We start from the raw sequence: 288358 nt of genomic DNA, 5'->3' as shown, positions 1-288358 counted from the left end.
GACAGCGGGCACCGAGTCACCTGGCAAGACAGCGGGCGCCGAGTCATCTGGCAAAACAGCGGGCATCGGGTCGTCAAGCTCGACAGCAGGCACCGAGTCATCTGGCAAGACAGCGGGCGCCGAGTCATCTGGCAAGACAGCGGGCGCCGAGTCATCTGGCAAGACAGCAGGCGCCGAGTCATCTGGCCAGACTGCGGGCGCCAAGTCATCTGGCCAGACTGCGGGCGCCGAGTCATCTGGCAAGACTGCGGGCACCGGTTTGGATACTGGCAGGATGGTACTGGTTGGAAAGAATTTTCGCTTTTTCCTGGTTTTAGTTACTGGAGCACAGGAAGTAAGCGCAGGTTTGTAAGTGGATAGAGCAGCTGTAGGCAGAGAAGAGCTGGGGGATGGAACAAAGGAGGGAGCAGTTGCTACAGAGGACGACTTTACAGGGTTAAAGAAAGGATAGGTGCAACGAGTGGGAGCAGGGGACTGACATGTGGTAGTTAGCAGAGTATACTGGGCAGTCACTGGGGGTGCTGTTGGGGATGCAGGAAGAGTGCCTTGAGCAGAGGAATGACGTTGCAAGCTGACTGAGGCTGGGTGCAACAAGTCTGACCATGTCTGCAGTATGGGTTGAACAAAGCTCAGCTTACACAAAGCCTGTCTGGTCAAAGACTGCACTGCGTTTATACAGTCTCTTAGTACCTGTTGTGAACATGCAGAATAACGCTCCAGAAAGTAATCTACATCATCCTCCAATAACCATACCAGGGACTCTACCTGGTCGGCGCTAAATGGCGGCAAAAATTCATCCCTGCTTTTGGGGGTACCAGATGAAACCAACTCTGCACAAACCTGAATCAATGGTTGCACCTCAGAGAACTCTGTGCCCTGATCTACTAGGCAATGAGCGATCCTTATGCACTCTAGTAGTTGATCCCGGGTATACTCCTTCAGAGTCTGGTACGCATAATCTCTGTCATCAAACACTAGCAGAGACAAATATATCACCTCATCAAGATGCATCCTTCCCAACAACAATAAGCCAAGATGGCTTCCCTGTGCAGCCACTTCTGGTCAGGATTGGCCTTGGTGTAATGTCAGGGCCGGTTATGACCAGAGGTGTGTGGACTGACACAGCGAAACGCAGGCTTCAGATATAGTATAAACAATATAATTTATTTAAGACTAAACAATACATAAATGCAGTGCAAGACTAAACATAAACACAGCGAAACCAAACCAAAACCCCAACAGATAACAAAAGAACAATACTAAGCGTAGTCGGACGGGCCGGGTCAGGAACAATCAGGCAGACAAGGTACCAAAGGAGCAGACTGGAGAGTGGTCAGGAATAGTAGAGGTCAGGACAGACTGAGTACAATCAGAGTCAGGGATCAAGCAGGATCAGACAGGAAGCCAACAGGATGCAGGTACAGGGGCTCTTGGGAAAACATACACCAAGGCCCTACTTGCAAGTCTGGCCATTCCTTATATGCACCTCCTGCAATCAGCCTCAGGTGTTTTGGCTGACTGCAGAAGTGAGCCTCTGGTTACTGAGAGCACCCGCTGGCCAGTCCTGGTACTGCAAACCACAAGGCAGGTGAGTCCCAACACTATTGGCGAGTCAATTCCTGACACAGTTCCTGATTAAATGGAAAGGTTATGGTCCTGAGGAGAACTCATGGGAACCAGCCCAAAATGTTCACGCCCCCAGACTTGTCCTGAAGTTTTATCGCAACCACCCACGGAGGAAAGATCAGTTGGGCAGCCGGAGGTTGCCCGTGGGGGGGCAATGTCAGCAACCATCGCGGCGCGCAGCTCTGTGCCGATTCGCACTAGCGTGTGGGCATTAGGTCCCGGGCGGCCGCAACGGCGGTGGCACTCGCGCATGCGCACTCGGGATCGTGGGCGCGCGCCTGGCACCAATGACAGTGCAGGGCGCGCTATTTAAATCCGCTCTGCACTGACACTGGTTGCCGTATGGTCTAATCTCCCTGTTCCTGCTTCTGTGTACAAATGGAGAAACAGAAAAAGGGCGCACCGACCTAGTGCATTATCGTTTAAAATAATTTATTAAAGAAACAAAAATAGGTATCATACTCACAATGGACATAATAACACAGGCATGTCAAACTGAACAAGATGTATGATCCAAACAACATCTGAGTCCATACGATGGAACCCTGGATGACCAACTGGCTAACGCGTTTCGAGGACACAACCTCTTCCTCAGAGTCAACCAGGGCTCTGAGGAAGCTGGTTCAGGTGCAGGAGGCAGAGTAAGGCAAGGTCAGACAGTTCGGGTTGGCAACTAGCAGGCAGAGCAAACATATACAGTAGGCAGAAGAATAGTCAAAAGGGCAGGCCAGGGGTTGGTACAGGCAGTGTTCAGGCAGGGTCAATAACAAATCAGATCAGCAACAGAATCAGAGGTAACAGGATGCACGGGTGTTTAAATGTAATTGACCAAACGGCACTAATGCAAGGCACTAGCCCAGCTTAAATAGCCCACCTGGGGCCAATGCACACTTGCTAATCGGCCACAAGCAGGACATGTGAGGTTTCTGCGCCTGCACATAGGTGTCTATTCTTATCAGTAAGTCCTTTTCTTGTGTAGTGGAGACGATACATACGGATCCCCAGGGTAAATGTGTTGGTGGGTTTTACTTTATGGAATCAGTATTATGTAATTACTGCAGTGTATGTGCATATATCCCCCCCTTTTTTTTCCTACATTGTTTATACCATCCTGGAGAGGATTACCCTGTATTTTCCTGCTAAATTGCGGATCATGGGGAACTTTAATGCCATCTTATTCCCTGATCTTGATAGGCCTGTTCCCGCAAAACAATTTCCCAAGCTATCTACCTGGGCTCAGGCAGCAGGGGTCACAGAGGTTTAGAGGTGGAAGCAACCTACTACTCGATCATATTCCTGTTTTTCTACTTCCTATAACACATTGATCGCGCCTTTGCATTCCCCTCCTTATTGGCTGATGTTCTGAATGACTCCTACTTACCCAGTGGATTATCCAATCACTGCTCCCTGGCCTTGGTGTTCTGTTCCCCTTACTCTCATAATGCATCTTCATGGTGGTTACCCACCCAGGCCTAGCTCACAAGATTTCATCTCTTTGTACTGAGTACTGGCAAAACAATGCAGGATCCTCCTTTCCTGCCATCACCTGGGATGCCTGTGAGGCATTGCTGCTGTGTGGAAAGAGCAGGTGGCTACAACTCAATCTCTCCATGAGAAGCTTGAAAGCACAATACAATATTTAAATAATGTCATCAATATACCTTCCAAAGAAGACCATATGTTGGGCAAAGGGGTTGTTTGACCATATAAATCTTCTCCCAGAGGCCCATAGTTAGATTAGCGTAACAAGGAGCAAAATTTTCCCCCATGGAAGGTATATTGATGACATTATTTTAATCTGGGATGGTGCTCTTGACACATTTTTACCTTTCATAGTGCATTGTAATTCTAACATGTTTGGTTTATCATTCACGCACGTGTTCGATCCTATTAGTATAATTTTTTTAGACTTAGTTTATCATTTGAGAGTAACACTATTCATACCACAAATCACACCAAACCCACCAGTGGTAACTCATATTTTCACTATTAAAGCTGTCACCACCCGGTGTGGAAATATAACATTCTGAATGGCCAATTCCAACGACTGAAAAGAAATTGTTCTAATCCCAATGATCATAAGGAATTGGGCACTGAATTGTCAGCCTCTTTAATGAGTGTAAGGGGGTAGCCTTTTTCACAGAATTTGGCATTCACCAAACATGGCAAAAACACCGCCACTACAAAAATACGTGCCCATGACCAGTCAAACTCTATTAGGTTTGTAACTGGTGATAATACAGCATATCGCAACATTACCAAGATTATACGAAAACATTGGCACATTTTGCGACTTGATCCCCGTTTGGCACCCAGTCTTCCATCTGTTCCCCAGGTCACATTCAGAAAAGCCCGTACTCTCAAAAACATTCTAGCTCCCAGCACACTCTTCACATCCTCTCAGAATAAACAGGACTGTAAGGGAGGGTATGCAGGACAGAACACACAGAGTAGATGGCAAACGCACAAAGCTTTATTGAGACAAGAGATGACAGTCAATGACAGACAATAGGGGGGTTTGCCAGAAGGGTGACCTCGGCAGCAAGAGAACAGCAAGGAGGGGCTGAAACACTTATTGTCCAGTACAGGGGTAAGGAAGAGTCTCTGTAGCAGATTGTAATCCAACAGGGGGAGTAGGGGGGTCAACACGGGAGCAGTTCAAGTAAAACGGGGAAAAGCATATGTCCACGGGTCCGACAGGGTGCCTGGTCTCCCAGGGATAGAAAGTAAGACACAGGTACCTGTTGAGGTCTGAAGTAGGCGTCTGGTCTCTCCTGTTGGACCGGGGTCTCGGGGCAGCTGGCAGGCAATTCCCCCTGGACTGAGGTCTCAGGCAACTGGTAGGCAATCCCCCTGGACTGGGGGTCTCGGACACTGGCAGGCAATCCCCTTGGACTGGGGTCTCAGACACTGGTAGGCAATCCCCCTGGACTGGGGGTCTCAGGCACTGGCAGGCAATCCCCTTGGACTGGGGTCTCAGGCACTGGTAGGCAATCCCCTGGATTGGGGTCTCAGGCAGGCTTGGGTGCGGTTCCCCCCCCTGGCTGGGGGTCTTGGCAGAGTCTAGCCACGAGGGTCCCGCCGCAGCTGGGCTCCCTCCTTTGGCTGCGCATTCTTAAGCTGATGCAGGACGCTCCCTGGTCATCTTGGTAACTGGGGCGGGCCGGAGCTGGCGTGCCTCGTTGCCCGGCAACGAGGCACGCCCCCTGGACATGGGCCGTGCTTCTCGTGAGCATGACCTTTGTCCAGGGACATCCGCAAGCGCGGGAACTGCAGATGACAGGGCTGGGGTGGTGTCAGTGAGACACCTGGCACCTCCGGAAACATCCCTGCAAAAGGTTCGCACTTCTCTGTGGAGAGGTGTGAACCTCGCCACCTTCTCCTCTCCGGCCGCGCTGGAGGGGGAGAAGATAGTGGCAGGGGTGGTGAAAGCCGCACCTCTCGTTCATCTGCGACAGGATGAGAGGTGGAGGGGGATCAATGGACAACAGGAAGAAATCATTATCAGGGCACCATAGGTGATCCTGAAGGCTGGCTGGAGATATATTGAAGGAGGAGAGCTATTGGCTGGTGATGTGAAGGATCCAGGGTGATCCTGAATGCTTTTTGGCCCTTTGTGGTCACATAAAGGAGGTGAGGAGGCACTGCAGCTGGAATGGAAAAAGTGTGTGCTGGCACTTTCACGAATTCATCACGTACTGCACGTTGCATATTTTTAGAAACACCTTTTGTTGCTATTCATGGACTATTAGAGTGTTTATTTATGAGATTTGAAGTGACACTATCACGTTTATTTTATTCATTTTTTGTGTGTCACTTGTATAGGTCACTAAGGTGACCTCAGCACTATTGTTTGTCACTGTGTTATATGTATATATTGCCATCACTTTCACTAGTCACAATAATGATTGTGTAACTTTATTATTATTTTTCCTATTTTCGCACATTATCATTTATTTATTCTGAAATTCTGAGGAAAATGACAGACATTGTTCAAAAGAACAGCGTACCTTGATTAAAAAGTTGATTGGAGAGGGGAAAACCATATAAAGAAGTGCAGAAAATGATAGGCTGCTCAGCTAAAATGATCGCAAATGCTTTAAAATGGCAACCAAAACCTGAAAGACGTGGAAGAAAGCGAAAAACTACCACTCGAATTGATAGAAGAATAGCCAAATCGCAAGGACTCGGCCAACAATCAGTTGCAGGAAGATCAAAGAAGGGCTAAAGTTACCTGTGAGTACTGTTACAATTAGAAGACACCTATGTGAAGCCAAGCTATCTGGAAAGAAGCCCCCGCAAAGTCCCACTGTTGAAAAAAAGACATGCTGAAGAGGTTACAATTTGCCAAAGAGCACATTGACTGGCCTAAAGAGAAATGGCACAACATTTTGTGGACTGATGAAAGTAAGATTGTTCTTTTTGGGTCTAGTGGCCGGAGACAGTTTGTCATATGACCCCCAAACACTGAATTCAAGCCACAGTACACTGTGAAGACAGTGAAGCATGGCTGCGTAAGCATCATGATATGGGGATGTTTCTCATACTACGGTGTTGGGCCTATTTATCGCATACCAGGTGTCATGGATCAGCACTTTCTGAGGCAAAACCAAGAAATGGAGAAGAATTGTCGAATGTAGTCCAATCATCCTGGGTTGGAATACCTGTTCACAGGTGCCAGAAGTTGGTTGACTCCATGCAACACAGATGTACAGCAAAAAAATACTAATTAACTTGTGAGCCACTGAGGTATACTAACAAATGTGTATTAGATCGCTGATTAATTTTCCCACTCTCATAAGATGTGCGTTTAACAACAATCAAATAATTAAATAATTACCGCGCTCTAATACTAACAAAAAGTGCAAGGTGCTTATAAGAATAAATATATATATAATATATAGTGTCTGATGTGAATAAATAATAAAATAAGTAAAATAAATTAATATAGTGATAACATAATATCAAATCACTGAATTTGCAATACTCATATAAATGTGCAAATGTTCCATATATAAACCACAGAGAAATTCATGATGAGTTTAATAAAAAATATAAATATATATAATTAATATAAATAATATATAATGTGGAAATACAACGATACTGTCCCCAATGTAACTGTACAAATGGATTTCCAGCCAAGGTAGATGTACTCTCCTTCAGTATAAAGATAAGATCTTTGCAATAGTGCTGTGAGCCTGGGTAGCTGCAGGGCTGTGAGGGATACTCCCTCCTTTGATCCACTCCTTAATCCTCTGCCTTTGTATTCCTCGTATATCTCATGCAAAAGAGAAATAAAGAATATGGTGCCTTATCCCAAAGATAAAAACAGCTTTAATGTGCTTCCATACTGCACTCACATGATGATCATCCCCCGGACGAAGCTACGAAATCCCTGTAGCGCAACGCATTGGGGAGGGGCAGTGACGTCACCGCGCTTTCCACTGACTATACGGCAAGTACTGAAGGTGTGTGGCCACACACCCTCCGCTTTGTTTTAAACTGCAAGCTACGGATATTGACACATTCAAAGCGCAAATGTATTGTATTACATGTGAGTGCATTATGGAAGCACATTAAAGCTGTTTTTATCTTTGGGATAAGGCACCATATTGTACATTTGTATTGGGGACAGTACCATTGTATTTCCACATTATATATTATTTATATTATATATATTATTTATATTTTTTATTAATCTCATCATGAATTTCTCTGTGGTTTATATATGGAACATTTGCACATTTATATGAGGATTGCACATTCAGTGATTTGATATGTTATCACTATATTAATTTATTTTACTTAATTTTATTATTTATTCACATCAGACACTATATATTATATATTTATATTTATTCTTATAAGCACCTTGCACTTTTTGTTAATATTGGAGCGCGGTAATTATTTATTTGACAGATGTACAGCATTTCTCAGAAACAGTGGTTATACAACTAAATATTAATTAAGTGATTCAAAGGAAAGCAAAATCTTCAAACATTTTTCAGTTTAAATAGTGAATGTTTGAGTTTGTAAAGAAGAATACAAACACTGCTATTTTTTTGAACAGTCTAATATTCACTCTTCTTCAATTTTTTTTAGAGGACCAACACAAATTTGATATGTTTTTCTTCATGTTTTGATTTGGAATAGAATGTAGTGTTCTCAATGCATTTGTGTGTCTGAAAATAAAAGCTATTAGAAGGATTTTGAGCTTTATTCACTTTTTTCAACACACTGCTATTATTTTGAACACAACTGTATATGTATATTTTATTTTTTTTATTATTCATGTTTTTTTTTTTTATAAAAGATGTATGTAGTTTTATTATATTTATCAATTTTATTAGCACTAATATAATGATATTTCTCCTATTCGCCATTACAGATATGAATAAGATTATTGACGATGTTTCCCACCAGTCCAAAGTTTCATTGCCATTATCAATGTTTTTGAGATGTGAACTCATCCTCCTGGCTAATGAAGATTCATTAAACATCCTTCCCCCCCCCCTTTTTTTTTTCTCCCCTCGATTGTTATATGTCAAATGATAAAATGTTTTATCTTGCACATGCCACTTTGATGCAATTAAGCCCACAAGGTTTTTATTATCGTTGTATTTAGATTTTAATCACACTTTGTTCCTGTCCTTAAAATGTTTTTTAGATTTCAGTTGCAATCCGATCCTGTTGTGAGACGAGCCGTCCGCTCCTGATTATCCCCCTGGTTGTCAAGCCGGCCTCTTCTGCCGTGCAGGTCTCCTATAAAATGACTGGTTGCCGGACTTTTCACAGACTTGATAAAGCGCATGTGCGTGAAACATGTTGTCCCGGCAACCGGCTTCTTCCTTCTAAAGGCTGCGGCTCCAGTGAAAGTTCCCCCCTCCGTCTCTCAATATCGTAGTGACGTCATCCGGTACGCTGGGACGTCGGATACACGTGGTCCCTGCACTGACAGGCATTCTACTCTCCACTGCTTCCCACTGAGCAGATGGGCCATCCATCTTGGAACCTGGCTTCTTAAAGCCACAGGCTGGTTATCTATGTTTTACCATATGAATTATTAAAGGCACACCTCCATACAAGACAAATAAATTCTTTAAAAATCATACAATGTGATTTCCTGAATTTTTTTTTTAATTCTGTCTCTCAGAGTGGGAATGCACCTACAATGTGACTTTCAGACCCCTCCATTATTTCTAAGTGGGAGAACTTGCAAAATCGCAGGGTGTTCAAATACTTCTGTTCCTCACTGTGCATTTTATCCAGACCGTTACTCCAATGTTGGCCTCTTTATATACCCAATGTATAGCTACCGGAGCTTTGCCCACCTCCATGAGCCGTTCCCATATAGTGCTACAGGATCCCACTTCCTGTGCCTCATACCGACCTATTACTTTACTTAACAATTATTTTAAAATGTTAAGTTGTTCACCCTGCAATTACACCGTATAACCCCCCAATCATAAATTAGGTTACTCAGTTCTGACCCCTATAAATGTGGTCGTGAACCGAATTTGGTCGCCAACCGAATCAAATTTTCCCATAAGGTTAAATGTAAATAATAATAAGCTTAGTCCATTCTGTTTTTTGTCTTTGACCCACACAAATATGAAACAAAGTACAGTACAGTATGAAAAGAGAGAGCACTAACCTTGCTTGAGACTGCTTCTGGAGTTGAGGATAGGAAGGCAGGTGGGAGGCGAACGAGGGAGAGTCCCTGTCAGGGATCCGGGCTCGCGGTGGTGCGCGCATGCGCAGAACGCCGATCCGTCCAAGCCGGCAAGCACTGAGTCCTCGGCGATCGCGGCGGCCGCGCATGCGCACTAGCGATCGCGGCCGCACCAATGGAAGAACAGGGCGCTCTATTTAAACTGCCCTGTGCATATCCAAGTTGCCACAAGGTCTTGTTCCTGTCCTGTAAGTACGTTTCCTTGTTGCCAAACTCTGCCTGTTCAGATTTACGCTGACCCTCTCCTGCTCTGACCCCGGCTCGTTCCTGACTATCCTTCTGCCTGACCCTCGGTACCACGCTGCCCGCTACCTGCTGAACCTGGCTTGTGACCCCGACCATTCTCCGCTTGCTCCCCCTGTACCACGCTGCCCGCACGATACCGACCCGGCTAGTCTGACCTCGCTCACTCCTAGCATTCGCCCATCCATCCCGCTCGGATCGGGAACTGTCATCCCCTTCACAGCAGGCTCATCCCGGGCACATACCCTCAGCGGGACCCCTCTGCCACCGCCGGGGGTGCCCAGGGACGCGACCTGGTTCCAGTCTTGCACCAAGTCCATCCCCACCATCAGGGGCCCTGGTGAAAAGGCAGACTGGGACTTAGACTCCGCGTCCTGAGAAACCCCGTGCTGTGGACCACTAGAGATCCCGTTGGGCGGAGCCTGACAGTACCTTGCGGCCATGACTGAGCCTGGAAGGGGAACTTCCCCTCTGGATGACATCTGCCAACAGATGGAGACCCTTACACTGGGAATTAGGGGCCTACAGGAGGGCTTTCGAAGCCTTAAAATAATTGTTTACGGCAGCTCCTATTTTGAGCCACCCTGATTCGTCCTTGCCATATATCTTGGAGGTGGACGCATCCGAGAATGCCTTTCCTCTGGGATCCTGTCCCAGAGGAAAGGCATCAAAGAGCTTATGCACCCGGTGGCTTTCTTCTCCAGGAAACTAACTCTTGCTGAAAGGAATTATGATATCGGGGATCGGGAACTCTTGGCGATCAAGGTGGCACTAGAGGAATGGAGATACTTGTTAGAGGGGGTGGTACACCCAATATTGATTTTCACGGATCACAAGAACCTAGAATACCTGAGAACAGCTAAACGTCTGAGGCCATGTCAAGCCAGATGGGCACTGTTCTTTTCACGGTTCTTTTTCCATATAACCTATAGGCCAGGGTCTAAGAACACAAAACCAGACGTGCTCTCCCGCATGTTTGGGGATCCCGAAGAGAGTCCCAAGCCAGACACTATCCTGTCCCCAGGAAATTTCCTAGTCCTCCAATCGGAGCTCCATTCTAAATTGCAGACCGCGTCCGTAGGAATGCAAGGTCCACCCGGTGTCCCCTTACTAAATAGGGAGGGACTTCTCTGGAAGGAGGACCAGATTGTGGTCCCTGAGGAAGCCCGTACATTGGTATTAGGATACTGCCACGATCACCCGCTGGCCGGGCACTTTGGGGTACGTAAGACCTTGGAGCTGCTGCAGCGTACTTTCTGGTGGCCTAATATGGCCAGAGAGTGCGAAACCTACGTAAAGACCTGTCCCGTTTGTCAGAGAAACAAACCCACTAGGAATAAAGCTTGGGGTCTCTTGCGTCCATTACCAATACCCGACAGACCATGGACAATGATTTCCATTGACTTTATTGTGGAACTTCCACCCTCTCAGGACCACACAGCAATCTTCGTGATTGTAGACCGTCTGTCCAAGATGGCCCATTTTGTACCTCTAAAGGACACACCTACGGCCCTTGAGACAGCACGTGTGTTTATTAAGGAAGTGGTAAGACTCCACGGAATTCCCAGGGATATTGTATCTGACAGAGGGGTTCAGTTTACATCTAGGTTCTGGAAAGCTCTATGTGAAACCCTGGGAATTAAGCTATCATTCTCCTCAGCTTATCACCCACAGACCAATGGCCAGACGGAGCGTACAAACCAGACCCTAGAGCAGTACCTCAGGTGCTATACCACCTTCCTCCAAGATGACTGGTTTACTCTCCTGCCGCTTGCGGAATTCGCATATAACAATGCGAGTCACTCTGCTACTAGACAGTCCCCGTTTTTCGCGAACTATGGGTTCCACCCTGTATTCCTGCCAGATCTGATCCCAGAGGTCGCAGTCCCGGCCACGCAAGATATGTTGACCTTTTTGTCAACCAATAGCAAGGTATTGCAGGAAGCAATGGCAAAGGCCCAGGGTGACAATAAGAGGGCATTTGATAGGAAAAGAAGAGGGGAATTAAGTTTGCGGCCAGAGGACCAGGTTTGGTTGTCCACCGCAAATTTAAAAATGTCCTGCCCTTCGAAGAAATTGGCTCCCAAATTCTTGGGTCCTTTTCAGGTCAAACGTAAGATCAACGAGGTAGCATACGAGCTTGCACTGCCCGAGTCTATGAAGGTTCATCCGGTCTTCCACATGTCCCTGTTGAAAACAGCAACTCCAGACCCCTTCCCGGATCGAAGGTCTAAACCACCGGAGGCAGTAGACGTGGATGGGGAGGAGGAATTTGAAGTTGAAGCTATCTTAGATTGTAGGAAAAGGGGAGGCCAAACTCAGTTTCTGGTTAAATGGAAGGGATATGGGGCGGAGGAAAATTCATGGGAGCCGGCCCAAAATGTGCACGCCCCAAGACTTGTGCAGGAATTGTTTCGGAACCAGCCGTTGAGAGGGGGTCGGTTGGGCATCCAGAGGTTGCCCGTAGGGGGGGGGGGCAATGTCAGGGATCCCGGGCTCGCTGCGGTGCGCGCATGCGCAGAACGCCGATCCGTCCAAGCCGGCGAGCACTGAGTCCTCGGCGATCGCGGCGGCGGCCGCGCATGCGCAATAGCGATCGCGGCCGCACCAATGGAAGAACAGGGCACTCTATTTAAACTGCCCTGTGCATATCCAAGTTGCCGCAAGGTCTTGTTCCTGTCCTGTAAGTACGTTTCCTTGTTGCCAAACTCTGCCTGTTCTGATTTACGCTGACCCTCTCCTGCTCTGACCCCTGCTCGTTCCTGACCATCCTTCTGCCTGACCCTCGGTACCACGCTGCCCGCTACCTGCTGAACCTGGCTTGTGACCCCGACCATTCTCCGCTTGCTCCCCCTGTACCACGCTGCCCGCACGATACCGACCCGGCTAGTCTGACCTCGCTCAGTCCTAGCAGTCGCCTATCCATCCCGCTCGGATCGGGATCTGTCATCCCATCCATCCCGCTCGGATCAGGATCTGTCATCCCATCCATCCTGCTCGGATTGGGATCTGTCATCCCCTCCACAGCAGGCTCATCCCGGGCACATACCCTCAGCGGGACCCCTCTGCCACCGCCAGGGGTACCCAGGGACGCGACCTGGTTCCAGTCTTGCACCAAGTCCGTCCCCACCATCAAGGGCCCTGGTGAAAAGGCCGACTGGGACTTAGACTCCGCGTCCTGGGAAACCCCGTGCTGTGGACCACTAGAGATCCCGTTGGGCGGAACCTGACAGTCCCCCTCCCAAATGACATTGAGGAGATCTCTTTCAGGGGTTTCCTCTCTTCTTTGTCTCTTAGCTGCAATTTTGGCTAAAAATCTGTCCAATGTCACTTGTCTTTTTCTGCACTGCATAACCCTCTGGAAATTAGAGATCATGCTATCGTTCATCAGATTTAACACTCTGTTTGTTATAGTTATGTTGGGGTGGTGCTTCATGACACTCATTTAATTTTTGCATAATGGATTTTATGGCATCACTGCTAACCTCCTCCATGTCTTCCTCTTACTCAGTGGAATGCTCCTCAATAAGCACCTTCTGCTGCTCACTGTAGAGTTCAGGAAGTTCTTCTGTGGTCAGCTCCTCCTTATGTTCCTCAACAAGCTCCTCCTATGTCTGCACCATCAATGTCCAGACCCGTACTCTTGCCCTTGGACACAATCTCCTCCACTACTTCTACATCGCACCCTTTAAAGTCACATTCAGTGACACATTCTGGTCACGGTTTCCTCCAAGTTGAGTTTAAGGTTTGGTGAGTGACATTTGATGCACTAGAGAACATTGAAATGTTTCTTCCAGAATTCTTTTAGACTCGAGGATGTCTCTTCAGTGACATTAACACACCTAGTGAAGAGTGCTTTTGTGTGCAGATTCTTGACGTTGCAGAACACGTGCTGGTCCATGGGCTGCAGAAGAGGTGTCATGTTGGGGGATGAACTTGACCTTTATGAAGTCATACTCAGCATCCATATCATCCATCAAGGCTGGTGGGTGTGCTGGGGCATTGTCTATCAGAAGAAGGCAGCTTTCAGGCAGTTGGTTGTCAGAAAGATATTTTCTTACGGTGGGTGCGAACACCTCGTGCAGCCATTCCATGAACAATTGCCTTGTGACCCGAGTTTTCACATTGACCCTCCACGTGACAGGCAGTCTGGCCTTGTTTGTATTCTGTTCCCTGAATGCATGGGAATGGTACACCAGTAGTGGCTTAATCTTCAGATTTGCGCTTGCGTTCGCACACTGGAAAAGGGTCAATCTGTCCTTCATGGGCTTGTGCTCCGGCAGTGCCTTTTCCTCCTGCGTGATATAGGTTTTGTTTGACATTTTTTTCTAGAAGAGCTCTGTTTCATCACAGTTGAACACTTGTTGGACGACATATCCTTGTGCCTTCATGAATTCCACAAATGTAGCGGCCTTATCAGAACTGGAAGCCTCACCATGTCTTGTCTCACTGTGGATGCCATTTCTCTTGTGGAATTTTTCAAACCACCCTCTACTGGCTTTAAATTCTTCACTTGCTGCACTTGTAGAGGGGTTTTTTTTGCAGTAAATCACTGTGAAATGTTCTGGCTTTCACAGATCACAGCTTCTCTAATGCTATCACCTGTCAGCTGTTTCTCATTCAACCACACTAACAAAAGTTTTTCCACCTCTTCCAGCATGTCCCCTGCTTGGTTAACATTGTTAACTCCTTTTGCCACATCAGCTCCTTTTATGGCCGTTTTCTTCTTCAAAATGGTCGAGATTGTCGACTTCGCCATCTTGAACTCTGAGGCCAGAATACCATGGTCATGCTTTTCTACAATTTCCTTCTACTTAATGGTTATTTTCTTCACAACCTTATACTTACTATTCTTGCTCTGCACTCCTTTTTACCACCATGCTTGCTCTGCACATTCTTGTCACCTTCATTACTGCTCTGCACGTTCTGGTCACCTTCATTACCACTCTGCACTTTAGCAACATGCTTGCTCTGCACTTTGTCTCCTTAATTACCGCTCTGCATGTTTTGGTCATCTTCATTACCTAGCTGCACTCTTTTCAACAGCATGCTTGCTCTGCACATTCTTGTCACCTTTATTACCACTCTGCACTTTCTTCTTACCACCATGCTTGCTCTGAATTTTCTTTGGAGCCATACTGGATGTCCGGTACAGTATATGCTAAAAAGCACACAAAAAAGCTTTACAGCAAGTGTGCACAGGGATGTACAGTACTGTATAGCATGTGCTAAAAAGTACACCAAAAAGCTTCTCAGTACTGTAAGTGTCTTCACAGTACACTTTCAGTGTCTGTCTGTGACCTTGATCTCGCCTACAGGAAGTCACGACCACGTGTTAAAGAAAGGAAGATAGCCGCGACTCGCGTTTGTCAACTGAAGTGAGTTCACGAACCAAAGCAAAATTTTGCAAACTCTTCTGTTTGCGAACCGAGTTGTTTGTGAACCGAAACGTTCGTGAACCGAGGTATCACTGTATATGCAGTTCTCCCATGCCTTCCACAGTCAGTTCCCACACTCTTCTTCTTATAGTTTCCCAGTCTGTTTTGGATCATGTCTTCCAATCAGATTGTACTGAGAAACCCATGTCTCATTTGTATTATCTCATCCCAGTCTGTGCCTGCTTAGGACCTGATGGCGGCAGGACATACCCGGCTTAGAAGACGAAGATTAGGATGGATGTGGGACCTTCCCTTCTGGACACTGGTCTCTTTAAGGGACAAGCTCATACAATTCAAATTGTCCACAGGGCCTACTTGTCATCCAGTCCTTGTCGTCTCTTCTCTACTTTTAATTCTCTACTTTCTCCACCCAGCACCTCATTCACTGCTTACGAGATTGCAAATCAAAAGCAAGATTGATGCAATTCGTAGGGGCATCTCTACTGTACAGACATCCACCCCACTTAGCATACCTTTATACTAAACCTCTCTCAACCCTTTCCTCTTTTGACCTTGCTACTACTGAAGAGGTCACTAAGGTTTTCTCAAAAGCCCGTCTCACTACCTGCCCCCTGGATCCTGTCCCCTCACAACTACTATGGTCACCCTCTTCTTCTAGCCTATGCTCCCTCACTTACATCTTCAATCTCTCCCTCACTAACGGTGCCTTCCCCACCCCTCTAAAGCATGCACACATCACTCCCATACTTAAAAAGCCCTCCCTGGACCCCTCCAACCTGAACAACTTAAGACCCACCTCCCTGCTGCCATTTACCTCTAAACTCTTAGAATGATTAGTCTACAATCGCCTGAGCTCCTACCTTACTGACAAGAACCTTCTTGACCCTTTACAGTCTGGCTTTCGCTCACTACACTCCACTGAAACTGCCCTACTAAAACTCACTAATGCTCTACTAACTGCTAAAATCAATGGCCACTACGCCATACTCTTACTACTTGACCTCTCTGTGGCTTTTGATACTGTTGACCATCCCCTCCTCCTCAAAAAAACTCCACTCTCTTGGCCTGCGACACTTTGCTCTCTTCTGGTTTTCCTCCTACCTATCGTAGTGCTCCTTCAGCGTTACCTATAACTCTGGCTCCTCCTCTCCACTCCCTCTTTCTGTAGCGGTCCCTCAAGGTTCTGTCCTTGGACCCCTTCTCTTCTCCATCTACACCTCCTCCCTTGGTCACTTGATAAACTCCCATGGCTTTAAGTACCATCTCTATGCTGATGACACACAAATCTATCTTTCTACTCCTCACCTCACCCCTTCAGTCTCCTCTCGCATTACTAACCTACTGACATATCAGCATGGATGTCACTCCCCTTCCTCAAACTCAATCTTTCCAAAACTGAGCTCTTAGTATTCCCTCCAGCCTGTGCCCCCTCCTCTGACTTCTCCATCAAGACCAATAATACAACGATCAGTTCCTCCCCTCATGACAGGTTACTAGGTATAATCCTAGACTCCCGTCTGTCCTTTCAGTCCCAAATCAAATCGCTGTCCAAATCATGTAGACTTCACCTCCGCAACATCTGCAAGACACGGCCGTTTTTAACCTTGGAAACTACTAAGCAACTTATTCACTCCCTTGTTATCTCTCGCTTTGACTATTTTAACTCCCTCCTCATTGGCCTACCTCATTGCAGGCTATCCCCTCTTCAGTCTATCATGAATGCTGCTGCCAGACTCATCCACCTTACTAACCATTCCATATCTGCCACCCCTCTCTGCCAATCCCTCCACTGGCTTCCCATTACCCAACGGATGAAATTCAAAACATTAACATATAAAGCCATTTATAACTGAGCCCCAAATTACATCACCAATCTTGTCTCCAAATATCACCCAAACCGTACTCCTTTACTACTTGCACGACCTCCTGCTCTCTAGCTCCATTGTCTCTGTCACAATATAGGTGCTCTGCCAGCCCCAATTATTAATTTCTTCCTTAATCCCATACTTAATTCCTTGTGCCCAAATGAAGTACATCCTTAATTAATTCCTTACGTTCTTGTGCCAAATGTTCCCAACTTCAGTCAATGTATTTCCTCCACTGTTATCCTGCTTTATGTTCCCAAATTCAATCAATGCCTTTCCTCCCCTGCAATAATGCATTCCAACCCAAATTTCGTTAGACAATTTCCTCTCCGTCGTTTGTGTATTCTAGCCCAAGCTTCGTTAACAATTTCCTCTCTGTCATTTGTGTATTCTACCCCAAATTCCTTGTGCCCAAATGAAGTACATCCTTAATTAATTCCTTACGTTCTTGTGCCAAATGTTCCCAACTTCAGTCAATGTATTTCCTCCACTGTTATCCTGCTTTATGTTCCCAAATTCAATCAATGCCTTTCCTCCCCTGCAATAATGCATTCCAACCCAAATTTCGTTAGACAATTTCCTCTCCGTCGTTTGTGTATTCTAGCCCAAGCTTCGTTAACAATTTCCTCTCTGTCATTTGTGTATTCTACACCAAACTTCGTTAGCCACTTTCCCCCCCTACAGGATGACTGGCCCCCTGTTGTCTCTCGTCCTGCCTCTGCTCTTTGAAGCCAAGCCTCATTGCTGAGCAATGAGGCACGCCACCCACGGCCCGCCCCTGGTTGCCAGGGCGACCGGGAAGCGTCCTACACCGATTTAAATAGACCGGTGCTGGGCTCTCCCCGATGATTCTCTTCTGCTGTGCAGCCATCGAGGGAGCCCAGCTGCGGCAGGACCCTCGTGGCTAAACTCTGCCTGAGACTCCAGCCAATCGGGAGCCCTCTCGCCAGCCCTGCCTGAGACTCCAGCCAAGGGGGAGACCGCACGCCAGCCCTGCCTGGGACCCCAGCCAGAGGGGAGTCCGCACGCCAGCCCTCCCTGAGACCCCAGCCAAGGGGGAGACCGCACGCTAGCCCTCCCTGAGACCCCAGCAAAGGGGGAGACCGCACGCCAGCCCTGCCTGAGACCCCAGCCAGAGGGGAGACTGCACGCCAGCCCTGCCTGAGACCCCAGCCAGAGGGGAGACCGCACGCCAGCCCTGCCTGAGACCCCAGCCAGAGGGGAGACCGCACGCCAGCCCTGCCTGAGATCCCAGCCAAGGGAGAGACCACACACATACTCCAGACTCTGGCAGGTACCTGTGTCATACTATATTGTCCCCTGGGAGACTGGGCACCCTGTTGGATTCGTGAGTACATGCTTCCCCTGTTTTGCCTGAACTGTTCTTGAACTGTTCCTCTGCCTCACTGTTGGATTACACTGTCTGCAGAGACCTTAACTTGCCCTTGGGGCTGTACTACAAGTGTTTTGGCTCTCTCCTTACTATTCCCCCACTGGCGAGGTCACCTTCCCTGCAATCCCTCCATTGAGTGACTGTCAATTTGTCTCAATAAAGTTTTGTGTGTTTGCCATCTGCTTTGTGTGTTCTGTCCTGCCTACCCTCTGTCACAGTCTCCTCCTCCCATGCTCGTCTCCAGGACTTCTCCAGAGCTTCCCCATCCTCTGGAACTCTCTACCCCAATTTATCAGACTATAGCCTATTCTGCTCACTTTTAGGCAATCTCTGAAAAATTATCTCTTCAGGGAAGCCTATCCTGCCCTCAGCTAATAATGAAATCTTCTACTCCACCTTCCAGTCCATCCCCCACAGTTACTAACTTTTGTACGTACCACTAGCCCCTGCCTCTTAGATTGTAAGCTCCAAGGAGCAGGGCCCTCTTAACCCTCTTGTATTGAACTGTATTGTTGCTGTAATATTGTAAAGCACTGAGCAAACTGTTGGCGCTATATAAATTCTGTATAATAATAATAATAAATTGTGTGACATCTGTACCTCTGCATTCCACAGTGTCTGTATGTCTATTGGGTCTCGGGAGGGATATTGTACCTACAGTGGCAGAGCGCACTCTGGTCAGCCTGCTCCTTTTCTATACTAGAACAGCCATAGTGTTACAGTGGAAACAATCCACCACCCCCAGCTCTCTCGTTTTGGAAACTATTACTGAATAATAGTTTACCACTATATACATACTGTACATAAATAGAGGCTGCCATAAGAAAAATGACAGGGCATAGCTGAACACTCATCTGATCTTACTTCATGGTCATCTCTGAAGCAGTTATCATGTTTGTGGCCATTAAGCACTTTGCCTGGGGGACATCCCCCTGCCACAGAGTATTGTTTATTCATTCACTTTTTTTTGATACATGTTTACATGTATGATGGATATTGCAAGCCACACCAGTGTTTTCTGGGTATAACCCTTGCTAACTGCTAGGTCTCTTGAAAAGTCATTCCAGATCCCCCTGAATAGGTTTACACCACTGGATGTTGTGGTTCCGTTTTGTTGTTATGCTTTGTGAACTGTGAAATCTTTACTACATAGATTTCTAGACAAAAAAAAAATAAGATCTTAGCAATGTCATGGAAATGTTGTATTTTTGGTTGAACTTTAAATGTGTCATACAGTCATGGCCGAAATTGTTGGCACCCTTGATATTTCTCCAGGAAATCATGTATTTCTCACGAAACGTATTGCATTAACACATGTTTTGCTATACACATGTTTATTCCCTTTGTGTGTATTGGGACAAAACAAAAAAAGGGAGGAAAGAAAGCAAATTCGACATAATGTCACACAAACCTCCAAAAATGGGCTGGACAAAAGTATTGGCACCCTTTCACAACTGCGGATAAATAAGAATGTTACAAGCATGTGATGCTCCTGTAAACTCACCTGGGGCAAGTAACAGGTGTGGGCAATATAGAAATCACACCTGAAAGCAGATAAAAAGGAGAGACGTTCACTTAACCTTTGCATTGTGTGTCTGTCTGTGCCACACTAAGCATGGACAACAGAAAGAGGAGACGAGAACTGTCTGAGGACCTGAGAACCAAAATTGTGGCAAAATATCAACAATCTCAAGGTTACAAGTCCATCTCCAGAGAACTAGATTTGCCTTTGTCCACAGTGCGCAACATTATCAAGAAGTTTGCAACCCATGGCACTGTAGCTAATCTCCCTGGTCGTGGACGGATGAGGAAAATTGATGAAAGATTGCAACGCAGAATAGTCCGGATGGTGGATAAGCAGCCCCAAACATGTTCCAAAGACATTCAAGCTGTCCTGCAGGCTCAGGGAGCATCAGTGTCAGCGCGAACTATCCGTCGACATTTAAATGAAATGAAACGCTATGGCAGGAGACCCAGGAGGACCCCACTGCTGACACAGAGACATAAAAAAGCAAGACTACAGTTTGCCAAAATGTACTTGAGTAAGCCAAAAGCCTTCTGGGAAAACGTCTTGTGGACAGATGAGACCAAGATAGAGCTTTTCGGTAAAGCACATCATTCTACTGTTTACCGAAAACGGAATGAGGCCTACAAAGAACAAAACACAGTACCTACGGTAAAATATGGTGGAGGTTCAATGATGTTTTGGGGTTGTTTTGCTGCCTCTGGCACTGGGTGCCTTGACTGTGTGCAAGGCATCATGAAATCTGAGGATTACCAAAGGATTTTGGGTCGCACTGTAGGGCCCAGTGTCAGAAAGCTGGGTTTGCGTCCAAGATCCTGGGTCTTCCAGCAGGACAATGACCCCAAACATACGTCAAAAAGCACTCAGAAATGGATGGCAAAGAAGCGCTGGAGAGTTCTGAAGTGGCCAGCAATGAGCCCAGATCTAAATCCCATTGAACACCTGTGGAGAGATCTTAAAATTGCTGTTGGGAAAAGGTGTCCTTCCAATAAGAGAGACCTGGAGCTGTTTGCAAAGGAAGAGTGGTCCAAAATTCCGGGTGAGAGGTGTCAGAAGCTTATTGATGGTTATAGGAAGCGACTGATTTCAGTTATGTTTTCCAAAGGGTGTGCAACCAAATATTAAGTTAAGGGTGCCAATACTTTTGTCCAGCCCATTTTTGGGGTTTTGTGTGACATTATGTCATATTTGCTTTTCTGCCTCTGTTTTATATTTGTTCCAATACATACAAAGGGAATAAACATGTGTATAGCAAAACATGTGTTAATGCAATACCTTTTTTGTGTGAAATACTTGATTTTCAGGAAAAATATCAAGGGTGCCAACAATTTCGGCCATGACTGTATATTAGTGTTATTCATATGTCTCTTGTGTGGCTTAATTAAAGCTCTGAAGGCTGCAATTGGGCCATGCGCATGTACAATGTATGTATTATAGTACTCAGCTCGGTAATGGATGAGATGGCAGATCTGCGCTTATAGACCAGCGTGTATACCACCACGGCATTCGATGCGAATGCCGCCGGCGGTAGGCCGCGGGCCTGTATCCACATATCAGCAGCATAGTACCACACGGACTCCGTACCGCAAGGCGCCAAGCAGTGAGAACTCCGTGTGTAGGCTCATGTATATCTTACAAGCTATTACCAACCTGAAACTGTATCTGGATGGATGTGTTTTAATAAAGATCGTATCGGGCCCATCCAGATACAGACTGATGTTTCTAGGGGATGCATGTACAGAGAATTTACATACCACTAGGAGCTAGGACAGGAAGTCTGCTGACCTCAGAGGGCTCATGGGGGGAGGACCGGTGCTAGATAAGAGGAAAGGCTACGCTCCAATCGGAATGTACATCCTGTGTATAGGCATTCCCAATGCATTGTTCTGTGGGAGGGCATTGACCTTATTCATGAGGGGGGCATGTGTCTGCTTGTAAATAAAAATCGGAGGCTGAGGTTGGATCCGCCTCTTTGTGAAATCCAACAGCAACCTGAGAGTGTCGCCTGATCATTCTGGGTAACCGAAACTCTATTTCCCCACATCTCAAGATAGCTAACCCAGTTGGAGGGGCAGGTATCGTGGCGTTTAGCTGAAGTCGTGGTAACCGAGATTTGCAGAGCTTTATGGGGGATTACTACGCATCCAACTGCGAGTACTCACGGTAAGGAGAAATTCGTTCAAAGCGAATTTCCAAGACAGCAAGCCATAGGCTGATGGGTGGGGCAGAAGGTTGTTTCCAATACAGGGGATACATGTTTTATTTGCAGTGAGTAAATGGATTAATAGGGAGCATTTATATTTTTTCAAAGACAGGGTTAAATGGAGGAAGGTTGCCGGGTCATCCAGCATCTGGATACACATACATTTATATATGACCTGGTTACAGAAAGAGAATTTGAGCATGACCACAATACTTGGAGTAGCATGCCCTTCTCCCTCCCAAGGGGGGGGGTGGGGGGCATTACAGAAAAAGTTTATGGAGTTTCAATAGAACTGTGTAGCACTTAGCTATAATTTTGTAACCCTTTTCCTGAATGGAACTTGAAATAGTGGCCCTGTGAGTCATCTGAAGAATCCTATCTTTTTGGGGAACAGAGAAGGTTGTGCTCAAGTCTTTTTCCCATTTACAAAGAAATGTATTCAATCTGTGTAAGCGGGGGTATTGATGGATGTTTACTCCGCAGTTGGCAGAGAAGATGGCGCAGCTCAATGGCCTGGCAGAGGGGGATCAAATCAATTTTTTTAGATAAAAAAAAAAAAAATACTCAAGTGCAATCATTCTTCTAAAGAATATTATTCAAAACATGAACCAAATAAAAATATGTATCGCTGCTCACACTCATATGTTCCCAAAAGATAAGGTGATATAAACATAAACCAGTGTCATGCAGTATTCAACCCCAGTGTATAAGCTAAAACCACATCACAAACTTCTTACATAACTAAAATAAAGTGAGAGGAAAAAAAACACACACAACAAAAAAACAAGATTATCCATGTAGATACTCCTTTAAATCCGCACTCTATCTTTAAAATAGGTACAAAAACAAAAAATGTCCATGTGTACCTGTCACCGACTGCCAGTGCCTCTCCCATCCCCTGCCATATCCCTCCACCCCTCCCTTCCCCCTTTGCACATTCCAATGTCCGGGGAGCTTCCATGGACAATGCTGGGGCGGCTGTTGCCGAGGCAACCTAGCCACGTCCCACTTGGTTTTCAAAAGTCTTGCACAGGAAGCAGCCCTCTCTCTCTGTTCCTGTCCATGCTGCTGGAATCATCTTGCTCCCAGAAAGATGCTGGGAGGCTCGGGTGAGGGGGACCGAGCCTCCCCAGCCATCCCCCCTGCGCACTGTGCAGGCCCCCAAAAGGTCAGGACTGTAGCCCTCTGCAATACCCCAGGGTTGGGAGTCTCCACAGCTCTGCATGAGCCTTCTCCTCAAAGGTCAGACCCCACAGCTGAGACCCTGTAAGCCTGTCTACTGAGCACCCTTGCACCCTGTCTGCTGCTGAGTGCCCTGGGAGCTACTGCTGAGGGACCATGCACACTATCCGTGGCTGCGTGTCCCTGGAGGCTGTCTGCTGCCGAGTGCCCTGGGAGCTGCTGCGGTCTGCTGATTGCTGGTTGTCCCTGGAATGCCGACCGCTAGTCGTCCCTGTCTGGAGCCGCCTGCCGCTGAGGGTCTGCAAGCTGCTTACCGTGAGTGTCCTGAACTGTCTCTGTTGTGCGCACTGACCACCTGTGTCCTGAACTGTGTCTGCTGTGTGCACTGACCACTCGTGTCCTGAACTGTGCCTGCTGTGTGCACTGACCACTCATGTCCTGAACTGTCCCCGCTGTGTGCACCGACCACCCGTGTTCCGAACTGCCCCACTGTGTGCACTGACCACCCGTGTCCTGAACTGTCCCTGTTGTGCGCACAGACTGCCTGGGTTATGCACTGCCCTACTACACTCCTAGACTACCCTTACTTGAACCACCCCATAGCTTGCCCGTAGTATAGCTACCTGTGGTGCCCCTGAGTGCTTGAGCCATCGCTACCCGTTGAGTCCCCGTGAACCCAATGTCCCTAGAAAGCTGGGTGGGAGCTGTGCTGAGGCCAGACTTCACAGCTAAAGTCCCGTTGAGTCCTCGAGGCCCCTGCCCAGTGGTAGGTTGCCGCCTGTTGCCCAAGTCTGGACTGGCTGAGTGACTTCAGTCCGCTGTCAACTGAAAATGGGTCACAGCAGTGCAGAACGAACTGCACCTCTATGATCCACATGAGAAGTACAGCCAAAAGAGCTTTGGCTTTATTTTTCCTTTTAATAAAAAGGGACCAGAAGTTGCTCCAATTCCTTGTAGAATGGAAGAGAAGGAAAATAAGAAATTGGATGAACAGATCAAACAATAGAAAGAAAAGTTGGAAACATTAAAAGAATCCACAGGATATGAAACCTATTATCCAAACAGTTGTAGAACAGTTATCCACAGCAATGGCAGTCATTCCTCTGAGGACCCGCCGAGGGATACTCCATGCCATCTTAGCAGTTTCCATGGCTTATTGGTCCCATTCAGAGGCTGGTACAAAGGTTGAGACAATTGTCCACACCAAGGACAGTAGTCCTGAAAGGTCTGGGGGTGGGGAGGAAATCGGGACAGAAAGGGAAGGGCCAAGTCTAGGTGTGGAGATTATGGTTATATAACTTAGGCAAATTTCAACAAAAAATGGCTTTTATATCTACCTCTTGCCAGGGCTTTCAACCTGGCTCATTGGTGGTAGACTATCGAGTAACTTTTGCCAAGATGCTGTTCTGATTTTAGGCTTTGACCCCTGGGCCTTCCCACTGGTTCACGGTTTTACTTTGTTACCACTCTACTGAAAGTTCCTATTATATGTTGTGGCTTCCCCTTCCCCAGGCCACCTGTCAACACATTCAGTCCTCAATCCAAACTTACTTTGCGAATAATGTTATCCCTGTCTCATCGGCAGTGGGGCACAGGGAGGTCCACAAGGCTACTGTTCAAGGCCAAATCATCCAGCTGGCCACCGCCAGGAAGCGTGACAGGGAACGTCGCTTATCCGCACTCCACTTTCTTGTGCCTGATGTAGACGCACGTTGGAAGGCACACCCTACCGCAGTTCACAGAAAGGATAGGGACGCCCTGGCTGCAGAAGTAGCTGAAAAGGCCCTTTGTTGGATTAAACAAATATTATACCTGTACAAACCTGGACCAATGCTTGATAAGAAACTATCCACAGGAGGTTGTACTTCCAGCCCCCAACGGATTGTGTCCGGCTTTGTGGACTACCTCTTGCAGCTTTACGCTAAACCTGACCCATTCCCTCTGGATCAGGCGGAATCCTTTCATGACCTGAAGTTCCCCGCACTGTCTGAAGCAGCGAGTGATGCTCTTAAGAGCTAGCATTACTGAAACTGAGGTCCTGTCGGTTTCTCTGGCCCTTATTAGAAGAAATTTTCTACTCTGTCACCGCACCCAACTAATTACTATAATGCCTTGAAACAGGTGCCTGATGCACTCAGGGCCCACATCTCCATGATCCCCAAAAAGATGGAAGAGCCATTGGAACCACAAACCTTCCGGCCTATTTCCCTCTTGAACATAGATTTGAAGATCCTGTGAAAGGTTCTCAGTCTTCGCATTAACTATTTGTGTCGCCTAATCCATTGCGACCAGGTGGACTTTGATCCTTGGTGGCAAATTAGTGACAATGTCCATAATATGATCCACCTTACACACCTTCTACGCCAAAGGAAAATCCCTAGGTTCCTGCTTCCTTTAGATATTTACAAAGCCTTCGACTCTCTGTCTTGGGAGTGCTTACACTTTATGTTATCACGCTTTGGGGAGGCTATCTTAACTTGATATCCAGGCCCTATATACTGCTGGGTTTATCTCCACTTCTTTTTCCATATTTAGGAGGTACAAGAAAAGGATGCCCCCTATCCCCAGGCCTCTTTATTCTAGCATTAGAACCCTGCAGGCTCACCGAAATGTGACAGACATTTCCTACACAGCCCACGAGTATAAACTCAAGTTTTTTGCAGATGACACTCTACTGACTCTAACCAACCCTCTTGTCACTCTTCCTAACTTGCAGCGAGTCCTTTCACTCTTCTCATCGATATCAGGCCAACGTATTAAACTTAGACAAAACTGTGGCCTTCAATGTCACCTTAGCACCCAATCTGGTCTCCCATCTATAGTCTCACCTTCTGTTTAAGTGGACGTCATCTTCTAATTACTACCTTGGTATGCAGCTGGTTCTTCCTAACGCTTCTTTATTTGCAGTTAATACCCATTGCTCCATTCCTTATCTGCCCTCATGCAATCCTGGCAGTTTCCGCACTTATCCTGGAGAGGCTGTATCATTTCTGTGAAAATGACCATTCTACCCAAACATTTATATTACTTTTATACCCTACCAGTGCAGGTTCCATCAAACTTTCTCCAATTGCTCCAGTATAGAATCATGCGCTTTATCTAGACTAATAAATGCCCTAGGGTCTCTAGAACAACTTTTTTTGTGCATAGGCTACAGGGGGGACTAGGGGTTCCTAAAATAGCCAAATACTATCAGGCTACTTATATTTCTCAATTAACTTTACTTCATGCTTCAGTTGATGTACTTCTATGGGTTCTTCTGCAACCTCCCAATGGTTTCCCAATGGTTCATGGCAACGCTTCTCTGGCTTCCTTCTAACCTCTGCCCAGCGGCACAGAATCCACTTATGCATCATAGTCTACAAGTCTGGGACTTTGTGCGGTACTTTAGAGGTCTCATGGCATCCTTCCTGCTCTTGCTCCCCATTATAAATAACCCTCTCTTCCCACTTGGCCTGGACCAGCCACAGGCATTCTCTTGATGGGTCACCAATGGGTTTTCTCTCATTCTACACTTCTCAAAAAAATTAAAGGAACACTTTGAAAACACTTTGAATAGGAGATTATGATCAACAAGTATAAATACATCAGTGGTTCATATAGTGAACTCAGTGTAGTTATTCACCCTGAGGTCATCACAGAGGACAAGGGGGCACTCTATGTCTGGAGGAAAATAAATTTAATCTCCAAACATGGAAAGGTTTCTTCACAGTAAGAGCTGTGAAAATGTGGAATAGATTCCCTCAAGAGTTGGTTCTGGCCATCTTTCTGGATTGCTTTTAAAAAGGCCCGGATTCTTTCTTGGATACACAGAATATAATAGGTTACTATTTATAGGTAAAGTTGATCCAGGGAATATCGGATTGCCTCTCGGGGGATCAGGAAGAAAATTTTTCCCCTTCTCTGGATCAACTGTGGGTGTAGGATTATAAAAAAAATTTTTCCCTTTTATGGTTGAACTGGATGGACTTTTGTCTTTTTTCAGCCAGACTAACTATATGTAACTATGGATATCTATACTGATAAGGACTGGGTAATGTGTTAGGAACATAAGGGTGCCCCAACGTTTGATGGAAATGAATATTATCAACCTACAGGAGGACTGAATTCAAAAGACACCCTGATAATAAAAGTGAAAAAAAAATGATGCAGCAGGCTATTCCATTTTGCTGAAATTTCATTGCAGCAACTCAAAATGGTACTCAGTAGTTTCTATGGCCCCATATGCATGCCTGACAACATCGGGGCATGCTCCTAATGACACAGCGGATGGTGTCCTGGGGTATTTCCTCCCAGATCTAGACCAGGTCATCACTGAGCTCCTAAACAGTCTGAGGTGCAACCTGGCAGCATCGGATGGACTGAAACATGATATCCCAGAGGTATTCTATTGGATTTAGGTCAGGAGAGCGTGGGGGCCATTCAATGGTATCAATTCCTTCATCCTCCAGGAACTGCCTGCATACTCTCGACATTGTGCACCACGAGGCACCCAGGACCCACTGCACCAGCGTAAGGTCCAACAATGGGTCCAAGGATTTAATCCCGATACCTAATGGCAGTCAGGGTGCCATTGTCTAGCATGTATAGGTCTGATGCGTCCTTCCATGGATATGCCTCCCCAGATCATCACTGACCACCACCAAAAAGGTCATGCTGAATGATGTTACAGGTAGCATAATGTTCTCCACGGCTTCTTCATACCCTTTCAAGTCTGTCATATGTGCTCAGAGGGAACCTGCTGTCATCTGTGAAAAGCACAGGGTGCCAGTGCTGGACCTTCCAATTCTGGTGTTCAATGGCAAAAGCCAATCGAGCTCTATGGTGCCAGGCAGTGAGAACAGGACCCACTAGAGGACATTTGACCCTCAGGTCACCCTTATGAAGTTTGTTTCTGATTGTTTGGTCAGAGACATTCACACCAGTGGCCTGCTGGAGATCATTTTGTAGGGCTCTGGCAGTGCTCATCCTGTTCCTCCGGTCCTGCTGATGGGTTAAGGACCTTCTGCCTCCCTGTCCAGCTCTCCTAGAGTAATTGCCCTGTCTCCTGGAATCTCCTCCATGCTCTTGAGACTGTGCTGGGAGACACAGAAAACCTTCTGGCAAGGGCACATATTGACGTGCCATCCTGGAGGAGTTGGATTGCCTGTGCAACCTCTGTAGGGTACCAGTATCGCCTCATGCTACCAGTAGTGACACTGACCCTAGCCAAATGCAAAACTAGTGAAAAACAGTCAGAAGAGAGGAGTAAGGAAAAAAAAAATGTCAGTGGCCTCCACCATTCCTGTTTTGGGGGTCGTCTCATTGTTGCCCATCTAATGCATCTGTTAATTTCATTAACACCAAAGCATCTGCAACTGATTAACAACCACCTCTGCTACTTAACTGACAACATCAATATCCCAGGAGTTTAACTGACTTGATGCTATACTCTGATTAAAAAGTGTTACATTCCAAAACGTTTTCTCCTGTTGAGGAGGAACGATGCTGGAAACAGAGAACTACTGGCAAATAAGCTTGCACTGTCTGAGTGGAGACATCTTTTTTAAAGGGACGTTGTAGCCCTTCACGATACTGAATGACCACAAAAACTTTCTGTACCTCCAGACAGCCAAACATCTGAATTATCATTAGGCACAGTGGGCTCATTTCTTTTCCTGCTTCAACTTTATTCTTTCTTTCTTATGTTCCAGGACACAAGAAGAAAAAAAGCTGATGTTCTGTTCCGAAAATTTGAAACTTCCGAAACTTACCCGCCCACCAAACAGTACATAATGCCACTTCGCAAGATTGGGGCACAGCTAGCTACAGCCCTTTCACAGCAATTACCGGAGGCCCAGAGTCATATTTCCTGAGGTCAGAAAGCACCACCTGATCATCTGTTTGTACCCCCTAGTCTCAGGAAGGTGGTACTTCTTTGGGCTCATGATGTCACAGTCACTTTACAAACTCTAGAGCGCCATGTTTTGTGGTCAGGAAAGAAAAAGGACATTTCAGATTATGTAGCCGCCTGTCCAATTTGTGCTGCAAATAAGACTCCTTGCACTCTACCCATCGGCCTGCTGCAACCACTCCCCAAACCGACAACCTTGGACCCATTTGACCATGGATTTTATTACGGACCTACCCAAGTCTGCCGGAATGACTACTATTTGGGCCATTGTGGATCGATTTTCCAAGATTAGTCATGGTCTTCTCTCTTCCTATCCTATTGTTAAACATTACAGGATACCTGCCAACATCATGTCTGATCAGTTCATCTCCCGATTTTGGAGAGCTGTATGCAAAAAGATAGGGGTAACCATGTCCCTCTGTACTGCACACCACCCACAAACTGATGGCCAAACCAAATGTTTGAACAAGATTCTAGATCTATCTTTGGTATTATGTCAATGCATTAGAATCTAACTGGTCTGAATATCTGCCCTAAGGCGAAGTTGCCATCAACTCTCGTTGGCATAGTGCCCTTCATAACACACCTTTTAAATGCAGCTCTAGGTTATCATCCATGCTCTTTTCCTGTGCTGTGGCCTTCTGGTGTACCAGCAGCAGACCTACAAGTAAAATACATCCTACTACACTGGAGGAAGATTCACCTACTTATACAAAAGGCTGCAGGCAAATATATTCACTACTCTGATAAATGAAGACACCATATATCTTCATATGCAGTGGAAGACAAAGTATGGCTGTCTGCCAAGTATGTGAGAGTAAGTAACCTCCTTCCAAGTTGGGCCCACAATTTATCAGTTCCTACAGGATAATTTCTTGTCTTGGACCAGCCTCTTACCTCCTGAAATTGCCACCTTCTCTCCAAATATACCCAGTTTTTCACATTTCTCTACTCATAAAAAGTCTTTAACCAGTACTCAGGACCGCAACAACTACATCCTCCTGTTCTCATGGATGGGCAGCAAGAATATGAGGTATCCAAGATCTTGGATTCAAGAAGGTGAGGTCAAGGGGTACAGTACCCTAGTGCTTTGGAAGGGATACCCTGTGACTGATAGATATTGGCTTCCTGCTAAAGATCGACATGCCCCTGCCCTCATTTAGGAATTTCATGCCACCTTTCGCACGCAGCCTTGCTAGGCCTCCAGAGGTTGTCATGTGCCCAGGGTTGAACTTGGTTCCTTCTGCCTTTGGGGCTGCAGCTCTGTTTGCTCTGCTACTTGGGAAACTGAGTCTTGCAGTGTACTTTACATAGCACCTCTGCTCCTAGTACTCTCTAGTCCCCGTCTCACAGCTGCAATCAATCCTCAATCAGATCAGCCTAAATTGCAGGACTTCCTTTGGACTGCATGTTTGTTGGATCTGTTTCCCTGGGTGTGCTATACTTCTGAGCTACTGAACTTTGACCTTTGCCCGATTACTGGATTACTCTCTTTGCCTGACAATTCTACCTTACTCTGCCAGTCTGTGTGTGACCCTGCCTTTCCCCGACCACGCTTCTGGTTTCTGACCTTGCGGTCAAGATTTGTTGCTGACCTGGCCTGCCTGACTTCTCTACACCTCAACCCCCCGCCAAAACTTTATTTGGGACAATACCTTATATACACAGGTATCTTACAGGGATGAAGCCCACCCAATCTTGATGCACCAATTGCAGTATATATGGGAGAAGTCTGTATGCCAGTATTTTAGTAAAAAGTTTTACATCCATATTCAAAAGTGAAATGGGGCATTGTGTTATAACATGGTCAACACAGAGTTTCTGAGGTTCAGGATTCACCTGAAATTCTGTAGGGAATGCATGGCAATCTCCACACTGCCCGGCCAGGACAAACGGGTCTCTGTACACAGAGCAAGTCATCTAGGTAGCTGATCACAGCAATCCCTTGTTGTCTCAGCAAGACCAGAACCGGCCAAGACATTGGTAAACACCTAGGAAACAGAGGCCAGATCGAATAGCAATGCCTGAAAATGATCACGTATGTCCCCGACGGCCGAACATTGGAAACCCTAAGAAACCATGCAGATGTAAATGAGCAAGTATGCATCCATGATGACCATGGAAGCCAGAAAATCCCCCTGGTGAAGGGAGGCACCACTGAGCAAATGGGTTCCAACCTGTGGACTCGCATGAAGATAGTGTGGGCTTTAAGGTCTAGGATCAGGAGAACTTGGGCACAAGAACAACCACTCCATGAAGGAGCAATCCTGCACTGCCCCATACAGAGCCCACAAAAAGGATCATTAGAGCTGTAGATTGGAGAGTTACCTAAAAATTCATCCCTTTTAAGGAGGCATGTAAGAGCCTGAGAGAATGATTTTATGGACCCACAGGCCCAGAAACTAGTGAAGCCAACCTCCCCTCTCACAAGGACATTCCCGCCGTCCTACTCGGTTCCTTTCCCATCTCAGTCCAAGGGAGGATGGAGCACTTGCCACCCGTAAGGCTCCTGATAATATCCTCAATCGTAGCCCAAAGCAGATGGACGTCCAGGATGGGCAGGTCAGCCAGGGCCTATTTGGAAGACTGATCAACTGGCCAACATTTGAGAGAAGAAGACAGTTTCTAGAATCACTGCCAAAACAAAGCCGTGGAACCGCTAGCCATAGCCCTCCGAACGCACCCCGAAATTCAAGGTTCTGGTCAACTGGTAAAAACAGTGAGCTTATACGTGGATAATATGCTTTTGTACCTGAAAGATGTGGGCCCTCCTCTTAGGGCTGCCCTTGATCTTATAGACCACTTTAGACAATTTTCCAGCCTCAAAACAGATTGGGGAAAATTACAGATTTTCCCACTGGATATTGGTGCTCCTACTGAGGAACAGGCTGCTTTTCCTTTACTTAGAGTATGTACTATTAAATATCTTGGGGTTGTGGTTTCTCACTCAGCAGAGGACTACCTTCGGCTCAACCTGAAACCTCTATACCCAATATGGAAATCCAAACTGCAGGCACGGGCTCTACTTTCCTTAGGGGTTATTGGTCGTATTAATTTGATTAAGATGGTGCTTCTGCCCAAAATTCTTTATATTGTGTGGCATGTGCCAATGTATTTACCATTGCGCATTTTCAAGTCTCTGCATTCTCTATTAAATACCTTCTTATGGGGCAATACGTGACACAAACTATCGTGGCGCGCTCTTAAAAAATCCCACGCACTGGGGGGGGGGGGGGCAGCGCTCCCAGATTTTAACCTCTACTATTTTGCTGCCCAACTATCTAATTTTTTCCACTTGGATAAAGACCGTTATCTCGCCTAGGTGTGCGCTCCAGCCTTTTCTTGGGCTACTCAACCCTTTAAACTCCTGTTAAAGGGCATGTGAGACCCTTCAATTATGGGTGGCCGCAAGGGGTTACTATACCACCACTGGAAGATCTGGTCATTAGCCTCCTGAAAGCTGCAAACCTCTTCTATACACGCCCACACCCCTCTAAGGGACAACCTGAGCCTCCCTCAGTTGCTCACTGTCCCTGACTTTCATCTATGGATCAACAGAGGGATTCTGTATGTCTTCCAGTTGTTCACCAGTGCTGGCATTAAATCCTTTCAAGACCTTAATCTTCCAGGTGTTCACCAGTGCTGGCATTAAATCCTTTCAAGACCTTAAATCAGAATTTGACCTCCCTAACTTTATGCTTTTCCATTACCTCCAGCTCCAACACGCACTACATGCTCAATTCGTTGACTCTATCCCACATCTGGACTCTTTATACCTTATGGATGTGATGCTGGGCACGGAATAAAAAAAACCAAAACAAAAAACTTATGTCCACATTCTATAATGCCCTTCTATTACCTCCTGCATCATCCTAGGCATATCAACTTAAATCCCGATGGGAGGCGGATGTGGGGGAGTTGGATGATCAGGTGTGGGAGGGGGTATTAACCTCGAGTAAATTGGTCTCCCCAAAACTGTCAAATAGGTTCTATCAAGTATATACAAGTGGGTAAAACAATCTAACGCCTGTTCGGCTATCTAGATACCGACCACAATATAGTCCACTCTGTCCTAGATGTGGGGTTTCCAATGGTAACCTTTTTTCATCTCAGTAGGGTCTTGCTCAATTATTCAGGGATACTGGGATCAGGTGGTTCAGTTCCTCCACGACAACATGGGTTCACCCCTTACTCTATGTTCTAAGCAATGTTTACTGGGCTTACTCCCCGACTTGGAAACCAATACATTTCAGGAAACTCTCTTTAGGCCAGATTACCAATTGCTCGAACTTGTCTTTGAGCATTGCCCCCTACTATTCCACATTGGGTTGCTGCAAATAAATAGTATATTACCATATAAAAAGGTTATCTACATGCATAGGGGATACATGCTAAATATCATAAAATATGGGATAAATGGCTTGACTCTGTATCTACCTGTGTTGCGGAAGAGGACATGTAATTATGGTTTGTTTACCTTTGTTTCTCTTCTGTTATTTGCATCTATTCATGTGGTATTTATACCTTGTTGGATGGACTTTGTTAGTTTTATTCTGCTTGCATATGGGAAGTATACTTTTGATTGTGTAATTGTACTTTTTGCCATTATACTTGTCTCGTCTTTGTTTGCTGTATAATGTGGTTGCATATCTTCTTCTCTTAATAAAAAAGTTTGCTTGTTAACAAACAAAAATAAAAGTCAGCAGCCAAAAAAACTGTAGCTGCTATTAAAAAACTGCCACTCACCTGTCCCTTGATCCCATGGTGTCCTTCCCACAGCCCGTTTCACCGGCCATCCAGTGTTGCCAGGGCCAGCATCTTCAGTGTGGACATCCGCCTGTGACAGCTTGCGGCTTCACAGCCAGGTGCTCACTGCACATGTGCGAGTAGCACTGCGCTTTCTGAATGGTCCCGTAGTTCTCTGGGACCTGTCACATGTCCAAGAAGACTACGGTGAGGGTCAACTTCCACTTTATATCGCCTAGGCAATCACAGCTGAAGTGGGAGAGGGTACCTGTCAATTTCAGGTACCCACTCCCCCAATGTGCCAGTCCTTAATGGGGAGCGGGGGACAAGTCTTTAAAATGAAACTTGCCCCTTTTGGGTGGAGCTCCGCTTTAAGTTAGGACAATGGTGAATGATCACTAGATATGTACTTGTACAGTTGTGTTAAAAATATTAGCAGTGTCCTTAAAAAAGTGAGTAAAGATCAAAATCATTATTATAATCGCTTTTATTTTCATACAAGCAAATGCATTGGGAACACTGCACAGTCTATTCCAAATCAAAACATGAAGAAAAATATTTCAAATTTGTTATTACTTTACATTGAGGTGATTGTAGCCGTATTAGTGCATTTGCGACAGAAACAATTGAGTACTGTCCGTGATACTTTTTTTATTTGCACTAACGTACAATTTTTGAGGACAAGCTTTCGGGGTATGTCCCCTTCTTCAAAGTCCAAACAGTACTATTACAAATCACAACGTTTAAGCAGAATGTTAGAAGGGATTGAAAAAAAAAAAAAAAAGAAACGCTGCAACCTGTGCAACCAAATCAATCCATCAAAAAGTGTCAGACACTCAAAAGGGATCTTCAATATTTCCAGATCATACAGCTGCACCTCCAGTAATGTTGTGTACCTTATCCAGTGCAGAAAATGCAGCAAAGGATCTTATGTTGGCGAAACAGGACAGAAGTTGCAAACAAGGATGAATTTGCACAGACATACCATCAAGGAACATAAAGAAGATGACCTCTGTACACCTGTAGGACACCATTTCACACAACCAGGCCACACAATGGAAGACCTCAATGTTTTAATTCTGAAAGGAAAATTCAAATCCATCCAGGAAAGAAAAACATTTGAACTAAGAATGATAATTCTATTTGACACAAAAGATAATGGCCTTAACTTGGACATGGGATTCCTCAACCATTATCCGACAGTTTTATGACTATTAGCTGAAGCTTGACCCCCTCTGTGTGAGTGTAGTACCCCCCCCCCCTCCCCTTTGATGTATCTTATCTGTAGCCTTTTTTTTTTTTCAATCCCTTCTAACATTCTGCTTAAACTTTGTGATTTGTAATAGTACTGTTTGGACATACCACAAAAGCTTGTCCTCAAAATTGTATGTTAGCGCAAATAAAAAAAAGTATCATGGACAGTACTCAATTGTTTTTATTACTTTACAGAAAGTGAAGAAAATGGATTAGGCTATTCCAAAAAATAGCAGTGTCAGCATTGTTCTTTACAAACTCAAAAAAAGCTTCAAGATTGAGCTTTCCTGTGAATCACTGAATATTTAGTTGTATACCACTGTTTCTGAGAACTGCTTCCCATCTGTGTTGCATGGAGTTGACCAACTTCTGGCACCTGTGAACAAGACACTTGCACTACATTCCACAATTCCTCTGCATTTCTTGATTTTACCTCAGAACCAGCAATTTTGATGTCACCCCACAAGTTTTAGGATTAAAGTCTGGGGATTCGGCTGGCCACTCCATAATGTTAAACGTGTTGGTGTGGAACCAAGATGCTGCTTGCTCACTGGTGTGTTTGGGGTTGTTGTCTTGTTGAAACACCCATTTCAAGGGCATTTCCTCTTCAGCATAAGGCAACATGACCTCTTCAGGTATTTTGATGTATTCAATCTGATCCACGATCCCTGGTATGCGATAAATAGGCCCCATAATATGAGAAACAGCCCCCATATCATGATGCTTGTGCCACCATGCTTCACTATACCCACAGTGCGTAGGCTTGAATTCAGTGTTTGGGGGTCATCTGACAAACTGTTGTCCCTAGATCTAAGAAGAACAATCTTGCTTACCAAATATTGCACCATTTCTCTATAGGCCAGTCAATGTGTTCTTTGGCAAATTGTAACCTCTTCAGCACATGTCGTTTTTTTCAATAATGGGACTTTACAGGGGCTTCTTTTGCAGGTAGCTTGGCTTCACAGAGACGCCTTCTAATTATTACTAATTGTTTCTAATTACTCACAGGTAACTTTAGACCTTCTTTGATCACCCTGGAAGGAGATCATTGGCTGAGTCTGTCATTTTGGCTATTCTTTGACCCATTCGAATGGTAGTGTTCAGTTTTCTTCCACGTCTTTCTGGTTTTGGTAGCTATTTTTAAGCATTTGAGATCATTTTAGCTGAGCAGCCTATCAGTTTCTACACTTTATGTTTTCCCCTCTCCAACCAACTTTTTAATCAAAAGTACGCTGTTCTTTTGCACAATGTCTGGAACAACCCATTTTACTCTTCACAGAGAAATGCACTATACCCAACATGTACAACATTTGCTTCCTTAGTCACCTGCTTTTTCAGTTTGAATGACCTTACTTATTGATTCCCACACTGCTATTATTTTGAACACACCCCTTTCAATTAATGATTCAATTACACAGAATCAGCAGCATGCATGTCATGACTGTTGGGTATGTTGGTTTTCTATCACTCTACTACACCTATTAAATTATTTGCCATGTAGTAATAGAATTTATACCAAAAACAGTGATTGATCCGGTTAGTGATGTTGGACTGCTATTATTTTGAACATAACTGTATACCTTTGTATGGTCCTTATTGGGGATTGTAATGAAGTGTTATAGTTTAGAATATAACACTAATTGTTTTTAATTTTTTTCATTAATACAAAAGGAACCAGATCTGTTCCTAGAAGTTTCCAAGATTTGTGTGGGATTGAACAAGAGGTTGAAATAGAAAAATCAATAATGGATGGTGATGTATAATGTTTGTGCAGAAATGTAATGAATCTGTGAATGACATCTCAACCATGGAGAATTATTGATAACTTTTGATGGACATCCTTTAATCAAAATACACTTTCACCCCCTTCCTGCCCAGGCCAATTTTTAGCTTTCAGCGCTCTCACAGTTTGAATGACAATTATGCAGTCATGCAACACTGTACCCAAACTAAATTTTTATCATTTTGTTCACACTAGTACTTTCTTTTGGCAGTATTTAATCACTACTGAGTTTTTAGTTAAATGAAAAAAGTTTTGAAGAAAAAAAAGATTTTCTTCATTTCTTTTACAAAATATAGCAAATAATTATTCTTTACAAATTTAGGCTAAAATGTATGCTACATTTCTTTGGTGAAAATAACCCAAATTAGTGTTTATTTAGTCTGTAGAAAAGTTATAGAGTCCACAAACTGTGGTATATATCTGAAAATTGATCAATCCTGATATACTGACAGCTTATCTCATTGCTTGATGTCCAAAAATGTCAGGACAGTACAGATATCCCCCAACTTACCCCTTTTTGGAAAGTAGTCTGCGGTATTTAGTAAGACATGGTGAGTTTTCTGAAGTTGCAATTTTTTGGAACATAAATGAAAAAAAAATGTTTTCACCATTTCTTTTCTTTTCTTTACATAAAGTCACCAGTGCAGTACAGCGTCATCATATAACTGGTGTGGTGGTGATCAGGGACACTGGCTGGAGAGTAAGAAAAAAAAAATATTTTTTTTCAATTTTTAAAAGTATTTAGAGTAAAAGTGATTAGAGTAACACTCTAGTGAAGTGATTTTTTTTTTTTTTTACACATTATGATTGCTTATAGCAGTGAATTTCACTGCTATAGATAAGTATCTAAATTGATTAAATCGATTCATTCAGTGTTTTTTTGTCACAATTAGCTGTGATTGGCCACAGCTAATCACATGATGGGCTGTGATTGGCCTAGTCTGTACCGTCTGTACCATGTGATCACTATGACCAATCACAGTTAAAATTGTATACAATGGATGGCATGAAAGGAAGCCATCCATTATTTACAATGGTCATGCGACCTGCTGATTGGTCACATGATACTGGCAACAGGCCGCTACACAGATTGGTCATCGGCTGTGTCCAGTGACAGATCTTGCCGCAACGCGGCCCCATACGCACATGCGGTATTGATCCGGGGGGGACATCATATGATGCCCAACCTGGATTGACGAAGTCCTGCTAGGCCATCATTTTACTATTGGCTGGGCGAGAACTGGTTAACTGATATGAGCTCATTAAATATGGTTAATAGCGAGGGCACTCATAAATCAACAATAAAGGCCAAATGTTTTGCATTTTGTGCAATAAGTGTTTTGTTGCTATTTGTTTATTTCTAGGAAGGAAATTTATTGATACCTCACTAAGACCTTTTATTTTGTTTAGTTCCTAGAGGCATCAATATATGGTTGATTGAACACAATTAAAAAAGATCACAGCTTTAATGGACAATTTGCACCGCTTTATTGTTTTTGTTTCTGTCAAATAAGTGAATGTATTGAAAGTTTGTTAGAGCCGACTGTAAACAGAACAGCTAATGATTTTGATGCTGCATGATAGCCATTTTAGAGTTTTTCTCTGCTTCGGTTGAATTTGAAACAATGGAGAAAATTGGTGTTTGGTTAATAGTAATATTGTATTACATTTTGGAGGGTTTACTTTGTTTGTGCTTTGAAAGGTGTAAACTCAAACATTTATACATTAAAAATGTGGCTGTACATCTTTCTGTATTGTCCCTTCCTGTGTGTATTTAGGATAGATTATGGTAGCATGTACTTTGTTGTATTCTGCCATAAGCATTGTAGTGAAAATGTAAGGCAGAACCACTGGCAGAGTGCAAAACACACGATGTGCATAGTACAGGGAGAGAAAGGGTGACATAAAAGGTTTAACCTGAGTGTCACATACAACTGATGTTTAATTTTGTAGATTTCTGTATGTGATTAAGAGTTTAAATCACTGCAGCTAATCATTTTGTTCATTAAAAAAATTACTCATAATTGTTGGATTAAATTAGACATAACCATGTTATGACAATGAATGCAAATTTTCTACCAGCGATCCTTTGGCCACCGCGTTTGATAGACTTGATTGAGTTTTCATATATTTTCTTGGTAAATCATTATGAAATGAAATAGGTTTGCATGTTTTGGTTTTCCTCAATCCTCCCCAATTGCTGTGTGGGACTGACATGTAGAATATGGCGATACACTATACATTGGCAATATGTACACACATACTGGGGTTCGTGTAGACAAAGGTTAGTTAGCCTGCCAGAATGTCTTTAGAGTATGGGAGGAGACCGGAGTACACAGAGGAACACACACACTTGAAATTTGGGCCTATAGTTTGACAGTTTAGTTATGATACAGTGTAGTGTAGAGTTCAGGTGGAACAGTTGTGTTCAAAACAATAGCAGCCCAGCATCACTAACCAGATCAATCACTAATTTTGGTATAAATTAGATTTCTACATTGGAAATAATTTACTAGCAGGAGTAAGAGTAATATAAAACCAACAGACCCAACAGTCATAATATGCATGCTGCTGATTCTGTGTAAGTGAATCATTAACCACTTGCCTACCAGGCACTTATACCCCCTTATTTACCAGGCCAATTTTCAGCTTTCAGCGTTGCCGCACTTTGATTGACAATTGCGCGGTCATGCAACATTGTACCCATATGAAATTTTGATCATTTTTTTCTCACAAATAGAGCTTTCTTTTGGTGGTATTTAATCGCCACTGGGCACTTTACTTTTTGCGCTATAAATAAAAAAAGTGCAAAAAATTTGAAAAAAAAAAAAAGTTTCTTTGTTTCTATTATAAAATTTTTCAAACAGGTAATTTTTCTCCTTCACTGATGTGCGTTGATGAGGCAGCACTGATGGGCACTGATAGGCGGCATTGATGGGCACTGATAGGCAGCACTAAAGGGCACTGATAGGCAGTACTAATGAGGTGGCACGGATAGGCGGCACTGATAGGCAGCACTAATGAGGTGTCACTGATAGGCGGCACTGATAGGTGACACTGATGATGGGTACTGATAGATGGCACTGACTGGCATCACTGCTGGGCACTGACTGGCGGCACTGACTGGCACAACCGCTGGACACTGACTGGTGGCACTGACTGGCAGCACTGCTGGGCTGCACTGGTGGGTGGCACTGGTGGGTGGGCACAGGTGGGTGGCACTGGTGGGCACAGGTGGGTGGCACTGGTGGGCACAGGTGGGTGGCACTGCTGGGCACAGGTAGGTGGCACTTCTGGGCACAGGTGTGTGACACTGCAGAGTGGCACAGGTGGGTGCACTGCTGGGCACAGGTGGGTGCACTGCTGGGCACAGGCGGGTGATCTGCTGGGCACAGGTGGGCGGAGCTAGTGGGCGCACTGCTGGGCACAGGGGGGCGGAACTTGCGGGTGGCACTGCTGGGCACCGATCATCAGGGCACTGATCATCAGTGCCCTGATGATCGGTGCCGATCCTCGCTCTGACAACTGCCGGTTCTCGGCAGTACTTTCCTCACAATCTGACAGCGTGAGGAAAGTGCAGCCGAGAACCGGCACTTGCATTTCCCTCTGATCAGCGTGTCATTGGACACCGCTGATCACGTGGTAAAAGGCCGCTGTGATTGGCCTTTTACCACATCACGTGATCAGCTGTGTCCGTAGGACACAGCGATCACGGAGATCGCCGGGTGCGCGCCCGCTGGGGCGCGCAGGAGAGCGCGTTCTGGGAGGACGTCATATGACGTCCACTCAGAACTGGCCAGCCACAGTGCAGCCGTCATTCGGCTATCTGCGGTCGGCAACTAGTTAATTGAAAGAGGCGTGTTCAAAATAACAGCAGTGTGGAGTTCAATTAGTGGAGTCATTCAGTATGTGAAAAAAAAAGGGGGCCCTTATCTAAGAGACAAAGGCAGCAAATGTTGTACATTTTCTCTCTGAAAATCTGATTAAAATGGGTTGTTCCAGACATTGTGCAGAAGAATAGCATACTTTGACTAAAGTTAATTGGAAAGGGGAAATTGTATAAGGAAGTGCAGAAACTGATAGTACACTGATAGTAAAATGATTTCAAACACTTAAAAATGGCTACCAAAACCAGGAAGACGTGGAAGCAAACTGAAAACTACAATTCGAATGGATCGAAGAATAGCCAAAATGACAAAGATTCAGCAATGATCCACCTCCAGGGTGATCAAGGAATGTGTATTGTTACCTGTGAGTACTGTAACAATTAGAAGATGCCTATGTGAAGCCAAGCAAGAAGCCCATGCAAAGTCCCATTGTTGAAATAATAACATGTGCTGAAGAGGTTACAATTTGCCAAAGGACACATTGACTGGCCTAAAGAGAAATAGAGCAGATTGGCAAGGGGAGGACGTTAGAGCTGAGCGCTCCCGATGCCCATGAACTTTTAGGAATGGATGTATGCTGAAGCTCCTCTCCTTACCTAGCCTTCAGGCTTCTGTCAGTGTTGTGGAGCAGTGAGAGGTACAGGTGGTGCAGGGGCGGCTATTTTATCCTGATCCCCTGATCCCAAGGCTGAACGGGGAAGGCGGCTGGTCAGCAAATAACTGGAAGGATGTGACGTCACAGCGGAGGGGTGTCTTCAGAACTGCCACCTCGTTCTGGAGGAGAATCCGGTGTGGACGCCGGAGTGTGGCAGAAGGATCATCCGCATGGAGCTCCGGGGATAACCGTAGGTGACTGAAATGGAGGTGGCATGCTGACGGGGACAGTGTCAGGGTGCTTAGAAAGACACCAGGCCAATAGAGGAAGAGTCAATTAAGGGATTTAGAGCACCAGGATCTTGATACCGCTCCAGGCAAACAGTGACCCCCACTTCGACCAAGGTAACTACAACACGAGTGGGTCTTGAGCAGGACTCAAGACCCATGATGAAGCCCTCCAAACAGGACCAGGAAGTGAGAGGGTGAGTGGCTGCAAGTTGTGGCATACCATATGATATTATAGATCTACTAAAAAAGGAGTGGATGTAAAGAACTTTCCCTTGGGAGGTTATGAGGGGTCACCAGAAGTAACTGAAATGATGAAAAAATAAAAAGGAGGAGGAGATCACCCTGTGGGAGTGAAAAAGAAAAATGAAACAGAAGCCAATTACCTTTAGATACATTATAAATATACTGGGCCCGAAGAACAGGAAAATATCTATAAGAAGATTAAGAGTTGGGTCTAATTATTTACTTGTGACCTGGAATCAGAAGGGAAAGTTTCAATAAAATGAAGAGTAGATCTACAAAGGGTGGATGAATAAAAACTCCTCAATCAAGCACAATAAAGAAACACATGCCCCAGCAGGGGAAAAGCCCAGAGGGTCATACCCCTGAGTGACAGCAAGGAGCAAGAAGGAGCTAGGAGCTCAGAATTTGTATCAGATCGAAGAACCAGATACAGAAAGTGGAAAAGACCCTAGAAAAATGGAAAAACAAGGATTAAGTTTCTAAATGCCCACAAAAACAGAAATTGCAGAGATATTTATGAAATTGGAGTAATCCATGATGAATGAAATGGTGGTATTACATAAAGATGTGGGAGAAGTTCTATCTCGCGTTGCAGAAACAGAAGAAAAACTATAGAAACATGCGCAAGTAATTATGAAGTTAGAAACGCAGGTGGAGGAAATGCGAGAGAGCAAAGAAAGTTGTTTTCTTGGTCTTCTAGGTAATATGCCAAAGATATAAGGTATAACTTGAGGATTCGGGGCTTGCTTGAAGCACAATCAGGAGAAGATCTATGGGATGAAATGAGGAAAATATTTAACCCAATAATGGGTAAAACAGCGACAGAACAAGTGAAGATAAACAGAGTACACAGGATAAAATGTCCCCAAGGTATGACACTAAAGGCCCCAAGAGATGTGAGTGAGATTTCAGCATGATGAAGATAATGCAAACATATAGAAGAAGATACATGGAAGCATGGAGACATTGGCAAGAAGAACTTTGAATCCACTGCTAGAGTTGAGGTGTAGAAAGAATATTTGGTATATTATTATTATACAGGATTTATATAGCGCCAACAGTTTGCGCAGCGCTTTACAATATAAGGGAGACAGTACAATTACAATACATTTCAGTACAGAAGGAATAGGAGGGCCCTGCTCATGGAGCTTACATTCTAAAGGAAGAGGAAGGTGATACAAAAGGTGATAGCTGCTGGGGATGATCTGGCGGAGGTGATTCAAGTACAGTTCTTAGGTGGAGGTGGGGTAGGCTTCCCTGAAGAAGTGAGTTTTCAAAGATCGCCTAAAGGCAGACAGGGTGGGGGCTGACCGGACATGTTGTGGTAGGGAGTTCCAGAGGATGGGAGAGGCTCTGGATAAGTCCTGGAGGTGAGCGTGGGAGAAGGTGATGAGGGAGCTAGAGAGGATGATATCATGGGAGGAGTGGAGTGGGCGATTTGGGCGGTATCTGTAGATGAGGTTGGTGATGTAGCTAGGGGCAGTGTTGTGGATGGCTTTGTAAGCTGTGGTTAGTATTTTGAATTTTATACGCTGGGTTAGTGGAAGCCAGTGGAGGGATTGGCAGAGAGGGGCAGCAGTCGCTGATCGGTTGGTAAGGTGTATGAGTCTAACAGCAACATTCATAATAGACTGAAGGGGGGATAGCCTGTGTAACGGTAGACCAGTGAGGAGGGAGTTGCAGTAATCGAGGCGGGATACAACCAAGTCTTGGATGAGTTGTTTTGTGGTGTCAGTCAGGAAGGGGCGGATTTTGAAAATGTTCCGGAGGTTGAGGCGGCAGGATTTAGCCAGTGAGTGTGTCAGGGCTCCGGGTATGATCAGAGGTGTGTGGACTGACACAGGGAAACGCAGGCTTCAGATATAGTATAAACAATATAATTTAAGACTAAACAATACATAAACGCAGTGCAAGACTAAACATAAACACAGTGCAAACAAACCAAACCAAAACCCCCAACAGATAACAAAAGAACAATACTAAGCGTAGTCGGGCAGGTCGGGTCGGTAGCAAATGGGCAGGCAAGGTACAAAGGAGCAGGCAGAACGTAGTCAGACGGGTCGGGTCAGGAACAATCAGGCAGACAAGGTACCAAAGGAGCAGACTGGAGAGTGGTCAGGAATAGCAGAGGTCAGGACAGGCGGAGTTCAATCAGAGTCAGGGATCAAGCAGGATCAGACAGGAAGCACACAGGATGCAGGTACAGGGGCTCTTGGGAAACATACACCAAGGCCCTGATTGCAAGTCTGGCCATTCCTTATATGCACCTCCTGCAATCAGCCTCAGGTGTTTTGGCTGACTGCAGGAGTGAGCCTCTGGTTGCTGAGAGCACCCGCTGGCCAGTCCTGGTACTGCAACCCACAAGGCAGGTGAGTCCCACCACTATTGGTGAGTCCATTCCTGACAGTACCCCCCCCCCCCCCAAGGAGCGGCCTCAGGACGCTCCAAACCGTCCTAAATGGACAAAATGTTCCACTGCCCGGATCTGGTAATTGGCGGGATATCAAGGACTGGTACATCAGGCTGGGCACCGGGCGGAGGCACATCAGGCTGGGCACCGGACGGAGGCACATCAGGCTGGGCACCGGACGGAGGCACATCAGGCTGGGCACCGGACGGAGGCACATCAGGCTGGGCACCGGACGGAGGCACATCAGGCTGGGCACCGGATGGAGGCACATCAAGCTGGGCACCAGACAGAGGCACATCAGGCTGGGCACCGGACAGAGGCACATCAGGCTGGGCACCGGGCCACCAGGCGGAGCAGCGGGCACCGGGCCACCAGGCGGAGCAGCGGGCACCGGGCAACCAGGCGGAGCAGCGGGCACCAGGCCACCAGGTGGAGCAGCAGGCACCGAGTCACCTGGCAAGACAGCGGGCACCGAGTCATCTGGCAAGACAGCGGGCACCGAGTCATCTGGCAAGACAGCGGGCTCCGAGTCATCTGGCAAGACAGCGGGCGCCGAGTCATCTGGCAAGACAGCGGGCTCCGAGTCATCTGGCAAGACAGCGGGCGCCGAGTCATCTGGCAAGACAGCGGGCGCCGAGTCATCTGGCAAGACAGCGGGCACCGAGTCATCTGGTAAAACAGCAGGCGCCGAGTCACCTGGCATGACAGCGGGCGCCGAGTCATCTGGCAAGACAGCGGGCACCGAGTCATCTGGCAAAACAGCAGGCATCGGGTCTTTAAGCTCGACAGCGGGCACCAAGTCATCTGGCAAGACTGCGGGCACCGAGTCATCTGGCAAGACTGCGGGCACCGAGTCATCTGGCAAGACTGCGGGCACCGAGTCATCTGGCAAGACAGCGGGCGCCGAGTCATCTGGCAAGACAGTGGGCGCCGAGTCATCTGGCAAGACAGCGGGCGCCGAGTCATCTGGCAAAACAGCGGGCATTGGGTCGTCAAGCTTGACAGCGGGCACCGGGTCATCAGGCATCAGATCGTCTGGCTCGACAGCGGGTACCGGGTCATTTGGCTCGACAGCGGGCACCGGGTCATCAGGCATCGGATCGTCTGGTTCGACAGTGGGCACAGGGTCATCTGGCATCAGGTCATCTGGCTTGACAGCGGGTACCGGGTCATCTGGTTCGACAGCAGGCACTGGGTCATCAGGCATTGGATCGTCTGGCTCGACCAGTTTAACAGGCTGGGTAGGAACATCAGGCTGGGTATAACCATCAGGCTGGGTAGCGTACCCTGGGTCATCAGGCATCAGGGTATCAGGCTGAATTGCGGGTGCCGGGGCACCAGGCTGAACCACGGAAGGCGGGTTCTCAGACGGCAGGCTGACCAGTTTGGATACTAGCAGGATGGTGCTGGTTGGAAAGAATTTTCGCTTTTTCCTGGTTTTAGTTACTGGAGCACAGGAAGTAAGCGCAGGTTTGTAAGTGGATAGAGCAGCTGTAGGCAGAGAAGAGCTGGGGGATGGAACAAAGAAGGGAGCAGTTGCTACAGAGGACTTCTTTACAGGGTTAAAGAAAAGATAGGTGCAGCGAGCGGGAGCAGGGGACTGATATGTGGTAGTTAGCAGAGTATACTGGGCAGTCACTGGGGGTGCTGTTGGGGATGCAGGAAAAGTGCCTTGAGCAGAGGAATGACATTGCAAGCTGACTGAGGCTGGGTGCAACAAGTCTGACCATGTCTGCAGTATGGGTTGAACAAAGCTCAGCTTACACAAAGCCTGTCTGGTCAAAGACTGCACTGCGTTTATACAGTCTCTTAGTACCTGTTGTGAACATGCAGAATAACGCTCCAGAAAGTAATCCACATCATCCTCCAATAACCATACCAGCGACTCTACCTGGTCGGCCCTAAATGGCGGCAAAAATTCATCCCTGCTTTCGGGGGTACCAGATGAAACCAACTCTGCACAAACCTGAATCAATGGTTGCACCTGAGAACTCTGTGCCCTGATCTACTAGGCAATGAGCAATCCTTATGCACTCTAGTAGTTGATCCCTGGTATACTCCTTCAGAGTCTGATAAGCATAATCTCTGTCATCAAACACTAGCAGAGACAAATACACCACCTCATCAAGATTCATCCTTCCCAGCAACAATAAGCCAAGATGGCTTCCCTGTGAAGCCACTTCTGGTCAGGATTGGCCTTGGTTCAGGGCTCTGGGTATGACCAGAGGTGTGTGGACTGACACAGGGAAACGCAGGCTTCAGATATAGTATAAACAATATAATTTATTTAAGACTAAACAATACATAAACGCAGTGCAAGACTAAACATAAACACAGTGCAAACAAACTAAACCAAAACCCCCAACAGATAACAAAAGAACAATACTAAGCGTAGTCGGACAGGCCGGGTCGGTAGCAAATGGGCAGGCAAGGTACAAAGGAGCAGGCAGAGCATAGTCAGACGGGTCGGGTCAGGAACAATCAGGCAGACAAGGTACCAAAGGAGCAGACTGGAGAGTGGTCAGGAATAGCAGAGGTCAGGACAGGCGGAGTTCAATCAGAGTCAGGGATCAAGCAGGATCAGACAGGAAGCACACAGGATGCAGGTACAGGGGCTCTTGGGAAACATACACCAAGGCCCTGATTGCAAGTCTGGCCATTCATTATATGCACCTCCTGCAATCAGCCTCAGGTGTTTTGGCTGACTGCAGGAGTGAGCCTCTGGTTGCTGAGAGCACCCGCTGGCCAGTCCTGGTACTGCAACCCACAAGGCAAGTGAGTCCCACCACTATTGGCGAGTCCATTCTTGACAGAGTGGATGTGGGGCCCAAAGGAGAGGCCAGAGTCTAGGATTACGCCTAGCACCTTGGCATGAGGGGAAGGACCAATGGTTGTGCTGGTGATCTTAATAATAAAGTCGTGAGTGGGGGATCGGGGAGGAGGAAATATTACAAGCTCAGTTTTTGAAAGACTGAGTTTAAGGTAGTGATGTGACATCCATGCTGATATGTCGCTTAGTAGATTTGTGATACGTGAGGAGATTGAGGGGGTGAGCTAGGGAGTGGAGAGATAGATCTGAGTGTCATCAGCATAGAGGTGGTATTGGAAGCCATGGGAGTTGGCCCAGGGAGGAGGTATAGAGAGAAAAGGAGGGGCCCAAGAACAGAACCTTGGGGTACCCCAACAGAAAAAGGAAGCGGAGCGGAGGAGGAGGAGTTGTATGTGACACTGAAAGTGCGCTGAGAAAGGTAAGAGGAGAACCAGGAGAGAGCAGAGTCACGGAGGCCAATGGAGTGGAGTTTACTGAGGAGGAGAGGGTGGTCGATTGTGTCAAAGGCAGTGGAAAGGTCAAGGAGTACGAGTATGGAGTAATGGCCGTTGGTTTTAGCAGTTAGTAGGTCATTAGTGAGTTTTAGTAGGGCAGTTTCTGTGGAATGTTGTGGATGAAAGCCAGACTGTCGGGGATCAAGAAGGTTGTTGTCAGTGAGGTAGCAGTTCATACGGTTGTGAACAAGGCGCTCGAGAAGCTTGGAGGCAAACGGGAGCAGGGAGATGGGTTTTAAGTTATTCAAACAGGTGGGGTCCAATGAGGGTTTTTGAGGATGGGGGGGTAACCAGTGCATGTTTAAGTGGGGAGGGAAAGGTGCCCATGGAGAGTGAGAGGTTGGAGAGTTTAGGATAGAGCAGGAAGGAGGCTGCAACAGTCGTGAGGGGACAGGATCCAGGGGACAGGTGGTGAAGTGGGCCTTGGAAAGGAGTTCGGTAACTTCCTTGGTGGTAACAGGGTCAAAGGAGGAGAGTGTAGAGTTTGGTGTTGGGCCTGGTATGTTGGTTAGAGGAGGAAGCTTGACACTGGGTCCTCCCAATATAGATCAAACCACATGGGCATTTAAGCCCATATACCACATGAGTTGAGTCACAGGTCAAAAAGGCAGAGATATCGAATTCTCTCCCATTTGACTTGGAGGTAAATGTTAATAGCCCCCTAAATTTGTGATTAACTATATTACAGGCTGAACATTTTTTTACAGGAATAGATACCTTTCCTTTCTGCAAACATTTTCATAGGTTTGGGGGGGATCCAAGATCTTTTGAACAATTTTATCTCCAATGGTTGGAGCTTTCCTATATATGAAAACTGTTTCGTATTCATATTAATTGATCCCCCCTTAAGTTGCGTCATCTATGCATAAGTGTGGCTGTTGTGATGTTTGTCCCTCTGTGATTGAGGGTGATAGTTTGACCTTGCCGACTGTCAGGACCCTCAGGTGCAGACAAAGAGCCAATTGTAGCACGTCTGGAGTTGTATACATTATTCTCTGTGCCTGTGGGTCCTTCTATGTCGGCAAGACCATCCCTACTATCTGTAAGACATTCCAGGATCATCCCTATGAGATCTCTACCTGTCATCTCAAATTTCCATTGGCAAGATGTGTGTCTTAAACATAATATTGATTCCAGAAATCTTCAGTGTTGGGTATTGGAAGTTGTCCACCACAACACTAGGGGGGGAGACTTTGATAAACTGGTACTTCAACATGAAACAAGGTAGATACGGGAGCTTGAAACCACCAAACCCCCTGGTTTGAATGAAAGCCTTAACTTTGCCCCCTTTTTAACAACTTGATGCTCTCCTCATGGCTCATTTATTATTGTTCACCACCCACAGATATATACATAATGCAGAGTGTGTTCCCTTAAAAGAGGATTGTAAATGACCAAGCTTTGGAACCTTATGCACTGAGCAATATACTTTATTTGTTTACATCCTTGGACAGCTCTTTGGTCTTTGCCATGGTGGAGAGTTTGGAATCTGATTGTTTGTCTGCTCCTGTGGACAGGTGTCTTTTATGCAGGTAACACAATGAGATTAGCAGCACTCCCTTTAAGAGACTGCTTCTAATCTCAGCTTGTTACCTTTATGAAAGACACCTGGTAGCCAGAAATACTGCTGAATGATAGGGGATCAAATACTAATTTCCCTCATGAACATGCAAATCAGTGCATAATTTGTTAGACGTGCATTTCTTTCGAATTCTTTGTTGCTCTTCTGTCTCTCAGTGTTACAATACACCTACCATTCGATTTGTAGATCAATTCTTTGTGAGTGGGCAAGCATTCAAAATCAGCAGGGGATCAAATACTTATTTCCTTCACTGTATATCCCTGGAACTGGTTTTGGCGACTGTACGAAGGAATATAGATATAAAGGGAAAAATGGTAGGCGATGAGAAGCATAAAGTAGCGGCATATGACGATGACATGTTATTCTATATCACAAATCCTTGAGTAACCTTACCCAATCTAATGAAAAATGTAAAACATTATAGAGAGCTAACGAATTTGAAAATTAACCCCACAAAATCTGAGATGTTAAATATTAATGTTTCGAAGAAAGAAACAGACCTTACAGAAATTTCTCTCCTTTGTATGGAGAGAAAAGGAACCGAATTACAAAGGTGTAAAGTTAACTCCTTCCTTAACTACTTCCCGTCTGGCCCCTAAGTGGCTGGACGGGGGCAGTGCAGGAACGGGTTGCCATTCATAAACGGCGCCCACCTATTTGGACTGTGCGTGCTCCCTGGGAGTGCGTGGCACCGTGATCCAGTGCCCACCGAGTCCCAAGGACACAGCGGAACAGCGATCGCTGTGGTCCCGATTCATGTGATCGCTGATTGGCCAATCAGTGATCACATGAATAGTAGTAAGCAAGATGTCACTTCTGATATTACTTATTACGTGTGAAATCTGTGAATGATCACAGAGATCACATGATACAAGGCTATTCATAACAGCCTTGTACCGTGTGACAAGCTGTGACCAATCACAGCTCACACAGTATTTCTCAATGGCTGCAAGAATGGAGCCAGAGTGGAGAAATGATTGCTTTTACACCCATAAAGGCTGTAAAAGCAAACCGTGTAAAGAAAAAAAAAATTCATCACCCCCCAGCAGTTACTATTTGTGGGGGGTGATGAAATGTTTTTTTTTTTTTCACTATGGTGACACTGTACTGCTAAGGTGACAGTATGTTAAAAAAACAAAAATTTTTTTTTAAAAATTATAATTTTTTGGTTATAAACTAATTTGGGTTATTTTTTTTTACTGAAAGGATAACTGAAGAAATTTTGGCCAAGATTTATGAAGAAAGATTATTTATTTGCAAACTGTTATAAGAAAAATACTTTTTTTCAAAATTTTTGGATTTTTTCATTTATATAGCAAAAAAAACAAATCACAGTGGTAAATAAATACTACCAAAATAAAGTTTTATCTGTCTCAAAAAAATTCATATGGGTACAGTGTTGCATGATCGCGCAATTGTCATTCAAAGCGTGACAGCGCTGAAAGCTGAAAATTGGCCTGGACAGGAAGGGGGTAAAAGTGTCCAGACATGAAGTGGTTAAAGAATATATACCAGATAAATTACATTCCATTGATAAATGAGTTGAAGGGAGAGTTGAGGAGACTATCAATATTATGAATCTCGTGCATAGGTCGTATAAACATGGTCAAGATGGTGATAGTCCCAAAGATTTTGCATAAATTTCACATGCTCCCAAAATTCTACCGGGGTCACTTTTTCAGACCATAAAAAAGATGATACTTAAATATATATGGGTGAATTAAAAAAAACCAATATTAAATATGAACTACTATGTAGGGACAGAATTAATGTAGGATTACTGGATTTTAGGAGATATTATTGTTCTGTGTTGATTTCACGAATAGCAGATAGGATATACAACTAAGGGAGGAAAGTTTGGATAAAAATAGAAAATTTTCTCAAAACATAAGTGTTTTTTTTTTTTTATTTAAATATTTATTGATTTTTCACAGTAATAACAAAAATATTTTCATCTCATTCATAATAAATATACAATTATTTCTTATTACTTTATTTTTCCCCTTCTTAAAACAATACCCCCTACCCCCCCCCCCCCCGAAAACCCTCCCCACTCTGCATTTTTCACTATCTTTTATCCAAAGCAAGCATATCTTACCCATCTATCCATTCTATGATTTTCTACATTTCACTTCCTCACATTTGCTACAAAGTTTTCCCATTTTTCCCATTTCACGGAATATACCTCTAACTTGTCTTCCTGTATATAATATAACTTCTCCATCTTACTAAATGTGATTGATTATACTCGTGAGCCAAAATGTGATACTCCCCTTAACGTGATGAGTAAATAACTAGAATCATATATAACTAATGGTGCATCAGCACTTTACACACTACTCATTATCTGTGCCAAAACATAAACATAAAACATGATATGTATCTACTTATACATATACGTGCCGCGCTCCATAATGAACTGAACAACTCATATACTAGTGATAATTCAAACAATAACGTGAACAAAATAAATGTGCTTCAAGCAAGTGCAACATATAGTGCATATCAAAAATAATGTTCATCCAATCTTTAAACCGGTTATATAAACAGTCCTCTTTATACTTCTATAATATTTCAGTGACAAGTGAGGTGTATTGTGCCACACTCCCCGTGCTCTGTGGATAGGTGTGCGCTCACCTCCTTGTTAGCCAGACAAGCTGGCTAAACACACTTTTTTGTCCTCACAGGACAAGGTGGGGGTCTTTACTTTATATGCGTGTCTCCATCCATATTATGGGTTGCCTTATTTCTGCCACCAGAGGTCTCCCTCCTTCCACACTTTAGCCTCAATAGGTTTCTTTAGGGGTGGTTAAGATGATCTTTCCTCCTCTCAATTTAACCATGTAAAACAAGAACCACAAATGGTGCCTTATCTTTTGTGAGGCTTGAGCCTATTTATTGATAAAAAACGCCACTCACATAATTTCCAGCAATGCTGTTTTCAGCTGACATGTGTTCAGATCCTGTTTGCAAGCGCCGCTCGTCCACCGCGGCGTCGTGACGTCAGAGCCCCTCCCCTACGCGTTACGCCACAAGGTCACGTGGCTTCATCAGGGGGATTGTAATTCCCCCTGATGAAGCCACGTGACCCTGTGGCGTAACGCGTAGGGGAGGGGCTCTGACGTCACGACGCCGCGGTGGACGAGCGGCGCTTGCAAACAGGATCTGAACACATGTCAGCTGAAAACAGCATTGCTGGAAATTATGTGAGTGGCGTTTTTTATCAATAAATAGGCTCAAGCCTCACAAAAGATAAGGCACCATTTGTGGTTCTTGTTTTACATGGTTAAATTGAGAGGAGGAAAGATCATCTTAACCACCCCTAAAGAAACCTATTGAGGCTAAAGTGTGGAAGGAGGGAGACCTCTGGTGGCAGAAATAAGGCAACCCATAATATGGATGGAGACACGCATATAAAGTAAAGACCCCCACCTTGTCCTGTGAGGACAAAAAAGTGTGTTTAGCCAGCTTGTCTGGCTAACAAGGAGGTGAGCGCACACCTATCCACAGAGCACGGGGAGTGTGGCACAATACACCTCACTTGTCACTGAAATATTATAGAAGTATAACGAGGACTGTTTATATAACCGGTTTAAAGATTGGATGAACATTATTTTTGATATGCACTATATATTGCACTTGCTTGAAGCACATTTATTTTGTTCACGTTATTGTTTGAATTATCACTAGCATATGAGTTGTTCAGTTCATTATGGAGCACGGCACGTATATGTATAAGTAGATACATATCATGTTTTATGTTCTCCATCTTACTAATCCAGTTTACTCTTTCTATCCAATCCTCCTCTTTTGGTATTTCTATTTTTTTCCAATACTTTGGGATCAGGCTTTTTGCCGCGTTCATATAATACCCTAAACCTAATTTCTTATATTTGCTAACTGATAGCTCTGAACTATGTAACAAACACATCCCTGGATCTAACTCGATGTTCACTTCAGTAATGGTCTCTATTAAATGTACTATTGTTTTCCAGAATATTTGAATTTTTGGACATTCCCACCAAATATGATACACTGTCCCCACTTCCCCGCATTCTCGCCAACACCACTGTGATTTCTCCCCACTTCCCCGCATTCTCGCCAACACCACTGTGATTTCTCCCCACTTATCTTACATTCTACACTCGGAACAATGTGCCATCTTGTCAAACATTTGTAATTTATTTCTACATCCCTCAAACTTACATTTTCGTGAACTAATCTGTTTATTTTTTTTTGTTTTTCTTCATCTAATACCACCCCCATATCACTTTCCCATTTTACTATGTGCATTGGTTTAGTATTTGTGTCTAATTCCGTAAGAATTCTATATATTTTAGCTGTTCCGTGTTTCCCATCCCCCCGTGTATCCAACAACCTTTCAAACAAATTCCAATCCTTTTTCATTCTCAAAGATTTTGGGAGATTTCCCCAAAAACAATTTAATTGATAATAACGCCACTCATCTAACCTGGTGAAGATCTTTCCCTTTTCCTTTTCCATATCTTTAAAGGGCTTCAGTTTCCCCTCCCCCATTATATCTCTTAATTGTACATCTTCCTTTTTAAACCATTTACCTGTTATCTCCTCTCTACCTGGGGGAAAAAAATCTGTGTTTCTTAGTGGCATTAGTATGGAGTTAAATTCCCATTTCATATATTTGTGTATTTTGTCCCATTCCCTTAAAACATTTACAGTGTAAAAACTTATATCCTCCTTCAAACCTCTAAATTGTGCCGGTAACCATATAACTCTATTCAAATTACTTCCACTAAGTGCATTTTCTATTTTTACCCAACTTTTCCCCTCTAAATTGAACGTCCAGTCAAAAATTCTCCCTAGTATTACTGCTTTGTAATATCTCTTAATATCTGGAACTCCCAGGCCTCCCTTCCCTTTATCTCTACTTAGTATTTCATAGGATACCCTCGGTTTTTTATTCCTCCAAATACTGTATATCTTATCATTCTTTTTATTACTTTAAAGAAGGCTTCTGGGAGTTTAATTGGTATCATTTGAAATCTGTATAAAATTTTCGGTACTATTATCATTTTTACCAAGTTTATACGTCCTATCCATGATGGGATTCCTTTTTCTAAAGTTTTTATTTCCCCCTTCACTTCATTTACTAATGAAATATAGTTTAGTTTGTATAGATTCTTATACGCCGCAGTAAGTCTTACTCCCAAATATTTTATATCTCTTTCTTTCCAAATGAAGGGAAATTCTTTTTGTATTTTCTCTTTTTCTCTTTTTGGGATATTTATATTTAAGATCTCAGTTTTTGTTGGGTTAATTTTTAAATTTGATAGTTCCCCATATTCCTTCAACGATTTCATTAGGTTTGGTAGTGTTATCCTGGGATTCCCCACATAAAACAATAAATCATCTGCAAAGGCCGCCACTTTGTACTCTATATCTCCTATCTGAATTCCCCTTATATCCCCATTCCTCCTTATTGTTGACAGTAAAGGTTCCAATGACATAACATACAATAAGGGGGACAAAGGACAGCCCTGTCTTGTTCCATTTGACATTCCAATGGGCTCTGTTTTTTCCCCATTTACTATTACTACTGCAGAAGGCTCCCTATACAACTTTTTTTCCATTCCCTCATTCTAACTCCAATTCCCAGAGCCTCCAAGGTATCCATCATGAAGCCCCAATCTACTCTATCAAAGGCTTTTTCGGCATCGATTGACATAACCACCGCCGGCACCTCCTCTTTTCTATTTTTCTGAATAAGCATCAGGGATCTCAACCCATTGTCCCTACCCTCCCTTCCTGGGACAAAGCCCACCTGATCTCCATGTATCCATTTAGGCATAAACGCCTTCAACCTGTTTGCCAAGACCTTTGCATATAACTTGGTGTCTAAATTCAACAGTGAGATTGGCCTATAGTTAGAACACTGTGAAGCGTCTTTTCCTTCCTTCTGTAATAATACCACATGAGCCTGTAACGATTCTCTCCTCATATCGATCTCTCCTCCCAGGGCATTCATATATTTCTCCAATTTGGGGATCAGTTGTTCACTAAACGTTTTATAATACCTCGCCGTGAAACCATCCGGTCCTGGGCTTTTCCCCGTCTCTGTGCTTTTTAGGGCTATTTTTATTTCTTCTTGTGTAATTTCTGCTTCAAGGGAGTTTAATTGATCTTCTATTAATTTTGGTAGACCCGCATTTTTTAAATATATCCCTTTTTTTCCTATTTTCCATTTCCCTATTATTTAATGCGTCATAGGGATTGATATTATACAACTTTCTATAATAATCCATGAAGACCTTTGCAATCTCCTTATTTGAATGAACCAGTTCTCCCTTAGGGTTTTTTATTTTATCGATATAATTCCTATTTTTCTTTAGGCTCTCATTAGAAATTTTCCCGGCCTATCTCCCCATCTATATCTCTCACCTAGCACTTTGTTATAGACTCTCCTTCTCTCCTCTTCCATCAAGGTCTTTAACTCCCCTTTTTTTTTATTATCTTCTGCTTTATTTCTTTTGCTATACTATTTTTATGTGTCTCTTCCAAATCAGATATATCCTTTAGGAGCCTACTGATTTTCTCTCTCCTTTCTCTTTTCTTTCTTGCCCCAACTGCAATTAGGATACCTCTTATGTATGCCTTATGAGACTCCCATACTGTAGCTATCGATACATCCTCTGTCTCATTCTCTCTAAAAAATCTCTCAATTTCTTTCCCAATCCTTTGGGTGGTATCTTCATCAAGGAGAAGTGCTTCATTCAACCTCCATCCCACCCCCTCCGTTTTCCTCCTTCCCCATCCCATTCTCAACACAACAGGGGCGTGGTCTGAAAAAGTCATTGCTCCTATATCTACTTTGACCATTGATTCTAAAAATCGATGTTCTATATAATCCAACCTTGAGTACGTCTCATGTGCATTTGAGAAGAATGTATAGTCTCTGTCCTTCATATGCATAATTCTCCATGCGTCCACCAATTGAAACTCATGGATCATCTTCTTTAATAATCTCAGAGATCTATTTCCTTCACGCTGCACAGAAGAGGTTGTATCATTTTGTGGGTCCATACAGAAATTAAAATCCCCGGCTAATATCAAACAGCCCTTTTTAAAATCCATCAGTCTTTTTAACACACCTTTCAAGTACATCTCCGGTTTCTTATTTGGACAGTATACATTCGCTACTGTACACTCCACCTCTTGTATTTTACCTTTCAAAAACAGATATCTCCCCTCTGGGTCCTCTTGTCTATCCTCCAACTCAAATCTTATATTTTTTCTGAACCCTATTGCCACCCCTTTAGCTCTCCTGATTAGGGAATCTGCATAATACCATATTGGATAATCTCTAGATTTTAATTTAACCTTGGGGGGATTCCACAGGGCCACTTCTCTTTCCTTCTCAGTTTCCTTGGAAATCCTCCACAGAGTGGCTCTTGCCAGGTCCACACCTCAATGCTCAGCCAGCCAGGGATCCGACTAAGGAGCCGTATGCATGGGGAACAGCACGCATGAGGAGCAGTACACCTGGGGCAGAAAGCCACCTTCTCCCTTTCTCCTCACGCCGGCCGGCTTCCTCCGCTCCCAGTGCTCCTTTGCGGTTGGGCACGTGACCCAACCCACTCTTCCGATTCCCGGCAACCCGGCTCTTCGATCCGCCGGACCTCTTCCCCCTCGTGCCAGCCCAGCGCCTCCACTCTCCTGCCGAGCACCCCCGGCACTCAGGTACAGACTCTCTGCGGTGGGGTTTACTTTCTCTCCATTTAGAGGGCCCCTGGGGAGGTCAGTGGAGGAGCTTTGCTGATAGCTCCTACACCAAGCCCTCAGCCGCCGCCATGTTCAGGCTCCAAAACATAAGTGTTTTAACACGGAATGTTGTTAGGATATGGGATAGAATTCACAAACAAAAGGGGTGGGAGTAGAATTCATTGTTAATACCACTCGGGGGAGCAGAATTTTTTCCCCCCGGGGAAAGAGAATATTGCAGGTAAATGGATAAAAGATAGAAATGCAGATTTAAAAGATATCACTGATAATGGGGAGTTGTGTTCTTGTTTAGATTTAAAGGATAAGACAGAAATATTTTCTATGTTGGATGAGTGGCATTACTGTTAAGACATTTTGTTTCAGCGCTCCCACAGCCACTAAAAACAGAGAAGGACATGTATCCATTTGAAAAATTATTTCGTTTGGATACTATGCGAAAACTTTGCATATATATATATATATATATATATATATATAAAAACCTTACGGAGTTATCTGGAGCTGTCCTGCCACCATTCATGGATAAGTGGGAAAAGGAACTTGGAACAAAATTAAATGAACAGGGAAAAAAAGAAAATATTCAAATAAGCGCACGGTACAGTGGATATGAACACAGTAGAAATGAATTATGTTTAGCAAGGTGGTATATTACCCCCAGTGTGGCACATAATTTACAATCAGAGAATTCACTTTTATGTTGGAGAGGATGTGGGATGAAAGGTACAATGGCACATATTTGGTGGGAGTGTCCTAAAATACAAGACTTTTGGCAAGGAGTAACACAACAAATACAGGAGATATCGGGGATCAATGTATTGAAAGATCCTTGGGTTTGTTTATTCCACAATTGTGATTTAACGGTGAAACAATAAAAGAACACGATGACATTTTATTTATTAAATGCGGCTAAAGGTTTGATCCCTAGATTCTGGCAGAATCAGGAAACCCCCGAAAATAAAAGACTGGATAAATAGAGTAGAGTTTATATATAAGATGGAGGAATTATATAATTCAGGAAAGGATAAGACTGAAAAAATCAATAAAATTTGGGATAGATGGAAGGACTTTAAGATATCCAAGAGATAGAACTGATTGGAATGTAAGGGAGAGGAAGAGCCAAGGATAGTAATAAGTATCTAGTTATTGGATGGAAGAATAAGATGGTAGGACCAAACAGTGGAACAAGAGAGGAAGAGAAAGAAAAGATATAAAAGAAAGGAATAAAGTAGGAGGTGAAGGAAAGGGGGGTGGGGAAGGGTAATATGGAAACTTTGTTATGGAAATGGTTGATAGTAAATGCATGGAAAATTTTATGTATTTGTAATGTAAAACTAATAAATATATAATAAAAAAAAATAAAAGAAAGAAATGGCTCAATATTTTGTGGACTGTTCTTTTTGGGTCTAGGGGCCGCAGACAGTTAGTCAGACGACCCCCAAACACTGAATTCAAGCCATAGTACACTGTGAAGACAGTGAAGCATGGCAGCGCAAGCATCATGATATGGGGATATTTCTCATACTATGGGGCCTCTTTATCGCATACCAGGGATCATGGATCAGTTTGAATACTTGAAGAGGTCATTTGCTGCCTTATGCCCTTGAAATGGGTGTTTCAACAAGACAATGACCCCAAACACAACAGTAAGCGAGCAGCATCTTGGTTCCAAACCAACACGATTAACGTTATGGAGTGGCCAGCTAAATCCCCGGATCTTAATCCAATAGAAATCTTGTAGGGTGGCATAAAAAAAAAATGCAGTTTCTGAGGTAAAACCAAGAAATGTAGAGGAATTGTGGAATGTAGTGAAATCATCCTGGGCTGGAATTCCTGTTCACAGGTGTCAGAAGTTGGTTGACTCCATTCAAAACATGTGCAGCAGTTCTTAGAAACAGTGGTTTTACAACAAAATAATAGTTCAACTATTCAAAGGAAAGCTAAATCTTCGAGCATTTTTCAGTTTATACAGTAAATGTTTGAGTTTGTAAAGAAAAATGCAGACACTTTTTTCTTTGAGCAGCCTAATATTCCTTTTTCTTCACTTTCTGTAAAGTAATAACAAATTTGAAACATTTTTCTTCTTTTTTTTGGTAATTCCTTTATTTGTACAAGTAACACATACAAAGAAGAAACACACAATTTTGTACAGGATATTTAGAAATAGATTGTCATAACCAGTAAAACAAGGCATAAGTGGCATACAGTCACAACTGGAAAGACATGTCATGAAGAGCATCATGAATCAAGGATATGGTAATGGTATGTGGAGGTAGTCTTGAAGTGTAGAGGGAGGGGGCAAACTGTGAAGTGGGAAGGGATTCCCCAGTCACAGCTGACATCTCTAAAACAGCATGGGCAACATTGTCGACCCTCTACACAAGTCAATCTGGCGTGCAACAAAGAGGCTGGGTGTAGAACCCAAAGAAGTGAACTGCGGAAGTGGGACAGGGAGGGGGGAAGAAGGGGGAAGGAGAGTAGAGGGAAGGGTCATGGGGAAGAAGAGCCAGTTGGAGAAAAAAAAAAAGAGAGGAGAGAGAGTAGAGCAAAAAATGTAAGGTGTACCTCCTCTCCTGGAGAGCGTGGAGGGCTAAAAAGAGTGAGCTTCAATGGGGAGGAGAGAGCTCATTCAGGTAAGTGTTTGTAAAGACAAAGTAGTCCCAGGGGCGCCAGGTGTCACAAAAGGATTCTTCTTTATTATGCAGGGAGGCTGTAAGGTTTTCCATGTCAGACACCGTTTTTTGTAACTGTGTTTTTGTCATTATTAACCACTTGCCTACCAGGCACTTATACCCCTTTATTTACCAGGCCAATTTTCAGCTTTCAGCGCTGCCGCACTTTGATTGACAATTGCGCGGTCATGCAACATTGTACCCATATGAAATTTTGATCATTTTTTTCTCACAAATAGAGCTTTCTTTTGGTGGTATTTAATCGCCACTGGGCACTTTACTTTTTGCGCTATAAATAAAAAGGTGCAAAAAATTTTAAAAAAAAAAAAAAAAGTTTCATTGTTTCTATTATAAAATTTTTCAAACAGGTAATTTTTCTCCTTCACTGATATGCGTTGATGAGGCAGCACTGATGGGCACTGATAGGCAGCACTAAAGGGCACTGATAGGCAGTACTAATGAGGTTGCACGGATAGGCGGCACTAATATGCAGCACTGATAGGCGGCACTGATAGGTGACACTGATGATGGGTACTGATAGGCGGCACTGACTGGCATCACTGCTGGGCACTGACTGGCGGCACTGACTGGCACAACCGCTGGGCACTGACTGGTGGCACTGACTGGCAGCACTGCTGGGCTGCACTGGTGGGTGGCACTGGTGGACAGCACTGTTGGGTGGGCACAGGTGGGTGGCACTGGTGGGCACAGGTGAGTGGCATTGGTGGGCACAGGTGGGTGGCACTGCTGGGCACAGGTAGGTGGCACTTCTGGGCACAGGTGTGTGACACTGCAGAGTGGCACAGGTGGATGCACTGCTGGGCACAGGTGGGCGGAGTTAGTGGGCGCACTGCTGGGCACAGGTGGGCGGAACTTGCGGGTGGCACTGCTGGGCACCGATCATCAGGGCACTGATCATCAGTGCCCTGATGATCGGTGCCGATCCTCGCTCTGACAACTGCCGGTTCTCGGCAGTACTTTCCTCACGATCTGACAGCGTGAGGAAAGTGCAGCCGAGAACCGGCACTTGCATTTCCCTCTGATCAGCGTGTCATTGGACACCGCTGATCACGTGGTAAAAGGCCGCTGTGATTGGTCTTTTACCACATCACGTGATCAGCTGTGTCCGTAGGACACAGCGATCACGGAGATCGCCGGGTGCGTGCCCCCTGGGGTGCGCAGGAGAGCGCGTTCTGGGGAGGACGTCATATGACGTCCACTCAGAACTGACCGGCCGCAGTGCAGCCGTCATTCGGCTATCTGCGGTCGGCTACTAGTTAAAGCAGTGTTTTTAAGAAGTACTGCACCATGAGCTTATTTTTTTATTCCGAGTGGCCATTCCAATACCTCTTAAATAAGATGGGATGTGAATATAGTGGATCTTCAGAGTCTTCTGCAGAGTATTGCTCCAGGAAATAGTTTTCTTCCAAGCCAAAGCTGTGCTTCAATTGTCTGCAGATCGTTGCTCACAGAGCAAAAAAGCGCTTATGCTGGTTTATAATTTAATCAGCATATTGCTCTGGTGAGTTTATTCAGTTCATTTGGTGGTGGATTCACTTGGTGGATTTTATTTCAAAAAGGAACTTTCATTTTCATGTTTTTCATTATCACATATTTTTTGGGACTTTTAGAAGTGATTTATATTTTGGGACTTTAAGAATATTTCCTTAGGATTGATATGTTTTAGATTTTATATATATATTTTTTCTATCAATGTCACAGTATATATTTTGTGTTTTAGATTTGGTACTAGCGCTTTTTTTTTTTTTTTACATTTGTGTGCACCTTCACAAAGATTAGACTTTGCAGCTGGTTTAGTGGTTAATTAGGGTCTACATTATTATTTCTTTATTTTTGTCTGGAGCCATCTATACTTATTCAGTCAACCCAGTGTTTAGTGTCACCGTGGCAGTGCCAGTAAACCAGGTGTGAAAGATGGACGGCTCTGTAAAAGAGGGTACATCGGGCAAGGCTCACCCCCCCCCCCCGTAGTTCTCGGGTAGGGTCAAAAGATACATGGCCAGGTGAGGCTTCTTTTGGAAAAGCTCAGAACATTGCACTGACTTTTTAAAAAAATTGCAAAGGCAGCTGAATGGGTAGGGCCTGCAATAGACACAGTATACGGGGGAAGTACTGTCATTTTCAGTGCATTACAGCGACCGAACCACGTCAGGGTAAGAAGTGCCAATGGAGTAGGTCATCTTTACTTTTTCCAAGCAAAATTGGCTTGGAAAAGGTGAGAAAGGTCAGATGTGATATTATTACCTAAATACAGAATAGATTTGGAGGCCCAACAGAAAGAAAAGAAAGGACGGAGATGTTTAATTACACTGGGATCAGCGGAAATATTTAATGCTGAAGATTTTGCTAGATTGACTTTGAAGTATGAAAGAGTACTATAATCCTGAAGAGCCTGCAGAAGATTAGGTAAGGAATTAAGGGGATTGGTAAGAAAGAAGATCAGGTCATAGGCAAACGCTGCTACCTTACGTACAACTGAGGGCTTGCTGTACCCAGTGATATTGGAATCAGCGTGGATCATGCACAGCAAGGGCTCCAGCATCAGGATAAAAATCAACGCAGAGAGTGGGCACCCCTGGCATAGCTTTACCCTTAGCCAGGGAGTTATATGCCGCTACCATACTGGGGAGAGAGCACGTCGAGCAAGGTCCTGTAGGCAGCTTTTTTGGGTTTGGATTCTGAGAGTGCCACACAGAGTTCCTCCACTGCAATCAGAGCGTTCAATTCCTTACAGACTGAGGGTGCAAGGGAGGGTATGCCCGACGAGGCAGAGTAGGAATGGGATTCCTGAATGTTTGAGGGATAGCCCTGGAGGGGTTCTGGGGTTATATTGTACAGGGTATGGCAAAAGGAGTAAAATTAGGAGGCCATAAAATCAGAAGTAGAGCATTTCTACCCAGAGGCATACATGATATGTGGGATGTATGATGGGTTTCGGACGCCACGGAGTGCCCAGGCAAGGAGAGTGCTGGGTTTGAGAATTTGTATATGGTTTGTGGAGACCAAGCCATCTTTTGTTTCACCTTGTGAAAGAGAAGAAAATTAAATTCCTCTTGAGTCTTGAGACTCAACATGAGAGCAGAGTTCCTGGTAGGTGGTCCTTGCTAGGCTTGCTTTGTGAGCACCCGCCAAATGTCGATGGCAGTACAGTAAAGTATCGACCAGAAGGGAGCGCTCCCGCTTAAGTTTGGCACCAAGTGCTATAAACAGTATTCCTAAGGACTGGCTTTTAGGCCTCCCAAAACATGAGGAGTCCACTGAATCGGTGTTTAGGGAGAAGTGTTCTGAAATGGAGCACTCTATTGCTGCCCTTACTTCGGGGGATTGGACAAGTGACTTATTTAGGCGCCATGAAGGGGGGCTATGGATGACTGGCCCCAATTGCAAGTCCATAAAAATGGGAGCATGGTCTGAAAAAGTGATGTTGCATATATGGGTCAACAGAACCCACGACAGTTCTTTCTGTTGGACTAAAAAAAATAGTCTAGGCGTCAATATGTTTGATGTACCACCTGTTGCAGGAGATGGAATTCCGCCTTACGGCATTGAAGGCAGGAGAAGATGTCAAGGTCCTACCTTTTCCCAGAGGTTATGTTTCTCCATGTGCTGGCATCCATGTTGGATTTCTGCAGAGCATGATGGGAATCTTTTATGCCTTCTGGTTTCTGAGGTCCATCCCCCAGAGGGGGATATATAAGCCTGTGGTCCGCACATGCCCTTTGCACTTGTGTCTTGTGTCTTTGTGTTGCTATAACTCTCTTCTGACTCTCGTGACTCTCCTGGAATCTGACTCGGCTTGTGACCTGACGATTCTTTGAGTTCTCCTTTGATCTGACCCTCCGTTGCTGAACTCGGCCCGTGACCCGTGATTCTCGTCTGCTGTCCTGTACCGTTTTGTCCCGTTGTTGTCAACCCGGCCTGCCCGACTACTCTATTGTCTTTTCCACCAGCTACACGCCATTGGCGGCGGCCATTACCGCAACTGAGGTGTCTTGGGGGCCGTGACCTGGCTGCGTCAAGTCCATCCCCACCATCAGGGGCCCTGGTGAAGGGCAGCCTGGGACTTAGACTCTGCGCCCTGGGGGACTTCGGTCTGTGGGTGGTGGTTGTTGCCAGCCAGTGCGTTACATTGTTATTAGGCCTGCCTGTCCGTTCCTCAGCTCCTGCCCTGACAGAAGGAAAGATGAGAGGTGTCCTTGGAAACATCAAGAAGGGGATCCAATGCTAAATTTATATAGCCGCCAAACATCAGAGTCCTGTCCATGAAGTCCAGCAGTGCTGGGAGCAAGCTCCACAAGAAAGAAAAATTATTTGCATGTGGGAAGTATACATTAACGAGGGTGACTGTAAGCTCACCAATCCTGCCTTTGACAAGGAAAAAAAAATAGATCATGCGGGTCCTGTTGTACAGTGGTGAGGTATGAAAGCCACCTTTTTTTAGGTCCGAGAGGAGCCTAGAACTCTTTTATGGGACATTGAGGCCTCAACCATTGAATGAAGTATCCATATTGGGTAGTGCCCCAAGAGTGCAATCTAGAAAAAGACAAAGGAGACGCCCCGGGAGAGGGTGGTATGGAAAAGAATATGAATGCAAAGGCTAGGAGAAGAACATGAGAGCAGAGGAACAAAGAGAAAAGGGCAGAAAGAGGGGAGGAGAGGGAATACGGGGAGGGAGGGAAGAGGGGCAGAGAATGAAAAAGAGAGCAAAGAGGGGGGATAAGCAAGAGGGGAAGAGGGCAGGAGATGAATGTAAAGCCTCAGCAGAGGGACCACTGAAGTCTAGACATTGAAATGTATGAGAACACTAAGGAACTTAGAGACAGAGGGGACCACGTTGTTGGGGAAAGATCAGGAACAAGTCTAAATATAGTAAATACTATTTCACTGTAGGAGTGCTCAAAACACTCCCACCAGGGAAAAACCCTAATGGGGGTAAGCAGGACGACTAAGGTTCATATGAGGTGAGAGATGCTCGGAACAGTCTATCCAGACTAACAGAAATAAAGATGAATTAGAGACTGTTAACTCGTAGCCAATGGCTACGAGGCTATACAGGATCCAGACTGGTTCTAAGAAGTGTGTTTGGCGTTGGCATGATACTGGACTACAGCAGAGGGCTGGACATCTATAGAGAGCCTGCCTGATCCAGCCATCCCAAAAGATTCCAGAGAAGGGAGATCCTGTATTCAGGCACCTGCACCCATCCATCCCACATAGGGATCTCTGGCCAACAGGATCTCCTTACCACCCCGTGTGTTCCTGATACATCCACTTAGAGGGAGGATTATCTCTGTGTGTTCCTGACCAGATCAACCATCCTGAGGGAGAATTTTTCCCCATGCCAGACCAGACCCTTAAAAGGAGGCTTCTGTGGATTTTTCTTAATGCACATTTATATTGTGCATCTGGTGAGTGCACACTCTCTCTATATTACTTGGAAACGCCACTACAGATTTAAAGGGGAACACATATCACTATATAGAGTATAACCTTAATTCAATATTTTGGTTATATATTATATGCTGCTCATTTAATATGGGACGTATAATCACAAATCCCAGCATTGCAATTTATTTATTTATATTTTGATTTGTATATTACAATCTATTTAGAGTCTATTATTTTATGTTTATGTCGTTTGGGACATTTTATTTACTATAATTCATTTATTAGCGCTGCACATATTTTTATACGTTTTTACAAGGCTTTATCTGATTTCCTTGAGTGTCCAGCTGCTTATCCACAAGAGCGCTCACTTTTATTGCTATTCTATTCTATGTATACACATATATACTCACAAACCTGGTCGCTTTGAGATTATGATGCTTTTGATACATAATTTTTTGTGAGTATATATATTTTGGTGTTTCTATTAAAGTTTTTTTCTCAGGTAATACTAATGGCTGGTGCGCCCTTTCTTCCATGGTTTTTGCAGTTTACATCTGGGTTCCCCCCGAACCTTAGAGGGCAGCAAGGCCAGTGCAGGAAATGGACACTTAAAGACCTGCACTGTTCACATCATCCCACAACTCTTGAGCGCAGGGGCCGAAACAGTAGTTCAAGTAGGTGTAGGTATAAAGCAACATATGCAGCAGTGTTAAGAGCGAAAAGTGTACAACTTTCAAATCATGCTGAGGGAAACATCCAGAGAGTAAGTAGATTAGTCCTCTGCAGATGCCGGGAGGCGCTTAGTGATTCAAGGCTGGGTCTCCTGGATCACGTCCGGCGCGCCTGTTGAAACTGGAGAGGGGAGATGGTAGGCTTGTCGGTATCTCACTTCTGTGAGATACTGTAGATGTTTACTGGCAAACTTCAGACGGGCCTGAACATGTGCATTCTTGAGGAGGGGGACCTTACGGGGGCTACAGGATTTCAGTCCATGGCGGCAAATAGTGTTACCAATGGTTTGTTTGGTGACTGTGGACCAAACAACCCTGAGGTCATTCACAAGCTCCTCCCGTGAGTTCTGAGCTTATCCCCCACTTTTCTTATGATCATCCTTACCCCATGAGGCTAAAACCTGCATGGAGTTCCAGACCAAGGGTGATTGATGGTTATTTTGTATTTCTTCAATTTGCGAATAATCATTCCAACAATTGTCTCCTTCTCACCAAGCTTCTTGCTGATGGTCTTATAGCCCATTCTATCTTGTCCCTGATATCCTTTGACAGCTCTTTGGTTTTACCCATGGTGATGGTGAAGTTTGAATGGAAGAAAGATTCTGTGGACAGGTGTCTTTTATACACATAACGAGTTGTCATTAGGAGCACCTTCTTAAATTGACAGGACTAAACTGTGTACCACATACGCACATAGCCAGTCTGTGGGAACCAGAATTATTGTTGGTTGGTAGAGGATCAAATACTTATTTTACTAAATTTCTAACAATTGTACTGTGTTTTTTTCTGGATTTGTGGTTGATATTCTGTCTCCATCATTTAAAATACACATATGTTAAAGTGTTACTAAACCCCGGACCCTGAAATCACTCTGATCTCCCACAGTACATAGAACATGGAAAAGCGATTATATTAGTAAATATAAACTGCTAAATACCTTTACTCATCAGCAGTTAGAGCAGTCTTGTGACTTCAGCTGAGTACTGGTTAAAGCTTGTAGGAGGAGTTTTCTCTAGGAGGATGGAAATCCCCTGACCTATCTGGACAGTGCCGATTGGCCCTGTGCTGGTCACATGCACTCTCCCAAAAGAAGAAAAAAAAAAACCTCTCTAGCAATACACACTAAACTGAGCATGTGCAGAAGGGCACAGTTCAGTTTGTCTTATCAGCCTGGGCATTTGAACAAGAGGAGGGGCAGAGAAGAAAAGATCAAACAGCCTTTTTACACAAGGCAGAGGATTAACCCCTTAGGTTCCACAGTGAGTATAGCATGCTTTACTGCATATACAGACTGATTTTACTGTTGTGGGTTTAGTAACACTTTAAAAATGATAGACCCTTCATTTCTTTGTAAGTGGGCAAACTTCCAAATCTGCAGGGGATCAAATAATTATTTTCTCCATTGTATGTGCCTGCACACTTATGACTTGTGAACAGTCATAGTCCAGAGGATAAAACGGACTTTGTAGTCTACAGTTTTTTTTTACAGCGTTGCAATTGCTGTGCTGCAATCTGATCACTGGATGTCTAATGCTGACCATCACCAGGTATGGAGGACAAGCTTCTAAACGCTTGAAAATGAAAGTTTGATGTTCATATCTGCTTCTGTGATTTTGAATTATTTAAAAGTCTGTTCTTTTGTTAGTCCAACATGTAGTTTTCTTTATTTTTTTTTAATTTTTGGATATTTTTCATAAGCAACATAGCCGAATGAGATTTTTTGTGTAGGTAAATGGAAGGAAAGTAGGCATCTACACCTTTGTGTGCACCTGTGAAATGGTGACAAACTTCAGTACTCCATATTTTCTGTAGGCGAAGCTTTAAAAGCCCCATATAGGTCAGTGTTATGGAGGTGGTCTCCTACTAGAGTTATTGTGGTCATTCTGGCTTGCAAAGCGAACTATTGGCGCTTTAATATAATAATAATATGTAAAATGTGTATCACAATCAATGTTTTCATGTGCAGGCGCCTCAATGCCTGCATTTATGTTTGTACTTGTGTATATGTGGGGGTGCCTCGAAATTTTGCGAGGGGGGGTTGTTGTTTTCGTAACATTAATTTTTTACAATTTTTTTTTTACATAACTTTTTTTTTTTGTGAGACTTTTTTGAAGCCTAACAACATACAGGAGCCCGAAATCCAATGACCACTTTGAAAGCCTGAAGGTCCTCATTTCACTTCCTCACTATCTGTCACAGTTTCAGAGACGCTGAAATGCCAGGACAGTACCAACCCCCCAAATGACCCCTTTTTGGAAAGTAGGCACCCCAAGGAATTTAAAAAGGCATGGTGAGTATTTTGCAGATCTAATTTTTTCTCACAAAGTTTTGAAAAATAAAAAAAAGAAAAAACGTTTTTGTTTTCTATCATCTTCCAACAACATGTAACAAACGAGATCTGCAAAATACTCACCATGCTTCTTATCAAACTCCTTGGGGTGTCTACTTTCCAAAAAGGGGTCATTTGGGTAGGGGTTCATACTATTCTGGAATTTCAGGGCCTCCAAAACTGTGATAGGTAGTCAGGAAGTGTAATGAAATAAAGCCCTTTAAAAGCCTGAAGGTGCTTTGTGGATTTTGAGGTCCTGTACGCAGTGCGACTGCCAAAAAGTCTCTCACATGTGGTATCCCCATACTCGGGAAAAGTAGCAGAATGTATTTTGGGGAGTAATTCCACATATACCCATGGCATGTGTGAGCAAAAAAAATGTAAGTGACAATTTTGTGTAAACAAATATTTTTTTTTTGTCATTTTTCAAAAACTTGTAAAAAAAATAAATTCTATTGACTCAAAATGCCTCTCAGCAAATTGTTTGGGGTGTCTACTTTCCAAAAAGGAGTAATTTGGGGGATGACGACATTTTATGCCCAGCATTATAGGTTTATGCACATCACTCATTCTTCTAACCACCTGAAGACCAAGCCTTTTCTGTCACTTTTTGTTCACAAGAAACCAAATACCACCAAGTATTTTTTGCTAGGACATTACTTCGAACCCCCAAACATTATATATTTTTAAAGCAGACATCCTAGTAAATAAAATGGTGGGTGCTGCACTTTTTGCCACATAGTACTCACGCAGTGATTTTTCAAATGCAAATTTTATGGAAAAAAAATAAACTTTGCACAAAATCACAATATACTGGCCAATTTGGTAAAATATAAAAGATGATGGTATGCTGAGTAAATAGATACCAAACATGACATGCTTTAAAACTGCACAGGCCCCATGCAATGGTGACAAAATGGTGGCACATTTTTAATATCCATAGGCGACACTTTAAAAGACTTTACAGGTTACCATTTCAGATTTACACAGGTGTAGTGCTAGAATTACTGCCCTTGATCTGACTTTTGTGGCGATACCTCACATGCATGGTGCAACTATTTACATACTGGCACGGGGTCAAAGCTTGCGCACGTAGGTGTGTGCATGCTTTTTTTTTTTTAGTTATTTTGATTTTTAAATTATTTTTACACTGCCCTTCATTTTTTTTTTTTTTATTACTTTTATTGCCATCACAAAGAATGCAAATATCCCCTGTGACTGCAATAGGCATTGACAAGTATTCTTTTTTTGAGAAATCTGGGGTCTATTAGACTCTAGATATCTCCTCTGCCCTTACATCATCTGATCTTACCAAGATCGGTGTGATCAGATGTGTGCTTTCCCAATTTACAAATGGCGCTGTTAATATCCTGCGAAATTGAAGTGATGAAATGCTCGTTGCTTCAGATGTCTTAAACTATAGAGATTCCGGTCTCCAATCAGCTCGATGGTCAGTTGGCAGAACCACCGGCTGTATTCTCAGGTTCCCCCAATGGCACTGGACTGCCCGAGAAGGCAGTGGAAGGCAACGGGGGCATCTTCTCCTGCTGTTTGTAAAAGCATTCCTGCAGCTAATTAGCCACTAGGATTGCTTTTACGTGAAAATCAATCGCCAGCTGAAAAAAAAGATAGCAGTGGTATAACCATTCAAAGTCCAGTGATTTACCAGTAAATTGCTGGTCCTTGTTGGGTATATATGCTATGTTCTTTTTTATGCAGCCTGTGGGCTGAATGAAAAAAAAAAAAAGAGAAGAAATCTCTGCCAGAAAAAGTGTGTGGTATGCCCACCAGTAGAATATACTGGTCTGCATCCACCCACTTCTAATGGTGGGCACACATGAAATATTCTTTTGTCATTCAGCCCATGGGCAGAACAAAAAAAAAAAAAAAGAACCTAACAGGCTCGATGTGGATGAAGAAATCTCTTGCAAAACAAAATTTTAAAAATATATGCTAAAGCATAGGGGCCATCCACTCACTGGCCACCCTAGGCCCCCAATGCTTGGGCATATATGCTCTTTTTTAATTGCGTATGAAAAATCTCATCCAACAGTGCTGCACACACTTTGTTTATTCTGACAGCTACAGGGTTTTGCTCTCAGAATATACATGATTGGTGCTGCAGTTGAATGGCATTCCTGCAAAGAAAAAAATGGTTAAAAATAAAACAGTAACAGTAAAACATAAAAGTAACTTGACAAAAGAAAAAAAAAACAAACTATTTTTGGTTTTTAAAATTCTTTTTTTTTTTTTTTTTTTTTTTTTAACTTTAAGCATATTGTAGGGTCTCACAAAATGAGATAGCCAGTTTCCTGACCATCTAACCTCTTTCGAGACCCTGTGCAAGTATGTGCCCTGAACTGTGTCATGCTGTACTCTATACTAATAGTCCACTAGTGTGAGGTAGCGACAGCAGTCCTTGAGGCAGAGACCAGGTTGGCCAGGACAGGAGGGACAAAAAAAAAAAAAAAAAAAAAAAAAAAAGAGGGTGTCACACCTAATTCCGTGTCTGCTACAGACACATATTTTTTGGGGTATCCTTTGGGTTGGAGTATCAGGAATGGCATCAGGAAAATGCTAACTGCAACTGGGTTGGGGGTTTGGGCCATAGCACCTTCTGGATACAAAAGGGCCGTGATGAATGATCTCTTCCTAGAATTTTAGGAAGGATCCACTACATGCAGTTGCTTTGTAAAGCGCAAAAGTGTTATATAGAGCCAACTGAAATAAACAGGCACTTTTTTGTAGCAGCGTCTGGCTTTTCGGGAAACTAAGTACAGCTTCATCATCTGGTCGCTAAAGTCCACCCCTCCCATGTTAAGGTTCTAGTCGTGGACACAGAGGGGCTTTCTCAACACCAGCTGCTGTTGCAATTTGGATGGTCGTGTCTGTGTGAATGGAAGACAGGACGAAAACATCCCGTTTGTCCTTCCACTTCACTGGGAGCAATTCATCATTTCTCAAGCAGGCTTTCTCCCCCTATCTAAGCCGGGTATTTACAAGCTGTTGGGGGAAGCCCCGGTGATTCGGTCGCACAGTGCCACATACGCCAATTCCAAGATTGTATAAATGTCTAAATAGTGGCACGCTTGAATAAAAATTGTCCACGTATAAATGGTACCCCACATAGAAAAAGGATGATACCAATTCCCAAACTATTTTGCCACTGCTTCCCATGTAGTCTGGGCATCCGGGGGGCTCCAATTCACTATCTTTTCCCTCGTTAATCCAAAACACACACATATATATATATATATACACATATATATACACACACACACACACACACACACATACAGTCAGGTCCATAAATATTGGGACATCGACACAATGTAACATTTTTGGCTCTATACACGACCACAATGGATTTGAAATGAAACAAACAAGATATGCTTTAACTGCAAACTGGCAGCTTTAATTTGAGGGTATTTACATCCAAATCAGGTGAACGGTGTAGGAATTACAACAGTTTGCATATGTGCCTCCCACTTGTTAAGGGACCAAACGTAATGAGACAATTGGCTTCTCAGCTGTTCCATGGCCAGGTGTGTGTTATTCCCTCATTATCCCAATTACAATGAGCAGATAAAAAGTCCAGAGTTCATTTCAAATATGCTATTTGCATTTGGAATCTGTTGCGGTCAACTCTCAAGATGAGATCCAAAGAGCTGTCACTATCAGTGAAGCAAGCCATCATTAGGCTGAAAAAACATAAAACAAACCCATCAGAGAGATAGTAAAAACATTAGGTGTGGCCAAAACAACTGTTTGGAACATTCTGAAAAAGAAGGAACGCACCGGTGAGCTCAGCAACACCAAAAGACCTGGAAGAGCACGGAAAACAACTGTGGTGGATAACCGAAGAAGAATTCTTTCCCTGGTGAAGAAAATACCCTTCACAACAGTTGGCCAGATCAAGAACACTCTCCAGGAGGTAGGTGTATGTGTGTCAAAGTCAACAATCAAGAGAAGACTTCACCAGAGTGAATACAGAGGGTTCACCACAAGATGTAAACCATTGGTGAGCCTCAAAAACAGGAAGGCCAGATTAGAGTTTGCCAAATGACATCTAAAAAAGCCTTCACAGTTCTGGAACAACATCCTATGGACAGATGAGACCAAGATCAACTTGTACCAGAGTGATGGGAAGAGATGAGTATGGAGAAGGAAAGGAACTGCTCATGATCCTAAGCATACCACCTCATCAGTGAAGCATGGTGGTGGTAGTGTCATGGCGTGGGCATGTATGGCTGCCAATGGAACTGGTTCTCTTGTATTTATTGATGATGTGACTGCTGACAAAAGCAGCAGGATGAATTCTGAAGTGTTTCGGGCAATATTATCTGCTCATATTCAGCCAAATGCTTCAGAACTCATTGGACGCCGCTTCACAGTGCAGATGGACAATGACCCAAAGCATACTGCAAAAGCAACCAAAGAGTTTTTTTAAGAGAAAGAAGTGGAATGTTATGCAATGGCCAAGTCAATCACCTGACCTGAATCTGATTGAGCATGCATTTCACTTGCTGAAGACAAAACTGAAGGAAAATGCCCCAAGAACAAGCAAGAACTGAAGACAGTTGCATTAGAGGCCTGGCAGAGCATCACCAGGGATGAAACCCAACATCTGGTGATGTCTATGCGTTCCAGACTTCAGGCTGTAATTGACTGCAAAGGATTTGCAACCAAGTATTAAAAAGTGAAAGTTTGATTTATGATTATTATTCTGTCCCATTACTTTTGGTCCCTTAACAAGTGGGAGGCACATATGCAAACTGTTGTAATTCCTACACCGTTCACCTGATTTGGATGTAAATACCCTCAAATTAAAGCTGACAGTCTGCAGTTAAAGCCAAAAATTTTAGAATTGTGTCGATGTCCCAATATTTATGGAGCTGACTGTATGTCTCTCTCTCTCTCTCTATATATATAAAATATGCACCGGTTGTTTCTAAGGACTGTTTCCACAAAGGTTACAATCCTTAAGTGCAATTCCTAACAATGCACTGAAGCTCTAACGCAAACTATCCCACGTACGCTGCCAGCCAATATGTGACGATCGTGGCGTCAAACCCCAGCCCTTCTCACCAAACTCGTGACCGAAGGACTAGCCAATCTAAAACCGTGCTGTCACGTGCGTAACAATGCCACACCCAGCTGCACCCTGCACAAAGGTTTTCCAGCTAATGGACCACAATTTGTGTACTTGCAGCCTGGGAGCAATTGTTACTGGGTCAAGTTAATTACACAATGAGCCCTTCACACTGCCACCACCTTCCTTTTTGTACAGAGAAAGAGGAAACTTGGCAATATCAGCAATAACACTATGATGTTTGAATAATCGTTTGTATACACAATGTCACCACAGACAGATGTATGCAGACGTTTAAAACACACAGTAGTGGTCTTCAGAGACAGGGGTTCTTCGTTTGCATTAAAGAGCTTTAGAAACAGTTCAACACTTTTCAGATAATAGGATTTATTACTAAAAAGGTCAAAAGGGGTGCAATAACAATATTTGCACAAAAAGATGCAGCCTATATATATAATTTAGAGAGGTAAAGTACTTGCCAAAAGCCTTGGTTTAAGCAGCGTTCAAGTTACAGAGCAAAAGGGCCGTCTCCCAAAGTTGGTTCTGATGTTACAAGGGAGAATCTTCAACTTCAACTTAGCTCAACTCAGCCTACTGCTCCAAGCATAACAGCTTTTCTAGGAACTCAGCATGGTGTCTCCTTGAAGCAGAGAACCAATCGCCTCATTTGGGGAGGGAGGTGTAGGCGGAGATCCCAGCTAGAACCAAAATCCCTCGCCACTTATATCATGACCCATAACTTACCCTTGGTGCATTTAGCAGCCTTGCCACTAGTAGGTTAATATGCAGAAGCATCTGCTGAATGTTTAGATATGAAATATGACATACCTGCTTGAGACGGTTAAGGAGATATCATTTTCTGCTCTCCTGTAGATGTCAGCTAGGGGGTGTAATATATCAGGCGACTTGTATTAAAGTGATCAATCTGAATATATGCCTGGTTTTTATGTAAATCTGTTTTACGACTACCTGGAATGTCTTTGAGCTCAGTGAAGGACTTCGTTTTATGGCTTTACGATATCCCAGATTGAGAAGCTAACAGACATCTGGGCACCAGCTAGGTTGGGATTTTATAGCCCTGGAGCTCTCCCACTGAGCCTGATATCTCTGCATCAAACAGACCACATGTCACTACACAGAGAGGGAGGGGTGATTTGGAGAAGGAGAGAGAGAGAGATACAAGATGGAGGGTTTCAAGCAAAATGGATGACCGCGTCCATCTCCGTGTGCACGATTGCTACAAGCACTAGTACTGGCACTCTACTGCATATGAGAATCATCATCCAATTGTAACATCTCAGCAACCTGGGAACTGGGTTGGGTATGCCTTATCTTAGCAGGGACCTCTTCTCCATTGTCTAAGCTATTTATCAGGGTGCCGCTGCTGTGTACAGGTTCATATTCTGAGGCAGATTATGTCAGTGAGGCTTCCCCTTCACTCCTATCTGACATGCTCAGAATCCTGTAGGCCTCTTCACTAGAGTGCCTTTCGTAGGCCACTAGTGCGACTCACACGAAAAAGAGCACCTGGCTATCAGGAACTGCTTGAACCGCTACAACAAAAAATTTACTATAAAGTGCTAATAGAGATCAGGTAAAATTCTGTGAACACTGCGGTTTTGTGTACAACGTATCAAGTGATAGTGACCTACTGACACTGCACTCGCTGGGGGAAAAGCGGGGAGTTTAAGCCAATGGAGGTGCTGGGGCTGATCCCACTAACGCTGCGCTTTTGGGGACACTATACTAATGTGAATGCTGGTATAGCTCACTGTTCTCATAATCATTGACACTCCCACGAGGTCTTTGCCATGATGGAGAGTTTGGAATCTGATTGTTTGATTGCTCCTGTGGACAGGTGTCTTTTATACAGGTAAAAAAATTAGATTAGCAGCACACTCCCTTTAAGAGACAGCTTGTTACCTGTATGAAAGATACCTGGTAGCCAGAAATCCTGCTGAATGATAGGGGATCAAATACTTATTTCCCTCATGAACACGCAAATCAGTGCATAATTTGTTAGACATGCATTTCTTTTGAATTTTTTGTTGCTATTCTGTCTCTCAGTGTTACAATACACCTACCATTCGATTTTTAGACTGATCATTTCTTTGTGATTGGGCAAACATTCAAAATCAGCAGGGGATCAAATACTTATTTCCTTCACTGTATGTAACTGCCACTGTATAAACATACCCTCCTTGTATTTACTTTATTGCAAGCAAAATTCTGTGCGGTTAAAGTTGTTCGTTCACCTTTTCAATTTTTCCGTAAAGGTGAACTAACACCATACTGACAAAGCAAACAGCGGACATCACATTGATGGAGCTGACCAATCAAAATCCAGCTGGTCTGCCTGGAAGCGCTGGCAGAGAAGAGGTAGAAGTGCAGGGACTTTACAGCCCCAAACTGCAGGAGAGGCTGTGGGGGTGCTGACAGCTTGGCAAAGCCAGACATAAGTACAGCGGAGACCAGAAGGGGTGGGGAGGGTTTCTGGTGTTACTTCACCTTTAAAGTTTTTTTCTTTAAAGGTGAACCTTTTAACATCCTTCAAAGGGGTTTCTGGTCTACTTGCAAACCTAGCTCTTAAAGGTGGAGGATGATACTAAAAAACAATTTCAAATATGCAACTGATTCCTATCTTTGTGAATATCATGAAAAAGCCAGTTGAAGAATCAAAGAAAAAGAATATAACCTTTTGCTAATGTAAAGGTAATGCAAATGATTTTAATAATTTTTCTGCTTACTGTACTACAAATTTATTATTCCATAAACTGCCATTTCATAGAGCATAAAGAAATCATCTAAAATATGATTTAAAAAAGGTCTGTTCCTCTAAACATAAAAATTGGTGGTTTCTCTCATGTTGGTCATAGGTTTTATTATGCAGGCCTGGAGGTCACTGTGTCATTGTCCCGCTCTTTTCACTTTTCACTTTCAGGAACTCTGCCATACTGGAGAAATACTTTTGATTGGCTTCTGCCACCTTCTTCTCTGCAGCCTGTGGATTTACAATCTCCAGACCCTACAAAATAAACAGGAATGAAAGAATCTTTAATTTGTCCAGAAGAAGCGGTTTCTATTATACAGTACAGACGAACTGCAGTTCTTTTTTTGCTTTTGAATATAATAAACAATATAATAAACAATATAATAAATAATAATAATGCCAAGCCTATACAGGACTGTAAAAAAATACTCAGCAGTACAGCAAAGAGGGGCTGGTGACTCAACAAAAGCTGAGGGGGTGGGGGCTTTGCCAGATTCACACAATGGCCTAGCACAAAGTTTTCTCCCCATTTGCCTTTGTCAACACATTTCCCAATTCTGTGCATTGCTGCTAGAGACTTTATACAATAGAGTCTGCATTTACAGGTGAATAGCAAAACCTTGTGTTAATAGGTACTGTACCTGTGGCCTGGTTTAAAAAACAAAAAAAAATACTTGTACAAATCCTTAAAGTATGTGTTGGTTTACTTTAATTCCCCGATTTTCCAGTCCTGAGAATATTAGGATTTTTGACACACAGTGATTTAAGATCGAGCTGTGGATTTTAGTTCTATGCACATCTATTCACTAAACCCCACAACTGCCAGAAAAGATTAGTTTGTGGAAACAGGCAGTTAAAAATAAACTACACTCAGTCATCAATTCTAACCCATTCAGAGGGGATAAGCTATGTCCTTTAACTACCTCCAGTCCAGGCCATTTCTATCACGTTTTGTTCACATGTAAAAATCTTTTTTTTTTTGCTAGAAAATTACTTTGAACCCCCAAACATCATATATTTTTTAAAGCAGAGGCCCTAGAGAATGAATTGGTGGGTTTGGAAATTTTCTATGTCACATGGTATTTGTGTAGTGGTTTTTTCAAATGCAATCTCACGGGAAAAAATAAACTTTTTAAAATTTTATTGCAAAAAAAAAAAAAAAAAGACTGTACATAACCCATTTTTTTGTACAATGTAAAAGATGATGTTAAACCGAGTAAATAGATACCAAACATGTCATGCTTTAAAACTGTGGATGCATAAAATTTGCAACAAAGGTCAATTTTACTATCCATTGGCGATGCTTTAAAAGCCTTTACAGGTTACCACTTTAGATTTACAGAGGAGGTCTGGTGCTAGAATTATTGACCATGATTTGACGTTGGTGGAGATACCTCACATGTGTGGATCGATTGTTGTTTGCATGCGTGTAGGACCGACGTGCACATTTTTTTTTTTAATTTGTATTTTTACACTTTTATTTATTTTTTATCACTGTTATTGCTGTCACAAGGAATGTAACCATCCCCTGTTGCAGCAATAGACATGTGACAGGTACTCTTTATGGAGAGATCTGGGGTCCATAAGACCCCAAATCCCTCTTCTGCACTAAAATGCATTCACAGAAACATTTGACTGTGATGACAAAGAAGTTAATCAGGGGTGAGTCTGGACCATGGAGCACTTCGGACAGGAGAAACAGTAAAGACAGGAAAGCTCTGTGCCACAGGGCCAATTTCTAGCCTTAAGGAGTTTGTTAACCTAATCTATCCATGCCCAAAAACAGGAAAATTCAAAAGACACTCCAGAATCCTAAACGAAAGCATTTAAAAAAAAAACAACAGGTTTTACATCAGACACCTGCAGAACCGAAGAACACCGAATACAACAATAAACCACTGGCTGGATGTCTCCCTTCACAGCCATCTTCTATTTCTTCACTCGAAGGATTCTCCTTGAGTTCCAACCCACCTGTCAAATCTGCAAAATTTGCATGCCTCTGTAGATATGTTGGAGGTATCAGGGAGGGGAGCCATGAGGTCTGTTCACTACAATCCAAGATAACCTAGATGGCCTTGCCCAGGACGTAGGAGGAGAACTAAAAAGAGAACCCGACATCGTATGACAACAGATATTCCAAGTGGATACCACAGTACCTGCCCCCGAGTTGCCCCAAACAGCTACTGAGACTGGACTCTAAGCACTGGAGGAGACACAAGGGGCATATCTTGGACTTCCAGCCCAACAGAGAAAGTGCTCCATACCTATCAGGAGAGAGGCATACCTATCCATTGAAGCCTGATGCCCCTAATACTGGCTACTATCCAGTTTGTTAACCTGAACTTAATTCTTGCCGCAGGAGGGTTTTCTGTTTCTTATGGCTTTGCAACACCCAACAGGACCCACCATATACTCTGAGTGCACAATTATTAGGCAAGTGAGTATTTTGACCAAATCATCATTTTTATGCACAATGTCCAACTCCACGCTGTGTAAAGTTGAATGCTTAATGGATTTAAGCATATCAGGTGATATTTGTGTAATGAGGGAGGGTGTGGCATAAGGAGATCAACACTCTATATCAAGGTGTGCCTAATTATATTAGGCAGCTTCTTTTCTTCAGGCAAAATGGGCCAAAAAAAAGATTTACCTGACTCTGAAAAGTAAAAAATTGGAAAATGTCTTTCAGAGGGATGCTGCAATCTTGAAATTGCTAAGATATTTGGACATGATCACAGAACCAAACATTTTGTTGCAAATAGTCAACAGGGTCGCAAGAAACACGTTGAGAGAGAGAGAAGAAAAAAAAAAAAAAAAAAAAGACGCAAATTAACGGCTAAAGATTTGAGAAGAATCAAATGTGAAGCTACCAGGAACCCATTATCCTCCAGTGCTGTCATATGCCAGAACTGCAGCCTGCCTGGAGTACCCAGAAGTACAAGGTGTTCAGTGCTCAGAGACATGGCCAAGGTAAGGCAGGCTGAAACCCCACCACCACTGAACAAAACACAAGTCAAGACTGGGCCAAAAAATATCAAAATACAGTATTTCCAAAGGTTTTATTGACTGGTGAGATGAGAGTGACTCTTGACGGACCAGATGGATGGGCCCATGGCTAGATCAGTAGCAGGCACAGAGCTCCACTTCGACTCAGACACCAGCAAGGTCGAGGTGCGGTACTAGTATGGGCTGGTATTATTAAAGATGAGCTAGTTGAACCTTTTCGATTTGAAGATGGACTCAAAATCAGTAAAATAGCACACAGCATATAGTTAACCCTTTGATCGCCCCCACATGTTAACCACTTCTTGCCCCATGCCATTAGTACAGTGTCAGTGCTTTTTATTAGCACTGATCACTGTACTGGAGTCAATTGGGATGTCAGTGACACCAAGTCAGTTCCTTCCAGTGTCAAAATGCCTGCCACAGTCCCGCTATAAGTCGCTGATCGCCGCTATTACTAGTAAAATTAAAAAAAAAAATCCCAGTATATATACCGCCATTTGCAAACGCTATAACGTTCATGTAAACCAATTAAATTACACGTATTGGGATTTTTTTTTAGCAAAGACGTAGCAGAATACATTTTGGCCTAGATTTATGACGAAATTTGATTTTTTAAACATTTTTTTACAGGACATGTTTAATAGCAAAAACTCAAAAATATTGTTTTTTTTTCCCTCAAAATTGTCGGGTTTTTTTTTGTTATAGCGCAAAAAATAAAACTGCACAGGGGTTCAAATACCCCCGAAAGAAAGTTCTATTCGTGGGAAAAAAAGGTTGTAAATTTAATTTGGGTGCAGGGTTGCATGACCGCGCAATTGTCAGTTCAAGTAACGCAGCGCTGTAATAGGAGAAAGGGTCAGCCGCACACCGGAGGATTGATGAATATAGTGTGTATTTATCCATAGGACACACAAAACACCAGGACATAAATACAGGACTTGTTAACGCGTTTCACACATCTTGTGCTTAATCATAACAAAGAAAACAACAAAAGTGCTGTCTTATATAGGTATTAGTTGATAAAGAACACCTGTCCTAATCAGCACTCCTGAATCCTGAGGGTACGCCTACTAATACATTGTAACAAGACATATAAAACCATTGTATTAAAAGTAATGATCTCAAAGAACAACAAGAAAGGAAGAAAAGAAAAAAGGAAAAGTAAAGTAAAATAAAATAAAAAGAAACAAAGAAAGAAGAAGAAACATGGATAAAAATTGTGAAAAAATTATAAATGAAAAATAAAATAACACACAGATAAAAGCGAGTAAATATCCCAAGAAGATATGGGCTAAGAAGCCACATTAGTAAATAATCAAAATTTAAATATATGCAAAAACCGCATACAAAAATGCATAAAACACAAAACGCATGTCTACTTGGGATAAGATCACAAAAAACCATACATATTCAGACCGGGTTATATCAAAATGGCAGAAAAAGAAATATATACCAAAAGTAACGCATCAAAAAACAACGCATCAAAAAACAAAAGAAAGGCATTAAAAAAAAAAAAAAAAAAGAAGAAAATTCCAAAAGGAAAAGAGAGATGGTATCAAAGATTTGTGTGCACATGAATATGCACTGTAAGGTGCATGATGTGCCCAAATGAACGGGCATCCAAATAAACTAAGTAATGAAATATATGAAAGGATACATATACATACATATATAATAAATAGTAATAGTGCAGCGCTGTAATGCTAATAGGGATACAAGTGAATAAAAGTAAGATGAAATAAAAGTTCATAAAGTCCTTTATACAATAAAAGGTGATTGCAAGCGAAAATCGTGTGAAGACCTCCTCAGCATTAGATAGATGACTGGAATCAAATAGATAAAATGCGCACTCACCGACCGCGCATTTAAAATGCGCATGTATGCAATTTTATCCAGATAATCAACCAGGCATGCGGATCAGCCAGACGCATAGGTCATCCCTCTCAGGAAAAGACATCCGCCTTGGGTGCAGTAATATGCCTCTAGGTCCAGAGAGCCTTCTTGCCCAAAGTGTTAAGGTAGGTTGAGATCTCTCTCCTATGCCTACCTATTTTTAGCTCCCATCTCTTAGCTTTGAGTTTCTTCTTCCCTCTATACGCTTTCCATATCCCTTTTCTCACCCACAACCCCCCCTCAGTGCTACACCACCTAGAAAATTAGTTCACTACCCACTCACAGCAAGACTGTTACCGAATCGCCAACTCAGTTAGGCTAGAATGTGATAGGTCTAAATATTACAGAAAAAATATCAAAAGTGTTAGGTGATTTAGGGTGGGGGAGTAAACTAGGTAAAAACCTGAATTTGGGGGGAGGGTGGTGATCACTGTCATCTTTAGGGTCAACCACACCTGCAAATGCACCCGACGCCAATTACATGTGAGAACCCCAGTGGGGGTACCTGGCTATTGGCTGTGGGAAGCACAAAATTAAATTGAAAGCAATGGGAGGCTTCCGCCTCCTGCAGCCAATTGCGGCAACTTTTATGTAATCGCTCATGACAGCATGTGAGTGATCGGCCCTGGACACAGACTGGGTGAGTACATGTGAATGGCAGCGATTAGCTGCGGGAGACAGCAGCCTCCTATTGTTTTCAACACGGGCTCCTTCCCCAATAGCCGGAACCCCTGCTGGGGTTCTTGAATGTAATTGGTATTGGGTACATCTACAAATATGAATGCACCCTAAAGATGACAGTGCTCACTCCCCCAAAACATGGGAGTCTGGTGATGTCCCATGACACACATTAGGCATATGAAAAAGGTTTTTCCCTTTTCCCCATTGGGAAATGAGAATTTAGAGACATACAAGCAGCCAACCAGTGTTGCTACTTATTCTTAAAAAGGCATGCTTGTGATGTTAGTATACCATTTACGTTTTGAAATCAGATCAGATAGCTTTTCTTGAAGCCTCTTTGGATGCCCTCTGTAGTTTTTTGGAATGTACTCTCATACTAGAGGGATCCGAATGTATTACTATACTCCTTGCAAGAGGTCTCTTGTAATGCATCCCACCTATCCAACTCATCCCTCTAGCTTTCAAGAAAAATACTCCATGGCAATCAACTAGTAGAGACATGTGGCACATTTTACCCTCCACCAACAGAGACTATACATTCTACTCAACTGCCCACAAATCCTACTCCAGGATTGTTTCTTGTTTTGCCTAAACAGTCTAATCAGTCTTCATCTTCTCTTGTATTGTCTCATGACTCATGCAAGACTTGGCAACAGAGGCTGAATGAATCTCTTCTACAAGACAAGCACATTACATCCATGGTGGAGGCAAAATTCACTACTTATTTCCAACTTAATTAGGTAGTGGAGACGTCTCCATTGACAATCTGGGAAGCTGACAAGTGCTTTATCAGAGGCACTCTTATCGCTCAAAGCTCCCAACTTCAACCCCCCCAAAAAAAACAAACAAAAAAAAAAGATCTCTTATCCCAGATGCATGGAAAGCAAAGGGCCTACAGAAAATCCTCAGCTTGGGCAGTCTTGACAAGCTTCTCCAACCCAGCCTGCAAGAGGGCCCCATAGTTCCTTTGACCATTAACCTGTACAAGATTAATATTACACCTTTACATCTACTCCAGAGGGGAAGCTGTATTGTCTTTATATAGAAAATTAATCCAAGCCTCGCTCCATGGGCCATAATCAGTCGGTAGAAGGCTAGCCCCAAGTCCCCTCCAAAAGCTTTCTGTCCTGGTTGGGTCTGTCACACTTCTCCCCCCTTAAAAGTAGACTAGGTCCCAGACCTCTAGAAAAAGAAAAAATAATGTGAACAAAGAATTCACAAGAAAAAGCGGTTACACAAAGGACAATGCGATACTCAAATTATCAAAATATTATTTGAGTATCGCATTGTCCTTTATGTAACCACTTTTTCTTGTGAATTCTTTTTCACATTTTTCTGTAGGCTTTTTTGGTTATTCGGCAATATTTTGTACTTTAAGCGATACCTATTACTTTTAAAACCTCCATCTATATGGTTACCCAGACCTCTACCTGGTCTGGACATGCGTTAGTCGGGCAGTAAACCCACAATCGCCCCCATGATCTCTATTCTTGGCCGCAAGGAAGACTTGTCATCAGTAGGTGTGGGGCAGAGGTTGTGGATCCTCTGTCTAGCTGCCACCACCTCGGGAACTTTACCATTCAGGGACTCAGTCTGCCGCTGGGGAGAGGGCCCAACTGCCCAAACTCCCTAGAGTTGCAAAGACACAGAAGGTACCAGAGGCCAGCGGTGTTCAGCCCTGTTGCCAGCTGGGGATCCCACATCCTCCACTCTGGCTAACTGTTGGGGTGAGAGGACGACCACCTCCTCTCCCAGACTGAATCTGCTACTGGGGAGGGAGTACGACCACCTCCTCTCCCAGACTGAGGATCTGCCACTGGGAAGGGAGGACGGCCACCTCCTCTCCCAGACTGTGGATCTGTCGCTGGGGAGGGAGGATGACCACCTCTTCTCCCAGACTGTGGATCTGCTGCTGGGGAGGGAGGGCAGGATGACTACCGCCTCTCCCGGCCTGTGGATCTGCTGCTGGGCAGGAAGGACGACCACCTCCTCTTCCTGGGCCCCTGGAACTGCTGCATGTGTGGTGCAGAGATCTTGGACCCTCTGTCCAGTTGCTAGAACTTTTGCTGGGATTGTGTATGGGCAGAGATGGGTGGTACTCTGCCACACTGCCAGTGCTTCAGCCTTGATGCCAGCTCTTCCACTGGGAAACAAAATGACTCTCACAAATCCTCCAGCCACCGAATGGTGTAGGCAGAAGTCAGCAGCACTCTTACCTTGATGCTAGCTCTTCTGCTGGAGGCTCACTCTTCCTCCTTAGCAGAAAAGTGTTAAATTCCGTCTCTCTGGAATTGCTGAAAATCCAGGGCCTGAACCGGTGGCACTTGGGCCCAGTGCAGGCGCTTCAGTGAAGGTGCTGCGGCACCCTGTTGAGCTTCATCGAACAGTCTTTTATATGCTTGTTCCAGCTCCCGTTCTTGCAGTATTGAAAAAAATCTAAAATCTAATTTCCCTAAAATCCTGGATGTCACATCTCGGCCACTCGGCTGTACTTCCGAAGTTCGGATCTTCCTGGATTCTCTCAAATAGTCCTGGACCATCAAAATCATAGCCCTCCATGGGCGTATCATCCTTCTGCCACAGACAAACTTGAGTAACGTACCAATGAAGCACTTGGTATCCTTCATCCAAAATTATCTCGATGCAGACCAGATGTTCCAGTCAGGTCACCCATTCCTGCTGGGGTTGCTCTCCAAAGAAGGGCATCAGTAAGTCCCGCTGGTGCCAGTATTGCTCCTCCAGGGTAGCAAGATGCATTTGAAGTGGGTAGAAGGCTAGCCCCTAGTTCCCTCCAAAAGCCCGTTCTGGTTGGGTCTGTCTCAAGTGTCAAACTCAATTTCATCACAGGCCACATCAGCAGTATGGCTGCTCCCAAGGGGAGGTTTTTTACAGGTGCGCTACGTACAGAGAGCAGAGTCCAGGAATATGCTATGTACAAAGTGCAGAGTTCAGGAGTGCGTTACGTGCAGAGCTCAGGGGTGTGCTGTATATGGAGTGCAGGGTGTGCAAAACCACTCCCCCAAAGCTTCCTCGCAACTATCTCTCCTACCTGGCCCGACACTAGTACCTCCTTGTGTAGGTGGCATGCCTTGCAGGGAAATCGTTCTCCCTCTCTCTGGATGATCTGTCCCCACCGTGCCCCACTGCAAAATGCATGCAGGGATCTGTTAGATTCAGGAGTCGCTGAGCAAAGCTGTCCCTTGTGCTTCTGCGTTTACAAGTTACAGTTGGCGGAGGGAGCAGGAGCAGAGAGTGAGAGCCTGAGGTGATGGAATGTTACAACGTTACAGTTGCAAAACTGAGTTCAAGGGCAACATGACAAGGCTTGTCTAGCCCGATGCAACACTTGGGCCTTGTTTTTGACATATGTGCCCTATTATATTACAAAACATTTTCCCATCTGCTCTCTTATCCCTTTATACAATATAAAGGAGCAATATCCATCTGTACTAATCGCCTGTGCCATGTATGAATGCTAATTAACCCTGCACTGCTATATGGCAATCTATGCTGCTTCTTATTGGTCATTCTTACTGCTACAAAAATCTTTAAGTTTGGCCCATATTACTGTGGTGTTTATTTTGCTCTTATTGCCTAACCCAAACTTATGAGCTGTTCCTGATCTTTACAACTCTGCCCCCCCTGCTCTCTAGTGGTCTCTTGTAGTCCTCCTTTGGTGTGAGGAGTTTGCCCTGCTAGCAATGTGTCTCTGCTATGCATTCCTAATTGATTAATCGGCAATACCCCCACCCAACTCAGTATAAATGTAGGCCTTCCTTAGGGGAGGCACAGCCAGGGGTAGCACTGGCAACTATCATCTTGGCTAAAGTATTTATCTTGGGTTAAGTATTGAGCATTGCACTTCGGTTCTGCACTTCAGCGAATGCACAAAGTGAGAAGCAGACAACTTCAAATACTAAAACTACAGGTGACCAGTTTCCCCATCCAGCTCTTTTAGCTCTTACCCAGTCTGCTTCATCTCACCACTCTAACATGCACTCCCTACTCCTCCCTCTCACAATGGTATCCTTTCTATTAAAACTCTTTCTCCTTCACCCCTCTTCTCCACCCCACAACTTATATATATCACCCTCACTTCTATCTTCACCTTACTACTGTACTCATCAACTCCTGCTAATTCTGAACCCACATACTAATAAAACCTCCAGGACACAGGAACTGACAGGGACACCTCCATATAAGTCATACTCCCATGTTACCTCTATCACCCTTCTGCTTCTCCTAACATCTGGAGACATTTCCCCAAATCCTGGACTGCCATCTTTTTCCTTTGACCAACACACCCAGCACACCCTATCCTCTAACAGCGGCCACAATCCTCACAATCTGGTTACTACTCCTCTTCTACCTAGAACCAGCCTCCCCTTTTCCTGTGCCCTTTGGAATGCTCAAAGGGCTGTAACAAACTCACCTCTGTCCATGACCTTTTTATCACAAACTCATTTAACCTGCTTGCAATTACAGAAACCTGGCTTCATGAATCTGACTTTCCCTCTCCTGCTGCCCTCTCCCATGGTGGTCTCCTCTGGACTCTACCAGGCTTAGTGGACGGAAAGGAGGTGGAGTTGGAATCCTCCTATCCCCACAAAGCACTTTTCAGGTCCTTCATTCACCTCCCTCTCTGTCCCTCTCCTCATTTGAAGTTCACTCTATTCATTTATTCTCTCCAGTTTATTATAAGCTTTCTTGAGGACCTCTCTGCCTGACTTCTCTGCCTGGCTGCCTTTCTTTCTCTCTTCTGAAATTCCCACAATCATTCTTGGTGACTTCAACATCCCTGTTAATCTTAATACTCCTGCTACCTCTAAACTTCTGAGCCCAACCACTTCTTTTGACCTAAAACAATGGACATATGCTTCTACTCACTAAATGGTAACTGCCTTGACCTTGTATTATCCTGCCTATGCATTCTTTGCATCCTCACCAACTTTCCTTTTCCTCCATCTGATCACTCCCTTATTAGCTCTACTTGGCTTCCTCATCCTTGTCTTCCAACTACCAAACAATTACGGGTAAAAACCTTCGCTATCTTAACAATTCTCTTCTTTTTTCGGCAACAGATTGTCTCTATGACAAAATCTCAACCCTGTCCTGCCTCAATCTGGCCACTTCTGTATACAACAGTTCATGGTCATCCACCGTGGACACATTGGCCCCCCTCACTACACACAGAATTAGGCCCCAACTGCTACAGCCCTGGAAAGCAGACAATACCAGATGCCTCAAAAAACAACATAGCCATGCTCTTGAGTTTTTATGGACTAAGACCCAGCAAGACTTCGATCAATACAAATCTGCCCTTCAAAAACACAATTCTTGTTTCCACGCTGCCAAACAGACGTATTTTATCACTCTCATTAACACCCTCTCACGGAATCCCTGTCAACTCTTTTCTACTTTAACTCTCTACTTCGTCCTTCTAACCCACTAACTCACTCACTGTCCAGATCATCGCTAATCACTTCAAAAATAAGATCGATACAATTTGTGATGAGAACTCCACTGTACAGATATCTCCCTCACCCTACACTCCTTGTCCACCTGCACAATCTATACTTCCCTTGTTTAACCTAGCTACTATAGATGAGGTTGGTAAACTTTTTTCTAAAGCCCACCTAACCACCTGTCCCCTGGACCCTGTTCCACAGAAAATACTACAGTCAACCTCTGGCTCTAGCCTTCATTCTAACTCATATCTTCAATCTCTCCCTTTCTACTGGCATCTTCCCCAACTCTCTAAAACATGCGCTAGTCACCCCCATACTTAAAAAGGCCTCACTGGACCCTGCCAATCTTAGCAACCCAAGACCCATCTCCTTACTTCCATTTTGCTCACAATACTCCACAGAAACTGCTCTCCTAAAACTTACAAATGACTTACCGCTAAAACCAATGGACACTATTCCGTAATTTTACTCTTGGACCTCCTTTGACACAGTTGACCACCCCCTCCTCAAAAAAAACTCTATTTACTTGGTCTCCGTGACTGTACTCTCCGTTGGTTCGAATCTTACCTACCTCACCGCACCTTCAGTGTCACTTACAACTCTACTTCCTCCTCTCCTGCTCCGCTTACTGTCGGGGTCCTCCAAGGTTCTGTCCTTGGACCTCTCCGGTTCTCAATCTACACTTCTTCCTTGGGTCAGCTGATAGCTTTCCATGGTTTCCAATACCATCTCTATGCTGACGACACACAAATCTATCACTCTACTCCTCAGCTCACCCCATCCATTGCTTCATGTATCACCGATTTACTAAACAGACATATCAGACTGGATGTCGCACCACTTTCTAAAACTCAATCTATCCAAAACTGAGCTCATAATATTTTCTCCCCCACATGCCTATTCCCCGGATTTCTCGGTCAGGATCAACAGCATCACTAACATCCCATCCCTGCATGCCAGCGTGCTAGGGGTAACACTGGATTCTGAACTATCCTTTCAGGCCCACATCCAATCCATGCTGCCTCAACCTCCGCAACATCTCCAGAATACGCCCCTTTTTAACCAATGATGCCTCAAAGCTTCTAATTCACTCCCTGATTGAAATAACCTCGACTACTGCAACTCCCTCCTCATAGGCTTACCTTTACATAGGCTATCCCCCCTCCAGTCCATCATGAATACTGCTGCCAGGCTCATCCACCTTACCAAATATTCAGTGTCTGCTACCCCTCTCTGCCAATCCCTCCACTGGCTTCCAAATTCAAAATACTAACAAAAAATTACAAAGCCATCCACATCTCTGCCCCAACTACATCACCAACCTGGTCTCAAAATATCAAACTACTCTCTTTGATCCTCCCAAGACCTTTTGCTCTCTAGTTCCCGTGTCACCTCCTCCCATGCTCGCCTCCAGGACTTCTCCCGAGCTTCTCCAATCCTATGGAATGCCCTACCCTAATCTATTCACCTTTAGACGATCCCTGAAAACCCCTTTAAAGTAGCATATCCTGCTTCTACCTAGTAAACTGCAATTTATTTATTTCCTCCATCAGCTCATCCTCCCACAGATATTACCTTTTGTATCACTCAACCCTTCCTCCTAGATTGTAAGCTCTAACGAGCAGGGCCCTCTGTTTCCTCTTGTACCAAATTGTATTGTAACTGTAATGTCTACCTTCATTTTGTAAAGAGATGTGCAAACTGTTGGCGCTATATAAATCCTGTATAATAATAATAATATAGGGCAGCACAGTGGCTAAATGATTAGCACCTCTGCCTGGCAGTACTCGGGTCAGTGGTTCAAATCCCAGCCACGGCACCTCCTGCCTGGAGTTTGCATGTTCTCCCTGTGCCTGCGTGGGTTTCCTCCTGGTACTCCGGTTTCCTCCCACACTCCAAAGACATGCTGGTAGGTTAATTGGATCCTGTCTAAATTGGCCCTTGTATATGAATGTGAGTTAGGGACCTTAGATTGTACACCCCTTGAGGGTTAGGGACTGCTGTGAATGTACAATATATATGTAAAAGTGCTGCGTAAATTGATGGCGCTATATAAATAAATAAATAATATACAAGTGCTTAATTTGATTTACAGTGGTCAACACTTCCCAATAGACATAATGCTACCATTACAGTAATTCTGAAGGCAGGGAAGGATCTGATGCATTTTTTTTTAGTTATCACTCAATTTTCTCCCTCAACATACTGTAGATGTTAAACTCTTTACCAAGATACTGGCTAATAGGCTGCTCCTGCTGATCCAAGGAATAGTCCACAATGACAAGATGGGCTTGTTCCAAATCCAGGAAGCAAAAGACACCATCAGCAGAGCCTTCAACACCATACATTTTGCATGACACACAGATACGCCCACTCTCGCCCCCTCAACGGACACTGAAAATGCATTAGATCGTGTGGACTGGACCTTCATGAACACACTAATGCAGTAACACCTTGGGATGGGGAAAAACTTCTGATGCAGTGAGAATCAATGATACTCTACATTTTGCGATGGGAAAAAGCATGTGCCAGGGATGCACACTAGCCCCTCTGATTTTTATCCCCACCCTTGAGCCACACCAGGGCTAACCCTGACATTAGAGGTATGTTTCTCTCAAACCCCGGACACAAGGTGGCTGGGAACACAGATGATTTGCTGCTGTTACCCTACCTCCCTCCGCTGGTGTCTTAATTGAATTAAAAACATAGTGCATGTTTTAACATCAAAATTAACCATGAAAAGGTCAGAGGCTCTCAATATTAAAATACCATATTTCAAGGTTTAGGAGAAATAGTATTCTCAAGATGAATGTTCTCCCAAGACTTCTTCAAAGTCTCTCCATATTGAAGTAATTTCTCCAACAAATACACAGTTAGTTTAGTACAAAGGGCTCACAAATCCCACAGACTGAACCATACCTTCATGGTTCAACATAAACAGTAAGGTGGTTTAGGATTTCTAGGTCAAGTTAATAAAACAAGGGGGTACAGTTACTCCCTAAAAGTTGACCCTACAGGTAAATGCCTACAAAAATGATATAGTGAGTAAACCAACAACTCATTCACTAGGAGAAATGTGGGCACCATAGACCCATATCAAGCGCCCTAGGAAAATACAAGATAACTCCTCAAATAATAAATCCAAACTGCACGATATTGCAAAAAGCATTGGGACGCCTGCCCTTACACGCACATGAACTTTAATTGCATCCCAGTTCAATATTGAGTTGGCCCCTCCTTTGCAGCTATAACAGCTTCAACTCTTCTGGGGAGGCTGTCCACGAGGTTTAGTAGTGTGTCTATGGGAATGTTTGACCATTCTTCCAGTAACACATTTGTGAGGTTAGGCACTGATGTCAGACAAGAAGGCCTGGCTCGCAGTCTCCGCTCTAATTCATCCCAAAGGGGTTCTATCAGGTTGAGGTTAGGACTCAGTGCAGGCCAGTCAAGTTCTTCCACCCCAAACTCGCTAATCCATGTCTTTATGGACCTTGCTTTGTGCACTGGTGCGCAGTCATGTTGGAACAGGAAGGGGCCATCCCCAAAAACTGTTCCCACAAAGTTGGGAGCATAAAATTGTCCAAAATGTCTTAGTGTGCTGACAAAAGAGTTCCCTTCACTGCAACCAAGGGGCCAAGCCCAACCCCTGAAAAACAACTCCACACCATAATCCCCCTTCCACCATTTCACAAATGTTTGTAGAAGCAGTCTGCATGCCCAGGTGTTTTATTTTATACACCTGTGGCCATGAAGGTGATTGGAATACCTGAATCCAATTATTTGGAGGGGTGTCCTAATACTTGGCAATATAGTGTATTCATAGCATGTTCACCAAAGGTAGAAGTGAAGCTAAAATTAAAGAGATGAGCCAGACTAAGTCTCAAAAAATGGCAATCCACATTAGTACAGTGGGTTAATATTCAGCAGATGAACATCAAAACAAAAAGAAAAAGGGACTGCATAAATCAATTAATAAACATCCCCATATTATGGAAAACCCCACCTGACTTTAAATTATATAACAGCATAGAGCAGATTTAAAACCACCTCCATATTACATAGCAAATAACCTACCCCAACACAGGGAATGCATGCCCTAGTGAACATAAATCCATCTTAGAAGTAATTCTGCACAATGGCGTCATCACGTGTCTGCTCAGCAAGCCGGCCTTAATAAGAGACAGGTGTTTACGCCCCCACCTGCCGTTCCCCACCCTGTCGGAAATACAATGGGACGTTCCCCCACAAAGATGGCACATCTCCCGGAATAAACTGAAGTGACGTCATCCCCTCCCAGAAGTCACCAATTACGGAAGTCGGAGCGAGACTGTTGGAGTGCTATGTGGTCCAATCACAATGCAGACGGCAGGAGAAAAGGTGACATAGGAGGCAGTGAACCATGATCAACAAGATCTTAAATAAATCCCACAGGAGATTACCAATTAACTATATGAATACCCTTTACATACTAGGAATCAAAAGATCCAACAAACAAGAGCGAAACAAACTGACAAAATAAAAAGGCCACAGATAACGGTTATGGGGGACAAAGTACGGGCTCAAATGCTGCCAGGGGTCAACTCAGAGGTGATAATCAAACCATATTAAAAAAAAAAAAACGCACAAAAAAACCAAACACAAAAACAGCCTTACTCCAAAATGGATTAAATTCATTTTTCTCCTCAAAATTCTACAAACATTGCCCCATAATGACAACGTGAAAGAAGTTTGTTTTGAAATCTTTGCAATTTATTAAAAATAAAAAAAAAATGAAGAAAAACCACATGTACATAAGTATTCACAGCCTTTGCCATGACACTCAAAATTGAGCTCTGGTGCATCCTATTCCTACTGATCATCCTTGAGATGTTTCCACAACTTGATTGGAGTCCACCTGTGGGAAATTCAGTTGATTGGACATGATCAGGAAAGGCAGAAACCTGTCTATATAAGGTCCCACAGTTAACAGTGCATGTCAGAGCACAAACCAAGCCATGAAGTCCAAGAAATTGTCCGTAGACCTCTGAGACAGGATTGTATCAATGCACAGATCTGGGAAAGGGAACAGAAAACTTTCTGCAGCATTGAAGGTCCCAAATGAGCACAGCGGCCTCCATCATCCGTAAATGGAAAAAGTTTAGAACCACTAGGAATTTTCCTAGAGCGGGCCGCCCGGCCAAAATGAGCAATCGAGGGAGAAAGGCCTTAGCCAGGGAGGTAATCAAGCACTCGATGGTCATTCTGAAAGAGCTCCAGCCTTTCTCTGTGGAGAGAGGAGAACCTTACAGAAGAACAACCATCTCTGCAGCACTTCACCAATCCGGCCTGTATGAAAGACCAGATGAAAGCCACTTCTCAGTAAAAAGCAAATGGCAGCCCGCCTGGAGTTTGCCAAAAGGCACCTGAGGGACTCTCATGAGGAACAAAACACTCTGGTCTGATAAAACAAGGATTGAACTCTTTGGCCTGAATGCCAAACACGTCTGGAGGAAACCAGGCACCGCTCACCGCCAATACCATCCTTACAGTGAAGCATGGTGGTGGCAGCATCATGCTTTGGGGATGTTTTTCAGTGGCAGGATCTGGCAGACTAGTCAGGATCAAAGAAAAGATGAATGCAGCAATGTACAGGTGAAAACCTGTTCCAGAGCGCTCTGGACCTTAGACTGGGGTGATGGTCCATCTTTCAACAGGACAATGATCCTAAGCACACATCCCACATAACAAAAGCAGTGGCTACGGGCAAACTCTGTGAAAGTCCTGGAGTGGCCCAGCCAGAGCCCAGACTTCAACTCGATTGAACATCTCTAAAGAGATCTGAAAATGGCTGTGCACCAACACTCCCCATCCAACCTGATGGAGCTTTAGAGGTACTGTAAAGAAGAATTGGAGAAATTGCCCAAAAATAGGTGTGCCAAGCTTATAGCATCATACTCAAAATGACTTGCGGCTGTAATTGGTGCTAAGGTGCTTCAACAAAGTATTGAGCAAAGGCTGTGAATACTTATGTGTGTTTTTTTTTTTGTTTTTTATGTTTAATAAATTGCAAAGATTTAAAAAACGAGCTTCTTTCACATTGACATTATGGGGTATTGTTTGTAGAATGTTGAGGGAAAAAAATAAATTTAATCCAAGCATTTGGATTGTAAACCCACCTACAGTCCCTTTTCAGAACTCTAGAGTGTGGGTGGATTTGTTTTAATGCAAAAAATTGTAGCCCGTCAAACTTGTAATCATGGCATTGGGCAAAAATTGGAGCCACCAGGCTCTCAAGATTGCCCCATTTAGTGTCATTTACATGGTCACGTATTTGTTCCCTAAAACAGCGTTTATGTAATGCGTTCTATGTTGGTAAGACTAAACATCTCATAATGTATACTATGCCCACCATTTGACAAGATCTGAAGAGCTCTGTCCGCAATGAACTTACAATAAGCACAGTCGCCAAACGGAAAGGTACCCAATGGATGGCTATTACAGGGATCCTAATTCCCCCTGCTGTAAAAAGACTGGAAGCAACCATGTCCTTAATGAGAGGGGGGGATGAGAGAGAGAGGGGGGATGAGCGAGAGAGGGGCGATGAGCGAGAGAGGGGCGATGAGAGAGAGAGGGGGGGAGAGAGAGAGGGGGGGTGAGAGAGATGGGGGGATGAGAGAGGGGGGGTGAGAAAGATGGGGGGATGAGAGAGGGGGGGGGTGAGCAAAGGGGGGGGGGGGGTGAGCGAAGGGGGGGGGGGTGAGCGAGGGGGGTGAGCGAGGGGGGGTGAGCGAGAGAGAGGGGGTTGATGAGCGAGAGCGAGGGGGGGGATGAGCGAGAGAGAGGGGGTTGATGAGCGAGAGAGAGGGGGTTGATGAGCGAGAGAGAGGTGGGGGGGGTGAGCGAGAGAGAGGTGGGGGGGGGATGAGCGAGAGAGAGGTGGGGGGGGATGAGCGAGAGAGAGGTGGGGGGGGGGATGGGGGGGGATGAGCGAGAGAGAGGTGGGGGGGGATGGGGGGGGATGAGCGAGAGAGAGGTGGGGGGGGATGGGGGGGGATGAGCGAGAGAGAGGTGGGGGGGGGGGATGAGCGAGAGAGAGGTGGGGGGGGGGGATGAGCGAGAGAGAGGTGGGGGGGGGGGATGAGCGAGAGAGAGGTGGGGGGGGGATGAGCGAGAGAGAGGTGGGGGGGGAATGAGCGAGAGAGAGGTGGGGGGGGATGAGCGAGAGAGAGGTGGGGGGGGATGAGCGAGAGAGAGGTGGGGGGGGGATGAGCGAGAGAGGGGTGGGGGGGATGAGCGAGAGAGGGGTGGGGGGGATGAGCGAGAGAGGGGTGGGGGGGATGAGCGAGAGAGGGGTGGGAGGGGTGAGCGAGAGAGGGGTGGGAGGGGTGAGCGAGAGAGAGGGGGTTGATGAGCGAGAGAGAGGGGGTTGATGAGCGAGAGAGAGGGAGTTGATGAGCGAGAGAGAGGGGGGATGAGCGAGAGAGAGGGGGGATGAGCGAGAGAGAGGGGGGGATGAGCGAGAGAGAAAGGCGGGGGGATGAGCGAGAGAGAGGTGGGGGGGATGAGCGAGAGAGAGGTGGGGGGATGAGCGAGAGAGGGGTGGGAGGGATGAGTGAGAGAGGGGTGGGAGGGATGAGCGAGAGAGGGGTGGGAGGGATGAGCGAGAGAGGGGTGGGAGGGATGAGCGAGAGAGGGGTGGGAGGGATGAGCGAGAGAGGGGTGGGAGGGATGAGCGAGAGAGGGGTGGGAGGGATGAGCGAGAGAGGGGGGTGAGCGAGAGAGAGGGGGTTGATGAGCGAGAGAGAGGTGGGGGGGGATGAGCGAGAGAGAGGTGGGGGGGGATGAGCGAGAGAGAGGTGGGGGGGATGAGCGAGAGAGAGGTGGGGGGGGATGAGCGAGAGAGAGGTGGGGGGGGATGAGCGAGAGAGAGGTGGGGGGGGATGAGCGAGAGAGAGGTGGGGGGGATGAGCGAGAGAGAGGTGGGGGGGGATGAGCGAGAGAGAGGTGGGGGGGGATGAGCGAGAGAGAGGTGGGGGGGGATGAGCGAGAGAGAGGTGGGGGGGGGATGAGCGAGAGAGAGGTGGGGGGGGGATGAGCGAGAGAGAGGTGGGGGGGGGATGAGCGAGAGAGAGGTGGGGGGGGGATGAGCGAGAGAGAGGTGGGGGGGGGGATGAGCGAGAGAGAGGTGGGGGGGGGATGAGCGAGAGAGAGGTGGGGGGGGATGAGCGAGAGAGAGGTGGGGGGGGGATGAGCGAGAGAGAGGTGGGGGGGGTGAGCGAGAGAGAGGTGGGGGGGGGATGAGCGAGAGAGAGGTGGGGGGGGATGAGCGAGAGAGAGGTGGGGGGGGGGGATGAGCGAGAGAGAGGTGGGGGGGGGGGTGAGCGAGAGAGAGGTGGGGGGGGGGTGAGCGAGAGAGGGGTGGGGGGGGGGTGAGCGAGAGAGGGGTGGGGGGGATGAGCGAGAGAGGGGTGGGGGGATGAGCGAGAGAGGGGTGGGGGGGATGAGCGAGAGAGGGGTGGGGGGGATGAGCGAGAGAGGGGTGGGAGGGGTGAGCGAGAGAGGGGTGGGAGGGGTGAGCGAGAGAGAGGGGGTTGATGAGCGAGAGAGAGGGGGTTGATGAGCGAGAGAGAGGGGGTTGATGAGCGAGAGAGAGGGGGTTGATGAGCGAGAGAGAGGGGGTTGATGAGCGAGAGGGGGTTGATGAGCGAGAGAGAGGGGGTTGATGAGCGAGAGAGAGGGGGTTGATGAGCGAGAGAGAGGGGGGGGATGAGCGAGAGAGAGGGGGGGATGAGCGAGAGAGAGGGGGGGATGAGCGAGAGAGAAAGGCGGGGGGATGAGCGAGAGAGAAAGGCGGGGGGATGAGCGAGAGAGAAAGGCGGGGGGATGAGCGAGAGCGAAAGGCGGGGGGATGAGCGAGAGCATAAGGCGGGGGGATGAGCGAGAGAGAGAGGGGGGATGAGCGAGAAAGAGGGGGGGTGAGCGAGAAAGAGGGGGGATGAGCGAGAGAGAGGTGGGGGGGGATGAGCGAGAGAGAGGTGGGGGGGGGATGAGCGAGAGAGAGGTGGGGGGGTGAGCGAGAGAGAGGTGGGGGGGGGATGAGCGAGAGAGAGGTGGGGGGGGGATGAGCGAGAGAGAGGTGGGGGGGGGGGATGAGCGAGAGAGAGGTGGGGGGGGGGTGAGCGAGAGAGAGGTGGGGGGGGTGAGCGAGAGAGGGGTGGGGGGGGGGTGAGCGAGAGAGGGGTGGGGGGGATGAGCGAGAGAGGGGTGGGGGGGATGAGCGAGAGAGGGGTGGGGGGGATGAGCGAGAGAGGGGTGGGGGGGATGAGCGAGAGAGGGGTGGGAGGGGTGAGCGAGAGAGGGGTGGGAGGGGTGAGCGAGAGAGAGGGGGTTGATGAGCGAGAGAGAGGGGGTTGATGAGCGAGAGAGAGGGGGTTGATGAGCGAGAGAGAGGGGGTTGATGAGCGAGAGAGAGGGGGTTGATGAGCGAGAGGGGGTTGATGAGCGAGAGAGAGGGGGTTGATGAGCGAGAGAGAGGGGGTTGATGAGCGAGAGAGAGGGGGGGGATGAGCGAGAGAGAGGGGGGGATGAGCGAGAGAGAGGGGGGGATGAGCGAGAGAGAAAGGCGGGGGGATGAGCGAGAGAGAAAGGCGGGGGGATGAGCGAGAGAGAAAGGCGGGGGGATGAGCGAGAGCGAAAGGCGGGGGGATGAGCGAGAGCATAAGGCGGGGGGATGAGCGAGAGAGAGAGGGGGGATGAGCGAGAAAGAGGGGGGGTGAGCGAGAAAGAGGGGGGATGAGCGAGAAAGAGGGGGGATGAGAGAGAGAGAGAGAAAGGGATGCAAGAAAAAGGGGTGAGAGAGTGAGAAACAGGGGGGCGGGGGAGTGAGAAAGACAGGGGTGAGAAAGAGAGAGGGGTGAGAGAAGGGGGTGTGAGAAAGGAGGGAGTGAGAGGGGGATGTGGGTGTGTGTGTGTGGGGGGGGGGGGTGACAGAGAGGGGGAGTGAGAAAAAGAGGGGTGAGAAAAGAGAAGGAGTGGGGTAAGGGGGAGAGAGAAAGGGAGAGCGAAAGGGAGAGGGGAGAGCGAAAGGGAGAGGGGAGAGCGAAAGGGGAGAGTGAAAGGGAGAGGGGAGAGAGAGGGGAGAGAGAAAGGGAGAGGGGAGAGAGAAAGGGAAGAGAGAAAGGGAAAGGGGAGAGAGAAAGGGAAAGGGGAGAGAGAAAGGGAGAGGGGAGAGAGAAAGGGAGAGGGGAGAGAGAAAGGGAGAGGGGAGAGAGAAAGGGAGAGGGGAGAGAGAAAGGGAGAGGGGAGAGAGAAAATGAGAGGGGAGAGAGAAAAGGAGAGGGGAGAGAGAAAAGGAGAGGGGAGAAAGGGAGAGGGGAGAGAGAAAAGGAGAGGGGAGAGAGAAAGGGAGAGGGGAGAAAGGGAGAGGGGAGAAAGGGAGAGGGGAGAGAGAGACCCCTAGCCCTGCCCCTGTCTGCAGTCCCTCCTGTGCCCCCCAGTCCCAGTCTGTGGGTAGGTGAGCGTGATGCCTAGTACCTACCTCCCCGCCTGTCCTCGTCCTCTGTACAGGGCCACCAGTCAGCATGTCCTCCTGTTGATGTTGTAGCTGGGAGTGGAGAGGAGGTTGTCCATGGGAGGTGCCAGGGATGCTGTGCCCACTGCTGCTTGTCTCGGTCAGGGAGGTGGTGAAGGTCCTCCTGCGCTCTCGGTCCTAGCCACCCTTGTGCTGTTTGCCTTCCCAGCGGCCTCTGCCTCCAGGGCCATTCCATAACCTTGTGGAGCAAGGCGCTATCATCCTGCCTGCACCCGAGGACGCTGCTGATGGCACCAGAGTTAGCTAAGCAGCCCCGCTTCCCGCCGCCACCAGACTCTCCATGACAAGGGGCTCCAAGAGCAGCTGCCTTGGGCCCTACAATAATGACTGGGCCCAGGGCAGCTGCCCCTTTTGCTCCACGTTAAAGATGGCCCTGGCATCAATATATGCCAGTGTTTATCGAAAATTGCTCGTATTTTCTCAAGACTGTCCACTGGTGATGAATTTAGTTCAATTTGGGGTATGAACCTTCTCCCCCTGGAATAAATCACAAAGGCTATGCTTTGCCCTACGGTAAGCCCGTTTTGAATAGCCCCTATTCAAAAAGTGATCCTTCAATCCAGAGGCCTCATTCCCAAATACCTCCAAGTTTGTGCAATTTCTATGAATTCTATAGTATTACCCCATAGGGATACCTTGAATAACATGCTGGGGATGTCTGCCCTGTGTATGTAAAATAGCATTCATTGGTGACTACAATACAATTTGGTGGCAATATGTTGTGGGACCTTTTATAAATCATAAGGTCCAAAAAAGAAATCTGTTGCTTGTCAAATGGGAAAGTGAAATGTAAAGTGAACATATTAACGTTTAACACATCAATGAATTCCATCAATAGAGCACTGGGCGAGACCATAGCACAGAAATGTCATCAATAAGTCTCTGCCTCAGATCCAGGTGGCAGAGAACATGACATCTTCATAAGCAAAAAGCCAATGCTCCCATCTCCCCCAGGTACAGGTTGGTGTACAATGGGACACATTTGTTCCCAATTGCCACCCCCTGCACTTGGAGGAAATGGGTGCCATCAAAGACAAACACATTATGGGTGAGAACAAACTGCAAAAGATCCAAGACGAATCGGTTATAATCTCACTGTTCAACACCTCTTTCATTCAGAAAGCTCTTTACTACCTTCAAACCTACTGAATGCGGAATATTCTAATACAATGATTCAACATCAATAGAGAACAATATTGTCTCAGGTGTGACTTCTATCCCATCTGCAATTTTTAACATATGCATGGAATCTTAATTAGGAGGCAAGAGATTCTACATGGGGTCTCAGATAATCATCTACTAGAGAGCTACTGTAGCATTTTGGCTCAGACAATTTACCCCTGACATAAAAGGTCTGCCCAGCAGATCCGTAGTACTCTTATGTACTTTTGGAAATGAATAGAAAGTGGGGGTTAAAGGTTCATTTATCTTCAAAAACTCACACACATCCTTTGATATTCATCAATTAACTGAAAAAAATCCAACTTGTTTTTATTTAAGTAACTTTCAAACCTTCTGTACCAGGCCTTGTTGCCCACAACTCTTTTACACATTTGAACATTTATTATGACAACATTCCTCCCTTGATCGGCGAGTTTGATTAACATTGGTCCTTTTTTGAAGACTCAATAGGGCCTGGTATTCAGCAAGAGATAGATTACATGCTTTACTACTGGGGGAAAGCTTTTCGGTGTCCCTAGTAACCATTTTTACAAAGATATCGACTCTATTAGGATTAACGCTTTGCACAATAGTTTGGGACAGAGATTGTCTATCCTCATCCACAGGATCAATTGTTCCACCAGATTCTGTCCAAGTTACACAAGCATTTTTAGCTTCTTATAATCTTTCTTGGTGAAATCCTTCCAATCATTTAACAAACCCCCCTCCCCATTGGAGCTAATTTTGATCTTGATCTCAGGGCCCTCAATAGCAGATCTAAAAGTGAGCTTACGAGCAAATAAGTGAACATCTTTAATTGTCTTGAATTTATCAATATCTCGCATGGGGCAGAAGTTGAGGCCATACTTTGGAATGCTGATCTCCTCAGGAGATAACTCAAGCCCAGATAAATTAATCACTTGGAGATTGTTTTCTCCATATATCCTACCTTCACCATGTACTGATCAAACCAGTTTTCCTCACTAAATTTTGACCTGTGTTTTCTCCTGTTTTTTTCCTGTGTGTGTCAAAAAAAAAAAACAAAAAAAAAACAAAACAAAAAAAAAAACAAAAACTTAGTGGGACTACAACCTTTCAGAATCTACACCCAATGTGGAGTGCCACTGACCTGTGTTGCATAAGTCACCACCTATGAAATACCACCACCAGTAGGAAAAGTGAAATTATCACTTTGCTAAGAAACCCCAGCAATTTTAGATGCTTGGGAAGTGCCAGTAAGTTCCTCAGAAATACCATCACTATTAACCACTTGAGCTCCTGAGGATTTACCCCCCTTAATGACCAGGCCTCTTTTTGCTACTCGGCGCTGCACTAATTCAACTGATAATTGCGCGGTCATGCAATGCTGCACCCAAACAAAATTTACGTCCTTTTTTTCACACAAATAGAGCTTTCTTTCGGTGTAATTTGATCACCTGTGCGCTTTTTATTTTTCACGCTATAAACAAAAAAAGGCCAAAAATTTTGAAGAAAAACAATATTTTACTTTCAGCTATAAAAAATATATAGTAAACTCAAAGTTGGTTATAAATTTAGGCCAAAATGTATTCTGCTACATGTTTTTGGTAAAAAAAATCCCAATAAGTGTATATTGATTGCTTTGTGTGGAAGTTATAGCGTCTACAAACTATGGTATAAATACTGCAATTTACGCCATTTTTCTGCTATACAGCGCTGCGCTAGTTTAACGGACAATTGCGTGGTCATACAATACGGTACATAAATGAAATTTACATCCTTTTTCTCCCCACAAATTGAGCTCTCTTTTGGTGGTATTTGATCGCCTGTACGGTTTTTATTTTTTGCGCTATAAAAAAAAAAGGCTGACAATTTTGAGGAAAAAAAACCATAAATGTGCACTCACCAGATGCGCATAATAAATGCACAATTAGTAGAATTATATGATGGTTCTAAGATCTGCCAGAAGCACCCTTTAAGATGGAATAAGTGTGCAACATGGAAGGAGACTCCCTCCTCTGGACCTGGGGCTGCCTTGCAGCCGTTCTCTGGATAGGATCCTGAAAGTTATTTAGCTCAATGCAGAGCCAAGAAAGAGGGTGCCCATACTGTAGTAATTAAATATTTATTCTGGTAAAAACATATTTGTCATCCACGTGGAGAAAAATCAATAAAATAGCAGAGCTGCAAAGCATAACACTGACCAGCCCCTTTCTAAGATGACCGCCAAAACCTTGTGAGGCTCCGGCGGCGTGACGTCATGGCGTATGGTTCCTCCTTGATGTGTTTTGTGTTCGATAACAGGCGTGCGCGTTATATGAAAGATATATATTTTTTAAAATATATTCTTCAGATTTTTTTTAGCATATAAAAAAGTAATTTTAACATATGTTTTTATATATATTTGTAAATGCATTCCAAAAATGTAGATTAAAATGTGTTTTAAAAACATACAGTATTAGAAAATGTATTTTTAAAAATACTTCTCATATATTTTGTAACGTAGAAAAAAAGCAAAGCATTTTCAACATACAGTATATATACATATATATATTGAATACGGCCAAAGTTGTAGTATTTCAAATATATGTCAATATATTTGGGAAGAATATTTTTAAAATAGATTTAAAATATATTTCTCTTCCATGTGGGTTGATATGGGTCTATGGAGCCCACATTCTTCCTGGTGAATAAGTTGTTGGTTTACTCACTATATAATTTTTGTATGTATTTGGCAGTGTTATTTATAGGGAGTGACTGTTAGTCTATATCAACTATTGGACATTACATTTTTGGATCTTATAGACTTGTATGTCTTCTGTTACTGTGTTTAACTAATCTCCTTAAATATGTGAGGGGTAGGTCTACAGGTGTGGTCCCGCTATTATTTTCCTACCTTCTACTCACCCCTTAGTGTGTGACTTGCTTCTTCTGGTGGCTGATTAAGGATTTTTCTTTTTTTCCTTTTTCTTTCCTCCAAATCATTCTGTTGCTACATGAATTAATGTTTTTGTTCGATTTTGATTAATAAAGATTTGCTGTTTGGTCAATTTTATGAAGTATGCTTGAGTTGCTTGTAGCCGTATTAGTGCATTTGCGACAGAAACAATTGAGTACTGTCCGTGATACTTTTTTTATTTGCACTAACATACAATTTTGAGGACAAGCTTTCGGGGAATGTCCCCTTCTTCAAGGTCTAAGCAGTACTACTAACAAAGTTAGCAGAATGTTAGAAGAGATGAAAGAAGAAAAAACAAAAAAAAAAAACTCACAAAATACACTCACCGAACAAATCTCAGGCTTTGTAGAAGAAATTTTAAAACCGTTAGTCATGAATACTGCTAGTTTCCTGCAAGACACAACTGACTTTCTGAACAAGATCAACAACATACAGCAATTACCATCTAATACACTTCTAGTGACTATGGATGTAGTATCCCTGTACAGCAATATCCCTCACAAGGATGGATTAGCTGCATGTCACAGATGCTTATCATCCTCACCAAACCACAAATACGCTGCTGAGGATGTTACACAGCTCATTGAACTCATACTTACACACAACTACTTTGCCTTCAATAAAGACATCTATCTTCAATGTATGGGTACTGCGATGGTAAGTAAAATGGCACCCCAATATGCCAATAAATTTATGGCTGACCTGGAGGAAAAATTCCTGAACAGCATGGAACAAAAACCATACAGATACTATTGCTATATTGATGATATTTTCATCATATGAACAGAAGCTGAAGAAAACCTAAAACAATTTTACTCACTGATCAACACTTTTCATCCATCAATCAAACTAAAAATGGAATACTCAAACACACATGTCAACTTCCTAGACACCACAGTATATATCAGGGATGATACGCTTCACACCTCAATATACAGGAAACCCACAGACAGATGCAACTACCTCCACAGTTCTAGCTTCCACCCCCAAACACACGAAACGTGCCATCATACACAGTCAGGCCATTAGATACCACTAAATATGTTCTGACCCAAGAGACAGAGATAAACATCTTGGGACACTAGCAGACTCCTTCCATAAGAAAGGTTACAAGGACAAAACTATCAACATCGGCATAAACACAGCCTTGAGAACCCGAAGAGAAAATCTGCTTCAGTACAAGGAGAAAAAAACAACCGTGTACCACTAGTAACCACATACAACCCAGCACTAGAAGGGATAAGAAAAATAATCAAAGATTTACAACCCATCATAACAGAGGATGGAACTCTGAAAGAAATATTCCAGCAACTCCCAATATTGGCCTTCAGACAACCCCCCAACCTCAGAAATAAACTAATCAGTAGGAAACATCCTTCTGATAATGATGTCACAAATAATGGAAGCGAACCCTGCAATAAGAAACGCTGCAAACTGTGCAACCAAATCAATCCATCAAAAAGTGTCAGACACTCAAAAGGGATCTTCAATATCTCCGGATCATACAGCTGCACCTCCAGTAATGTTGTGTATCTTATCCAGTGCAGAAAATGCAGCAAAGGATCTTATGTTGGCGAAACAGGACAGAAGTTGCAAACAAGGATGAATTTGCACAGACATACCATCAAGTAACATAAAGAAGATGACCTCTGCACACCTGTAGGACACCATTTCGCACAACCAGGCCACACAATGGGAGACCTCAATGTTTTAGTACTTAAAGGAAATTTCAAATCCATTTAGGAAAGAAAAACTTTTGAACTAAGAATGATAATTCTATTTGACACAAGAGATAAGGGCCTTAATTTGGACATGGGATTCCTCAATCATTATCCGACATTTTTATGACTATTAGCTGTAGCTTGACTCCCTCTGTGTGAGTGTAGTATCCCCCCCCCCCCCCTCGCTTTGACTGCACCTTATCTCTAGCCTCCTTTTTTTTTTTCTTTTTTCTTCTTCTTTCGTCTCTTCTAACATTCTGCTAACTTTGTGAGTAGTACTGCTTAGAGCTTGAAGAAGGGGACATTGTTGATCTTGTTCAGAAAGTCAGTTGTGTCTTGCAGGAAACTAGCAGTATTCATGACTAACGGTTTTAAAATTTCTTCTACAAAGCCTGAGATTTGTTTGGTGAGTGTATTTTGTGAGTTTTTTTTTTTTTTCTTCTTTCATCTCTTCTAACATTCTGCTAACTTTGTGAGTAGTACTGCTTAGAGCTTGTTGATCTTGTTCAGAAAGTCAGTTGTGTCTTGCAGGAAACTAGCAGTATTCATGACTAATGGTTTTAAAATTTCTTCTACAAAGCCTGCGATTTGTTCGGTGAGTGTATTTTGTGAGTTTTTTTTTTTTTTCTTCTTTCATCATGTTGATCATTCCCCGAAAGCTTGTCCTCAAAATTGTATGTTAGTGCAAATAAAAAAGTATCATGGACAGTACTCATGAAGTGCAAAATAATGACAATTAAATACGGTGTACCCTTCCCTTATTCACAAACTTCCCCAAAACGCATATAAACACTTTAAACCCCTGCCTGGAGGATTACTAAGCTTGTGTTTATATATTTTTTTGGTAAGGGTATTTATTTTGCACACTCTAGAAGTGGACACGTTTTTCACAGTTTTTTTATCACTAGATTGTTTCACGGGCACGTGTTTACACAGCTATTCACTTTACCATATAGTGATCACGAGTGTTTTTGTGTGAATCACATGCGTTATGGAATGAATAATTCAAGTTAAGGATAATACACTATGTATGTGCGTTTTCCTTTCTTTTTTGAGGTTTTTTGGTTTCAGAAATTACTTTGGAGGCTGTCTTCACCTGGAGGTTGACTTTGATATTTTGAAGGACTAATTTATTATTTTGGGACTTGTGTGTTTTTTGTTTTTGTTTTGAGCACTTATTATATTTGTATTTATACTTGGGATACGAAGCATATTTCATAAGATTATCACACTTTTTGGGGTTTAAAGTGTTTATATGCGTTTTGGGGAAGTTTGTGAATAAGGGAAGGGTACACCGTATTTAATTGTCATTATTTTGCACTAGGGGGGTTTATTTGTATTTATACTTAGGATACTAAGCATACTTCATAAGATTAGTACACTTTTTGGGGTTTAAAAGTGTTTATATGCGTTTTGGGGAAGTTTGTGAATAGGGGACGGGTACACTGTATTTAATTGTTTGGTCAATTTGATGTTGCAAATGTACATTATTAAATGATTTGTCTATTATATTATTTGTCAGCTACTGCAAGTGAAGACACCATCAAGTGAAGACACCAAAGAGGATCCTGAAGAAGCTCTTTTTACGCGAAACACGTTGATCCATCTGTGTTTTCTCTATAATAAAGCTAAATGTATACCCCGAATTCCAAACTGTAGCTGATGTTCCATTGTCTTGTGATGTGTTTTTTTTAATGTGCTAATAAAAATGTACTTTTTATGGATTTCTTTTTCAGTATTGTGTTGGGCACACTAAAATTCCCACTTTCCACTGTCCCTGTGCAGTACATTGGGATTCCTTTGTGATTTCATTAAATGTTCAGGGGATGGTGCTACAATGTTTTCATGACAAGTCTCCGCACCTTAGCTGCCATGTATTAAGGTCGTAATCTATCTGAAAAATTGTGACACGTATGTAGAAATCTAATTTTTGCAAATACGCTGCTTGTTGCGTGCCTAAAATAGAGCTAGAACCGCAAACTAAGACTGGTGTTAAGACGCTTCCTGCTCCAATGTATTGTCACCCTGAGTGTTCTGTGGGCCTTCGGCAGGGCAAATGTTCACCTGCTGTTTAGACTTGGCTCCCTATCACCTGGTCTCTGCAACAGCTACAAGTGAGGGAACTCAGGGAATAGAATGTGGGATATAGAGTAAGCGTGTTCAGTGAACGTATGTGGTAAACCAGGTTTAGACAGTCTTTGGCAAAAGGGCAGGAGGAAACACCTGATTATCTGGGTGGAATTGGTGGTAAAGTGTGTAATCAGGAATGTGATGGTCATCCATCTTAGACTAAGCACGGCTTGGTTGAGCTTTAGCTCCATGTTTTAAAAGATTGCACTGTAAAGTGCATACATTCCTAACATAGACCTGTTTTATACAGTGTCAAATTTACAAGGTGACCCTATCTTACCTGTTTATGACGCTGGACTGTATATAAGACCAGGCTTCACCGGTTATGGTTCATCTGGGACTAAGTTACATTCTGATGGACCACAGCTCTGGACCTGTATAGCACCCTGCTGGTAACAATGTGCTACATGAAGGGCCACGCTAAGTGCCCTACACAGGATGCAGGAAACATTACAGGCCATCCCCACAGCGATGGGACTGGGTATGGCTCCCAAAGTTTTACCCACGTCTGACTGATACACTGCTTTTGTATGCTTGAGAAGACAGTAAAAGTTGATTGAAGAATTTTAGCAAAATAACAAAATCAGTTAAGCTAGTTTCTCCAGGAAGTAGATGATGTCCACCAACTACAGACACTAGCAAAAAGAAGGACGCACAGAGTGACTTGGGGGAAGGGGTGGCACACCACTGAGGCATGTCCTCAAAAGCTTGCCAGTGTCCAATCATCTGAGCCCCTGTTGTATGAAGAACATGCCTGTGTCTTGGTACTGTACCGATTAGGATACTTTAATTTGTAAACTTCCTGATACATTTCCCTCATACAAACTGCACCAAATCTTCCCTGATGTATTAAAAGTACACCTAAAATGGCAAAACTTTTTTTTTTTTTTTTTTTTTTTTGGAGTGGAGAGGACTTAGAACACCTATTGGTTTTGTATTGTTGTCTGTGCCCGATTAAGAAAATTCACCTTCTCTATTTGTTCTTTTTACCATTATCATTGAAAGTGAAAATAAATACAACCTCAAATTCTGGGTTGTCCCAAGAAAAGTAATAGAAGGGATATTTTCCCATGGGGTCACTAGTTCTGGTGACCTGACGTCCACAAAGAATTCCCTTAATTTGCTGGGATTATTGCTCACTTCCTGTTTTGACTATGGCACAGCAAGTGAGGATGAATCTCCACAATAGGACACAGATGGCGAAAATAAACTGATAGGGGTTATAATCCTCCCTTACTTTATTCAAAATAAAAAAAAAAAAAAAAGTTTTGCCAGTAATTTTATTTTAACTTCTGCTGGCATTGCCATTCCACTGTTGGCACCTTGATTCACATTTGGTAAGATCATTTATGCAAGCCTTTCTGGGATAAGTTTGTTTCAGTCTTCCCTAATGGACTTAGCAGATGTCTTTAGCTCTCCACCTGCTGCAGCCGCTGCACCAGATCCATGGTGATCAACAGCTGCTCCTTCCACAGACCCTTGGGCAGGGGCAGGGGCAACGTCTACAGCACCTGTCGTGTCTGACCTGCGGGGAGGCCCTCCTGTGGCTACAGGTGCAAGCACAGATCTGTGGGGTGCTGGTGCCCAGTCTCCCAGTACATCTAGTGACCCATGGACAGGGAAACCAGCTGTTTCTTCCAACAAAGCCAAGTCTGTCTGCGATCCATGGAATCCAGGGGGTAGGTATTTTTTAAACCTTTACTAACTGTGTGGAGCAAAGCAGGGAAACAGAAATGTGTTAGCTCTAAATCCCACAAGTTTCTTACTGTTAAATGAACAGGCGTATTGATAAATGCTGTTGGTTTTATTGTTACATAATTTTTTGTGAAAACATGTATGTTTTTAAATTGATAGTTGCTTAAGTTACTTTATTTTTCTTCTTTTTAAGAGGGTTCTCATTTAATCACCTGGTCCCGGCCACTGATTACTCGCCAGTGCCTGGTGATTTCCGAGGATCTCCGACAGGGAGGAGAACTGTTTTGGTTTACTAACAGTTCTCCTCCTCGTCACCTCGGGCACACGGTTTTGGATGGCTGTGCATAGCACAGCCATCCAAAGCAGTGTGATTACTGTGAAGCACACTGACACTGCCCCCTAGTAAAACACTCCCAGCACACAGTTAACCCTTTGATTGTCCCTTATGTTAACCTCTTCCTGCCCAGTGTCATTATTACAGTCGGTGCTTTTTTTTTTTCAAGCACTGATCACTGTAGCGGTGTCAGTTCCCCCCAGTGTCAGAATGTCCGCCACAGTCCCCACTAAGTCGTTGAATGCCGCCATTACTAGTAAAAAAAAATAAATAAATCCCAGTGTATATATACCTCCCATTTGTAAATGCTATAACTTTCACGTAATTAATTTACATGTATTGGGATTTTCTTTGAGCAAAGACGTAGCAGAATACATTCTGGCGTAAATTTATGATGAAGTTTGATTTTTTTTAAATTTTTACTGGACATGTTTAATAGCAAAAAGTCAAAAGTATTGTTTTTTTTTTCCTCAAAAAAAAATTTTTTTTTTTTTGCGCAAAAAATAAACACACAGGATCAGATGCCAAAATATAGCTCAATTTGTGGGGAAAAAAAGGACCTAAATTTCATTTGGGTGCAACATTGCATGAAGTTTGATTTTTTTTAAATTTTTACTGGACATGTTTAATAGCAAAAAGTCAAAAGTATTGTTTTTTTTTTCCTCAAAAAAAATTTTTTTTTTTTTGCGCAAAAAATAAACACACAGGATCAGATGCCAAAATATAGCTCAATTTGTGGGGAAAAAAAGGACCTAAATTTCATTTGGGTGCAACATTGCATGACCGCACAATTGTCTGTTAAAGTAACACAGCGCCGTAACACAAAAAAATGGCCTGGTCAGGAAGGGGGGTAAATCCTCAGGAGGGCAAGTGGTTAAACTAATAACAGTTCACACACATGCAGTCCAGTGCGCTTTTCTGTCTGCATCAAAAACGCATTGATAGTAGGTTACATGGTTTCCAATGGCATAGTTCACAGCAGCGCAGTCAGTTCCAGAAAAAAAAAAAAAGTAGAACATGCTGTATTTTTCTGCACTGAACTGTACTAGAATGCAGTAAATGCATCTAAAATGCACCCACACGCACAAAAAATGCATTGGAATGCACATGTCCTTATTTAAGTTAAAGAAAAAGAGAGGGGAAAAAGTGAACCGGAATGCTTCAAAAACACACTGTCAAAACCAGAGTTTCTGTGGTGTGAACCAATGCACACACTCTATGTAGTGTATTAACATATGAATAACCCATTCATTTGCATTTTCCTGGACTGGCTAAGCCACCGAACACCCCAATAAAGTTGCATGTGCTATTTTTTTTATTAATGTAGTGTACCAAAACATGTAGTAGTGTGTTACCATTCTCCTAGATTGTAAGCTCCAAGGAGCAGGGCCCTCCTATCCCGCTTGTATTGAACTGTATTGGTGCTGTATTTTCTCCCGTTATATTGTAAAGCGCTGAGCAAACTGTTGGCGCTATATAAATCCTGTATAATAATAATAAGAAAGATTTGTGTTTGAGAGATTACAGAGAGAATTACTGAATGCTTAACTAGAGAGGACCCTATTTTTCTTTTTCCATCTCCCTTGTCACCATTATCTCCTTTTTGCTTGCCCTTTATTGTGGCTAAACATTTGTCAAGCTACCATAAAGCCATAAGCTATGGTTTCCTCAGGAATCTGGACAAATGCTTAGGCAGGAGACCCAAACATGTATGTAACTGGATATAACTCCATCTGTAGGGACTGGCTGGGCTGGTTTTGAATTTTTTAAGAAACACAGAGTTGTTCAGTGTCTAAACCAGGTTCCCGAGGCTAGAGACACCCTCAGCTGTTGCATTCAATAGAAATGAAAGGATACCATTAAATGTGTGATTGAATGTACTGTAAAAAACATTAGCGTTGAACTGTAACAAATTAACTTCAATGATCAGCCAAAGGAGGTTGTAAATGCAAAACTCACCTGAAGAGGTGTGAAGGCAACACTGGAGGCTGTACCCGAAGACCGGTCTCTGATAGTAGATTTGCCTCCATAAACCATACTTTGCTTCTGTAATGTGCGCTGTGAAAAAGAAAGTAAAGCAGAAGCACACAGGCATAATTTAAGGACAAAATTACATTTTAGTTTAAATGAGCCAAATACATTCGCGGTAGATCAAAACAAAAACATGTACAAAGTGTTCGTCTTTTCAGAAAGCAGCCAAAGCCTGTTGTGAACAAATCTGCATAGTTTTTAAAAAGTTAACTTTTTGGAAGTCTATAGCTTTTCTTCAAAGAAAGTACCTGAATTTTCTTGAGATTTCTGGGAGTGTTTCTGCAAGGCAATAGGGGTGGGCAGCCATCCTTTGTTATTATTATTATTACACAGTATTTATAAAGCGCCAATGGTTCGCTCAGCGCTGTACATTACAAAGGGGGACAGAACATGTGACAGAACAATACCAATACAATGCAAAATATGAGGGGATCGAGGGCCCTGCTCTTTCGAGCTTACAATCTAGGAGGGAGGGGATAGTGGTACAGGAGGAGATAGCTGTGGGGGATGGAGTGGTAGGAAGAGTGGAGGAGATCGGCAGGTTAGCAGGGGGTGGGGCAGGCTTCCCTGAAGAGATGGGTTTTCAGGGTGCGCATAAAGGAGAGGAGAGTAGGTGATAATCTGATGGGTTTGGGCAGGGAGTTCCAGAGGATGGGTGACACCCTGGAGAATTCCTGGAGGCGAGCATGGGAAGAGGAGACCAGGGAACTAGAGAGAAGGAGGTCTTGTAAGGAGCGGAGTGTTCGTGCTGGGCGGTACTTGGATATTAGGTCAGTGATGTAGTACGGGGCAGTATGGTGGACAGCTTTGTACGTCAGTGTTAGGATTTGGAATTTGATCCGTTGTGCAATCAGAAGCCAGTGGAGGGATTGGCAGAGGGGGGTGGTGGAGGTGGAGCGGTTGGAAAGGTGAATAAGTCTGGCAGCCGTATTCAGGATCGACTGAAGCAGGGATAGCCAGCGGCGAGGCAGGCCAGTGAGGAGGGAGTTGCAGTAGTCGAGTCGTGATATGATGAGGGAGTGGATGAGCTGTTTAGTGGTTTCTGGGGTTAGGAACGCGCGTATTTTGGCGATGTTGCGGAGGTGGAGTCTGCACGAGTTTGTTAAAGATTGGATTTGGGGCTGGAAGGATAAGGTTGGAGTCCAGAATGACACCAAGTACTCTGGCCTGCGGGGCAGGTTTGATGGTGGCGTTGTTGGATGTGACGAAGAAGTCAATGGGGGGTGGTGTCCGGGCTGGGGGGAAGACAAGAAACTCGGTTTTGGAGAGGTTCAGTTTAAGGAAATGGAGCGACATCCAGTCTGATATGTCGCTCAGTAGGTGTGTGATTCGGGCGGAGACCGAGGGGGTGAGGTGGGGGGTTGAGAGATAGATTTGTGTGTAGTCGGCATAGAGGTGGTAGTTGAAGCCGTGACAGTGTATGAGTTGGCCAAGGGAGGAGGCGTAGATGGAGAAGAGAAGGGGCCCAAGGACAGAGCCTTGAGGGACCCCAACAGAGAGGGGGAGTGAGGGGGAGGTGGTAGCATTATAGGTAACGCTGAAAGAGCGTTGTGATAGGTAGGATGAGAGCCAGGAGAGAGCAGAATCTCTGAGGCCAAGGGAGTGTAGTTTTTTTGAGGAGGAGGGGGTGGTCGACTGTGTCGAAGGCCTCAGAGAGGTCAAGGAGTAGGAGCACTGAATAATGGCCATTAGCTTTGGCGGTTAGCAGGTCGTTGGAGAGTTTGAGTAAGGCAGTTTCGGTGGAGTGTAGGGGACGGAAGCCGGACTGTAGGGGATCGAGGAGGTTGTTGTCGTTGAGGTGAGAGCTTAGGCGGGTGTAGACTAGGCGCTCAAGTTTAGATGAAAATGGGAGCAGGGAGATGGGTCTGAGGTTTTTCAGGTCATTGGGGTCCAGGGAGGGCTTTTTAAGTATGGGGGTGATGTGTGCATGTTTCAGAGGGGAGGGGAAAGTGCCGGAGGAGAGGGAGAGATTAAAGATGTGGGTGAGGGAGCGTAGGATGGAGGTCGTAGGAGTTGTGAGGGGATAGGGTCGAGGGGGCAGGTGGTGAGGCGGGCATCAGAGAGGATCTTGGAGACTTCCTCGATGGTAGTAAGGTCAAAGGTGCGGAGTGTTGGGGGGCTTCAGTATGAGGAATGTAGGGTGGGGTGGAAGTGGATGTCAGAGCAGTGGTGGGGCCATGGGAGAGGGGTGATGAGGGGGTAGTTGAGTGAGGGGGAACGGGGTTGGAGGGAGTTTGAGCAGCGACAAAGTCCCTGTGGGTTATGTTGAGGGAGAGGGGGGATGAGGGGGTAGCTGTGTGAGAGGGGACGGGTTGAGAGGGCGTGTGAGTTGCGGTGATGTCCTTGCAAATTGTGTCAATCTTGTTTTTGAAGTGATTGGCAATCTCAAGGGTAGTGAGTGAGGTGCTGGGTGGAGGTGGGGGTGGCGAGAGTAGAGAGTTGAAGGTGGAGAAGAGTCGGCGAGGATTGGAGGAGAGGGCCTTGATGAGGGTCAGGAAGTAGACTTGTTTGGCTGCGTGGAGGGAGGAGGTGTAGGTGTGGAAGGCAGATTTGTAGAGGGCGAAGGCATGTTGGGATTTGGTTTTGCGCCATAGTCGCTCCAGGGCACGACTGTGTCGTTTGAGGGTTTTGGTGTGATCAGTCTGCCAGGGCTGGAGCGGTCGGGGTCTGATGTTGCATGTGGTTAAAGGCGCTAGTGAGTCAAGGGCTGTTGACAGCGCATTGTTGTAGGCAGTCATAGCCAAGTTGGGGCAGGACAGGGGGAGGATGCTGTCGTGGAGTTGATCAGCTGCAGAGTGGAGGGGGGCAGGGTTAAGGTTGTGGAGGTTACGGCTGGTAGTAGTGTGACATTTGGAGGGGTAGGTGTTGGAGGACGAGGAGATAGAGAAGGTAATCAGGTTGTGGTCAGAGAGAGGGAAGGGGGTGTTAGTGAGGTTGTGGGGAGCGCAGCGGTTGAAGAAGACGAGATCAAGGATATTACCGTTGGAGTGGGTGGTGGATTGTATACACTGTGCAAGTGCAAAGGAGGAGGTTAAGTGGAGGAGATGGGATGTGTCTGGGTTGTCGAGGTTGACAGGGATGTTGAAATCCCCAAGGATGATGGTGGGTAGCTCAGAGGAGAGGAAAAACGGTAGCCAGGAGGAAAAGTCATCCAGGAAGCGGGATATGGATCCAGGAGGCCGGTATATCACAGCAATCTTCAGGGGGTTTGGGGAGAATAGTCGGACGCAGTGGGCCTCGAAGGAGGAGATGGATAGGGAGGGGGGGTTTGGGAGGACTCGGAAGGTGCTCTGTGGTGACAGGAGCAGACCAACCCCACCACCTTTACGACCGTTAGGCCTGGGTGAAGTGAATGGGTCCAGGTGAGACCTCCGTAGGAGAGTGCAGCAGGGGAGGTAGAGTCAGTGGGCTGGATCCAGGTTTCCGTGATCGCTAGGAGGTTGAGGGAGCGGGAAACAAAGAGGTCGTGGATGGCGGTAAGCTTGTTGCACACCGATCGGGCGTTCAGGAGTGCACATGAAAACGGGGGGGAGATTTTAGGGAGCAGGGGGACAGATACTAAGTTACGGGGGTTGCGGCAGGACGTGGAGGCGGGAGGGTGTTTTGCGGGTGAGGGAGGTGGTAGAGGGCCAGGATTCGGGGAGATGTCCCCCGCGGTTAGGAGGAGGAGAAGGGTGAGAAAGGTGGCATGGGAGCGGGATGCGCACGAGCGTGAGAAACTACTAGTGGAGGTGATCGGGTCAGTGGGAGAGTGGAGTAATAGGAGGAGGTGGTGGGTGCCGTAGAGGGGCGAAGGAAGCAGTGAGGTCTCAATATACAAATGTTTGGGAGGAGCAGAGGGATATAGTGAATGGATTTTGGGAACGGAGGAGAGGAAAATGAGAAGGAGGAGTGGAAGAGGCCTTTTGGGGAGGTGATGAGAGCAGTAGTAGGGAGATGATAGCAATGAGGGGGAGATGTACAAGTTTTGGGGTGGAGCAGAGAGGTAAAGAAATGAGATTTGGGAACAGAGGATAGTAATAAGATAAGGAGAAGCGTATTATATAAAGGTACACGGAGTGGGACTCAGGTATGTAAGAGAGGTTTCCCAGGGTGTATGCTTGCAGACTGTCAGGAATGGACTCGCCAATAGTGGTGGGACTCACCTGCCTTGTGGGTTGCAGTACCAGGACTGGCCAGCGGGTGCTCTCAACAACCAGAGGCTCACTCCGGCAATTAGCCACCACCTGGGGCTGATTGCAGGTGGTGTATTTAAGGGATGGCCAGACCTGCAGTCAGTGCCTTGTTGTACTGTTTGCTTGGCCCTGGTTTCCTGATCCTGTTACTTCTGTCCTGACTCTGCTTGAACTCTGCCTGTACTGACCTCGGCTAGTCCTGACTACTCTTGTATTGTATGTTTGTTATCTGTTGAAGGTTTGGTTCAGTTTGTTTGCACTGTGTTTATGTTTAGTTTTGCACTGCGTTTGTATTGTTAGTCTTAATAAATTAAATTATTTACTATATCTGAAGCCTGCGTTTCTCTGTGTCAGTCCACACACTTCTGGTCATACCCGCATCCCTGACACAGTCTGTCTAGCGTGCAATAGAGTTTCTTGCTGTTGTTGTGTCTTCCTGCTGCTTAAGTTCTCCTGCTTTAGTTCAACTGCTGTGTTTAACTGCTTCGCACTCCTTCAACGCAGCACTCGATCAGAAGCAGCACCCCCATCAGAGACTGTGCCCCCCATCAGTTCACTTACAGACCCTTCCCCCATGCACACCTTCAGAGAAAAGTTATAAAGCCTAAGAGCCCACAGAGCCAGAGGATGGTGGGTTGCTGCAGCTGCACAAGGAAATTTTATGGACCAGCTGGACAGCGGCAATCTGCACCACCCTTTCCTGTAAATACCCATGGAGATCACCTTATCAAGAATGCATATTACTGCTGATCACCTGGTAGACAGGATAATATACAGTGCAGACCACTCACTGATTTCTCTCTTACTGGCTTTACTACTGGACCTACTCCTGTAGGATGGAGTAGCTCCCTGCTACTTTAGGCTCCAGGGTACATGTCAGTTACACCTGGTTCTACACGTGTAGTGCCCCTGGGCCGTGTTATCTGGCTGCTTTGTTGTTGCCTAATTCCCGGAACTTGGAACTGCAGTGCCCTGTCTTCTAGGCGAGTACCTACCTGGAATTGGCTGTCTCCAGTAAACCCTAACTGATTGTTTCTTATGGAACCTGGACCTCATACATACTGGTTGTATTTGATTTGGCCTCATGTTCAAGAATCTGTACCTAAACTGTACTGACTGTTATCCAACTATCATGCTGTGTTTGCCTGGTGCTGTGCTGAGCATCACAGAGCTACTGCGACACCTGTCTCTTGCCAGCATGCTGCAGAGAAGAAACAGCTCTCTACAGAGTTCAGACTCCTTTCTTCTGGAGTTAGAGTTAGAGCTTGTCAGTCAGCAAAGTTAATGCTCCCTGTTTATGGGGGATGTTATAGCTCTGACTATGTATTCCATTGAAGTTGACTTTTTAAAGTAAAATTACTTACTTTACACACCAATCTTAATACTAAAAAGACCATTTAAAATGTACTGCATTCCCCCCCTCCCCAAATACAAAACAAAATATGGTACTCTACCCGACCACAACTATCACTCATCTTCTTCATAAAAGAAATGTTAGCTTACCTGCAAGGTTTTGGAGATTTTGGCCTTTGTAGCTTCATTGACCTGAGCCTGACGTACTCTTCCACTTCCAGACTTTCCAAGGTGTCCCAAACTAAAACCTAGATCTTCCTGATATGCATCTTCTTCGATCTAATAAGGGTAAGAAAAGAGATATTTTATGCATAAACATTACAGCCTATCTTCTAATTCAGAACTGGGAGGCATTACAGCTATTGATCTGTTCAAGTTTTTGACACAAAACACCATGATCGTATTATATTGTACAGGCTGCATAAAACTCAGCTAAAAAAACTGTACATTGCTACAAACATTTTTTAATTTATACAATATACACATTTGAATTAAAAAGTGTCTCATACACAAATATCAGTATACAGTAATACCTCGGTTTCTGAATTTAATTCGTTCTGCAGAACTTTTCGTATAGCGAAAAATTTGTAAACCGAAACGCAGTTTCCCATGGGAATGCATTGAAAACCAATTAATCCGTTCCTGAGGTCAGAAAAAAGTAAATGCTACTAAAATATCGCATGAGTTATTTTATCAAGTCATGCGGTATTTTAGTAGTGACAACCATGTGTTAATGTTTCAGCTGTTAGCGGGGTTCCCCACTGACAGCTGAATGTAAAGGAATTGCTGGCAATTAAAAAAATTATTTAAAAAATGGTGTGGAGTCCCCCCTCCAATCCACCCCCGCCACCCCCCCCCTCCATGTGAATGAGTATGGGGTACGTGGTCCCGATACTCATTCACAAAAAACAAAAACTGTAGTGAGAAAAAAGACAGAACACTGTCTTTGATAAGTCCTTTATTAACAGAAAAAACAAACAATGCCCTCTGCAGTAGATCCAATGTCAAATCACGATGTCCGCCGCCGACTCAGCTTGTCAAAGACCGTCTCCCGTCTTTTTTCACACTACACTTTTTGTTTTTGGTAAATTAGTATCTGGACCATGTACCCCATACTCATTCACATGAGGGGCGGGATGTGGGGGCCCCCTGGTTAAACGGGGCTTCCAGATTCCGAAAAGCCCCCTGCCTGCAGACCCCCACAACCACAGCCCAAGGTTGTGGGGAAGAGGCCCTTGTCAACCCCCCCCCCCCCCAACTTTCCTGACCTGCATGCTCAGATAAGGGTCTGGTATGAAAAATTTTGGTGTGGGAGTTCCCCTCAAAATTCATACCAGACCCGAAGGGCTTGGTATGGATGGGAGGTGGGACCCCACGCCGTTTTTTTAATTATGGTGCTGGTTTTTAAATGTAATTACTGTTTTTTCCCCCATCACTATAGCTCAGAAATTCAGCTGTCAAATTCCACCAGCTAAAAGAGAGAAAGTTTTATCTTAGCTTGTTTACCAAAGTTAAAAGAAACAATGTTTCCTTTTAGTTTCTTAAAAGAAACAAAGTTTTCTTTAACTCTGAGGAAAGTGACAGCTAATCCTGTGAGCTGTAGAGAAGAAAAAAAAAAGCCGGCAATTGCATTTAAAAATCAGTACCAACATACACTTTGTATTGTGAAAACAATCAGTATCACAGGAACATACAGCTGTACCTCCAGTAATGTTGTTTATCTCATCTAATGCTAAAAATGTAGCCAATAGTTTTATGGTGGTGAAACAGGACAGAAATTACAAACACAAATTAATTTGTACAAACACACCATTAAAGAGCATAAGGAAGATTATCTCTGCACACCTGTGGGACATCATATCTCACAACAGGCCCACATGACGGGAGACCTGAATGTTCTGGTTTTTAAAGGGAACTTTAAAAATGATTTAGGAAAAAGAAAACTTTTGAACCAAGAATGATAAATCTAGCTGACACAAAACATATTTGACTAAATGCAGACCTCAGCTTCCTAATTCACTATTCAACATATTTTGTGACTATTCTAACCTCTCTGACTTCCCTCCCTTCAGTTTCACAGCCCTCTCCCTGCCTCATCATACCAGCTATATACGTTTAATTACCACGGATCAGTCTTTGTTCAGTTAAAAAAAAAAAAAAGCAGAAGAAAAATACATCCCTTTAAATGGAACTCTTCACACCTGAACAAAATTGTTCTGTCCATATTGTTGAAAACAAATGTATGTAGTATACTGTAATGTTATGTGATGTTGCTGCCATCTAGTTGTTAAGAGTTATTATGCCTAGTTATATCAGGATTTGTCAGGAAGTGGTAATTTTCATATAGAGGCAGTAACCTCTAACCTGGAACTTCCTATCCTCCATTTCGTGACTGCTTCTGAAACTAGCAAGTAGCATACAGTGGAGCTCCAAGCTATTCCTGGACTTATGGTGGAATTGTCCGTGAGTACACTCACTGATGGGATGAAGCTGTTGTATAATGTTTAATGTACCGACACATATGTTTTGTTTGTGCTTATGTTGTAGTTTTACAAAGTTATTCAGAACAAAGAATACATACAGATCTGATGTCTCACGTTTCTTGACTTCTGAATTATTGTTAGACTGTCTGACTAGTGTTATACAACAGTTCAATAACGCGAAGCAGAACAGTAAAAGGACACCCACGTGGCAGTCTGAAATAAACGGAGACGCCATTACTGCAGCATGAGTCTAAGATCAGGAACAAAGTACCAGGCTGATGACACACTACCACCGACACAGCGAGGTAGGGATAACATCCCCAGCGCCCAGCAAAACGATGCACAGTCACATGTGTCTAGATCTTCACGATCTAGCAAGATGTCCTCAGCAAGTTCCTCAGCAGTTAGAGCTTGTGCCAAGGCAGAAGCTGCCTGTGTCCAGCTACAGTAGACAGAAAAAGAAGCCATGATGATGCAGGAGATAGCAGCTAAGAAAGCTGCCTCAGCAGAAAAAGAAGCCATGATTGATGCAGGAGGTAGAAGATAGGAAAGCCATGATGATGCAGGAGATCGCAGCTAAGAAAGCTGCCATAGCACAAGAAGAGGCGGAATTAGAATCAAAATTGCTTATCCTGCAGCGACAGACTGCAGTTGCAGTCTCTGAAGCAGAGGATGCTGCCTACATGGGAACAAGCCGGTCAGAAAGTGAAAAAGCATATAAAGACCCAAAGGTTCCAGAAAAACCTCTATCCTCTGCAGATCGTACAAATGAGTACGTCCAGAACCTTACTGATGTACATACAAAGGAACAGTCTCTTAAACCTGAAGCAAAGGAATTCAGGCCAAGATCTACAGACCCCCTGGGCAGGCCCAATCAACCACAAGAGGTCAGTGGCTGCCAGCAGACCAAAAATGAAGCACCAGAATCCCCTAGGAACAAAAAACAAGTGTTCCCACCACCTCAACCTAAAGATTACATGTGCGAACAACAATGTGCAGTGGATGTCACCAAATATCTCATCTGCAAAGAAATGGTCAGCTCAGGCTTTCTCCAATTTGATGACTGTCCTGAAAACTATTGGGCATGGAAAGCTTCATTTCTGAACGCCACTAGAGGTCTGAACTTACCACCAGCAGAAAAGCTTGATTTAATGATAAAATGGATTGGTAACGAGTCAGCAGAGCATGCAAAGAGGATGAGAAGAGCAAACCTGTTCAACCCTGCAGCAGGACTCAACATGACCTAGAAAAGACAAGAAGAAACGTATGGATCCCCAAAGGTAATTGAAGGAGCACTGTTGAAAAAACTTGAAGTCTTTCCTAAGGTGGGCTACAGAGACAACGTGCGGCTACAAGAACTGAGTGATCTTCTGCTAGAGATAGAATATGCCAAAGAGGATGACTACTTGCCAGGGCTTTCATATCTAGATACGGCCAGAGGCACTAATCCCTTAGTAGAGAAACGACCTTCAAATCTGCAAGACAAGTGGATGTCTGTGGGAGGTAAATTCAAAGAAGATTATTGAATCGATTTTCCCCCTTTCTCTGTGTTCTCTAGGTTTGTCCGACAGCAAGCGAAAATCCGAAATGATCCCGGTTTCGCCTTCACCACCAGCGGCAATCAATCGCAAAGACCTCACAGACCTCACGGTAAGACCTCTGTATCCACACACAAAACAGTTGTACCTTCAGAAGTCACATGACTGTCAAAGCACCCATAAGGTACATACAATAGAAAACCCAGATAGACATTGCCCAATACACAAAAAACCACATCCACTAAAGAAATGCAAGAGCTTTAGAAGCAAACCTATTGCAGAGCGGATGTCCTTCCTTAAACAAAACGGCATCTGTTTTAAATGCTGCAGATCTACTTACCACATTGTCAAAGACTAAAATAACAGTGGAATGTACAGAATGTGGCAGTGAGAGACATATTGCAGCTTTGCACCCTGGCCCTGCTCCTGCACCACTAGAGACTGTGGAACCCATGAAAGATCAGGGCAGGGAGCAACAAGAGACCCCACTCTCTTCAGTAATGTCGAATTGCACTGAAGTATGTGGACAAGGCAAGAGTGCACGATCATGCTCTAAAATCTGTTTAGTGACTGTATATCCCACTGGCAAGAGAGAAAGGGCAGTGAAAATGTATGCAGTGCTAGATGAACAGAGCAACAGATCCCTTGCAAAGTCAGACTTCTTTGATACCTTTAACCTTAAGGCAAGTGCAGTTCCATACACCCTAAGGACATGTGCGGGGACAATTGAAACCACAGGGAGAAGAGCTACTGGCTTTACCACTGAATCCTTCAATAAGAAAGTGCAGTTCCCACTTCCTACCCTAATAGAGTGTGGCATGATACCTGATGACAAAACAGAGATTCCCTCTCCAGAAGTAGCCCATCATCACCCTCACCTCCGCTCAATTGCTCACCCTTATCCCAGCTGTTGAGCCAGATGTTTCTATCCTTCTACTTCTTGGAAGAGACATCCTTCAGGTACACAAGGAGCGCCAGCAAATCAGTGGACCTTACAATGCCCCCTATGCACAGAGACCGGACCTGGGGTGGGTCATTGTAGGAGAAGTTTGCCTGGGGACAGTGCACCAGCCTGACAACATTAGTATTTTGAAGACAGCTGTGTTAACAAATGGACGCACATCTCTTCTCAGTCCCTGTCACAACAGCTTTGTCGTCAAGGAAAGCTTTGGCAGGTCAACACAACACTGGGACTCTTCTACACTATATGGCAAAGAAGAAGTCAATTCCGACATTGACACAGATAATCTAGGGATTACAGTGTTCCAGAAAACTAAAGATGATGATAAACAGGCCCTCTCTATAGAGGGGATCAGATCTTCTTACAGATTATGGATAGAGAGGCCTACCAAGATGACAGTTGGGTGGCCCCTCTCCCCTTTCGCACACCCAGACGTGTCTTGCCTTGTAACAGGGAGCAAGCCATGAAGCGTTTGCGTTCACTCAGCAAAACACTACAGAGAAAGCCAGAAGCGAAAAGAGATTTCACTGAATTCATTAAAAGGATGCTGGACAACGATCACGCTGAAGTTGCAGAACCAATTGAGACAGATAGGGAACACTGGTATCCACCCATGTTTGGGGTTTACCATCCACACAAACCTAACCAACTCAGAATAGTTTTTGATTCCAGCGCAGAGTTTGAAGCAGTTTCTTTAAACGACGTACTGTTAAGTGGCCCTGACCTAAACAATACTTTGCTAGGTGTCCTTATGCGCTTCAGAAAAGAACCCATTGCTTTCACAGCAGATGTGCAACAAATGTTTTATTGCTTTCTTGTCAGAGAAGACCATAGAGACTTTCTACGTTTTCTCTGGTATGAAGACAATGACAGACAAGGAAATTGTCGAGTACAGAATGAAAGTGCACGTATTTGGCAACAGACCCTCTCCTGCTGTCGCTATATACTGCATGCAAAAGGCTGCCCACAAAACTGCGGAGTTCTATGGAGAAGAAGCCAAACACTTTGTATTGAGGCATTTCTATGTGGATGATGGACTCGCTTCTGCTAGCACACCTGAAGATGCAATTTCCATCCTCAGTAAAGCAAAGCAAATCTGCGTCTTCATAAAATTGCTTCCAGCAGCCAAAGAGTAATGGAAACCTTCCCTGTAGCAGACAGAGCTAAGGACCTTAAAGATCTTTGCCTAGGTACAGACACCCTTCCTCTGCAGAGAAGCCTAGGCCTGAGTTGGGATCTAGAAACAGATAGTTTTGTTTTCCGAGTTTCTTCAGAGGAAAAGCCCTTTACACGTAGAGGAATTCTATCCACCGTAAAATAGCCTCTATGATCCCCTAGGGTTTGTGTCACCTGTGACAATAAAAGGTAAGGCCTTAGTTCGGGAACGGTCATCTGGGAAAAGTGAATGGGATGCATTGCTTCCAGAAGGGAGACTATGTGAGTGGGTTCAATTGACAGAATCCTTGCAAGCGTTAGAGCACCTAAAGATAGACAGATGTTATGTTCCCATATCTCTATCAACAGCTCGCAGGAAAGAACTGTGCATTTTCTCAGATGCATCCACCATAGCGATAGGTGCAGTATCTTACTTAAAAGTAATTGATGCAGAAAATGTGTGCCATGTTGGATTTGTTATAGGAAAGTCCAAATTAAGCCCTAAACCGGCCCAAACGATTCCTCGTTTAGAGTTGTGTGCTGCTGTACTTGCAGTCGAAATGTCTGAACTAATCACTTATGAACTAGACACTGACTTGGATGCTGTGAAATTCTTCACTGATAGCAAGACTGTCCTAGGGTACATTTGCAACACCACAAGGAGATTCTATCCGTATGTCTCCAACAGAGTGAATAGAATCCAGCAATGTACACACCCAGATCAGTGGTTCTATGTATCTACAGAGCAAAACCCTGCAGATTTTGCCACTAGACCTACTCAAGCAGCATGCCTGCAGAACTCTATATGGTTCTCAGGCCCATCCTTTCTGTACCAACCACACTGTAAGGATATAGACACTGCTAATGTTTATCCACTCATAGAGCCCAAAGCTGACCCTGATATCAGATTGGAAATTACAAGTTTCAGTACCAAAGTTTCTGAAGCACTTCATTCACATTGCTTTGAGAGATTTTCTTGCTGGAAGATATTAGTTAAAACCCTAGCCAGACTCATCCACGTCGCTAAAACCTTCCGGAGGGAAACCAATAGCAATCAGGTCAGAAGGTGGGAAAGTTTCCATGAACAGGTCAATCTAGAAGAACTTTCTCAGGCAAAGTCTGTTATAATTTCTTCTGTTCAAAACAAACATTTCCAGAAGGAAATTGACTGCATCACAAAACAAAAAGACATTCTCAAAACAAAGCCATCTTAGGAAGCTCAGCCCCTTCGTAGACAAAAATGGGTTGTTGAGAGTGGGTGGACGTTTGTCTCATGCCGAACTTCCAAAGGTTGAGAAAGGCTGATATACCGCATATATATTCAGTTTTTGGTGGGATAATGGTTAAACTATGACATTATAGTTTTAGTTTCAGATTTGCTAGGATTCCATTTTCCTGTTTGTGTGTTTTTTCTGCATAGCAGTTGTTACATAGGTAGTGTCATAATAAATTATGCCAGACAGGGAGTGTTCTGTCCATATTGTTGAAAACAAATGTATGTAATATACTGTAATGTTATGTGATGTTGCTGCCATCTAGTGGTTAGAGTTATGCCTAGTTATATCAGGATTTGTCAGGAAGTTGTAATTTTCACATAGAGGCAATAACCTCTAACCTGGAACTTTCTATCCTCCATTTCATGACTGCTTCTGAAACTAGCAAGTAGCATACAGTGGAGCTCCAAGCTATTCCTGGACTTATGCTGGAACTGTCCGTGAGTACACTCACCGATGGGATGAAGCTGTTGTATAATGTTTAATGTACTGACACATGTTTTGTTTGTGCTTATGTTGCAGTTTTACAAAGTTATTCAGAACAAAGAATACATACGGATCTGATGTCTCACGTTTCTTGACTTCTGAATTATTGTTAGACTGTCTTATGTATTGAACTAATGTATTATACATTAGTTCAATAACGCGAAGCAGAACACAAATGCACATCAAATACTGATCAGTATGAAAGGGCCATTTAGCCTTTTGGTTGCCAGAGCATATTTTACACATTTAAAAAATTAGTTTAGGCCTGAAGATTGCATAACCCCCCAAAACATTGTATATTTTCTGAAAGCAGACATCACCAGCTGTGCTGACATTTGCTTGTCAGCCATTGGCCGGGACCCACTGATCGACAGAAGAGAGTCCTGTGTGAAGAATAGTGCAGCGATGTGGCTGTTTTTTTTTTTTTTTCCTTCCCTGTAAAAACGGTCACATTGCTCAGCAAGAGCAGCACACAGTATACACTTTACACTTGTTAGGTACACAGTTAACCTTTTAATTGCCCCTAGATGTTAACCACTTTCCAGCCACTGTCATTAGTAAAGTTTTCACTGAGCACCGGAGATGTTGGTGTCAGTTCCTATCCACTGTCAGATTGGCCGCTACACTATCAAAAGTGGGAAGGGGGGTGGTGTGTGTAAGTAATTGGGCAGCGGCGCAGCCACCAGAATGCTTCCATATGACAGGCAGGAGTCTGGCTGTACACAGCCATCGGGAGTGTGTGCAAAACATCTTCTGTCTGGTTCATAGAAAGTATGTACATGGCAGCGAAAGGGTTAAACACACACAAAACATGAGCCAAAAATGCATCAAGCAAGACTTTTAAAAGCACAACTGAATTGCAAATGATGATGTGAAGAGTTCCATAGGATTTAAGGGGATGCATTGATCTTCTGCTTTTGCTAAAGCTTTGTGCATTAGTACTGTTTGGACCTCAAAGGAGGGGAACACTCTGAAAGGTCGTTCTGAAAAACTATATTTTAGTACAAAAAAAAAGTAACAGACAGTACTCAATTGTTTATGTTGCAAGTGCACTAATAAGGTTACAATCACCTCAAAAGGAAGAAACACAAAGAGAAAAGAATACATTTTAACACATACATGGTACAAAATACATATATCAGGAATATAAAATGCTGGAGTATTATATTCATTAATAATCCTATGTAAGATCTGTATTTCTAATTACAATGGGAGAACATCATACCTCTCCAAAGCTCATCCGGTTAGCTTGTTTGCGAATTTCTGTAAGCCCCAGTCGCTCTTTCATCTTTCGGTATCTATGATAAAAAGGCAGGTATTATTTGCATCCCCATCACCTACATAATCTATGCTTATACAGAAAAGAACATCCTTACCTGCGACCGCCACGTTTCTTCCTTTGTCCATCAAGTGGGGCTGGCAGAGGTTTCACTTGTTTAACAGGGGGAGGTTCTTGCCACTTGTCAAACTTTCTTTCAATCTCCTCTTTTAAGTCATAACCCACCTACAATGTAAAAAAACAAACACACTGAAACTCTAGACACTCAAGAGCTAGCAAATATAAAATGTAGGCATTACATTTCATGTCTTCTTCAGCTTCTGTACCTGTATGCTCCTTACAAACCAGAGCAATTTATTTTGACTTATGTGTAAAATGCTTTTTTTTGTAATACATCACAGGATAGAGTTAATTCTTAGATGGTTGGGTTATTCTCCACCTTGAGAGTGGACACTAACACATAGCAAAAAAACGTCACTGCTAGCAGTGCTTCAGTTTGGTCAGCAAGCATTACTGGAGTGAACCAAAACTTGGTAAACGTGTGTGCAGAAGACCAGGTGAAAGCCTTACAGCCCTAGGAAACCTAAGCCTAATGTTGTAAAGCCCATGAAGCACAACACTTCTGGTGGAGTGGGGTTTAACAGGTAGGGTGGAGACATGATTTGGTGAATCCACCACCTTGCAATTTTGGATCCAGAGGCAATCTGTACCTTCTGGGAACCTTTAGGCAAAATGATCAGCTCAGATTGTCAAAACAAGGCAATAGCAGCGAGGTAGGCTCACACAGCCCTAACCAATTCTAAGCAATAAAGAGCAATCTCCTTTGGATGGTTTGGAGATGGATAAAAGGGAGGCAATCCTGCTTAAAGTGAAACACAAAGACCATCATAGACAGGAATGAATTATGTGATCTCAACACAACCTTGTCTTTGTGAAACAATAGGCACCTTACAGGAAAAAAAGTGCAAGCTCAAAACAACCTCCTAATCAAAATTACAGCCACGAGAAAAGCAACCTTGTGTCACAGGAGAGGGGAAGAAATTTCCTGAATGGGTTCATGCAATGGCCTCTGAAGGACTGACAACACCAAGGTGAGATCCCCAGGAGACAGTGGGAAGGGTACGGGTAAAACAATGTGAGCTAAAACCTTACACAAAGCTTTGACCAAGGAGTGGGGAGCCAATGGTCTCTGAAAGAGCACAGCCAAGGCAGGAACTTGGCCTCTTATAGTACTTATGGCAAAGAACTTGTCCAGTCCTAACAAAAGAAATAATATCCATGCCACAAAGTATTTCCTGGTGTGACGATATTGTTTTTCATACCAAGCACAATACCCTTATCAGGTGCTGTGGTAAATCTTATTATAAGAAGACTTTTTGGACTTCAGCAAAATGAGAATCACTGAATCCTCAAGATCCCTATCCCTCAGGACTTGGGCGTCAACAGATAAGCTATCAAAGCCAGCCACTATGTATCAGATTGGAACACAGTCCCTTGAGAGAGAAGGTCCAGACAGTTCGGTAGGGCCCATAGAGAGCCCACTAGAAGTCTGACTAAGTCAGAGAACTACGCATCCCTGTCTCAATTCAGTGCAATGAGAATCAATGGAATGCCATCCCTGCCTATCCTTCCAAGCATACAAGGCAGGAGTTTAAAGTGAATGTTAAGGGATAAGGTTTATTTTACTATACTGTATTCTATGTAAGGTAAAAAAGCCTTCTGCATGCAACTTCTCCCTCAGTCCCCCTAAATACATACTGGAGCCTGATCTTGATGCAGCATTGTGCAGGAGAGCGGAGGCTGTCTCTGCTCTCTCATGCCTCATTGGCTTAGATATAGCAGCGGGAGCCATAATCAGAGCCAGTGACAAGGAGTGGGGGGGGGGGGGGGGGTTTGGAGCCGAGCCCAATTCTCTGTCTCTTATAAACACACAGAAAGAAGAGAAGTGAGTACACATGCGCGCCCCCATTGTACACTCCCAACAGATAGGTCTTGGGCCTAACCTACTAAACAAAATTCTGGCTCTCTATAACTGTCAACAGTGCAAATCCATTCTAATGGCCTCCTTTCTGAATCTTTTCGTATTCATAATGGTACTCGACAGGGATGCCCCTTCTCACCCCTATTATACTCACTATGGAACATCTTGCCACAGCCCTAAGACAGAATCCTGACATATAGGGCATCCAGTTGAGCCAATTCCAATATAAAATGTCACTTTATATGGATAACCTTTATTAGTATATGTATGTATGAATGTGAGTTAGGGACCTTAGACTGTGCACCTCTTGAGGGTTAGGGACTGATGTGAATGTACAATATCTGTAAAGCGCTGCGTAAATTGACAGTGCTAGATAAGTTCCTGAAATAAATAAAATAAAGAAATAAATTATATGTCACAAACCCGCATGTTTCACTCCCCTCTATTGTCCTTAATTGTCCTGCCTCTGCCACTTTCATCTCGACTTCGTTCTAACTTTGCATTCAAATGGCAAATCAAAAGCTATTAAAATACCTAGGGATCCACATACCCTCCTGTCTGTCTGCTCTTGCAGATCTACCGTATTTGCCGGCGTATAAGACGACTTTTTACCCCTTGAAAATCTTCTCAAAAGTCGGGGGTCGTCTTATACGCCGGTATACGGCATACTGACACTTTTTAGGGGGGCGGCGCGTTGCCGCCGCCGCCCCCCCTTCCCCCAATGGAAGGGACACTAAGTACAGGGGTGGGCAGCGGCTGTTTCTTACCTGGTTCCGGTCCCACGACGATCCGGTCCAGGAAGCGCGGCTGTGCCTTCAGTTCGGCCACTGGATGTTCGTGCGGCTGCTCGGCTCCGCCTCCTCACCAGTGATTGGCCGCCAGAACTGTAGCTCAGGAAAGGCACACAGGCGGCCAATCACCGGCGAGGGGGTGGAGCCGAGCGGCCCCGCGAAAATCGAGTGCAGGACCAGCAGGTAAGTGGTCAGTGTAGAGGTGCTGCTGCAACCACATATGCTGGCTGCAGCAGCACCATACGAGAACAGGGTCAGCAAGTGTCAGTGGGAGGAATAGTGCCCCATCATTGGTGTCACTGATACCAATGATGGAGCACTATTCCTCCCACTGATACCAACGATGGGGCACTATTCCTCCCACTGACACCAACGATGGGGCACTATTCCTCCCACTGACACCAACGATGGGGCACTATTCCTCCCCCCCACTGACACCAACGATGGGGCACTATTCCTCCCCCCCACTGACACCAACGATGGGGCACTATTCCTCCCCCCCACTGACATCAACGATGGGGCACTATTCCCCCCCCCCCCCTGACACCAATGATGGGGCACTATTCCACCCCCCACTGACACCAATGATGGGACACCATTCCTCCCACTGACACCAATGATGGGGCACTATTCCCCCCACTGATACCAATGATGGGGCACTATTCCCCCCACTGATACTAATGATGGGGCACTATTCCTGCCACTGATACCAATGATGGGGCACTATTCCCCCCACTGATACTAATGATGGGGCACTATTCCTCCCACTGACACCAATGATGGGGCACTATTCCTCCCACTGATACTAATGATGGGGCACTATTCCTGCCACTAATGCCAATGATGGGGCACTATTCCTGCCACTGATACCAATGATGGGGCACTATTCCTGCCACTGATACCAATGATGGCGTCACCACGCCTAGAGGTCTGGTAGAACAGATGAAATATGGCCTTGGCTTTACGATTGCATATGTAAGAGAGTACATCTAAGTTAGCAAAACTTGTAACCAACAGATTACTTGACCCTTAAGGCATATAGTGCATACATAGTGCTCATTATTGACAAAAAAAACTCAAAACAAAAAAAAAAACCCCCAAAAAAAAAACAAAAAAAAAAAAGAAGAGGAGGGTGAAAAAACAGGAATAAAGGAAAAAAAACAGAGAAGGCGAGATCAGAGCGTAGATGTAGCAATAACCAAATAAACACTATGGTATGTAAAGCAGTATACTCATACATTCATATCATGGGGCATAAACATTCTTGACCAACTATACCATTTCAGGTCAAATTTCCCCGTATTTTGGCATTGAAGAGCCACTGCTCTTTCACAAATGTAATTCGAATTAACTCTATGGATTTAATAGTGGATGAAGCGCTCAGCCATGAGGGTAATAAACTAATTAAACTAGATATGAACAAAATAATGCATAAAAATAAAGTGAAATAAAATAAAGTGACTAGTGCTCCATATAAATATAAATATGCAAACAAAACAAAATTATACTAAATAAATATAAATACAAAATCTCAAATACATAGATATTTATATAGTGAAAGTGACTGGTGCTTCAAATCAATGAAAATGTGCAAGCAAAACAAACTACCAGTCTTCCACCCAGTGGATAAAACTGGTACTAGGTGTACACAAACTAAGTGTATAAAAAGTGACAAGTGCCCAAAAAAACTAAATATATATATACAAATACACACAATCATGTATATATAAAAAACCGTAAATTGATACAAAGTGAACAATCACTGCCTAAAGTGACAAGTGTTGAGTAAAACAAACAATCAAAAAAGTCCAGATTAAAGTGCAACAATCGTGCTAACACTCTTTTGATGTGAAATAAATAAAATACTAAATGCTTTTCCACTTCAAAATTTTGTGCTCAAAAAAGGTGTCACTCTAGTGCATATATCCTCCAGTGGCTAGAGTGCCTCCTCATCTCCTTTATTCGACCCCTAAGGGTCACAAATCATATAAGATGTTCCACCCCGATTGGAATCTTTAACTTCCGATAATACTGATGACTTCACAACACCTTATCTATCACTCCAATATCCACTCCAAATGTATTAGGCATAGAGAGACTCAGCAATATAATATCAGGGCCACGGAAGGGTAAACAAAGAGAAATACTTCCATAGTGTAGTATGTCAATATATTTAATCAAAAATGCCAGATAAATCACTCACATGGTCCAAGTACACAACCCACGGATTCCCATATGTTATGGGTGTACTAAGGGACTCAAGATGGCAAAAAAAACGGAAATGCGTCACCGGAACTGCGTCACCGAGCTCCACCCGGAAATGACGTCACTGCGCTCTACACGTTACACCCCGAACACATGGCTTCTTCAGGATCTCTATGGATTACTTCTAGGATGGTGGGAATCCTCACTGATTTCCAGGCAGCAGTGATAGACATTCTAGCAGCGATAAGTATATGGCCAACAATTGTTCTATACTGGGCAGGGAATAAGTGCAATGTAATATTGAGGAGCGCTAGATGAGGCGTCGGGCTAGTTATGCCAGAAACCTGTGAAATGAGAGCACAAATCTCCTGCCAAACATTTTGTATGTAGGGGCATCCCCACAGAGTAGATTCCCTTCCTCCCCACAATTACTCCAGCGTAGGGGTGACACATTGGGATACATTTTAGCGAGGTTATAAGGGGTAAGGTAGCTATGGTAAAGAATTTTTAGAGAGCAGTTCCGATGATTTGTGCATTTAGTAATACATAAGTTATTGCCCAAGGCAGCCTCCCATTCATCTTTTGTGAAAGACCTTTTAAGATCTGCTTCCCAGCTTCTTATATTATGGGGAATATTGAGATCATTATCGTAATGTAAATAATTATAGAACCATGAAATTTTTAATCGAACAGGATTAGTCATGGCATGCCATAGTTGGAGTCAATGTCAACCCATGTCTTTGGATTCAACCTATGATATCCTTTAAGCTGTAGAAGGGAGTGTAGACCTCTACTTGGGTAGCATTCCCTATTTCAGTAAGAGTATTGTAGCCCAACTCTTGTAAAGGCCTAGTGTTGAGGTTAGGAATAAAATATTCATACGCTGAGCGGGGTATATCTAATCTGGATCTTAGGAGAAGAGGGGTTTAATTTATTTATGCCAAATAACCATGCCGCAAGAGACGCAGAAATAGATGGAGAAAATGTATTGAGGAGATTGTAATGGAGACCTTCAGGCTTTAGCATTGGCTAAATCTGCTAATATCAGACTGCTGATTTCTCAATTTGTACCCATAGTTTTTCTGATGGAGTGAACCACTCTGCGAGTTGGTCCAAAATAGAAGCATAGTAATATCTAGAGAGCACTGGAAGACCGATCCCCCCTTTAGACTTATATTTAGTAAGGGATAGAAAAGAAATTCTCAGTTTCCTCCCGTCAAATATATTTCCTAATAGCCACCTCCAATTTATTAAAGTAAGCATGGGGGATAATAATTGGAATTGTTCGAAAATAGTATAGTATTTTGGGAAGAATCAGCATCTTAAAAGCTGCTATTCTACCTATCCAATATGTTTCAAATTTATCGAGTCGCTGTAACTCCTCTAAAACGGACTTATATAGCTTTTCGAAATTGTCTTTGAAGGTATTAGAAACTGGAGATCCCACTCAGTGCTTTTCCCTGGGTTATGAGTCCAGTCAAAAATTCTCGCAATTATCACTGCTTTATAATATCTCTTGAAATCTGGGAGTCCTAAACCACCTCTCTCTTTAATTCTAGTCAGCGTTTTATAACGTATTCTAGGTTTTTTATTCCTCCATATAGATCCCAACATCATTTTTCTAAGTAAAAGTAAAGTTTTTTAAAAAAAACCTCTGAGAGTTTAATTAGAATCATTTGGAATTTACCATATTTTTCGCTCCATAAGACGCACTTTTCCCCCCCCCAAAAAGGGGGGAAAATGTCAGTGCGTCTTACGGAGCGAATATAAAGCGGCCGGTCCGGTATTTCTGCCGCCACCATGTCAGAATACCGGGCCGGCCGCTCAGCTGTTCTCTCCTGCAGGGCCTTACCTGTTCCTCACTCCAGAGCTGTACAGTCTTCCCGCGCTGCCTTCTGTGACAGCCGGGTGCCCACTGCGCATGCGCTGCACTTTGTGAATGGTGCGGTGTCTTCTGGGACACAACACAGGTCCCAGAAGGCGCCTGGCCATTCACAAAGCGCAGCGCTTCTCGCGCATGCGCAGTGGGCACCCGGCTGTCACAGAAGCAGGAAGAAGAGGGAAGGACTACACCGCGGAAGTGGGAACGGGTACCTGTCAAATTCAGGTACCCGCTCCCCCTCCCTCCCCAAAGATCAGCAGTCTCTGGTCATCACCTGTACTGTGTCCGCAGTCTCTGGTCATCCCCTGTACTGTGTCCGCAGTCTCTGGTCATCCCCTGTACTGTGTCCGCAGTCTCTGGTCATCCCCTGTACTGTGTCCGCAGTCTCTGGTCATCCCCTGTACTGTGTCCGCAGTCTCTGGTCATCCCCTGTACTGTGTCCGCAGTCTCTGGTCATCCCCTGTACTGTGTCCGCAGTCTCTGGTCATCCCCTGTACTGTGTCCGCAGTCTCTGGTCATCCCCTGTACTGTGTCCGCAGTCTCTGGTCATCCCCTGTACTGTGTCCGCAGTCTCTGGTCATCCCCTGTACTGTGTCCGCAGTCTCTGGTCATCCCCTGCACTGTGTCCGCAGGTCTCTGGTCATCCCCTGCACTGTGTCCGCAGTCTCTGGTCATCCCCTGCACTGTGTCCGCAGTCTCTGGTCATCCCCTGCACTGTGTCCGCAGTCTCTGGTCATCCCCTGCACTGTGTCCGCAGTCTCTGGTCATCCCCTGCACTGTGTCCGCAGTCTCTGGTCATCCCCTGCACTGTGTCCGCAGTCTCTGGTCATCCCCTGCACTGTCCGCAGTCTCTGGTCATCTGTACTGTGTCCCTGGTATTTTCCCTGTACTATGTCCGCAGTCTCTGGTCATCTCCTGTACTGTGTCCACAGTCTCTGGTCATCTCCTGTACTGTGTCCACAGTCTCTGGTCATCTCCTGTACTGTGTCCGCAGTCTCTGGTCATCTCCTGTACTGTGTCCGCAGTCTCTGGTCATTCCCTGTACTATGTCCGCAGTCTCTGGTCATTCCCTGTACTATGTCCGCAGTCTCTGGTCATTCCCTGTACTATGTCCGCAGTCTCTGGTTATTCCCTGTACTATGTCCGCAGTCTCTGGTCATTCCCTGTACTATGTCCGCAGTCTCTGGTCATTCCCTGTACTATGTCCGCAGTCCATTGGTTCAGAATATTTTTTTTCCTTGTTTTTTGCCTCTAAAACCTAGGTGCGTCTTATGGTCAGGTGCGTCTTATGGAGCGAAAAATACGGTATATAAAACTTTGGGCACAATTATCATTTTTATCAAATTTATACGACCCATCCAAGACGGATTTCCACTCCCCAGCCTCTTCAACTCCTCCTTAATCTCATTTAAAAGTGAAATATAGTTAATTTTATACATATTTTTAATTGAAGCAGACAGTTTTATCCCAAGGTACTTTCTCTCTCTCTCCTCTCTCCAAACAAAGGGGAATTCTTGTATATTTTCTTTTTCACTATTTTTAAGATTTATATTTAAAATTTCAGTTTTTGTTGGGTTAATTTTTAAATTTGATAATTCCCCATATTCCTTCAGTATTTTCATAAAATTTGGAAGTGATATCCGAGGATTTCCAACATAGAACATCAAATCATCCGCGTAGGCCGCTACCTTATGTTCTCTGTCTCCTATCTTTATTCCCTTTATGTTCTTTCTTATCATAGACAGCAGTGGCTCCAACGATAGGACATACAGCAGTGGAGATAGAGGGCATCCCTGTCTTGTTCCATTTGACATCCTGAAAATCTCTGATCTTCTTCCATTAACCATAATAGCGGCTGTAGGCCCTCTATATAAGTTACCAATCCACTTCCTCATTCTATCCCCCAGCCCTATCACCTCCAGGGTGTCCATCATAAATCCCCAACTCACTCTATCAAATGCTTTCTCAGCGTCAATTGACAGTAGTACTACTGGGGTTTTCCTATTTTTATCTTCCTGTATGAGCAACAATGATCTCAATCCATTGTCTCTACCCTCTCTTCCCAGGACAAACCCCACCTGATCTCAGTGTATCCATTCTGGCATCAAGACCTTAAGTCTATTTGCCAGAACCTTTGCATACAATTTAGTATCTACATTCAACAGTGCAATTGGTCTATAACTTGCACACTGAGAGGGGTCTTTATCTTCCTTATGAATTAAAACTATATTAGCCTGTAAGGACTCTCCCTTTATTTCCATCTCAAATCCCAAAGCATTCATATATATCTTCAATTTGGGTATTAGCAACTCTTTATATTTTTTTATAGTATTTTACAGTATACCCATCTGGGCCCGGACTTTTTCCCACCGCAGTGTTTTTTAATGCTATTTCTATTTCCTCTGATGTAATTTCTGATTCTAAGGAGTTCAATTGGATTTCATTTAATTTTGCTAGACCTGCATTTTTTAAATATGTTCTTTTTTCTATGTTTACTATATCAGCTTTATTGAAAGTGTCCTGGGGTATAATGTTATATAGATCACTATAATAATCCTTAAATACTCTAGCAATATCTTTAATGGAATGCACCATTTTACCCTTAGAATTTCTTATTTTTTCTATATAATTCCTATTTTTCTTTTTCCTCAAGGCCCTCAAATATTTTCCTGGCCTATCTCCCCATCTATACCTTTCACTTATTACTTTGTTAAAGACTCTTCTTTTTTCCTACTCTATTACCTTCTCTAATTCTTCTTTCTTCTTTATTATTCACTGCATTATCTCTTTAGATGTTTTCCTTTTATGAGCCTGTTCAAGATCGAATATTTCATTTAAGAGTCTATTAATCTTTTCCCTCCTTTCTGTTTTCTTTTTTGCCCCTATTGCAATGAATTGTCCTCTAATATGGGCTTCCCACACTGTTACAACCGACACTTCCGCTGTATCATTCTCTTCGAAAAATCTTTTCATTTCTATCGCAATCTTTCGATCGATCTCCTCATCCAGAAGTGCCTCATTCATCCGCCAAACAAATCCTCCTCTCTCCTCTCTACCCCATCTTGACTTCATTGCAACCGGGGCATGATCAGAAATAGAACTTCCTCCAATTTTTACTTCTACCACAAACTCTATAAATTGATGTTCTACCAATATATAATCCAATCTAGAGTAAGTCTCATGAACATGTGAGAAAAATGTATAATCTCTATCTTTCATATGCCTAATTCTCCATATATCTACCATTTGATATTCATTCAACGTTTTCTTTAATAATCTCAGGGACCTGCTCTCCTCCCTCCTCACACAAGAGGTAGTATCCATCCGTAGGTCCATGCAGATATTAAAGTCCCAGCCACTATCAAGCGACCCCTTTCAAAATCCATCAGCCTCTTCAATACTTCCCTCGGGAATATCTCCGGTTTCTTATTTGGGCAATATATACTAGCCACTGTACACTCAATTTCCTGCAACTTACCCCTCAGAAACAAAAACCTTCCCTCTGGGTCTATTATTCTCTTCTCCACCTCAAATCTTATATTTTTTGCAAAGCCTATAGCAACCCCTTTTGCTCTTTTAATATGTTGAGTCCACATAATACCATGTCAGGAAATATCTAGTCCTCAGCCTGACCTTCGACTCCATCTCTAAGTGTGTCTCCTGCAAAAAAAACACTGAGGATGTTCTATGTTGCAACTCCTTAAATAATCTAAATCTCTTCCCAGGAAAACTCAGCCCCTTTACATTATAGCTTACAATTGAGTACTGTCCGTGATACTTTTTTTATTTGCACTAACATACAATTTTGAGGACAAGCTTTCAGGGTATGTCCCCTTCTTCAAGGTCACGGACAGTACTCAATTGTTTCTGTCGCAAATGCACTAATACGGCTACAATCACCTCAAACATTATAGGTTACAAACTGAACTTCTTCCATGTTAACCCGCTCCTCTTATCTCTCACTTTCCTTCACCCCTCCTCTCCCTCTCTCCTCTCTTTTGCAGAGTATTACCCTCCCTACCCCTCCCCCCCCCATACCTCACCCCCCCCCCCCCACACCACCACCCCCAGGCTTCCTTTGCCTTTGGATCATGATCCACCTCTGATCCCACCTTAGGGGTTCGGCTCCGCCCATGACCGCTCACCCCCCCCCCCCTCCTCCCCGGTGTCCCCTTATCTATTGACTCTCTATTTCCTCTTCTAACCAGCTGCCACTTTCCTTCCCCAAAAGTACATAACTCTCCCTCCTCCACTTCCCAACCCGGTATCTCTAGTCTCTGCAGTCCAAGTTTATCACAGCAATCTTCCATATCTTCCAGAAATCTTAAAATTGCTGTAATTCCATCTCTCCAACCGATTAAGCTCGCTGCACGTCCCCATCTGTATTTCACATTATATCTTTTCATCACTTCTAATAGGGGTTTCAGGGATCTCTTTCTTCTCAGAGTCTCTGCTGTTAAGTCCGCAAATATTTGAATATTTTTCCCTCCATATGCAATACTTGTTCTTCCTTTAATCTTTTTCCATATCTCTTCTTTATCTCCATAATTATGGAATTTAACAATTATATCTCTTGGTTTTTCTGATCCTTTTTCTTGTTGATACGTCCCTATCCTATACACTCCATCCAATTTAAACGTCTCCACATCCGGTTTATCCATTATGGAGTTAAAAATTTTGCCAATTAACTCTTTTAAGTCTTCCCCCTGTGTCAACTCTGGGACTCCTCTTACTCTAAGATTATTTCTCCTTTCTCTGTTTTCTTGTTCTTCCATCATGTAAAGCAGTCTTTTTTGTTCTTTTCTATCATCTATTTCTCTAATTTTGGGATGATTTGGGCATGAATTTGAACTTTTTCCTCCATTTCCTCCACCCTGGTTAACAATTGCCCCAATTTTTCCTGAATTGTCCCCATCTCTTGCTTTATTGATTTTTCCTGGTTTTTAAACATCTCCGCCATTTCCTTTTTATTAGGTATTTGCAGATCTCTTTCAATTTCTCTTGACTCATTAGTCATTGACTATTAGTTGTTGACTATTATATACCGGTCCCAGGGAAAGTCTCGGACTATTATCCAGACTTATTTCCAATTCGCTTTTTTTCACTTGCTCCCTGAGATCTTTCTGGGGTAAAATTTCCTTATGACGCGTACTTCTTAATCGTACCAGTTTGGGAATTCTTAGGCCCACTCCCTTTGGTGTTTTTACCTTTCATTTTATTTTTTGAAATTTTATTCTTATTTTAAGAACTCTTCTTCCGCTCCTCCAGATCTTCAGACCCTCCCTAGGAATCCCCTATTTCCTTATTTCAAATTAGATATTAGATACAATGTCTTATTACAGGCACAAGGAGATCCAGTGCATAAATCCAATGTATATAAACTCCAGTACATAAATCCAGTGTATAAAGAGTGTATAAGAAGACCTGCAGAAAACCCGCAGTTATCACTCACCCTCCACGTTGGAGTATCTTTCATAATGCAGTCCTCTCCTATAGCCGTCTTCTCTTAGGGGGATTCCTATGGGTCTCTTATAGCTTGTCTTCACATCAGTGTCCTCCTTGAGTTGGAGGTGGTATGATGATTGGGGGGCGGTATGAAGATTGGTGGTGGTATGGAGGTTAGAGGTAATATGGAGATGGTGTGGAGATGGTATAGTGTGGAGGCGGTATGCCGGCGTTCCACCTTCCACTGATTCACCGGCTCACTCGGATGCCTGGACGCCAAGCAGCTTCTCCCACTCCCGGAGCTCCCAGAGCTCCTCCGCGGCTGCCCACGTCGCTGTGCTGCTACGTCTGTCTCCTAGGCAACCCTGCGCCTCCTCCGAAGCTGCCGCGAGAAACCCCAGGAAACCCCCAGGTGTCTCTCTCCAGGCTCGCCGACACGCCGTCTCCGAAGTCCCTCTCCAGCTGGGTAAGTCTCCACTCACCCTCCGGTGCAGCTAGTCACTCTGATGGGGCCACATATTTAAGCAGGATTATATGGTTACCTGCACAATATAGAGGACTAGATGTTAACACAAGTGTGTACACTTCTATTGTTTTAAAAGTTTGGGAAATGTTACACAGACAAAAGGGATGGGTTTTTAATTCACAGTTAATGCCACTAAGGAATTCAGAATATTTTGCTCCTGGGAAGGAAGATATCACAGGGAAATGGATCATAAACAGGATGCGTAATTGAGAGATATAATGGTGGGTGAGGAAATAGGATCATATAGAGAGTTGGAGAAGAAAAAGGGAGAGGTTTTCAGCAGAATGGACGAGTTACGATATCATCAATTGAAATATTTCTTTGGGAGTCTCCCAAAACCTGTGAGAACTAGAAAGGAGTGGAATCCATTTGAAAGATTATTAGAAACACGGGGAGATGGGAGACACGGAGTTGCAAAAATATATAGAATACTAACGGAATTAGACACTGGCACAAAACTAATATATGTAGAGAAATGGGAAAAAGATATGGGAAGGGAAATAGACGAGGAGCAGCAGAGGAAAATGTTTAGATTAATTCACGAAAACATTAGCATGCGGGAAGTGTAGTTGAACTATAAGTGTTTAGTAAGATGGCACATCACACCAAATGTGGAGCACAAATTGAATGGGGACATTTCACCACTGTGTTGGAGAGGGTGTGGAGAAGTGGGTATGTTATATCACATATGGTGTGAGTGTTTAAAGATACAGGTGTTTTGGAGGAAAATTGTTTACTTAGTAAGGAAAATTACTGAGATCGATATTAGATTGGATCCAGAGCTATGTCTTCATGTCACAGAGCTTCCAGTGAGATCATATAAGGATTCAGGAATATGGCATTTCTTGAGCGCAGCTAAAAGTCTTATACCTAGGTTCTGGGAAAAAAAAGGGAGGTGCCGACAGAGGAAGATTGGATGGTCAGAATGAATCAGATTTGTGGGATGGAAAGATTGTATTATTATGCATATAGATAAGATGGAGAAGTATTATATAAAGTGGAAAAAATGGGAAGAGTATAGAGAAAAAGTGAAATATATGATGATGATTTATACCCCGCGAAATAAAAACGGATTTTAGAAAAAAAATAAAAAAAAATTTTTGGGTTAGAAGAGAAATGCAGAGTGGGAGGGGGGGAGGTGATTGAAGGAGTGGGGGGGGGGGGGGGAGGGAGGGTAGGGGAAGTGGGATATAGATAAATTATGTCAATAGGAAGATATTGATTTGATGTCTTTGTTATAGAAGAAAGCGATTGTGATTTGTGTTTGGTTGAAAATAAAATTTAAAAAAAAAAAAAAACAACTGGAGATGATATATACAGGTGAAACTCGAAAAATTTGAATATCGTGCAAAAGTTCATTTATTTCAGTAATGCAACTTAAAAGGTGAAACTAATATATGAGATAGACTCATTACATGCAAATCAAGATAGTTCAAGCCGTGATTTGTCATAATTGTGATGATTATGGCTTGCAGCTCATGAAAACCCCAAATCCACAATCTCAGAAAATTAGAATATTACATGCAATCAATAAAACAAGGATTGTACATAGAACAATAATCGGACCTCTGAAAATTATAAGCATGTACTCAGTACTTGGTTTGGGCCCCTTTTGCAGCAATTACTGCCTCAATGCGGAGTGGCATGGAAGCTATCAGCCTGTGGCACTGCTGAGGTGTTATGGAAGACCAGGATGCTTCAATAGCAGCCTTCAGCTCTTCTGCATTGTTCGGTCTCATGTCTCTCATTTTTCTCTTGGCAATGCCCCATAGATTCTCTATGGGGTTCAGGTCAGGCGAGTTTGTTGGCCAATCAAGCACAGTAATCCCACGGACATTGAACCAGGTTTTGGTGCTTTTAGCAGTGTGGGCAGGTGCCAAGTGTCGCAAACGCGCACATCCGAGATGGACGCGGTTCAACCATTTTGGTTTCAGACTCCATCTTGCTAAGGGTATCCATTTCTCCCTCATCCTTCTCCTTCCCTTCCTGAGAGGCACAGTGACAGATGTGTGTGTGTTAAAAGGGAGCCACGTGGTGCCACACTACCCGGAGAACCTGTGTAGTTTCACACATCGTAAAACAGATAACAAGCCTTCCCAGAAGTTGAAAGAAATGCTGACCTGATGAACCTAGCGCAGCATAGGTGACAGAATTAGATGAACACTTCTCAAATCAATTTTTCCCCTATGTCTCATATCTTGGAATATGAGAGACCTACATAAAAAACCAGACCCCTCGTCAGATGGCCAATGAGCAGACGAACAGTTTGATGGGTCACTCATTTATCTCGGGCCATCAGGGAAGCCGGAACATAGAACTCGCGAACGTGCCACATATAATTTCATAATTCATATGTAAATACTCCTCAGGCTTATTTGCATAATAAAATACCCGCGGGTAGACTGTCGCTTGTGCAGCTGGAACGTTATGGAACAGAATATGAATTATGAAAGATGTTGGCCCCAGTTTAGGGTCCCGCCTACCGAGCCCTCCCTGCACAAATGATTGGTTTGTTACCTGCTGGAAAACTTTAAAACAGGCTGTCAAGCCTAAGGAAGGTAGAATTGAAGACATCTCCCATTTTTCCATCGTAACAGCAGGAGATCAAAGCACCATTCTTCTCCAAAAAATTTGGATCTGCTTACATCAAAGGCTTACTGGCAAGTAACTTAACTCTTTAACTTTTCTCTGTTATCTCTTTGCTAAGCTATGCTGTTTCCTGTGTGTGTGTATATATATATATATATATATATATATATATATATATATATATCTATATCTATATCTATATATATATCTATCTATATATCTATCTCAGCTACATCTTCTCTGTAAATATTTTTATTGCACCCGTTTGACCCTTTTAGTAATAAATCTCTCTTTCTGAAAGTGTTGAACTGTTTCTATAACTCTTAATTGCAATTTACGAATCCCTGCCTTTAAAGAGACGCTACTGTTTGTTTAACTCTCTGTATAACCGGCCTGTGTCACTGACCGGGTTATGCAGATGATTATTTCAATTATTATAGTGTTATAGCGATATTGTGAGTTTCCTCTTTCTCTGATCAAAAAGGAGGTGGTGGCACTGTGAAGGGGTTAATTGCGTAATTAACCTAACCCAGTAACAATCGCTCAGGTCGCAGGTACATAGATTGTTGTCCATTAGCTGGAAAAATCATTGTGCAGGGTGCAGCTGGGTGTGGCATTGTTACGCACGTCACATCGCGGTTTGGATCGGCCAGTCCTTCGGTCACGAGTTTGGTGAGAAGGTCTGGGGTCTGACGCCGCGATCGTGACACCAAGTCCTGCTGGAAAATGAAGTCAGCATCCCCATAAAGCTCGTCTGCAGAAGGAAGCATGAAGTGCTCCAATATCTCCTGGTAGACGGCTGTGTTGACCCTGGACTTAAAGAAGCACAGTCAACCAACACCAGCAGATGACATGGCTCCCCAAATCAACACAGACTGTGGAAACTTCACACTGGACTTCAAGCATCTTGCAGTGTGTGCCTCTCCATTCTTCCATACTCTGGGTCCTTGGTTTCCAAATGAGATGCAAAAGTTGCTCTCATCAGAAAAGAGGACTTTGGACCACTGAGCACCAGACCAGGTCTGTTTTTCTTTAGCCCAGGTAAGACGCTTCTGACGTTTGTTTTTCAGGAGCGGCTTGACAAGAGGAATACGACATTTGAAGCCCATGTCCAGGATCCGTCTGTGTGGTGGCTCTTGATGCACTGACTCAAGCCTCAGTCCACTCCTTGTGAAAGTCCCCAACACTTTTGAATGGCCTTTTCCTGACAATCCTCTCCAGGCTGCGGTCATCCCTGCTGCTTGTGCACCTTTTTCTTCCACACTTTTAACCTTCCACATACAGTCAGGTCCATAAATATTGGGACATTGACACAATTCTAACATTTTTGGCTCTATACACCACCACAATGGATGTGAAATGAAACAAACAAGATGTGCTTTAACTGCAGACTGTCAGCTTTATTTGAGGGTATTTACAGCCAAATCAGGTGAACGGTGTAGGAATTACAACAGTTTGCATATGTGCCTCCCACTTGTTAAGGGACCAAAAGTAATGGGACAATTGGCTTCTCAGCCATGGCCAGGTGTGTGTTATTCCCTCATTATCCCAATTACAATGAGCAGATAAAAGGTCCAGAGTTCATTTCAAGTGTGCTATTTGCATTTGGAATCTGTTGCTGTCAACTCTCAAGATGAAATCCAAAGAGCTGTCACTATCAGCGAAGTAAGCCATCATTGAAAAAAATCAAAACAAACCCATCAGACAGATAGCAAAAACATTAGGCGTGGCCAAAACAACTGTTTGGAACATTTTTAAAAAGAAGGAATGCACCGGTGAGCTCAGCAACACCAAAAGACCCAGAAGACCACGGAAAACAACTGTGGTGGATGACCGAAGAATTCTTTTCCTAGTGAAGAAAACACTCTTCACAACAGGAGGTAGGTGTATGTGTGTCAAAGTCAACAATCAAGAGAAGACTTCACCAGAGTGAATACAGAGAGTTCACCACAAGATGTAAACCATTGGTGAGCCTCAAAAACAGGAAGGCCAGATTAGAATTTGCCAAACAACATCTAAAAAAGCCTTCACAGTTCTGGAACAACATCCTATGGACAGATGAGACCAAGATCAACTTGTATTAGAGTGATGGGAAGAGAAGAGTATGGAGAAGGAAAGGAACTGCTCATGATCCTAAGCATACCACCTCATCAGTGAAGCATAGTGGTGGTAGTGTCATGGCGTGGGAATGTATGGCTGCCAATGGAACTGGTTCTCTTGTATTTATTGATGATGTGACTGCTGACAAAAGCAGCAGGATGAATTCTGAAGTGTTTCGAGCAATATTATCTGCTCATATTCAGCCAAATGCTTCAGAACTCATTGGATGCCGCTTCACAGTGCAGATGGACAATGACCCAAAGCATACTGCAAAAGCAACCAAAGAGTTTTTTAAGGGAAAGAAGTGGAATGTTATGCAATGGCCAAGTCAATCACCTGACCTGAATCCGATTGAGCATGCATTTCACTTGCTGAAGACAAAACTGAAGGGAAAATGCCCCAAAAACAAGCAGGAACTGAAGACAGTTGTAGTAGAGGCCTGGCAGAGCATCACCAGGGATGAAACCCAGCGTCTGGTGATGTCTATGCGTTCCAGACTTCAGGCTGTAATTGGCTGCAAAGGATTTGCAACCAAGTATTAAAAAGTGAAAGTTTGATTTATGATTATTATTCTGTCCCATTACTTTTGGTTCCTTAACAAGTGGGAGGCACATATGCAAACTGTTGTAATTCCTCCACCGTTCACCTGATTTGTATCAGAAATGTTAGAATTGTGTTAGGTCCATAAATATTTGGACATCGACTAACTTTCTATTAATGTGCTTTGATACAGCACTTTGGGAACATCCAACTTCTTTTGCATTTACCTTTTGAGGCTTTCCCTTCTTATGGAGGGTGTCAATGATGGTTTTCTGCACAACTGTCAGGTCAGCAGTCTTTCCAATGATTGTGATTCCTACTGAATCAGACTGAGAGGCCACGTAAAGGCTCAGGAACCCTTTGCAGGTGTTATGGCTTAATTAGCTGATTAGAGTGGGACACTGAGTCTAGAATATTGCACCTTTTCACAATATTCTAATTTTCTGAGATTGTGGATTTGGGGTTTTCATGAGCTGCAAGCCATAATCATCACAATTATGATAAATCACGGCTTGAACTATCTTGCTTTGCATGTAAGGAGTCTCTCTAATATATTAGTTTCACCTTTTAAGTTGCATTACTGAAATAAATTAACTTTTGCACGATATTCTAATTTTTCGAGTTTCGCCTGTATATACCAAGGTAGTCAAGTTTATTCTGTGTCCAGCTGTAGGGGAATTTAGCCTTGATCTCTTTTAAAAGATTCTTCGTTATAGCTATCGGTAGGGCAGATGATTTTGTAGTAATAAGTTTGTAATAAGAAACCGCACTGAAAGATTGTAAGGAGGATGAAATCTCTGTAAGGGAGTTCACAGGGTCCGTAACAGTAAGTATAACATCGGCAGCAAATAAGCATATTTTATTGAAGGTATCTGCAACTCGAATGCCCAAGATCTGTGGATTATCGCGTATCGCCGTTGCCAATGGTTCCATCACTAAGGAGAAGATAGTGAGCAGCCCTGCCGGGTTTCATTAGTAATGCTAAAAGGTTCCGATTGGACGTAAAAACCTGAGCAGTGGGGACTGTATAAAGTGACATAATAGCCGATTTTATATATCCACTTATACCAAATTTGAGCAACGTAGCGTCTAAGTAACGCCAGTGAACCCTATCAAAAGCTTTCTCTGCGTCCAAGGCCAAGAGCACCAACTATGATCCACGGGATTCTATTAAATGCATGAAGTCCATTATTCTACGAGTGCCATCCGCTGCCTGTCTACCTTTAACAAAGCCCACTTGGTTAGCCCGAATCAGGAGAGGGGTTATATTAAGGAGGCAGGTTGCTATAATTGTGGCGTAAATTTTGAGATCGGTATTTAATAATGAGATGGGCCTAAAATTTTGAGGGCGGTCCAAAGGTTTCCCCGGTTTAGGTAAGATGACAATGATAGCCTTTACCGTTTCCGGCGGAAATGAGGACTTAAGTATAGCTTCAGCAAAAGTGTGTTTAAGATGGGGAACTAATATGGATTGGAATTCCTTATAGTATTCGTTTGAAAAACCGTCCGCTCGAGGTTCGAACTTTTCCCCTGACTCTCTGACTGCTAATGTGGTTATGATCCCAAAACCGGATCGAGATCATTCCTCTTGGGCAAATTACAGACCAATTTCTCTTATTAACATTGACATGAAAATCCTCACCAAGATCTTAGCCACTCGTCTGAATTCTTTCCTTTCTTGTCTGATTAAGAAGGACCAGGTGGGTTTCGTCCCCCACAGACAAGCCGGAGATGCCATCAGATGCATTTTACAGTTACATTTGGCCCATACTCGCGAAATTGATATGATGCTTCTATCTCTAGATATCAATAAGGCCTTTAACACTCTGTCCTGGCCTTATCTCATGTCGGTTCTTCACCGTTTTGGCTTTGGTCCCTCGTTCTTGCGTTGGATTTCTTCGCTATATACAGTGGGGCAAAAAAGTATTTAGTCAGCCACCAATTGTGCAAGTTCTCCCACTTAAAGAGAGAGGCCTGTAATTGGCATCATAGGTAGACCTCAACTATGAGAGACAAAATGAGAAAAAAAATCCAGACAATCACATTGGCTGATTTGGAAAGAATTTATTTGCAAATTATGGTGGAAAATAAGTATTTGGTCAATATCAAAAGTTCATCTCAATACTTTGTTATATATCCTTTATTTGGCAATGACAGAGGTCAAACGTTTCCTGTAAGTCTTCACATGGTTGGCACACACGGTTGCTGGTATGTTGGCTCATTCCTCCATGCAGATCTCCTCTAGAGCAGTGATGTTTTGGGGCTGTCGCTGGGCAACACGGACTTTCAATTCCCTCCAAAGGTTTTCTATGGGGTTGAGATCTGGAGACTGGCTAGGCCACTCCAGGACCTTGAAATGCTTCTTACAAAGTCACTTCTTCATTGCCCGGGCGGTATGTTTGGGATCATTGTCATGTTGGAAGACCCAGCCACGTTTCATCTTCAATGCCCTTGCTGATGGAAGGAGGTTTGCACTCAAAATCTCACGATACATGGCCCCTTTCATTCTGTCCTGTACATGGATCAGTCGTCCTGGTCCCTTTGCGGAGAAACAGCCCCAAAGCATGATGTTGCCACCCCCATGCTTCACAGTAGGTATGGTGTTCTTTGGATGCAACTCAGCATTCTCTCTCCTCCAAACACGACGAGTTGTGTTTCTACCAAACAGTTCTATTTTGGTTTCATCTGACCGTATGACATTCTCCCAATCCTCTTCTGGATCATCCAAATGCTCTCTAGCAAACTTCAGACGGGCCCGGACATGTACTGGTTTAAGCAGGGGGACACGTCTGGCACTGCAGGATCTGAGTCCCTGGTGGCGTAGTGTGTTACTGATGGTAGCCTTTGCTACGTTGGTCCCAGCTCTCTGCAGGTCATTCACTAGGTCCCCCCCGTGTGGTCCTGGGATTTTTGCTCACCTTTCTTGTGATCATTTTGACCCCACGGGGTGAGATCTTGTGTGGAGCCCCAGATCGAGGGAAATTATCAGTGGTCTTGTATGTCTTCCATTTTCTAATTAATGCTCCCACAGTTGATTTGTTCACACCAAGCTGCTTGCCTATTGCAGATTCAGTCTTCCCAGCCTGGTGCAGGTCTACAATTTTGTTTCTGGTGTCCTTCGACAGCTCTTTGGTCTTCATCATAGTGGAGTTTGGAGTGTGACTGTTTGAGGTTGTGGACAGGTGTCTTTTATACTGATAACAAGTTCAAACAGGTGCCATTGATACAGGTAATGAGTGCAGGACAGAGGAGCCTCTTAAAGAAGAAGGTACAGGTCTGTGAGAGCCAGAAATCTTGCTTGTTTGTGGGTGACCAAATACTTATTTTCCACCATAATTTGCAAATAAATTCTTTCCAAATCAGCCAATGTGATTGTCTGGATTTTTTTTCTCATTTTGTCTCTCATAGTTGAGGTCTACCTATGATGCCAATTACAGGCCTCTCTCATCTTTTTAAGTGGGAGAACTTGCACAATTGGTGGCTGACTAAATACTTTTTTGCCCCACTGTATATATCTGGCACCTGTGTACACAGTTTATTCTCATGTCTTTGCATCAATACATATTCTGTATTACTCATCGAATACCTTGTATGTTTTATTCCTGTCGGTCAATGCATCGGTTTTCGACTGATTCTCCGCTGTTACCTATTCTATAATAAAATTCTTTGTAAAAAAAAAAAAAAAACCGTCTGCTCCCGGAGATTTCCCTTTAGGTAATTCTTTGATAGCCGCGATAATCTCACTTTCCAAAATGGGATGATTAAGACCTTCTAGCTTGTGGTGATCTAGTGTGGGCAGAGAAAGCTTATTCAAGAATTGATTAATCAAGTCTGGAGTGGGTTGGAGAGTGCAAGGATCATCCTTGAGGTTGTATAATTGGGAGTAGTAAATGCGGAACGCTTCTGCTATCTTGTTGGGATGGAAAGCTGGCGTATTAGAAATAGGGTCCAAGAGAGAAGATATTTTGGATTTCATTAGTCTAGTTAAGTATTTTGCTAGCATCTTGCCTGCTTTATTCCCTTGAGTGTAAAATTTAGCTTTAGCCTTTTTTAGGTTTTGACAGTGACGCCCTAATAGTAAAGTCCTAAGTGTCAGCCTAGCATTTTGGAGCTCCTGAAGGATGTCAGGGGATAAAGTTAATTTATGCGAGTGTTCAAGTTTAGCTATCTGGTCAATTGTGTCAGAAAAAATACAATGCCGATTACGTTTAGCCTGTGATGCTAACTTCAATAACAAACCTCTGCAGTAAGCTTTATGAGCGCACCATACATTAGTTGCACTAGTATCAGGAGATACATTAACATCAAAACACTCCTCCAAAGCAGCAGTAATAACAGAGCGGGAAGAATTATTACAAAACATGGAGACATCGTTACGTCATAGGAATACTGGAGTAAATTTCAAAGTCTCCTCAATGCTCAGAGAGATAAGAGCGTGGTCCGACCACGTCATCGGGTGGAGCTCAGCCTTAGAAATATTTTGTAGCAGTTGTAAATCCGTTAGGAAGAAATCTATTCGTGAACATGATTTGTGAGGGGCTGAGTAGAAGAAGCATGTAGACATCTCCAGTGGTCATAAAGGTTGACTTCCGTGAGGGTGTGGGCTAAGGACTGTCTCAACTGACGTGAGGGATTGGAAGTATTCAGTGAGTGGTTGATAATAGCGTTGAAGTCACCGCAATAAAGTAAGAAGCCCCTTTGGATTTTTGCCACTTTCTTCCGTAGGGAGTTGAAAAAATGGATCTGATGGGTGTTGGGAGCATAGAGGTTCACAATGGTATAGGCCAGTGATGGCGAACCTTTTTGAGCCCGAGTGCCCAAAACCGCAACACAAACCAACTTTTTTATTTCAAAGTGCCAACACTGCAATTAACCACTTGCTTACCTGGAGGCACTGACAGACGGCACTGATCGGCGGCACTGCTGGGCATCATTGATGGGTGGCACTGATGGGCAACACTGCTGGGCACTGACATGTGGCACTGCTGGGCAGCACTGACAGGTGGCACTGCTGGGCAGCACTGACAGGCGACACTGCTGGGCACTGATGGGCATCATTGATGGGTGGCACTGATGGGCAGCACTGATGGGCGACACTGCTGGGCACTGACAGGTGGCACTGCTGGGCAGCACTGACAGGTGGCACTGCTGGGCACTGATGGATGGCACTGCTGGGCATCATTGATGGGTGGCACTGATGGGCGACACTGCTGGGCACTGATGGATGACACTGCAAGCAGTTAATCTCACTTCTGGCAGTGTCGGTGTGGCTTCCAACTCAGCAGCTCATTCCCATCCACGCTGAACACGTTGCCCCTGGCCCCGAAGCAGTGTGGGAGCCTCTTCCTCTCTTCCACGCCCATCCCCGGCTACATCACCCCTGGTGCCAGAGCCGCATTGGAGCCGTTTTCCTCTCGTCCACACCCACCCTGGCCCCAGAAACCTGTGGGAAATGTAGTTTGATGGGGGTCCAGTGTGGACGAGATCTGGATGGCCGGTCCGTGTGCGCTCATCTTCCTCTTCTTCCTGACGTGCCCACTGAGATGGTTCTGCGTGCCAGCTCTGGCACGCGTGCCATAGGTTCGCCATCACTGGTATAGGCAATCTTGTTGATTTCACATACAAGGATTAAGAATCTGCCCTTGCTGTCTGACACCTGAGACTGTAGTGAAAAAGCGACAGAGTCAAGAATAGCAGTTAGAACACCGCATTTCTTAGTGGGCCCATTAGATGTAAAAATATGTGGGAATAGGCGATTAGAGCAGTACACAAAGCACATCACCATGCAGTTGTTGAGCTTCTTGCCACAGCATGTGGCATTTGAAAGGGCTATTAAGGCCATGAGCATTTAAAGAGACAATCTTTAAGACCATGAGAAAACTTGGGATTGTGAGATGTGGTCGCCCTCAAGTGGTAGAAACGAAAATGGCATGACAGGATATAAAAGCTGAAAAAGTAATCTTACATGAATCATGGTTTTCCATTGTGGGATAAGAAGTTGCATCCCCCCGATATCAACTTAAGGTGTCCTACGTAGATCCAGTGGTACAAATGGTGTTGCTGCTCTGAAAAAAAAAAACACTAAAAAAAGAGGAGGAAAACTTGAAGAAAAACGAAACAGAAGAGTAACACATAAAATCGCGTGAAACAAATCACTTGACTGGGTGGGGGAAAGTGCCAAGGCGTGCAGCCTGAGAATCTGCTATCCAAACACACAGCGGGTAAGACATAAGGCACAGGTGAGTGCGGGTTGATGAGGCAGCGGATGTCATCCTGCTACTTGTTCCCACTCCGAGGGAATTTTCCTGGGAGAGGATTTGGTAGTCGCAATTTCCTCATCTGCAGGAATAAGGCCCCATTTTTTAGCAAGTAGAAAGCCATCTTCCTCCGAAGTCCCCGTAAGGACTCTGTTATCTTCGGTAATCAGCAGTTTAGTAGGGAATCCCCACTGATATTTGATATGATTGTTGCGCAATACTTTCGTGAAAGAAATCAATTTCTTGCGAGCCGATATGGTGTGTTGGGAGAGATCAGTAAACAAGGATATCCCGCTGTAGGGCGCTGGAAGTGGATTATTCTTCCACGCAAATAGCTCCTCCTTCACATGATAGAAATGGATTCCGCGATTACATCCCGAGAAACATGGTCTGGGAGGAAGGAAGGCTTTGGCAGTCTATGCGCCCTATCCACCACTACTTCTCTATTCAGTGTGCAACAGCAGTGTGGATAGCATTAGTTGAATATATTTGCGCAGATCTGTGACAGGAGTGTTTTCGCCAATCCCTCTAAATTTTATATTATTTCTACGGGAGCGGTCCTCAAGATCCGCCATTTTCACCTTTAGGGCTTTCAGGTGATCCTCGACTTCATTATGGGCATCCACTAATTCGTTATGAGCAGTGGGAAAATCTCCCATTTTATTTTCCACGTTTGACACCCGCTCTCCTAAAGTTTCCACCTCTGTATTCATCTGTGACTCATCATATCTTTATGTAGGGATCCCTTAAGAGTAACTAGCATATCTTTCATCACTGTAGTAGTAAGTGGCATAGATTCTGCGGGGTAATCCTCCAAATTCTCTAGTGGTGTTTTGTGAAAGTGAATCATGAAATTGCGCACCCATCAGTTGCACCGCTAGAGAGCATTTCTGCTTAGTCTTCTGGGGGCTGCAGGTTGGTGTCCTCATGATAGAATTGGCCTGCACTGTGTTTGAAGCAGGGCTGGATGCCTGCAGGGGAGAGCCGTGGCAGTCTCCCTCCCCCTGTCCTTGTGGGTCTGCAGGAGAGCAGGGACCAGCACCATTTTGAGAGGGGGGACCCGCCCGAGCGAAGAACTCCAACAGTTTGCGTGGCCCCTCCTTTATCTTCCTCATTCTCCGGAGTTATGCCCCACACCTCCCTACAAGGATTAGTGATGTCGGTGGGGATCCCCGCTGGGTAGTGTCGCTTACTATAGCTGCACAGCTCGGAGGCTCATGGAGCTCTCCCAAGGTGCGGCCATCTCCGTCCGTGGCCGGTCACGCCCCCCAGCCACCTGTTCTATAAAAGTGGGACAGGAACTAGTTCTCTTGTCTGATGTTATGGATTGGGACAAGATACTAGCATTTACATACAAATTATCTTTCACCTCATGCTCAAGAACGTAATTATCGCATATTGAAGAGATGGTACAATTGTCCTACAATCTTACATAAAATGGATCCTATTCCAAATACCTGCTGGTGCTGCTTGCAGGTCCCTGGCACTAGGACTAATTTGGGACAGTTGCCCCCTTTTGGGCTGATACTACTACTGCAACTATATGACAGGCTTGTGGGTGATCGATTCCCCAACTTGTCCCAAATTACTGTGCTGTCTATGCTGCTAGGTTCTTAGAAGCAAATTAAAAAGCGCTCAAGTAGGCATTTCCTTACTGTCGCTCTATCTGAACCTTCTAATAGCCAGATGTTGGCAACAAACTGAACCATCATTGCTGGCAGAAAGTTTGTGAAATGGACAGAAGTTACCATCTGGAACATATGATAGCCTGGGAGGAAGACAAAACAGAGTCATTCTGGCTCGCAAGGGTGGTATGGTCCCTTTTTGCTATTCCTCCAATTTTACATTCTTCATATCAGGCGGGTCTTGAATGTTTGTCAACTTCCAGGATCTCCATGTTTGCAGCCTTCTTTTTTTTTTCTTCCTCTCCACGTCCTTTCCTTCCCTTTGCCTTCCATAATCTATCCATGCTTCTTCCCCCTCACTGGTCAACTCAATGTGACTACTGCCCCATAATGCAAATGTTACTCAGGAGAAATGTTTTGAGAAGTGGTCTCCCCTTGACTCTACAATCATTTTTTAAATGCTGGTCTACAACATATTAGATAAAACTTTGGAATTTCTTACATGTAAGCTCTTGAATATCCCCCTCCTTCTCCTGAGTCTAATGTGCCATCTGGAATTATTGGATATGTGCTGTTCTACTGTACTTTTACATTTTTATACCAGTTCTGGTGCATTGTATACTTGGTAGTATTGTATAGAAATAAGGTCTTTGACCTGTATGTGTGGAAACCTTAATAAACAGATTAAACATAAAAATAATCACATGTTGTTGCTACCTGAAATGAAGACATCCAGCTGTATTTACTCAATACAACTTATAACACCAACACGTCAAAGAAAAAAAAAAAAAAATTCAAAAAGTTCAAAAACAGAATCACAGAGTTGGGAAAAGGAACCCTCCTCGTGTCAATATTTTGTTGAACCACCTTTTGCTTAAATTACAGCCTTTAGTCTGTTGGGTAGATACATTTAGAATTTGTAATATTTGCTCACTTTTCTTTACAGAACTGCTCAAGTTAAGTTAAATTGGATGGTGACTTTGTGGACTGCAGTGTGTTGAAAAAAGTGAATAAAGCTCAAAATCCTTCTAATAGCTTTTATTTCCATACACACAAATGCATTGGGAACACTACACATTCTATTCCAAATAAAAATATGAAGAAAAATATATCAAATTTGTGGTGTTCCTCTAAAAAAAATTGAAGAAAAGTGAATATTAGACTGTTCAAAAAAAAAAAAAAAGCAGTGTTTGTATTCTTCTTTACAAACTCAAACATTCACTATATAAACTGAAAAATGTTTGAAGATTTTGCTTTCCTTTGAATCACTTAATATTTAGTTGTATAACCACTGTTTCTGAGAACTGCTGTACATCTGTGTTGCATGGAGTCAACCAACTTCTGGCACCTGTGAACAGGTATTTCAGCCCAGGATGATTGAACTACATTCCACAGTTCTTCTCTATTTCTTGGTTTTGCCTCAAACTGCATTTTTGATGTCACCCCACAAGTTTTCTATTGGATTAAGATCCGGGGATTGGGCTGGCCACTCCATAACGTCAATCTTGTTGGTCTGGAACCAAGATGTTGCATGTTTACTGGTGTGTTTGGGGTCGTTGTCTTGTTGGAACACCCATTTCAAGGGCATTTCCTCTTCAGCATAAGGCAGCATGACCTCTTCAAGTATTCTGATGTATTCAAACTGATCGATGATCCCTGGTATGCGATAAATAGGCTCAACACCGTAGTATGAGAAACATCCCCATATCATGATACTTGCGCAACCATGCTTCACTGTCTTCACAGTGTACTGTGGCTTGAATTCAGTGTTTGGGGGTCATCTGACAAACTGTCTCCGGCCACTAGACCCAAAAAGAACAATCTTACTTTCATCAGTCAACAAAATGTTGCACCATTTCTTTTTAGGCCAGTCAATGTGCTCTTTGGCAAATTGTAACCTCTTCAGCACGTATTTTTTTCAACAGTGGGACTTTGCGGGGGCTTCTTGCAGATAGCTTGGCTTCACATAGGCGTCTTCTAATTGTAACAGTACTCACAGGTAACTTTAGACCTTCTTTGATCTTCCTGGCTTGATTGTTGGCCGAGTCCTTGCCATTTTGGCTATTCTATCCATTCAAATGGTAGTTTTTCGCTTTCTTCCACGTCTTTCAGGTTTTGGTTGCCATTTTAAAGCATTTGCGATCATTTTAGCTGAGCAACCTATCATTTTCTGCACTTCTTTATATGTTTTCCCCTCTGCAATCAACTTTTTAATCAAGGTACGCTGTTCTTCTGAACAATGTCTGGAATGACCCATTTTCCTCAGAATTTCAGAGAGAAATGCACTGTAACCAGCATGTACAACATTTGCTGCCTTCCTTCCTTAAATAAGGGCAATAATTGCCACCTGTTTTTCAAAGAATGAATGACCTCACTAATAGAACTCCACACTGCTATTATTTTGAACATGCCCCTTTCATTTAGTGATTCAATTACACAGAATCAGCAGCATGCATGTCATGAGTGTTGGGTCTGTGGGATTTCTATTACTCTACTACACCTACTAGTATTATTATTTGCCATGTATAAATATCATTTCTACCAAAAACAGTGATTGATCAGGCTAGTGATGTCTGACTGCTATTATTTTGAACACAACTGTACAAGTATATAAGAAATCCTAATAAATCTTAATAGTGCACCAAAGGACAAAGGTTGTCTTCATATTTATCACTACTTGGGATATCCAAAGGACTGAAAATGAAGTGAGGGCAACACAGCAACATGGCCAACACACACAAACAGACTAGCATAAACACCCTAATACAAAGCTGCATGTAACCTCTTTCACCCAAAAGTGTTCCACAGAGCCATGAACATCCATCTGGTAAAACTTAGTAAACGTGAAGAGAAGACCAAGTAGCGACCCTACAGACTTGAACAACAGAAGCTTCATGCTGAATCGTCCAGGTAGCACTAACATTCCTGGTGGAATGGACCTTGATCATGAAAGGAGGAACCTTGCCCTTGAAGCTATAGGCTTGAGAAATACACTCACAATCTACCTACAAATAGTGGACTGAGAAGAAGCCTTGCAAGGAGGAGATTTAGGAAAAACAAACATGGAATCAGACACACCGTTGCAACAAAACAGTGGAATTCAGTAATACCCAAACAGCTAAAAACAAGATCCAAAAAGTGAAGCCCTTTCTCCTTAGTATAGTATATACATACATACACACACACACATGCATATACAGAGCTTAGCATAAATGAGTACACCTATTTTGAAAAGTAAGATTTAATCAAAAACTCAATGAACACAATTTCCAAAATTTTGACAAAACGGAGTCTTATAGAACATTTTAGCTCAGCGTTGCTTGAAACAGCTTTCAGACCAGACCGAACTCCTGCTCTGCTGAATATTACAACAGCAAGCGGTCGGTCAGCACAGTGCAGTGAAAAGCAGGGGCAGCCTTCTGAATCATGAGCTCTCCGCCTCTCCATACGGGACAGTACCCAGCCAGCACTGCCCACAGCTGTGTGGATTTTAATAGAAAAATGGCCTGACATGAGGCTCTGGTAAGTGGACAGCAGGGCACAGAAGGGATCAAAAGAGAGGGTGGAGGTTAAGTGAGCAGAGAGGCGTTGGGGGTGTAGAGATGAACGGGGGGGGGGGGGGTGGAGGTAAGCAGAGAGGGGTTTGGGGTGTGGAGGTGAGCAAAGAGGGGTTTGGAGGCAAGCAGTGAGGGGGTTGTGGAGGTGAGCAGAGAGGGGTGGGGGGTGTGGAGGTGAGCAGAGGGGATTTTGGGGTGTGGAGGTAAGCAGGGAGGGTTTGGGGGTGTGGAGGTGAGCAGGGAGGGGGTTTGGGGGTGAGCAGAGAGACAGAGGGGTTTTGGGGGTGTGGAGGTGAGCAGGGGGGGGGGTTGGGGTACAGAAGTGAGCAGAGAGGGTGTTGGGTGTGGAGGTGATCAGAGATGGCTATGTGGAAGTGAGCAGAGAGGGGTTTGGGGTGTGGAGGTGAGCAAAGTGTAATGACTGAATACCCTTACCAGATGGCAAAAGAAACAGCACTTTAATACCACTAAGGGTATACACCATCCAAGGAAAGCTAATCCAGCCTGGATATGTTGATTGAGATGGCCTCATGGATAATGCTCCTAGCTGTCATCAGGACCTTGAGCAGGGTTACTCCATAGTATTCATAGTACCCATCATATATAAAAGGATATATAGTGTAATTTCCAAAATGGCCAATTTGCCACTTCCGGTTCCTTTGTTGTGTCTGACGTCACTTCCTTGACATGTTTCGTCTCAGGGACTTACTCATAAGGATCTTAGTGAAGTGATGTCAGACGCAACAAAGGAACAACAAAAGGAAAAAAAAAAGGAACCGGAAGTGGCAAATCGGCCATTTTGGAAATTGGAAAATCTGACCCAGACGCTTCTGCTAGCTGCTGAGACTCTGCAAGAGGTTTGGCATGTAGTGTTATCTTATCCAGACACTTCTGCTAGCTGTTAAGACTTTGCATGGGGTTTTTGGATCAAGAGATTTTATCCAGACGCTCCGGTCTACTGCTGAGACTCTGCATTACGGTTTGGAGATAAGAAATCACATCCAGACGCTTCTGATAGCTGCTGAGCTCTGCAAGAAGTTTGGGTTATGAGAGCTGTGGTGCTATTTATCTGTTTTTAAAAGTAAGAGCATAATAAAGTGTTCTTTATTTATACCATACGGAATTACACTATATATCCTTTTATATATGATGGGTACTATGAATACTATGGAGTAATCCTGGACAAGGTCCTGATGACAGCTAGGAGCATTATCCATGAGTCTATGAGGACATCTCAATCAACATATCCAGGCTGGTTTAGCTTTCCTTGGATGGTGTATACCCTTAGTGGTATTAAAGTGCTGTTTCTTTTGCCATGTGGTAAGGGTATTCAGCCATTACACTATAGAAGTGTGCACTACTAGTAGCACTTTGATTTTTTGATTTGTTGGATCACAAGAGTGTTTCACTAGCACATTTTTTCACGTCGAGCACTTGATTCGCATATATGGTCATGTTTGATGTGGAGTGACACTTATGTTGTATATGACTGCACATTATTGTTTTAAGGATAATACACTATTTTAGTTTCTTTTTTTTTTTAGGAACACTTTGGAGTCTTTTTGGTAAAGTGTCCACAGAAAGGACTTGGATTTGCATCTTTTGTATATTTTTGGACACTTGGTATTTTGGACACTGCGTTTATATAAATTTTTGAACACTGTGTTTATATTATTAAATGTACTTGATTCAATTGATTTATACCTTGGTATTTTGGACACTGCGTTTTTAATATTTATTTTTGGACACTGCATTTATAGTACTTTTTTTTGACACTGCGTTTATATTATTATATGTACTTAATTCAAATGATTTATACATAGTTTATTTAGTTTAGCACTTGTTTGCTTTGGCTATAGGGTGAGCATATTGAGGTATTATCATGTATTCACTTTCAAGGGTGAAAGGAAGACTTATATGCTTTCAGGGGATAGGTTTATATGTTTATTGCGATACCGTCTTGATTCAGATTCTAATTTTCTCACATCACTATTTTAGAGAGTATTTAGCACTGTCTTGTTGGGTTCACATTTGACACACACACACACACACACACACACACACACACACACACACACACACACACGACTGGCTTTCCACTGATGGAAAGACAAGAAAATAAACTTTGCATACAAGTGCAGTATATAAAAAAGGAAAACAAAACAATAAGTTGCAAAAGTGGTAGACATTTAGAAACCAATGACATAATAAACTAAAAGAAAAAGTTGTCACTATATCAGCATACAGAAGGCGGGGAAGATGGAAGATGGAGCCTTACTGAATGCATATTAGTACTTCACATGCAGGGCTCTCGATGGAGTCCGGCATATGGATATAGTATTGGCAAGGCAGAAATCACAATCAGCACAAATATCGTAAAAACAGACTAAACAGAAGGAAAGAAAGAGAGGAGCGAAGAGAAAGGAGACAAAAAAAAAAACCCAACAAAAAAAACTAAGAAAAGGGCTCCAGGGGGACCACGACGGCGATGAATAGGAGGAAGCCACGGCAAAGAGGAAAGTGGTATCGGGTGAGAATCCATCAAGTCTACAGTAGCCCACAAGGGAATATTGCGAGATGCATGGAGATGGGCTAAGGGAGCAATATTGGCCACCAGATAGTAAGACTGAAGATTTGGGACAGATAACCCACCCTCGGCCTTACGGGCAAATAAGATTTGTTTGCTAATTCTGGGTCGAGAGGATCCCCAAATGAAAGACAGGAGTTTTCGCTATATATGTGAGGGAACAGGAACTGGTAAAACTCGAAACACGTACAATAATTTGGGAAGATAAGTCATGCAAATCGCATTGATTCTACCGAACCACGAAAGCGGATAGTAAGACCAGGAGGACAACATCTCTGTCAAATCATTAAAGACAGCGGGGAAATTAGCCTGGTAAAGTCCATCATAAGTTGGAGTGAGCTTGATTCCTAAATACGGCAGGACCGAAAGCCATTGAAACGGGAACTAATGTTTCAAAGTCGCCAACACTGATGGTGAGAGGGTAATTGACATAGCTTTAGATTTGGCAGGGTTGACATTGTTGTGGACCTTTTGAATTATGTCTCAAAAACATGACTTTATCAAGACATAACATTATATGACAAGCAGCTCAGTATAGCCGGATGCTAAGAGTTAATTTTGTCTTGGTTGAACCCTCGAAGGATTCTAGTTAAGAAATGGATAGAATGGGGGAAGTGAGACTTTTCCAAGACAATAAGACTGTTTGGACTGTCAACAAGTACTATTTGTATATTGAGGTTGAGAAGAATGCATACACAAAAAGTCAAACAGATAGCCAGATAGGACTTTGACTTTCAAACATTTTAACAATAATGAGACGGGAACTCAACTGGTTGAAAGTTTACCCAAACCTTGCAGAGGGTGATAAACCAACAGACCTCTGGAACTATCACAATATACTATTGTCCACCAAGGGTGAAAGTATTAATAGTTGTTTACTGTGACTCCAATACAAGAGCCAGGCAAACAGAGAGTTTTTCCCTACACATAGAAAATGTTGGTTCTAAAACAAAGAAGTTAAATTCAGGACATTTAAGACTAAAAATTAAAATGTATCTAACTACAAAAACATAGTATCTAGAGATGTTATAAAGAATAGATTTCACACACCACCAAATATTCAGCAATGGGAACTATATATCACTAACTTGAGTATTGAGATGATGGAAAGTAAGATGTATTATAAACTAGCATTAGTTATATGTCTTATCAGGAAACAGACAGGATGGTATTTCAAGAAGGAATAACTGAATATACACCAATACTCCATGGTCCCTATTTAGAATATTATAGGTATGATCACTCATATATCTGGAAAGACGTATATTTAATCCCTGTAATTACCTTAAAATTCCACCCGAGGTATGAGTCATCTCAAATACTCAAATTGTTCTGTGATACATGACTGCCATCTGGCGGGCAGGTGAGAAATAGCTTATGTACACACATTTCTCAACTAGCCAATCAGGAAGCCTGGTGGGAAGGTATTAGAGATGAGCAAAGTATTCAAAAATTCGATTCGACTGATTCGGCGAATTCGTGGAAAAATTTCGATTCGAGTCGAATATATTCGCTGTGAATTTAACTTAAAAAAGGGTGTTTCTAGGCTTCAGAGAGACTTAATATTAGTGCTGAACACTGTACCTTTAATTTAAATGCCCTTGGAGTCTGCTGGGGAAGAGAAATAATACTGTCAGGCAGTATGACATGCAGATGAGTGCCGTCGATCTTAGAATCACCGCACACTTCACTCATTTGGGCAGTCACGGGGCCAAAACCAGAGTGTGGAGCCACAGTGTGGCGGTGGAGGCAGCAGCAATGGGAGGCCATACAGCACCCTATGACAAAAATGGAAACCACCAGCAGTGTGAGGAGACCTGAAAGTGGCACATGGCAGAGTGTGGCGATAGAGACAGCAGCAATGGGAGGCCGTACAGGGACCCATGACACACTCTGGACCTGGCAGCAGCATGAGGAGGCGGTACAGGGGCCCATGGCAGATTATGGGCCTGGCAGCAGCATGAGGAGTCGGTACGGGGGCCCATGGCAGATTACGGGCCTGGCAGCAGCAATGGGAGGCCGTACAGGGACCCATGACACAATCTGGACCTGGCAGCAGCATGGGGAGGCGGTACAGGGGCCCATGACAGATTACGGGCCTGGCAGCAGCATTTGTAGTCGGTACGGGGGCCCATGACACACTCTGGACCTGGAAGCAGCATGAGGAGGCGGTACAGGGGCGCATGACAGATTACGAGCCTGGCAGCAGCAACTTGGACAGGAGGACGTTCAGTTTCTGCACCGTCTGGTGCGTGCTCGCAAACTGTTGTCTCTTGGAAACGGATTCCAAGAAAGACTGCTGACGGAATCCGTGAAGAGGAGTAGCAGGAGAAGGAGCATCTGAACGAGCGGAATATGCCAACAAGCGACAACAGGGGCCCATGACAGATTACGGGCCTGGCAGCAGCATGAGGAGTCGGTACGGGGGCCTATGGCAGATTAGGGGCCTGGCAGCAGCTATGGGAGGCCCGTAATCTGCCAGCACCCTATGACAAAAAATGGAACCCACCAGCAGTGTGAGGAGACCTGAAAGTGGCACATGGCAGAGTGTGGCGATGGAGACAGCAGCAATGGGAGGCCGTACAGGGACCCATGAGAGACTCTGGACCTGGCAGCAGCATGAGGAGGCGGTATAGGGGCCCATGGCAGATTAGGGGCCTGGCAGCAGCTATGGGAGGCCCGTAATCTGCCAGCACCCTATGTCAAAAAATTGAACACACCAGCAGTGTGAGGAGACCTGAAAGTGGCACATGGCAGAGTGTGGCGATGGAGACAGCAGCAATGGGAGGCCGTACAGGGACCCATGAGAGACTCTGGACCTGGCAGCAGCATGAGGAGGCGGTATATAGGGGCCTATGGCAGATTAGGGGCCTGGCAGAAGCTATGGGAGGCCCGTAATCTGCCAACACCCTATGTCAAAAAATTGAACACACCAGCAGTGTGAGGAGACCTGAAAGTGGCACATGGCAGAGTGTGGCGATGGAGACAGCAGCAATGGGAGGCCGTACAGGGACCCATGAGAGACTCTGGACCTGGCAGCAGCATGAGGAGGCGGTATATAGGGGCCTATGGCAGATTAGGGGCCTGGCAGCAGCTATGGGAGGCCCGTAATCTGCCAACACCCTATGTCAAAAAATTCTACACACCAGCAGTGTGAGGAGACCTGAAAGTGGCACATGGCAGAGTGTGGCGATGGAGACAGCAGCAATGGGAGGCCGTACAGGGACCCATGACAGACTCTGGACCTGGCAGCAGCATGAGGAGGCGGTATATAGGGGCCTATGGCAGATTAGGGGCCTGGCAGCAGCAATGGGAGGCCCGTAATCTGCCAGCACCCTATGTCAAAAAATTCAACACACCAGCAGTGTGAGGAGACCTGAAAGTGGCACATGGCATGAGAGACTGTGGACCTGGCAGCAGCATGAAGAGGCGGTATAGGGGCCCATGGCAGATTAGGGGCCTGGCAGCAGCTATGGGAGGCCCGTAATCTGCCAGCACCCTATGTCAAAAAATTCAACACACCAGCAGTGTGTGAGGAGACCTGAAAGTGGCACATGGCAGAGTGTGGCGATGGAGACAGCAGCAATGGGAGGCCGTACAGGGACCCATGAGAGACTCTGGACCTGGCAGCAGCATGAGGAGGCGGTATATAGGGGCCTATGGCAGATTAGGGGCCTGGCAGCAGCTATGGGAGGCCCGTAATCTGCCAGCACCCTATGTCAAAAAATTCTACACACCAGCAGTGTGAGGAGACCTGAAAGTGGCACATGGCAGAGTGTGGCGATGGAGACAGCAGCAATGGGAGGCCGTACAGGGACCCATGAGAGACTCTGGACCTGGCAGCAGCATGAGGAGGCGGTATATAGGGGCCTATGGCAGATTAGGGGCCTGGCAGCAGCTATAGGAGGCCCGTAATCTGCCAGCACCCTATGTCAAACAATTCTACACACCAGCAGTGTGAGGAGACCTGAAAGTGGCACATGGCATGAGACACTGTGGACCTGGCAGCAGCATGAGGAGGCGGTATATAGGGGCCCATGGCAGATTAGGGGCCTGGCAGCAGCTATGGGAGGCCCGTAATCTGCCAGCACCCTATGTCAAAAAATTCAACACACCAGCAGTGTGTGAGGAGACCTGAAAGTGGCACATGGCAGAGTGTGGCGATGGAGACAGCAGCAATGGGAGGCCGTACAGGGACCCATGAGAGACTCTGGACCTGGCAGCAGCATGAGGAGGCGGTATATAGGGGCCTATGGCAGATTAGGGGCCTGGCAGCAGCTATAGGAGGCCCGTAATCTGCCAGCACCCTATGTCAAAAAATTCTACACACCAGCAGTGTGAGGAGACCTGAAAGTGGCACATGGCATGAGAGACTGTGGACCTGGCAGCAGCATGAAGAGGCGGTATAGGGGCCCATGGCAGATTAGGGGCCTGGCAGCAGCTATGGGAGGCCCGTAATCTGCCAGCACCCTATGTCAAAAAATTGAACACACCAGCAGTGTGAGGAGACCTGAAAGTGGCACATGGCAGAGTGTGGCGATGGAGACAGCAGCAATGGGAGGCCGTACAGGGACCCATGACAGACTCTGGACCTGGCAGCAGCATGAGGAGGCGGTATATAGGGGCCTATGGCAGATTAGGGGCCTGGCAGCAGCTATAGGAGGCCCGTAATCTGCCAGCACCCTATGTCAAAAAATTCTACACACCAGCAGTGTGAGGAGACCTGAAAGTGGCACATGGCAGAGTGTGGCGATGGAGACAGCAGCAATGGGAGGCCGTACAGGGACCCATGACAGACTCTGGACCTGGCAGCAGCATGAGGAGGCGGTATATAGGGGCCTATGGCAGATTAGGGGCCTGGCAGCAGCTATGGGAGGCCCGTAATCTGCCAGCACCCTATGTCAAAAAATTCTACACACCAGCAGTGTGTGAGGAGACCTGAAAGTGGCACATGGCAGAGTGTGGCGATGGAGACAGCAGCAATGGGAGGCCGTACAGGGACCCATGAGAGACTCTGGACTTGGCAGCAGCATGAGGAGGCGGTATAGGGGCCCATGGCAGATTAGGGGCCTGGCAGCAGCTATAGGAGGCCCATAATCTGCCAGCACCCTATGTCAAAAAATTCTACACACCAGCAGTGTGTGAGGAGACCTGAAAGTGGCACATGGCAGAGTGTGGCGATGGAGACAGCAGCAATGGGAGGCCGTACAGGGACCCATGAGAGACTCTGGACTTGGCAGCAGCATGAGGAGGCGGTATAGGGGCCCATGGCAGATTAGGGGCCTGGCAGCAGCTATAGGAGGCCCATAATCTGCCAGCACCCTATGTCTAAAAATTCTACACACCAGCAGTGTGTGAGGAGACCTGAAAGTGGCACATGGCAGAGTGTGGCGATGGAGACAGCAGCAATGGGAGGCCGTACAGGGACCCATGAGAGACTCTGGACCTGGCAGCAGCATGAGGAGGCGGTATATAGGGGCCTATGGCAGATTAGGGTCCTGGCAGCAGCTATGGGAGGCCCGTAATCTGCCAGCACCCTATGTCAAAAAATTCTACACACCAGCAGTGTGTGAGGAGACCTGAAAGTGGCACATGTTTGAGGCATGATTCATGGCGGATTTAGTCAGTTGTGTCAGGAACTGGTGGTTTGAAATCCAGACTAATCCACGCCTGATTCATTTTCACAAACGTGAGTCTCTCCACACTTTGGGTGGACAGTCGTGTCCTCCGCGGAGTTACAATACCTCCTGCCGCACTAAACACGCGCTCCGATGCCACGCTACTGGCCGGGCATGACAGCCTTTCAAGGGCAAATTCAGCTAGTTGGGGCCAAAGGTCAAGTTTCGTTGACCAGTAGTCAAGGGGATTGTCTACCTCGGTTGGCAGGGTGCTGTCCAAGTAGGCCCAAGCCTGTTGTTTGAGGTCCTGCTCCAGGTCCACCTGATGCTGCTGCTGCTGCTGCTGCGGCTGGTTAGTAGTTTCCTCACTGCGCTGGTGAAGAAAGCTACTCATCATCGACTGCAGACTGAGGCAGCCGCTGCTGGTGGAGCTGCCACTGCTCCTACCACCCCACCCCTCCCCTGCTGCCATGGCAGCGGAACGCGAGCGCACAGGGCCCACAGTGTCTGAGGATGGACGTTGGCGCACAAAGGCAGAGACCAACTGACTACATAGGTGGTTTTTATAGTACGTTATTTTGGCCTCCCTCTCAGCAGGTGTGAAAAAGGCCACCATTTTGGAACGGTAGCGAGGGTCCAACAAGGTGGACAGCCAAAAGTCATCCCTCTGTCTGATGGTTATTATTCGGCTGTCGCTACGCAAGCAACCGAGCATGCTATGGGCCATTTGTGCCAAGGAATGCGAGGGACTCCCTGCCTCCATCTCCACAGCATACTGCCACGGTGCGTCTGGGTCCTCTGTCTCCTCCTCCTCCTCCTCTACCAGATGCTCCTGCTCCTCCACTCCTGTCCGCTGAGTGGAAAAACCACCCATTTCACTCAATAATTCCTGAGCACAAATGTCCTCCTCTACCTCCTCCTCTTCTTCCTGTCCTGCCCCCACAGGGGTCATGTGGCGTTGAGATCTGTGCGCCACGTCTACCGCACCCTGACCAGCCATTGTTAACAGCATTTGTTCAAGGACGTGCAACAGAGGAATGACGTCGTTCATCCCATAGTCCTGCCGACTCACGAATAGCGTGGCCTCCTCAAAGGGCCTGAGCAAGCGGCAGGTGTCACGCATGAGCTGCCAATGGCTGACATCGAAGTTACACAGGGGAGTACCTTTATCCGCTTGTAACATCAGGAAATCGGTGATGGCCTTTCGCTGCTCGTAAAGGCGGTCTAACATGTGTAGGGTTGAATTCCACCTTGTTGCAACGTCGCAGATCAGGCGATGATGTGGAATTCCGTTCTGCCGCTGCAGCTCAAGGAGGGTGTGCTTTGCGGTGTAGGAATGGCTGAAATGCATGCAAAGTTTACGTGACATTTTAAGGATGTCTTGCAGTGGGATGGTGGATTTTAGGAACCGCTTGACAACCAGATTGAACACGTGAGCCATGCATGGCGCATGGCACAACCTTCCTTGACGCAGAGCAGACACCATGTTCTTTCCGTTGTCGGTCAACATGGTTCCGATTTTCAGTTTGCGCGGAGACAGCCATCTGTCGATTTCTCTGTTCATTACACTCAGAAGTTCCTCCCCTGTGTGACTACGTTCGCCAAGGCATACCAGGTGCAGAACAGCGTGACACCGTTGCGCCCTGCACATGTGATATGCCGGTCGGGTAATGGGACTTGGCACGGGGGTGGCGGCTGAGGACACGGCGGAAGAAGAGGTGGTAGAGGCGGACATCTTTGCCGGACCAAGGACGTGCAAACGTGGAGGCAAAAGCGGCGTGACCTGTCCAAGTTGCTGGTGCGGCTTTGACGGCACCACGTTCACCCAGTGGGCCGTAAATGACATGTACTGTCCCTGACCGTAGTTACAGCTCCACACGTCGGCGCTGCCGTGCACTTTGGCAGAGACCGACATGCTCAAAGACTGGCCCACCATGTCTTCTACATGTGAATGCAGGGCTGGCACTGCCTTTTTGGCGAAGAAATGACGGCTTGGCACTCTCCACCGCGGCGCGGCACAAGCCATCATTTCTCTGAAAGGTGCTGAGTCCACCACTTGGAAAGGGAGGGACTGCAGCACCAGCAACTTGGACAGGAGGACGTTCAGCTTTTGCACCGTCGGGTGCGTGCTCGCAAACTGTTGTCTCTTGGAAACGGATTCCAAGAAAGACTGCTGACGGAATCCGTGAAGAGGAGTAGCAGGAGAAGGAGCATCTGAACGAGCGGAAGATGCCAACGAGTGACAACTCCCCTCAGCAGAGGTGTTGGAGCCTTGACTGGCTGATGGAGGGCGATTGACGTCGGGTGACGGAGCAAGTAACAGAGCGGGTGATGGAGCGGGGGCTGGGGCGGGCAGAACCGCCGTATCTTTATCACGGTTTTCCCAGGCCACCAAATGGCGACGCTGCATATGCTGCCGCAACGCTGTAGTCCCAACATGGGCCCCCTGGCCACGCTTGACTTTCTGGCCACATAGTCGACATACGGCTACGTTTACTTCCTCGGGCGGCTTGACGAAAAATTGCCACACCGCCGAGTAGGAAACTTTGCCCCCGATACTCCTCACTGGCTGACTGCTGCTTCCTCCGTGCACACCGGCACCACTACTGGCCGTGGTGGTAGGCTGCAGTGGAGCTGGTGCTCTACTCCGTGGCCGTTTGGCTCCACTGAAACTGCTTCCACTGACACTGCTGCGACCCTGCTGCTGTCTCCTGGGCAACCCACCGACTGTTTCGCTCACTGCCAAGCTGCCACCCTCTTCTCCTGATGATGCGGAAGAAATTGCCTGATGACGACGAGGGTGCCAAGTGCGATCAACCTCCTCATCATCAAGTAGGGTCTCCGCCTCACTACTAGCCCCCTCGGCTGCGTCTGGGTCAGGAGACAGACCTGTCTCTAGACCGGCTACCGGGCCACTCTCCTCGCCACTACTTCTTCGCCTAGCTGCTGAAAAGGCGGATGTCTCCCCCCGTTCCTGACCGCCCTCTGTTAGCTCTTCCTCACTGTACAGTGGGGCTGAGCCCACAGCATGCGATACTTCGCTTAGTGAGGGAACACCAAAGGACAGGGGCAGGTAGAGGACACGTGATTTCAGTGGGCTTGGTCCCGGGCCATGCCAACTAACGGTTGTGTCTGACGTACCCACCGACCGTTGGCTGTAGGTGTCAGAGGTGACCTGGGAAGAGGAAGACGACCGAGCCAACCAATCGATGACGGCAGGGTTGTCGGTGGAGACACGACCGCTGGATGACACCGGGAGCACTGGCCTCTGGCTGCGAATAGTGCTGCCTCGACCCCTTCCTCTGCTGCCACGTCTGCTCGCTCCTAAAACATTGCCTCCTCTGCCACTCCTCTGCATGTTGTCTGACATACTCTTTAATTAAACGATTATGTGTCCCTGAGTAACAATTCTGTGTCTGTGCGAGTAACAATTCTGTGGCCCTAAGTAACAGTTCTGTGGCCCTCAGTAACAGTTCAGTGTCCCTGAGTAACAATTCTGTGTCTGTGCGAGTAAGAATTCTGTGTCTGTGCGAGTAAGAATTCTGTGGCCCTAAGTAACAGTTCTGTGGCCCTCAGTAACAGTTCTGTGTCCCTGAGTAACAATTCTGTGTCCCTGAGTAACAATTCTGTGTCTGTGCGAGTAACAATTCTGTGTCTGTGCGAGTAACAATTCTGTGTCTGTGCGAGTAACAATTCTGTGTCTGTGCGAGTAACAATTCTGTGGCCCTAAGTAACGGTTCTGTGGCCCTCAGTAACAGTTCTGTGTCCCTGTGTAACAATTCTGTGTCTGTGCGAGTAACAATTCTGTGGCCCTAAGTAACAGTTCTGTGGCCCTCAGTAACAATTCTGTGTCCCTGATTAACGTTTCTGTGGCCCCAAGTAACAGTTCTGTGGCCCTCAGTAACAATTCTGTGTCTGTGCGAGTAACAATTCTGTGTCTGTGCGAGTAACAATTCTGTGGCCCTAAGTAACAGTTCTGTGGCCCTCAGTAACAATTCTGTGTCCCTGATTAACGTTTCTGTGGCCCCAAGTAACAGTTCTGTGGCCCTCAGTAACAATTCTGTGTCTGTGCGAGTAACAATTCTGTGTCTGTGCGAGTAACAATTCTGTGGCCCTAAGTAACAGTTCTGTGGCCCTCAGTAACAATTCTGTGTCCCTGATTAACGTTTCTGTGGCCCCAAGTAACAGTTCTGTGGCCCTCAGTAACAATTCTGTGTCTGTGCGAGTAACAATTCTGTGTCTGTGCGAGAAACAATTCTGTGGCCCTAAGTAACAGTTCTGTGGCCCTCAGTAACAGTTCTGTTTCCCTGAGTAACAATTCTGTGTCTGTGCGAGTAACAATTCTGTGTCTGTGCGAGTAACAATTCTGTGGCCCTAAGTAACAGTTCTGTGTCCCTGAGTAACAATTCTGTGTCTGTGCGAGTAACAATTCTGTGTCTGTGCGAGTAACAATTCTGTGGCCCTAAGTAACGGTTCTGTGGCCCTCAGTAACAGTTCTGTGTCCCTGTGTAACAATTCTGTGTCTGTGCGAGTAACAATTCTGTGGCCCTAAGTAACAGTTCTGTGGCCCTGATTAACGTTTCTGTGGCCCCAAGTAACAGTTCTGTGGCCCTCAGTAACAATTCTGTGTCTGTGCGAGTAACAATTCTGTGTCTGTGCGAGTAACAATTCTGTGTCTGTGCGAGTAACAATTCTGTGGCCCTAAGTAACGGTTCTGTGGCCCTCAGTAACAGTTCTGTGTCCCTGTGTAACAATTCTGTGTCTGTGCGAGTAACAATTCTGTGGCCCTAAGTAACAGTTCTGTGGTCCTCAGTAACAATTCTGTGTCTGTGCGAGTAACAATTCTGTGTCTGTGCGAGTAACAATTCTGTGGCCCTAAGTAACAGTTCTGTGGCCCTCAGTAACAATTCTGTGTCTGTCCCTGAGTAACAATTCTGTGGCCCTAACTAAAGTTTCTGTGGCCCTAAGTAACAATTCTCTGGCACGCAGTAACAATTCTGTCTGTCCCTGAGTAACAATTCTGTGGCCCTAATAACGTTTCTGTGGCCCTAAGTAACAATTATCTGGCACTCAGTAAGAATTCTGTCTGTCCCTGAGTAACAATTCTCTGGCACTCAGTAACAATTCTGTCTGTCCCTGAGTAAAAATTCTGTGGCCCTAAGTAAAGTTTCTGTGGCCGTGAGTAACAATTCTCTGGCACTCCGTAACAATTCTGTCTGTCCCTGAGTAACAATTCTCTGGCACTCAGTAACAATTCTGTCTGTCCCTGAGTAAAAATTCTGTGGCCCTAAGTAAAGTTTCTGTGGCCCTGAGTAACAATTCTCTGGCACTCAGTAACAATTCTGTCTGTCCCTGAGTAACAATTCTCTGGCACTCAGTAACAATTCTGTCTGTCCCTGAGTAACAATTCTGTGGCCCTAAGTAAAGTTTCTGTGGCCCTGAGTAACAATTCTCTGGCACTCAGTAACAATTCTGTCTGTCCCTGAGTAACAATTCTCTGGCACTCAGTAACAATTCTGTCTGTCCCTGAGTAAAAATTCTGTGGCCCTAAGTAAAGTTTCTGTGGCCCTGAGTAACAATTCTCTGGCACTCCGTAACAATTCTGTCTGTCCCTGAGTATGAATTCTGTGGCCCTAACTAGCGTTTCTTTGTCCCTAAGTAACAGTTCTGTGGCCCTGAGTAACAATTCTGTGTCTGTGCGAGTAACAATTCTGTGGCCCTAAGTAACAGTTCTGTGGCCCTCAGTAACAGTTCTGTGTCTGTGCGAGTAACAATTCTGTGTCTGTGCGAGTAACAATTCTGTGGCCCTAAGTAACAGTTCTGTGGCCTTCAGTAACAATTCTGTGTCTGTGCGAGTAACAATTCTGTGTCTGTGCGAGTAACAATTCTGTGGCCCTAAGTAAAGTTTCTGTGGCCCTAAGTAACAATTCTCTGGCACTCAGTAACAATTCTGTCTGTCCCTGAGTAACAATTCTCTGGCACTCAGTAACAATTCTGTCTGTCCCTGAGTAAAAATTCTGTGGCCCTAAGTAAAGTTTCTGGGGCCCTGAGTAACAATTCTCTGGCACTCCGTAACAATTCTGTCTGTCCCTGAGTAACAATTCTCTGGCACTCAGTAACAATTCTGTCTGTCCCTGAGTAAAAATTCTGTGGCCCTAAGTAAAGTTTCTGTGGCCCTGAGTAACAATTCTCTGGCACTCCGTAACAATTCTGTCTGTCCCTGAGTATGAATTCTGTGGCCCTAACTAGCGTTTCTTTGTCCCTAAGTAACAGTTCTGTGGCCCTGAGTAACAATTCTGTGTCTGTGCGAGTAACAATTCTGTGGCCCTAAGTAACAGTTCTGTGGCCCTCAGTAACAGTTCTGTGTCTGTGCGAGTAACAATTCTGTGTCTGTGCGAGTAACAATTCTGTGGCCCTAAGTAACAGTTCTGTGGCCTTCAGTAACAATTCTGTGTCTGTGCGAGTAACAATTCTGTGTCTGTGCGAGTAACAATTCTGTGGCCCTAAGTAAAGTTTCTGTGGCCCTAAGTAACAATTCTCTGGCACTCAGTAACAATTCTGTCTGTCCCTGAGTAACAATTCTCTGGCCCTAATTAAAGTTTCTGTGGCCCTAAGTAACAATTCTCTGTCACTCAGTAACAATTCTGTCTGTCCCTGAGTAACAATTCTCTGGCACTCAGTAACAATTCTGTCTGTCCCTGAGTAAAAATTCTGTGGCCCTAATAACGTTTCTGTGGCCCTAAGTAACAATTCTCTGGCACTGAGTAACAATTCTGTCTGTCCCTGAGTATGAATTCTGTGGCCCTAACTAGCGTTTCTTTGTCCCTAAATAACGATTCTGTGGCCCTCATTAACAAGTCTGTGTCCCTGAGTAATGGTTCTCTGTCCCTAAGTAACTTTTCTCTGTCCCCAATTATCGTTTCTGTGGCCCTAACTCTGTCCCTGTCCCTAGTACAGAGCGGTCTGCCTCTGTTCAATAACTGCAGGCAAATGAAGAATTCCAAAATGGCCGCTATTTATAGCTCGACCATTACACAGTGCTGGCTGGCTGGCTGCTGATTGGCTGATGCGATCACATGTAGTTGAGGAATGCATTATGGGTCAGCGCGCCTTGTCTGCGCGCCTTCCCAGACATCCCCGCTCCGTCGCCGCACATGTCAGCCGCCATTTTCTGAAAAATTTCGATTCGCGCGTCCGAATTAGGCTATTTTTCGGATTCGGCACGAATCGAAATTTTTCCGATATTCGACTCGAATTCCACTTCGGATACTTCGATTCGCTCATCTCTAGAAGGTATCTTAGAACAATGGATTAGTTGGTATAAAAGCCCTTGTACCTTTAAGAAAAAAAAAAACTCATCAAAAGAAAACTGATCAAAAGAAAGAAAGCCTGACTGAAGAAAGACCTGATTCTGAAGACATCTGAAGAGACCTCTCTATAACCCCTCTTCCATCCTTTCAAACTTCCAAACTTTACTAAATTGCTAAATCTCTGTCCTTCTAACTTCCTACATTCTCCCACACTATTGAACTCTATCTCACTTTCCCCTGTGGTCATCATTCTGAAGGCGTTCCATTGCCAGCTAAATCCACGGGAGAGTTTCCTAGTCTGAATTCCGGGTGTGGTGAGATTGTTTATTTGATTTTGCATTACCTATTTTCTCTGTTGTATGGAATCATAGAATTACCTTAGTGTATCACAACAATATTGGGTAGATATATATATGTAGAGAGATCCTGTTTTACTGTTAAAAATTGTGTGGTGTCATATTATAAAAATTTTTCATATTTCATAATTTATTAAATATTAATAATTAGAGTATAGTTTATCAGAGGATAGCTTCTTGCAATCCTATGGCCACGGCTTGTGAGAATATAACCTTTGAGATACTCGAAATTATTAGTTATTAATAAATTTAAATTATAATCAGATCATTTAAAAATTGTGATATTGATGTAATTATTTGGATACCTTATTATTGTGTATTACATTGGTAGGGTATGTCTTTGATTGTGTGTATTAATATTCATTTATCACCAGTCTTTTGCGTTTTGTGTTAATATATATATAATTTTGTACATAAATACATTTTTATATTTATCTATTATAAGGCAAATTTTGTGTGTATGGTACGAAATCATATTGGCTAAAAGAATTCAAGGTATAATAATAAGTGGTGATCAAATTATCAAGGTGTCCAAATTATTGGTTTACTAAATATTTGCCGTATTTTAACGGCTGGAGGCACTGTAATATTTCATCTAAGGGAAAGGGACACGCCCTTTATAAGTAGAATATATCCTTACATAAACCACCACAACATGGAGGCCTGAGAGAACTGCAAAGGAATCCAAAACCGCAAGTAGGTTTGGCAAAGTAACCCCCGGATTCGTAACTGACAACAGTATATCGTCAGCGAACAGAGATAACTTATGTTGAGAACCAGCTACAACCATTCCCTTAATATCAGGATGCATACGAATGGCTTCTGCCAAAGGTTCTAAAGCCAAAATATATAGTATGGGAGAAAGTGGGCAACCTTGTCTAGTTCCCCTGCCAATCGGGAAAGTTGAGGACTCAAAACCATATTTGAGTTTTGCTTGGGGTGGCGTATATAGCCAAGAAATCCAACGCAAGAACGAGGGATCAAAGCCAAAATGGTGAAGGACCGACATGAGATAAGGCCAGGACAAAGTGTCAAAGGTCTTGTTGATCTCTAGAGATAGGAACATATCAATTTTGCGAGTATGAGCCAGATGTTGTAACTGCAAAATGCGTCTGATGGCATCTCCCGCTTGTCTGTGGGGAACGAAACCCACCTGGTCCTTCTTAATCAGACAAGAAAGGAAAGAATTCAAACGAGTGGCTAAGATCTTGGTTAGGATTTCCATGTTGATGTTATTAAGAGAAATTGGCCTGTAATTTGCCCAAGAGGATCTCGATCTGGTTTTGGGATCAAAACCACATTAGCAGTCAGAGAGTCAGGGGAAAAAGTCGAACCTCCCTTCACCGCATTGTACATAACGGCAAGGTGAGGAGCAAGAACATCAGCTAATTTCTTGTAATATAAAGCCGTGTATCCATCTGGACCTGGGCGTTTTCCGGTCTTCAGATCCGCAATGCAATGCAAAACGTCCGGTATTTAAATACCACGATCCATCAGGTCCTTATGAGCCTGAGTCAAAGTAGGCAAAGACATATGGGACAAGAAGTCAGAGATAGACTGGGGATCAGCCCGTGTGGGATCCGTATAAAGTCTGGCAAGTCGATGCCGGAATTCCTCCAACACCGCTACAGGATTACTTGTAAGAACATTCTGACGAGTGCGTAGAGAAATCGGTTTAGGGTGATGCGTAAAAGAGCGCAATCTACGCGCTAACATGGAATCTGGTTTATTTGCTTTACTATAACACTTCTGGTGCATCCAACGCAAAGAGCGCTCAGCCTCATCTGTCAAACAGAGATCCAGTTCCAGGCGGGCCTGATCTAGTAACCTACGGTTCTATGGAGTCGGTACCCGCTTAAATTGAGCCGAAGCGGAAGCTAACTTTGATTCAAGCTGAAGCTGTTTATGTTGTCTATCCCTCTTCCGCCTCGAAGCTATCTGAATAATAGGGCCCCTAAGAACTACCTTGTAAGCTTCCCACAATGTCACCTAAGAAGAGACAGAACCAGAGTTTAGCTGAAAATATTCTTGGGATTTGCGCAGTAGTTCTGCCTGAGTCTCCTTCAGCGAAAGCACGGAGTCATTCATAATCCAAGAGGAGTAGGATGGTTTACAGAGAGATCGACAAACCACCAAAATGGGGTCGTGATCAGACCACGGAACCGTGAGGACAGAGACAGAACGCACCAAAGGGAGATGTTTACGTAATACAAAAGCATGGTCAATTCTAGAGTGAGAATGATGAGGGTGAGAGTAGTAAGTATAGTCTTTCCTCCGGGGGTGGAACTCACGCCATAGATCTACCATGTCATGGGTATGTAACGTACGGGTAAAGGACTTAGCTGAAGCGGAAGAATTAGAGTTCTCTGCAGGGTATTTATCTAGGGAAGGATTTAATACTAAATTAGAATCTCCCGCCATCAGAAGAGTACCCTGTTGATGGACAGCCAGGTTGGAGCAGATATGTGATAGAAAGGGTCCAGGGTTGACATTGGGAGCGTAGTAGGTCAGTATTGTGACATCTATACCCTGAATCATGCCCTGTAATAAAAGATACCTGCTGCTTGGGTCAGCAATACGCTTCACACAAACAAATGGGATTTTGCTGTGAAAAGCAACAAGAACTCCCCTTTGTTTAGTAGGGCCAGTAGCTTGAAAAACCTGAGGGTAGCTTGCATCTAAATATTTTGGGGTGGGTGTAGTTGAGAAATGAGTTTCCTGCAGACAAGCAATATCGACATGGCGAGCCTGGGGAAACTTAAATATCTTTACCCGTTTTTGCGGTGAGTTCATTCCCTGAACATTCAAAGATAACCAGTTCAACGACATGGCGATCGAAAAGGAAAAAGAATCTCAGCTACGATCCCCGGGAGCCCTGAAAAAAATTGGTAAAACCACAAAACACACGACAAGAAACCAAGAAAGGAAAAAGGTGGAAAAGAAGGAAGAAAATGAGAAACCATCTGGTATACAAGCAATATTCATATGAAACAGTAAGATTAGTACAAACATCGTAACAATCAACTGTGGGCGATATACCCACAAAGATGCTGGGTAGTGGGCAGGACACCAATCTGGACCACTAACCAGCTCAGAGGGGGACACAATAATCCCCCGGAACTACTCGGCTTAGTGAAAACAGGAAAATACTAAGCAAACAACTGAGGCTAATAAACCCACTAACAAGTGATCTATGAGTGGCTAGTAAGGCAATAGGAATCACGGTCGACTAGAACCTCAAAGATGAAGAAGCTCCAAGATAACCGGAGGAGTCTGCCAACGGGCCAGCCCAGTAAACAGAGTCACACCTATGGCCTGAGATCCACCCCTAGTTCCGCCCATTAACAATAACATAAATAGAAGCATCTACACAAAACTAACATGGCTATCTGCATAGGAACACCTGTGGGCAGTGTCGCCCGCATCTCAAAAAGTAAAAAAATAAATGTGAATACCCATCCAGACACAAAATGTCAACTCGCAGAAACTTCCTGGAAACACTGGGCTTGTAAAGATCAAAGAACCTGAGAGCTACTCTGGCTTGGAGGAGATGATTTACGTGAAGACTGGGAACCCCGCGGGCCTGCAGAAACTGTAGACTCCTCAGTCTGGGAGTGTGGCAATTCCAGTTTCAGTTCCTGAAAGTGACGGCAAAGATCCGCAGGTGAAGAAGCTTGGAATGACGGCCTTGAAAGGAGATCGAGAGTTTGAAAGGGAAACCCCATCTATATTTGATGTCAGCTGATTGTAGAATCTGAAGGTAGGGTCTCAGGGTACGTTTCGCAATCGTGACTGGAGACAAATCCGCAAACAGCTGAATGGAGATAACTTGAAATTCCAAAGCCGGACGATTCCGAGCCGCCTGTAGTAGATGCTCTTTGGTGCGGTAAAAGTGGAATTTAATGATAATGTCCCTGGGAGGGCCCTCCGTGGGTTTAGGAGCTAAAGGTCTGTGAATACGGTCGAATTCCAGTCGCTCCAAGGGGATCTCAGGAACCAGTTCCTGGAATAGAGCGGTAGCAGTGCCCTGTAAATCAGTAATTACCTCAGGAACCCCGCGGATGCCAAGGTTGTCCCTGCGAGCTCTATTCTCAACATCTTCCAATTTATACTTTAAAGTGTCCAGCTCAGCATGTAGATCCTCCACCTTCTGTTCATGACCCTCCAAGACTGTAGTCACCAGATCCATACGTTGCTCTAGTTGATGGGCACGGTGACCCAATTCTTTTAGGCCTCTTACCAGATCAGAAGACAATTTACAAGAGGCAACTGTAATCTCCTCTCGCACTATGGCTCGGAATTTGTGTAGCAAGGCTTCAGGGTTTTGTTCAATGGGCACGGTCAGTCCCGAGGGGAATTGCTGCTGACTATCGCCATCCGACTCCGGATCCCCTGTAAGCTGCGTGATGTCATCAGGCTCTGGAGGGCTGGGCGTTATCTTGCCAATGTGGGCTACCGCGGAGGAGATTGCTGCTGGGCCCGGTGTTTGGATTTAGTGCGCGGGGTACGATGCATTTTTAAGTGAAGCCCAGGTATTTCACAAGCACCTTCAACTGGTTGTATTGATACGCAGGGGCTTAGAGGCCCAGTTTGCCGCGGTAGATGTTCCGGTGGTACGGCGCAGGGAAATCATATGGCCATCTTCCCTGGCTAAGCGTGCGTGCCCCCAATACGAGGTTGCTTTTACATGAGATCCATCACTGCGGAACACTTCTTGCGTCCCGCCATAGTCATTAAATTGTAGAAAAAATTATCACGGGGAGGGGTAAATATAGGCTGAAATTGTAACTGTAATTGTACCTTCCTTGAGGATGATGAAGACCCAGGCAGCAGAGCGGGCGTAGCCCCAGGATCCCAGCAACAGGTGGGGCGTGAGGGACCGCGACTACCAGGCAAGGCGGACTGTAATGACAAAGACCCGCAAGAGGGGACACAGGAGCCTCTGAGTCACCCCCTATGGAAAGGGAGCAGATGGGGTAGGCCTTCAGGCCTGACGGGGGCCACATGTCCACTGTGGTGGGCCTCCAGGCCCTATTTATAAGTGCCTCAGCCTGGTGTGACCCCTGGAGCCGACAGAGAGGTCAGGGAGCCACATACAAACCGCCCCAGCAGAGGGTCCGGCAGCAGGGAGCTGGGAGGCGGCGTCCCGATCCGGCTGCAATTCTAGGAAAGACCGTGGCTTCACAGGCCGTGGTAGGCCGCAAAATCCCAGAGCTCCGGAGGGGGGACAAAAATGCCCAGCACCCCTCCTCAAGTGTCAGACAGGGGCAGCAGGGTCTCAGATTCCTCTATAAAGCCCGCTGCCGCCTGGATGGCAGCGGATTAAGCTATGGGGCAACGGAGCTTCTAACTATGCTGCTGCTCCGGTTGCCATCTTGGGCACTCCCCCTCGATCAACAGATCAGTTTTGGGCACTCTAACAGTGAGAATCAAGGTTATACTCCAGGATTCTCAACCATACTGGTTGAGGGGCTCCAGAGGGTTTACTTAATGCATTGGAAACAGGCTTTTCAGTTTCCTAATTTTTCTGTAAAGTCCGTTTTGGGATCTGGAGCCTGGAGATTTCAAAGTGATTTGGGAGGGATGGGATCTCCAATCTTGGGTCCATGTTTTATGAACCCCCAAGCACACTAATTGTACAGGTGTGTGCAGAGCTTTAAATAATAAACTGACTAGGGTTCTGGGCTCCACCCCAGCAGACAGGAGGTCATTGCCCAGGAGTCAGGAGGGCTTCACAGAGGAGAGGTAGAAGCCAGAGCAGTAAGGGGCTGCTAGCTGTGTGCCAAAAGCCATTTTGGAAGGAGTCTGTAGGAGACAGCTATGAGCCTAAAGTGGAAGGGCCAGAGCGGCAGAAATCTGTGTACAAGCCAGGAGGCTGATTATTTGTTTCATTTGTTTGATGGTGAATACCCCTGCATGGGAAGCATGTTGTGGAACTTTCTTTTAAATAAAACTGGGCTAGAAGGCCTTTAAAAAGAATAAAGCGAGTGGCTGTGTGCTGGAAAAACTCATTTGATGCTAGTTCTCACATATGGTGGCAGATGCAGCGAGCAGAACTAGAGATCCCTGTGTTGAACTGTGTTTGGTGCATGAGTCTGAACTCTCTGTGTGTGCAGGTGAGGAGAACCTTCAAGAACAAAAAGGAACTTGCCTTAAAGAGAGCTCCATGGTTTTGCTGGACTGTGTTTGAGGTTTGACCGTGTACCTCTAGTAACCACATACAACCCAGCACTAGAAGGAATAAGAAAAATAATCAAAGATTTACAACCCATCATAACAGAGGATGGAACTCTGAAAGAAATATTCCAGCAACCACCAATACTGGCCTTCAGACAACCCCCCAACCTCAGAAATAAACTAATCAGTAGGAAACTTCCTTCTGATCAAAATGTCACAAATAATGGAAGCAAACCCTGCAATAAGAAACGCCGCAAACTGTGCAACCAAATCAATCCATCAAAAAGTGTCAGACACTCAAAAGGGATCTTCAATATCTCCAGATCATACAACTGCACCTTCAGTAATGTTGTGTACCGTATCCAGTGCAGAAAATGTAACAAAGGATCTTATGTTGGCAAAACAGGACAGAAATTGCAAACAAGGATGAATCTGCATAGACATACCATCAAGGAACATAAAGAAGGTGACCTTTGCACACCTGTGGGACACCATTTCGCACAACCTGACCACATTATGGAAGACCTCAATGTTTTAGTTCTTAAAGGAAACTTCAAATCCATTCAGGAAAGAAAAACGTTTGAACTAAGAATGATAATTCTATTTGACACAAGAGATAACGGCCTGAATTTGGACATGGGATTCCTCTCTCATTATCCAACATATTTATGACTCCCTCTGTGAGTGCTGCCCCCCCCCCCCCAATCTTTGCTTTTGCTTTGCTGTTCTTATCTCTAGGCTAACCTTAGGCTTGTGTTTCTATGCCTTTTTTTTTTTTTTTCTCAATCCCCACATATCTTCTAACATTCTGCTAAAACTTTGTAACAGTACTGCTTGGACCTTGAAAAAAGGGGACACTCCCCGAAAGCTTGTACTCAAAATTGTATGTTAGTGCAAATAAAAAAAGTATCATGGACAGTACTGAATTGTTTCTGCTGGACTGTGTAAAATTGTTGAGGAGTGACTGCAAGAATGAGGCATGCAAAGAGAAAGGACATCGTCCCGACTTTAGAGTACTAAAGGCGAGACGATCCCCCAGTTTTTGAGTCAGCTGTGAAGTGGGGTCTGACCCTGCTGGCAGAAGTGAACCCAGTTAAGGGGGAAATGCATGCTGAGAGAAAACCAGCTTTCTTTTTGCAAAGTCCTAAAGCTTGAAAGAGGATGCAGTGTTATAAGTCCGGCCAAGATACTGCTGCAAGACCGCTGTTTGCGGTGCAGTGAATGGGGGAACACTGTCTCCAAGTGCCCTTTATCCCAGCTTCCAGTACAAGGTGACACAACCAGAAAAAGGTTTGGGTATGTAATTGGGAAGCCTGCTTGGAGTTCCAGGAAGGAGCAACAAGCTGCCCAAAAGTTTCAGAAGAATGCGGTTGCCCATAGCAACACCTGTGACCTCAGGCCTGTGGACCTTGTGAGAGAAGTGTCGTCTGCAGAGGATTGTGGCAACGCAGAGATGAGAGGGAGAGTTCAGCACATCTAGAAGAACCCAGAAAGTTCAGCTGGGAGAGTGCCATCTCCCATAGCAACAGGAGAAAGCCTGCCAACCAGGAGAAGGGGCTACAAAGGAAATGTGGTTCAGTGTCCCAAGAAAGTTATGTGTGGAAATGTACCCTGCCTGGAATGTGGTCAGGTTGGGCATGGTATCTTTACCTGCCCCAGATTATGGAATACCGTTGATTATGGTGCTACTGGGCAAAAACTGTCTTCTTCAAGCCCAGATTCTTGTTTAAAAATGTTGGCAGCCACCTCTGGCAACAGTGAGGAAGTACCTGTTGTGCCTGAAGGGGGTGCCAAGGAGTCAGAAGTGCCTGCCACAATATCATCCTATAGCTGCATGGATGAACTGGCTGGCCAAAGCCAAGCAGAGGAGATAACAGAAAGGATCCAGATCCCACGCACTCAAGTGAAGATGGTGAAGCCTGTTGCAGTGGTGGGTAAGACTGGTACTATTGAGATAAATGTTGGAGATACTAATGCAGTAATTAATAAGACTGACTTTGAGACTCTCTGCGGTTAATCTTGAGAAAGACTTGCCTCTGTACAATGCTCTGTTTAGTGGGGAGGCAAGGGTTAAAAATGCTGGTGTAAAAATTAGTAGTCATGAGGATAAAAACATCAATGTGAAGTGTACTGATATTGGAGTTTCACCAATGTCATATAAACAGAATGCTAAATTAAATGTAGTAGGGGTGACCACTAAGCAGGATGTGTTATCTCCCCTAGCAACGGTGGTTAAAGTAAACCAGGACAACTATGGTATTGCTCTGATGGACCAGAGTGATGAGAATTTGTTATTTCAGTCTGTCAATGATGAATCTAAATTATATGAAAATATCCATAATGATGATGGGTTAATGCAGTCCACTAATGCAAAAGTTCATGTAGTGAATGAAGCGCCACCAGTTCTCGGTGGTGAGAGTATGAAATTGCAACTTGCTGTGCATAGAAATGCAGTCTCCCAGTGTGATATGGGTAATGGGTCTGATACAGAGCCACTCTGTCCCTCTGTGTCTCCTTCGGCGCTTGGAGCGGTACTGCGTAGTACTTCTGATGGGAGCATAGAGAAGATGGATAACAAGCTTGTTAGCTTTAATGAAGGAGGCCTCGGTGGGTAACAATGCGGTGGACATGATTTCTGCTGTGCTGAATAGAGGGACTATGGAGCAGCTATTAGTCCAGGGCGCACCTGTCGTTGCCAAAATTAACCCTCCGCTGATAAAAAGGCACTATTGAGGATGAACGCACAGACGTTTTGCCCACAACCCATAAAAGAGTTAATGGTGTGGTATACCAAACTGATATCCATAGAGAAGATGTGGAACAGCTCATTGATGCTGAGCATCAGCGTTTTTGGGTGAATCCCACACCTGGGAGAGCACCAAGTTATTGTATTGGGTACCTCCAGCAGGGAGGAAGCCTCTTTAAGAAGCACCACCTCTGAGGCATCAGTAAATGAGTGTCTCCATGTCCCCAGGAACATGAAGAACCCCAGGAAGGTCTTATGTGTAGAATCTGGCTGTCTTTTTATAACAGACCTGCTGAGGGAAATGTTAGCCTTCTGAAGTGCACAGCCAGTGTATGCCTTGCTGTCTCTTCCGCGATCGGGAGAGCTGGTACAGCGGAGTACCGCTAATTGGAGCTGGGTATTACAGGCTATACAAGACAAAAGTTGGTCAATAAAGGAATTCTGTGATACCATCCTTGTTGGTAATGGTTAAAATTGTCTTTCAGTGCATTGCTGGGTTGCTTCATACCAGTGGTCTGTATGAGAGGCCCACCAGAGTACTGCTGGACAGGACAGAGGTTTGGACAGAAGTGCCAGAAGACACATGTATATGTGATGTGGTTGGGGTCCTCAACCCAAATGTAGAATTATGTAAGGATGGTTTGGCGTCAGGACAGTTACTGGCAGAGTTTTTTGTGACAGTGAAGTCGGTGGGTAGTGAAGTTTTCATGGGAGACACCCACTCCGCTGTGTATAATTCCTCTCCAGACATTGCCCTGCCAATGACTGGTGAAATGAGCTCTGAAAAAAGTGATATTTTTGACAATGATAAAAAGGGCAAAGCATTGGTGAATTTTGATTGTTTGGTTACTGTGTGTGATAACAAAAAGAATGGTAGACCTGGTGGTCAAGTTGACGTGGTAGCTGGTCGTCCTGAAAGAGGTAATGAGTGCTTAACAGACACAAGAGAAGTTAAGAGTATAGTAATAGGCCCCCTACAGGTTCACTAAGGTCATTCTGGGAAAGTCTTCCAAAGGTCCAGGAAACTCCCAAGTTGTAAGAATGAAAGGTCCAAGGGAACTGGCCCAAAGCTTAAGAAGGTGACATTAAAAGTTTGATTCCTAAATAAAAGAGACCACGTCTGTTACTAAAGGGTTTAAAAATATAACCCCTTCAAAATTAAATAAAGCAAAAAGGGCTGGTCTAATGGAAATTGAGGCAGCATGTTGTAACATTACAGGTACCTGGCACTTAAAGCTTAGGAGTCAACCTCAGGTTACAAAGGATATTGAGATTTGTAAACCTCCTAATGGTAAAAGGACTAGTGTAGTCTCAAGGAAATTAGGAAGACCACGCTTTTGGAAGCGCACTCGTAAAAAAGGCACGGGGATGTTGTAGAGCCCAACTAAGGGTAGCAATGGGAGACAGGGGAAGTCACCTCTCAGGACAGGGAGTAGCATCTCCCTTTGATGAAAATGAAGTCAGACAGGACTAGACTTTTGCAGGTGATAGCCGGCACAAAGGAGCTAAAGCAAGGAGCTTAGGATTGTGTGTTCCACCCCCTTCTGGGTCGAAACAAGGGGGGGGGGGGATATGTAGCAGTTCTGGGCACTCTCACAATGAGAATCAAGGTTATACCCCAGGATTCTCAACCATACCGGTTGAGGGGCTCCAGAGGGTTTACTTAGTGCAGAGGAAACCAGCTTTTCAGTTTCCTAATTTTTCTGTAAAGTCCGTTTTGGGATCTGGAGCCTGGAGATTTCAAAGTGATTTGGGAGGGATGAAATCTCCAATCCTGGGTCCATGTTTTATGAACCCCCAGCACACTAATTGTACAGGTGTGTGCAGGGCTTTAACCACTTCCAGACCGGACACTTTTACCCCCTTCCTGACCAGGGCAATTTTCAGCATTCAGCGCTATCACACTTTGAATGACAATTGCGCAGTCATGCAACACTGTACCCAAATAAATTTTTTACCATTTTTTTGAGACAGATAAAGCTTTATTTTGGTGGTATTTATTCACTGCTGGGATTTTTATTTTTTTTGCTATGTAAATGAAAAAGTCCAAAAATTTTTAACAAAAGTGTTTTTTTTATAAAATTTTGCAAATAAATAATATTTCATTATAAATCTTGGCCAAAATTTATTCCGTCATCTTTTTAGTAAAAAAAACAAACAAAAACAAATTAGTTTATAACCAAAAATTATAATTTTTAAACATTTTTATTTTATTTTTTTTATATTATTGTTTTTTATTTTTTACATACTGTCACCCTAGCAGTACAGTGTCACCATGGTGACACTGTACTACTTGTGGGGGGTGATGAAGATTTTTTTTTACACTGATTGCTTTTACACCCATATAGGATGTAATAGCAATCATTTCTCTTTCTCTCTGTGTGCATTCCTGCACTCATTGAGAAGTACTGAGTGAGCTGTGATTGGTCACAGCTTGTCACATGGTACAAGGCTGTTATGAATAGCCTTGTACCATGCGACCTCTGTGATCATTCAGATTTCACACGTAGTAAGCAATGATGTCACAAGTGACATCTTGCTTGCTACTTTGCATGTGATCACTGATTGGCCAATCATTGATCACATGATCGGGACCTCATACAGAGGTCCCGTCCGACGATCGGTGTTTCACTGTGTCCCAGGGAGCGCGCACAAGCAGGGTGCGGAGAGGCCATTTATAAACGGCCACCCGACCCTGCACTGCCACTGTCCGGCCGTTTATATGCAACGGCCGGTCGGTAAGTGGTTAAATAATAACCTGACTAGGGTTCTGGGCTCCACCCCAGCAGACAGGAAGTCATTGCCCAGGAGTCAGGAGGGCTCCACCTAGGAGAGGTGGAAGCCAGAGCAGCAAGGGGCTGCTAGCTGTGTGCTAAAAGCCATTTTGGAAGGAGTCTGTAGGAGACAACTATGAGCCTAAAGTGGAAGGCCAGAGCGGCAGAAATCTGTGTACAAGCCAGAAGGCTGATTTTTTGATTTGTTTGATGGTGGATACCCCTGCATGGGAAGCATGTTGTGGAACTTAGATTAGTGCCAAAATTACTTGTGAGCTAATATGGTGAAAATCAAAAAATGTGTAATCTACTACCAAAAATAAATTATATATATAAAAATAATTAATATATATGTGAAAAACAGGTTCGTTAGCACCCTACACCAACTCATAAATAGTGTTATTAATTCTAAATATTCAAACCATAGTGCAGTGCTCTCTTACTAAATAAATGCTCTGAGAGGATTTGAGGCAGAAAGCCACCTGTAGTGTGTGATGGAAGCTGCAGCCCAAGTGCAATACACTTTTAACACTTCTTGGGTGGTCGTTTGGATTTGACTTGGAGGGGATACAAGGAGGAATAGACCCCTGGAGGTGAGAAGGGGAAATCCATCCTTCCATTCATCTTTATACCACCATAAGAAACCACACACTGGAGAGATATCAGGTGGATAATCAGCAAAATTGCAGTGTGGAACCATCTGGGAAGGAGTTCAGGAGTAGCAGTCTTTTCATCTGTTCTTATAGGACAAACAGCTATTTTCAGCCTAAATTAAGTAGGCAAATAATGAGGTGAGCGCATAATAGAGGAACAATTATCCTGAAGCCGTCTTATGTGTTGGAACAGATCCTTATATTAACATTGAAGAACTATTTGAATATTATTTTGGACACTGGTTGATGTTATATCTCGTTTTTTGGTTATGGGATTGGATGATTTTTTAAAACACTAATATACTTGTTTATATTTAGGTTAATCATATAGAGCATTTGTGGATTTGTAATCACAAGTGTAGGATTTATAAATTCAAAAATACTTTTTGGTACACTAATTTATATATAATTTTTAGTACATCATTTATTTAGAAAGGGAGCGCTGCACTAAGGTTTGAATATTTAGAATTAAGAACACTATATATGTTGTGGAACTTTCTTTTAAATAAAATTGGACTAAAAGGCCTTTAAAAAGAATAAAGCGAGTAGCTGATTGCTGGAAAAACTCTACTATTTGATGCTAGTTCTCACATTATATATATATTTATATTACACACAATATACCACACTTAGGATGCATGGAATCAGGTAAAAAAGACGTCAACACAATGTCTTGATTCAGGTCTAACAAGGACAACATGGGTAAAAATACAAAGACCGAGACCTCTGCACCATCTTATCCTGTGTGAAGAATCAGGAATTCCTTGCAGGAGAATACAGCCAGTTCTGAGTCTCTATGAGCTAAAGCAATGGCAACCAAAAAAAAAAAAAAAAAAAAAGAACCTTGTGCATAATAAGCGACAAAAGAAGTCTCTTGGACAGGTTGCCACAGAAACAAAGTAGGCCGCACAGGCAGGAAAATCACGTGACACCCTTCTTCACAAAGGCTTTTACCAAGGAACGGGAAATGATAGATCTCTGAAAAAGAAAGGCCAAAGCCAAAATCTACTCCTTGATGGTATTTAGGGCAAGAGACATCTCCACATTAGACTGGAGAAAAAAAAAAATCTTGCGAGCCTCACATCAGGCAAAAATAACCTCTGTCACACCTTCCTAGAGGTTGAAGTCCTAGAAGAGTAGAATTACAGGCAGAAAAAAAAAAACCTGTCCCTTAGGACCTGGGTTTTAACAGCTATGCCATCAAAGCCAATCACAGTAGGACCCGGCTCTGGCGACCATCCTTCCTGGCTACTGTTCTACCAAGTCATCCGCTGTTGGATTTGTATAGACTCGTTCTTGTTTTTGTATAATAAACCTACCTTTAATTGCACCTCCTTGTGTGTCTGGCTCCTTGCTCCGACATCCGCTCCGTGAGGAAGTCGATGACGAAACGCGTTAGATGGAGCTTTTGGATGTGACGTCAGGACGTTCCCTAGTCGCTGGTGCGGCGCATGTGCAGCCAGGCTGGGTCCGTGTTTGTGGTATTCACGCTGTTCATGCTAGTGTCGGCTTAGACATTGCCTTTTGTAACTGCAATATGTTTTATTAAATCGACAATTTTATTAAGAACTGCACCATGAGTTTTTATTCCCTTGTATTTTGAGTGGAGGTCTGATCATCCTAAGGATTTGGTGGCTGAGTGGTGAAGTGGATCTAGATGCTATATATTCCCTGCAGAGTATTGCTCCCTGGAGACCAATTACCAAGTTCCTAGTGTTGCTGCTTCAAGTTACAGATCATTGCTCCCAGAGCAGAAAGCGTTGTATGTCGATTGTTATTATGATCAGCATCTTGCTCTGGTGAGTTCATTCAATCTACTCGGTGGTGGATTCACTTGTTGGTGATATTTGGTTGAACACTTTGTATTTCATCACGCATTATATTTTGGACTTTTTCGGTTGGACTTTATATTATTTTATTTTTGATTGGACTTTATAAGATTTTCTGCTGTGTTGCGCCTCAGGAACATCCCTCTTATGGGTCCAACAACAGTCTGCAAGCATACTGGAGCTATACCTCCCCTGGTACCTATTTTCCAATACTGAAATATCCTGATTAAACCATTCCCCATGTTCATCGCTGACTGCTCCTAGATTTGCAGGGAAAAAATCCAGGTGCCAATCCAAGAAGTACATTTTCAAAGACATGTTACATCCCAGCTTCTTGTAAGATTTCAGTAAAGTATCCACTAATTCTGCATAGTTGTCTGCCTTGTTATTTCCCAAGAAGTTGCGGCAAACAGTCTTAACCGCTTGCCGCCCTGCCACTGTGTATATACGTGTGCAGGGCGGCAGTGGAGCGCAAAACCACGTTTTAAAACGGGTTCCGCGCTCCCGGCACTTTCGCCGGCAGGGGGCGCGCGCGCACTCCCGCCGACCCGCGGGTGACACGATTTGATCCAGGAGGGATCAATCATTAGATTTCAGCCAGTGATTTCTGGCTGAAATCACATGATCGGTCCCTGTCCTATCCTGTCCTGTGTTGACAAATACACAGGGCAGGATATGATGTCATTCTTCTCTGCCTGGACACATTCCGTTCCAGACAGAGAAAAAGACATCCAAAAAGTGAGTACACAAGCACTACACTACAGTTAGAACACTCTAGGACACACTTAACCCCCTGATCGCCCCCCCCCCAGTTAACCCTTCACTGCCCTGTCACCAGTGTCACTGATCAGTGTCGCTGGCGACTTCCGATAGTGTTAGCACCCCACCCAGATAGCGCCAGATTGCCCGCCAGTACACCAGTAATCCAGTTTAACCCCTTGATCGCCCCCCCCTCCAGTTAACCCCTTCACTGCCCTGTCACCGGTGTCACTGATCAGTGAACCAATTTTTACTGATCACTGTATCAGTGTCGCTGGCGACTTTCGATAGAGTTAGCGCCCCTCCCGGATAGCGCCAGTTTGCCCGCCAGTACAACAGTAATCCCGTTTAACCCCTTGATCGCCCCCCCCCCCCCAGTTAACCCCTTCACTGCCCTGTCACCAGTGTCACTGATCAGTGAACCAATTTTTACTGATCACTGTATCAGTGTCGCTGGCGACTTCCGATACCGTTAGCGCCCCTCCCTGATAGCGCCAGATTGCCCGCCAGTACACCAGTAATCCCGCTTAACCCCTTGATCCCCCCCCCCAGTTAACCCCTTCACTGCCCTGTCACCAGTGTCACTGATCAGTGAACCAATTTTTACCGATCACTGTATCAGTGTCGCTGGCGACTTCCGATAGTGTTAGCGCCCCTCCCAGATAGCGCCAGATTGCCCGCTAGTACACCAGTAATCCCATTTAACCCCTTAATCCCCCCCAGTTAACCCCTTCACTGCCCTGTCACCAGTGTCACTGATCAGTGAACCGATTTTTACTGATCACTGTATCAGTGTCGCTGGCGACTTCCGATAGTGTTAGCGCCCCTCCCAGATAGCGCCAGATTGCCCGCTAATACACCAATAATCCTGTCTAACCCCTTGATCGCCCCCCCCCCCCCCCCGAGTTGACCCCTTCACTGCCCTGTCACCAGTGTCATTGATCAGTGAACCAATTTTTACTGATCACTGTATCAGTGTCGCTGGCGACTTCCGATAGTGTTAGCGCCCCTCCCAGATAGCGCCAGTTTGCCCGCTAGTGCACCAGAAATCCCATTTAACAACTTGATCGCCCCCCCCCCCCCCCAGTTAACCCCTTCACTGCCCTGTCACCAGTGTCATTGATTACAGTGAACAGATTTTTACTGATCACTGTATTAGTGTTAGCGCCCCTCCTAGATAGCGCCAGTTTGCCCGCTAATGCACGGGATTTTTTTTACCAAAAACATGTAGCAGAATACATTTTGGCTTAAATTTATGACTAACTTTGAGTTTACGATAAATTTTTTATAGCTGAAAGTAGAAAATATTGTTTTTTTTCAAAATTTTCGTGTTTTTTTTGTTTATAGCGCAAAAAATAAAAAGCGCACAGGTGATCAAATACCACCAAAAGAAAGCTCTATTTGTGTGAAAAAAAGGACATAAATTTCGTTTGGGTACAGCATTGCATGACCGCGCAATTATCATTTGAATTAGTGCAGCGCTGTATAGCAAAAAAAGGCATACATTACAGTATCTATACCATAGCGTGTAGACGCTATAACTTTCACACAAAGCAATCAATATACACTTATTGGGATTTTTTTTACCAAAAACATGTAGCAGAATACATTTTCGCTTAAATTTATGACTAACTTTGAGTTTACGATATATTTTTTATAGCTGAAAGTAGAAAATATTGTTTTTCAAAATTTTCGTGGTTTTTTTGTTTATAGCGCAAAAAATAAAAAGCGCACAGGTGATAAAATACCACCAAAAGAAAGCTCTATTTGTGTGAAAAAAAGGATGTAAATTTCGTTTGGGTACAGCATTGCATGACCGCGCAATTATCATTTGAATTAGTGCAGCGCCAAACAGCAAAAAAAGGCCTGGTCATTAAGGGGGGTAAATCCTCTGGGGCTCAAGTGGTTAAAGGACTTCCATGCAGCTCTTTCAGTTTCATTCAACTGACCGTCAGCGTTTTCATCTTTCATCAGTTTCCTAAAGTCAGGTCCTACAAAAATCCCTTCTTTGATCTTGGCTTTACTGATCCTTGGAAATGTCTTTCTTAGATATGTAAATCAAAGTCCACTTCTATCCATTGCTTTTACAAAGTTCTTCATATGACCCAACTTTATATGGAGTGGAGGTAGATATACTTTATTCAGCTCTACAAGTGGGTCATGTGCAACATTTTTCTGTCCTGGGACTAGTGATGTTCTCTTTGGCCACTGTTTCCTGATGTAATGATTTCTCCTGTCCCTACTGTCCCACTCACATAGAAATACACGACTCAGCATTTTTGTTTGCATCAGCCAGGCCATTAGGGCAAGGGGCCAGGTAATTATAAATACATGACTCAGCATTTTTGCTTGTGGCTGACAACATACAACAATGGAATTTTTCGTATTAAACCTCTGTTCTACCCAAACAAAACTGTAATGGCTAATTAACAGCAATGTACAAATTTTCCTAGAGCATAACTCCGGAAGTATGGGTGATAGAAAACTCCTGATACCATATTTGCAAACAAGAGGAAAAATTACATATGAAACAGGTCAGAGCAGGTCTGTGACAAAAATTGTGTTGAACAGTAATGGCTTAGTGTAGGTAAAACAAAAATATAGGAAATAAAAACAGAAGTTCTAAAAATGTAACAAGCTTATGAAAGCTTATAAAAGCATGTGTGCTTCTCCATTTGCTTCAGCTCCAAGTAACGTGTCTAAGCCTCCAAGGAGTAAGGGAATTTAAATTTTGTGTGCTAAAGGAGAATGCATCTGTTTATGTTTGTCAGTATGTGAATACCTGTACAAATGTGTCTTCAAGCCTTCCTTGTGAGTGTCTGCATGTGTGTCCGTGTACTTGTAGGAATGGACCCTTTCCATCTGTTAGGATGTCTTTATGTTACATGTATGGCAAACATTAATTCTGCTTAAATACAGTGATTTAATTGAAGAGAGGGGATACTACATATATGGTCTTTTGATTGGTAAGCACACATGTAACACTATTCTTGATCTAAAACATGACACAGGTCAAAAGGTGACAACGCTGGAATGAAGGCCACAGTCTGAGGGCCCCCTTCTTCCCCCAGTACAAACAGGTAGGAAAAAAATACAGACATGCGCCTACTGCGCATGGAACGTAGCAGGAGCCCCTTTTTGCTGGAAACCACACCTGCATAGAATACAGCCAGTGCCACAAGCCCAGGCCATAGGTTGATACAAAAGCCAGGGGAAAAAACAAACAAAAAACTCAGCACCTCATATGGACAGTCTTCTCTGGGCACTAGGTCTCCAGTCACAAACAGTCTCAAAGGAGAAAACTTCAATGAACTCAGAGAAAGGAATTTTTACGGTAACAAAAAAAAAAAAAAAAATCTAGTTTTCTCTTACGTTCATTGATGAACACAGCTGCTTCTTCTATTCATGGCCAAATAGGGATGTCCCAAAGCAGTGCCAGATTGAGGAATGGGTAAACCAACTAATGGAGAAAAACTCTAGGGCAACATGTCAACACTCTGAATGACCCCAAGAGACACCCAAGAGTGCTAAACCGCTGCTGGCAAAACTCTACTGCCATAACTAACATTGGAGGATGCTAACACATCAATTGTGCAGAACATAGCACACCGTGCACAGACAACTAGGTTGCCTGCTTTGCAAACCTGAGAAAACAGACACCTGATGTTGGAAAGCAGAGGAGGCGAAACCACCCTTGTGGAGTACACTGACACGTAGAAGGAAGGATCCCACCCCCTAATGGCATATGCCCAAACAATTGTCTGCTGATCTACCAGAAGATAGAGGCAGGAGAGGTCGCAATGTCATTCCTCGGACTGTCAGTGAAAACAAGAGCGACTCAGGTCTCCAGAAGGCAGCTGTCACAAAAAGGTATGGGCAAAAAACATGAAGCACATACAAGGAGAACAAAGCCACCTCCTAATGTGGCGATGGCCGAGGACAACAGAAGAGACCATGCCCTTGTACGAATGTAAAGCCAACACCACCTTTGGAGGACAAGAAAGGGGATGTCCAAAGCACCACCTTGTCCTCGTACAGGATCAAATAAGGTGGCTACAGGACAAGCTGCCAACGGTAACACCCACTCGATGGAATAGTCAATGGAAAGGCAACCTGCCGCAAGACCATAAGCAAGGAATATCCCGAATGCTCTCAAAGAAAGGCTTTTGAAGAACCGACAACACCAAAGACAAGGCCTCTGGTGACAACGGGGGATGCACAGAACACCAGACAAAACCCTTGCATAGGTGGTAAAAAGGGCAATGGTCCTTGCAGGGATCAAATCCACATCCTTGGCATTACAAGCACCATGCTGTAACCAAATGAGCTAACTGGCTCAACTATTGCAGCCAAGGAATACGTAGCCAAAGGACGCAGAAAGAAAAAACAGCCAGAGCAGAAACTGGACCCTGATCATACTCCAAGCCAGCTTCCCATCAACGTAAGCTGAAGGAAGGCCAACACTCTACCACTGAGCAGGAGCTAGGATGGAAACCCAAAGCTTCGCAACTAATGATGTAAGCTTTCCAGGTGTAATGATAACTCTTCTGGGAGTAGTTTGCATATCACTATTTGTATCACCAGGCAAGACAACCCTTAGTCTTTCAAGATCTGGATTTCAATAGCCAAGCCTTCAAATTCAGTGACTAATGCAGGGTGGAGGACTAGCCCTTGGGAAGAAGGTCCTCCCAACGAGGCAGCCACCAGGAAGCTGCTGCCCCCAGGCACACCACATTGACGTCCCATATGGCTAAATCAGTTTGGAGCTACCCGAAAGACCAGTATGCCTTTGACATCTATCCTACACAGCAGTCGAAGAATCAGTCCAAGGGGCAGAAGGGTGAAGATGAGATTGTACTGATCCGAAGGCACCATCTAGCGCAAACGGTATGTCCGTAAGAAGGCCAATGAGCCTACCATGAACCTCAGAGCCTCCCAGTTAAGGCAGGATGCCAGAAGATCCACTCAGGCGCCCCCAACAACGAGGAAGCTGATGGAACACTTCCGCATGGAGGGGCCACTCTCCCTGGCCCAGCATCAGAAAGTTGAGATAACCCACCCCTGCCAGGAATCGACACCTGAAATGTGCATGATGGACAGAGCTAGAAAAGACCTTTCCATCCTTCCTAGGATGTGGGATGCTCCTAGCGCCGCTGCTGCACTTCACATACCTACCTGATGCTTGATATAAGCCATTGTGGCAGCATTGTCTGAGAGGATCCTGAGCAGCAAACCCCTCAGGCAAACCGTCCTAAGCATCAGTGTCAGCCTGATCCCTCGAAGCTCCAAGAGCTAGAAGGGCAGTCAAGCTGCTCCCGGAGGCCAGTGATCCTTGGATGATTCCGATCCCAGGTCAGCTCCCCAGCCTGGCATCTGTAGAGGCCACAGTTCAACAAAGAGGAAGGACCTCCTGGTGCATAGAGTCCAAGACCGCAGCTACTAGAAAATAGAGGCCCTTGTCAACTGCTCCAGAAGAAACGAACATGCAGGGAAGCAGAGACGAGTTCCATGTGGAAAATAGTTCTATCTGCAGCATTCTCATATGGAACTGGGTATTGGAGATATGGAACTGCTTCAAAGCGTAGCCACTAGCAAGCCAAAGACCTATATGCAGAACCACAGGTACGGCATTTGCAGGACAAGAATAGTAGGACCGCTGATCTCCCATCCTCCTGCGCACCACAGCCTGCTCCAAATTGAGAATCAGCCCCAGATACTCCAGCCACTTGGAGAAGATTAACAGACTTCCTGAGGTGCAGAATCCACTGGAAGTCCTGTAGAGGATGGTCTCCACAGTATCCGGGGGATGCAATGAATGAGTCTCCAGAAGCAGTAGTCCAGGTAATCGCTCACAGCAATCCTCCAGTCTACACAAGACCCGGACTGGCCAAAATCTTGATAAGCACGATGATGAGAAAGGTTCTTGGGCCCGAAAACCACAAGATGACCCCCCCCGCCACACACACACACACACACACACACACACACACACACACACACACACACTAGAAAGAATGGGAGTGGACCTCTATGCTTAGGAGAAATGAGCTGCGGGTCTGGGCTGCATATGGGACCATGATCACTTGGCACTGCCAGCTGGAGTCCTAAAAAGTTTTGAACCCTGGTCAGGACCCAGGGAAACAAAAAAAAAAAATCCGCTCATGCGCCATGGAGGACACTCAGTCTTGCTCCTGCGGCTCATTACCCATGTTCAAATGTAGCCCCAAAAAGTAGGACACCCTGGAAGGGCAGGACTGCCAAGGCCTATTTGAAAGGCTGGGTAGCAGAGCAACCTTTGAGCCAAGGGCCCCGCACAGCCCACTGCTGAAACAAAAGGTCTGTAGAGGAATGGTGCAACATCCAGGGACACGTCACAAATGTCATTAAATCATTGGACCATTCTGTATACACTTGAGGTATGCACTAGAAGTCAGGGGCACAGCCAACAAGCACATACTGGATGCTCTGGACCAGTGTGAATCAGCATGATGTATGCCAACCGGGAAACCTGCTTCAGATTCCATCCTCTCAAATGTAAAGGGGAGACTCCACCACCAGTAGCATAGATACTTGAGACCCCAGGGGGTCCAGGACATGAGGGCAGAGAGACACCTTCAGAAGGCAGGAAGGTAGGAGGCGTCTAGACAACACAGGTATCCCCCTGGGTGGATCCACTACACATACATGAGTGAAAAGGAAACCAGCAGGGACAGTTCCACTGGCCTGTGGACAGGAGCACATCCACACACAGTACAGCCCAGGTACCCCACCACAGTCCACAAACACCAGGAAGGGACCCCACACTACCCATGCAGAATAAACAGGGACAGCTGTCCAGCCCCAAAGAATCAAGTGAATAAGGTGGTAGGGACCCCCAACAGGGTTGGCACTAACACCCCCATTCCTGATACACCTCAGTGCTGGCAGATTAGAATTGCCAGGCAGCAGAAAGCCCCACTGCAGCGGTTGACCATGATGCTGGCTGGATTGAAGACAGTACTCTTTCCCATCACTCCGCTGACACCTGTCTAAACCAGCTGACAAGTAGGGGGAGCAGAGAATGGAGAACAGCTGGGAGAGGTAGATGTCTTCAAGGAAAATGGTTGGCGCAGGCACCCCTCTCACCAGACACAGGCCGGGAAGGGAGGGCACTGGACATGACCCCACAAGGCCGCATTGCCTAGCCGAGCGTCACCCAAGCAAGAGGAGGGCCCCCTCCAAAGCACATCCACCCCCAGCCCGGAGACTCTGAGCCGAAAGTGACGTTAGGAGAGGGAAAATGCCCCCAAGGGAGATGGCGGTTCTGGCCACCTGTTTTTTAGTAGGCCATGGCCTGCCTGACTGCATGAGGCGCTCGCCCGCAAGCTGCCCACAAAAACCACCACTGACGGGCAGCCGCATGGAGCCACCCCCCCCCGCATCCTAACAGCCACAGGGCCCCCTTCACTCCTGGAGGGGTAGGGAGGTCCATACAGGGAAGAGCCGATCCACCAAAAGATGGCCGCTGCAGCCCATGAGGGGGAGCAGGGTGCGACTGGGTTATTCAGGAGCCCAGGAGAGCAGGAAAGGCATCGCTACAGCATGTCCTCCAACCAGCCAACATTCATGGTCCTAAAGAGTGGGACAACAACAGCTCAATGGGGAGGACTGACCAACCTGGACCCACTACCACCCAAGGGGGTCATACAAAGTACCCGAGGTCTGCCATACACACAAGGAGAGAGTAGGGTAGGTGGGGGAAGGGTATGGAGATCAGCCACTATTGCCCAGAGGGTGATGGAGACCCAGGAGGGACCGACCGCCCCAAGGAGTACTTGCGCTCTGCTCTGCGACCTTGAGGGTAAGAAGGGGGTAAGAGCTACTTACCGAGTCATTGAGTATGCGGATAACACTCCCATGACAAATCCTCCTCTCCACCGAAATGGGGGGCTGTCAGCCAGGGGTAACACTGACACAGACTATAGGAGCCTGGTCATATATGTCCCCACGAGACTAACTCGCTGGCCGCCCCAGTCCAGGATGGGACATAGTTGCGATCGACCAAGGGCGGAGCTAGCAGTCTGACTGGGGAGACCACTGGATCTAGATTATCCATCCCATCGCCCAGCCTCACTGTTGATAGATCTCTGTGGAGAATAGGCAAAAATTCTGTAAAAAAAAAAATGCTATGGGACCACAAGTCCCAGCAAAACAACAGGTCCATACTCCTAAAGACACTAGGCAGCATGAGTGGAGGCCTATAGCAGAGAGGGGGTTTTATGCCCAGAGAGGACTGCCCATAGGAGGTGCCACGTTTGTTTCCTTCCAGGTGTCCTACTCCTGTAGATGGGGCTATAAAACCCTATTTGGTTATGAATAGAAGAAGCAAATGTGTCCATCAATGAACGTATGAGAAAAAAATATGTAGCAATCCAAATGTGTGTATATTTTGGTTACGGTCTGAGTTTTTTTTATTATGTATTCCTAAATATTCCATATATGTATATTTTATATTCTCATTTGCAAAATTTTATAATGCATATTTTTTCCATGTGATATACCCATGTGCTGAACTCTTTGTGTTAAATAGTCAATAATTGCACTCTGAGGCATTGTTGTCCCCTGTAGTCCTCCACTCCTCCGGTCGCCGGAGATTATTATATATTAGCTCTTCAGTGCTATACTGCACTATGCCAATAGAAGGAACCAGGAGCTCAAAGTGATTCTGCAAATCTGTTGTTCCAGTCCTTGCTGATGTCACTTCCACCAGACACGAGCGTGCTTACCATGCTGGTTCCGAGCGTCTTCTGGGATTCCAGACAGTGTCTTCTGCTTGTCGCACATCGCTTCCAGCCTGCCACCATGCCGATATGGACACAGGTCCAGGACCCAGAGGCTTTTTATTTCACAAACCACATTCTTCCAGTTTGTATGCGTTTATGATCGTTGATTTATTAAAATTATCTTTGCAGTCTGCACTTAGATGGCGCTTCCTTTCTTTCCTTTCCTTTGAGCTACTGGACCGACCGCCAATTAGGCCCCACCCCCCAGTGGCGAAACAAGGGAAGGGCGCCAGGCTACAGCATAGCCGTCTCCTGCACAAGGACAAGGCAAAGGCAGAAGTCATGTAGGAAGAGGAGGGAGGGCGCAGCCTCGTGTCTGGATAGGCAGCCCTACCACGTGCTGTCCCCCAGCCAAACCCATGGGGGGGTGAGGCGCTGAAACACAGAGCGGGCAGGGAAATACAGAACATCCCCCTCCCGCCGCAGCATGTGGCAACTGTAACACGGTCCTGTGGTGCTAGAGCTCAAGTCAGCATTTCAGGTCCTCAGTCTCTGGTCCACACATAAGGTCTCCAAGGCACTAAGTAGATGCAAAAGTGGCAATGATACTTTATATCTATCTACAGTCTGAACAGACTGAGACAGAAGCAGATATTATACCTGCTGAATTTACACAGCACCGTGAATTCTACACATGCTATGTGTACTTTCTGAAGATTTTTTGGGTGTGTGTAGTGTGTAATGTCCACAAGCAGGCAAACACTGCCAGCTGGTGCTCCTAAAGCAAACAGACACTCCCAGTACAGTAATAGTAGCTGTGGTGAGGAAGAGGGAAAAAGAAAACTAGAGCACAACTAAGATAACTGGAGGACGTTTTTTGATTAGGGGGTGTATCCCTCAAAACTCCAATACCAGCATATGTATTTGCAAATTACTTGACACGCTTGTGTCTTGGCAGCCTTTGTAGAATAACTGTTTGGAAAGAATCTGCTTACTGTCACTCCCACAGCATTCTGTAAATGTATACTATTTGAGTCAGCCACATATTTTCACAGAATCATGCAAACACACTGTGCTGTGCTTCTAAAGAAAAAGATCCGCATTGATATGTACCAAACAACTAGCTGACTTACACCCCCTTCCTGCCCATGCCAATTTCCAGCTTTCAGCACTGCTGCACTTTGAATGACAATTGCACGGTCATGCAACACTGTACCCATATGAAATTTTTATCATTTTTTTTGTGATAGAGCTTTATTTTGGTGGTATTTAATCACCTCTGGGTTTTTTATTTTTTCTTAATCAAACCACAAACCATTGAAAATAAAAAAGTTTTTTCTTAGTTTTTGTTATAAAATTTTGTAAATGATTTTTCTCCTTAACTGATGTGCGCTAATGAGGCTGCAGTGATGGGCATTGACAGGCATCACTGATGGGCACTGAAAGGCAGCACTCATATATGGCACCGATAGGCGACAATGACTGGCACTGTTAGGTGGCACTGACTGGCACTGTTAGGTGGCACTGATGCACACTAATAGGTGGCACTGACTGGCACTGTTAGGTGGCACTGATGCACACTAATAGGCGGCACTGACTGGCACTGTTAGGTGGCACTGATGCACACTGATAGGTGGCACTGACTGGCACTGATAGGTAGTACTGATAGGTGGCACTGAAAGGCAGCTCAGATGGGCACTGATATGTGGCATTGATGGGCACTGGCAGGTGGTATGGATGACCACAGAGCTGGCACTGATGGACACTGACAGGTGGCACTGCTGGGGCTACACAGATCATCACGGCACACTGATCATCAGTGCTCTGATGATCTGTGTAGATGTCCCCTCCGAGGAATGCCGATTACCGGCTCTCCTCTCCTCACGAGCTGTCAGCGTGACAGCTCGTGGGGAGAGAAATGCCGATAACTGGCATTTCCCTGTTTACATGTGATCAGCTGTGATTGGACACAGCTGATCACATGACCAAGCTGACATCTTCGGCTCTTTCCATGGATTGGTGATCCACTGTGTCCGAGGGACACAGCTCACCGCCGATCGCTGCGCTCCGCGAGCCGCGCATGCGCGGTGAGAATGGGAGGACGTCATATGACGTCCTCCCAGAACGAGAGAACCACCTTGCGTCCGTCATATTACTATATGGTTAAAAAAATTATGTAAAGAGCAATTTTTTCTTTTTTTAAAACAAGGCACATTAACACAAAGATTTAAACACCTTTGATAATGCCAGCGACTCCCCCTTCCTTCTGCAGGGCAAAACTATTTCACCTACAGTGAATTTACTACAGTGTTGTAACCTGTACTGTGTCATTCTGGGTTATACTGAGGGGGGGGGGGGGGGGGGAGGGTTATCAGCATTTTCACTGCTAAAAGCCCGCACTCTCCCTGCCAACCAGAGCACGATATGAATCTAAATACAAAATGTAGGACAAGTGGTAGCACTTCAAAAAGGATACTTGGGGACTGTAAATGAAGTAATCTCTGTACCAAGGAAAGTCACTATATACTGCAAGTAATATTGTTGCAATATTAATTAGTCACTGGTGATTTGTAAGAAAATGGGATCAGAGTTCCACTCCACAGATTGGCGCCGTACTTGGTGCGATACGGTGTCACTCAAAGGCTACAGACATAACCAACTTGATGGCCAAACAATACGGAAAATGCCAGTGCCACAAGGGGGGGGCGCAAAATGATGATGCTGTAATGCAAGATAACCAGAATCCCAGCAACAAAAATGCACAAACTAGATGTGAGGTCACAGAAAGCTGTCAACCAGATGGATGTAAGCAACCGACTGAACAGAGGTATCTAAAGCAGCAGAGGAGAGTACAGAGAAGAGGCCAAAAAACAGAGCTCCTCTTACTGGGACAGGAAACACGTAAACCCCCACTACTTAAAACAAAGTTCTCCAGGCCTTTCCTTCAATATTCATGAGACCCATAAGACAGCACTGTAAAACAAACACATAATCAAAGACTTAGCCGGGTGGGAAATATGGCTTTCCTGGAAGACTCCCAGAAAAGGAGTTACTGGAAAGTCTAACTCTGGTTTTCTCAGCTCATCTTCCAGGACAGTCCATGAAACAATGAGCAAGAACTTACCAGCCTAGGGAGGGACCACTGCCTGGAGGATCTTGCGACCAAACGCCTATTCTTGAGCAGAAAGGAGGTCAAGGTGATATTGCTCAACATAGGTCAAAAAGTTAGACCAAGTGACCGTTTTACAGATCGGTTCTGGTGAGGCACCAGCTCTCGGACCAAGAAGCAACCAAAGCTCCTGTGGAATGTGCATTCACAAAAGTTCTCATATGTGCATTCACAAAAGGCATTATATGACGTCCTCCCAGAGCGCGCTATCTTGCGCACCCCCGGGGGCGCGCCGCCGGCGATCTCCATGATCGCTGTGTCCTACGGACACAGCTGATCACGTGGTGTGATAAAAGGCCAATCACAGCGGCCTTTTACCACTTGATCAGCCGTGTCCAATTACACGCTTATCACCGGGAAATGCAGTTGCTGGTTCTCGGCTGCACTATCCTCACGCTGTGAAAGCGTGAGGAAAGTGCTGCCGAGAACCAGCAGTTGTCAGAGCAGGATCGGCACCGATCATCAGGGCACTGATGATCAGTGCCTTGATGATCGGTGCCCAGCAGTGCCACCCATCAGTTCCGCCCACCTGTGCCCAGCAGTGCACCCACCTGTGCCACCCAGCAGTGCCCACCAGTGCCACCCACCAGTGCAGCTCAGCAGTGCTGCCAGTCAGTGCCCAGCAGTTGTGCCAGTCAATGCCTAGCATTGCCGCCAGTCAGTGCCCAGCAGTGATGCCAGTCAGTGCCACCTATCAATGCCGTCTATCCGTGACACCTCATTAGTGCCGCCTATCCGTGCCACCTCATTAGTGCTGCCTATCAATTCCCATCAGTGCTGCCCATCAGTGCCGCCTTTTAGTGCCCATCAGTGCTGCCTCATCAACGCACATCAGTGAAGGAGAAAAATTACCTGTTTGAAAAATTTTATAATTGAAACAAAGAAACTTTTTTTTTTCTAATTTTTTGCACTTTTTTTGTTTATAGCGCAAAAAGTAAAGTGCCCAGCGGCGATTAAATACCACCAAAAGAAAGCTCTATTTGTGAGAAAAAAAAATGATAAAAATGTCATATGGGTAAAATCTTGCATGACCGTGCAATTGTCATTCAAAGTGAGACAGCGCTGAAAGCTGAAAATTGGCCTGGTAAAGAAGGGGGTATAAGTGCCCGGTACGCAAGTTGTTAAACAATCTTTATTGAAATGCCAAACATTTCAGAAAGGTCTACTGGCTGGTATGCAATGATTTCGCTACACTGGGAAAAAAGTACTGCATGCAGTACACCAACCTCACACCACTGCAACACAGTAGTGTGAACTGGCCATACTGGAGACAAGGCATTTTACCTGGTCTTACGGTGGGGGTGCAGTGGGACTGTGCTTTAATAGCCGTCCAATGCAGTCCCACACCGCACCTGATGTGAATCTACCCTGAAATGCATTTTCAACTGTTGTAGCAGTTGGGGGTTTGTGTAAAGCCTCTGCTGCTGCCAACGTCATTGGTAGCAAAAAAGTTAAAGCTAGATCATGTACACTAAGTATTAACATTTTCCAAAGAAACCATAAAGAACTTTAAACAAGAAATTAATTTTCAAAGTTTACAACAGAGATACAGAAATATTAGCTTTTTTTTTCTCTAATCAAATAATGTTTATTACAAAAACCAATATGTAGAGCTTATTCAGCTCACTATTACACAACATGTAATATGGCAATAAATTAGAGTCCTCAAAAAAGTAGATAAAATTTGACTATATTTTATATAAAACCCTTATCTTTAGAAGGGTAATGTGCCACCAAAGAGAAGAAAAGAGGATCCTCCACCGTCACCACTGATATTATACTTACTCTGGTAAGAGGCTAAGTAAAATAAGTAAACGCATATAAAATCAGACACAACGGAGCTACGGATTATGACGTCATCATGCCATGCACTGCAGCCATTTTGTTGGCTGGAAACTTCACTGATTTTATATGCTGATTTCTTCTTCTGTTTGTAAGTGCAATATTAATACATTCTGGATTATCTCTGAGCTATAAAACTAGATCTTAACCATCGAGTTACCAGCTGTGGAATTGTGTTTGGTGGAGAAGATCCATTAGGATCCATTGCATCCATTGATTATTCATACTTGCTGTTACCGCATGACCTATGGTCATTCTCTGGTAAGAGGCTGTGAGTGGAGATGGTGGAGGATCCTCTTTTCTTCTCTTTGGTGGCACACTACTCTTCTAAAAGATATGGGCTTTATATAAAATATAATCACATTTGATGAACTTTGAGGACTCTAATTTATTGCCATATTACATTTTGTGTAAGAGCAGGCTGAATAAGCGCTACATATTGGTTTTTGTAATTATTTTATATGCTACCTGCATTTCTGTGTTAGCTGCTTTTTCACCATAAATGCTGCAATTAGCTCAGGTATATATCATCATTATTAGATAATTTTTATTGCAAACATTTAACACTGTTCACAGGTGGCATACTGCATAAAGGATGGTGAAGAAATAATATTGCACACACTACATTAAAGTAAATCTATACTCACCTTCACTCCAGCAATGTGGCATTCTGGAGCTCCCTTAATAGTAGAAGATCTTTTTCTGGGTACGGATTTTCACTGTTTTGATAGCCAGACTAAGATGATGCTCATCCAGCTCTATGTATAAAGGTAAAAAAAAAACCTTCTGTGTGCAGCAGCCCCCACAATACTCACCCCTCTCCCAATCCAGCGATGTGAATGAGAGCCTAGGCTGTCCTAGGTCTCTTTCTCCACATTGGCTGAGACACAGCAGAGGGAGCCACTGCTTGTCAATCACAGTCAGCGAGGAGAGAGTACAGAGGATGAGGCCAATTTGTAGCTCTATGTATCGTATGTATGCATAGAGCAGGGCTCTGGAGCAAGCATGCACCAGTGCCCCTATAGCAAGCGACTTGCTACTGGGGGCACTGGTCAAGGAGGAGCAGCCAGGAGTGCCGACAGGGGATCCAAGAAGAGGAGGTTCGGAGCTGGTCTATGCAAAATCATGGCACAGAGCAGGCAAGTATAACATGTTAAACCAAACCTTTAATATCACTTTAAGGGGAAACCAGAGTTTAAACCCACTTCCCTGAATCTGATTTATTTTCTAGATATTACTGTAAACAACTCGGAGTATATCTTTTCTGAAAGCAGAGGCCATGGAGAATAAAACGGTGGTAATTGCAATTTTTTTATGTCGCACGATATTTGCACATTTATCAAATGCAAGTTTTTAGGAAAAAATACTCTAAAATGAGTTTTAGTGCAAACAAAAACAATATTATACCCTCATTTTGGAAAAAAAATAAAAGATGGGAATGCATTGAGTAAATAGATATCAAACATGTCAAGTCTTAAAATTGTGACAGTTTGTAAAATCGCAAAAGACAATGCTTTAAAGGCCTTTACAGGTCATCAGTTTAGCATTAACATTAAATTATGGCCTTAGAATTATTGCTCTCATTCAGACGTTACTTCACACGTGCCGTAAAATTGATGCTCTATCACAGTATGCTGTGAGTATTATGATTTTGACATTTATATAACAATATTGTCTACAACTGTCAGTTATTGTATGGCTGTAATGTATGTTTCAGTCCTTAGAGGCTACATGTTTTATGTACAGAGTTTTTTGACCCTGAAGGAGGAGTAATGTTACTCTGAAACGCATTGGATGCTACCTAGGAACTCTGTTATGTTGACATAATTTTGTATGGTATCATTGTAATTATTGAATGTAAAACTGCATATTCAATGATTTATGGCTCTCACTCATCTACGTCTAATAAAAAATGCCCAAACGGAAGAGGACGCAGTCCTCCATGTTTTTTTTAGCAGGCCTGATCAAACCTGGAGGTAGGCAGGTGTACACAGACACAAGTCTGTTTACACCCGCCAATCCATAAGAATGCCTGAAAAACTGATAGGTGGATCTGATCGGATCACCCGTGTGAAAGGGCCCTAAAGAGGAATAGCTGCACAATTACTCAACCACAACAAAACCTTCCATTAATACCAAAGAACATGGGTGAACAAACATACTGAAATGTACTCAAAGCTGAAGCTGTGATCTTTCATAATGAACTACTTTGCATTTCAAGCATCTAGAAAGGTGGCTGAGGTCTTGTTTTGAAGCTCTATTACTGCTCGTTAAATATACGGAAGATGTTTGTGTTTAAATGCAGTTGTATCCAGGCTATGAACAATTAACTATTACATTCACATATAAATTAACCCCTTTCCACCCTCTCCAGGATCCCTTTAACTAAGCTATCACGCCTGGGGGGGGGTGGGAAGGTCTGCCTAATCACGTGACTACTGTGACTGGCTGTCACAGTGGTCACATGATCGGGAGCCTGTCCCACCAGTTTCTGATCATTAGTACAGACCGAGCACTATCTTTAACAGATCGCTTTCTGTGCTGGGAGTGTGCTCTTAGCACATAAATCTATGCAGTCCACAGATGCCTATGTGCAGCGTGTGGGTGTTAAAGTCCACCTTCTGTGCTTCCACACATGCATGACATGGGCGGCAAACGGTTAATAAAGAACACTACTACCTTAAAATGTATAAACTACACAAACATTAAAACCTGACCTTTCCCTCAGGACTCTCATGGAAACTGTCTACACGAGCGGCCAAGGTGCATTTGGCATCTACTAACCGAGCTGCTTTCCGATGCAAGTCCTGGAAAAAAAAAAGTAAATAAATTATATATACAAACATACACACACATATTATATATGGATAGAAGTAATAAAGAAGACACATATTTGCTAAATAGGTGCATAGTAGGTGTACTTACTGGTGGTAAAGACTGGACAATGTCACTGTGATAGATGTAACCGGTATGAGGTAAAACAGAGGTGCTGGAGAAACCTGATAATGTTTTCCTCTGAGCCCCCAAGAGCATGACGTTACATGCAGGCATCTTTGAGAGATTTGTAAGACCACCAGCTATACCTAAAAGAAAACAAGTAGATAATGTTTTCATTTTACTGAACAGCAGGGGATTATTCACATTACGCTCTCTCTTTATAGCACAGAATTAATGAAATTAAGAAACCGTGCAGCCAGCAGTATCTAGAGCTCCATCTGCTAGCTGCACAATATAACCAAAAAAGTGTTCAAGTGCATTATTTATTTATTTTTTTTAAAGGTAAATAAAAGGTTTTTCATGTTTAGTCTTGAACATAATAAAATTATGAGGAATGGGGGCTGTGTTTAATTAAAAAAATGAAAGCATAGGTATTCGTTTAGCAAAACTGTTCTGTGGGAATTGGGCAAAATCAAATATTCTCCTTCTATTTGAATGGTAGCCATTCATAAAAACAGTGTGGTTCAGAAAAATACTGCAATAGGGCAACTAGACCGAGTTGAAGATCAGAGGAAAAAAAAGAGGAATTTTAACCTACCTGTAAATTCCATATCTTGGAGAACAGTACAGGACAGGTGAATATTCTTAGAGCCTGGGCAAAAAGCTCATTTACCTTCAGGTGTTTGGACACTAGTAAAGGTTCTGAGAACATACCCTTTGGGCACCTACCCTGTGAACAAGGAAAAGCAATTTGTTTGGTGTTCTAGGGAGTAGGGCACAAAGGTGGAAGAACTATAACTTCATTGAGGTAGAAGTCTTATATCACCTTGGGAAGAAAGGATGGTCTTGGGAATAGGACTTCCTTGCACCTATGACAGATGAGGAATGAGAGCGAGAGCACAACTCAGACAAGCCTGACAGATGTGATGGCAACCAGGAAGGCTACCTTGTGGGAGAGATTATCTAACCCTAATGGGTGCAAGTGCTTTCGACAGGGCAGAACAAAGCTGAGGTCCCAAGAAAGGATGCTGCAAAAAGGGCCCTGATCCAAGAAACACATTGTATAAAGATTTTGACGTGGGCAAGTGAAGCTAGCAAATGGACAAGGACAAAACCTGTCCATTCAGAGTGTTCAAGGTCAAGTTCTGGTCAAGTCTAAACTGAAGAAATGATTTTGGAGCAATGAGAATCACTTCACTTGCTCTGTTTTGAGGAGGTGTTGAGTGTCGCAGAGCCATTTTGTTTGCTCTGAACAACAAGATGTTGATGGGAATCATGGCTTCCACAAATGAACATGTTCCATGGACTGGGAAGGACTGGAACACTCGAACTCCTTCCCCCCACCCCAAACTGAATGACTGACATCTGTTATCACTTTCCTATTGTTTAGTCTGGGCTGGAAATTCATCACGCTTGTGAGCTCCTTGTATTCCTTACATTATTAAGATACTTTAACGCACTTCACATTGAGGTACATAGTCTCATGATTGGAAAAATATATCATAAGAACACCTCGAATTTAACGCTCACCACTCAACCTATTTACAGTTTATTACAAATTGGTCAATATATCAGATAAAATATTCCAGGCAGGAAAAAAAAAATATTCCATGCAGGGAAAAAAAAAAAGTTTCGGATTATACTCGTATATGAATTACTATGATGAGGTAAATGGAGGCCAAGAGACACATCCCAATGCCTACAATGAAAATCTTCAGGGGGTCAGGGTGAAAAAAAAGAGATGCATAACACTATATGTAACCAAATGAGAGTTTGATCTATGCAGCACAGGGCCCAGAGGGATTGGAGGGAGCCGTCAAAATGGGAACAGACCCAGCAAGGTGGGACGAACACCAGGAAGTTTGGTCCTGAAGGCTGGCTACATTGCTGTAAGGAGGGTCCCATAAACAATATAAGACTTATTGGACATGTAATTCTTGTGTTGAAAAGCAGTATAAGGTCTCCCTCATAGGCAGCAATCCACCATCCGGATAGAATCTGTTATCACTTTCCTTTTGTTTAGGCTCGGCTTGAGATCCACCAAGTTAGAGAATTCCTTGGTTGGCTGGACAGATGCATAGGTAAATCTAGACAAGGAGCATGCTTGTGGTTGACAAGATGTTGCGCTGAAGTGGCTTCAAAAAGAATAAATAGACCGCAGCTGACAAGGGCAGATCGGCCACAAAAGCGGTATATAACAAATCCCATGCGGAGTAGTAATTCACTATAATAGTGGATGCAGTTATTTTTATTAAGATCACATGGATCATGAATAGGTAGACATTTATATCATGGTGAACACATTGTCAATCATGACAGTAAAATCAGAAAATTAAAAAAAAAAAAAAAAAAACGTTCTGCGTTTTCACATAGCTGCATATATGGCAAAAAGAGCCAGATTAAAATTGGCAAAGATTGCTTCTGTATTCATTATGGAAAGTCCATATATGGAATCCAGATATGAATATATCTTTAGTATTCTTAATCTGTATCTTCTATCTTAGAGGTATCATTGTAATTCCTTTCAATTCATCAAAGTGTGGTGATGGAAGCATGAATAGCAGAAATCCTGAAGAATAAATATGCAATGAATACAAAAGTCCTGGAATATTTGCTAAATACCTTTCATGAACTTGCAATGTCAAGGTATATCCTATCAAATCTTATGGCTACTGATGGAGACATGTAATAAGATAGAATAATGTATTACCTTCTTAGCAGATCATCATCATCACTTGGATTGAGTAAAGTAGATTCACAGTGTATGGCCGATTACAATTGGCCGATATTTCTAATATAAGGTATTTTCAGTGGATAGCAGTAATTATGATTCTAAAATAAATAAACAAATGTTGTAGTAACAAGTTCACATGAAAATCATGGGCACTTCCAAATGAAGGAAATAATTACCCTAATAGAGACCATAGTGTTTCCACTGATGAGATATATATCTGAGTAAATCCTCTGTGGTGATGAGAAATGGGTTCTCCTTTATACCAAAAATTATAGAAATATTGTGGAGATATCTTGATTGTGCACTGAGGCACTAAACATTCAAGTAACTTGCCTAAAAAGGGCTCCAAAAATGTATCTTATGTAAGAGCAAGGCGGTTCCTTTAAGGGATTCTTAGGACTGGTTGTCCCGTTTTGCATAATATAATAATGCTTATGAGATAAAAAAAATCAGTATTCACCTAAAAAAGACCCAAAAATTTCTCTATATACAAGAGTACTGGAATTCCCAACTGAAGCTCGAAACATATAGATCCCGTGTCACTTAAATAGCAAAGGTATGACTTAGCTCTATTCAAGGGTTACTTGCCACCGATGGAAATGAACTAATGCCACTTGAATTTGCAATAAACTCCCGGGAGTCATTAATACTTGTGGTTTTCTATCTTGCCTCGTGTTTGTCCAAGATGGAGGCGTATGGCTTGCCTCTTTTCCCTCATGGATATCGCAGCATGGAAGGACATAGAGCATGATGATGTCACTATGTTGATGTGTTTCCTCCTCCTTCATCAGAAGTGGGAGGGGATAACTCTTCATTCCATTTATAGTGCAAAATTTGCATATTTGCATCATTTTGTCGCCCTCTTGTGTTGAAATGTCATCACTACATTGTTAGTCCAAATGTAATTATAAAATAAATATGATTGGCATTGAGCATCAGAGAATGGCCCACACAATAGATTGAGATTCAGATAATATTATTAATAGTGGAATTACATCAGATGACAATAATAAAATAATCACTTATTAGTATTTTCAGAACAATTAATATTGTTTATATAAAATACTGTTCTATTTAGAATATAAGATATTGAGGTTCCAGAGGGGGCCTTATTGGTCGGTATAGATGTGGAATCCTTATATACCTCAATTCCCCATAAATGGGGACTTAGAGCAGTAGCTTATTTTCTGGAGGCACAATATCCAGAAATGGGGGCTCAGAATGAACTGATTCTTGATTTTTTAGAATTTTTACTAACACAAATTGTTTCCAATTTTTGGGTACATTCTATCAACAAATCTGGGCCCCAGCTTATGCCTGCCTTCATCTAGGACTATGGGTGGAGGATTTAGTATACACATCACCAATGTTTAAGAGCCATGTCACCCAATGGCTCAGATACATTGATGATATACTTATGGTTTGGGAAGGAGAGGTTGAACAATTACAAGAGTTTCTTATTAGTTTAAATCTAAATGACAGAAATATTAAACTAACATATACTTTTTATAAGGAAATTTCCTTTCTGGATTTACCTCTCTCAAACCATGAGAATACATTGGTAACAAACATTTAGAAAAGAGACAGCAACGAATACCCTTTTACATGCAACTAGTCATCACCATAAAACATTGAAACAAGGTATACCGGTTGGTCAATTCCTTAGGATTAGAAGGAACTGTACAGATGAAATTCAATTTCAAATAGAAGCGGCACCACTCCATCAGAGATTTAGAGAAAGGGGCTATTCACATAGAACCCTGAGAAAAGCAAAAATACAAGACTTCATGTAAAGCTAGAAAGGAATTGATTACCAATACTAAATTGAATAAAAAAAACCCAAAATAAACTTGTAAGGTTCGTAACAAAATATGGACAACAATGGAAAGAAGTTAATATTATAAATTTACTTGTGAGCCAAAAAGGTGTATAATAAACAGCTTCTATCAATAAGATTGCAGGCTATCTTGCTCACCCTCATAAATGTGAGTTATCAGTGCATACAAATGAAGAAAATATAGATGCCGTGCTCCATCAAGACCTATTACCTGTATATAGTATAAAAACTGTATTTGCATTAAATCTCTAATAGCTGCATGATCTTTTATGTATAACCATACATGATTGTAATACCAATAAATATCCAAACATGTGTTGATAATAATAAATAAATGAATTAGAACAATATATATCAAAATTGGTGATAATAAAAAAAAAAAAAAGTCTGTGCAAAATTATTCAAAATTTGTGTCCTTCGATGATTAAATAAATATTCAATTAAGAAATAAATATCAAAAATAAAAATTGAAGAATATGGAAAATAAAAGGTAAAAATTCAATGAATTTTGTGCAAAACCGCAAAAAAAAAAAACAAAAAAAAAACTTGGTGCAGAGTTCAGCAGGGATGAAATATCTGTGTGCTCCCCTTCCAATCAGCCTGAGGTGATGCAGGTGAAGGTTGCAGATAGAGGGCTATTATGTAAGCCTGAATGGTCATATGGATCTCTCCCTCCTCAGATCTTTCCTTGATCCAGCCCTTAAAGCATTCCTCATACGGGTCATGTAAATAGAGTAAAGTGCATAGTGCTTTATCGTTGATAAAAATAAACACTTTAATATGCGCTCAATATGCACTCACATTGATTAAAAACAATCTGCACTTTGTATAACAGCCGCTTAAAGTGGTGAAGACCAGCCTCTCGGGTGTGCTCGCATACACAACCAGTATACAGTCATGGCCGAAATTGTTGGCACCCTTGATATTTTTCCTGAAAATCAAGTATTTCACACAAAAAAGGTATTGCATTAACACATGTTTTGCTATACACATGTTTATTCCCTTTGTATGTATTGGAACAAATATAAAACAGAGGCAGAAAAGCAAATATGACATAATGTCACACAAAACCCCAAAAATGGGCTGGACAAAAGTATTGGCACCCTTAACTTAATATTTGGTTGCACACCCTTTGGAAAACATAACTGAAATCAGTCGCTTCCTATAACCATCAATAAGCTTCTGACACCTCTCACCCGGAATTTTGGACCACTCTTCCTTTGCAAACAGCTCCAGGTCTCTCTTATTGGAAGGACACCTTTTCCCAACAGCAATTTTAAGATCTCTCCACAGGTGTTCAATGGGATTTAGATCTGGGCTCATTGCTGGCCACTTCAGAACTCTCCAGCGCTTCTTTGCCATCCATTTCTGAGTGCTTTTTGACGTATGTTTGGGGTCATTGTCCTGCTGGAAGACCCAGGATCTTGGACGCAAACCCAGCTTTCTGACACTGGGCCCTACAGTGCGACCCAAAATCCTTTGGTAATCCTCAGATTTCATGATGCCTTGCACACAGTCAAGGCACCCAGTGCCAGAGGCAGCAAAACAACCCCAAAACATCATTGAACCTCCACCATATTTTACCGTAGGTACTGTGTTTTGTTCTTTGTAGGCCTCATTCCGTTTTCGGTAAACAGTAGAATGATGTGCTTTACCGAAAAGCTCTATCTTGGTCTCATCTGTCCACAAGACGTTTTCCCAGAAGGCTTTTGGCTTACTCAAGTACATTTTGGCAAACTGTAGTCTTGCTTTTTTATGTCTCTGTGTCAGCAGTGGGGTCCTCCTGGGTCTCCTGCCATAGCGTTTCATTTCATTTAAATGTCGACGGATAGTTCGCGCTGACACTGATGCTCCCTGAGCCTGCAGGACAGCTTGAATGTCTTTGGAACATGTTTGGGGCTGCTTATCCACCATCCGGACTATTCTGCGTTGCAATCTTTCATCAATTTTCCTCATCCGTCCACGACCAGGGAGATTAGCTACAGTGCCATGGGTTGCAAACTTCTTGATAATGTTGCGCACTGTGGACAAAGGCAAATCTAGTTCTCTGGAGATGGACTTGTAACCTTGAGATTGTTGATATTTTGCCACAATTTTGGTTCTCAGGTCCTCAGACAGTTCTCGTCTCCTCTTTCTGTTGTCCATGCTTAGTGTGGCACAGACAGACACACAATGCAAAGGTTAAGTGAACGTCTCTCCTTTTTATCTGCTTTCAGGTGTGATTTCTATATTGCCCACACCTGTTACTTGCCCCAGGTGAGTTTACAGGAGCATCACATGCTTGTAACATTCTTATTTATCCGCAGTTGTGAAAGGGTGCCAATACTTTTGTCCAGCCCATTTTTGGAGGTTTGTGTGACATTATGTCGAATTTGCTTTCTTTCCTCCCTTTTTTTGTTTTGTCCCAATACACACAAAGGGAATAAACATGTGTATAGCAAAACATGTGTTAATGCAATACGTTTCGTGAGAAATACATGATTTCCTGGAGAAATATCAAGGGTGCCAACAATTTCGGCCATGACTGTATCTACTACATCCCCTGGACGAAGCCACAAATCCCTGTGGAGATGCGCGTTGGGGAGGGGCAGTGACATCACCACGCATCCTTACACGGCGAACACTGGTAGTGTATGCGAGCACAACAGAGAGGCTGGTCTTCACCGCTTTAAACGACTGTTATACAAAGTGCAGATTGTTTTTAATCAATGTGAGTGCATAATGAGCGCATATTAAAGTGTTTATTTTTATCAACGATAAAGCACTATGCACTTTTCTCTATTTACATGATCCGTATGAGGAATGCTTTAAGGGCTGGATCAAGGAAAGATCTGAGGAGGGAGAGATCCATATGACCATTCAGGCTTACATAATAGCCCTCTATCTGCAACCTTCACCTGCATCACTTCAGGCTGATTTGAAGGAGAGCACACAGATATTTCATCCCTGCTGAACTCTGCACCAAGTTTGTTTTGCGTTTTTGCACAAAATTCATTGAATTTTTACCTTTTATTTATTTTCCATATTTTTCGATTTTTATTTTTGATATTTATTTCTTAATTGAATATTTATTTAATCATTGAAGGACACAAATTTTAAAAATTTTGCACAGACTTTTTTTTTATTATCACCAATTTTGATATATATTTTTCTAGTTTATTTATTCATTATTATCAACACTTTTGGGTATTTATTGGTATTACAATCATGTATGGTTATACATAAAAGATCATGCAGCTAATAGAGATTTAATGCAAATACAGTTTTTATACTATATACAGGTAATAGGTCTTGATAGAGCGCGGCATCTATTTTCTTCAATGGAAAGAAGTTAAAAAAAGTATTAGATTCACATTGGCACTTACTAACCATGAATCCAGGAATAGCACAAACTGTGAGTGATAAACCACAGATGGTTGCTAAAAGAACTTCAAATTTGAACAATATATTGGTACAATCAGAATTTAAAAAGATTCCGAAAGAAAACTGGTTAACAAAAATGGGTAAGACCACAGGTATGTATCCTTGTGGTCATTGCCAGATCTGTTCCTATGTACACAAAACAAATTCCACAATGTAGATGATTCTAAAACCTATGAAATTAAGAATTTTATAAATTGCTCTAGCAGCAGCGTAATCTATATGTTAGAATGCCCATGTAAGAAATTTTATATAGGAAAAACAAAAAGACCATTAAAAATACGTATTAGTGAACATATAAGGGATATTGAAAATGAATATAAAAACAAAAATGAAAGGTCTAAGAGTAAAAAGGTATTTTCCTTTTAAATATTTCTTCTAGAAGAGGTGATTTTGATAAACTCCTTCTACAAAAAAGGAGAAATTTTGGATTTATACACTGGGAACCTTAATACCATACGGATTAAATACTGAATTCAATTTTAAAATATTTTTGAAATAAATCCCTACATGGTAATTTCATTGTGAAATGAACTTCAGTATTTCATATAAACAATATTAATTGTTCTGAAAATACTAATAAGTGAATATTTTGCTATTTTATTGTCATCTGATGTAATTCCACTAATAATATTACTGAATCTCAATCTATTGTGTGGGCCATTTTCTGATGCTCAATGCCAATCATATTTATTTTATAATTAAATTTGGACTAGTAATGTAGTGATGACATTTCAACACAAGAGGGTGACAAAATGATAGAAATATGAAAATTCTGCAATATAAATGGAATGGTTATCCACTCCCAGTTCTGACGAAGTCCGCGATGATTGGCGGACGAAACGCGTCAACGTAGTGACATCATCACACTCTGCATCCTTCCATGCTGCGATTTCCATGAGGGAAAAGAGGCATGCCAAATGCCTCCATCTTGGACAAACACGAGGTATGACGGAAAACCACAAGTATTAATGACTCCCAGGAGTTTATTGCAAATTCAAGTGGCTATAGTTCACTTCCACAAGTGGCAAGTAACCCTTGAATAGCGCTAAGTCATACCTTTTCTATTTAAGTGACATGGGATCTATATGTTTCAAGCCTCAGTTGGGAATTCCAGTACACTTATACAGTGAAGAACAGAAGTATTTGAACAGCCTGCGATTTTGCAAGTTCTCCCACTTAGAAATCATGGAGGGGTCTGAAATTCACATTGTAGGTGCATTCCCACTCTGAGAGACCGAATTTAAAAAAAAAAAAAAAAAATTCAGGAAATCACATTGTATGATTTTTAAAGAATTTATTTGTCTTGCACTGCTGAACATAAGTATTTGAACACCTGAGAAAATCAGTGTTAATATTTGGTACAGAAGCCTTTGTTTGCAATTACAGAGGTCAAACGTTTCCTGTAGTTCTTGACCAGGTTTGCACACACTGCAACAGGGATTTTGGCCCACTCCTCCACACAGATCTCCTCTAGATCTGTCAGGTTTCGGGGCTGTCGCTGAGCAACATGGAGTTTCAGCTCCCTCCAAAGATGTTCTATTGGATTTAGGTCTGGAGACTGGCTAGGCCACTCCAGAACCTTGATATGCTTCTTACGGAGCCACTCCTTGGTTATCCTGGCTGTGTGCTTTGGGTCGTTGTCATGTTGGAAGACCCAGCCATGACCCATTTTCAATGCTCCGACTGAGGGAAGGAGGTTGTTGCTCAAAATCTTACAATAAATGGCCCCATTCATCCTCTCCTTAATACAGTGCAGTCGTCCTGTCCCCTTCGCAGAAAAGCACCCCAAAGCGTGATGTTACCACCTCCATGCTTCACAGTAGGGATGGTGTTTTTGGGATGCAACTCATCCTTTTTCCTCCAAACACGATGAGTGAAGTTTAGACCAAAAAGTTCTTTGGTCTCATCTGACCACATGACTTTCTCCCATGCCTCCTCTGGATCATCCAGATGGTCATTGGCAAACTTCAGAAGGGCCTGGACATGTGATGACTTGAGCAGGGGAACCTTCCATGCAATGCATGATTTGAAACCATGATGGCATAGTGTTCTACCGACAGTGACCTTTGAAACTGTGGTTCCAGCTCTCTTCATGTCATTGACCAACTCCTCCCTTGTAGTTCTGGGCCGATTCCTCACCTTTCTTATCAGTGATACCCCACAAGGTGAGATCTTGCATGGAGCCCCAGTCCGAGGGAGACTGACAGTCGTCTTTAGCCGCTTCCATTTTCTAACAATTGCTCCAACAGTTGATATATTTTCACCAAGCTGCTTGGCAATTGCCCCGTACCTCTTTCCAGCCATGTGGAGGTCCACAATTTTGTCTCTGGTGTCTTTTGAAAGCTCTTTGGTCTTGCCCATGGTAGTAGTTGACGTCTGACTGACTGTGGGGTGGACAGGTGTCTTTAAAGAGCTCAGACAGGTGCTACTAAGTTAGATTAATGAGTGGAGTAGTGGTGGACTTTTTATAGGCACAGTAACAGGTCTTTGAGAGCCAGAATTCTTGCTGTTTATTAGGTGTTCAAATACTTTTGTTCAGCAGTGCAAGACAAATAAATTCTTTAAAAATCATACAATGTGATTTCCTGAATTTTTTTTTTTAAATTCTCTCAGAGTAGGAATGAACCTACAATGTGAATTTCAGACCCCTCCATGATTTCTAAGTGGGAGAACTTGCAAAATCGCAGGGTGTTCAAATACTTCTGTTCCTCACTGTATATAGAGAAAATAGTGGGCCTTTTTTAGGTGAATACTGATTTTTTTTTTAATCTCAAACATTATAATATGCAAAATGGGACGACCAGTCCTCAGAATCCCTTACAGGAACCGCCTTGCTCTTACATAAAAGATACATTTTTGGAGCCCTTTTTAGGCAAGTTACTTGAATGTTTAGTGCCTCAGTGCACAATCAAGATATCTCCATAATATTTCTATAATTTTTGGTATAAAGGAGAATCCATCTCTCATCACCACACAGGATTTACACAGATATATATCTCACCAGTGGAAAAACTATGGTCTCTATTAGGGTAATTATTTCCTTCATCTGGAAGTGCCCATGATTTTCATGTGAACTTGTTACTACAACATTTATTTATTTTAGAACCATAATTACTGCTATCCACTGAAAATACCTTATATTAGAAATATCAGCCGATTGTAATCGGCCATACAGTGTGAATCTACTTTAATCAATCCAAGTGATGATGATGAGCTGCTAAGAAGGTAATACATTATTCTAGCTTATTACATGTCTCCATAAGTGGCCATACGATTTGATAATAGGATATACCTGGACATTGCAAGTTCATGACAGGTATTTAGCAAATATTCCAGGACTTTTGTATTCATTGCATATTTATTCTTCAGGATTTCTGCTATTCATGCTTCCATCACCACACTTTGATGAATTGAAAGGAATTACAATGATACCTCTAAGATAGAAGATACAGATTAAGAATACTGAAGATATATTCATATCTGGATTCCATATATGGACTTTCCATAATGAATACAGAAGCAGTCTTTGCCAATTTTAATCTGGCTCTTTTTGCCATATATGCAGCTAAGTGAAAACGCAGAACTTTTTTTTTTTTTTTTCATATTTCTGATTTTACTGTCATGATTGACAATGTGTTCACCATGATATATCTACCTTTTCATGATCCATGTGATCTTAATAAAAATAACTGCATCCACTGTTATAGTGAATTATTACTCTGCATGGGATTCATTATATACCGCTTTTGTGGCAGATCTGCCCTTGTCAGCTGCTAATGTCTATTTATATGTTGTTTGGTTTAAGAATCCACACCACAATAGTGGTGAAATCGGGGAAATGCATAGCAATGGGTGGATACACCCGGTCTTTTGGCAATTTTTCTTTTTTGTATAAGCGTCAAACAGAATAGCCTGGAAGAAGGCTAGAATGATGCCTAGACCCTTGTGGAGAAAATTACCAAGGGGTGTCTCTTTGACCCCAATTCCTAAGACTAAAGGAGAGATAACTTCTCTGGAAGGAAAAAATTGTTTGGGACGTATCCAGGATCATACCCAAGTATTCCATGTAAAGACAAGGTTGGAAATTGATCACCCAAACGAAGGTTTGGAGCATCTGAATTGTTCTGTGGATGTTGGCAAATAGCACATGAAAGGGAGAGGAGTCCAATAGAAGATTGTCCAGATAACCTGTGAATTGGTTAACCTGAGTTCTTAGAAGGGCAAAAGGCAGTGCAGCAAAATGATGGTCTTGGACTGCAAAGGTGCCTGACAAAGGGGACACTGCCCCGAAACACATAGCTTTGCCCACTCATGACCAAAGTGTGATGTCATCAGGGCAGGCCCCTCTGGCCAGTGATCTTGCTTCCTGCTATCCACAGTGGCCTGCAATCGTACACACCAGTGTAAGTTTCTCCTGTTTGTTATGAAAGACTAGAGTGCTTTTTGGCATACTTATCCACCTATGGCCATCCAGGCCTGACTATCCATTGGAACCCACAATATGATGCCACCGGCTGGAATTTTTGGTACACTGCCTGTTGCTTTACTTACTAAATGTGAGTGCATTTTTATATTGTATCCTTTAATTTAATAAATACTATACTCAGAGCAAACCACTCTCCCTTTGTTTTCTGTTTTTTGCACCATATTCTTACATCCACTGGTGAGATCATCCACCAGGAGCAGCTCCCCTCCCCACATCTCCTTTGGGAACCTTCAGAAGGACGCCACCTGCTGAACACTGAGTAATGCCTGTGTTACACCATCTCTGTGTGATTGCATCTCTTAATTTTTTGTACATTACTTTTTATTAATACAACACAGAGTGGTGTGCTTCCCCTCTCTCCTCTTTCTTATCGTTTTATATTCATCAGAGTATTCTTAGGAAGCTGCCAATACTCTAACATGACAACCAATACTCTTCGGCACTTAATGAGTCAGACACAGTCTCTTCATCGAAAGTGAGAAGATGTCAAAACTTCCAACAGAACCACAGTGCTCCCTACCACAGGAGGAAGGAGTATCACAACAATGACTACTCAGTTAACATCATTATAAGCAGTGGTACCTATTGAATCAATCCAAATATCTCATACCTTATAGAAATTTACTTACAGTGCCTTGAAAAAGTATTCATACTCCTTAAAATTTTGCACATTTTATCATGTTACAACCAAAATGTAAATGTATTTTATTGGGATTTTATGTGATAGACCAAACACAAAGTGGCACATAATTGTGAAGTGGAAGAAAACATGATAAATGGTTTTCAAAATTCTTTTACAAATAAATATCTGAAAAGTGTGGCATGCATTTGTATTGAGTCCTCTTTATTCTGATATCCCTAACTAAAATGTAGTGGAACCAATTGCCTTCAGAAGTCACCTAATTAGTAAATAGAGTCCACCTGTGTGTAATTTAATCTCAGTAGAAATACAGCTGTTCTGTGAAGCCCTCAGAGGTTTGTTAGAGAACACTAGTGAAAACAAACAGCATCATAAAGGCCAAGGAACACACCAGACAGGTCAGGGATAGAATTGTGGAGAAGTTTAAAGCAGGGTTAGGTTATAAATAAAATCCCAAACTTTGAACATCTTATGGAGCACTGTTCAATCCATCATCTGAAAATGGAAAGAGTATGGCACAACTGCAAACCTACCAGGACATGGCTGTTCACCTAAACTGACAGGCCAGGCAAGGGAAGCATTAATCAGAGAAGCAGCCAAGAGGCCCGTGGTAACTCTGGAGGAGCTGCAGAGATCCACAGCTCAGGTGGGAGAATCTGTCCAAAGAACAACTATTAGTCATGCATTCCACAAATTTGGCCTTTATGGAAGAGTGGCAAGAAGAAAAACATTGTTGAAAGAAGCCATAAAAAGTCCCGTTTGCAAGAGGCCATATGGGGGACACAGCAAAAATGTGGAAGAAGGTACTCTGGTCAGATGAGACCAAAATTTTACTTTTAGCCTGAAAGTAAAATGCTATGTGTGGCAAAAAACTAACACTGCACATCACCCTGAACACACCATCCCCACCCTGAAAGATGGTGGTGGCAGCATCATGTTGTGGGGATGCTTTTCACCAGCATTGATGGGAAGATGGGTGGAACCAAATACAGGGCAATCTTAGAAGAAAACCTGTTAAGAGTCTGCAAAAGACTTGAGACTGGGGCAGAGGTTCACCTTCCAGCAGGACAACGACCCTAAACATACAGCCAGAGCTACAATGGAGTGGTTTAGATCAAAGCGTGTTCATGTGTTAGAATGGCCCAGTCAAAGTCCAGACCTAAATCCAATTGAGAATCTGTGGCAAGACTTGAAAATTGCTGTTCACAGACGCCCTCCATCTAATCTGACAGAGTTTGAGCTATTTTGCAAAGAAGAATGGGCAACAATTTCACTCTAGATGAGCAAAGCTGGTAGAGACATACCCAAAAAGACTTACAGCTGTAATTGCAACGAAAGGAAGTTCTACAAAGTATTTCCTCAGGGGAATTGAATACAAATGCACGCCACACTTTTCACATATTTATTTGCAAAACATGTTGAAAACCATTTATCATTTTCTTTACACTTCACAATTATGTGCCACTTTGTGTTGCTCTATCACAAAATCCCAATAGAATACATTTACATTTTTGGTTGTAACATGACAAAATTTAGAAAATTTCAAAGGGTATGAATACTTTTTCAAGACACTGTATGAATCTAGAGGATGTCCTAAAAAATGTTCTAAAGGCACTGCAGTGTTAAATAAATGTTTCCAAAAATCAAGCGTGGGGGCCAGAGGAAACTTCCTTTTAAGAAGTATAGCCTTGTGTGCATAAAATAACAAGCCTATCGAAGTTTCATGGCCCTAGACATAGCCAATAGATGGACCAGGCCTAAAATGCATATATCAAAAGTTAGGGGAAAAATATACATCTGGATACCTCTTCCCAAAATTATCGTATGGCAGAATAGTCCCAGAGAACATGTAGAAACATTGCCGGGTCTTCTGAAGAGCGCAAACATTTAGATGGAAGTGCTGGGAAAATCCTATGCAATTTCTTGGGGGTAGAATACATTCTGTGAAGAATTTTGAATTAGATGTATCGATCCCGTGTAGAGACCAACTGCTGCATAGGATAGTCTCAGATATTGTCCCAGACCTCAGTATGCAGCTCCAGTACCTCCCCACACCAACAATACAACAATTTATCTAGGCCATCATGGACAGATGATAAAGGGCCTTATATGTAGTGAACAGCGGTTTCACAAGGGAAACATCTCGCAGTAGTGACTCGATCCTCGAAACAGCAAGGGTGATCAGTTGACAGCGAAATTGTGTCTGAAATGCATAGCGCAGCCAAACATACTGGAGCAAGTATGAGTTGGGGAGTGCATACTGCAATTTTAAGATATCATGTTTTGAGACCACCACCCTTGCAAATTTGGATGAGATACTTGATCCCCTTTATGGCCTCATTGGGCTCCAGGAAAGCGAAGAATTCAGAAAATGTGAGGATCAAAGCTCCTCTATACAGTAAATTATGCAGGGCCTCATATGAGCCTAGATGCATCACCTCCAGCTCCACTGCGGCGTTGGTCTCATAGGCTAGCAGCCATTTGTGGGCATGAGAGAGCAGTGCCACAATACAGTAGGAATACAGATCAGAGCAAGCTAACCCCCCCCTTGAGCCCAAGGCCTCTGCAGCACTAATAATCTAAACCTAGGTTGTCACAAGCCCTACAAAAAAGGAGGCAACCACAGTTTCAAATTGTTTGAAGTATTTCCATGGAATCCACTACAAAAATGGCACAGAATATACAAAAAGGATGGGAGGGACTTCATTTTGAGAAGGTTGATCTTCACAATGAAGGAAAGGGGAAGATTTTCCTGCGTTTTCATACGCTGCCTTGCCATCTGCAGCAATGGCAAGAAATGTAACGAGCAGTAATCAGAGGCCTTAGAGGAAACCACTACTCCCAAGTACTTGGTGGAGGTAGTCCATTTTAAGGGCAGGGTGGGATCAGCAACAGCTTGCGCACCATCGTCAAGTGGCAAAATTTGGGCTTTGTCCCAGAGGGAAAAAAGAGTTCAAAGCTAGAGCTTCATTAAGGGAAGGGCCTGGGTCACTAAGGAACAAGACCAAATCATCGACGTACAGTGCCATCTACTCTGTTACGGAGATTAAAAAGGGGTGTCTTACAGTGGCGATCGAAAGTTTGGGCACCCCAGCTAAAAATTTGTATTAATGTGCATAAAGAAGCCAAGGAAAGATGGAAGAATCTCCAAAAGGCATCAAATTACAGATTAGACATTCTTATAATATGTCAACAAAAGTTAGATTTTATTTCCATCATTTACACTTTCAAAATAACAGAAAACAAAAAAATGGCGTCTGCAAACGTTTGGGCACCCTGCAGAATTTATAGCATGCACTGCCCCCTTTGCCAAGCTGAGACCTGCCAGTGTCATGGATTGTTCTCAATCATCATCTGGGAAGACCAGGTGATGTCAATCTCAAAGGTTTTAAATGCCCAGACTCATCTGACCTTGCCCCAACAATCAGCACCATGGGTTCTTCTAAGCAGTTGTCTAGAAAACTGAAACTGAAAATAGTTGACGCTCACAAAGCTGGAGAAGGCTATAAGAAGATAGCAAAGCGTTTTCAGATGTCAATATCCTCTGTTCGGAATGTAATTAAGAAATGGCAGTCATCAGGAACAGTGGAAGTTAAAGCAACATATGGAAGACCAAGAAAAATATCAGACAGAACAGCTCGCAGGATTGTGAGAAAAACAATTCAAAACCCACGTTTGACTGCACGATCCCTCCAGAAAGATCTGGCAGACACTGGAGTTGTGGTACACTATTCCACTATAAAGAGATACTTGTACAAATATGGTCTTCATGGAAGAGTCATCAGAAGAAAACTTCTTCTACGTCCTCACCACAAAAATCGTCGTTTGAACTTTGCAAATGAACATATAGACAAGCCTGATGCATTTTGGAAACATGTTCTGTGGACAGATGAGGTTAAAATTGAACTTTTTGGCCGGAATGAGCAAAGGTACGTTTGGAGAAGAAGGGGCACAGAATTTAATGAAAAGAACCTCTGTCCAACTGTTAAGCATGGGGTTGGATCAATCATGCTTTGGGGTTGTGTTGCAGCCAGTGGCACAGGAAACATCTCATGAGTAGAAGAAAAAATGGATTCAATAAAATTTCATCAAATTTTGGATGGTAATGCCATCTGTGAAAAAGCTGAAGTTAAAGAGGATTGGCTTCTACAAATGGATAATGATCCTAAACACACCTCGAAATCCACGGGGGATTACATCAAGAGGCGTAAACTGAAGGTTTTGCCATGGCCTTCACAATCTCCTGACCTCAACATAATTGAAAATCTATGGATAGACCTTAAAAGAGCAGTGCGTGACAGACAGCCCAGAAATCTCAAAGAACTGGAAGACTTTTGTAAGGAAGAATGGGCAAAGATACCTCAAACAAGAATTGAAAGACTCTTGGCTGGCTACAAAAAGCATTTACAAGCTGTGATACTTGCCAAAGGGGGCAGTACAAGATATTAACTCTACAGGGTGCCCAAACTTTTGCAGATGCCATTTTTTTGTTTTCTGTTATTTTGAAAGTGTAAATGATGGAAATAAAATCTAACTTTTGTTGACATATTATAAGAATGTCTAATCTGTAATTTGATGCCTTTTGGAGATTTTTCCATCTTTCCTTGGCTTTTTTATGCACATTAATACAAATTTTTAGCTGGGGTGCCCAAACTTTCGATCCCCACTGTATATATGACCTGAGCAATAGGTTTTATCTTTAGAGCAAACAGCACCAGGGAAAGGTGACACCCTTTTTGCGTCCCCCTACCAACAGGGAAAGGCTCCGAATGGTCATCCCCCCAAATATGATCTGTGCCAACAGGGCTTTATACAGGATTACGAGGGTCACATCGATATCGGTGCCGATACTAGGCATTTCCAAGAGTATCAGTACTCGTTCAAATGCGCTGTTACCTAAAACCGATACCTTCAGGCTCGGTTCTTTCAGCTGTCAGCGGGATTCTCCAGCAGACAGCTGAAATGTGAAAAAATGTTGGCATTTATGAGTCATTCAGCTGTCAGCGGGGTCCCCCTGCTGACAGCTTAAGTGTAAACAAAACCAAACAAAACAAAATTTCACCTGTGCAGTCTGCTGTGCATGGAACGAGGAACAGCCTGGATGCCATGTTCAGCCCACCACGCAAATACTTTCTTCTCTATTGGCCTCAGAGCTCCCCTCCTCCCTTCATAGTCCCTGCTGTGTGTGCAGACAGGCTAGAGCCTGTCGTTCTACAGAGGAGCCCGTCTGTCCATTATCCCCATTGCTGCCTGCACATGCTCACTGGCTAATAAGGTTCCTTTGCTGCCCCTGTGAAAGCTGGCTGAGGCTGTAATTAGGAGTCCAGTGTTTAACCCTGTGCTGCCTGCAGGGAGAGAGGACACACTGCCTAATCAGGATAGGCTGACCCCCCAATGGGTTAACACTGTGCTGCCCTGTGAGTGTGGACTAGGACACAGTTGCACTGTAATCAGGACCATTGTTAACCCTGTGCTATAAACACACACACACAGTGGGGAAAATATTTGATCCCCCTGCAGATTTGGTAGGTTTGCCCACTTACAAAGAAATGAAGGGTCTATAATTTTTATCATAGGTGTTTTTTAAATGATAGAGAATATCAACAACAAATTCAGAAAAATAAACACGATACAAATGCTATAAATTCAGTTGCAGTTCAGTGAGTAAAATAAATATTTGATCCCTACCAACTAACAATAATTCTGGCTTCCACAGACTGGCTATGTGTTCATGTGGAACACAGATTGGTCCTGTCAATTTAAGAAAAGGCTCCTAACAGTAACTCGTTATGTGTATAAAATACACCTGTCCATAGAATCTCTTTCTTCCTATCAAACCTCATGGGCAAGACCAAAGAGCGGTCAAAGGACTTTAGGGACAAGATTGTAGACCTGCACAAGGCTGGAATGGGCTACCAGACCATCAGCAAGAAGCTTGGTGAGGAGACAACAGACTGATTATTTGCAAATGGAAGAAATACAAAATAACTATCAATCGCCCTCGATCTGGAGCGCCATACAAGATTTCGCTTTATGGGGTAAGAATGATCATGAGAAAAGTGAGGGATCAGCCCAAAACTACACAAGAGAAACTTGTGAATGATCTCAAGGCAGTTGGGACCAGAGTCACCAAACACACCAATGGTAACACAATACGCCGATATGGACTGAAATCCTGCAGTGCCCGCAAGGTCCCCCTCCTCAAAAAGGCAGACCGTCTGTAGTTTGCCAATAAACATCTAAACGATTCAGAGAAGAATTGGGGGAAAGTGCTGTGGTCAGATGAGACCAAAATGAACTCTTTGGCATTAACTGTGGGCACGATATAAATCCTGTATAACAATAATAATAATTATTAACGCGACTCGCCATGGTTTGGAGGAAAAAAAGATGCTGACTATGACCCGAAGAACACCATCCTTACAGTCAAGCACCGAGGTGGAAACATTATGCTTTGGGGCAGTTTCTCTGCTAAAAGGTACAGGATGACTGCCACATTGAGGGGCCAATGGACGGGGTCATGTATTGTCCATTCTTGGATGAAACCAAGAATGGAATGTCCAACATATTGCAAAATTCAAATAGCAAATATGTGAATATAATTCTCTATCAAACAATATTATAGTGTCCCAAAAAATATTCTTGTGTGCCAATGATGACCACAAATAAAATTGTCCAACGTGTTGTGTGAACTGGTAGTAACCATTAATATTGGTGACGTCTGTGATACTCCTCCACCACTATGCACTCACCAGAAGCAAAAAGCAAGCCAGCATTGAATGGAATTTACTGCTAGGAATGTATCAGTCCACTTCATATCACCAGTCAATGATCCATCAAAGGTGAAGTGCCTCCTAAGGGAAGAGCTCACATATAGAGACCGAAGACAGCGTAATATATAGTGTAGCATGTTTTCATTAAATGTTATTGCAGCCACGTGGAGCATAAAACATTAAACAAGCAACAGATCACTCACAAAGATGACTGCTGGACCATCGCATGGACTCGGCGCCATGACGTCAGCATGTAGGCTCCTCCCTGATGCATTTTGTGCACACGCACATTCTCAAAGGGATCCCCCTCATACGGACGCCATTACAATGCATGCCTTATATAGGTCTCGGGCGCGTGACTGAACCGGTGCTATTTTCTCGAAGGCGCACAGACGAACAGGCACCATTTGCTTGTGGACCAAACACACCATCACAACCATGCTTCGGAATCAAAACGATCACTACAAATATGATCGTCAGAAAAACATCAATTACCCTCTAAACTATCATAATTTAAAACCCATAACCAGAGCATCTTAGCAAGGGCTCAGAATATATTAAGGAAAATATGGTCCCTAGATCACTACGTTGGGAAGTTTCTCTGGAAACCGACAATATCAACAGCGTTTTAGAGTGGTTTTTTAACAGTGCAGGCTTAGACTTGCCTAAATTTTTAATTCTTTGGAAAAAGAAAGCTCATACATCTGGACATTGAAATTAATAAGACACGAGAAAAATTGACACCATACATGGGGAAGGAATACACAGTCGAATCAGACAATTAAAGCTGTTAATAGATGTTACAGGAAAGGAACAGAAGCTTAAAAAAAAGAAAAAACGTTTTCCAGGGATCTTAAAGATTATAACACAACGTTTGATAAAAATATACTATACTATATTACGCTGTCTTCGGGCTCCATATGTGAGCTCTTCCCTTAAGAGGCACTTCACCTTTGATGCATCAGTGACTGGTGAAATGGGGTGGACGGATACGTTCTTAGGAGTCATTTCCATTCAGTGCTGGCTTGTTTTTTGCTTCTGGTGAGTGCAAATTGGTGGCGTATCACAGAAGTCACTGTTATTACTGGTCACTACCGGTTCACACAACACATTGAATAATTTTATTTCTGGTCATCATTGGCACACAAGAATATTTTTTGGGACACTATAATATTGTTTGATAGTGAATTATATTCACATATTTGCTATTTGAATTTTGCAATGTGTTGGACATTCCATTCCTGGTCATTATTCATACATACCAAAAGAACATTTTAAAAAATAACTGATAATGTGATCAACATCTATCATATCGCGCTAATTGCAACCTAAACGTGTAGGAGCTGCCATTATTTATAAACCAAAAAACTTTTTAAAATAAAAGAACACCAAATGAATAAAGTGTTTAAAGTGGCGCTAAGCGAATTAATCAATAATAAGTACAAAACCATATAATAAGAAAAAAAAAAAAAAATCACAAGAATGCCCATGAAATTCAATAATAATAAAACACAAATATCTAAAAAGTCCGTGATTGCTTTAAAAAATTATTACAAACTAAAAAATGATGGAAAGTCCATGAAAAAAGTGTGGTAAAGTAATCCAAAAGTCCATGAAAGTAAATCTTCTATTTCACCATGTGCAGCAAACTGACAACAAAGTGCTCCATAGGATACCCCACATGGATGTAAACTCACCAAAAGTATTTGCCTTCCACTCTCGTGGTTGGCAAACAAGCTTCCTGGGGCATAAGATGAATATAAATCACTGAAGATAAAGATTCCACTGCATCCAAATTGACCAAAACAAACAAAAAACACTCAAATGGTGTAGTATGAACAAACAGATCCTTTAATAAAGTGATTGGACCTTACTCAAAAGAAAAAAATCAATAAAACAAGCCCGTGTATTAAATACTCTGATAAGCCTGAAGTGAACATAGACCAGGTGCTCTCACCACCTCCGGTTCGTTGTTAATGGACAGCGTCGCGTCACTTCCGGTCTTGGTCCACGTTACTTCAGGTCGTCGCACCGTCTCGCACTGACGTGTTTCATCACTTCCGACTTACTCATAGGGGCGACGGTGTGGTGTAGCATGCTACTCTTTATAGACCTAGCAATCAGACACATTAATCTTCCGATTGGTCAACTGCAATACACACCTCCACACGGAAAGTGAGGTGGGAACCTGGCGGAAATTCACACCATATATAGACATAACTATGAGCAAAATATAATACATAATAAAACAATTCTCCATAACAATTATGTATATACACATATTAACTGCTTGCCATCCAGCCACTGTGGAAAAGCGGCCACAAGGTGGCACCGCAGGGCAAAACACGTTTGAAAACGTGATATTGCAAAACAAGTAGGGGGCGCGCGCGAGCCCGCCCTACCCGTCCCACCGACCGTGGATGTCAATCGCCGGGTCCCAGCCGGTCATTACCCACCGGGTCCCAGTGATTGCCGGCAAACAGTGACACAGAGCACAACTGCATTGTTTACAATGCAGCTCTGCTCCCTGTCAGTTACTAACACACTGATCCTGAGAGCGGAGTTTAGCTCTCAGGATCAGTGTGTTCCTGTGAAGAACACACCCCCCTTCACTAGTAAAACACTCCCCTCACACAGTTAACCCTTTGAGTGAATAAAAAGGTTAACCCCTTCCTCCCCAGTGCCATTAGTACAGTGTCAGTGTTTTCTTTGGCACTGATCACTGTATTGGTGTCACTGGGAATGTCAGTGACCCCAAGTCAGTTCCCCCCAGTGTCAAAATGTCCGCCGCAGTCCCGCCATAAGTCGCTGATCACCGCCACCATTAGCATAAAAAAAAAATCCCAGTATCTTTCCTGCCATTTGTAGACGCTATAACTTTCACATAAACTAATTAATTTACACGTATTGGGATGTCGCAGAATACATTTTGGCTGAAAATGACGAAATTTGATATTTAAATTTTTTTTACTGAACATGTTTTATAGCAAAAAGTCCAAAATATATTTTTTTCTCAAAATTGTAAGCCTTTTGTTTTTTTATAGCAAAAACAAAAAACAAAAAAAAAAACAAAAAACGCACAGGCGATCAAATACCACCGAAAGAAAGCTCAATTCGTGGGGAAAAAAAGGACGTAAATTTAATTTGGGTGCAGTGTTGCATGACCGCGCAATTGTCAGTTAAAGTAACGCAGCTCCGTAACACAAACCGCTTCTGTAACTGCTTACTGCTACAGGGCAGCATGGGTAGACAAAATCACATACACACATAAATACATACATATATATATATACATATACACACACACACACACACACACACATATATATATATACACACACACACACACACACATATATATATACACACACACACACACACACAATTTGCGTTCCCGTGGTTTTCACGCCCCTCCCAGATAGCGTCAGATTGCCCGTCAGTACACCAGTCACATTTAACCCCTTGATTGCCAGGAAGACGCTCATGCACAATAAACCTCCATTGCTAGTATAGTGTCTGAACGGATCAATATCTTTGATCAGATAAGCACTATACCAGCGTTGATATTAGTATAGCATCCCCAAAAACGCAGCGTTAGCGGGATCAGCCCCGACACCTGCATTTAGCCCCTACGCTTACCCCCCCTTACCCCCCAGCAAGTGCAGTGTCAGTAGATCACTGTCACTTGATACATTGTACACAAAACCGCAGTGTTCGCAGAATCAGGCTTGATCTCTGTTAGCACTTGCTGGTAAATTTTGATGACTCTCATATGCAGCAGAGTGCCAGTACTACTGCCGTGCTTTTGGTGAACTGGCGAGTACCAGCAGTCTAGTACATCTTGGTCTTTCACATACCTCTTAGATTGTAAGCTCCCAGGATCAGGGCCCTCCTAACCCTCTTGTATTGAACTGTATTGTTGCTATATTGTCTCCCGTTATACTGTAAAGCGCTGAGCAAACTGTTGGCGCTATATAAATCCTGTATAATAATAATACCAGCACTGCAGTATGACTTGGTGACGTGGCGAGTTCCATAAGTCCAGTACAAGCCGCTGCGGTGGCGAGCACAAGTATTGTCCCGCAGCCACCAAAAATTCGCACACAGGCCCATAGAGCTCCTAGTATCCTTCCAGATGTGCTTGCAAATCCCGACTGACAGCCCACAAATTCTGCAGCACCCGTACGACCCCCATTCACTGCCCAACCTGGAATTCAGGTGGAAATTAACTACTCCCCTTGATTTTTGGAGCGGTTTTTCACGGAATATCTGTATGCGTTGATTGTGGATCAAAGCAATTTATATGCACAACAATTTATCACCGCCAACCCAAATTCAAACCTTGCCAGACCAGTCGCATGGAAACTCATTACGGTTTCCGAATTTACATTTTCTTGGGCCTAACCCTCAACATGGGCATTACTAAAAAAAATTAATTGCGGTTGTATTGGTCCGCAGACCTGATTAATCATATGCCTGTGTTCTCTGCTGCCATGGCCAGGCATAGATATGAGAGTATAATGTGTTTTATGCATTTGAATGACAATACACTCTGTCATCCTCGGGGTGACCCTGAATTTGATTGGCTCCACAAAATTCAGCCACTCGCAAATCACCTTAACCAAAAATTTGCAGATGTCTATACTCCCCAGGAAAAAATCTGCGTTGATGAGTCCCTCATTAATTTTTCTGGCCACCTTGCATTCAAACAATTTCTCCCCAGCAAGTGTGCCAGATATGGGGTCAAGATGTAAAAGACCTGTGAGAGGACAACAGGCTATACTTATAAGTTTCGGATTTACGAGGGAAAAGATAGTCACGTGGAGCCCCCCAAATGCCCAGACTACATGGGGAGCAGTGGCAAGATAGTTTGGGACTTGGTGTCATTCTTTTTCCATATGGGGTACAACTTATACGTGGACAATTTTTATTCAAGCATGCCACTATTTAGACATTTGTACAATCTTGGAACTGGTGCATGTGGCAAAGTGTGACCTAATGTGCGCCCACCATTAGAAGTGGGTGGATGCAGGGCGGTATATTCTAATGGTGGGCATACCACACACTTTTTCTGGTAGAGATTTCTTCTCTTTTTTTCATTCAGTCCACAGGCTGCATACAAAACAAAAAAAAAAAAAAGAATATAGCATATACACCCAACAAGGACCAGTGACGTACTGGTACATCACTGGACTTCGAATGGTTATACAAGAATGATGGCTACAGCTGCAGGCATCATCCTGGTATTGTTTTTTTCAGCCGGCGATCGGCTTTCATGTAAATGCAATCCTAGTGGCTAATTAGCTGCAGGATTGCTTTTACAAGCAGCAGGATATGATGCCCCCCTTCCCCTGCTGCCTTCCATGGCCTTCTCGGGCAGACCCGTGCCATCGTGGGAACGCAAGAATGCACCCGGTGTTTCTGCCAGCTGACCATAGAGCTGATTGGAGACCAGATTGGTGCCAATCATCTCTATAGTCTAAGAATTTGGAAGTTACGAGCATTTAATCACTTCAGTTTTGCAGGATATAAACAGCGCCATTTGTAAATTGGGAAAACATCTGATCACAGAGATCTTGGTTTGATTAGATAATGTAAGGGCAGAGGAGATATCTAGAGTCTGATAGACTCCAGATTTCTCAAAAAAGAAAAGATGACAATGCCCATTGAAGTTATAGGGGATATTTGCATTCCCTGTGATAGCATTCAAAGTGATCAAAAAAAAAAACAAACAAAAAAACAAAAATGAAAAAGGTACAGTGTGAAAATAATTAAAAAAAAATCAAAAAAACTCGCCCCTCCCAAGCATGCACACCTGTGTGCACAAGCGTTGACACTGTGCCAATATGTAAACAGCAGTTGCACCATACATGTGAGGTATCTCCGTGAACGTCGGATCAAGGGCAGTAATTCTAACACTAGACCTCCTCTGTAAATCTAAAATGGTAGCTTTTAAAGGTTTTTAAAGCATTGCCTATGGATATTAAAAATGTATGCAGTTTGTCGCCATTGCACGGGCCATGCGCAGTTTTAAAGCATGTCATGTTTGGTATCTATTTACTCGGCATACCATCATCTTTTATATCTTACCAAATAATTGGCCAATATATTGTGTTTTTGTACATTAAAAGTAAAAAAAGTGTATTTTTTTTTTTTTAAATTGCTTTTGAAAAATCGCTGCGCGAGTACTATGTGCCATAAAAAAATGGTAGAACCCACCATTTTATTCACTAGGGTGTCTGCTTTAAAAAAATATATAATGTTTGGGGGTTTAAATTAATTTCCTAGCGAAAGTACTGTATATTTTCATGTGAACAAAAAGTGTCAGAAAAGGCTTGATCTTCAGGTGGTTAGAAGAGTGAGTGATGTGTGGCATAAACTTCTAATGCTGGGCATAAAAGGCCCCCACCTCCTAAAACAACCCCTTTTTGGAAAGTAGACACCCCAAATTATTTGCCAAGAGGCATGTTGAATCAATAGAAGAATTTATTTTTTTACCACAAGTTTTTGGAAAATGACTTTTTTTTTTTTTTACACAAAATTGGCACTTAAATGATTTACTGCTCACACATGCTATGGGTATATGTGGAATTACTCCCCAAAATACATTCTGCTACTTCCCCCGAGTAGGGGGGGACCACATGTGAGAGACGTTTTGGCAGTCTAGCCAAGTACAGGACCCCAAAATCCAATAAGCACCATCAGGCTTTTAAAGGACTTTATTTCCTCATTACACTTCTAGACTAAATAAAGAAGTGGAATGTTATGCAATGGCCAAGTCAATAACCTGACCTGAATCCGATTGAGCATGCATTTCACTTGCTGAAGACAAAACTGAAGGGAAAATGCCCCAAGAACAAGCAGGAACTGAAGACAGTTGCAGTAGATGCCTGGCAGAGCATCACCAGGGATGAAACCCAGCGCCTGGTGATGTCTATGCGTTCCAGACTTCAGGCTGTAATTGACTGCAAAGGATTTGCAACCAAATATTAAAAAGTGAAAGTTTGATTTATGATTATTATTCTGTCCCATTATTTTAAGGTCCCTTAACAAATGGGAGGCACATATGCAAACTGTTGTAATTCCTACACCGTTCACCTGATTTGGATGTAAATACCCTCAAATTAAAGCGGAGTCTGCAGTTAAAGCACATCTTGTTCGTTTCATTTCAAATCCATTGTGGTGGTGTATAGAGCTAAAAATTTTAGAATTGTGTTGATGTCCCAATATTTATGGACCTGACTGTATACCATAGTTTGTGGACGCTATAACTTTCACACAAAGCAATCAATATACACTTATTGGGAATTTTTTTTTAACAAAAACATGCAGCAGAATACATTTTGGCCTAAATTTATTACCAACTTTGAGTTTACTATATATTTTTTATAGCGGAAATTAAAAAATATTGTTTTTCTTCAAAATTACGATCTTTTTTTGTTTATAGCGTGAAAAATAAAAAGCGCACAGGTGATCAAATACCACCAAAAGAAAGCTCTATTTGTGTGAAAAAAAGGACATAAATTTTGTTTGGGTGGAGCATTGCATGACCGCGCAATTAACAGTTGAATTAGTGCAGCGCTGAGTAGCAAAAAGAGGCCTGGTCATTAGGGGGGGTAAATCCGCAGGAGTGCAAGTGGTTAATATGTAACACATTATATAGTTATTAAAACAATATAAAAACAAAAACTTTCAAACATCACATGAGTATTCACTCATCCACATCCATATTCCCATCTAGTCTCCCCAAATTCACAAATATGATGCATGAATCAATGCTACTAATCACCAAATACATCAGAATTTATTAACATAGGTTAATTAAATTAAAAAAGTTTCTCTACGGGATAAATCTCTAACCCTATTGGATACCCTCCATTTAGGGGCCACCCAATCTACACCCCAAAAGTTTACTAATGTGGGGTCCTTCTGATGGTACTTAGCATAATGGTCAGAGACATTATGATGGGTAAAACCCTTTCTGATATTTTTCATATGTTCGGCTATTCTAATTTTGAGGGGTCGTTTAGTCTTTCCTATATATATCAATCCGCATGGACATTGAATGGCATAAACAAACAATGTGTGTAGAAAGATGTTTTAGGCATATCCAAAATCTTTTTGCCTAAACTAGGTTTTGTAGGTAAAACAGTTCCTAAAGTTTTGTCCATCAGCAAAATATGCCAATGATTCCAATAATGAGTGATTGGATTTTTTTAATAGAGCAGGGAGAGAGTTCTAAGCCCTTATACTGAAAAAAAAAGAAAAAAAAAGATATTTTAGTGGATAAAATTAAAGAATTACAAAATTCTTTGGAATCAGTGAAAGAATCTCCTGAATACATCGAATTTAATGGTTTAAGAAAAAAATTAGTAAAAGTAGATAAAGAGACACGAAAAAAAGAAGGTTACGTTTAATAGAGATTTGACAGATTTTAAGTCTAATAAAATTTATGTATGGCAGAATGATCTATCTGGACAAAAAGATGACAATCCCAATCCCATTACCAGTGCATCCTCTACTCCAGACAAAAAATCATCGAAGACCTCAATTATGAGGGAACTAAAGGTAGTAAGATTGATATCAATGCAACTCAGAATAGTTTGGGATTAAAAGAAAAAAGGTTATCAGTAAGAAACCTTACAACTAACCAAGTAAAGGAGGTACCAGGCATTTTGGGGGTTATTATGGTCAATCTCCTAAATGGAGGGATCAAGGATATTTGGGTAAAACCTACAATCAATATCAGCCATTTCCTTTATATCATCCAATTCCTAATCATAACAGATATCAACCTTTAGAGAACTCTGGGAATAATAATTTCAGAGAAGAATACTCTGACTGAATCGGCTCATTATCAGGATCCTACTTTTTTATTAAGAGGAAGTTGGAGGGGAGGTCCAAGGGGCCGTCCGTACCGGTTGATAGGGAGAGGGAGGGGTGTTCAAATGGGAAAAAATAAAAATAAAGGAGAAAGAAGAGGGAGGAGAGCAGGCAGAAGAATCCAACACAAAAAAACAAAGGAGGGATTAAAAAATTAAGGCATTTACAATATTAGCAAAGCCCTTTTAACACCAAAAGAATTGAATATCCTTAAATCAGGGATTAAAATGTGCCCCTAAGAAATCTATAAATAAATTTGATGTCTTTATAGATTTACATGAATATATTAGACAAATAAACCTTCAAAAATATTTTTTTAATAAACTGATAAATCCAAATTATTATGGTAAAAGTATCAATAGTGGTCTTCGTAATAAGTGCACATTCAATCCTCCTGTTACTGCTAATCAGTGTGTAGATGTATTAAAAAATTTGGTATTGAGGGATTTGGAAAAGATAACCCCCAAACATAAAGTGAATCCATCATATATAAAACAAAGGAAAGAGATCATTATCAGGCCAGTGGACAAAGGAGGGGGAGTGGTTGTCATGGACAGAGAATTTATTTGCAACAGTTGGAACATACAGTTGTGTTCAAAATAATAGCAGTCAGACATGACTAACCTGATCAATCACTGTTTTTGGTAGAAATATTTCTACATGGCAAATAATTTACTAGCAGGTGTAGTAGAGTAATAGAAATCCAACAGACCCAACACTCATGACATGCATGCTGCTGATTCTGTGTAATTAAATCACTAATTGAAAGGGGCATGTTCAAAATAATAGCAGTGTGGAGTTCTATTAGTGAGGTGATCCATTCTTTGAAAAACACGTGGCAATTATTGCCTTTTATTTAAGGAAGGAAGGCAGCAAATGTTGTACATGCCGGTTACCGTGCATTTCTCTCTGAAATTCTGAGGAAAATCGGTTGTTCCAGACATTGTTCAGAAGAACAGCATACCTTGATTAAAAAGTTGATTGGAGAGGGAAAACCATATAAAGAAGTCCAGAAAATGATAGGCTGCTCAGCTAAAATGATCGCAAATGCTTTAAAATGGCAACCAAAACCTGAAAGACGTGGAAGAAAGCGAAAAACTACCATTCGAATGGATAGAAGAATAGCCAAAATGGCAAGGACTCAGCCAACAATTAGCTCCAGGAAAATCAAAGAAGGTCTAAAGTTACCTGTGAGTACTGTTCCGATTAGAAGATGCCTATGTGAAGCCAAGCTATCTGCAAGAAGCCCCCGCAAAGTCCCACTGTTGAAAAAAAAAACAAAAAAAAAACACATGTGCTGAAGAAGTTACAATTTGCCAAAGAGCACATTGACTGGACTAAAGAAAAATGACGCAACATTTTGTGGACTGATGAAAGTAAGATTGTTCTTTTTGGGTCTAGTGGCCGGAGACAGTTTGTCAGACGACCCTCAAACACTGAATTCAAGCCACAGTACACTGTGAAGACAGTGAAGCATGGTTGCGCAAGCATCATGATATGGGGATGTTTCTCATACTACGGTGTTGGGCCTATTTATCACATACCAGGGATCATGGATCAGTTTGAATACATCAGAATACTTGAAGAGGTCATGCTGCCTTATGCTGAAGAGGAAATGCCCTTGAAATGGGTGTTCCAACAAGACAACGACCCCAAACACACCAGTAAACATGCAACATCTTGGTTCCAGACCAACAAGATTGACGTTATGGAGTGGCCAGCCCAATCCCTGGATCTTAATCCAATAGAAAACTTGTGGGGTGACATCAAAAATGCAGTTTCTGAGGCAAAACCAAGAAATAGAGAAGAACTGTGGAATTTAATCCAATCATCTTGGGTTGGAATACCTGTTCACAGGTGCCAGAAGTTGGTTGACTCCATGCAACACAGATGTACAGCAGTTCTCAGAAACAGTGCTTATACAACTAAATATTAATTAAGTGATTCAAAAGGAAAGCAAAAATCTTCAAACATTTTTCAGTTTATATAGTGAATGTTTGAGTTTGTTAAGAATAATAAAACATTTTTTTTTTAGAGGAGCAACACAAATTTGATATATTTTTCTTCATGTTTTGATTTTGAATAGAATGTGTAGTGTTCCCAATGCATTTGTGTGTATGGAAATAAAAGCTATTAGAAGGATTTTGAGCTTTATTCACTTTTTTCAACACACTGCTATTATTTTGAACACAACTGTATGTTGGCAGATAGTAATACATATTCTTGTCTGGTTAAAGATCCCACTCCCGTATATAGACAGGAATTAAAACGTGATTGAATTAGGTTATCACACCCATGTATTGACTAAAAAAAGAGATAAAGTATTTGATTCCGAGTAGCTCTAGGATACCGACAATTTATACCTTGCCAAAAATTCATAAAGACGCGTTGAATCCTCCAGGCCGATCAATTATGCGTTCATAATATAACGGTCTGGAGGATTCAATGCGTCTTTATGAATTTTTGGCAAGGTATAAATTTACTTCAATTTCTGGATAAGATACAATTAGAAGAGAATAAAGATTTTTCTGGTAACAGCGGACGTAGATTCATTGTACACCAATAGCCATGACAACGCAATGTTAGCCCTGAATTGGGCTCTTAGTAAAAGAGATGACCTTCCCTATAACTAGAACACTTTTTTGGGGAAAGCTCTTGACTTTTGTTTAAGTCATAATTATGTCTGGTTCAATAATACATTTTACAAAACAGTCAAGTGGAGTAGCCATGGGAGCAAAGTTTGCTCCCACACTCTTGCGAATATCTTCATGGCAGAGTGGGAGGATAGATTTGTATTTCAGACACCTCAACCAGAATTAACCTCTTGCTGCCCAGCCACTGCATATAAACGTTTGCAGGGCGGCACGGCTGCGCAAAAAATCATGTTTTAAAACCCTGAGGTTTTTTTGCGGGCAGGGGGCGCGCGCGCACGCTCCCGCCGACCTGCGGGTGTCACGATTTGATCCTGAGGGATCAATCATTCGATTTCAGCCTGTGATGTCCGGCTGAAATCGGATGATTGGTCCCTGTCCTATCCTGTCCTGTGTTGACAGTTACACAGGACAGGATATGATATCACTCTTCTCTGCCTGGGCACATTCGTCCCAAACAGGGAAGAAGACAGAAGAATTGTGAGTACAAAAGCACAACACATTCAGTTAGAACACACCCAGGACACATTTAACCCCCTGATTGCCCCCCCCCAGTTAACCCCTTCACTGCCCTGACACCAGTGTCATTGATCAGTGAACAGATTTTTACTGATCACTGTATCAGTGTCGCTGGCGACTTCCAATAGTGTTAGCGCCCCTCCCAGATAGCGCCACTTTGCCCGCTAGTACACCAGTAATCCCATTTAACCCCTTGATCGCCCCCCCCCGTTAACGCCTTCACTGCCCTGTCACCAGTGTCATTGATTACAGTGAACAAATTTTTACTGATCACTGTATTAGTGTCACTGGTGACTTCCGATAGTGTTAGCGTCAGTTAGCACCCTCCCAGATAGCGTCAGATTGCCGCTAGTACACAAGTAATCACATTTGACCCCTTGATTGCCAGGAATACGCTCACTTGCACGCTAAACCTCCATTGCTAGTATAGTGTCTGATTGGATCAATATCTTTGATCAGATCAGCGCTATACCAGCGTTCACATTACTATAGTATCCCCAAAAACGCAGTGTTAGCGGGATCAGCCCCGACACCTGCCAGCACCTGCGTTTAAACACCTACGCCCCCCCTTCTCCCCAGCAAGTGCAGTGTCAGTAGATAACTGTCACTTGATACATTACACACAAAACCGCAGTGTTCACAGAATCAGGCCTGATCTCTGTTAGCACTTGTCTGTAAATTGTTTGTAGTGGTTCAAGCAGTCCCTGACAGCCAGGCGCTCTTTTTCCTGTGAGTCGCACTAGGTACCTGTAAATTTAGTGGCCAAAATGTGCAAGCAAAGGTACTCTAGTGAAGAGGCCTATAGGATTCTGAGCATGTCAAGTGAGAGCGAAGGGGAAGACTCACTGGCAGAATCAGGCTCAGAATACGAACCTACAGACAGCAGCGGCACCCTGACAGATAGCTCAGACGACGAAGAAGAGGTCCCTGCTAAGATCAGGTGTACCCGACCCCATTCCCAGGTTGCTGAGGTGGTACAAATGCATGACTCTCATATGCAGCAGAGTGTCAGTACTAGTGCCGCACTACCTTTTGCTGAACTGGTGAGCACCAGCGGCCTAGTACATCCTGGTCTTATACATACCAGCACTGCAGTTTCGTTTGGTGACGTGGCGAGTCCCATAAGTGCAGTACAAGCTGGTGCGGTGGCAAGCACAAATAGTGTCCCGCGGCCACCAAGAATTCGCAGACAGGCCCGTAGAGCCCCTAGTATCCTTCCGAATGTGCTTGCAAATCCCGATTGGCAGCCCACAAATTCTGCAGCACCCGCACTTCCCCCCTTCACTGCCCAACCCGGAATTCAGGTGGAAACAGCAAATTTAAATACTCCCCTTGATTTTTTTGAGCTGTTTTTCACAGATGATCTTTATGCATTGATTGTGGATCATAGCAATTTATATGCATGACAATTTATCGCCACCAACCCAAATTCAAACCTTGCCAGACCATTTGCATGGAAACCCATTATGGTTTCCGAATGTAAAGTTTTTTTGGGCCTAAGCCTCAGCATTAATAAAAAAAATCAATTGCGGTTGTATTCGTCCACAGACCTGCTTGTTCATATGTCCGTGTTCTCTATTGCCATGGCTAGGCATAGATATGAGACGATAATGCGTTTTATGCACTACTACGACAACACACTCAGTCATCCTCGGGGTGACCCTGAATTTGACTGGCTCCACAAAATTCGGTCCCTCGTAATTTACTTTAACCAAAAATTTGCAGGTATCTATACTCCCCATAAAAACATCTGCATCGATGAGTTCCTCATTCAATTTTCTGGCCGCCTTGTAATCAATTTCTCCCCAGCAAGTGTGCCAGATATGGGGTCAAGATGTATAAGACCTGTGAGAGGGCAACAGGCTATACATGTAAGTTTCGGATTTACGAGGAAAAAGATAGTCACATGGAGCCCCCCAGATGCCCAGACTACATGGGGAGAAGTGGCAAGATAGTTTGGGACTTGGTGTCAACCTTTTTCCATATGGGGTACCACTTATACGTGGACAATTTTTATTCAAGCGTGCCACTATTTAGACATTTGTTCAATCTGGGAATTTGCGCATGTGGCACTGTGCGACCTAATTACTGGGGCTTCCCCCAACGGCTTGTAAATACTAGTCTTAGAAAGGGGGGAAAAGCCTGCTTGAGAACCGAAGAATTGCTCGCAGTGAAGTGGAAGGACAAACGGGATGTTTACCTCCTGTCTTCCATTCACGCAGATACGACCATCCAAACTGTCAAGGCAGCTGGTGTTGTTGAGAAGCCCCTCTGTGTCCATGATTATAACCTTAACATTGGAGGGGTGGACTTCAACGACCAGATAATGAAGCCGTACTTAGTTTCCCAAAAAGCCAGACGCTGGTACAAAAAAACGGTCTATTTATTTCAATTGGCTGTATATAACGCTTTTGTTCTCTACAAAGCAACTGGACATAGTGAATCCTACCTAAAATTCCAGTTAGAGATCATCAGGGCCCTTTTGTATCCAGAAGGTGCTGCGCCCCAAACCCCCATCCCAGATGCAGTTAGCCGGCTGCATGAGAGACATTTTCCCGATACCATTCCTGGTACCCCAACCCAAAGAAGACCCCAAAAAAGATGTTGTGTCTGAAGCAAACGTGGAATTAGGCGTGACAGCCGCATTTGTTGTCCCTCCTGTCCTGGCCAACCTGGCCTCTGCGTCAATCCCTGCTTCCGCCTCTACCATACACTAGTGAACTATTAATATAGGGTACAGCACGGCACAGTTCAGGGCACATTTACACAGGGTCTCGAAAGATGTTAGGTAGTCAGGCTATCGCATTTGGAGAGACCCTACCATCGGTTTTAAAAATGTTTAAAGTTTGAAAAAAAAAAAAAGTTAAAAAAAAAAAAATTAAAAGTACAAATCCCCCCAAAAAATAAAAAAAATGTAAAAACCAAAAATAGTTATAGTTTTTTGTTGTTGTCATTTTTGTGATTGTTCTACTTTTACTGTTTTATTGTTACTGTTTTATTGTTAATCATTTCTGTTTGCAGGAATGCTTTCAGCTGCAACACTGACCTGTTTATTCTGACAGCAATAGGAACTTGCTCTCAGAATAGACATAAATCAATGTGTGCAGTGCTGTCGGATGAGATTTTTCATCCACAGTTAAAAAAAAAAAAAAGAGAATAGTGGGTGGATGCAGGGAGGTTTTCTAATGGTGGGCATACCACCGCACACTTTTCCTTGCAGAGATATTTCAATTATAAAGTTGTTTTGAGTTTGTTTTATTGTTAACCATTGTTGATTTCTTTGCAGGAATGTCAAACTGCAGCACTGACCTGTTTATTCTGACAGCAACAGGGTGTTGCTTTCAGAATAGACATAAAGTAGGTGTGTGCAGTGCTGTCGGGTGAGATTCTTCATTCGCAGTTAAAAAAAAGAGAATATATGCCAAAGCATGGGGGCCTGGGGTGGCCAGTCGGTGGATGGCCCCTATGCGTCGGCATATATATTTTATATTTGTTGGCACATTTCATGTGTGCCCACCATTAGAAGTGGGTGGATGCAGGGAGGTTTTCTAATGGTGGGCATACCACCACACACTTTTCCTTGCAGAGATATTTCAATTATAAATTTGTTTTATTGAGTTTGTTTTATTGTTAACCATTGTTGATTTCTTTGCAGGAATGTCAAACTGCAGCACTGACCTGTTTATTCTGACAGCAACAGGGTCTTGCTTTCAAAATAGACATAAGTAGGTGTGTGCAGTGCTGTCGGATGAGATTCTTCATCCGCAGTTAAAAAAAAGAGAATATATGCCAAAGCATGGGGGCCTGGGGTGGCCAGTCGGTGGATGGCCCCTATGCTTCGGCATATATATTTTATATTTGTTGGCACATTTCATGTGTGCCCACCATTAAAAGTGGGTGGATGCAGGGAGGTTTTCTAATGGTGGGCATACCACATACTTTCTCTGGCAGAGATTTCTTCTCTTTTTTTTCATTCAGCCCACAGGCTGCATAAAGAAAAAAAGAACATAGCATATACACCCAACAAGGACCAGCGACGTACTGGTACATGGTAATGGTTATACCAGGGTGATGCCTGCAGCTGCAGGCATCATCCTGGTATCATTTTTTTTCAGTTGGAAATGGGCTTTCATGTAAAAGCATTCCTAGTGGCTAATTAGCTGCAGGATTGCTTTTATAAGCAGCGGGTGAAAATGCCCCCCCCCCCCCCCCGAGATAGCATTAAAAGTGGTCGTGAGCGTTGACCCTGTGCCAGTATGGAAACAGCGATTGCACCATGCATGTGAGGTATCGCCATGAACGTCAGATCAAGGGCAGTAATTATAGCTCTAGACCTCCTCTGTAAATCTAAAATGGTGGCTTGTAAAGGCTTTTAAAGCGTTGCCTATAGATATTAAAAATGTATGCAGTTTGTCGCCATTGCACAGGGCATGGGCAATTTTAAAGCATGTCATGTTTGGTATCTATTTACTCAGCATAGCATCATCTTTTATATCATACCATTAAAATTAACAAGTGTATATTTTTCAAAAAAATTGCGTTTGAAAAATCGCTGTGTAAGTAATATGTGAGATAAAAAATTGCAGCACCCACCATTTTATTTACTAGGGTGTCTGCTCTAAAAAAATATATAATGTTTGGGGGTTTCCTAGCAAAAATACAGATTTTTTTAATGTGAACAAAAAGTGTCAGAAAATGCTTGGTCTTCAGGTGGTTAGAAAAGTGAATGATGTGTGGCATAAACTTCTAATGCTGGGCATAAAATGCCCCCACCCCCCAAAATGCCCCCTTTTTGGAAAGTAGACACCCCAAACTAGTTGCTGAGAAGCATGTTGAATCAATAGAATAATTTATGTTTTTACCACAAGTTTTTGGAAAATGACAAAAAAAAAAATACACAAAATTGTCATTTAAATAATTTATTGCTCACACAAGCCATATGTATATGTGGAATTACTCCCCAAAATACATTCTGCTACTTCTCCCAAGTATGGGGGTACCACAGGTGAGAGACATTTTGGCAGTCTAGCCAAGTACAGGACCCCAAAATCCAATAAGCACCTTCAGGCTTTTAAAGGGCTTTATTTCCTCATTACACTTCCCGACTACCTATCACAGTTTCGGAGGCCCAGGAATGCCAGAATAGCACCAAACCCCCCCAAATGACCAATTTTTGGAAAGTAGACACCCCAAGGAATTTGATAAGAAGCATGGTAAGTATTTTGCAGAGCTCAAGTTTTTGGAAAATGAAGAAAGAAAACAAAAACATATTTTTTCTTTTCTTTTTTATATTTCAAAACCTTGTGAGGAAAAAATGAGATCTGAAAAATACTTACCATGCCTCTTTAATTCCTGGAGTGTCTACTTTCCAAAAAGGGGTCATTTGGGAGGGGGTTGGTGCTATCCTGGCATGTAAGGGCCTTCAAAACCGTGATAGGTAATGAGGAAGTGAAATGAAGAAGTTACGCACCTTCAGGCTTTCAAAGTGGTCATTGGATTGGGTCATTGGAAAAAAAAAAGTTTTTGTCATTTTCCAGAAACTTGTGGAAAAAAAATTAATCTTCCATGGACACAATATGTCTCTCAGCAGATAGCTTAGGGTGTCTACTTTCCGAAAAGGGGTCATTTGGGGGTGTTTGTTCTATCCTGGTATTTTAGCACCTCAAGAGATGTGATGGGCGGTCAGAAAGTAAAAGCTGTGTAAATTTCAAATTATCTATACCATAGTTTGTAGACGCTATAACTTTCATACAAAGCAATCAATATACACTTATTGAGATTTTTTTTACCAAAAACATGTAGCAGAATACATTTTGGCTTAACTTTATGACTAACTTTGAGTTTACGATATATTTTTTATAGCTGAAAGTAGAAAATTTTTTTTTTTTTTCAAAATTTTTGTGTTTTTTTTGTTTATATCGCAAAAAATAAAAAGCGCACAGGTGATAAAATACCACCAAAAGAAAGCTCTAATTGTGTGAAAAAAAGGATGTAAATTTCATTTGGGTACAGCATTGCATGACCGCGCAATTATCATTTGAATTAGTGCAGCGCCGAGTAGCAAAAAAAGGCCTGGTCATTAAGGGGGGTAAATCCTCAGGAGTGCAAGTGGTTAATATTTTACAAAAGGTTCATTGATGAGATCAATCTTCATAGATTTATGGCCAAGTTAAATAATAACAGTAATGCTATCAAATTGTATTATCAATTTAGTCAGGAATCTATTCACTTTCTAGATGTCACTATAGAGTGAATAATGCATTAGAAACAAAAGTATTATTTAAACCAACAGACAGAAACAGCTATTTGTCCATTAGAAGTGGACACCATCCGTCATGGCTTAAAAACATTCTGAGAGGGCAATTTATGAGAGTAAGGAGGAACTGTTCTAAAGATAGTGACTTCATTTCTCAATCAAACATCATTAAAACCAGAATTATCCAGAAATGTTACTCTCATAGTCCTTGATAAAGTTATGCAGGATGTTTTTGATATGCCTAGAATCTCATGTTTAGAAAACAATATCCGTAAGAAAGAGGATAATCATCAGTGGAACTTTTTATCAGATTTCCATTGTCAGTATAAAAGGAGGAGTGGAGGCAATTTTTTGTCATTGGCATATTTTGCTGATGGACAAAACTTTAGGAACTGTTTTACCTACAAAACCTAGTTTTATATACAGGAAGGCACCTAATTTTGGAAGTAGGGTAGTCAAAAAGATTTTGGATATGCCTAAAACATCTTTCATGTTCCCTCATAAAAAGGGGTTCACTGCTCGCAACAAATGTAAAGCATGTAGAACCACCAAAAATAACACAAATAGATTAGTAAAATTTACATCTGGCACAGTAAACAGAGTTTGAAATCCCCAAATTCATCACTTGTGACACTACACGCGTTGTTTATGCCATTCAATGTCCATGCGGATTGATACATATAGGAAGGACTAAACGACCCCTCAAAACTAGAATAGCCGAACATATGAAAAATATCAGAAAGGGTTTTACCCATCAGAATGTCTCTGACCATTATGCTAATTACCATCAGAAGGACCCCACATTAGTACACTTTTGGGGTGTAAATTGGGTGGCCCCTAAATGGAGGGTATCCAATAGGGTTAGAGATTTATCCCATAGAGAAACTAAATGGATATATCTTTTAAAGTCTTTGACACCAGGGGGATTGAATGTGGAATTGGAGATCAATTGTTTCATTAGCGATATGTAATTTGGATATTCATTGCATAAAATATATGGTGATGTCATTCATTCTGCAATGTTTTGACACTCTGGTCCCATTTATATGGTGTCATAGTTTCATGATATATGCATATACCTTCTATGTTAATAAAGTCTGATGTATTTGGAGATTAGTAGCATTGATTCATGCATCATATTTGTGAATTTGGGGAGACTAGATGAGAAGATGGATGTGGTGTTTTCCCATATTCACAGATGTGATGTTTGAAAGTTTTTGTTCTTATTGATCTTTATATTGTTTTATTAATAACTATAAAATGTGTTACATATTAATATGTGTATATACATAAATTGTTATGGAGAATTGTTTTATTATGTATTTTACATTTTTGCCCATAGTTATATCTATATACAGTTGTAAGAAAAAGTATGTGAACCCCTTGGGATTACGTGGAGTTTTGCATGAATTGGGCATAAAATGTGCTCTGAACGTCATCTAAGTCACAACAATAGAAGAACACAGTCTGCTGAACATAATACTACACAAACACTAGATGTTGCCATGGTTTAATTGCACATAACATGTAAACATTCACAGTGCAGGGAGGAAAAAGTATGTGAGGCCCTAGCTTAATGACTTCTCCCAGAGATAATTGGAGCCAGGAGTGAGCCAACCTTGACTCCAATCAGTGTGATGATATTGGATGTGTTGCTGACAGCTGTCCTGCCCTTAAAAAACACACCCCTGTTTTGGGTTTACTGGTTTCAAGAAGCACTGTCTGATGTGAACCATGCCTCGCAGAAAAGTGCTCTCAGAAGACCTACGGTCAAGAATTGTTGACTTGCATGAAGCTGGGAAGGGTTACAAAAGTATCTCCAAAAGCCTTGATGGTCATGTGTCCATGGTAAGACAGACTGTCTACAAATAGAGAAAGTTTAGCACTGTTGCTACTCTCCCTAGGCATGGTCGTCCTGTAAAAATGACTGCAAGAGCACAGCGCAGAATGCTGCACGAGGTAAAGAAGAATCCCAGAGTGTCAGCTAAATACCTACAGAAATCTCTGGCACATGCTAACATTTTTGTTGACACATTTACAATCAGGAAAACATTAAAAAAAGAATGGAGTACATGGGAGGACACCACGGAGGAAGCCATTGCTGTCCAAAAAGAATATTGCAGCACGTTTGAAGTTTGCAAAAGCGCACCTGGATGTTCCACAGCACTACTGGCAAAATATACTGTGGACAGATGAAACCAAGATTGAGTTGTTTGGGAAGAACACACAACACTATGTGTGGAGAAAAAAAAGGCACAGCACACCAACATCAAAACCTCATCCCCACTGTAAAACATGGCGGAGGGAGCATTATGGTTTGGGGCTGCTTTGCTGCCTCAGGGCCTGGACGGATTGTTGTCATTGATGGGAAAACGAATTACAGAGTTTATCAAGACATTTTGCAGGAAAACGTACGACCATCTGTCCGCCAACTGAAGCTCCGCAGAGGATGGGTGATGCAACAGGACAATGACCCAAAGCATACAAGTAATTCAACAAAACAATGGCTGCAACAGCACAGAATACGCCTTCTGGAGTGGCCCAGTCAGAGTCCTGACCTCAACCAGATTGAAATGCTGTGGCATGACCTTAAGAGAGCGATTCACACCAGACATCCCAAGAATATTGCTACACTGAAACCGTTTTGTGAAGAGGAGTGGTCCAAAATTACTCCAGATCGTTGTGCAGGTCTGATCTGCAACTACAGGAAACGTTTGGTTGAAGTTATTGCTGCCAAAGGAGGGTCAACCAGTTATTAAGTCCAAAGGTTCACATACTTTTTCCTCCCTGCACTGTGAATGTTTACATGTTATGTGCAATTAAACCATGGCAACATCTAATGTTTGTGTAGTATTATGTTCAGCAGACTGTGTTCTTCTATTGTTGTGACTTAGCTGACGTTCAGAGCACATTTTATGCCCAATTCATGCAAAACTCCACGTAATCCCAAGGGGTTCACATACTTTTTCTTGCAACTGTATGGTATGAACTTCTGCAAGGTTCCCACCTCACTTCCTGTATGGAGGTGTGTATTGCAGTTGACCAATCGGAGGATTAATGTCTCTGATGCTGGGTCTATAAAGAGTAGTACGCCACACTGCACCGTCACCCCTATGTGTAAGTCGGAAGTCACGAAACGCGTCAGAGCGTGACAGTGCGGCGACCGGAAATGATGATGTGGCCTGAAACTGGAAGTGACGTGACGGTGTCCATTAACAACAAACCGGAGGTGGTGAGAGCACCTGGTCTATGTTCACTTCAGGCTTATCAGAGTATTTAATACACGGGCTTGTTTTATTGATTTTTCTTGTGAGTAAGGTCCAATCACTTTATTAAAGGATCTGTTTGTTCATACTACACCATTGGAGCGTTTTTGTTTGTTTTACATGGTCAATTTGGATGCAGTGGAATCTTTATCTTCAGTGATATAGTTATAGTCATCTTTAAAAAGGGAAATATGTCCCACGAAGCTTGTTTGCAAACCACGAGACTGGAAGGCAAATACTTTTGGTGAGTTTACACCCATGTGGGGTATCCTATGGAGCACTTTGTTGTCAGTTTGCTGCACATGGTGAAATAGAAGATTTACTTCATGGACTTTTGGATTACTTTACCACACTTTTTTCATGGACTTTCCATTACTTTTTAGTTTGTAATAATTTTTCACAGCAATCACTGACTTTTTACATAATTGTGTTATTATTGAATTTCATGGGCATTCTTGTGATTTGATTAAATGTTTTGTACTTATTATTGATTAATTCACTTAGCGCCACTTTAAACACTTTATTCATTTGGTGTTTTTTATTTTAAAAAATTATTCATACATAGATTAATTTTGGCACACTGCAATACTGCATGGTAGTGTATAACATTCACACATTTGTCACTTGTATTAGATACCTGGTCCCTTTCTACTTCCTACAAATCCCCAATAGATCTTTACGCCAAATCAAACCTGCTCTATCGAAATGGGGGAAAAAAAAAAAAGAATAAAATGAGCGTATACGACAATCCAGAGACACACAGAGGCTGTTGGAGATGTACAGTGAATTTGCAGCAGCTTCTGGCAGTGGTTACACCACTGCTTTTTCATCCACCTCCCACTGGCCATGGGAGTGTGGGTCATCCATCGGTGAACGCTGCCCAGTACGGACAGGTTTGGAACATCTGTGTCTTTAAGATGCCTCTTCTCTGGATGTTTTCATTTGTATGATCGCAATGAATTTTAAAGTTCTTCATCTTTTTATTTATCTATTTTCACCTGGGACTGTCCAGGAGGCGCTCCTTGGTGACCTTGATTGCTCACTGTTTGCTCTGGCTCACCGGAGGAGACCCTTTCCCCCTCCACACCCCCCCCTTTCTTGTTCTTCTCTCCACTCCCCATCCATCTTCTCCTCCTCTCTTTCTTTGCCATCCCTCTCTCTTTTTTTTTTTTCCTCCAACCAAAAAAAGTTGGAATGCACAGACCTCAGCTGGAACCTCACATTCAAATTCCCTCTGAGTAGCTTTTTCCACAAGCCGAAGAGACTTTCTTTGTATCTAGAATTATTCCCTGATATGTCACCATGAAAGGCTCCTTTCGCTCTTATCTATGAATTGTTGATTGTCGACTTCTAAATGTTCCTTGCTGTATCTCACAATGGTAGTATACTGAGATGCTTATTCATTACCTTGCAGTTTTAACCTGCTTACGTTATGTTATTCATGTACCATGTCACTGGCTGGAATTTATGAGAAGTCTACAATTTATTGCATCTGTTGCACTCCTCTAAACTATAATTAAAAAAAAAAAGGGGGGGGGGGAGAAGATGCAGTGTCAGACGACACTGCCCCAATATCTGAGGATAGCGGGAGCCCTGACTGTCTGATTGGGCCAGTGCCCCTGCATCTCGGTTCCCTGTAGGAATCAAGTTCAGAATTGTAGGAAGCCTTTGTTTGTTGGTAGAGCTGTCTTTTCCATCTCCCCCATGCTTGGGGGTCCTCCACTGTAAGGGACTTACTCTACAGGGTACTCATTCCTTTCTGTAGTGGTTTTAGGATCTTTGCAGTGCACAGTCCCATGAAGGTGAACCCACTGTCAGAGAGAACCACACTGTTCCTTGATACTGTGCATTACTCAATGGGAGACTGCCCTGCTGCAGGATGCTCAGATTCAACATGGTGCCCGCACATGCACCCTATCAATATGGTGGCTGCACCTGCTCTAAAAAGGACAAAATTCCACCAGCACATAAGCCATAAACAACCAGGGTTACCAAGATGGCACCCATGACCCATCAAAGCTGAGGTAAGATGGTGGATTCACACATGCACCAGAGTGCTCAAGATGGAAGTGTATAAAATGTCAGTTAGTGTCAGCAGCTTTTGAGGGTAGGATTCCATTTAAGCGCAGGAGATCTTTTCAAATTTTTTAGTGTATAAAATGTATAGTTTATGGAGGCCTGCTCATCAGAGTGGTCCTGGCCTCCTAAGGAGTGACGGATGGTTTAATAAAAGGTCCCTGTCCCACCTTCCCCAGGACCCTGTCAGTACCAAGCCACCAAGCGTAATATCTGCTTATAATGGGCTTGCACCAAACTTACCACATCCTGAGTTTTTAAATGTCCCCAGGGACAACACAGAATCACTTTGCCCACTTTGGTTAAGCCCATCTCCAGCTTCAATGAGTTTGTATGAAGTCTTCATAGTGATTGGTAGAAAAGGGAATTCTTATACCTTCTCTCGCACAAAGATGTATCCATCACCTGAATACACTAGCAAAAAATGTAGGACCACATGGTGGGTGAAGTTATATGATAGAGTATTGAAGCTTGGAGTGGAATTACAAGTATCTATTCAGATGAAGGTGCAGCATATAACCCATCCATTATGATGGACTGCCTGTGTTCTGTACTGTATTTTAAAGAAAAGGCATAAAATCACATTAAAAGTAATCTCCAACTAGTTTCTCTTACATCTCCTCCCCTAGGAAACAGGTGCAAGTCATCAAAATAAATGTTTTCATAGTGCAATAAGTGGTTGCATGTGTATAAATTGAATTACCATGATGTCACCACAGAGATTTAATAATTGTGTGATCTTTGAGTGGTAAATATATACATATGAGGGGAAGTCAAAAAAAGCTGTTGCACAACTTTTCTGGTGTTAATACCTCTTGTTAATGTATTGCGCCAAATTCATGAAGCATATGTGACACTTTTGGTTCTGACAGTGACTCCTGCACCAAATTCAGGTAATTCTAAAATGCGCCACTTTTACATTCATTGCACTAAAATCAAAATTGAATACCAACAGTTGATAGATTACGAAAATGGAGCCAATTAAGACCAACTTGCTTTTGGAATACAGAGAGAAACTGGCTTAGACAAATTTGGCAAAAGTGTCTCACATGTATTCTAAAAAGTGGCTAAACAAGTGCCAAATTCGAGTACAAGTTCTAGACAAGTACATGAATTTGGTGAATTCTGCACCACTTTTAGAACATGTGAGGGATGCTTTTTCAAAAACTGTCTGCACCAGTCTTTGTGAATTCGAGGAATGGTAGTCAAAGCCATGCATACATCCTTATGAACTTTAATAACAAAATGGATATCCATTTTGGGCCAGTTCTTACCCATAATCTTGGCAGCAGTAGAGGCTCCAACTATAACAGACAGATTGGGAGCAATGAAGGACATACGAGACTCTACATACTCATAGATTCTATGTTTAGACTGGTTCAGCTCTAGTGCCATGTCACAAGCCTCTTCAATACGCGCCAATTCTTCTTCAGTCAGTTGCTGGCTGTAAGACACAAACAAATGCAATCTCAGCAAATCTTAGATAATAAAAAAGGAAATACAAACAATGTAAAAGTGAAAAGACATTGAATTACCCCTGTGTGGTGGAGGCAGTAACACTAACAACCATTATAGTGGCATTGGTCAAGATTTGCTGAAGGTTCTCATTGTTCTTGCATTTAGCCAAACAGTTTCCCAGTTCCTGCAATTCAAAACATTTTAAAGACATTTAAAAAATATAATATTCAAGTGGAAAAAATAGAAAAATAAAAAAACAAATTAGTGTATACAACTGCAACACAACTCATATTATAATTTAATGTAATTAAAAATTACCTTTCCTTTTGAATCTGCATCGCTATAATTTTCTGTAAAATGCAATATGGCAACCTGGAAGCATTCTGTACACAAAATTATTTACAGAACTCCCCCCAAGAAATGTAATTTACTGCTTTTGTGATTGGCTTACTGATTTTCTGAGAAGCCTGCACTAAGATAAAAGTCAGATTTTGGACATCCTCTGCAACAAAAATGTCAATTTTGGCAAGATACTCCCAAAGGGAAAAATCACATCTAAAAAGGGATGCAGATCTTGCCACTTTCTTCATTAGAGCCCTGCAGGTGCAGCAGCTAATTGATAATTATAAAATCACTACGAAACAGATTTATTCTGCACATGAACACAGAAAAACATCTTTTTCCTTAGAATAACAAAAGGTAGGAATATGAAACAGTTTGCCAAAAACCCTGCAACGTACATTGATCTCTCAGGAATGTTTCCTCTCAACAAACGTTACTCTTTAAAGAATATCTCAAAACAACATATTATATTCCTGATATGTCTGGTGTACCATGTACTTGTATGAAAGTATCCTGTTTTTTTTGTATTGCTTCCTTTGTGTAAAATACCTGGTGTTTCTACCAGTCCCTCTGCTCTCCTATTAAAAACTGACCACACTAGGTATTAGAGCCCAATGTGGTCAGTTTTGTGGCTGTGCTGTTAACAATGATCAGACATGTGCTGACATGTTCCCTGCACAGACCTTCCCTGGGAAGACCATTGTGTTGCTGTTTCTCCTCCCCTTGTTCTCTGAGCTCTTTATGCAGCTGAGAACAGAGGGTATGTGATCACTTATTAAAAAGGGGAAAAGAAAGGAATGTATAATGATTTTTATATGTATACACAAGTGTTTTGCCTTTCATTTCTGTTTTAAACTGAAGAGGTTATTTTACAAGGTGAGGGTTCACAAATACAGTGCTCAGCATAAATGAGTACAAACTTTCGAAAAGATTTTGATCAATATCTCAATAAACACAAGAACAATTTCAAAAAAGTTTGACAAACCTAAGTTTTATAGAACATTTGTTTAGCTTATTACATGAAAGTGATTGTAAAAGGCTCAAGGTAAAAAAACCTGTGTGCAGCAGTGCCCCCAGTCCCAATACTTACCTGAGCCCCATCGCGATCCAACGATGTGCACAACAACCTTAGCTGTCCTGGGTCTCTGCCTCCTCATTGGCTGAGACAGCAAGCGGGAGCCACTGGTTATTGCTGCTGTCAATCACAGCCAGTCAGCAAATGGAGAGAGGGGGTGGGGCCAAACTGCAGCTCCGTGTGTGAATGGACACACAAAGCAGCGATTTAGGAACATGTCTGCTTGGGTGCCCCCACAGCAAGCTGCTTGCAATATGGGCACCTGACAGAAAGGAGGAGCAAGGAGAGCCAGCAGGGGACCCGAGAAGAGGAAGATCCAGGCTGCACTGCGCAAAACCATAATACAGGGATAAGTATCCCCATACTATCTGTAAGATATTAAAACAGCGTGGCCATGCGGGGCTCCGCCCACACCGCATTATTCATTTACGAACTTCTGTGAACAAATGAACTGCAAGTCCCAACAACCTTAGCGGCTGTGGAACACTGTGGTAGTTCATTCAAGCTTCCTGTCAGAATATCTGCTTGGCCGTACATCCAATACGGCAAACAGATATTCTGACAAGTCTGCAAGAGAAATGCATGGCATCAGTGTTTTTGTTGTGGGGTGTTTGGCATCAACTAACTTGAGTAAAACTGAAGCGTTTATAATCAGTAGATACTGATCACTGGTGCAATGCTTTTCAGGCTTCTGCAGACAAAAATAATGAAATGTACATATTTTACCTGCAAAAAAGTGCATTTATTATTTTTGTCCAAAAGGTGAACTTTTCCTTTAACACGTTTGTTATTAAAAAAAAAAAAAAAAAAAAAAAAAAAAAAGAAAAAAACCCCCCGAACCATTAGTATCGCTGTAATAATATGACAGATTACAAACGTTTCAGTTTTACTCGTTCGTTGATGCAAAACACCCCACAACAAAAACTACTACATCTAGTATTTTGTATGACCTCCATGATTTTTTAAGGACAGCACCAAGTCTTCTAGTCATAAAATGAACAAATTGGCAACATATTGCAACAATATCTTTTTCCATTCTGCAAGAACGACTTCTTTTAGAGTCTGGATGCTGGATGGAGAGTGATGCTCAACTTGTTTCAGAATTCCCCACAGGGGTTCAGATCAGGAGACATACAGTATTTGGGCATGGAATCACTTTCACCCTGTTCTTCTTCAGAAATGCAACAGTGGCCTTAGATGTGTGTTTTGGATCACTGTCATGTTGGAAAAGTGCATGACGACCAAGGGCACAGAGTGATGATAGCATCTTCTCTTTCTTTTACAAAGAATTTTATTATAGAATAGATAGGAGCAAAGAATCAGTCAACAATTGCATTGACCAACAGGAATAAGACATACAAGGGATTCGATGAATCTTTCAGAATATGTACTGGTGGAGAGACATAGAATTAAACTGTATACTTAAGTGCCATGTATTAGAAAAAAAAAAAAAAAGAGAAAACAATGAGTAAACAATTAAAGACCAATGACAATATAAACTCTAAGGAAACATTGTCACTATATCAGCATAAAAAAAGCAGAGAAGATATAAAATGGAGCCTCTCCAAATGAAGATAAGTATTCCACATGTAGGGCTCTCGAAGGAGTCCAGCATGAGGATTTAGTATTGCGGATGTAGCACTCAAAGCACTAATCACAATGAGTACAGATAGTATAAAACAGATTAGACAAAAGAAAAGAGGGACGAAGAGTAAGGAGACAAGGACAAAAACAAAAAGGGCTCTAGGGCAATCGCAACAGAAAAAAAAAGAAAAATAAACTAATACGTAAATTTTATATCGACAGAAGGGACTGGTCGAATCTCGATGGTTGGGGTATATCAAGCCAGGGACACCATGTCTGCAGGAATTTAGTGTGGGTAATCAACAGTATAGCCGTCAGTTTTTCGTTAACCATTACTAAGTTCATCTGTTTTTTTTGACAGCTTCGAAGCGGAGGAAGGGAGTCTTCCAGGCCCTCGCGATTTTCAGCTTGGTGGCCATAAATAGGTGTGATGCCAGCTGCCGTTCAGGGCGGAGTAGGCCCACTAATGGTTTAAATAAAAGCGCTTCATACGGGTTGCGCGTAATGTCTGTGTGAAACATAGTGCGGAGGAGGGCATAAACTCTGATCCACAATCTACAAACATTAGGGCAAGTCCACCAGATGTGAACCATAGTACCCACCTGTTGACAGCCCCGAAAACAAGTCGGAGAATATGTAGGGATAAAACGAGCCAGACGAGCAGGCGTGTAATACCATCGATAAAGAACCTTATAGGCATTTTCTAAAATGATAACATTTCTAGAACATATAGAGAACGCTTGGGTCATGGTTCGCCAATCCTGTTGATCCAAAGTGCCCCTGAATTCCGACTGCCAACGCTGATGTTAGGAACGGACCGGAGGAGTTCTATAAGAAATAATGGAAGAATAGACCAGAGAGATTAGGCCCAGAGCATGGGGTCTGTGTCTACATTGACTTTCAAAGGGGACAACCTGTAGGGTCCTGAGTGCGTCCATATTAATGTATTAATTAGGCCCAGAGCATGGGTTCTGTGTCTACATTGACTTTCAAAGGGGGACAACCTGTAGGGTCCCGAGTGCGTCCATATTAGTGTATTAATAAAGTGGCGGAGTTGAAGATAGCCAAAATGTTCCCGCAATGGGATATCATGAGAGGAGTGCAGAGTTTCAAAGGTGAGTATTCTAGTGGGAGAAAGCAGCGAATGAACATCATGGAAACCATTTGCTTGCCACCAGGCAAACTGTCCAGGATTATCACGACCTGGGGGGAATGGGTTATGTAGCAAACGTAGTAGCGGTAGGTGGGCAGAGATAAGGCCAGCGGAATATTTATTAGAATCCCAAAGACGAAGAGTTAGCGTCGGACTAAGGGATGAAGGTCGATGAGTAAAAGGAAGCCACGGCAAAGAAGAGAGTGGTATCGGGTGGGAGTCCATCAAGTCTACAGTAGCCCACAAGGGGAAATGGTGAGATGCATGGAGATGGGCTAAGGGGGCAATATTGGCAGTGTCAAGGTCCTACCTTTCCTCAGGGCTTGTGCTGCTCCATGTGCTGGCATCCATCTTAGGTGTCTGCAAAGCATTGCGGGATCCTTTATGCTTTCAGCCCTCTGCGGCTCCTCCCCCAGGAGGTGGCGGCTTATCACATACAAGTCTGCTGTTTGTAGCTGTCCATTGCATTCGTGTCCGGTCTCTTGCACAGCAACAAGCTCCTGTTTAGCTACTCATTGCTTTCCTGGATACCGACTCGGCTTTGGCTAAGACTCCTTCTGGCTTCTGACCCCCGGGCTCTGGCGACAATTCTTCCTGGCTTCTGATCCCGGCTCTGGTGACGATTCTTCCTGGCTCCTGATCCCGGCTCTGGCGATGATTCTTCCTGGCTCTTGATCCCGGCTTTGGCTACGATTTCCACTGTTGGACTTTTATAGACTCTTGTCTTATTTTTATATTAATAAACCTACCTTTAATTGCACCTCCTTGTGTGTCTGGCTCCTCGCTCCCTGACACTGCACGAATACCATGAATCCTGACGGTGCAGGTATGCCCTCGCTCTCTATGTTGGTTGCCAGACTTGATCAACAGGATCTCTTGTTGGATCAGTTCGCTCAGGTGTTGCAGCGCTGCTTGCACGCACAGCGCACCTTACTCCTGGTGCTATTAGGCCGGTTGTAACTCCTGTGGTCTCTCCCGCTGTTGCTCCAGTTGTTGTGCCTACCTCTGCATCTGCTGCCGCACCTGCGGTGCCCAGAGGTATGACTGGTTCAGCCCCCCTTCCACAGCGCTTTGGGGGTGAGCCGAGTCAGTGTAGGGGTTTCTTTAACCAAGTGGGCATATATTTTGAATTGATACCCCACGCTTTTCCTACGGAGAGGTCAATGGTGGGCTTCCTAATATCGCTGCTCTCGGACAAGGCCTTGGCCTGGGCAAATCCCTTATGGGAGAACGATAACCCTGTGATTCATGAGTTTGCCGGTTTTGTTGCTTCCTGCCGTACAGTATTTGATGTGCCTGCTCGCTCCGCCTCTGCTGTAAGCTGCTCATGTCCATGCATCAGGGTTCACGAACCGTTGTGGAGTACGCCATAGAATTTCGTACCCTGGCGGCAGAGGTGAGTTGGAACAATGAAGCTCTGGTGGCTGCTTTCTCTCATGGTCTCTCAGATGCGTTGAAGGACGAGATTGCAGCCAAAGAACTGCCTGTGGAGCTCGAAGCACTCATTTCCTTCCTAATCCTGATTGACACCAGGCTCAGGGAGAGGCCTTCATTTAAGGAGCGTCTGTGGAGGCCTCCTAACAGATTGGCGCCTACATTTTCTGTCCCACCCGTTCCTCCCTCTCCTCCCATGCCTCCTGGGGATGGCTTGTCTGGCGGTGAGCCCATGCAGCTGGGGTTTGCTCGCCTTTCCGAGGGGGAGCGGGCCTCTCGGCGTCAGGAGGGTCGCTGCCTATACTGTGGTCATGGTGGGCATTTTCGGCAGTCCTGTCCGGTCCGTCTCGCACCCGAGATCCTGTCGGGCAGATCTTGGGTGGAGTTTCCTCATCCCCGGTTTCCCGCAAAGATAAACCGCTAATCACTGTTGTCCTCTCTTGGGCGGAAGGCTCGGCGACGGCCCAGGCGTTGGTAGACTCTGGTGCTGGCGGGTTGTTTATGGACAGTTCGTTTGCTGCCCAGTACTCCATTCCTCTTCAGGCTCGAGTTACTCCATTGGTCCTCGAGGCAATAGATGGCAGGCCCCTGCAACCACCGCAGGTTATTGGTCTTGGTCCTGACGAAGCTGAGTGAGATACGCCCATCAACGAAACGCGTTGACGTCATACGTCACTTCCGGTCATGCGCACTAGGTGATACGCACGCCGACCTACAAGGAGGTAGCCATTTTCACATGCCATGAGTCATGCAAAGGCTGTACAGGCGCCATGGAGAGGTCGGAACCCGCGAAATGTCGGCTGATGTAAGCGGTGGTTCCCTGGATCAACACGGCAGTACCTATGAAGGATTTCTCTTCCTTTTTCTACTACCCATTGCACAGGTGGTGAGTGGACTGTTACAGGACATCCGGAAAAAAGGTTCCTTGCGATTTATATGACAATATACGTCTACCATAGAGTGAAAGCTCTTACAGTGACTATCCTTATATTGTTTGTCTTATTACAGGATGGGGACATTATGGTGCTTTACATAGAAACAAGGCATGCCACATATATTGCAACAGGCGGAAGATCCATTGGGCCTCATCTTGTTTCCAACAAAAAAGTGGTTTGCAGTCCACATGCTGTGGTGAAGAAACCATTTAAAGCAGATTTCTGCTACCTGCATCTATCTTTCCATCAAGGCAACAACAGGGACTCTTTCCATTATAAGAATCCTCATTAACCATTCACGTTTATTACAGATTAATGGGCCCCAACCACGTGTGCTGGTATAGAGTTGTACTGCATTATTTATGTTTTACCCATATATTGCCTATCATAGGCTTAGGGTCATGCCTCTCTTTTGACGATTACTGTGCTCGCTGCTCTGCATGCATGTGATATGATATACCCTTGGTATAATTTTTGGAAATTCCCCTGTATGGGGTGTAACCTATATGGTTATGATATATGCCTATGTACATATAGCATGTGATACTGTATACCTATGGTATAATTTTTGTATATACCTCCTTTAGGAAGTGTTACCTATGTGCCAGTGCTGCAAGGGCTTTAGACTATAGTGGTCATAGCCTTTGTAGCACACTTATCCAGACCGGTCTTGGTGTGATTTTATATGGTTTTAGGTCTGTGTGTATTGTCTCATACTGAGGTGATGGTAAACCAGGGCGATTGCCTATATGTCAATTATTAATGTTTAATAAAGCATAATTTTTTGGAAACTTTTCTGAGTATCACATTCTGTTCATAATGTAGCCGCTTCTTTGTGAATCCCTTTTCACAAACTTCCTTTTTTCTGAATAGATGGCAGGCCCCTGCAACCACCGCAGGTTACTTCTCCAGCAGGAGCTGGCTTTTTCTTCGTGAAAAAGAAGGGCGGTGAATTGAGGCCTTGCATTGATTTTAGGGGTCTCAATCGAATCACGATTAAGAACGCTTACCCAATTCCGTTGATTACCGAGTTGTTCGACCGCCTCAAGGGAGCAACGGTCTTTACTAAACTCGACCTTAGGGATGCGTACAACCTTGTACGGATCAAGGAGGGCGACGAGTGGAAGACCGCGTTCAACACCAGAACCGGCCACTATGAATCCCTGGTTATGCCCTTCGGGTTGTGTAACACGCCCGCTGTCTTTCAGGAGTTCATTAATGATGTCTTTCATGACTTGTTGCAGCAGTTCGTGGTGGTTTACTTGGATGACATCCTGGTTTACTCTGCGTCTATGGAGTCTCATATCCAGAATGCTGCTGAAACGGTTACGTGAGAACAAGCTTTTCTGTAAGCTCGAGAAGTGTGAATTTCACCGATCCCAGGTTGCCTTTTTGGGCTACATCATTTCCGCTGTGGGATTTCCATGGACCCTTAGAAGGTCTCAGCGGTTCTGCAGTGGCCTCCTCCCAGTGGTCTTTGGTCCATTCAGCGCTTTTTGGGATTCGCCAACTATTATCGGAAGTTTATCAGGAACTGGCCAAGCCTCTCTCAGATCTGACCAAGAAGGGCAGTAATCCCCACGAGTGGTCATCCGAGGCCATCTTAGCTTTCGAAGCTCTGAAATCCGCCTTCGCTTCGGCTCTGATACTGTCTCATCCCAATCCTGGGTTGCCCTTTGTCCTCGAGGTTGATGCATCTGAGACGGGAGTAGGTGCCCTCCTATCTCAGCATCGGTCGCCCGATGGACCCCTACTTCCCTGTGGGTTCTACTCCAGGAAGCTTTCCTCCGCAGAATGCAACTACCAGATTGGAGACAGGGAGTTGTTGGCCATTATTCAGGCTCTCAAGGAATGGAGGCACCTGCTCGAGGGTTCTGCGGTTCCGGTCCTCATTCTCACTGACCACAAGAACCTGACATACCTCTCGGAAGCTAAGAGGTTGACGCCCCGTCAGGCCAGATGGGCTCTGTTCTTGTCGCATTTTTTACTATGTGGTCTCCTATTTGCCTGGCTCCAAGAATGTCAGGGCTGATGCCTTGTCGTGGCAATACTCTGAGCTGTCCAGGGAGGACTCTGAGCCGACCTCAGTCATACCTCCGGATCAGATCCTGGCTGCCATTCGTACCAGCCTGACTTCTCCCCTTGGGGAGCAGATTTTGGCGGCTCAAACTGATGCTCCCTCTGAGAGACCGGTTGGTAGATGTTTCGTACCTGAGGGATTGCGCACCCGCTTGCTGCGTACCTACCATAATTCATCCAGGGAGGAACCAGTTGTCCTGGGTCGTTTCTTGTTTATTCTGGTGGCCATCTCTCCGTTCCGACATCGCCTCATATGTAGCGGCATGTTCTGTCTGTGCCCAGAATAAATCTCCTCGGCATCTTCCATTGGGCCTTCTGCAACCCATTCCCAATGGGGAGCGTCCCTGGTCACACCTGGGCATGGATTTTATTGTAGACCTCCCTGCGTCTCGAGGCCATACGGTCATTCTTATGGTCATTGATCGTTTCTCCAAGATGTGCCATTGTGTTCAGTTCAAGAAATTGCTGACTGCGCAAGAACTGGCTACGGTTTTCGCCAGGGAGATCTTTCGTTTGCATGGGTTGCTTAAGGTGATTGTCTCGGACCGTGGGAGCCAGTTTGTGTCCAGGTTATGGCGCGCCTTCTGCTCCCAGTTGGGTATCAAGCTCTCCTTCTCTTCGGCCTACCACCCGCAGTCCAATGGTTGCTATATCTCAGACCATCAAGACAAATGGGTCGATCTCCTGCCATGGGCAGAGTTTGCAAGGAACTCTGCTGTCAACTCCTCCTCCAGGATGTCTCCCTTCATGGCCAACTATGGGTTCCAACCCGCTGTATTGCGTGAGTTGTTCTCGCCACAGGACATTCCGGCTGTGGATAACCATCTTACTGCCCTGCGTTCCTCGTGGGGCAGATCCAGAGGTCCTTGAGGGACTTAGCTCAGCGCCAGAAGCTCCAGGCTGATCGTAGACGGTTGCCCGCTCCTTCATACCAGGTCGGAGATCGGGTGTGGTTGTCCACTCGTAACCTCAATCTTCGGGTGCCCGCACCGAAACTGGCTCCCCGTTTTGTTGGTCCGTTCTGCATCCTTCGCAGGGTGAACCCGGTTGCCTATGCCCCTGCTCTTCCTCCTAGGATGCGTATCTCCAAAGTCTTCCACGTATCCCTGTTGAAGCCTCTGGTCTGTAATCGCTTTACTGCCTCTCCGCCTCAGCCTCTTCCTATCCGGGTTGACGGTCATGAGGAGTACGAGGTGAGCCGCATCCTGGACTCCCGGTTGGTCTGCGGTCGGGTGCAGTTCCTGGTCCATTGGCGTGGTTATGGTCCCGAGGAGCGTTCCTGGGTTCCTTCCACGGATGTTCATGCTCCTGCCCTCCTCCGCGCTTTTCACGCCTGCTTTCCCCAGAAGCCTTATGTTGAGCCGCGGAGGGGGAGGGGTCCTTGAGGAGGAGGTACTGTCAAGGTCCTACCTTTCCTCAGGGCTTGTGCTGCTCCATGTGCTGGCATCCATCTTAGGTGTCTGCAAAGCATTGTGGGATCTATTATGCTTTCAGCCCTCTGTGGCTCCTCCCCCAGGAGGTGGCAGCTTATCACATATAAGTCTGCTGTTTGTAGCTGTCAATTGCATTCATGTTCTGTCTCTTGCACAGCAACAAGCTCCTGTTTAGCTACTCATTGCTTTCCTGGATACTGACTCGGCTTTGGCTAAGACTCCTCCTGGCTTCTGAACCCGGCTCTGGCGACCATTCTTCCTGGCTCCTGATCCCGGCTCTGGCGACGATTCTTCCTGGCTCTTGATCCCGGCTTTGGCTACGATTTCCGCTGTTGGACTTGCATAGACTCTTGTCTTATTTTTATCTGTCTTACGAGCAAATAAAATATGTTTACTAATTCTAGGTCGAGAAGAACTCCAAATGAAAGACAGAAGTTTTTGCTGATGAATACGCAATATATGCGTAGGAACAGAGACAGGTAAAACTCTAAATACATACAATAATTTGGGAAGATAGGTCATACGGATCGCATTGATTCTACCAAACCATGAAAGCGGGTAGTGAGACCAGGAGGACGGCAGTTCGGTCAGTTCATTAAAGACGGTGGGGAAAGTGGCCCGATAAAGTCCTTCTTAAGTCGGGGTGAGCTTAATTCCTAAATACGGCAGAGCCAAGAGCCATTGAAAAAGGGAACAAATGTTTCAAAGTAGCCAAAAGTGATGGTGAGAGAGTAGGGTGATTTGGCAGGGTTGACATGGAGACCTGAGAGAACTGCAAAGGAATCCAAAACTGCAAGTAAATTTGGCAAAGTAACCCCTGGGTTACAATATATCGTCAGCGAACAGAGATAACTTGTGCTTTGAGCCAGCTACATCTATTCCCTTAATATCAGGATGCATACAAATGGCTTCTGCCAAAGGTTCCAAGGCCAAGATAAATAGTATGGGAGAAAGTGGACACCCTTGTCTAGTTCCCCTGCCAATCGGGAACGTTGAGGACTCAAAACCATAATATTTGAGTTTTGATTGAGGGGATATATATATAGCGAAGAGATCCAATGTAAGAACGAGGGACCAAAGCCAAAACGGTGAAGGACCGACATAAGATAAGGCCAGGACAAAGTGTCAAAGGCCTTGTTGATATCTAGAGATAGGAGCATCATATCAATTTTGCGAGTATGAGCCAAATGTTGTAACTGTAAGATGCGTCTGATGGCATCTCCAGCTTGTCTGTGGGGGACAAAACCCACCTGGTCTTTTTTTATCAGACGAGAAAGGAAAGAATTCAAATGAGTGGCTAAGATCTTAGTGAGGATTTTCATATCAATGTTAATAAGAGAAATAGGCCTATAATTTGCCCAAGAGGAATGATCTTGATCCGGTAAAAAGTTCGATCCGGTAAAAAAGAATGATCTTGATCAGGGGAAAAGTTCGAACCTCCCTTCACCGCATTGAACATAGCGACAAGGTGAGAGGCAAGCACATCAGCCGATTTCTTGTAGTATAAAGCCGTGTATCCATCTGGACCTGGGCGTTTGCTCGTCTTCAAATCTGTGATGCATTGCAGGACTTCTGATAATTGGATATCATGGTCCATCAGGTCTTTATGAGCCTGATTCAAAGTAGGCGAGGACAAATGGGATAAAAAGTCAGAAATAGACTGAGAGTCAGCCCGTGTAGGATCCGTATAAAGTCTGGCAAGTCTATGCCAGAATTCCTCCAATACCGCTACAGGATTACTTGTGAGAGCATTCTGATGAGTGTGTAGGGAAATCGGTTTGGGGTGATGTGCAAAAGAGCGTAATCTACGTGCCAACATGGAATCTGGTTTATTTGCTTTACTATACCACTTCTGGTATAGTAAAGCAAAGAACGCTCAGCCTCCTCTGTCAAACAAAGATCCAGTTCCAGGTGGGCCTGATCTAGCAATCTACGGTTCGATGGGGTAGGTACCTGCTTAAATTGAGCCGACGCGGAAGCTAGCTTTGATTCTAGCTGAAGCTGTTTAGGTTGTCTATTCCTCCTCCGCCTCGAAGTTATCTGAATAATATGGCCCCTAAGAACAGCCTTGTAAGCTTCCCATAAAGTTACCAAGAAGAGACAGAACCCAAGTTTAGGTGGAAATATTCTTGGGATTTGCGCTGTAGTTCCACCTGAATCTCCTTTAGCGAAAGTAGGGAGTCATTCATAATCCAAGAGTAGGCTGGCTTACAGAGGAGAGATCGACAAATCACCAAAATGGGGTCATGATCAGACCATGGGACCGTGAGGATAGAGACGGAGCGAACCAAAAGGGAGATGTTTGCGTAGTACAAAAGCATGGTCAATTCTGGAATGAGAATGGTGAGGGTGAGAGTAATAAGTATAGTCTTTCCCCCGGGGATGGAGTTCCCGGAATAGAGCGGTAGCAGTACCCTGTAGATCAGTGATTACCTCAGAAACCCTGCGGATGTGGAGGTTGTCTCTGCGGTCCCTATTCTCAGCATCTTCCAATTTATCTTTTAAAATGTCCAGCTCAGCATGCAGATCATCCACTTCCTGTTCATGGCCCTCCAAGACGGTCGTCGCCAGATCCATACGTTGTTCTAATTGATGGGCACGATGGCCCAATTCTTTTAAGCCTCTTACCAGATCAGAAGATAATTTACGAGAGGCAACTGATCACAAATTCCGCGCCATAGTGCGAGAGGAGTAGTAAGGCTTCAGGATTTTTTTTCAAAAGGGTCGGTCAGTCCCGAGAGGAATTGCTGCTGACTATCGCCATCTGACCCCGGATCCCCTGGAAGCTGCGTGATGTCATCAGGCTCTGGGCGTTATCTTGGCAGTATGGCTGTGCAGAGGAGATTGCTGCTGGGCCCGGTGTTTGGGTTTGGTGCGTGGGGTACGATGCATTTTTAGGTGAAACCCAGGTGTTTCACAAGCACCCCCAACCAGTTGGGATTATATGCAGGGGCATAGAAGCCCTATTGTCGAGGTAGATGTTCCGGGGGCGCGGCGCAGGGAAATCAAATGGCCATCTTTCCTGGCTATACGTGTGTCCCCCAGCGGGGTTGTGTTTACATAAAGACTATTGCTGCGGAACACCTCATGCGCCCCGCCATAGCCATTAAATTGTAGAATAAAAAAAGCATCACAATGGAGGGGGAGGGGTAGATATAGGCTGGAATTGTAACTGTAACAAAACCTTCCTTATGATGATGATGTCCCAGGCAGAGTGAGCACAGGCCCCAGAATCTCAGTCTCAGGAGGGGCGTGTGGGTCTGCGGCAGCTGGGCCAGGCAGACGGCAACAATGAAAGGAGGGACAGGAGCCTCCATTGCAGCCCCTAAGGAAAGAGGGCAAGTGGGATGGACCTCCAGGCCCAACGGGGGCCGCTCATCTACCTCGGTGGGCCTCCAGGCCCTGCAGAGTGTACAGGCCAGGTGCGATCTCCGGGGCAAATGGGGAGGCCGGTGGGCCACTCACAGAACGCCCCAGAAGCAGTTCCGACAGCAGGGGGCGGAGCCGCGGTGTCACGTCCCGGCCACGGCAATAGGGCTGGCCGCGGTAGGCTGCAAACACCTGGAGCCCCGCGGAAGGGACATAAACTTCCAGTGCCCCTCCTCGGGTATCAGGTAGGGGCCGCAGGATCTCCGGTGGCTGCTTTGAGCCCTACACTGCCTGGATGGCAGCAGATTATATCGTGGGGCGCCGAAGCTCGTAATCAAGCAGTCGCTCCGGTCACCATCTTGGACACTCCCAGCATCTTCTCTTTCAATATAGAGCAATACACATCTGTGAATTCATGATACCATCAAAAAAAATGCAGCTCCCCGACACCAGCATCACTCATGCAACCTGTCAGGAATGGATTCACCACTGGTGGTGGGACTCACCTGCCGTGTGGGCTGCAGTACCAGGGCTGGCCAGCGGGTGCTCTCAGCAGCCAGAAGCTCACTCCTGCAATCAAGCCATCACCTGAGGCTGATTGCAGGACGTGTATTTAAGGAATGGCCAGGCCTGCAGTCAGTGCCTTGGTGCATTGTTCCCATGAGCCCCTGTACCTGCATCCTGTCTGCTTCCTGCCTTATCCTGACTCTGCTTGATCCTGACTCTGCTTGAACTCGGCCTGCACCGACCTCGGCTACTCCTGACCAATCTTCTGCCTACTCCTTGTACCTTGTCTGCCCATTAGCTACCGACCCGGCCTGCCTGACTACGCTGTGCTCCATATATATATATATATATATATATATATATATATATATATATATATATATATATCAGTTTAGGTTTGGGTTTGTTTCACCTTGTTGTATGTATTTGTGTTAGCTTTGGGTTTGGTTTGTTGCACTGCGTTTATGTTGTCCCTAATAAATTATCTTGTTTACACGCTATACCTGAAGTCTGTGTTTCCCTGTGTTGGTCCACACACCTCTGGTCATTCCCGGAGCCCTGACACAACCCCACAGAAGGACACTGCCACCACCATGTTTCACTGTAAACACCATGCATTTTTCTTTGTACTCCTCACTTTTGCGGCACCATACAGTTTTGAAGCCATCAGTTCCAAAAACATTAATCTTGATCTCACTCAAGAATACAGAGTCCCAGTAGTCATTTTTCAACATGGATCCTGGCATATTATAGGTGGGCTTTTTTGTGCATGGGCTGTAGGAAAGGCTTCCTACAGCCCATGCTTGCCATTCCTCTGCAGTGGACGACACCCATGCTTGCCATTCCTCTGCAGTGTAAGCCGTATTGTGTCATGGGAAACAATCACCCCATTTAGGCTTTCTACTTCTTTAGCCAACTGCAGTGAACTTGCATGGCAATTTTCTTCAACCCTTCTCATCAGAAGATGCTCCTGTAGAGGGGTTAACTTCTGTGGACGGTCTGGATGGCCCTGTGAGATGGTTGCAGTTCCATCTTTGGTAATTTTTTTCTATCACGTTTGCTACAGTATTCTGACTGATAAGTAAAGCTTTGCTGATCTTCTTGTAGCCTTCACCTTTCTTGTCTAAAGAAATTATTTTCTTTCTCAAGCCTTGTGACATTTCTCTTCCATGTGGTGCCATCGCTGACAGCATGACATGGGAAGGGGTTTTCTTTGTTAAGTAACGCCCTTTAATAATCAACTGTCTGCTGGACACCTGTTTCATGTAGTTGAATTCTTATTAATTAGGATTTTCTTGTCTAAAATTTAGTTTTGCTCCTACGATTTTCATTGGGGTGTATTCATTTTTGCAACATGGTCTTGAATTAATTTGTTAGGAAATACTTTTTTGTGCATGCAAATGAACAAGTCTTGTTTGAAATCAATGGCTTGCATTTGTGGGAGTATTTTGTAGTATAGTGTTGCATAGAAAATGTTGATTCTGAAAGCAAGTAAAGGTTTTCTGACAAATCTGTTGGGGTGTACTCATTGATGCTGAGCACTGTACTTTAAAGTGGTTGCAAAGGTTGAAGGTTTTTTGCATGAAGGTAAAAAATAATAAAAAAAAAACCTTTGTGCAGCAGTGCCCCAGCCCCCTCAAGCCTTACCAGAGCCTCATCACAATCCAACGATGTGAATGAAAGCCTTGGCTGCCCCGAGTCTCTTCCTCCTCATTGTCCGAGACAGCAGGCGGGAGCCACTGGCTCCCACTGCTGTCAATCACAGCCAGTCAGCCAATAAGGAGAGAGGGGGCAGGGTCAAGCTGCAGCTATGAGTATGAATGGACACACGGAGCAGTGGGTGCCCCCATAGTAATCTGCTTGCTGTGGGGGCACCCGACAGACTCGGAGGAGCCAGGAGAGCTTGCGGGGGACCCAAGAAGAGGATCCAGGCTGCTCTGTACAAAACAGCTGCACACAGCAGGTAAGTATAGACAAGTTTATTTTACACAAAAAAAATTAACCTTAAGAATCGCTTTAACTATTTCAGGGGCAGCTTCTTACCACATATTTCAAAACAATAAATTGCAGACACGAACGCCTTATGCATCAAAGTGAAAATAATTCAAAAGGACATTTATTTATTTATTTCAGGTACTTATATAGCGCCGTCAATTTACGCAGTGCTCTACATACATATATTGTACATTCACATCAGTCCCTAACCCTCAAGGTTCGTACAATCTAAAGTCCCTAACTTACATTTATACATACACATACTAGGGACAATTTTAGAAAGGAGCCAATTAACCTACCAGCATGTCTTTGGAGTGTGGGAGGAAACTGGGGTACCCGGAGGAAACCTACACAGTCACAGGGAGAACATGCAAACGCCAGGCAGGTGGTGCCGTGGCTGGGATGCGAACCAACGACTCTAGTACTGCCAGGCGGAAGTCCCAACCATTTAGCCACTGTGCTGTCCATATATATAAAACAAATTTTAATACTACCTGTTCTAAGAAATACAGTTAGGTGATTCCACATGTGAACAGCAACCTACTTATTTTACATGCGGTTCAGGAAGTGAATGCAAATCTGCATTCCTCAAGCAGGAGGGCCCTCACAATAAGGTCATTACTTTCTCTTCATTTTGAGAGCAATAAAATTCCACTACCTGGCTTAACCTACTAGGCTCCTATGGTGTGGTGTCAACACTTGCCATTATTGCAACTAATTGATTCTTTTTTTTAACATCCAGGATGATAGTTTATTGAACAATGGCATAGTACAATAACAGCAACAAACAAGCAATACAAAGCCTTACAGTGAGACAATATCCAAAGACAGAAAGCAATAAAATACAAAAGAAGTCAGTGCAACCCATCAGTCAGAGGAGCAGGGCTAACAGGTCAGTGACTATGCAACCAGTTAACAAGCAAAACAGCAACAAAGCAGCACGTCATTGTTCCGTCCAGGGTTGCCAAACCTTATCAAATTTCCCAGGACAGCCTCTATTAATGTATGTCAACTTGTACATACAGTTGCAAGAAAAAGTATGTGAACCCCTTGGGATTACGTGGAGTTTTGCATGAATTGGGCATAAAATGTGCTCTGAACGTCATCTAAGTCACAACAATAGAAGAACACAGTCTGCTGAACATAATACTACACAAACATTAGATGTTGCCATGGTTTAATTGCACATAACATGTAATATAATTTGGATATTACATGCCTCTGTGGGAGATCTGTAAAGCAGAGTTTTTCGAAAGCAGTAAGCGGTCTTGAATAATCCTTTAGATGTGGGGAGTTACGTAGAAAATGGTGCATTTGTCTATACATCCAAGGCGTTAAGGTAAGGGCTGGCCACGCCTTTGTAATGTCTTCTCTAGATCGGAGCTTAGAATCTTTGAGAAATTGACGTACTGTTAGGTTATCTTCCCGTCTATACCCAGCGAGAAAGGTCGTAGACATCCCTGGAATAAAGTCCGGGTTCAATTTGATCGGAGTGAAAGGGCTCGGAGAGGAAGAAAGTACTTTTTCCTGAAACACTTGCGCGCTACATCGTAAAGTGGGACCTATAAGTGGGTGCATCCGAAATTCAGAAGGGACATGGGCGGTTTTCAGCCATGGGGAGGTGGAAAGTGGTATCTTCGAAAAATCAGCCTCCAAACCGACCCAGATCTTATGAATGTGATTCGTGGTCCAGTCTACTAATCTGGCTAGGTGGCAAGACCTGTAGTAACGAGAAATATCCGGTAATCCAATACCTCCATTCTTCTTGGACATAGTGAGTTGGGTGAAGCTGATTCTTGGGCGTTTATTATACCAAAGAAAAGAGGAGCAGAGCGTTTTATATGATTGAAAGAATGAATTTGGTAATTGAATTGGTATTGTTTGTAGTAAATATAATATTCTGGGGAGCACGTTCATCTTAAGTATCGCTGCTCTACCAAACCAAGAGAACCAAGGTTTATTCCACGTCTGAAGGTCTTTGGAAATGTTACGTAAGAGGGGTAGAAAATTTGTTGCATATAGTTCGGTAAGATGGGATGGTAGTTGGATACCTAAATAAGTGATAGTTTCTCGTTGCCAGGTAAAGGGAAAATTTGATGTCGCTTGTTTAACCACCTCCGGTTTTAATGATACATTAAGCGCTTGGGATTTAGAAAAGTTAATTTTGAAGTTAGCCAAATACTGAAATAATTTGAAATCCTGTAACAAATTAGGTATCGTGATATGAGGATCTGTCAGGAAAAGCAGTATGTCGTCAGCAAAGGCTGCCACTTTATGCGTTTTGCCATTGATCAAAATCCCTTTAATGTTGGCATTATCTTTGATGCAATTCAATAAGGGTTCCAGTGTAAGAATGAATAGGAGAGGTGACAGAGGGCATCCCTGTCTGGTCCCGCTGCTGATCAGAAAAGAGTCTGATAGGTGTCCGTTCACTCGCACTCGCGCTGTGGGGGCTTTATATAGAGACATAATATAGGTCAAAAAGCGCAAAGGCAGTCCAATGCCAATCAAAACTGCCTCTAGGTAATCCCAAGCTAGTCTGTCAAACGCCTTCTCGGCATCTAAAGAGAGAAAGAATCCGGACTGTTGATTTTGGGTTAACCAATGATGTACATTTATGGCCCTTATTGTGTTATCTCTGGCTTCTCTTCCCGGAACAAAACCCACCTGATCCGGAGATATGATGGATTCTATAACATGTAGTAGACGATTAGCCAGAATCTTGGCAAAGATCTTCAGATCAACATTCAATAGGGAAATTGGTCGGTAGTTCGCTGGGGACGTGTGATCCTTATTCTCTTTGGGTATAACCGTAATGTGAGCCTCGGAAAGATTGCGCATGGACTGCCCCGGAGTGTTTAATGAATTGAAAGCCTGGAGAAATGGGAGTGCTAATACGTCAAGAAAAGATTTGTAATAAGAATTAGTAAAACCGTCAGGTCCTGGACTTTTACCAGGTTTCAACTGCGTAATAGCTTGTTGTAGTTCCGCTAACGTCAGAGCACTCTCTAAATCTTTTGCTTGCGATCTAGAGATCTGTTTAGGAAGATATTGTGTGAGGAATGACTGTATAATGACCTCACGTGGCCTAGTATCAGCTGCCGATTTGGACGGTAGGGATAAATTATATAAATTAAAGTAATACTCCTCAAATTCCGCTGCAATATCCGACGGTGTTTTCAGTGTGCGTCCATTTTTGGAATGGAGCTGATATACGTGCCGAGCAGCCTTTTTGGATTGTAAAGCCCGAGCAAGAAATTTGCCACTCTTATTTCCATGTTCGTAGAAAAGTTTTTGTTGAAGAATAAAATTACGTTTAGATTTCTTTTCCACTACCTCGCTGAGTTGTTTACGTGCTTGCTCCAGTTCAGTAAAAGATCTTAATGCCATAGATCGTTTATGGGAGCACTCAAGTGTGCGGACTTTGTGCAATAATGCGTTGAATGATGCTTGCGCCATACGTTTCCATTTAGACGAGATAGATATTAGAATTCCACGTATCACACATTTGTGCGCTTCCCACCGTACGAGAGGGGATGTTTCCGAGGATGCATTTTCTTGAAAGTAGTTCGTCAAAGAACTACGGATCTGAAGAATAACTGATGCGTCCGTTAGGAGAAATGGGTCCAGTCGCCATATTTTGGAAGTACTTGGTGTATCCAGGAATTGCAAAGTGATCATAATCGGGTGATGGTCTGAAAGGATCTTCGGTTCGATCGAGGCTGACTTCAAGGCGTATAAATCTTGTTGCGAAAGAAAGAAATAATCAATTCTTGAATGGCGTTTGTGAGGCGCAGAGTAAAAGGTGTAATCTTTGTCCGAAGGGTGCAAAGTACGCCATGCATCATGTAGGAGAAGGTCTTTCAATTCAATTTTAATTTGCTTAAGTGCTTGAAACGGGATGGATGAGACCCCCGAAGATGTATCTTCCAATGGGTTCAATGCTACATTAAAGTCGCCGCCTAGAATCACAATACCCGATTGAAATGTAGCAAGTAACTTAGCTATGTTACGAAAAAATCCTACTTGTGCTGTATTGGGACTATAAATGTTGACTAAGGTAAGTGGTTTATTAAAGAGGGTGCCTTTAAGAAAAAGGAATCTTCCCTCAGGATCCTCGAGCGATTCAGAAAGTTCAAACGGAAGAGTTTTGGAAAGTAAAATGGATACCCCCTTGGCTTTCACCTCCGTATTAACCGAATGGTATGCCGTGGGATAATGAACATTGGAGAATCTAGGGACTTGGTCTGCTCGGAAATGAGTTTCTTGGATAAAGAGCACATCTGCACGAAGGCTTTTCATGTAGGTAAGAAGTTGCGAACGTTTTTCAGGTACGTTTAGGCCCCTCGCGTTAAGAGAGGCCACGGAAAGTGTGCGAATTGACCGATTCGATGTGTGGTTGTTCGTCATTGTGTAATCTACCCAAAAGGGTTGCTTAAGGGCAATATATGTACCAGAAAAGTATCACGCGGGTAGGGAAAAAAAAAAAAAAAAAAAAAAAAAAAAAAAGGGGGGGGGGGGAGGGGTAGAGGGGGGCAGGGGTGATGAAAAGGGGAGTAAAGAATAGTATAAAGACTGTAAAGAGACTAGTATGAATTAACAGAAAAGTTAAAATAGAGACGGAAACATAAAGGAAAGATTCAAGAAATTTGAAGAAGAAGAAAGGAAGTGTTAGGTGTATGCCCCATAAACCCAAATGTATGTATGAGGCTATTTCCCTTCCACTTCCTTTAAAGATTATATTCCAGAGGTAGAATAGACCAGCTACTCTATCTCATAGTACAGCTCCCAAGAATTGGTTATTTGCAAAATGTTATCTGGGAGTCTGAAAGTAGAGTCGGAGGGTATTCAAACCCAGAGACGGCCGATTTGATAAAATACAGAATAATCTGAAAGAGGCCTAACTCTCCTGAGTAAAAGGTGTAGAGGGGAAGTAATCGAACATGAGGTGTCCTTGACACATAAACGTAGGTGGGAAATGGCTCATTGAAGACGAGAGATAAATAACGTGTAGCAGGGGGTGGATAAAGGCTAGAGTATTATATGCCAAAGCATATAGAGCAAAATGGTGCATGTATCCATGTGGACCGTATCAAAGCTCAAGAACAGTGAAGTGTAACTATATGAGTGGAATTGAATGTGTACCAGAGGGAGGGAAAAAAAAAAAAAAAAAACCCATAAGTTATGAGAGTATTACATGTGAATTTGGACAGATACTGAGAAAGTACAAGTCACTTGCGCATAGCTTAAATTAACAGTAAATATGTTTTGTTATCACAGGTAAAACATAATGCAATCTATAATCTGTCTTTTCCGTAAAGATGTTGTAAACCAAGCTAAATAAACAACCAAGTCAACTAACGAGAGATTTCCATATGCCATCTCAATTGCGAATAAAGATATCTACTTCACATGAAACATTACATGACAGTAGCAACAATATCACTTATGAGTAAACTGGCGTGTAGGCCTCAGATCAAACCTCTACTTAAACCGTATTCTAGAGACAATAGAAATATGAGACCCAACGCGGGGATGTAATATATCGCTGAACACCCCGTTGCTTACCGAACAGATACAGGATGGTGGGGGGGATGTGTCCAAAAATCCGTGGCCCAAAATGATCCCGTTACTGATCAGAGCAGCTAAATTTTTGGGGCCAAACTAGACCCGACCACGGAATAGACTGTTAACGTAAATATCAAATATGACGGTCCCAACTCCCATCGCCGAGATAGCACCCTAATCATATCTAAGTAGAAGGTATGTAATAAGCCAGGGCCCAAATTGCATATTGAGGCATTTCCCATTGCTATGCAGTACGCAAACCATTTAAGGAGAGCGATGGGGACGTGCGAGAATACTATTAAAATATTGTTTACAATGATCAAACCAAAAGATAAGGGTCAGAGATATTTATGTATAACGGTACATGAAGGTGGTCCGGAGTCCCAGGAATCCAGATTACAGCATCATGTCTTAGTATACAGTAGGAGCGAAATACGCCTCTCCGTGCAATAATAAGCCATATGGGCTGCTATCCTTTGTCAATACAGTAACTATATGTGTAGAGGCTAGGCCCAAGGCGAATCAGAGTTTATAGAGAGATAGACATGACATGTAACTTTCAAAGACCATAATATTAAGATTCAAATAGTAGGATCATAAAGACTCCCCAACCACCTGTAACACGTTCTCAATATAGTGGGATCCAGAGAGGCAGGCCGCAGCCCAAACAAGGGCTTAGCCCGCATCTCTGGATCCCAACCGCGTTTTCGCTCCTATATCCGACAGGGTTCATCATGTATTATGTTGGGCCTTTACTTACCACGCTAGTAAATTGTAGCACTGGTAAGGATATTCACAAGAATATCAGTAGGGTTGTCCTGACCTAGCTCATCAATACCACAACGGAGGGTACAACAACAATTATATGCCAGCAAGACAAATATATATCACTGAGAAATAATATACGTAAAAGTTTTAACAACATGATACGATACACATACCCTTAAGTCCAGACTTCAGGTATACCAGAGAAGTTAGATATGACATATAACGGAACCTAGAATACAAAGAGAAGCGCATACTCGATCCACTAGAGGAGTAGTCTCGAAGTGCGGGGTTGCTTATACCCCTTCGCCTTAGTAGGTGGAAACGGGGAGAAGTTATTCATGGCGCGCCTTGCGGTGTGCAGGTGATGCTGGTAGACTGTCTCCAGTAATAAGCCTCCTACGAACCGGGGAAGTTGAGGCTTGATGTGTTAACTTGCGTCGTCTGTCTCCGCTCGAGGGGCCAGTAGATTGTGCTTCCATAGGGCCTTCATCTGGCTGCGATTGTAGAAAAGGTTCAGTGGACCAATTTGGAATGTCAGGTAATGGGATACTCAAGATTTCACAGAATGGTGCAAGATCCTCCGGAAACCTCATGAGAGCTGATCTCCCCAAATGTGTTGCAGAGAGACCAAACGGGAACTTCCAACGGTAGGCGATACCTTTAGAGCGAAGTAGATCTAGTAAAGGGCGTAGGTCTTTCCTGCGTTGTAGGGTAAGATGGGAAAGATCTTGGAATAGTTTAATTTCGGAATCCTGGTATAACAAGCGTTGTTTATCTCGAGCTCCGCGTAATATGTCCTCTTTAAGTCGGAAGTCGACTAGACAGCAAACTATATCTCTCGGTGGGTCAGAATCTCTGCCTTTAGGACGCAAAGCCCTGTGGAGGCGTTCAAACTCAATTGGAGATTCATGTGGTCTTTCTAAAAGATCATTAAAGATGGAGAGAAGAGTTTGGGCAAGGTGGCTAGGCTCAATTGCTTCTGGTACACCGCGCACCCTTAAATTGTGTCTTCTTCCCCTATTATCCAAATCTTCGATGTGACGATCGAGTTCTCTTAGGTGCATGGTGTGTGTGTCAACCTGCTTACGCATATCATGGATAGCAAGGCCTTGCATATTAACTTTATCTTCTACCATGTCCAGCCTATAGGCTACTGCCTGTAAGTCAATGTGTAGCTCAGCTATTGCCGAGGAAAGAGACTCTTTGATATCCGACGCAACCGCTTTCAAGTCTCCTATGGTGAGGTGAGCAGGTTCAGAACGACCCGCTGCGGCAGCCGCCGCCATGCTCAAAGGCTGAGAAGAGAACTCCTTTGCAGGCGAATGCAATGGGGATGCAAGGGCGGATGAATCCGCGTGATCCGGAGTGTGAGATCGAAATAATTCCGGAATGCTGCGATTAGCCGGACCACCTGTACGGCGAGGGGATCTGGAGCGAGGAGTGACAGCCTTCTTATCTGCTTTCCCCATGTCGGCAGCGACTCTTGATTCTGATTGCGTAGCCCCACCTACGTGTGTCAAGGCTCAAGGAATTATATTACCATTTTCTCTGGGGTCAGACTGTGTCCCCCAAAACTAGAAAGTGAAAATAGGGATAGATAGTGGAAAACAAGCCCTAGGTTGTACTGTACGTCTCCGCGTGCTTGAGATTAAAGGCGAGACAAGGAAGACACTTATTTTGCTGTGGAAATGCAGTGACTATCGCTGCCTTCCCTGTATATGAATCTGTGGGTGATGTAACGACTGTAAGCCTAATCTCAGCACAGCTTCCTTTTTTTTATGGGCTGTAGCAAGGTCTCCGCAATAAGCCGGTGTTCCCTGGGTTTGTGTGGGGGATGTCTCGATGGACTCTGGAATGCTGGTAGTTGTCTGAGGGATGAGGTATGCGTGCTAGGCAAGTGATCCTCCTTTGGGTGTGATTGCAGCCAGCCTGTGTAGGGTGGGAAAGGTCCTGGGCCCACTAGGCCGCATTAATCCTCGCCACCCCTGTATCCCATATGGGGGGGAGGGAAGGTGATCAGGATGCTCCTCCAGGACGTCCTGACAGGCACGGAGGGATGACAGGCAGCAGACCACAGAACGAGCGGGAGGGGGGGTTATCAGTCCTCCCCCTTCCTGATCCTGCACCCACCTTCACACCACCGCTGACCGGCCCGTCGTGCGCCAGAGGGCTCCGCGGCTCCACTCGGCCGCAACAGGCCGCACCAGATCGCCACCCCAGAACGGCTCGGAGGGATGACAGGCAGCAGACCACAGAACGAGCGGGAGGTGGGGGTCATCAGTCCTCCCCCTTCCCGATCCTGCACCCACCGTCACACCACCGCTGACCGGCCCGTCATGCGCCAGAGAACTCCGCGGCTCCACTCGGCCGCAACAGGCCGCACCAGATCGCCACCCCAGAACGGCTCCAAAAGCGCCTCCGGCTGCCCGGCTGCAACGTAGCAGGGACGGGTGAGTAACCCGCTCAACCCTACCCTCTCATACGACCTGGATGCCAGTGGAGCATATATCGAGCCGCCGGAGCTCCAGGTCATGCGACTTGTCCGGTCGCCATCTTGGACACGCCCCCCGCACATAACATGTAAACATTCACAGTGCAGGGAGGAAAAAGTATGTGAACCTTTGGACTTAATAACTGGTTGACCCTCCTTTGGCAGCAATAACCTCAACCAAACGTTTCCTGTAGTTGCAGATCAGACCTGCACAATGATCTGGAGTAATTTTGGACCACTCCTCTTCACAAAACGGTTTCAGTGTAGCAATATTCTTGGAATGTCTGGTGTGAATCGCTCTCTTAAGGTCATGCCACAGCATTTCAATCTGGTTGAGGTCAGGACTCTGACTGGGCCACTCCAGAAGGCGTATTCTGTACTGTTGCAGCTATTGTTTTGTTGAATTACTTGTATGCTTTGGGTCATTGTCCTGTTGCATCACCCATCCTCTGTGTAGCTTCAGTTGGTGGACAGATGGTCGTACGTTTTCCTGCAAAATGTCTTGATAAACTCTGGAATTCATTTTCCCATCAATGACAACAATCCGTCCAGGCCCTGAGGCAGCAAAGCAGCCCCAAACCATGATGCTCCCTCCGCCATGTTTTACAGTGGGGATGAGGTTTTGATGTTGGTGTGCTGTGCCTTTTTTTCTCCACACAGTGTTGTGTGTTCTTCCCAAACAACTCAATCTTGGTTTCATCTGTCCACAGTATATTTTGCCAGTAGTGCTGTGGAACATCCAGGTGCGCTTTTGCAAACTTCAAACGTGCTGCAATATTCTTTTTGGACAGCAATGGCTTCCTCCGTGGTGTCCTCCCATGTACTCCATTCTTGTTTAATGTTTTCCTTATTGTAGATGTGTCAACAAAAATGTTAGCATGTGCCAGAGATTTCTGTAGGTCTTTAGCCGACACTCTGGGATTCTTCTTTACCTCGTGCAGCATTCTGCGCTGTGCTCTTGCAGTCATTTTTACAGGATGACCACGCCTAGGGAGAGTAGCAACAGTGCTAAATTTTCTCCATTTGTAGACAGTGTGTCTTTCCGTGGACACATGAACATCAAGGCTTTTGGAGATACTTTTGTAACCCTTTCCAGCTTCATGCAAGTCAACAATTCTTGATCGTAGGTCTTCTGAGAGCTCTTTTCTGCTAGGCATGGTTCACATCAGACAGTGCTTCTTGAAACCAGTAAACCCAAAACAGGTGTGTGTTTTTTAAGGGCAGGACAGCTGTCAGCAACACATCCAATATCATCACACTGATTGGAGTCAAGGTTGGCTCACTCCTGGCTCCAATTAGCTCTGGGAGAAGTCATTAAGCTAGGGCCTCACATACTTTTTCCTCTCTGCACTGTGAATGTTTACATGTTAGGTGCAATTAAACCATGGCAACATCTAATGTTTGTGTAGTATTACGTTCAGCAGACTGTGTTCTTCTATTGTTGTGAATTAATGATGTTCAGAGCACATACTTTTTCTTGCAACTGTAGGTAACACTGCATTAATGGACGCCTCCTACAAGGCCACTGAGGGGGGTCCAATGATGAAGTATCTCCTTCTTGGCATAATATAGTAGTTAGGAAAGAAGCAATTTGGTGTGGCGAGGCCTCTGTTCATCATCTTGTATTCCCAACAATGCACGCCCAGGGGAGAGCGAAAGGGACAGCCGCAACCGGGTGTTGACACAGGTAAACACTTCTGTCCAAAACTGCTCCACTTTAGGACAGATCCAAAACATATGAAAGTAGATGCCCTACCTGGAATAACAGCGGGGACAATCAGCGGAACTCTGCTGATAAATTCTGTGCAGTCTCTGAGGCGTATAGTATACCTTACGCAAAAATTTTGTCTGCAGCAATTTATCTCTAGAGGAAATAACCAATTTAGAACTATCTTCAAAACATTCCTCCCACGTTTCCCTATCCAAGGTTGGAATGTTCTCCTGCCATTATGCTCATAAACTATCCATCTTGGGGAAGTCCACACTGAAAAGAGACAAATAGAGGACAATGGTTTAGAAAGGGACTCCTGCACAGGAAGGTCCTCTATTGCTCAGCTTCCAGAGGGGGTTGGAAATTTTGCCCATGCAGCATGGCGCAATTGGTAATATCTAAAGTACATCCACCCTGGTAATCTGTTTGCAGGAGAGATCTCTAAATGATAGCAAGGTACCAATAGGCATGATGTCCTTACCAGTCTGTTACCATGTTCAGGTAACTGTCGGAAGTGAGACCAGGTCGGATTGCCCCAAAAGGGGCAGTATGGGGACCACTGATGAGACTGCAGAAAACGTTTCCTAGCTACAACCCAGACCCAAAGGGTAACCTTCGTAGGGAGTGGAAGGGAGGCGTGGGCCCAAGGGCCTCTATATACAAGATTACTCAGTTCTGTAAGGGAACTCAGTATGACTGCTTCAAGACAAACCACAGCATTAGCCCGAGAACGCAAGAACCACCATCATACAGTGACTAAGACCTATGACCAATAATAGATCAGAAAATTGGGTAGTGCCAAGCCTCCACATCGTACTGTACCAGCAACTGGAGGGTGGACCTTGCCAAGCGGGAGGGGGGGAGGGTGCCCACACGACGTTCAATCTCCCCAAAGAATGTACCAGGTATCCAAACAGGACAATTACAGAAAGCATAACTGAATTTGGGGAGGTACAGTTGTGTTCAAAATAATAGCAGTGTGCTGAAAAAAGTGAATAAAGCTCAAAATCCTAATAGCTTTTATTTCCATACACACAAATGCATTGGGAACATTACACATTCTATTCCAAATCAAAACATGAAGAAAAATATATAAAATTCGTGTTGTTCCTCTAATAAAATTGAAGAAAAGTGAATATTAGACTGTTCAAAAAAATAGCAGTGTTTGTATTCTTCTTTACAAACTCAAACATTCACTATATAAACTGAAAAATGTTTGAAGATTTTGCTTTCCTTTGAATCACTTAATGAATATTTAGTTGTATAAGCACGGTTTCTGAGAACTGCTGTACATCTGTGTTGCATGGAGTCAACCAACTTCTGGCACCTGTGAACAGGTATTCCAGCTCAGGATGATTGGACTAAATTCCACAGTTCTTCTCTGTTTCTTGGTTTTGCCTCAGAAACTGAATTTTTGATGTCACCCCACAAGTTTTCTATTGGATTAAGATCCAGGGATTGGGCTGGCCACTCCATAACGTCAATCTTGTTGGTCTGGAACCAAGATGTTGCATGTTTACTGGTGTGTTTGGGTTCGTTGTCTTGTTGGAACACCCATTTCAAGGGCATTTCCTCTTCAACATAGGGCAGCATGACCTCTTCAAATATTCTGATGTATTCAAACTGATCAATGATCCCTGGTATGCGTTAAATAGGCCCTACACCGTAGTAAGAGAAACATCCTCATATCATGATGCTTGCGCAACCATGCTTCACTGTCTTCACAGTGTACTGTGGCTTGAATTCAGTGTTTGGGGGTCGTCTGACAAACTGATCTTTTTGGGTCTAGTGGCCAGAGACAATCTTACTTTCATCAGTCCACAAAATGTTGCCCCATTTCTCTTTAGGCCAGTCAATGTGCTCTTTGGCAAATTGTAACCTCTTCAGCACGTCTTTTTTTCAACAGTGGGACTTTGCGGGGGCTTCTTGTAGATAGAAGATGCCTATGTGAAGCCAAGCTAATTGTAACAGTACTCACAGGTAACTTTAGACCTTCTTTGATCTTCCTGGAGCTGATTGTTGGCTGAGTCCTTGCCATTTTGGCTATTCTTCTATCCATTCGAATGGTAGTTTTTCGCTTTCTTCCATGTCTTTCAGGTTTTGGTTGCCATTTTAAAGCATTTGCGATCATTTTAGCTGAGCAGCCTATCATTTTCTGCACTTCTTTATATGTTTTCCCCTCTCCAATCAACTTTTTAATCAAGGTATGCTGTTCTGAACAATGTCTGGAACAACCCATTTTTCTCAGAATTTCAGAGAGAAATGCACTGTAACCAGCATGTACATTTGCTGCCTTCCTTCCTTAAATAAGGGCAATAATTGCCACCTGTTTTTCAAAGAATCAATGACCTCACTAATAGAACTCCACACTGCTATTATTTTGAACATGCCCTTTCAATTAGTCATTCAATTACACAGAATCAGCAGCATGCATGTCATGACTGTTGGATTTCTATTACTCTACTACACCTGCTAGTAAATTATTTGCCGTATAGAAATATCATTTCTACCAAAAACAGTGATTGATCAGGTTAGTGATGTCTGACTGCTATTATTTTGAACACAACTGTAGATCATTTTAAGAATATTTATGCAGCCCAACAGGTTAAGTGGCAAGGCAGACCAGGTGGTGCACTGCTCCTTCAACTACAACAGCAAGGGGTGGAAATTCAACCTATAAAGCTCTGTAAATCTCAAGTGACTCGTATGCTTAACTATTTGAATGCATCAGCCCACAGCAACGAGGTAGAGGTTGTGGAATCCTTAGTTTGGGGATCGAGAGGAAAAAGGTCCGATTTGGACCAGTTAATACAAATCCCAGAAAATTGTCCAAATTCATCAATGACCTCAAGTGCAGCTCGCAGAGAAGAATTTGCATCATGTAAACATAGTACAGTGTCATCAGCATAGGGCAAAATTTTCTCCTCCAACGAACCAAACAGCAGGCCCTCAATGTATCATGGAGCTCCACACCTGAATAGCTAATAGCTCCAATGCCAGAGCAAAAAGAGCCGGCAGGGAAAAAAGTCAGACAAATGGTCGTTCGTTCTGATCCTAGCTCGAGGAGCATTATACAGTATACATATTTATTAAACCGCACCACACTCACTCAAACCCCTCCTAATTATGTAGAAAAGTAAATTACTTCCACCCTTAAAAGTTAATCACAATATATCACAGAAAACTTTTCTTTTTCCAACAATTCAACCTACATACAAAAGTGTCCAATATAAAAATTAAGATTTCAAAAGTCCCCAATATTCTGAACCATATCCGTGAAACAATCTTTTACTTCTTCCAAAAATTGTTCCCAATTCCAGAAGTCTGTAGTGATCATATACCTCAAAAAAAACAAAAACTCACAATAGTGTCATATCCTTTATACAATAAAAAATACATACCCCACACTAGTGCAGCAAAAAAAAAAAAAAAAAGGGATATGTAGAATTAACAGGAGTATGGATATATATGCATTCAACTATATATGCACATATATTCCATATCCTTCAAATTATACACCAACTTTATAATGTAAAACACGCCAAAGTGTGTACACTCCAACCAATCAGTGAAGCATTCCTGTGTGTATCACCACACTATATTAACTGTGCTCAAAAAAACACTCCAACTCGTGCAGCAATGAATAATTACCCTCTGGGTATATCAATAAGGCATATCCTAAGATTGGGATCGTTTCTCTCTTCAAATTCTGCCCATCTTTTTCTCCAATTTCCTCATAAACAGATCAGTAATTAGATGAGGTAGGTTCAAAACAATTCCAATTTATTCAGCAACTTACATTACAGATTGAGAAAAGCAGCTCCTCACAATAGAGACAGGATATATGGACCAAGCTAGGGAACAATCACCGCATGTTCCCTCTTCCAAAATGGCCGTGATAGCACTTCCGGTTTGACATCAATGCGTCCGACGTCACGTGTTGCTGACGCGTTTCGTCACTTCCTTTGACTTTACCTTCAGATAAAGTCAAAGGAAGTGATGAAACGCGTCAGTGACACATGACGTCGGACGCGTTGACGTCAAACCGGAAGTGCGATCGCGGCCATTTTGGAAGACCTATTGGCTCAACACCTCATTTCCCTTATATGCTATACCTGATCCTTCTACATGTATATATTAGCACTCGCCTACAATGTTACCTGTTTTCGACCAAAATGGTTAGATGTAATAGTTGATTTATCATGCATATGACCTTTACTATGTCCGATAAGAATGTTGTATATTACTGCTTATTCTTGCCACACACATACATACATAAAGTCCCCCAGCGGGCAGTAATCACGGGAACTATAACTCCAGATGACACGTTAGATGGACTGATATACGTTACTTTCTAAACTGACCTAGCAGACACTTTCACTTCCATTATACCCCCACGCTACAATCAAACCATAACAAAACTCATGACTAGTGCGACATACAAACTACTCTCCCCGCACACACGAGTAACAGACGAAATGCACCTCCTCGCACCCTCTGTATGCCCCACCGCATATACACGGCCTGATCTCCCATACACACATCTACCTTACTCAATTTTAGGACCCGACTGTGCCGTCCTGTCTAGACACTTCTACAACTCCATTTTTCTTTGTCTGACTACATCGTCTACCAAGGACCTACCACCTCCCACAACAGCAGAGTTCTTGAACTCGTGCTGAATACCTCCGACACCTTTCTTTTCTACCTTACAACACAGGATAGCTGGCCTAACCCCTGCTGTCGGATGTCTCTATTTAGCCCTACAGGCAATTATAATCTGCCACGGACTTGGCTACCACTCTAATTCTCTTTTTCTGAATTTCAAAATCCCCCCTCCCCCCCTTTTTTTTTCTATTTTCCTCCCCTCCTCTAGCACAAGACACTGCCCCATCCACTCCTGCCTCAAACTCCACTACCCGTTATTCTTCTCATACCACTTAGCCGACAGAAAACTCGCCAACACAGAGACACCCTGAAATGGACCCAAAATATTGTACATCAAAATGTGCCTCTCTTAAGATTGTATCCCTGAACGCTAAGGGTCTCATTATACTAGAAAAACGCTTGAAAATTCTCACATGAAAAAAATTTTCTTACAGGAAACCCACTTCAGAACAGAGAATATCCCTAAACTAACTAATAAAGTACCACGCTACTAATCCCTTAGCAAAAACAAAGGGTGTAGCTATTGTCATCTCTAAACATATACCAATACAAGTTACAGACTCGCTCGTGGATGTGGACGGACGATACATATTCCTTAAAAGGTACTGTCAGGAATGGACTTGCCAATAATGGTGGGACTCACCTGCCTTGTGGGCTGCAGTACCAGGGCTGGCCAGCGGGTGCTCTCAGCAATCAGAGACTCACCCCTGCAGTCAGCCAAAACACCTGAGGCTGATTGCAGGTGTATTTAAGGGATGGCCAGACCTGCAGTCTGTGCCTTGGTGTGTGTTTTTCCATGGGCCCCTGTATCTTGTTACCTGCATTCCTGTTCCTGTCTGACTGATTTGTTGCAGACCCTGCCTGATCCGGACCTCTGCTGACTTCTCCTGTTTGATCCCTGGCTTGTGACCCCGACCATTCTCTGCCTGACCCCCTGTACCTACCTGCCCGTTAGTTGCTGTACCCGGCTCGTGACCTGACTACTCTCTGCCTGCTCCTCCTGTTCCTACCTGCCCGATTGTTATTGACCCGGCTTACCTGACTACGCTCGCACTGTATGTATTGTTATCTGTGGGTGGTTTGGTTTGGTTCGTTTGCACTGTGTTATGTTTTAGTATTGCACTGCATTTATGTATTGTTAGTATTAATAAATTATATTTATAACATATCTGAAGCCTGCGTCAGTTCACATACCTCTGGTCATACCCGGAGCCCTGACAGGTACACTATGGGGGAGACAGATTACTCTAGCTAATATTTATAGTCCCAATTCAGCTCAAGTAAGCTTCTTTCATACCATAACCATGGTATTAGCCTCTTTCCACTCTGGTATCCGTATTCTCAGTGGAGATTTTAATCTAGTGCTTAATCCCCTTGAAGATACCTCTTATGGTACCTCGTTGCCATACCGGGCTCTCCGACAGATTAAAACAGCAACTGCACGAGCTCCTACTCCATGACTCCTGGCGTACCCTCAACCCTGAAGGTGGGGATTTTGCTTTCTTTTCCCTCCCACAACCGTTACTCACGAATAGATTACATATGGATCACACAAAAAGACCTCCAGTTCTTAAAAACCACATCCATTGAACCGATGTTATCATCGGACCATCACACTATTACTATGACCCTAAATTTCCCAGAACATCTATCCTATAATAAAATGTGGAGATTGGATGCTACCTTGCTAACTGACCTGGTAAACGCTAACGCCCTACGTACGCACATGGAGTCCTACTTTGCAAATAACGACACGACACTAACCCAATTACTCGATGGGAAGCTCATAAGTGTGTTATATGAGGATCTCTTCTAGCCATGGCAGCAAAACGCAAACTAATTTCACAAGAATCTATTCATACCCTTACACAAAAAATTTAAATTCTGGAAAAACAAACAAAAATCACACAAGATGACACTGTCCCAACAAACACTTACAGACCTGAAACACGCCCGATCTCTCTTAACTGCAGAACTAGGCTATAAAGTCAGACACAAGTACCTGTTATCACAGAAGCTCTTCTATGAGTTTTGTAATAAAAATGGGAGACTTTTAGCAAGAGCTTCACAAACGAAAAGGCCAATGCCAGGATCAGACAAATACGCACACCGCAAAGGCAAATGCTCATATCTAATGAAGAGATCGCAAACCACTTTGCACAATTCTATGCTGAATTATACAACTTACCCCCTGAAACAAAACCACTTGATGACTGCAGACAACGCACAGTAATCCTAGAAGACTCTTAGTCGCTATAGCCCCAAGCCAATACCCCATCAAATGGCTACTAAGCTGGATGGCCCATTAAAGCTTGAGGAATTCATATTGGCGCTTAAACAAAAGTAGGGAAATGCCCAGGCCTAGATGGCTCCTCCGCCGCTTACTATAAAACCTTCCCAGACCTGTTGGCATCTCCTTTTCTACGAGCCTTTAACCTACTATCCAAACCAACTCCACCAGAACACAGCCTACTTGAGGCTTACGTATCAGTTATCCCCAAACCTGGCAAAGACGCAACCATAGCATCCAATTATAGGCCAATATCACTGTTGAACGTTGACATTAAGCTATTCGCTAAAATACTCGCAAATAGACTACTTCCCATGCTCACAAACCTCATAGCAAAGAACCAAGTGGAACTTGTACCCGGTCGGGAGCCCCGGGACAATACCCTAAAAGCAATAAACATCCAGCACTGGTCCACCAAATCTAGCCAACAATATTTTTTCTTATCCCTGGACTCAGAAAAGGCATTTTGACAGGCTGGCATGGGACTATCTTGAAGCTGCCTTAAACGCCTTAGGACTTGGCACCAACTTGATCCACTTTATTATGTCCCTATATTCTGCACCCTCTGCAAAAGTATGGGTTAATGGCTCACGCCTTTAATATCCTAAACGGCACCCGCCAAGGCTGCCCGTTATCCCCTTTCCTATTTATTCTAACTCTTGAGCCCTTCCTACATCGCTTACGTGCAAATATGAATATCCAGGGTACAAGAATTAACAACAGACAATATAAACTTGCTGCCTTTGCAGATGATGATATCTTACTCTTCCTAACAAAAACCCCTCATAAAACCTCTGCTATTATCGTGTGAAGGATTGGTATGTAATTCCAAGAGTAGACATGGAGCATTGATCCAAACCCCCTTTCTCCTGGTTTGGACGTGCTGCCATTATCAAAATTAATATCCTACCCCGCCTTTTATACCTTTTCCAAACTTAACCCATTGACCTACCAGCATCTAACATATAAATGGGCCTGCTCTCACTTCCTGTGGAAACAACACCGTCCCAGAATTAGCCATCATCACCTCACCACACCTAAAACAAAAGGTGGAATAGGTCTGCTGAACATCAAGATCTACTACTGGGCATCCCACCTAGCCTGTGTAATAGATTGGAAGACCCATTTTCAGACTAAGGACTGGGTCAGTCTAGAGAATTCCTTTGCCAAGATACCCATAAGTTCCATTCCCTGGCTACACCATCGTCACGCCAATACAGATTTGAAAGACCATCCAACGATAGGCCCAACCCTACAATGTTTTTAAAAGACCTGCGCCACATTAGGAATCTCAAAAGTACCTGGTCCAATGTCTCCATTCTAATGAACACAGATTTCCCTCCAGGAATGAATGATCGTTTTTTTTTTTTTTTTAGGCAAAAAAACGGATATGGGACTGCGGCTTCATCACCTCTTTGCGAATGAGTCTTTCCTTGAACTTAATCACATCCAAGCGAAATGGCCTGACTCTCAAATATCGACCTGGAAATACCTGCAACTTAGACACTTTGCTAAATCTATACAAGGCTCTAGGCACACTTAATTTTCCCTTACACCCTTTGACAAATTGTGCGCCTCCAATAAACCTCTACAACACAGTATCTCTATTTTACATAATCTGCTATGGACGTATGAATCTGGTGCCACGGGAAGAACATGCACATCTTGGGCTTATGATTTACATCTAGACCTTACTGAAGAAAATTGGGAACAAATATATAGACACGTTCACAAAGGATCCATCAATGTCTCCATTCAGGAAAATAATTACAAAATCCTATCACGGTGGTACCGTATACCCTCACTTCTTCATAAATTTGATGTGACTATATCAGACCAATGCTGGAGATGCCACCAAGAAATAGGAACTAATTTTACACATTTGGTGGGAATGTCCATTCATCCAGCCTTTCTGGAAAGAAGTACATAAACAAACGACCCAGATTACTACCCACCCACTGGAATTTACCCCTGCGCAATACCTTCTGCACTACACCCCTTCCCCTTCACCCCCCTACTTCAAATCTCTTGCCATTATGATGGTAAATGCAGCCAAACTGTGCATACCAATACTTTGGGGAACCTCTAAAACCCAAACTATACCCAACTGGTACAGTAGGATAAACAAAATAGCGAAAATGGAAGAATTAATCTCTGTGTCAAAAGACACACCTACAAAATTTACTTCAACTTGGGCATGCTGGCTCCATTTCCAAGCCTCTGAGGACTACATCCGGGAAATGAAAATCCCCCCATGAATGAATAGAGCATCAGGTGGGTGCCCAGATATATACGCTCTCTGAGTCTCTGACTGAATACCGTCCTTTACTCACAATCACAAGCTAAAAATATAAAAAACGTACTGCACACACTACAGTTCTACATGAGTCCATATTACCCACAGCCATACCTTTCCTACACGCACCTATGCCCGATTAAAGTACGATGTAATGGAACGATACACACAGACCTCTACTAATACAATCAGGGTACCCAAACCCTCTAACCCTCCCACACCTCTCCCCCACCCCTCCTTTTCTTTTAGTTTTTTCCCCTTCTCTTTTTCTTCTTTTTTCTCTTCCTTTTCTCTTCTCATTCCCCTCCTCTCTTTGTGGCGACCCCTGCAAACGGTTACTGCAGGCAGTATACGGATCTCCAGACAATACATCCTTAATCGACTCTGCCACACTACACTTCGATGCATTATAGCCCTACACCCTGACAAACCGAATACAGAGACGTTTCTTGACTGAACAAATTAAACTCACTGTCAAGTAAACTTGACTACTTTTATACTCCTAGCCATGTGTTAGTCACTACAGCTGACTTGCAAACAATGGACTGATACATACTTTGAAAAGACTTTGAAAGTGAGGGGGGCCTAATTCCATGAATCAAAGGGGGTTGAAGGGGTGGGAGAGGAGGGAGGGAAGGGAAGAGAAAGGAAAAGTTTGCCATCCTGAATGTTAGATACTGAATTGCTATTTAACACATGGTGCTAATATTGTATTTACTTGATAACTGTGGAAATGACATTTGATTGTTATAGGGGTTGTTTTGCTTTTTGTTCTCCCGATTGTTATATCCACTACCCCCCATTCTCTGTATTACTCATATCTTATATATTCAATAAAACTTTATTTTGGGGAAAAAACAAACAAAAAAAAACTTTTTTTTTTTTTTTTTTTTAAACTGTGGATGGAGAAATCTCTCCCACTACATTGACACAGGCACTGGCCCTGCTCCTCTCAGAATACACAGATTACTGCTGCAGTTGATTGGTGTTCCTGCAAAGCAAACAACAGTTAACAATATTGAAAAAATAGGAATGCGCTAAATAATTAAATGTAACAGCAAAATAAAATAAAAGTGTCCATAATTAAATATGTGAAAGTCCAAACACCAAAAACATAACAAAAAGTCCTCTTGTGATAATCATAACACCCTGATCAATCCACCACCAAATAAATGGGATAAACTCACCAGAGCTAAATCCTCGATTTATGGAGATACGTTAGTATATGAAAAGGCTCATCCTGGGAGATCAGGCTGCAGAGTATTGCTCCTTACATTGAGATATTGTCCACCATTGCGGAGTATTGCTGCTTGTTACCTGGAGATGTGATTACCACTGCAGAGTATTGCATCTATAATCTGGATATCGCTTTATTCATCGCTCCCAGAGCAAAAGCGCTTGTGCTGGTTTATAACCTGATCAGCATTTAGTTCTGGTGAGTTTATCCAATTTATTTGGTGGTGGATTGATCATGGTGTTATGATTTTCACAAGAGGACTTTTTGTTATATTTTTGGTGTTTGGACTTTCATATATTTAATTATGGACACTTTTATTTTATTTTGCTGTTACATTTAATTATTTAGCGCATTCCTATTTTTTCAATATTTTTATGCCTAAATATTTTTTGGGTTTGGGAGTTGCAGCTATAGGTGTTTATTTATATATGGTCAAAAGTGTGGCGCTTTTCTAAAATTATCTGAACAGTTAACAACGTTAACTAAAACAAAATTAGATTTTTTTTGCAGGTTTTTTTTTTTACTTTGTAAATGAACTTTTCAGTACAATAACGTTTCCAGCCTTTGATTTTAGAGTCTCAAAATGTGATAGACAGTTTCCTGACTACCTAACATCTGTAGAGACTCTTCTTGTGCAAAATTGTGTGAACCCCTGTACTGTATACTGTTAGAAACCAAGGGGCCCCATACAGCAAACCTGACAGGCACCCTCCCGACCACAAAAAACCCCACAGTTGACTATGCTTCAGTTATGATCGGTACAGATCACTCACTGTGTTCAATCAGTAAAGAAAAGGGCCGGTAAATGAGACATATTTACTGGAATCTTCCCCCACTCTCCATCTTGAAGGATCCTATTGTACTAGTGCCTGCAGCTGCCGGTGGAAAGGAGGGAAGCCGGCAGCACTGTGGCAGTGGGGGCACGCAGGGGGGCAATTACTTGAACGGATCCCCTGTATGGCTCTCTCTGCAGCTGCTGAAAGCCAATGGGAGGGAGAGGAGAAGAAATCAGCTTTCAGCTGCTGCAGAAAGAGCCATACAGGGGATCAGTTCGAGTTAGCACCCCTTCGCTGTTCCAATCACCCTCCCTGCCTACATCTGATTCACCCCCCTGCTGGTCTGGGCCCCCTACAGGAGAACTGGTGGTACCCCCTTATCCACGGCCCTGACTGTACCGTGTGTCATGCCTCATTTCACGTTTACCACAGACACATTTTGTGGGGGGGTGACCTGTGTCTTAGAAGCTAGATGGACACTATGGGGCTTTGCTGACTCCTCCTTCCCTCTGTGGTGCCTCTTGCCCACCCACTCCTCCCTTGCCTAAGAAAGGGGTCTCCCCCCCAAAAACATGCAGTTTCGCCCACTCACTCCCAAAATGCAATGTCATGATGGCCCATCCCTCTGGCCAGTGATCTTGCTTCCTGCTATCTACAGTGACCTGCAAATCATACACACCAGTCTGAATTCCCCCTGGTTTTAATTCCGAGAGACTATAGTGTTTTTTGGCATATTTGTACAACTATGACTACCCAGGACGGACTGACCATTGGAACCCACGATATGATGCCACCGGATGGAATTTTTTGATACATTACCTCTTTTACTTACTTAATGTCAGTGCATTTTTATCTTTAATTTAACAAATATACACACAAACCATACATGAGCCAATTGGTTTTAATTGTATCACTTTTCAGGAGGAATGAAACTGACTCAATTAGCTATAAGGGTACCAACAAACTTTGTCCATAGTTGTATATATTGTTCCTTTCTTCGCATAAAACCAACCTACCTTCACTGTTCTGATGTAGTCCAAAGCATTGGGAACCAAGGATTCTAACTCTGGAAACCTCTTAGAGTATTTGTCTCTGATAAATTTGTGAATGATATCTGTAGAAATAGAATGTATGAAATATGATATAATATGAATGAAGTGATAGCTTACAGCATTTAAATTCAGATTTACTCAAACTATCTTATTGAAATTCCAGACTGCCTCAACATATATGTAGAAAACCTATACTCTTAAACATAACCTGCAAAGAATTATAATTCCACAGGGCTGCAAACCACTGTTGCTTTATTTTGGGAAATGCAGAGCCTGAGCACTGCAATTGTCACAAAGCAAAGCTTGGTCTGCATAAATGTAAATTTTTCCATGAAACTAGAGTTACCCATTAAGTTACACTTCTAAATGAATATCTTCTGGAATTTATTATGTACCTACCTAACTGACCTGATACCCAAATAGCACCCTACCAGTGCCCTTCGCTCCTCACAGGACCTCCTACTCTCTAGCTCCCTGGTCTCCTTCTCCCACGCCGGACTGCAGGACTTCTCCCATCCTCTGGAACTCCCTACCCCAATCCATCAGACTGTCACCTACCCTCCTCACCTTCAGGCGCACCCTGAAAACCCATCTCTTCAGGGAAGCCTACCCCACCCTCACCTAACAACCGATCTCCTCCACTTCTCCCACCACTCCATCCCCCACAGCCACTTCCTCCTGTACCACTTCCCCTCCCTCCTAGATTGTAAGCTTGAAAGAGTAGGGCCCTCAAACCCCTCGTGTATTGTATTGTTACTGTTTTGTCTCATGTTCTGTCCCCCTTGCTATTGTACAGTGCTGAGCAAACCCTTTGGCGCTATATAAATACTGAATAATAATAATAATAAATCCAATTACAACATCAACCACCCTCAAAATACACACTTCAGGCTGCAAATTATCAGGTAAAAGTGAAAAAAATGTTGGGCATGCAACGAAGTAAAATATAATTTTAATGCAAAGTTAAAAGACATGTAACTTACTCAACTCATTCTCAATTTCCACAGTCAAATTATTTGCATCCACAATTACTTTATACTCAGGAGCAGCTTCCACAGGACCCATGACTGGTGAGAAAATAAATTCAGTTAATAATAAAACAAAAATAACAAATGGTAAATATTATATATTGTTGCTGGTCAGTTATATAGTGTCTGTGGTCAGTAGATCTGGTGATCTGGAGGAGGATTCGAGTGTCAGGCTTTCTGGATTGTTTAACAAAGCATGATTGACCACACTTAAAAGGGGGTAATGACTTTCTGGTAAGCCTTCTGTAGTAGTGGTTGGTGACACAACAACCATCCTTGGATTTCTTTTGTTTCATCACAGCCTCTGGGACTTTTCTTTCATTTTTGGATGGACTATTTTTTTTTTATTTTTTTTTACACACTTTTCACTGTTTTCTTATGATTTGTCACTTTAAGTGCTGCACTCTTATGTACTTATTGCCGATTGTCTAATATCAGAGTTTCTGTGTTAAGCTGGTATATGTTTCACAACTCATTTTTGATTATCCATTGTGATTATTAGTGCAGATATATAGATATATAGACAACAACAACAGCAAGAAACTACTGCATGCTGGACAGACTGCAAGCAAACACCCTGGGAAACATGTCTTACAAGTCTGAGTGCCACTCCGAGTACCTTTTTAATATGTCCCCTCTACTCATCCTTTTCATATTACTTTCTTGTGTTCCCAAAATCTCATTTCTTTACCCCTCTGCTCCACCCCAAAACGTGTACATCTCACCCTCACTGCTACCATCTCCCTACTACTGCTCTCATCACCTCCTGCTGATACTTCACTCTCCTACTGACCCAAACACCAGGACTGGAAGGCATGTACGCTCATGTACATCCCGCTCCCATGTTACTTTCCTCACTTCTCCTTCTCCTAACCTCTGGGGATATCTCCCCAAACCCTGGTCCTTCACCACCTCACTCACCCACTAGGCACCCTCCTACCCCCACGAACCGCCGCAACCCCCTCAACCTTATACCTGTCCCCCTCCTACCTGCATCCATCCCTCCACTCTCGGTTGCACTCCTGAACGCCCGATCGGTTTGCAACAAGCTCACCGCCATCCATGACCTCTTTATCTCCCACTCCCCTCAACCTCCTAGCGGTCACCGAAACCTGGTTCCAAGCCACTGACTCCGCCTCCCATGCGGTACTCTCCTATGGAGAGTCCCATTCACCCAGACCGAGCGGTCATAGAGGTGGTGGGGTCGGCGGGCTCTTGTCACCGCTGACCACCTTCCAGGTCCACCCAAACCCCCCCTCTCTATCCTTCTCCTCCTTCGAGGCCCACTGCATCCGACTCTTCTCTCCCACCCCTCTGAGGCTTGGAGTAATCGGCCTCCTGGACCCGTATCCCGCTTCCTTGACGACTTTTCCGCCTGGCTGCCCTTCTTCCTCTCCTCTGAGCTACCCACCATCATCCTTGAAGACTTCAATATCCCTATCAATGTCAACAACCCTGCTACATCCAAACTCCTCCACTTAACCTCTTCTTTTGCACTCACACAGTGCACACAGTCCTCCACCCACAAAGATGGGAATACCCTGGACCTCCTTTTCTCCCATCTCTGCACCCTCCACAACCTCACAAACACCCCTTTCCTTCTCTCTGACCACAACCTCATTACGTTCTCCGACTCCCCGTCCTATAACGCCTCCCCCCCAAACATCAAACCATCACCAGCCGTACCCTCCGCAACCTGAACCCGGCCCCTCTCCACTCTGCAGCTGACCGTCTGTACGACAGTATCCTTCCACTGTCATGCCTTGGCCTGGCCACTACTGCGTATAACGACTCACTGTCAGCTGCCTTAGACTCCTTAGCACCTCTAACCACACATAGCATTAGACCCCGACCGCTTCAACTCTGGCAGAACGACCAAACTAAAAATCTTAAACGACACAGTCGTGCGCTGGAACGATTATGGTGCAAAACCAAATCCCCTCGAGCGTTCTCCCTCTACAAATCTGCCTTCCTCACCTACTCCTCCACCTCTTACTCCTTGACCTTTCCGCGGCCTTCGACACAGTCGACCACCCCCTCCTCCTTAATAAACTACACTTCCTCGACATCAGACTCCGCTCTCTCCTGGCTCTCCTCCTATCTATCCCAACGCTTCTTCAGCGTTACCTATAATGCTACCACCTCCCCCTCTCTGTTGGGGTCCCCCAAGGCTCGGTCCTCGGGCTCCTTCTCTTCTCCATCTACACCTCCTCCCTCGGCAAACTGATACACTCCCACGGCTTCAACTATCACCTCTACGCCGATGACACGCAAATTTAC

General features: G+C 43.9%; 1 protein-coding gene across 1 annotated transcript; it reads right to left on the bottom strand.

Moving 5' to 3' along the window:
• Window positions 1–75873: 75873 nt before the first annotated feature.
• Window positions 75874–286158, bottom strand: LOC149440987 (U4/U6 small nuclear ribonucleoprotein Prp31). The gene is made up of 11 exons (XM_089657906.1): window positions 286034–286158; window positions 285015–285112; window positions 246365–246471; window positions 246104–246273; window positions 201274–201431; window positions 201066–201155; window positions 124366–124493; window positions 124215–124287; window positions 115243–115371; window positions 109493–109591; window positions 75874–76191 (listed from the first exon to the last, which is right to left on the bottom strand). The coding sequence occupies exons 1-11, from the start codon at window positions 286113–286115 to the stop codon at window positions 76066–76068; spliced, it is 1260 nt and encodes a 419-aa protein (XP_089514032.1). The 5' UTR covers window positions 286116–286158; the 3' UTR covers window positions 75874–76065.
• Window positions 286159–288358: the final 2200 nt, after the last annotated feature.

Source organism: Staurois parvus, unplaced genomic scaffold (genome assembly GCF_062004578.1).
Source record: "Staurois parvus isolate SC_StPar_1 unplaced genomic scaffold, SC_StPar_1.0 ptg001040l, whole genome shotgun sequence".
Lineage (NCBI taxonomy): Eukaryota > Metazoa > Chordata > Amphibia > Anura > Ranidae > Staurois > Staurois parvus.
The sequence above is the reverse complement of the archived record's forward strand: the minus strand, read 5'-3'. Positions and strand labels throughout refer to the sequence as shown.

What these genes read in the sequence shown, in the direction of transcription:
- LOC149440987 (XM_089657906.1), bottom strand. Translation starts at nt 286,115, where the DNA reads ATGGGTCCTGTGGAAGCTGCTCCTGAGTATAAAGTAATTGTGGATGCA. An exon ending in ACTACATCAGAACAGTGAAG is followed by an intron (nt 246,472 to 285,014) that starts GTAGGTTGGTTT and finishes TTTGAATTGCAG; the next exon opens with GAACTGGGAAACTGTTTGGC. An exon ending in ACTGCCTCCACCACACAGGG is followed by an intron (nt 246,274 to 246,364) that starts GTAATTCAATGT and finishes TGTGTCTTACAG; the next exon opens with CCAGCAACTGACTGAAGAAG.